At 33.8% G+C, this 269987-nt stretch overlaps 2 protein-coding genes and 1 long non-coding RNA gene across 5 annotated transcripts; 2 read left to right on the top strand and 1 right to left on the bottom strand.

Annotated features, from left to right (window-relative positions):
• The first annotated feature begins 27215 nt into the window (after positions 1–27215).
• On the top strand, positions 27216–241116 carry Opa1 (Opa1 mitochondrial dynamin like GTPase). 2 transcript variants are annotated; one of them, XM_072537686.1, is made up of 19 exons: positions 27216–27375; positions 27887–28133; positions 42481–42616; positions 67909–68031; positions 68128–68163; positions 68221–68374; positions 82727–82996; positions 84393–84583; positions 86871–86920; positions 86983–87081; positions 99876–100007; positions 109553–109698; positions 125329–125490; positions 125544–125731; positions 146000–146232; positions 146327–146566; positions 171825–172116; positions 210172–210282; positions 240903–241116. In XM_072537686.1, exons 1-19 carry the CDS (start codon positions 27347–27349, stop codon positions 240965–240967), a joined length of 2904 nt encoding a protein of 967 aa, XP_072393787.1. In that variant the 5' UTR covers positions 27216–27346; the 3' UTR covers positions 240968–241116. The 2 variants fall into 2 exon arrangements, with proteins under 2 accessions (XP_072393787.1, XP_072393788.1); XM_072537687.1 differs by lacking the exon at positions 68128–68163.
• LOC140446847 (uncharacterized) lies at positions 29467–30585 on the top strand. 2 transcript variants are annotated; one of them, XM_072539426.1, is made up of 3 exons: positions 29467–29572; positions 29832–30134; positions 30254–30585. In XM_072539426.1, the coding sequence occupies exons 1-3, from the start codon at positions 29554–29556 to the stop codon at positions 30373–30375; spliced, it is 444 nt and encodes a 147-aa protein (XP_072395527.1). In that variant the 5' UTR covers positions 29467–29553; the 3' UTR covers positions 30376–30585. The 2 variants fall into 2 exon arrangements, with proteins under 2 accessions (XP_072395527.1, XP_072395528.1); XM_072539427.1 differs by having other exon boundaries at positions 30250–30585.
• LOC140445566 (uncharacterized) lies at positions 239859–266240 on the bottom strand. The gene is made up of 3 exons (XR_011951418.1): positions 266180–266240; positions 240164–240351; positions 239859–240058 (listed from the first exon to the last, which is right to left on the bottom strand). It is a non-coding gene; the product is annotated as an uncharacterized lncRNA (long non-coding RNA).
• Positions 266241–269987: the final 3747 nt, after the last annotated feature.

Below are 269987 nucleotides of genomic sequence, written 5' to 3'. Positions count from 1 at the left end.
AGACCACCTATTAAATTCTGATAAGGCACTTGAGGAGATGCATTATCTTCTCTATTCAAACTTAAACTAATCTCCATTGGGGTAGCAACTTCTTTTGAATCCTCCATATTCAACCTTTTTAACAATTGTTCAATATAGGATTTTTGATCTAGAGTTATAACACCATTCTCTTTAATACGAGTTACTTTCATACCTAAACAATTCTTAATTTCTCCTAAATCTTTAATTTTGAAACATTCATTTAATTTCAATTTTAAAGTATCTGATTCATCTGAATCGTTAGAAAAAATAAAAAAATCATCAACATAAACAGAGATAATGGTGTTTAGACTATTTTTCATCTTTGTGTACAGACATGGCTCATAATCAGATTTCTTATAACCTAGATTAATTAAGAAGTTATCGATTTTTTCATACCAAGACCTAGCTGACTGTTTTAAACCGTATATGGCTTTCTTAAGCCTTAAAATTTTGTTATTTTCGACTTCTAAACCTTTAGGTATAGTCATGAAAACATTTTCCTTTAGATCACCATTTAGAAAAGCCGTAGCTACATCAAGATGAAAAGTATCCAAATTCAAATTTGCTGACAAGGCAAATAAGTCTTAATGTAGAATGCCTTATGACTGTAGAAAAGGTTTCATTATAATCAACTCCAAACTTTTGAGTGTAAAACTTTGCTACCAGTCTTGCACGATATTTCACTTTACCTAAGTTGTCAACCTTTCGTTTGTATACCCACTTACACTTCACTACACAACCATCTTCGGGAACATCAACCACTTCCCATGCTGCGTTATCCTGGAAAGACTGCAGTTCTTCTGTCATAGCCGCTAACCATAGATTACTATCTGGTCTTGACATGGCATCCTCGACACTAACTGGATCACAGTCACTATCTGAACACAAATAACTCACAAAATCATCAAACCTTTTTGGCTTAGGTATTCTGGTTGATCTCCTGATTTCATCTGGTAAGTTTGGCAAGTTACATAAGTAATCATGATCGTTGTCTTTAGCAATTTCATCAACCGATGAGTCCTTTTCATTATGATGATTTTGTTCCTGACATGATTCATGATTATCTCCCACTGAATCTGATAATCCTGACAACTCTTCATCAACTGTGATTGAAACATCAACTGATTTTTCATTTATTACTACATCCCTACTTATAACAATATCTTTTATTTCGGGATCATATAATCTGTAACCTTTAATGTTGTCACTATAACCAACAAGCACAGTTTTATTTGATTTTTTGTCCCATTTATACCTCTTTTTCTTTAGGTATCAGCATCATTACCTCAGATCCAAAGATTCTTAGATGACCAACTTCAGGTTTTTTGTTGGTCCTTTCTATCGGAGTTTTAGTCACACCTGTTACAATTGAACGGTTTCTTAGATAAACAGCAGTGTTGACTGCTTCAGCCCAAAATATCTTTTCGAGGCCAGAGTCAAACAAAAGACACCTTGCTTTCTCCACTATCGATCTGTTTAATCGTTCTACAGCACCATTTTGTTGTGGAGAATAAGGATTTGACTTAAATATTACTACAAAATTCACCACCTCCATCGGTTCTCAAAATCTTTATTTTAGTATCCTTCTGTTTTTCTACTAAAGATTTAAAATTTTGAAAATTTTGAAAAGTTTCATCTTTACCCTTTTGGAAATATACAAAAAACATCTTACTAAAATCATCTTGAAGGATAAAGAAATATCTAGAACCTCCTAATGAAGTCATCTCCATCGGTCCACACAGGTCAGCATGGATAATCTCCAAGCAAGCACTAGCTCTATTACCTCTGTAACTAAATGGGGGTCTAGTCTGCTTTCCTTCACAACATACTTTGCATACATCATTGTTTGTTATATTACTGTTGCAATTTATACCGTCTACTAAACCATTCTTCATTAGATTTAAGTCTTTATAATTTATATGACCAAATCTTCTGTGCCATGTTCCACTACTAATTGTAGTTGCCATAAAAGCTTTCTGCTTATTGGGCATTTCAAAATTTAAACGATATACATTGTCTATCAAATCAGCTGTTGCAATCAATCCATTTTTATTGTATATTTTGCAACCTGCATTGTTAAATATAACATCATTTCCATTTTTTATCAGTTGAGAAACAGATAAAAGGTTTGTTGTCAGATCAGGAAGATATGATATATTATTGATGCTTACCTCAGATCTCTTATTATCAAAAATTGTGGTTATCATCGTATCACCAGCACATTCTACCGTTAATAGTTCACTGTTAGCCACAGATATATTGGACATACTACCATCTCGAATATTTCTCAACCAATCTTTTCTAGCTGTAAGATGCGTGCTGCATCCAGAATCGATATAAAAATCTGTAGATTTAAATTTTCTACTTAAAAACACTGCACTAAACGCATTATTATTAGCATTAGGGCACTTATTCATGAAATGACCTTTCTGTTTACAACGAAAACAGGTTATATTTCTCTTGTCTTTCTTGTTGACGTTCTTGACGTGATTAGTGCTAACTTCACTCGACTTTGTAGCAAAAGCTTTCTGCTTTCCACTGCTAGCGCCGTCTATCTGCATATCAAGCAATTTCGATTTAATTTCGTCGGTGGTAATAGCGATTCCTGAATGTTCGATAGCTAGAATCATGGGCATATACCTTTCTGGAAGTCCCGCCAAAAGTAATGACCCCACCCACGTGTCATCAATCTTGAAGCCGGTCCTATTCAATTTCTGAGCCGTTTCGATCACTTGATTAATGTATGATTCCATGGAATTGCAGTTTTCCAACCGTAAAGATATCAGCGTTCGAAGCAATCCTATTTTCCTCGAAAAACCTGAATCTTCGAATAATTTTTTTAGCGTATCCCATACATCTTTCGCCGTGCAAGCATCTTTTACATGCAAATATAGGGATGGATCTAATGTCAATATTAACTTGGCTTTAGCTTTGGCAACAAGTGTTGTGTCTTCTTCAGTTCCCTGGATACACTTGGACAATCCTTCTAGAACGAAGACATTCTCAACCGCAAACGACCAGTCCTGGTAATTGTCCCTACCGGTTAAACGCGGTACACTTGTAAGATAGTTTACAGCCATTTTCGATACTGTTAATCCACTAACTTTTTACCGAATGAACACGTACTACACTATTTGAACTAATCGGAAATCTTCCGCTTAATCGTCTGGGCCCATAACCTATTGAGAAATTATAAAGTTCTGGAACAAAAATGGAGATTTGATGAACAAAATGAAACACGTGTTTACTCTATGACTGTAATTTTGCTACTACTCTAAAAAAGGAAAGTGATACATTATTCAACTAGTAAAGTAGCCAATAGATGACACTGCTAGAAAATATTTAAATTTATTTATCTATATCCAACAGTCTGCACTTGACTTCAAATTTGTAATTTTGCTCGTCCAGTTATAATATAATAATAGAAAGAACGCGTATAAGTAATACCCCAGTAAAAGCCACCAAGGATATGTACAGAAACACAACAATAAAAATAAAATTAAGAAAAAGTAACACAAGGATTTTATGCAAATAACGGCTTTAATCAAGGATGCTCTTTGTCTCCTACTTTATTCAAAATATATGTGGAATAAATACTAATAAACATAAGAAAAACATGCCACGGGATGAAAATTCCACTGAACAGAAACATACTTATATAGGTATGTTGCAATTTGCAGATGACTGGATTATCTTGATACAGGACAAAGTTTACTTAGTATACATAACTAGTAAATTAAGAAAGAAATACTAGAAAGCAGATAAACTGCAGAAATAGTACAAGCAGGTGCTATTTTGGGCTCAATTTTCTTCTTTAACCCTCAATTGTATCGAGAAATACAAAGGTAAAACTCTACAAAACAATAATACGCTGAAACCTAATATATTGTTCAGAGACCTAGACTCTAACAAAAAGTAATGACAAAAATTGTAAGGATGTTTCAAACGAAAAGTACTATGTCGAATCTATCTAGCGATGAATAATAATGGAGTGTGGAGAAGATGATACAATCTCGAACTTTGTAGAATATACAAGGAAGCAGATATCGCAAAATATATTAAGATTACATTACATTTGGGGTGGTTAGGGCCTCTAATACTGATCGAACAAAATGAACTGGCTAGAAAAATGCTCCTATAGACCCATTGGTCAGAATTTAAACATGGAATAAATGAATGGAAGCAAATATGAGTAAAACAAAGTATCTGTGCATAGGGGAAGAAACAAGAGACCTAATTTTAGGCGAAGACGTGAACAACAATACAATACTTTCGGAAATATTCAAAATAAAATTTAATATTTTTGTTGACAATTAGCCACAAATTTATTTGACGTTTCGATTTTCACTTCGGAAATCGTTCTCAAAATATAAAACATTACTAATAAATGAAACAAATTTTGTTTTTGTTGCCTGGTAAAAAATTATTCTAATAATTTAATTTTATCTGACTCATTCATATTGACAATTCAAAGATACATTTTACATTTTAAAGTAGATGACTTTAAAATGATATTGTCAATATTTTTGAGTTCCTGGGACGATTTTATTATAAGACAGTTTATTTGATTACATTAAAATAAATTTAACTTATATCCGTCAGAAAAATCGTAGCATGTAATTTGTCTTTAAAAAGACAACCATAAATAAATTAGTTTTAATAAGTAAATTTTTTTTTATATAAAATAGAATTTATTCTAAAACATCAATATCACAAATAACAGGAAACAAATGACACAATATATAGACTGAAAACTATATTTATCATTTAGAAAACCCGTTATCGGTTTAATCCCTTTTCCAAAGAAAATATTAAAATGCAATTTTAACGGGATACCCTTAGGGGAACGACGGGTAATTACGAACACTTAAGGAAAATAATTGTTTATTTGAAATATAAAAATGTTGAAAACTCGGAGACCACTAGAGAGTGGCTAACAGTAATACAGCTATTAATTTTTGTTATTGGATAATCAAAAATAAAAATTTTAATAATAAAAAAACTCAATTAAAAATTTTCACGAAATGTTCGCTGTTACCCGAAATGTCGGGTAATAATAAACATGAGAAGGGTAATGGCGAACAGTATTACCTATTAACAAAAATCACATTTATAGTTGTCCGGTGTGTCCGAGCCGCTGCATAATTTATGCACCCATCCACCACATATAATGCAACGGAACCAAAGTTCGCTTTTCCCGAACTTACCACAAATTAAACAAGATTCTCCTTCATTACAATCGTCGGTATTAATATTAAGTTAAGTTCCAGTAAATCTTCTTGAATAGTTTGTGTAAGACCTTCTTGGCTATTATTTTGTTGAGTTTGATTATCGTTTGAACTGTAAAAGACTTCTTCATTAAATGTATTTCGGTTGAATGGAAAAATTCCGGTCTTCTCAAAACCGTTTGCAGCTTTGTCTATGCTTGCAACTCTAGTATACGTCTTTGAGAATAAAGTGCTTATATGGCACATTTCAATTTTCTCATAGGGTTGAGATTTTAAAAACGAATCACATTCAACGTCATATGCTCGCTTCAATGATGAGAAAAAGCTAACGTCTAGTGGTTGCAGACGATGCGAGGTATGTGGAGGTATTGACAGCATAATGATACCATTTTCTTTTCAAAAATTATAAATTGTAATAGAGCAATGACTGGAGTGATTGTCCAGCACCAGTAAAATGGGATCATCTCTTGTAGGTTTATTGGTTTTCGCAAAATGTTGAATCCAAAACAGGAACACTTCTTCGTTCATCCAACCGCTTTTTGAAGAGGAGTACAAAGAACCTGGAGGCCCATCCTTTTCTAAAGCAGGATTTCTTCTCTGTCTTGGATAAATGAATAGTGGAGGTGTAAAAGATCCGCTGGCACTCATACAACAGCATACCGTCACGTTCTTGCCTCTTTCTCCACTTGTAACGGCTCCAACTTGTTTTTGGCCTCTAGGTCCAATGATCCGATTAGGCCTATTTACGTTTGTAATGCCAGTCTCATCGACATTAAATATTCGATTAGGTGGAAACTTGTATTCATCGTACAGCTTACCCAAATTGTCATAAAACCTTGAGACTTGATCCTTATTGAAACCTTGAATGCGATTAAGACTTGTTGCTTCAGGTTTACGGAAACTTAACTCAGCATGCCTTGACATGAATCCATATAACCAGTCTTTACCTGCTTCTTGTTTTTCTCTGTTGAAACTATGTTTTATGTTTAATTTCTCTGCATAGGCGAAGGCCTCTTTTTGCAACTGAATTGGGGTTAATCTATAAAATATTTTAGATAACGTTAGTAAATGACGACTCATTTCTTCTTCCTGTTCATTTGAAAAGAGATTGTTTGCACCCAGCCTGCCTTTGTACAAGCCTCTAGAGACTCTGTTTTGTAATGTTGTAACAGGTATATTAAATTGGCGTGCAGCTTCCCTTAGGCCATAACGTCTTTCTTCAATTGCCTTTAGAGCAGCTTTCATTTGATCATTAGTCCATGAAAATTTGTTGGTACTTCGTTTCCGTTTAAAAGGCATCTGAAAAAGATACAAATTGTTAAATAAGCAAAAGAAAAGCAAAAATGTAAAGAATCTAAGCCAAATTATGAAAAGAGTAAACGCGAACACTTGGCGGGTAATCGCGAACATCTGTTCGTGATTACCCGATTTGGAAATGAATATGAAGAAACGAAACAATCATAATATAAATGCATTTAACTTCTCCGTAATAGGACAATTTTATAGGTTTAATAATAGTAAGTTAACTAACTCTAACAATTTAAATGAAACCATCAAGTGTTTAGGTACATAGCTTATTTTCTGAATTGCTAAAATTGTAGTGCAAGCACCAAAAACAAATAAATCGCTGTAAAAAATTTCACAGTGACACAAAAATGTATCTCAAAAATGACTACTTTTCAGGAGAACTTATATAAGGTTTTTAAAAAAATGATTTGCATTTTGTAATGACCTGTAGTTTTTTCTCAACTTTTTTGTTCCGAATTATTAATCTTAGAAATATATTCTTTACGGTAATACAATCATACGCAACAATGGATAAATTGTGTTTTCAAAATATCAACAATTAGATAAAGTAGCGGAGATACATTTTTGTGTTCCTAACTGAAAAGTCTATTATTATAGAGACTTATGTATGTACCATTTTATTTAAGAAAAGTTTAATCTTAATCCTATTACAAAGTCATTTGTATTTGAGTAATATCGATAGATTTCGAGAGATGAACATACTTAGTGGCAGGTATAATAAATAAAAGTACAATAAATTAAAATTAATTAATCTCTACCTGGTCCGAAAACTTAACCACGCCATTTAAATACAAATAACTTTGTAGTAGGATTAAGAGTAAGCTTTTCTAAAATAAAATGGTACCTACTTGTAATTCTTTGTTGTTTAATAGCATTATAATCTAATTTCACAAATGAGGGTTACCAAATTTACTAATAATAATAAAAATAATAATCATAACTCATTTTATAACTTTATATTGTTCTGAAGCTAATTTCTTGTGACATTAAATACTATTTAAACGTCTCGATGGGAATGAATAACCACAATATATTTATTAAAAAAAGAAACTTTATAAAATGTTTAGACAACGATTTCTGAATTAGAAGTCGAAACGCCAATAGAGTTTCTTTTTTTAATAAATATATTGTGGTTATTCCCATCGAGACGTTTATAACTTTATTTAAAATCATAAAATATTTTTTTTAGATTGAACTTCGAAAACATTTTCAAACAATAAATTTAATTATGTCAATCACTTTGCACATCTGATTGATTGACCTTATTGTTGGTGAGCAACGACTTATAGAAGAGATGATGATTTTTCCTCTTCTATTGGCCCTTGTCCTTCATATGCCGTTGTCAAGTTTGTCATGGAAAATTTTCATTTTCCTTGTTTTATCTAAAAAATATGTTTATTATCATATTTTCTGTACTGTAGCCATGTTAATTATAGCCAATTTATACTACTACCATCGATGTCAACTTTTTTGTTTTTTTATTAGAATTGTGTCAAAAGCTTTGAAGTCATAAATTTCTTCCTGTCCACTCTCGTGTACAGTGTATTTTGATTTCTTTGACGCCATTCTTACAGTGGAGTACCACACAGTGGGGTCAAATATGTCCACATTTTTTTATGCATTCTCAATATGAAAATGGACCGAGTCACACTCCATCATCGAATGGCCAGGTTCAAAAAAGCAATGGTCAATTTTTAGAATCTCTAATGTCTGAACAGCGTAAAGCAACATAGCAGATACATTTACGTTGCGGTTTTGGCCACCACACGTGTCACTTATTCTTAATCGTCACCAAAAAAATATATCCTCACATTGTTTATATCCTGATACATTAGGTTCACTGGTAGAAACATGGGAGGCACTATCTGAAAATGTCACTTGTTGTGATGAGAGCGGTAAATTATGACTATGTGTTTTATCATCTCGTACCGATTTGTTAAACTAACAAAACTAACTTCTTCCTCTTGAATCCATTATTATGTAATAATATACATAATTATAAAACAGTATTATAACGATTATTATAACAATCTCTACAACAATTCCCTTAAAACTGATTCACGTATTTACGTCTTCACAGTTGTAACAGAACTGGAAATGCAACGGACCACCCTGCTAAATATAATAAACAAATTATCAACTTATTCACGTGTTTCACAACTGTAACAGAACTGCAAATACAACGGACCACCCTACTATACCTAATAAGCAAATTATCAAATCCACAGTTACTACCTGCAATCACCATTAAGTGCAATAAAATTAATGCCACAAAAATGTAACTCAATATCAGCTTATTTATAGTACGAAAACAGTATCACAGAAATGTAACAGCACTTACATTTCCGTGACACTAAAAGATTGCTAAGAAATGTAGTTACGAAAACTCCTTACTGGGGTTTTAGGTGGTCGGGGAGATACAGTTTTGTGTCACTCAATAGAACTCACTAAAGTAAAATCGGTAAGATAGTTTCGAAACAAATTCAGATTTCTGCTTTAATCTGGAGCCTTCTAAAAATTGCAAGGCATGGCCAGACGATGATAAAGATGTTAATAGAGACATGGGGAATCTAAAATTTGCATTCCACGACATGTCTATTCATCTAAGCAGAAATCCTTAACGAATTTGTTTCTCGTACTCATACAGAGTAGATCCGAATAAAATGAAAAAGACAGAAAAGATTTGATTTCACGTTCAAAGCGTCTATGTATCTATTGATACGTATTTCGACTTAATAAGTCTCATCAGAATAGTTATTCATAGCCGTTCTTAACGTGAAAAATAATCTTCTCTGTCTTATAAGGAAGCAACAATAACATGGCTTCGTTATGGACGCAATAGCGACATCTGATAGAAAAATCGGTAAGATAGTTTCGACACAAATTCAGATTTCTGCTAAGAACGGCTATGAATAACTATTCTGATGAGACTTATTAAGTCGAAATACGTATCAATAGATACATAGACTCTTTGAATGTGAAATCAAATCTTTTCTGTCTTTTTCATTTTATTTCATTTCACTAAAGTAAGTTCAATGGTGTAGATATCTCAAAACGGGAAAAAATGTAGTTACATTTTTGTGTCACTAAGCCGACGTGTGTATCTATGCCACCACGTGCAGACTAGTAGGAAGCACGAAATGAAGTTTACAACGGGATGACGTACGCATGTATTCTGTGATGTTCGCAATCACCCGTTGTTCGCTATTACCCTTCGTTCCCCTACTTAATCATCCAAACATTCTAAAGAAAATATTAAACACAAGAACAAAGCAAGGACCTCCTTGCTCAGTTTGGGAGCTTCATTGGGGTAGATAAGGATATAGCTGATAGAAAAGTAACATAGAGATAAATGAGAGATGGATTAAAAATATGTAATAGGTAGAGAACGATTTAACAAAAAGGAAACAAGAAATACTGAATTTAGAAAGTGCAAAAACCAGGGCACCAATGAGTCTTGACCGGAGACTCACAAAGGATTCAAATTAAACTATTTAACTTTAAATCGACATTTAACCAAGATAAACACTTTAATAATATAAAACTGCTCACATAATAATAAAAAATCATTATATTTTTAATAAAATAAGATCATAAAAATATTATAAAATAAATATCAAAATGGCGTTTATAAATTTTGTGCCGGATTTTTAATAAAGAATAAAGACATTTTAAACATAGCTGTTTAGTGTTTTATTTGTGTTGCAATAGTTATTTCCAGTAAACCTCTCCTTCATTTTGTTGACAATGACAATTTTTCATAGTACTCGATTCACAATATATCTTTTTATTATCCTACATTTGTGGCGAAATCTAACATAATTCAGTGTTTTAAAAAATGAAAATGGATAAATGTCAATTTGGATTAATGCAAGGAGGCAGGTCTACATCAGCAATTTTTATTATAAAACAGCAAATTTAACAATTTAGAGTGAAAGAGATAGACTTGCACATAGTATTATTAATCTTGAGAAAGCACATGATGAAGTTATCAGAAACCTACTATGGCAGAGATTTAGTAGGAAAGGAGTGTCGGCTGAATATGTGAGTGGAGTATGAGCAAGTAACAACTATAATAGTGTTAGAACTACTATATATAGTGTTATGATATTTATTTCAATGTCTATTTAATTTATAATGTCTTGTTCTTATCAATTCATTAAAAGGCACAATAATTTATATCAATTTATTTAAACGAATAATACACATAATTTATTTAGGCGAGCGTAACAATAAATATCGCGGCCGCGGGTCTTCAGAATTAACTGTTTCCCTTCAATCAAAGTTCGGTTATTTTATATGAAATCCTGATATACTAGAATAGTCGAGAACATCTAGTTGGAGGATTCACCATAATTTGATTCTAGACCTCCACCGAAATTTCTACAACAAAACAGAATAATTAGTCATAAAATTTAGGCCAGTATATTTATCGTAACATTGCCCCCCTCTTAAAAGATGGTTCCTCCTGGAGCCTTGTCGGGACTGGAACCGGAACTGTATGCTGGTATCGGCAACTGGACCCTCTTTTACAACTTCCAGTTGTATAAAAATGACAAGGTACTTAGCGGATTGCAACAGACTAACACCTGGACTTCGGTGTCTTTGAAGATCTCCTCCACCATATTTCGGATAACCCTCCAATCTAATTGGCGGCACTCCAACTTTGGCATGGCTAACTTTTGCACGTCGGACTCTAGTACGTGCTCTCTCAATTGAAGTAAGGCTTCCCATACATCTCGGTAGGTAGGTTGGTCACGGGCAGTGTCTTTTGTTACCAGGTAGAAAAGGTAACGTGATGCATCTTGGAGTTTCAAGGTTTTACCGGGAGCTGGCACTTGGCATTGAAGTTCTGCAACTCGACCAAACTTCCTTCGAAAGACGGATGCCAACCCTGGTGCGTCTTTGATACTGGCCGGGATGGTAAGGGCCAGCGAGTAGTCATCGGGGAGCGCGAGTAGATCTTGCTTTTCTTCAGTGGTAACACCATGTCTTGCTTTACCGGTACCTCCATAGGCACCCATGAATTCCTCAAACGTGAGGTCAGACACGTCTTGGACTTGGTTTACCTCCACTTCTTCATCTACGTCGTGGTCACCTTCGAAAGACGCCAGCCGGTTATGGTGTACTATCATCGGCTTTCCCCTCGGAATCTTGCTTATTCGGTAGATGATATCGTTGATCTTCTCCATAATTAGGTATGGGCTTTCCCAAAACTGCTGCAATTTGGGAGAACAACCTTTTCGCTTCTTGGGGTTATAGAGCCAGACCTTGTCGTTCTTCTTAAAGCAACCCTTTTCGGCTTGGGTATCGTACCGTTTCTTCATTCGGTCGCTAGCGATCTGAAGGTGGGAACGGACCAACTCATGTACATCGTCCATTCTTCTTCGTAATTCGGTCACATAATCTTCACCTGCTACATCTTCTCCAGGTCGACACCCAAATTCTAGATCACAAGGTAGTCGCATTTCGCGTCCGAATAGGACTCTGGCTGGTGTCTGGCCTATTGATTCGTTAACAGCAGATCTGTAGGCCATTGTGAAGAACGGAAGGTATTGGTCCCAGTCTCGCTGATGATCGGACACCATTTTTGTCAAATACTTGCCGACTGTCCTATTCATCCGTTCTACCATACCATCAGATTGCGGATGATATGCTGTAGTTCTTGTTTTCTTCATGCCTAGTCTATCACATATTCCTTGGAATATATCGCTTTCGAAGTTCCTGCCTTGGTCACTATGTATCTCCAAAGGCACTCCAAATCGGCTGATATATTCTTGGATCAACTTATCTGCAACGGTGGCGGCCTTCTGGTCTGGAAGTGCGTAAATCTCGACCCACTTAGTAAAGTAATCCATTACTACCAACATGTACTTGCCTCCATTTTCACTTTCTGGAAATGGCCCAGCGATATCCAAAGCTATTCTTTCAAACGGGCTTTCAACATTATATTGTCTCATAGGAGCTCTCCTTTTTCGGTAAGGCCCGTTACTCGTGGCACAAATAGTACATTTCTTACACCAGTCTTTTACGTCGTCGGAACTGTTCATCCAATAAAACCGTTCCCGAATTCGCTGAAGGGTTTTCTTTACCCCAAAATGCCCTCCCGATGGACTGTCGTGTAACTGACGAAGTACTTCGGCTATTCTGCTCTTTGGGATCACCAACTGTCTTCTCTTCTCTGAACCGTCATCATTTTCCAGGACTCGTTTGAGCAAGCCATCTTCGACGATAAATGAGTCCCACTGGGCCCAATACGTCTTAACTACTGAGCATAGGTTTGATATTTCTTGCCAAGGTGGTCGACGGTTTTCCTCTTTCCATTTTCGGATTTTCTGTATAACTGGATCTCTCTCTTGTTCTTCCCTTATCTTAGTAGGCGTCCAGTCGTCGTTGACAATCGTCGTTCTTAGCACTGCTACTTCCTTGGATTCCGTTTTGTTGCAGTGGGAACACTCTGCTGGGCATGGCCTTCTGGAAAGAGAATCAGCGTTTCTGTGGCTAACTCCTGCTCGGTGCTCAATCTTAAAATCGTATTCTTGGAGTCGTTCGATCCACCTGGCTATCTGACCCTCTGGATTCTTAAACTGCATCAACCACTTAAGGGCGGCATGGTCGGTTCGGATTAAAAACTTCCTTCCATAGAGGTATTGATAGAAGTGCTCTACTGATTTCACTACTGCCAGAAGTTCTCTTCTCGTGACGCAATAATTCCGCTCAGGTTTTGAAAGAACTTTACTAAAATATCCGAGGACTCGCTCCTGTCCTCCTTGAATCTGAGACAGCACTCCTCCAATTCCCACATTACTTGCATCCGTATCTAAGATAAACTCTCCTTCTGGCAGTGGATACCCTAAAATTGGTGCTGTTATTAAATGCTTTTTCAACGTCTCAAAGGCATTTTGGCAGTCCGTATCCCAGCGGTAATCTCTTGCTTCCTCCGTAAATCGCGTTAATGGCTTAGCGATATCTGCAAACTTCTTAATAAACCTTCGGTAGTAAGTACATAGTCCAAGAAAACTTCTCACTTGGTGTTTGTCAGTTGGTTTTGGCCATTCCTTAATGGAATCGATTTTTCCCTTATCCACGGCCACTCCTTCTTTACTGACTATATGACCCAGATAATTGACTCTACCTTGAAATAGCTGGCACTTCTTGGGGTTTAGCATCAATTGGGCAGCTTTAAGTCTTAAAAACGTTTTCTAAATTCCTCAAATGATCTTCGAATGTCTCCCCCAAGACGATTATGTCATCTAAATAAACCAGGCATGTTTTCCAAGATAACCCTCTCAACACATTTTCCATAAGCCTTTCAAATGTCGCAGGAGCATTACAGAGTCCAAATAGCATAACGTTGAATTGCCACAATCCAGATCCTGTGGTGAAGGCTGTCTTTTCTTTATCTACTTTGTCCATTTCTACCTGCCAGTATCCAGACTTCAAAACCAAAGTAGAAAACAATTTACTTCCAGCCAATGTGTCCAATGTGTCATCGATCTGAGGCAGAGGATAACTATCTTTCTTGGTAACGTTGTTCAGCAAACGGTAATCCACACAGAACCTCGTCGTTCCGTCTTTCATCTTAACCAGGACCACCGGAGAGACCCATGGGCTCGTAGAAGGTTCTATCACCCCGTCTTTCTTCATTTCCTGAACAATCGTTTCAGCTTCCTCTCTTTTCGCCTGTGGTAATCGTCGCGCTGTTTGACGAATTGGCTTAGCATTACCAGTATCGATTTTATGCTTAACAACCGTAGTTCTTCCCGTCTTTCCTCCTTTCGGTACGAAAATATCACGATACTGCCGAAAAAATTCCCTTAATTTCCTTTTCTCCATCTGATTTAGAGACTGTCCTGCAACTGCAACCATTTGGTCGAATTTGTCGTTGGAATTATCAGATGTTGTCGCCTGACGGATTATGGATGTCACAGGTACACAAGTTCCTACTTTTGTCTCTTTCTTTATGGTCACTGGGTAGTCGTTGACATTGATAAGTCTCACAGGAATTTCCTTAGCCGAAGTCACCAATTCTTTTCCAATTATGATTCCACGGCCAACCTCATCGTCGTGGTTCCAAGGCTCCATCATAACAGGTCTCCCTTCGTCCACCATTCCCTGTAGCCGCGCTACTATGATCGTTTCGCTTCTCGCAGGCACGACTGTATCTTCTGTAATGGCTGCTTGCACAGTGTTGTCATTATGTGGATGGAGAAATACTTCCTCGTTGCCAACTTTGATTACCTTATTCTTAAAATCCAATTGGAATCCATGCATATTCATTACGTCCATTCCTAATATAACATCCTCTTCGATGTCAGCAACTATAACAGTATGGACAAACTTTTCTGCTCCAATTCCCAATTGTACCTGGATTTCTCCATGAATGTTGGCATTTTCACCTGTAGCGGTCCGAAGTCGCATCCTCGTTGGTAACAGTTTCTTTCGGCTGTTTATAACTGTCGGGCGTATAATGGTTCTGGTCGCTCCGGTATCCACCAACAACGTATGTCTTTTACCATTTATTTCTCCATCTACATATACACTATCTTCACGACATTTCAAAGAAGCTATTAGTATAAGAGGGTCTTTGGAAAAGTTCCGGGTCGAAGCTGCTTCCCTAAAGCCGACTCGTTCTGGTTTTCCTGATGGTGAGTTTCTTAATTTTATGGTCTTCGTTTTCTTGCATGTAATAATTTTCATCATATTAACGAGCTGGTCAAGTTTATCTTCATCTCCTTCCTCTTTTACAGTCCTAACTTTACTGTATCCTCCATAGGCCTGCGTAGCTGACTCGTATTCGAGGGCGGCGGATAAGACATCAACCAGCGTTTTGTGACGAGCTAATCGCAGTGTTCTCTGCATTTCATGATCACGAAGACCATCAATAAACGTCTGAACGGCCAATTTTTCCATCATGTCTTCGGGAGCTGTTGGATAAGCATATCGTACTAATCTGGCAATATCTACCTCATATTCTTGAAGAGCCTCATCTTTCTTCTGTCTACGATTTTTAAGCTGCGACTGATAAACATGCTCCAAATGTTCGTGGCCATATCGCATATTTAACCTCTTCTTCAGTTGTTCGAAATCATCGGTCTCCTCTACGGCTATGGTCTGAAGCACATCTAAGGCATCTCCTCGAAGAGCGATAGTCAGGTTTACAGCCTTTTCTTTTTCAGACCATCCATTCGCTCTTGCGGCTGATTGGAACTGTTTCATGTAGTTGTTCCATGATGATTTTCCGTCGAAAGTTGGGACTTTAACATGAATAGAACCTCCACTTCCTTCAAATTTCGGCCGTGTCTTCAACTTACATTTCGTGTCGTCTTCTTTTATCTCCACTGTAATCGGATTGTTACCTCTCTCTGCTGTCCCTGTTTCCTCCATCTTCCTTTCCATCTCTTTCCATATCTTTTCTTCGAAGGCCAACATATCGGCAGCAACTTGGTTTTTTAACGAAGACACTCTATCGTCAAGAGCAGATATCTCTGAAGTGACTTTAGAGATGTTAGCAGAAACTTTGCTTTCCAGAGAAGAAATCTCGTTAGAAACTTTGCTTTCTAAAGAAGCGATGTCGCCGGATACTTTGTTCTCCAATGATGCGATGTCGCCGGAAACTTTGGCTACATCACCAGAAACTTTGGCTACATCAGAAGAAACTTTCGAAATATCGTCAGAAACTTTGTTCTCCAATTTCGAAATCGACGAGATGACAGCATCTTCAAAGATATAAGTCTCTGGATCTAGACCTTCTTCTAGCAAAGCGTTCTTTAGTAGTCGTTCAATAATACACATAATTTATTTAGGCGAGCGTAACAATAAATATCGCGGCCGCGGGTCTTCAGAATTAACTGTTTCCCTTCAATCAAAGTTCGGTTATTTTATATGAAATCCTGATATACTAGAATAGTCGAGAACATCTAGTTGGAGGATTCACCATAATTTGATTCTAGACCTCCACCGAAATTTCTACAACAAAACAGAATAATTAGTCATAAAATTTAGGCCAGTATATTTATCGTAACAATAGTTAGAATAACTATTATAGTGTTAGAACGATACAATTGTAGGTGAAACTGGCCAATTTTGTGTGAAGATAGGGCTTCATCCGGGTTTCGCCCATATTTATTCTCATTTGTGCTGGATTAGATAATAACTGAACCTCCTTGGTATAGAGTAGCGGAGACAGGTCTTTAATGAAAAATGATTAAAATTAAGTTGGATACAAACAAAATATTTAGAAGATTCTTTTAAAGATGATATTTCAAGTCCAGATAGACTAGTTGGCTTGAATAGACAAGAACTCACAAAAAATGATAATTTTCGGCTTTTAGGATCGGTATTACCGTTTTATTTATCATACTTCAATTAAAGGTAAAGGCAAGAGGCAAATTGAATGATGTGTGATAAAAAAGGTACCAAGGAAACTAAAAGGTAATTGTATAGGACTGCTTTTAGACCAGCTATGATGTATGGTACTGAATGTAGGGCAGTAAAAAAGGGGATGAACAGAAATTGCATGTTTCTGAAAAACCATAATCTCAGAGAAAAAACGGAGAGGTACCTAGTCCCTGGAAGAGAACAGAAAAGTTTACAGGAAAATAATTAGAGAAGCCGATCCCACATAGAGAAAGCTAACGAGAATAATAATGTTAATGAATGTTCTAAAAATAAAAATAATAAGAACCTCTAAATCTTAATAAAAAAAATTACCTAATCAAAAAAATTAAAACAATATCTATATATCTAATAAAAAAAAGCATCACTAGCATATCAAATTAAAAAAAAAAACACAAGTCAATTTAATTTTACCTACATAATCTCAAAAGAAAAAATAATTACATTTCTAATAAAACTGTAATAGCCAGCTTAATCCTAAAATGTGAATATCATCCGCTTTGTACCAATACCACAGTATATTGCTACTCTTTATATATTGCTAAGAAATTCTTTAGCGATATACACCTCAATTGTCATTTTAATAAACATGAAACCCGCCAATTTTTAAATTGGGACCCACCAACCAACCAATCACGCCAAACCTAGGCTGTGCATTATAATGTAGTCTACTGTAGACTATAGGTCCACACGGGTTTTAATAGTTTGTAAATCAGTACTTTATTCTGGATGGAAAGTAGAGAGTACCAGCCAATGGGTCTATTGAATAAAAAGAAGTATTTGCTTTTACTTCCTCGTATTTAAGTATTTACTTAATAGCAATTGAATAAAAGAATAGTAACTACTTTATTTAAAGGAGTTCATGATACAATGAAATGAATACACAAGGTATGATATTGAGCATGACATTTGACAGCTGACCCAGGAGTGTGACGTAGTCAAGACCGCTCGAACCACCTCGAACCCATTATTACAGCTTAACGTAGGTACACATTAATTTTAAAATTATGGTCAAAAAAGGATCTAATTTTTTTTTAAATGTTTTGTTTTGGTTATAATTGAATAAAAAATATATTTTCAGTAGCATAAACCTTTACTTTTCTTAGGGATTCAGGCGAAATATTTATTTTTGTTTTCATACATATACTAATAATATAAGCACTCTTTTTGTATGCAAATCCTTTGAAATTTAAAAATTTTCTGCAGAGGAAATACTGCGAGTAGGTAAATAGTAGTAGATTTGCGTATTCTGTTTCACTGTCACTCATTTAAAGGCATTTTAAAATAAGGCACAAATAAGTTCAAACGCAAAACACAATAAATATCGACTTCAGACGAATTTACACCGGCAAGACAGAAGGCTTGTATAAAAACAAAAGTTCAACAAAAATATCGGTTATCAATGCTGACGAGTGCAAATTGCAAGTTATGAGATAATAAATATATTTTAAAGTAACTCAATACTGACTGAGTCATCTATTTTATAATAGAAAAATAATTTAGATATGTGCTTACTGTTGTGAATTTATTTAACTGCTATGTCTTTATTTAATTTATAATGTCTTCAAATCGCGAGCGCGTCTTCAAAATTAACTGACCCTCTTCATAACAAAATTCCTCTATAAATATAAAATCCTGTTATTCGAGAACAGCGGCGATCTCCCATCGAAGTAACCAGAAGCTCAGACCGGTCTTATTCGGCCTACCTGGCAACCTCGAGTCGGATGATTCATCATAATTTGGGTCTAGATCCTTCGCCGAAATTTCTACAACAAAAACAGAATTAGTCATAATATTTACAGTTTAGGGTCAGAATTTATCGTAACATTGCCCCCCTCTTAAAAGATGGTTCCTCCTGGAACCTTGTCGGGACTGGAACCGGAACGGTATGTTGGTATCGGCAACTGAACCCTCTTTTACAACTTCCAGTTGTATAAAAATGACAAGGGACGGTTTTCTCTCCGCACCAGTAACTATGCGGATTGCAACAGACTAACACCTGTACTTTGGTGTCTTTAAAGATCTCCTCCACCATATTTCGGATAACCCTCCAATCTAATTGGCGGCACTCCAACTTTGGCATGGCTAACATCTCGGTAGGTAGGTTGGCCACGGGCAGTGTCTTTTGTTACCAGGTAGAAAAGGTAACGTGATGCATCTTGGAGTTTTAAGGTTTTACCGGGAGCTGGCACTTGGCATTGAAGTTCTGCAACTCGACCAAACTTCCTTCGAAAGACGGATGCCAACCCTAGTGCGTCTTTGATACTGGCCGGGATGGTAAGGGCCAGCGAGTAGTCATCGGGGAGCGCGAGTAGATCCTGCTTCTCTTCAGTGGTAACACCATGTCTTGCTTTACCGGTACCTCCATAGGCACCCATGAATTCCTCAAACGTGAGGCCAGACACATCTTGGACTTGGTTTACTTCCACTTCTTCATCTACGTCGTGGTCACCTTCGAAAGATGCCAGTCGGTTATGGTGTACTATCATCGGCTTTCCCCTCGGAATCTTGCTTATTCGGTAGATGACATCGTTGATCTTCTCCATAATTAAGTATGGGCCTTCCCAAAACTGTTGCAATTTGGGAGAACAACCTTTTCGTTTCTTGGGATTATACAGCCATACTTTGTCGTTCTTCTTAAAGCAACCCTTTTCGGCGTACCGTTTCTTCATTCTGTCGCTAGCGATCTGAAGGTGGGAACGGACCAACTCATGTACATCGTCCATTCTTCTTCGTAATTCGATCGTAAATCTTCACCTGCTACATCTTCTCCAGGTCGACACCCAAACTCTAGATCACAAGGTAGTCGCATTTCGCGTCCGAATAGGACTCTTGCTGGTGTCTGGCCTGTTGATTCGTTACCAGCAGATCTGTAGGCCATTGTGAAGAACGGAAGGTATTGGTCCCAGTCTCGCTGATGATCGGACACCATCTTTGTCAAATACTTGCCAACTGTCCTATTCATTCGTTCTACCATACCATCCGATTGCGGATGATACGCGGTAATTCTTGTTTTCTTTATGCCTAGTCTATCACATATTTCTTGGAATAGATCGCTTTCGAAGTTCCTGCCTTGGTCACTATGGATCTCCAAAGGCACTCCAAATCGGCTGATATATTCTTGGATCAACTTATCTGCAACGGTGGCGGCCTTCTGGTCTGGAAGTGCGTAAATCTCGACCCACTTAGTAAAGTAATCCATTACTACCAGCATGTACTTGCCTCCATTTTCACTTTCTGGAAATGGCCCAGCGATGTCCAAAGCTATTCTTTCAAACGGGCTTCCAACATTATATTGTCTCATAGGAGCTCTCCTTTTTCGGTAAGGCCCGTTACTCTTGGCACAAATAGTACATTTCTTACACCAGTCTTTTACGTCGTCGGAACTGTTCATCCAATAAAACCGTTCCCGAATTCTCTGAAGGGTTTTCTTTACACCAAAATACCCTCCTGATGGACTGTCGTGTAACTGACGAAGTACTTCGGCTATTCTGCTCTTTGGGATCACCAACTGTCTTCTCTTCTCTGAACCGTCATCATTTTCCAGGACTCGTTTGAGCAAGCCATCTTCCATGATAAATGAGTCCCACTGGGCCCAATACGTCTTAACTACTGAGCATAGGTTTGATATTTCTTGCCAAGGTGGTCGACGATTTTCCTCATTCCATTTTCGGATTTTCTGTATAACTGGATCTCTCTCTTGTTCTTCCCTTATCTTAGTAGGCGTCCAGTCGTCGTTGACCATCGTTGTTCTTAGCAGTGCTGCTTCCTTGGATTCCGTTTTGTTGCAGTGGGAACACTCTGCTGGGCATGGCCTTCTGGAGAGCGAATCAGCGTTTCTGTGGCTAACTCCGGCCCGGTGCTCAATCTTAAAATCGTATTCTTGGAGTCGTTCGATCCATCTGGCTATCCGACCCTCTGGATTCTTAAACTGCATCAACCACTTAAGGGCGGCATGGTCGGTTCGGATTAAAAACTTCCTTCCATAGAGGTATTGATAGAAGTGCTCTACTGATTTCACTACTGCCAGAAGTTCTCTTCTCGTGACGCAATAATTCCGCTCAGGTTTTGAAAGAACTTTACTAAAATATCCGAGGACTTGTTCCTGTCCTCCTTGAATCTGAGACAGCACTCCTCCAATTCCCACATTACTTGCATCTGTATCTAAGATGAACTCTCCTTCTGGCAGTGGATACCCTAAAATTGGTGCTGTTATTAAATGCTTTTTCAAGGTCTCAAAGGCATTTTGGCAGTCTGTATCCCAGCGGTAATCTCTTGCTTCCTCCGTAAATCGCGTTAATGGCTTAGCGATATCTGCAAACTTCTTAATAAACCTTCGGTAGTAAGTACATAGTCCAAAAAAACTTCTCACTTGGTGTTTGTCAGTTGGTTTTGGCCATTCCTTAATGGAATCGATTTTTCTCTTATCCACGGCCACTCCTTCTTTACTGACTATATGACCCAGATAATTGACTTTACCTTGAAATAGCTGGCACTTCTTGGGGTTTAGCATCAATTGGGCAGCTTTAAGTCGATTAAAAACGTTTTCTAAATTCCTCAAATGATCTTCAAATGTCTCCCCCAAGACGATTATGTCATCTAAATAAACCAGGCATGTTTTCCAAGATAACCCTCTCAACACATTTTCCATAAGCCTCTCAAATGTCGCAGGAGCATTACAGAGTCCAAATGGCATAACGTTGAATTGCCACAATCCAGATCCTGTGGTGAAGGCTGTCTTTTCTTTATCTACTGGGTCCATTTCTACCTGCCAGTATCCAGACTTCAACTTCAAAGTAGAAAACAATTTACTTCCAGCCAATGTGTCCAATGTGTCATCGATCCGAGGCAGAGGATAACTATCTTTTTTGGTAACGTTGTTCAGCAAACGGTAATCCACACAGAACCTCGTCGTTCCGTCTTTCTTCTTAACCAGGACCACCGGAGAGACCCATGGGCTCGTAGAAGGTTCTATCACCCCGTCTTTCTTCATTTCCTGAACAATCGTTTCAGCTTCCTCTCTTTTCGCCTGTGGTAATCGTCGAGCTGTTTGACGAATTGGCTCAGCATTACCAGTGTCAAATTTATGCTTAACAACGGTAGTTCTTCCCGTCCTTCCTCCTTTCGGTACGAAAATATCACGATACTGGCGAAGAAATTCCCTTAATTTCCTTTTCTCAATCTGATTCAGAGACTGTCCTGCAACTGCAACCATTTGGTCGAATTTGTCGTTGGAATTATCAGATGTTGTCGCCTGACGGATTATGGATGTCACAGGTACACAAGTTCCTACTTTTGTCTCTTTCTTTATGGTCACTGCGTAGTCGTTGACATTGATAAGTCTCACAGGAATTTCCTTAGCCGAAGTCACCAATTCCTGTCCTATTATGATTCCACGGCCAACCTCATCGTCGTGGTTCCAAGGCTCCATCATAACAGGTCTCCCTTCGTCCACAATTCTCTGTAGCCGCGCTACTATGATCGTTTCGCTTCTCGCAGGCACGACTGTATCTTCTTTAATGGCTGCTTGCACAGTGTTGTCATTATGTGGATGAAGAAATACCTCCTCGTTGCCAACTTTGATTACCTTATTCTTAAAATCCAATTGGAATCCATGCATATTCATTACGTCTATTCCTAATATAACATCCTCTTCGATGTCAGCAACTATAACAGTACGAACTTTTCTGCTCCAATTCCGAATTGTACCTGGATTTCTCCATGAATGTTGGCATTTTCACCTGTAGCGGTCCGAAGTCGCAACCTCGTTGGTAACAGTTTCTTACGGCTGTTTATAACTGTCGGGCGTATAATGGTTCTGGTCGCTCCGGTATCCACCAACAACGTATGCCTTCTACAATTTATTTCTCCATCTACATATACACTATCTTCACGACATTTCAAAGAGGCTATTAGTATAAGAGGGTCTTTGGAAAAGTTCCAGGTCGAAGCTGCTCCCCTAAAGCCGACTCGTTCTGGTTTTCCTGATGGTGAGTTTCTTGATTTTATAGTCTTCGTTTTCTTGCATGTAATACTTTTCATCATATTAACGAGCTGGTCAAGTTTATCTTCATCTCCTTCCTCTTTTGCAGTCCAAACTTTACTGTACCCGCCAGAGGCCTGCGTAGCTGACTCGTATTCGAGGGCGGCGGATAGGACATCAACCAGCGTCTTGTGACGAGCTAATCGCAGTGTTCTCTGCATTTCATGATCACGAAGACCATCAATAAACGTTTGACCGGCCAATTTTTTCATCATGTCTTCGGGAGCTGTTGGATAAGCATATCGTACTAATCTGGCAATATCTACCTCGTATTCTTGAAGAGCCTCATCTTTCTTCTGTCTACGATTTTTAAGCTGCGACTGATATACATGCTCCAAATGTTCGTGGCCATATCGCATATTTAACCTCTTCTTAAGTTGTTCGAAATCATCCGTATCCTCTACGGCTATGGTGTGGAGCACATCTAAGGCATCTCCTCGAAGAGCGATAGTCAGGTTTACAGCCTTTTCTTTTTCAGACCATCCATTCGCTCTTGCAGCTGATTCGAACTGTTTCAAGTAGTTATTCCATAACGATTTTCCGTCGAAAGTTGGGACTTTAACATGAACAGAACCTCCAATTCCTTCAAATTTCGGCCGTGTTTCCAACTTACATTTCGTCTCGTCTTCTTTTGTCTCTATTGTAATCGGGTTGTTTCCTCTCTCTGCTGTCCCTTTTTCCTCCATCTTCCTTTCCATCTCTTTCATCTTTTCTTCGAAGGTCAACTTATCGGCAGCAACTTGGTTTTTTAACGAAGATATTCTATCGTCCAGGGCAGACATCTCAGAAGTGACTTTAGAGATTTCCGAAAAGATGTTAGCAGAAACTTTGCTTTCCAGGGACGAAATCTCGTTAGAAACTTTGTTTTCTTATGACGCGATGTCACCAGAAACTTTGGCTATATCAGAAGAAACTTTCGAAATATCGTCAGAAACTTTGTTCGCTAATGATGCGATGTCGCCGGAAACTTTGTTCTCTAATTTCGAAATCGACGAGAGGACAGCATCTTCAAATATATAATTCTCTGGATCTAGACCATCTTGCTTCAAAGCGTTCTTTAGTCGTTGGACTAACTCAGCCTTTTTTCCGGTAGAAGGTAATTCTCTATCTTCGAGATGTCTTCTTAAATTCGTCACTGTGAGCTCATAAATCGTAGTCATTTTCACAATTTATTTTATATCCCACTTCTGACACCAATGTTGTGAATTTATTTAACTGCTATGTCTTTATTTAATTTATAATGTCTTTAATAATTTATTATATTGTTCTTACTTTAATTTATTAAAAAGCACGATAATTTATATAAGTTTATTAACCACTAATAATACATAATTTATTTTAGGCGAACGTAACAATTAAAATCGCGAGCGCGTCTTCAAAATTAACTGACCCTCTTCATAACAAAATTCCTCTATAAATATAAAATCCTGTTATTCGAGAACAGCGGCGATCTCCCATCGAAGTAACCAGAAGCTCAGACCGGTCTTATTCGGCCTACCTGGCAACCTTGAGTCGGATGATTCATCATAATTTGGGTCTAGATCCTTCGCCGAAATTTCTACAACAAAAACAGAATTAGTCATAATAGTTACAGTTTTGGGGTCAGAATTTATCGTAACATTACTTTATACAAATATACACTTCGCAAGGGCTTTAAAAATCTTGATGGGTCAAATGTTGAATACCATGTTGAATACTTTGCTTCACCACCTTTTATTGGGCCTACCTCTTGTCCTATTTGCTTGGGGTTTAATCTCTAGATTACTTGTACAGCTCGATTATTTGACCTTCTTTTTAAGTGGCCAAGCCAGTTTAGTCTTTGTGACTTTACAAATCTAACGATATCTGCGCTCTGCAGTAATGCATCCAGCTCTGCATTAATTCATTTTTATTCTTCATGAACCATCGCTATTTTTGAATGTTTGTTATGTGTTAAAAATAGGTGCTTTTAAAAACATTTGGATAAACTCAGTGATATGCTAGTTATGCAACTAGAAAAAACTCCATTATAATATCTTTCATTTTGTAAATTAACGAAGATCCAGAATTCATATGAATATATCAGTTTAAATCTTTTTAACATGTTACTGTAAAATTGTTGTTATTTTTTTAGACAGCATCCTTAAACGGTTCTTTCATATCGATTTTTTAAGTAAGAAACTAGCCTCAGCCTGCTATGCAATTTGCAATAAGAACTGTTTCGGAAGAAATCAATTAAGCATCTTCCAAAATAAGATATTTTTTTTGTTAAATCATGTTATCAATATTAAAATATGTAATGTTATCATTATTATAAACAATACCAAGATTATTTGATGTTTGAATATTACAAAAGATGTCATTTAAAATGTTGTGCAAGATTATGTGACCTTACTACACTCATATTCAATGGCCAGCTAGTTCATCCGATCTAAATAAAGTTGACTTTATCATTATTTATTTTGATTTTGTGTTTTGTTCAGTAGGTATATACGTACAAATTTTGTGTAACTCCATTACCAGTTTTTTGTATCTTTTTAAACATCTGAAATATCGAACTCTGAAGTATAAGTTAATTAACCTGTACCTACGTGTAATAAAAGATAATTAAAACTTGTTTTATAAAGGATATCTATGTTAACAAAATAACTGTACCAACAATCAATAAATTTAAATTAACTTCAACATTTTATTTACAGTGGGACTGCCGGTAGAAGTTACACTTCTATACACGTATTTGCCGTTACAAATTTATTTGGGAGTCAATCTGCACAATCATTACATGTTTAATCCTATAGGTAAGACATAGCAGAAAGAGAAACAGAATTAATAACAACTTACTAACAATTAATAAACAACATGTGACCTGTAATAGGAGTATAGTAAATGAAGGATTGAATCAATATTTTGATGAAAATGTATATTTTTATTTTCATATATATATGAAAGGAGTTGAGTGCAAAATTTTTTTACACGTATTCTGCAGTAAAATTCATTGTTTATTTTGTTATTAATATAAAAATACAATACACTGCAACATAATTCAATATAATAATACAATACAAATTGTACTACTACATAACTTTTCTACTTACGCATAACCATGTAATAATATAAAAAAGTCCTCCCCGACTGGGAATCGAACCCCGGTCTCTCGCGTGACAGGCGGGGATACTGTCAAAATTGACAGTTCTGGGTCATACAGTGATTTATTGAGATTATTATTTTGAAATACAAAAGACTAATATAATTATGAACATTTAATAAATAATACAAAACATATCACATAAATAATAATATTAATAAATATTTTATTATATATATATATAATATTATATGTATCATCATCATCATCATCACTGACTCGACAACCCTTTTTGGGTCTTGGCCTGTTTCAGGATTCTTCTCCATTCTGATCTGTTTCGTACTTTTTTTCTCCAGTTTTTTATTTTTAAGGTTGTTATATCATTTTCTATTTGTTCTAAGTATCTCAGTTTCGGTCTTCCTCTTGTTTTTTTTCCTACTGGCATCTGTTTGAATATTTTGTTTGGCATTTCGCCTTCTTCAAAAGGAGAGTTCTTCTTTCTTCAAAAAGTTCCAAAAGGAACATTTTTATATTCGAGAGAGGAAGAGAGAGAAAATATATCTTCTGTCTCTCTCTTACTCATTATCTTACATATGTAATGATTTCACAGATTCACTCCCATACAAATTTCCAACGTGGAGCGCGCGTATATATATATATATATATATATATATATATATATATATATATATATATATATATATATATATATATATATATATATATATATATATATATATATATATATATATATATATATATATATATATATATATATATATATATATATATATATATATATATATATATATATATATATATATATATATATATATATATATATATATATATATATATATTAGAAGTATTTATATAAGCGTCTATATTCTTTGGTATAACTTCAAAAACTTAAAATCAAAAGTCTTTCCTATACTACATTCAAATGTTGCGGGAATAAGCGTTCTTGACTACGTCATGCGCGAAAGCGAACCGATTTTGGAACATTATGTATCATACCTTGTGTATGTATTCATTATTCATTGTACCTTGAATGGTCACTAACATCACCCTAACCCTTCATTGTACCATGGCATGGTACAATGAATACACCCATGCCCTAACCCTAACATAGATAAAGATAAAGCCAAAAAGAAGAAGAAGAAGAAGAAAGAATTAATGTCAAACAATCTAGTGACAGAACATTGGTTATCTAATTTTTAGTTTGCTTAAAAATAGTTTTAATATGTATTAAAAAATATTGCAATAATTTCCAAATATATTCCCATGGAGCATTTACTAAGAGGTCAATTTGGGTAAGTGGAACAATTTTATAAAGTTGTAGGTTATGTCAACTTTTTTATCATTTAAAAATTGTAAAATAAAGGTGTCTCTTAAGTTTTTCGACTCATTGCTTTTCAACATGAACTTTCAATAAGAAAAAGAAAGTAGATTTTTGCCATTTACAGTAAATTATCTAAATATAGGGACACACAAACTAGGGAGTATACCATTCAAAACAGTATTCTTTAAATTATTAAAACTATCACAAGGAACAATAATGAAAACTTATCGTCTTTATTTAATGCAAATGTCAAGTAGCTTTAAACTGGCAAAATTTGTAAAAGTCACTTTTTAAAGAAACTGCATAGTCTTTAAAGATTTTACTGAAAATTTACAATTTACAGATAACTTTTATGTCTAAGTATACAAAATGGCAAAAGCAGTAGGCGTATGAATAAACTGAATATATCAAGGGATACCTTTATTATGCAGGTTTTTACAAATATACAGTCTTACTAACAAAAAAAAATACCTACATTTTAGTCGAGTAATAATTAGTACATATTCGCATACACCTTTAAAGTATGGTCCTCAAAGATCTTGTCAAAGGGGAATGTGTTTATTGTGGACTGGAAGAACTCTTGAGAGATCTAGACCTTTCCTAAAACAACAATATATTTATCAAAGAAGAGAATATGGTATGCTTATCGCAAGAGCCCTTAGAGGAGTATTAAAAATAAGATATTTATTACTTGGTGGAGCTGTAGCAGGTGGAGGAGCATTGCAAAAGGTAGATTAATTTTTATAGATCTAGATGGGATTTGTCAATATAGGTATACAGAAATTTTAAACTATACTTTGACAAGAAATAAGGAGGGTGATATTAAAAAATGTATCTTGATATGCTAATTGTAGGAGGTGCAAATCAAATATGCTGTTTACTAATAAGAAAATCAATATAATATCAGTTTACATTTTGATAGTTCTCTGTTCATTTTAAGAGCTTAAGAGCAAAATTTCAGACAACTGCTTTTTAAATGCATTCATTTTTTTTTAATCCTGAGGAAACTAACAAATATTTTAAAAAAATTTAAATTTGGAATGAAAGATTACATTGTTACTGAGGGCCGAAAGTCCCTTAGAATAAACAAAAAGTTTTTTTGAATGAGATATTTGAAATTAAAATTAAAAAACACTAAAACTAAATTTTCTCTTCTTTTTCACCCCTACAACTTATTAAAATAAACATTATAGAAATTTTCAGGGACTTTCAGCCCTCAGTAATAATGTATTCTTTCGTTCTGCGTTTAAATTTTTCAAAAATACTTATTAGTGTTTTCAGAATTTGAAAAAATTGAATGCATTTAAAAACTTACTCCCAAAATTTTGCGTCTATGCTCTTAATGGATAAATGAGCCTTTACAGTGAGCTGCAACAACAGACATATTACATACATCTACATATAACAGACATCAAAATTTGAATTTGTGTGAGACATTTTTTTTTGCAAAATGAAAATAGGTAGGCAACAATGTTTTTTTCAATAATTTGTTTAGATAGTTAATTGCCAAATAACAAATACACAACGATTGTTAGTAAAAACGATTGTATTTATAAGTACTTATATTCTTGTTTGTTTAAGCTAAACACTCTACTAATAGGGATCTGTGGAGTGATTAACACCAAACTACAAACCCGTATATCTGGTCAGACTGCTCATCCATAGGTATATCCTATACACCAGTATTGTAATCTAACTAAGTGCAGACAATTTAGACTTTTGACTTTATATTCTTATGTTACCATTTTTGTTTTCTTGTCAGGGTTTAAACCATTGATTCACTAGATCATTTACAGTGAAGTCTGGCCTGCTTGGCTATCCCACCTACGGTTTTATTCTAGTCATTACTAGATTAAAATGCATATATTGCATATTTTACGCAAATATCTGGGGATTTTAAATATTTATACGAACATTGCATAAAATGCATAAACATACATTTATTTCGCATTGAAGATTTTAAGTAATATTGATCTAACCTTAAATAATACGTTTGTTCCAACCAACATATATAACCGTTTCTGTAATCGTTCTTGAAATAATTTTATTTCGTTCTATGCGCAGACGCCAACTTGTCAACATTTCGACAACGGTGACATATTGAACGAAGTTGGAACGCTTTCAGAACTGTTTGTGAGTGATTTCAAAAATGGATAATAAATTAGCTGGTAAGTTAAATACATGTGTTTATCTTTATATTATAAATACTTATTAAATAAAAAAAAACTTAAATTGAAGTAAAAACTACTAAAACTAATGTATGATGGTATATTAAAATGTATATTTTAATATACATTTCATATCATATATCTGAAGTTTTTACTTCAATGTAAATTTTTTTAAACTATGGTATACATCCAACTACTGGGTTTCCTATTGTACTTTCTTTCTTATTAAATCAGTTACAATTAGAATATTTATTTTTAGAGTTACAAGGGTATGTGGTAATCAACACCACATCCACTACAACCCCTGTTTCGTCTGTTGTATTAGGATTAGGGACAGAATTTAAATGGAGCGTCAATCAAACAAAACAAATTATAGATTTTTACAGCAAATACAGAAAACTGGTTGGCACATTCCAAATAAAAAATGTAAAAATGTTGTGGCAAAGGATTGCGGAAGAACTTTGTAAGATCAATATATTGGTAACTTCCAACAACTGTCACAATCGATGGAAGGTACTAGAACGAAACTACAAAAATTTTGTGGATGACCAGAAGGAAACAGGTAAGATTCGAAAGAAAACAATTTCATAGTTTTGTTTGAGGGAAAGATTTAGGTAGTAAAACAAAAATCCAATCGGTTTTTAACAATATAATTTAGTGATTGTGTTTTATTTTAGATAGAAGTCGAAAATTTTTTGAGTATCAACTTGAAATGGAAGCAATATTTGGGAAGAAGAAAAATGTACACAGTGGACACATCATTTGAGGTAGAATCTGAAACAACTATAACAGAGGAAAAATAAACTAATCAACCTTAGAGTTTAATCGATAACATCTCCAGAAATATCTTTACCCTCCAAATCTACACCATCTCGCAAATTTAAAATAGCAAAAAGAAACACTTCTCAATTAGAAAAATTGAGATTAGATCGCAAATTGTATTATGAGGCAAAGTTAGAAATTGAAAAACAGAGACAAGAAGAAGCAAAGAGAAGAACCAAAGTAATGGAAGAAAGGAATGAGATCATGAAAACTTGGAAGTGTAAATATCAATTTAACTCTGTAACCAATTAAAACACTGTTGTTTTCAATATTTTTTAATAAAGTACATACAAAAGTATATTTTTGACAGCTGTCAAATAAAGATTTTTTATTTTTCTAATCTCCGTCAAATAAAACAAAGATTTTTTATATTTCTAATGAATTACAGATTCTGTCCTTTATTACAGTGACTCCTACATCTTTTTCGACCTCTACATGATTATCTACTTCAACTAGATGATTTTGTGCAAATTGTAATTGCACATCTGGCTCCCTAATGTTGTTCACTAAAAATTCTTCTTCAATCGCTATGTTATGTAGTACACACGTTGCCCTTATAAAATGTACTATAAGTCTTGTATCTCTTAGTTTTATATGATAAATTTGGCGAAACTTTTGTTTGAAGATTCCAAAACAATGTTCAATTATGTAGGGATTCTTTGATAATTTTAAATTATAATTAATTTGTCTCCTTGTTAAATTACCTCTGTCTTTGTAAGGTGTAAGTATATTAGTTTGTAATGGATATCCTAAAAGAAAATATCTACTTTTTAAAGGAGAGTTTCTGAACACCCGGCTATCATGCACAGATGGGATAAGCTATAAAAACATCTATAATTTTTCTTCTATAATTACATACAGCTTGCATCTACAAAAAAATAAAGTTTTTGAAATTGTTAACTACCTAAACTAAACTAACCTGGATTGAATAAAATCCTTTTCGATTTATGTACGAGTCTGGGTCATTTGCAGGTTTATCTATTTGTGACATGTAAAGCAGAAATGTTCCCATACTTTCCAGCTTGTTTATGAAAATAATGGCTTGCTTCATAACATTCACTTATATTTTCCACAATACCCCTCGACACTCTGAAATGCTCAAAAAAAAACTTCTGGGGAGTATTGTTGTACTGTGTCATCTGTAATTTTATAATTTAAATTGCTAAATATTTTTTAATTTAATATTGGTTTATAGTGACTGAGTTGTCAATATGAATAAGTCAGATAAAATAAAATTATTAGAAGAATTGTTCAAAATAAACTTATTTTAAACTAAAATTGTGTCTTATTCCCAATAAAAATAGTAAATTACATTATTATACCACAAGAAAATAGCCTAAGAATAATTTTTATTTTAAATAAAAACACACACACACACAAGTGTACAACCCAGCTCCTACAGAGATATGTGTGTTCCAATGGAATAGTGGGACCCACATGTCTGAAGATCAAACCGATCACACTCAATTCGAGTGGTACCTATCTGACCCACAAGCTATCCTTCCACCCCTCCCCCTCGCAGCACATAACGAAAGAGGAGACTGTACTCATTTTTTACTTTGGAGACCCTATATAATAGAACATCTTCCGTATGTGGTTAAGCCACCTAATTTTAGGGGTAGCTAGAAGAGCTTTTCTCCCTTTGGATGACTAAAAACTGAATGACTACTTGGGACACATGTCCCCTAAATGTGTTGTCCAGACAGTGGGCCATCGACCTGGGTCGATGTCTCGCTGTCCAAACTGTGTGTCCGGTCACTCAGTCGTTGAATTGGCAAAATGAATTTTGTTCTCCTCGGCGACTGGGTGCCCAAAAGGCCTGTCCATCCGCCCACGTCTGTCGGCCATCATCATCAATTAGCCTATATTTGTCCACTGCTGAACGTAGGACTCCCGTAAAATTTCCAACCTATTTCTATCTTATGCTTCTTGCATCCAGTTTGTGGTGATGCGCTTGATATCATCCGTCCATCCGTTTGTCGGTACGTGCTCAGTTTACGCGTCCTTCAGAAAGGTGTTTCGGTGCCGCTGGCGCTCAAGATCACTGATTAGTCTGATGTCTAATACTACTTTTAGATACAACTTACTTGACTACACAAGACACTTGAGATAATTTAATTTATAACTCACCACAAAAGACACGATTAAAATTAAAGTTCGTCTTCTGTCTCCGAACTACTATTTTCTAGAGAATCCACACTATCAGTGTCACTATCTTCCTGCAAATGTATTATTAAATCGTCTACAATTAAGTCTAGAGCTGGTTCCTTTTCCATATAATAACGCTCATAAGAAATAGCATGCTCGCAATATTTTTTCCACTCATCTTGGGAAAATTTGCAGAAAAACTCATCACAATATGTTTCAACATTTTTAAATTTAAAATCTACATTTTTATTTGCCACATATTGTTTTAGAGCAGCCCACACTAACTCAATTGGATTTAAGTCCGGGTGGTAGGGAGGTAGTCTTAAGACAGAGTGACCTGCATTGTTCATAATTTGATCTATTTCATAAGTTTTATTTCTGGGTTTGTGAATTTTTATTAGATTATATAATTCTGCTTTTATCATTTCGTCTGAAAAGGAAATGTTCTTTTGTCTCAACCATTCCTTCATTTCGTCTTTTCTACACCCCATAGTTGGACATTTTTGCACTTGGACATTGTGGTATGATGCATTGTCTATAACCAATACACTACGGGCTAGTATATTAGGAATAGGTTTTTCATGAATCCATTTTTTATAATTATTATAGTTCATTTTTCGCTATGATAATCTCCAGACTTTGTACCAGATTTAAATGTCAAACATGCGTTTTTTATGAACTCCATTTGGCCGCCGGCGTGAACAATAATCAGCCTTTGCCCTTTGGACACTGGCTTGTGCAAACCTTCGGTGGTATTGTCTCCCCAGTATCTGTCATGGGTATGAGAGGAATGAATATAAGTTTCATTCATGTAAATTATGGGCCGATTTTCTTCCCTATATTGTTTAATATTTCTGAGAAACTTCCTCCGGAGCACTTGTATATCGGGTTTTTCCATTAGGATTTTCCTGTTATTCTTCGCTTTCTTCCATCAAAATCCCATATCTCTCATCACTTTTCTCAAAGTTTCATGCGACCCTGTATAAATATTGTTTTCATTAATTTTTTTGTTATATGTCGCAATGTAGGAACTCGTTTTTCCGTGACATAATAATTTATTATTATACGCCGAAGTAAACCTTTGTCAAAATCGTCCAAATTGGATTTTGGGGCAGATCTCATTCTTTTGTTAGGCGTCGAAAATTATGTAGAAGCACCTTCTTCTATATTTTTCATTTCACGAGAGATCCGTTTTATAGTGGCTATACTTACTCCCCTTGCTAAGGAAGCACGCTCTTGAACTTTTTTAAAATCTTTAACATGCGTATTTTGCATCGCTTCTCTAAGCATAAAAATAATTACATTTGCTATTACCTCCCTCGTTTTTCCAGACAAGACTTTGCCTTCTAATTTTGAATGAAAATCCATGTTTATAATTTAAAGTACTTAACAATAATTATTTAAAAAGTCAAATCTATTGTAATACGATATTTCTTCAACACACAGTAACTTTAAACATAAGTAAAATAAAAAAAAACTTTGTCGCAGACTATACAAGTACCTTGCAATTCGAAGTGCCAAGAAATAATAAGGACGAATTCTGTTGTGGTCGAATGCGCAGTGTGGGTGGAGCCTAATTTCAAATCGGTCAAGTATCACGTTAAATTTGACAAGCAATACTGCGCAAGTCAGTCCCCAGTTCCACTACGATTCTTACTTTTAGTTGAGTATCATAATTACCGTTCTGAAAGCTATTCCAGAATGATTCTACTTCAGTTGGAACAGAAACGTTATCGTACCCGGAACGATAACTAAATGGTTGGAACGCATTTTCTTTACAGCGCATACGCGTAACCATTCCGAGCACAGTAATTTGACGGGTTGGAACAAACCTAATGGTATGACTAAATAACTGGAAATTCCAATGTCCATTTTATTTCAATATTTCAGTCTTCAATATTACCCATAGTACTTATAGATACTACCTAATATTCTTGGTATTGTTGTAGCAGGTAACCGATTATAATCCTGTAATAAAACGATGTTTCAAAAGTTTATTGCGTGCTGTACGAATAAAATTGTCCTTTTGCAAATCATTTTGTCCCCAAAAGTGAAAGTGAAAAAAAAAGCATTGTCTGTCGAGCTTGTTTAATTTGTAACCTATTTTCATTTTAAAATGCCGAAAATAACTGGTGTCGCTACTTGGATTAAACCTTACAAACAGCTATCTATGGATGTAAACAGAGTTTATTGTTCAGTTTGTAGCAAAATTGTAAGTACTAAATATTTAATACTTTTCTATATTTGATATGGTAATTAAAATATTTTATTGATTGCATAATTTAACGTTAATAAAATGGGAATGATATAATTACATTTTAATATAATAACAATACCTATTTATACTATAATTCCACTATTTAGAAGCATTCATCGTTTGAAGGCAGAGAAGTGGAGAAAGACGTATGGAAATCCAGTGGCGTACACTCATTTTTATTTCAACGTTAATTATATTATTTTTTTTTAAATATTATTTGTTCGAAATAGGCCACAATATAAATTTATTTACAGGATCTTACTGACGTTTTGATCTCTATATCCAAAGACGTTTTCAAAAATATACACGATAGTTACATTTATTTTATTTATTTATTATTATATATTTATATAATATTATTTAAATATTATTTGTTCGAAATAGGCCACAATATAAATTTATTTACAGGATCTTACTGACGTTTTGATCTCTATATCCAAAGACCGTTTCAAAAATATACACGATAGTTACATTTATTTTATTTATTTATTATTATATATTTATATAATATTATTTAAATAATCTTATATTATTTATTTTCTTTTTTTTCTAACTTTAAAAACGGTCTCTGGAATGGAGATCGAAACGTCAGTAAATTAACCATGTAAATAGATATATTGTAACTTATTTTCAAAATTCTCCCAAAAAATACAGAATTCCACAAGCAAAAAGCTATAAAAAATAAATGTATCTATCATTTATATATTTGAAAACGGTCTCTTTATAGAGATCGAAACGTCAGTAAATTAAACATTTGAATATATTTTGTGGCTTATTCCCTACATTCCCCTAAAAATATAGTATTCCATAAGCAAAAAGCTATATGAAATGTTTCGCTTTAACGAAACCACTTTATAGTCTTTAGCCAACTTAAGACAAACAGTTCTCCCCTCCTCAACCTATTTGGTTAAAGACTATAATGTGTAAATGCATACCAAAAATAGATCACTCGAGAAAGGTTCTCTGCCGAAACAGCTGTAGTGATAAGATTTTAAAATAAATTTTGTGGAAGTTTCGAAAACAAACTTTTCAGTGTTTTATTGTTACAAAAAGCTATAAAAAACAAATAAATTTGCAGAAAGCTTATTGATGCTACCCGGCTGTCGCGGAAGTTACGCTAAAACGTCTATTGACGTGACCTGACCAGGTTCTAATTTTGTTAAGGTTCTCTTAAACCAGCGCTCAAATACTTCGGAAGTCATTTCTTCATGATAATCTTCTGTTTTCCTTGACTATTATTGAAGCAAACCATCATCAAGGAACCCTCTATCACTTCCTATATGGATAATGATTAAACGTCATCCCTTTCCTGATGGAGCTTTTAATCCTGTAAATCAGCCTTCTATAAATGCTTCGCGTTTACCTTTGACCTTGCCAATCTTTTCCAACTGTATGACCTTCGTTAATTCAGGTTTCATCCAAATAATATGCTTCCCGTTCAATGCTGCGAAGTGTACGTATTTCTTTAAAATATTTTCTTCTCCACACAATAATTTCTTTTTTTTTAATAATACATTTTTTTTTTGTTTTTACATATCGAAAGTTCATTTCGCGCATAGTTCTGATTAATACTCTGCGAGATATCTTGGGTAAAAAGTAATTGTTTTCGAGTCCTTGAGAAATTTTTTCAGTGTTGGAATTTTACTCCGAATTAAAATGTCATGTCTCGTCATCCAAAACAATGTTTTTTCTACCTCTAGTTTTACGTTTTACTTAGTTTTTATTATCCGATACTTAGGCACATGATAAATACAGCTAATGGATACTTTTGTTAAACTGCTACAAATATCGACCGCTTGGATAATATTTGATGCCATTTTTCTGCATCATGCAATTCAATTTCTTCATATCGTATCACTACCTTCTCTTCTGACGTTAACATTTTCCTGTCTTCTCTTGGAACAACTCGGTTGTTCGTCCATTATATTTTAATAATCACAGAATATAATTAAAAATTTACTATAAAACGACAAATTTCAATAACACTAGGATTATCACCGCAAAAAATATAATCACAAAAGGCAACAGAAGCACTCCCGCCAGCACTGCCTATGTAAATGAACGTTTCTTGCTTCAGCAGGTGCGGTGGTATTACCGCTACGATGCTTTACAAATTCCCAAGTTGTCAAGTTTTTGAAACGGAATGGGAATGAAATGTAACATATCAATTTTTATTTTATAAACTTAAATATGTAACAAAACTGAACATGTAAATAAAATTTATTTCAATAAAATTTTGTGCTTAATTTTTACTATTGAAAAAACTCATTTTTTTGGAATCTTTATGTCGGTAATAATCGCTGCGTCGAAGAATTCAGGTTTGTATGACCATAACTGCTACTTGTGAACAAGAATCGGCTACACTGTACGGCATCTTGTGGTTACGCCTGCTATAGAGAAGCACAAATAAATGTACTAATTATACATTCTATGATTTCTGATGAGAAAACCCAAATTGAACGGGTAGTTTTCGGGGGCCGCTGAGTACATTTAAATTTAAGGACATTCGGCGTTTAAACGATGAAATCACTCTTCCAAATAGTGGAATTTTACTATAGGTACTTATATTTTATTATAAAATAAATATTTTAACTATTGCTGAAATATCAGTGACTGCCATGCAATAATCATGCAGTTACTTGAATAGAATTTCTTCTATTGGTGCCTTCAGTCTAATATTATAAAGAAATAAAGAAATCAGTTCTAACTGTAGTTATTTATATTAAAAAATCTATTACAGGTTGCATGCAAAAATAAATTTCAGAGAGATCAGCATCAGCAAGTTAGAAAGAATGAAACAAATAAGATACCTTTAATGAAGTTTTGTGCCGTGCATTAATATCTTCAAATATACCGCTTTAAAAATTATTCAATGAAAACTTAACTTCTTTTTTGAAAAAATATTGTTAATTGAATAGTCCAAGAAAACGGCCTCTAAAGAGAAACCATGTCAATTCATTGTTCTCGTCAGTAATAGATAATATAAAAATTAATATTATTGGCAATTATTTCTACATGTGTGTTGACGAAACCACTGATTTAGCAATCAGATCTTTCCAAAATCATATTTAATTTCATGCAAGCAATTAGAAAAAAAAAACAACTTTGCCACACTATAACATTTTGCACAAGAAGAAATATCAAAAGTTTTTCTTCCTGGAGCTGTTCCTAGCCATAAATTATTGCTTTTTTATCCGATGCTGCATCATATGTATATGGTCACGGCAGAACAAAATTTAAAATTATTTTATTCCAACTTAATACATGTTATTTGTTTAGCACAAGGAATGATCGAAGTTGCAGAAGAAATTGGAAAAAAGTTTCCTTTTGTAAACTCTATGATATCGAGCATGAAAAGTATTGCTCATATCCCCTATAAGAATTCAACTTTATAAAGAAATGCTTCAAAATATTCCACTTCCATCAAAACCTGTTCTAACATGATGGGGAAGATGGTTGGAAGCCGTTTTTTTCTATTCAGACTATTTCGTAGATTTTAAAAATATAATTAATGCTTTAACGGATGAAAGTTTCCAATCTCTGTTAGATCCTAAACAAATTTTTAAAAACATTGTTCTTTAGCAACAACTTTCCAACCATTTAATAAATGAAATTTTAGTTTGCTTCAAAGAACTATTACTCAATTATAATCAGTAAAGGATCGAAGGATCGAAGGTTCCACATCCGCAGAAGTAGAAATTAGGAGGGGAGTTAGACAAGGATGTGTTCTGTCGCGTCTGCTGTTTAATCTTTACTCCGAGTTTCTATTTAAAGAAGCATTGGAGGATTCCAAGGATGGAGTCAAGGTGAATGGCGTAAATATCAACAGTATCAGATACGCCGATGATACAGTGTTAATTGCGGATTCCGACGTAGGTCTACAACGACTCATCGACAAGACCAACTCGACCTGTGAGCAATTTGGTATGAAAATAAACATTAAAAAAACCAAAGTGATGTCAATCCGAAAAAACCAAAACGTACCTCAACCTTGCACAATAAATGGGCACATTTTAGAACAGGTCAATAGATTTAAGTACCTGGGATGTTGGATCGATAGCAGCCTAAATCCTGATCTAGAAATAAGATCGAGAATAGAACAGGCCAGAAAATCTTTCGAAAAAATAAAAAAACTGCTTTGTGATTCTCGAATAAAACTCGAAATTCGACTACGTTTATCAAAATGCTACGTTTGGTCGACTCTTCTATATGCAGTTGAAACGTGGACCCTAAAAACATCAACCGTAAATAAATTGGAGGCCTTTGAAATGTGGACCTACCGGAGAATGCTCAAAATTTCATGGACATCGCATACCTCAAACGAAGAAGTGCTGCATAGAATAGGCAAGGAAAGAGAACTTTTTAACACAGTTAAAGTTAGAAAAACATCATACCTAGGCCACATACTGAGAAATAATAAGTACCAATATGCCCAACTTATAGTGAAAGGAAAAATCGAGGGAAAGAGAGGCCTAGGAAGAAAAAGACTATCGTGGCTCAGAAACATCCGACAATGGACAGGGCTAAATTTTGAACAGCTAATAAGAACAGCTGAAGATAGAGAAGATTTTAAAATTGTAGTAGCCAACCTCCATTGAGGAGAGGGCACTTTAAGAAGAAGAATCAGTAAAGTTGTCTATGGTAGAAAGCATATCCTTAATAAAAGTAATTAGATCAGCTTGGCAAAATGATAAAGGTAACAATAGAAAAGATATTTTTCAAAAAATTTAAACAATAATTCAAAAAAACAATCGTTTTTAAAAACTTGCTGAGGTAGCTGACGTTCTGGTTGGTAATGTTTGCGCAGAAATATATTTAGAACCAAATATTTTTGTGAAGTTACAATATGCTCTCATTACATCTGTTGATGTGGAAATTTTCTCAATTGACAAAATATATGTACACAGATAGAAGCCGAAGTTTTTATCGTATAAGGAATACATATAATATGTAAGGAATATTATTTTACGTATTTACTACTTTAATTACAATTAATTAGTACATTACAATTACCTACTTAGTTTTTAAATTTATTTGTTTTGTTTTTGTCACTCGTCCAGCCAGGCAAACGCCAGTTGTTTTAGGTAGTATGGACCTCTATCACAAGAACCTATATGTTTTCTGCAGTCGAATTTTTGGAAATTAACGTTAGTTATTAACAAATTAATGTCAAAAACAGTTAATTTTCGCTTTTTCGTCTACCAGCAAAAAGTGAAGCATTTGGAACACATTTGAGTGAAAGAAACTTATATCATATAAAAACCTTAAAAATTGCGTTTTTTAAATGTTCCTATCCTTATTTGTTGCTTAGAAAGTTGCAAAATAAGTAAAAAATGTCAGTTTTTTTATAAATGTTTTAAACTTTTTTAAACATAAACTTATTACCTATATATTACATATAATTTTGGGTCTTGTGGTGCATAAAATAGGATTAAAGTTTCAAATCGATCGGTCAGATATTTTAAAAGTTATTTAATTTGTTTATCACAAATTAAATTTTTTTGCAACAATATAAGTTAGAAAACTATGTAGTGATAGTAATTATACAGGTAGCTTCTAAAAGAAGAAGATTTGTTCTATAAATATTATTTAAATAAAATAAAGAAAAATAATTTTAAACATTGCGAAATAATTTTGAAAAAACATGTCGATTTTTTTGCTTATAAACAAATAAAATAATTACACTGTGCTATCTTCAAAGAGCTCTAGATCCCTTAGGAAGCATTTTCGGACTAGGTGATCGTCTTAAAATTATCTGAGGAATCTCCGGTTTTTTTTTGTCAGGAGAGTTTCTGGAGACCCTGTATATATATATATATATATATATATAAATATATATATATATATATATATATATATATATATATATATATATATATATATATATATATATATATATATATATATGTGTGTGTGTGTGTGTGTGTTTGTGTTCCGAAAGAGTTACGCGGTTAGTACAATTAAATTTAGAGTAAGATTAATACTATTACAGGAAGTAATATTAAACTTAAAAGTCTTCCGGATTGAACCGCTTCAATTATCATTGCTTCCACATCTTTTTTGATTTCTTCTTCAGGACTTCTGAGGTCTCAGGCTCCCGATCCACAGACACTACTACACGGATCACTAACCAATGCATTACTGCTACTGTGAACAGAGAACAATACATTTATACCGTCGATGGTGACGTGTTTTAGGTGGAGGTTGGCGTGGGTGTTAGCGTGGGGATTGGCATGCGGTTAGCGTGAACATTTCTGACAGTAGGATTTTGATTGGCGGGTGGAGCGCACGATATTTTCTTATGAGAGGTCTCCATGTCGAAGGTAGCTGTATTCCGCCATCTCTTTTATTGAGACACTTTGGCCGTTTTTCAATTTCTATGGCTTTTCGGATAATTCCTGGTTTATAAAAGCGGGTGGGGGCTATGGTTCTAGAGTTTTAAGATCAATTTTGTGACATGTATGAAGATGATGTTGACCTAGAGCTGAAATTGAATTGGAATTGCGAACATAAATGGAATGTTCATAAATCCTAATAAAGGTAGAAGGTATCGGCATAGCTCGCAACAGAAGAATATATATAATTATATATATATATATATATATATATATATATATATATATATATATATATATATATATATATATATATATATATATTAGTGATGTAACGACTATTCGCATTCGCGAAATTTGTGCGAATGTTTTGCGAATATAAACATGTATAAGAAAAAAAAAATAATTTGAAGATTAGATCCATTCACTTCTCAGTTTTTTTTTTATTAACAAAACTCACTTTATTTTACAACCTTAGAAAACTATAAAATTAGAAAACAAAAAATAAATGATGCAGTGTAAACAAACAAAAACAAATTATTCTCTGAAACTTTTATTATCCAAAAGTTTTAATTTTAGACCATCATCTTGAAAAAGTCTAAGAATTATTAAACTACAAATAAAAAATAGTCTATATGTTTTTATGTAAAGAGTTTAAACAAAAAAAAACATAAACAGTTCGACTTCAGTTATATAAGTTCAGATAAATTTATTAATTCAGCAATTTTCGGAACAAGAGACATATTATAATGTAATGTAATACAGTACATGATTTGTATAATTTTATTGTTCTGAAAATTGCTGAATTCCTAAATTTATCTGAACTTATCTAACTACACATCTCACGCAAATGAGACTGCCGGTAGTGCCGGAGACAATCTAAATTGCCAAATTAAAAAAAAACTGAACATTCGCAACCGCGAATGTTCAAAAACTGACATTCGTTACATCAATAATATATATATATATATATATATATATATATATATATATATATATATATATATATATATATACATATATATATATAGATATATATATATATATATATATATATATAGACATAACATTTCTGTAGATATATATATATATATATATATATATATATATATATATATATATATATATATTGACATTTCTTTCCTCAGGTATTTATTTCCTTGTTGCGAGCTATGCCGATACCTTCTACCTTTATTTTACTAAACTCGCATTAACCTTTTTCTTATATTGTATATATATATATATATATATATATATATATATATATATATATATATATATATATATATAATTACTTTATTATTACATATTATTATATTATAATAAAAATCCTTTCGGCCTTTTAGAAATATAATGATTGGAAAGATGGTTTGCCTGATATGAAATGGCTAGACGATGTTTTGCCCGACAATGAAAAATTTCAACAATGGAGAGCCAATTTAGTTAGTTTTAAAGATAATATTAAGAATAATATTGAACTTGGTAAGTAAATTATGTGTTGATATTAAATATTTTAACACAAAAATTCTCTCAAAACTGTTTACCTCTCTGATAATTTTGTTCCGTCTATCTCGTCTTTGCTTCACCTAAACTAGCAAATAAATGGTATATTTTATAAAGTGTAGTGTATTACATATATTAATAATATATGTAATAAAAACAGATGAGATTCGGAAAAATTTACAGAATAAGATTCTAGGTTATATTAAAGCCAACACAATTTAGTTTAATTTCTGTTAATTATTCATTTTTGTTAATGTTCTTATACTCTTAAACGTTGGGTTTTGAAAAATTTGTAAACTCAAATGTGTATACAGTAAAGTTGGGACTGTAAAGGAGGAAGAAGATGAAGAAAAACTTGACCAGATTGTTAATATGATAAAATGCATTACATCCAAGAAAACGAAGAGCATAAGCTGCAGTAATTGTGGTGAAAACGGACACGCACGAAGTTCAAGTAAACACTCTAAGTACAATACAAATCAAGAAACTAGTCATTAGGAAATACTAGAACACTCAGACCTTAGCGGGAAATCTTCGACCAGGAACTTTTCCAAAGATCATCTAATACTAATAACTTCTTTGAAATGTGAAGATATTGTATATGTAGATTTAGAAATAAATGGTAAAAAGCTTATATTGATGGTGGATACCGGAGTGACCAGGACCATTATACGTCCAACAATTATAAACAGTGGTAAGAAACTTTTACCAACGAGATTGCGACTGCGGGCTGCTACAGGTGAAAATGCCAACATCCGTGGAGAAATTCAGATACAATTAGGAGTTGGGGCAGAAAAGTTCTGTCTATACTGTCATAGTTGCTGACATCGAAGAGGATAGAATATTAGGAATGGAAGTAATGAATTTGCATGGGTTTTAATTGAATTTTAAGAATAGAGTAATCAAAGTTGGTAACGAGAAGGTATCTCTTCATCCACATGATGACAGCACTGTGAAATCAGCCGTTAAAGAAGATACAGTTATGCCTGCGAGAACTGAAAGAATTAAAAAAGATACAGCTGTGCCTGCGAGAAGTCAAACAATTCTGAGCCAATTCGTTAAACAGTTGGACGATTACCACTGGCGAGGAGAGAAAGACGGAAATACGAGGTTCTGTGTGGACTACCGATTGTTGAACAAATGTTAACAAGAAAGATAATTATTCTCTGCCTCGGATCGACACCACTTTGGATACATTGGCTTGAAGTAAATTTTTTTTTACTTGCGATTTGAAGTCTGGATACTGGCAGATAGAAATTGACCCAATGAATAAAGAGAAGACAGCCTTCACCACAGGATCTGGATACTGGCAATTCAACTTTATGCCATTTAGATTCTGTAATACTCCTGCTACTTATGAAAAATGGGTTAAGAGAGTTATCTTGGAAAACGTGTTTCGTTTATTTAGACGACGTAATCGTTTTGTGCGAGACTTTTGAAGACCATTTGAAGAATTTAGAAAACATTTTAAATCGACTTAAAGCTGCCCAATTGATGTTAAACCCAAAGAAGTGCCAGCTATTTCAAAGTAAAGTCAATTATCTGGGTCATACAGTCAGTAAAGAAGGAGTTGCCATGGATAATGGAAAAATCGATTCCGTTAAGGAATGACCGACAAATACCAAGTGAGAAGTTTTCTTGGACTATGTACTTACTATCGAAGGTTTATTAAGAAGTTTGCAGGTATCGTCAAGCCATTCACGCGACTTACAGAGGAAGTACGAGATTACTGTTAGAATGGAGGCTGCCAAGTTGCCTTTGAAATCTTGAAGCGTTTAATCACAGCACCAATATTAGGGATCCACTGCCAGAAGGAGAGTATATCTTAGATACAGATGTAAATAATGTGAGAATTGGAGGAGTGGTATCTCAGATTCAATGAGGACAGGAACGAGTCCTTGGATAGTAAAGTGTTTTCAAAGCCTGAGCGAAATTATTGCGTCACGAGAAAAGAATTTTTAGCAGTAGTGAAATCAGTGGAACACTTCTATTAATACCTTTATGGAAGGAAGTTTTTAATCCGAGCCAACCATGCCGCACTTTAATGGTTAATGCAGTTTAAGAAACCAGACCGTCAGATGGCCAGATGGATTGAACGACTCCAAGAATACGATTTTAAGATTGTGCATCGGGCCGGAGTTAGCCACAGAAACGCTGATTCTCTTTCTAAAAGGCCGTGCCTAGCAGAGTGTTCCCACTGCAACAAAACGGAATGAAAGGAAGCAGAAGTGTTAAGAACAACGGTGGTCAACGACGAGTCGACGCCTACTAAGATCAGAGAAGAACAAGAGAAAGATCCAATTTTAAATAGAATTCGAAAATGGAAAGAAGAAAACCGTCGGTTTCTTAACAAGAAATATGAAGCCTATGGTCAGTAGTTAAGACGTATTGGGCCCAGTGGGACTCTTTTATCATGAAGGACAGCTTGCTTAAACGAGTACTTAAGATGATGATGGTTCAGGGAAGAGAACACAGTTGGTGATTCCAAAGAGCAGAATAGCCGAAGTCCTTCGTCAGATACACGACAGTTCATCAGGAGGGCATTTCGGTGTAATAAACCCTTCAGAGAATTCGAGAATGGTTTTATTGGTTGAATAGTTTCGACGATGTAAAGGACTGGTGTAAGAAATGTACTACCTGTGCTACGAGTGACGGACCTTACCGAAAAAAAAAGCTAATAAGATACAAAACAATGGTGCAAGTCCATTTGAAAGAATAGCTTTGGACATTGTTGGGCCATTTCCAGAAAGTAAAAATGGAGGCAAGTACATGGATTACTTCACGAAGTGGGTAGAGATCTACGCGATTCCAGACCAGAAGGCCGCCACTATTGCAGATTTCTTAATCGAAGAGTACATCAACCGTTTTGGAGTACCTTTGGAGATCCATAGTGACCAAGGAACGAACTTTAAGAGCGGTCTATTCCAGGGAATCTATGATAGATAGTCATGAAGAACACAAGAACTACAGCCTATTACCCGCAATCGGATGGAATAGTAAAGCGAATGTATAAGACAGTCGGCAAGTATTTGACAAAAATGGTGTCCATTCACCAGCGAGACTGGGACCAGTACCTTCCGTAACGAATTGCGAAGAAAAATGAACGATATACATGAGTTGGTCCGTTCCCATCTTCAGATCGCTAGCGATAGAATCAAGAAACGGTACGATACCCAAGCCGAAAAAGGATGTTTTAAGAAGACTGACTAAGTCTGGCTCTATAATCCAAAGAAGCGTAAGAGTTATTCTCCCAAGTTGCAGCAGTTCTGGGAAGGTCCGTAACTAATTAGGAAGAAGGTTAATGATTTCATCTGCTGAATAAGCAAGATTCCGAGGGGAAAGCCGATGATAGTACACCATAACCGGCTGGCGCCCTTCGCGAAACAAGTGGCAGTAAGCCAAGTCCAAGACGTACCTGACCTCACGTTTGAGGAATTCATAGGGGCATATGGAAGTACCAGTAAAGCAAGACATTGTGTTACCGCTGAAGAAAAGCATGATCTACTGGCACTCTCAGATGACTACTCACTGGTACATACCATTCCGGTCAGTATTAAATACGCACAAGGGTTGTTTGATCGATTTGCAAAACTTCAATGCCAACTGCCAGCTCCCGGAAAAACTTTGAAACTTCAAGATGCATCACGTTACCGTTTCTATCTGGTAACAAAAGACATTGCCCGTGACCAACCTACCTACCAAGATGTATGGGAAACATTACTTTAATTGAGAGAGCACGTGCTGGAGTCCAATGTGCAAAAGTTACCCATGCCGCCAATTGGATTGAAGGTTTGCCCTAAATAAAAGACACCGAGGTCCGGGTACTAGAACGAAAACCGTCCCTTGCCACTTTTATGCAATTGGAAATTATTGTAAAAGAGGGTCCGATTGCCGATACCAATATCCAGTCCCGACAAGGTTCCAGAAGGAACCATCTCTTAAGGAGGAGGCAATGTGAAGTCCGTCCTGAAGACAAACTGCTTTCTCAAACCGTGTGGAGCCCCTTCGAATAATTTAGAGACTGTAACAAAAATGTGTAAAAGTAATGTAACAAAAATATTTTGGCCTAATGTAACAAATTACAACAGAGCGCCAATGTAACAAAAAAACAAATTAATTAAGGCTGGCTAGCGGACTGTGCCGGAGAGTGACTACTTGACACTAAAAAGAGGATTCGTCCAATTTGCATGCCCTACAGAAACCGTAAAATGAGAAAATGAATGACAAGGTAATAAAAAAAAATACATGAATAATGTAAATGAAAGTGATAGACTATAGAAGTTGCTCTAAGATGTGATTGGGCGCCAGGAAAGTATTAACATATACCTTTCAAGGTATCTTGTAAAGCTGTATACCCCTATTTCTGAAATGAAAAGGAAAACAAGTATTAATTGAAATATTAGTCTTAATAACCAATTTAATACCTAATCAAATATATACAGTCTAATTATTTGTGGTACCCACCACCATTTATGTACAGTTAACCTAGTTACTTATAGACTAAAAAAATATTCCCCGATCATACACAATTGATCCTTGATTATCTGAATTTACAAATAATTAAATATATGAAAACATTTAATGATTCTACCTAAAAAGGTAATTTACTTGGCTACTATCCCCTTAACGTACACATTAATTTTGAAGTTATGGTCAAAAATGATTGATTTTTTTTTGTGAAAATGTTTTGTTTTGGTTATAATTAAATAAAAAAATATTTTCGTTGGCGTAGAACCTTTACTTTTCCTGGGGGGTTAGGCGAAATATTTATTTTTGTTTTCATACCTATACTAATAATATACGCATATTATATATATATATATATATATATATATATATATATATATATATATATATATATATATATATATATCTTTAAGGTATATGACCGTTTAATTTAATATAAAAAAATGTGCACTCGTAAGTGAATGGGATGTTTTCGGTCAATTTGGAGATAAAAAAGACAAGAGTTGTGCTACTTTATCTATTTATTGAAGACGTTTCGCCTATTGTTCAATAAGCATCATAAGTTCATCTAAAAGAGTGTTATTAGCGATACATCTAATATGAAAAAACAATTAAGTAAATGATCTTACCTTTAAAAGATCTGTAGCATTAAAATGTTATTATTGCAAAGAAACATCAAAAAATTAATATACTAAATATAACAGCACAGACACAGAACGCCGGAAGATTCCCAATTTAACTAATTTGTTTTAAATTTCACTTTTGAAAACATTGATTGCTTAAATCTATCAAAAAATATAATTGTCAATTTTGAATTGTTATATTAACAACGGCACGGCTAGGGTTCTTGACTGTTATAATCATATCATGAAAATGAAGTATTTGAAAACTCGACTGTCAGAAATGACAATCAGCTGGTGAGATTGAAGGATTTTCCTTATATATAATGCCAATGGTCTTACAAATTGCTATAGATGACAGTGGCGCACTCTTTTTGTATGCAAATCCGTTGAAATTTAAAAATTAATTTTGGGCAGAGGAAGTACTGTGACTTAGTAAATAGTAGTATGATTACTGTGACTTAGTAAATAGTAGTATGATTACTGTGACTTAGTAAATAGTAATATGATTTATATGAAAAATACAACACACACACACACGCACACACACACACAAACACACACACACACACACTATGGTATTTTAAATGAATTGTAATGAAATTTAGTAAAACAAAAAATATACACATTACTCTAACCTACCAATTATTATATGCAAAATTACTTACCGAACAATATAATAATATGATGAAAATAAGGCACAAATTTGTTCAAACGCAAAAATACAATAAATATCAACAGACATACAAAGTTGGACAATTTGATCGGTGATCAATGGTGACGATTGCAAATTGCAAGTTATGAGATAATAAATATATTTTAAAGTAACTCAACACTGACTGAGTCATCTATTTTATAATGGAAAAATAATTTAGATATATGCTTACACATATACTCCATTCTCCATTCATACACATCCACACTCTATTCATCCGCAAGGAGGCTCCCTGTCTCGTTCCAGGTAGCGCGTAGAAGACACTCATCGCTCCTAGTTCGGCATCATTCCCAGATGGGCATTTCCTCCTTCCCCACAGTCTGACTCACGCATTCTAACTCATACAGTGTGACCCACTTTTCTAGCTTCACCATTCAGCATCATTCACTCTTACCTTTAGCGTTGGTCCAGCTGTCTTTCTTCATCTTCCTTTTTCTTGATCACTTCACGGATATAGCTGTGTATGATAGTCCAACCTAATATATTTTCAATCATTCTCTCAATCATTTCTCTCACGTAACAAAATTCACACCTGTCTCTCTCTCTCTCTCCATTCTGTCCCTTTCCACTATCCATCTGCTGCAATCTAACATCATATGTGTCACAGTGTCTGAGTATCCACAGTATAGGAATTTATCTGTATCAGCCTTTCCGATCATATAGAGGTAGGCCCTAAAACACCCATGTCCTGTGAGCACCTGCGTCAGGAAATAATCCAGACGCCTGTGGCCACAGTCCACCCAATCTCTTATGTTCTTCTTCTTCCTTTGCCCTATCCGTTTCGGACGTTGGATATTAACAAGGCTATTTTGACTTTGTTTACGGCACCTCTGAACAGTTCGGTCGATGTTAGTCCGAACCATTGTCGCAGGTTATGCATCCATGAGTGTCGTCTTCTTCCCGGTCCCCTCCTACTGTTGATTCTTCCTTGGACTATTAACTGTAGCAGCCGGTACTTAGTATGCCTCATGACATGTCCGAAGTACTCAAGCTTCCGTTTCTTTACGGTGAAGATTATTTCTTTGCTTTTGCCTATTCTCTGCATTACTTCCACGTTAGTGATGTGGTCTGTCCAGGATATCCGGAGAATACGGCGATATATACACAGCTCAAAGGATTCTAGTTTCTTCAGGGTGGCTTCCGTTGTGGTCCATGCCTCTGCTCCATAGAACAAGACCGGGAAGACATAACACTTGACCAGTCTTAATTTTAGTTCCATTGAGATTTTGCTTGTGAACCACTTTTTCATATTGTTGAACGCGTTTCGCGCTTTTTCAATTCGTGATCTTATTTCTGTTGACTGGTCCCATTTTGTGTTGACTGTGGTTTTGTGTTCTGCTGATGAGCATGCATTTAGTTTTTGTTGTATTGAGTTCTAAACCATATTCTTGACTTGCTGTATGTATGCTTTGCATGAGTCTTTGAAGCTCGTTGCAGTCATTTGCGATAATAACTGTGTCGTCAGCACATCTAATATTATTGATTACCTCTCCGTTTACTTTGATACCCTCCGAAACTTCTCCCAGTGCTTCTCTGAAGATTTGTTCAGAGTATATATTGAACAGGAGCGGCGAGAGGACGCATCCCTATCGTACACCCTTTTTAATATCTATCTTCCCACTGTGTAAGTTGCCCATCTTTATCTCAGCACTTTGGTTCCAATAGAGACTGGTTATTATGCGCAGATCCTTGCCATCAATATGCATCTTCCTGAGCATTCCCATGAAATTATCATGTTTGACCTTGTCAAACGCCTTGGAGAAGTCGATGAAGCACAAGTGGACGTCCTTGTGCATGTCTCTGCATCTTTGAATTAAAACTTGCAGACTGAAGATCGCCTCTCTTGTGCCCAATGCGCTTCGGAATCCGAACTGTAACTCCGATATATTTGCTTCGCATTTGTTATATATTCTATTGTGTATGATTTTGGTGAAAACTTTGGTAATGTGATTTATCAAGCTTATTAAGCGGTGTTGATCACAGTGTTTTGCACTTGGTGTTTTAGGTATGGCTACAAAGGTCGATCGAAGCCATTCCTCCGGAATCTCCCCTTTGTCGTAAAAGGTGTTAAAAAGGCCTGTCAGAAAATCGAGGAAGTGGTCATCCGTTTCGCATGGGAATTTTATGATCTCGCCCTGTATGTTGTCGGGACCTGGTGTTTTGTCGTTTTTAGCGATGAAATGGCTTTTTCCACTTCAGACCTTAGTATTTCGGGTCCAGTCATGTCGTCATCTTGGTCCACTGTCGCTCTGCGTTTATCTTTAAAAAGTCGTTCTACGTAATCTTTCCATGTGTCTATGAGCTTCAAGTCGTCTGATATAAGGTTACCGTCTGCGTCTATTAGTGTCGGGTGGGGATTATTGGTTTTCTTTTTAGTTGTTAATTCTTTGATCTTTCTGTTGTGGTAGTCATATCTTCTGTCCCACTCTTCGATTTCATCGCATTTCTCCTTCAGCCAGCGTTCCTTCGCTTCCTTTATCTTTGTTTTTATATTGTGACTTGTTTCTTGATACTTCACTTGATTTTTGCATTTGTGTTGTCTTTTTTCTTCCATCATATCAAGGATTTCATCCGTCATCCATTCTTTCTTCTTTACGCGCTCCTGTAACAGAAGTGTCTTGTTTGTCATTTCAACAGCTCTTTTTATTTCTTCCCATTTAGCAACTGCGTCTTGTGCGGGTTCACTCAAGTTTCCAATGTTTCTTCTTAAGAATTCCTGTACTTGTTGTTTAATGTTGGGATCCTTTAATTTCCTAATGTTTATCTTGGTTTTGTTAGGCTTCCCTTCTATACGTTTTAATTTGATTCCCAGTTTACCCACCACTGGGTTGTGATCCGATTGAGCGTCAGCCCCGGGATAGGTTTTCACTGATGTGATTGAGTTTCTGAATCTTTCTGGTATGGCAATGAAGTCGATCTGGTTTCTTACATTTGTTTCTTTCTAGTCTGCTGGTGACTTCCAGGTGTAAAGTCTGCGAGGGGGCAGTTTAAAAAAAGTATTAGTTATCAATAGTTTTTGTTCCTGACAGAAGCGTATGAGACGTTCCCCTCTCTCGTTTTTAATTCCTAATCCGTGACCGCCCACAACGTTTGACACCTTACCTCTGCCGACCTTTGCATTGAAGTCGCCCATTATTAATGTCACTTCGCTTTTCTTGGTCATTCTCATCAGGGTCTTCAGTTGTTGGTCAAATTCTTCCACAATCTCGCCATCTTTGTCTGCTGTTGGCGCGTATACTTGTATGATATTTAGATCTAGTGGATATGCTTTTAGCTGAAGGAGTGACATTTTGTCTGAGAAGGGAGTGTATGCTTTTACTGCACTTTTTATAGATGGGGACACGATTACGCCTACTCCATTTCTGTGTGTCTTAGTGACATTTCCGGAGTAGTAGATTGTGTGGTTTCGAATTGTACATTGCCCAGAGTTAGGCCACCGAGTTTCACTGACTCCTAGTATGTTAATGTCTAGTATTTCCATCTCTTTGACGATATTGTGCGCTCTGCCGCTTTCGTACATTGTTCGCACATTCCATGTAGCAATCTTTATCCTCCCGGGGATTCTTCGCACCCTATGCCCATCTAAGGGCTGCCGGGGACTTAGGGCCATTTCTACTTTGTCGCTTGCCATGTTAACTATACTAGGGATATCTTATAGATCTTTAATGCGGTAGTTTCCCGTTGCTTTCCGCATCTCCATGCCGTTGATCAATCTTGATTCCTCCGCCTTTAGAGGTAATTTCTCGCCTCTAGGACAAGGGGTTGCCCTACCACTTGTCAATTCTTCCACCCGAAGCTGTTGACCGACAAGTGGGGGACTACTTATACCGGTAGTCATTCGGTGAAATTTTCGACATATCTGTCTACCCTCACTTAGTTTAGCCTGCACACCAATGCAGTTGCCCGGGGTGTGGCGCGTGGAGCCATAAGTGAGAGTTAGGTGTCTTATGAGGACCAGTTATCAAGAACCATCTCCCGTCTATGACGCTCGATGTGGTCGTTCTTATGTTCGGGATCAGAATTTTCGTCCACTGTGCCACATCTTCCGTGTTGTTCCATTCTTCTTGCTATCTTTCAACTGATCTTTCCCTTTCCTGTCTTCTCTCAGCCACAGTAAGGTTTGGGCCTCTTCTCTCATAAAGCTCTTTTCTTTCCACCAAAACATGCAACGGAACACATCCAGTGATGGTCCATAAGGCTGCTGCAGACACAGTCCTGTAGGCGCGTGCCACTCGCAACAGACTTGTTCTGTCCACTCGTGTCATGAGACTCCTATAGGCCGTTATCTCTACCGCCTCGCTCCAGACTGGTGCCGCGTAGAGGACGATTGACTGTACAACACCGTGTAAGACCTTTCGGATTTGGGTCCTCCAATGTTCGGCATCATCCTCCCCAACGCAGCCGCACTATTCGCAGCCTTCCGGACCACCTCCCGCACGTGCTCCTCCCATTTTCCATTCTGGTGCAATGTCATTCCTAGATACTTTACTTGTTTCTTGGGTGTTCGACATGCTCCCGCATATTTTAATTCAATATTTTGTCTGTTCCTTGTCCCCTTCAGAATGATGGCTTCGGTTTTCTCTGTCGCAAGTTTCAGTCCGTGCTGCGTCATCCATTTCTTTATTTAAACCCGGTATTTGAGATCTGGCTCATCCCGGGCTACTACCAGTACAGCGAGGCCATCCGCGAATGCGAAGCGGGTTGTACCCTCTCCGTATTCACTGTGCATAACCCCGTCATATGCCAGATTCCATAGCGTCGGCCCCAAGACAGATCCCTGGGGTACCCCGGCCGTCACATCCACGATCGTGCCCTTTTCCACCATAATCCTTCTCTCATACAGATATTCCGCCACCACATTCGTCAGGTAACCAGGACATTCTCTCTCCTCCATTGCCTTCATTACCTCGTTCTACTTCAACGTATTGAATGCATTCTTAACATCAAACAACAGCAGGGCCGTTCAGCGATGTTCATCCTCTCTGTTGCGCAATGCTTCAAGTACACTCATGATTGCATCAATCGTACTTTTCCCTTTACAAAAACCAAATTGCCTCCGAGATAAACCACCTGACCTCTCAATCATGTCGTCTATGCGTACTCGCAGCATCCTTTCATACAGCTTACTGATGCATGGAAGAAGACAGATGGGGCGATACTTTTCCCTAGCTTTGGGAAGCAGTATTAACCTCGATGTCCTCCAAGGCTCAGGAAAGGTTTGTGCTTCCAGCAGTGCATTCATGTGTTCCAGAAGCCACGTAGGTTCCACCCGTCCTAGACCCTTCACCTCCTCAGGTGGTATCTGATCTAGTCCGGGGGACCTACGAGTCTTCAGTGAACCCAATGCCTCGATAAGTTCCTCCATGGTAAAGGGTACAGCCCGCTCGGTTCCTTCATCTCTCCATACATCATGACATCTGCCGTCCGGAAAAAGGTCTCTTGTTACCTCAAGCTTCTTGTCCATAGGCATTTCGTAAGAAGAATACGCATTTAACTTCTTCATGACGATCTTGTATCCCTGACCCCAGATGTCCTCATCCAGCTTTTCACACAACTCTTTCCAGTGCCTTCTTTTTTTTGTACGGATTTTCCTGTACAGTTCCCTCTTCCTTGCGCGGTACTCTTCCTCGATCTCTTCGATGACCTCAGGGTTGATTCCTGCTCTACATCTTGCTCTTGTTAACCTTCGTCTTATTGCTATACATACATTTCTTAGTGCCTCGATGTCCGCATTCCACCAATATGGCATCCTGTTGACATCTGGGCGACCAATCGTGCTTCCTTCCATCGCTTCTTTAATGACTCTCTCCAGGCTTTCCACTATCGGTGATTGACCCTGCATTATGCTCACTCTCCATTTAATTAGCTCCTCGTATACTTTCCAGTCATTCCCATCGCCGCATCTGCCCCCCGACGTCCTGAATGCACGGACCGTGTTAGTGGTCCCCGTTCCAGTTATCGAGAACTCAATGTGCTGATGTTCAGTTCCAGTGTGGTCTGGCAAAACCTTCCAGCCTCTTGCTTTTTAAAGCACGCCTAAAGCTTCTCCAGCCACTAACATATATTGGTGAAAACCCTTTTTTAGTGGCTCATAGCATGTACACTTTGTTACACTGATGATGGAATTTACATTCCGAAAACGTTCTGTGTTCGTGATATAGCCCGTTTGGGTATTTTATTTAAACTTTTTACTAAAAATTTGAAATAAATTTTTTTGTTTGGAGAAATATAACAGCAGACCAGCCGCACCCCCTCCATCTGAACAATCACATATCCTTCTTTCGGCTTAATTTCATACAGTCGCAGTTTCCTATTGTAGATTCGTACAGCAGCCCTCCCTGTCGTATCTACAAACCATCCTCTTCTTTTCACCGCTGTTGGATTTGGTTCCGCCGTCACCAGCACATCGATGTTCTTTTCTACTGCGGCAGTCTCAGCAAGATCATGTGCTAATCTTGCCGTACCCACATTAGTTTGGAGCACTCTCGAGTCATGTTTTCTTTGTTTGCCATTTCTATTCTAAACCTTGGACTTCTTTCCCGCTTTCTTTTACACTCTCGTACTCTTCTTGGGACTAGTCCCCAGTTATTTCTATTTTCAACTACTATTCCAACACCCATACTTGGAGTGTTGTTTTTTTGTTTGCTCGATTATACATACTCAAATATAATAAATATTTATTCTTACTGATACTTATTGAGTTTCATAACTTTAAAAGTATTACATATATTATAGTATACAAGTACATACTGAATTTATTGAGATCATTCTTTAAAGGTTCTTTGTGTTGCGTAAATTTCTCTTTCTATAAATAATAATGTCTTCCAGAAATTCAAATAGAATTGTTCGTCCGCGTGCATTGAGAAACGTTGACATTTGTAAAATTAAACAAATGGAAAAGCTGGCAGATGAAGTGTTAGTTGATGCTTCATTAATTCCAGGGTTTCTCTTTGCTGCAAAAGATTACGAAGCTATCAATACTAGTTTTAATGATCAACATACTGAATTAATTAATTTAATTGCTGTTGAGGAAGACGTAAATTTAGATACGGAAGAACTAATTAGATCTGAATTTGCTAATAGTATTAATAAAATAGCTTCTCTTTATTTCAAACATAATTCATTATTGAACAATACTACTAGTGGAACTCAAAATGTGTCCGCTGATCCACATATTAGATCAAAAACTAATGTAAATCTTCCGAAACTAAATTTAAGTATATTTGCGGGCGAAATTACCGATGTATATTTGCGGGCGAAATTACCGATTTCCCCACATTTATAGATTTGTATAATGCTCTTGTACATAATAATTCCGATCTTTCTAATATAGAAAAGTTTAGTTATCTTCTGCAATCACTTAAGGGAGTACCTTACAATTTAGTTAAAAGCATTAAGCTTCAAGATTCTAATTACATAATTGCTGACAACACCTTAATTGATCGCTATGAAGGTAAACGAGACTTATCTAGAGCATTATGGAAAAATATACAAAATGCCAGTGTGGTTAAAACTGATGATCCTGTCTCACTTAGAAAATTATTAGATATTTTCAATGAAAACTTAGCCTCTCTAGAAAAATTACTTTTTTCTCCCTCTCAATGGGACTTCATTCTAATGAATTTACTGATGGACAAATTGGATGTAGAAACAGTTAGAGCATTTGAATTACACTTTGCTTCAAAAAATGTACCTTCCTATGAGGAAGTTTATAAGTTCGCATTGTGGCGTTGCACCTCATTGGAGTCATATAAAAGACAAGTCAGCAAAAATGTTAAATCTATTAATTCCGATACTTCTAATAACGTAAGGTCTCGTCAAACTTCTACATTTTTGACCAGTTCTGTCAAAAATAAGTGTCTATTTTGTGGTTCGGATCATGCTGTATTTAAATGCAACCAATTTCTTGCTGAATCACCTCAAAAACGTTTTGACTTTGCTAAACAGAATAAATGTTGTATAAACTGCTTGTCTAAAACTCATATTACGGTCAAATGCCTTTCATCCAAAAGATGTACACATTGTAATAAAAAACATCATACTGCTCTTTACTTTGATAATCTCAATGCGAATGATCATTCTTCTTCTTCTTCTCACAACGAGGTTGCTAGTTCATCCAACGATCCTATGCCTTCTATATCCGCCTTATCAAATACTTTGACAAATAATGTCTTGCTAGCTACAGCTACAATCTATGTTCTCGATCGTTTTGGTAAAGCCTTGGAAGTTAGAGCCTTATTACACAGTGCGTCTCAAGCTAACTTTATTAGTAAAGAATATGCAGACAAATTAAGTCTCCCTAAACTTAATGCGGCTTTATCGATACAAGGTCTTGATAGAATGTGCACCCCAGCCAAATCAGGCGTAAAATTGAACATTTCTTCGTTTTATGACATAAACTTTCATTGCGAGATAGATGCAATAATTCTTCCTCAAATCTGTCAAAACATGCCAACTGTTCCAATTTCTTTAGACAACTTGCCGTATCTTCAACATTTAAAGTTGGCTGATAAAATGGCAAATATTCCAGGTAAAGTTGATGTTCTATTAGGAGCAAATATTTTTCCTTACATCTTAACAGGAGGAATTATTAAAACCCTTAATGATCAGCTTTCAGCTCTTGAAACAAGTTTCGGTTATGTTTTGATGGGAAATATTCTACCTACAAATATAACAAATATTCATTCCTTTTTTACGTCATTTTCTGCTAATGATTCTGAGCAATTAGATGCGACATTAAAACAATTCTGGGCCATTGAGGAAGTACCAGAAGTTAAATCTTATTCTCCGGAAGACTCGTTCTGTGAAAAGCTGTATACTCATAACACTTATAGAAATTCCGAGGGCAGATTTGTAGTAAAGCTGCCTTTCAAAAACGAAATACCTTCTTTTGGCGACACGAAACGTTTAGCCTTACAAAAATTTAGTTCTTTAGAGCGCAGAGTTGCCAAAAATGAATCACTTAAGATTCAATATTCAAGCTTTATCAAAAGTTTCATAGATAATCACACAGAAAATGATGGAGTTGAAGAAAGCTGGGCAAAAATTAAGTCTAATATCTTAGCCTCGGCCAAGGAAGTTCTTGGTGAAAGAAATATAAATAAAAATAAATCGTTCTCAAGGCGACGAACTATATGGTTTTGTACAGAAGTGAAGAAAAAATATAAAGAAAAGAAAAAAGCTTACCTGAAATACATGTCAACCAAAACACAAGAGGCATGCCATAATTACAAGAAAGTTAGAAACGAAACACATGCACTTGTAAGCATAAGAGGTCAAAGAACGAAGGTAAAGGAACTATAGTATATTTAAAATACAGATGCACTGGGAATAAACAGAATCACGATAAGACACGTAAGAAGCCATAGGCGTACGGTTTTGCTTGTCTATTAAATTATTAAAACTTGATAGAGTTGCTACTTGTTTTAGGAAGATTATGTTTCAGTTTGTTGCAAATCCAATTAATGAGCTTGTTAATCGTTGTATTTATTTTTTACTTTTATTTTCTAAATCGGTTCTTGGTTTCTAAATATGTAACTATTAGTATTAATATTTCTATTTTATTCTTGTTTTGTTCTGTCAAGTAATTATGGTGTTTTTATAGATTAATGTTCATAATTATATTAAATAATTATTTTTGAATATCGGCAGGTTGAATTAATAATAAGTATACAAAAAAAATGTCCAGCAGAGATACTGCTAATGAAGTTAGCCATTTAGCCATGAAAAAATGCCATTTCGATGTCAAAACAAAAGAAATTATTTTAAATATTTGTAAGTGTGAAATAGAAGAAAATCCTACTCTAACAATAGATGAGTTGGTAATAAGGGTTGCACATATGTCAGGTGTAGGCCGGCAAAGTATTTATAATATTCGTATACTCAGAGAATATAAAAATACTCACATATTTTCAGATCCAAAAGTTAGTCAGACTGGCAACACAATAATCAATATAGTAGACAGACCTGATAATAATGCCATAAGAAAAAATGTGCATGAGTCTTATTTTAGAAACGAGATTTCTACTGTGGAAACAGTTTTAAGAGAAGTTAATGGGGATAATGATCTGGTTAATTTTAAAACAACAACATTTTATCAACTTTTTAAGACACTTAATTTTAAGTATCAAAAACGAGAAAGGCATATTGTTAGAAAAAGATGAGATTGTTTTGTGTAAGAGGGAATATATAAAGAAAATTAAATCTTACAGAAATGATAATAGTAAGATTTATTACCTGGATGAGACATGGGTTAATACGAAATTGGACATACGAAACCTAAAGTTTGGGTTGATAAGTCTATCGTTCCTTCAAGGCAAGCCTTTCTGGATGGTTTGTCTACTGTATCAAAAATCCATCAGGTACCTTTAAATGTCAGTTGAAATATGTAGATCGTTTTAAATTTGCAGTACCTTTATAAAATTTCAGATATAGTAACTGCAAAACAATTATCGTTGGACGTCATCTCCTTAGAACGTATCGTGCCTGCCTTATATCTGTAAATAATGTTGAACGGTCGGTTTTACTTTAAAGCTACCAAGTTAATGAAGAGAAAAATTATTTATTGTTATCGTTTATAGATGATATCAGTGTCATACGTTTTAACTTTTAACGTTTTACTTGTTTTCCATTTAAGACAGTAGTGACTACGGATTTGTTTCTGATGCCATATGGGCTTTTCATTCAAAAAAATCTGGCGACTATCAAAAGATGATTGGTGATTCATTTGAAAAGCGTTACTTTTCGGTATTAGAGAAACTAGACAAAAGTTCAGTGGTTCTTTTAGATAATGCACCGTACCACTCAAGGAGAGTGGAAAAAATACCGACAACCGCGTTGAAGAAAGCGGATATTCAAGATTGACTCCGATAAAAAAATATAAGTTTTGAAAATTCTAAAATTTGAGCTATATTTGATTATTGTGAATAAACATAAAAAACAATAGACATAAGTATATTGTAGATTAAATGGCCAAAGAAAATAATCAAATATGTAGTATTGGGGTTTCCGCCATGTCACTTTGAGTTCAATCCAAGTTTTGAAAATTCTAAAATTTGAGCTATATTTGATTATTGTGAATAAACATAAAAAACAATAGACATAAGTATATTGTAGATTAAATGGCCAAAGAAAATATTCAAATAGTATTGGGGCTTCCGCCATATCACTATGAGTTCAATCCAATTGAGTTAACTTAGCCAGTTAAAAAATTATATTACAGAGAAGAATGCTACTTTTAAACTTTCAGATATGAAAGACCTTTTTAATGAAGGAATCCGGGGTATTACATCTACAAAATAGCAAAAATGTATACATCATGTTCAGCAGAAAGTCGAATAAAAGATGTGGGATCTTGACAATATCATTGAGTTTTAAGTTGAACTGCTGATAAAACTAACGTAGTTAATGAGAGCAGCACGTAAGACTTTTATTCTGAGTAAAATAAAGAAAACAAGAAACGCTCAGTTCACGATTGGAAACCCCATTTCAACCGGAAGCTCTTAGATATTACATTTAATTTTTAAAAAAAATTACAGAGGTTAATTTTATTAATTCATACATTACAATAACGTTCACATTATTATGTTGTTGGAAAACTTCATTCTAACATTTATTTGATTTTATCTTTGTATTCTTATCATAAAATATAAATAAATAAATTTAAAGTAAAAGAGGAAAATACCAGTGGCTGGCTGTATACCATAGTTTAAAAAACTAACATAGAAGGAAAATCTTCTTGTGTATGATGACTATGATGGTATATTTTATTAAAAAATAATTTAAAATTTATCCTCATCTTTCATCTTTATATTCATCTTTTGGATGAATTTTAAATTATTTTTTTAATAAAATATACCTTTATACATAAAAAGTTTTTACTTCCATGTAAGAATGAATTCAAGTACGTACAATTCCCTGCCGCACGTCTTAGCTGTAACAGTAACACCGATACAACAGCGGCCCAACTAAGTTATAGTAAATTATTCCGCGTGTAATGACTACTAAATGATATGGTAAGCTGTTAAGTCCTAGTGTCAGCGGTAGCTTATGCTACGATGTCCATTAATATAATTTCTGAGGTAGATATCTACGTTTATACATAGTTAAATTATGAATTTGAAGTGCTCCTCGTAACATTCATAATGGATTGGTTTGTTTACTTCTAGTACATATTTATTGGTTATTTAGTATAATAGAACCAAAACATATAGAAAAGGATACGTGGATTGACTACCTAAAAAAGCTCTATGCAGAGGAAGAACAAACGATGCTAGAACCGGAAACACCAGAAATTACCACAAATGAAGAACTTAATATAAATGTACAGGAAGTTCGGAAAATACTTAAAAACCCGAAGAACAGAAAAGCAGCAGGTAAAGATGGGATATCAAACGAATTACTGAAATATTGTGGAGCAGCTATGACAGAACAATTAACAACACTAATTAATAAAATTATATATCAGATTAAAATACCGGAAGAATGGAAAACGAGCGAACTAATTCTACTATTCAAAAAAGGAGATAAAAAACAGCCAGAAAACTACAGAGATATAAACTTGTTACCTACTATGCTAAAAGTTACAACTAAAATTTTACAAGTGCTAATAAATCGGAGGATAAGTTTAGCAGATGAACAACAGAGTTTTCGTAGTGGAAGATCGTATACAGATGCAATATTTGTCATAAAGCAAATTATTTAGAAATCACTAGAGTATAATAGACCAGCATTTCTGTGTCTGATTGACCCAAAGAAAGCGTTTGACAGAATAAGACTCAAAGATGTAATCCATACTCTGTATAACAGAGAAGTTCCCCTAAATGTTATAAAAACTATCGAAAACATCTACCAAAATAACAAAATTTAAGTCATAATAGATGGGCAACTTACAGAACCTATAGAAATAGGCAGCGGAATAAGACAAGGGGTTTCATTGAGTCCCATGCTCTTCAATTTGATCATGGATGAAATCATCAAAAACGTTAACAAAGGAAGAGGATACAGAGTACGATGCAATATTGATAGCCCAAGATAAAGATAATCCACAAAGACGGGTCCACAGATTTAACATAAGAGCAAAAGAATTTAATATGACAATCTCATCTCTGAACAAGTAATGGAAATAAAGTACCTGGGAATTACACTGTCTAGCTATGGAGACCTGGACTACGAAGTGAGGGATCAAGTACAAAAAGCAAATAGACTGGCAGGATGCCTTAATAACACTATATGGCGAAACATACACATTAACACTGAGATGAAGTCAAGAATTTATAAAGCCAGTGTAAGACCAATAATGACATATACCTCAGAAACAAAACCCGACACAGCCACAACGCAAAGGCTACTGGAAACGACAGAGATGAGAGTACTGAGAAGAATTACAGGAAATACGCTGAGAGATCGAAAGAGCAATGGAGACAGAAGAAACTGTAACTTACAGAGTATAACTGAATGGACATAAAATAGAAAAAAAAAGAATGGAATAACCACATAAGCAGAATGGGGGGGAGGAGACCCGTGTCGTCAAAATAGCAAGAGATAAGTCACCAATCGGCAGAGGAAGTATCGGACGACCGCGCAAAAGATGGAACGACAACCTTCCATAGAGGTATTAATCCGCCAATGATCAAGCAGAATTGGTTATAAAGAGGAAGAAGAAGAAGGTGAGAACTAGGAAGTCTTTCCATTTAACCCATCCATATAATACGTTCAGGTAAATGGAAATACATGGTTGGGGTAAAGGAAAACATGTTTCCTTTTACCCCAAATAATTTGGTATATATGTAAAACCTTTCAGATGCCACGAACCTATGTTAAGAAGCGACCGGCTATATTCAGCAGAAGACTTACAAAAAGCAGTGGCTGACGTTTCAACCAATAATTTAACATATTGGCAAGCTTCTGCTCTTTACGGAATAATAATTTCAAACATCAGTAGAGTAAAAGGTCGTAAAATTGCCGAAGGAAAACTAGGTTGTGGAAGAAATCGTATTCTAACACCTGAAGTGGAACATGATATTGCTCAATGTCTCATGGAACGATCGAAAATAGGTTATCCTTGTTCAAAAGATGAATTGTTTCAATTAATGCAGAGCTATGTGTTACAAAATCAAATAAAAACTAGCTTTAAGGATGGGAAACTTGGACACGATTGGTATATTGGGTTTATGTCCCGCCATCCTAGGCTAACCTTAAAAAACGCTGAACATCTCCAAAAGTCAAGAATGTTAGCAAGAAACCCAGAGGTAGTTTCTTTGATAAACTAGAGGAAGTAGTTTTAACTTACAATATCCTATCATCATTTACATTTAATGCTGATGAATCTGGATTTAGTTCGGATCTCTCAAAAAGCAACAAAAATTTTCCATTATGAACTAGCATCTGAAAATTTAAACCTAGAAAAAACATGATTATAAAGAACATTATCTTGAACCTTAAAAGCAAGATATAAATAAGGATTATCTGTAACCTTTACTATCATATTCCTATACCAAGCATTTGTTGTTAAACTAGATAAATTCAAGAGAGAAACTTGAGTTGCTTCAGGAATTCTTGAAAGGGAGTTACTACATTTAAGCGAACCACTACGATGGACAACAGTAAATTTGTGACAAGAGAGTTTCATTATCCACCTGGCAATTCTAGGAGAAGGGTTCTTCATGCTATATAACCACTGTAATGAGAAGTGATCTGTAATAACAGTACTATCATCACTACCGTCAATATAACATCTACATTTTTCAATAGAAAGCAAAATTGCTAATAACCTTTTCTAAGTAGTAGTATATTTACGCTGAGCTATTGTTAAAGTTTTGCTGAAATATGCAATAGGATGTTGTAATCCATCATCCTTTTGAAATAAGGCACCACCCACACTAGAGTCAGTTGCAAAAGCTGTTGTAAGAACCTGTTTAATTTTATGAAAAGCTTCATCAGCTTCAGAAGTCCAAGAAATAGGTTGCCCTTTCTTTCTGCCTTTCAATAAATCAGAAATAGGACTGCAAATTGTAGCAAAATTGTTTAAGAACCTACGGTAATAACCAATTATGCCAATCAATCTGGGTTGTATTTGTGGGTACAGGGTATTCCAAAATAGACTGGACCTTCTCAGGATCAGTTCTTAATCCTTGATCATTCACTACAAATCTAAGGAATTGCATTGAAGATCTGCAAAACTGGCATTTCCCAAAGTTAACAGTAAGATTTGCATCTTTCAAGCGTTTGAATAGCATTTTCACAGTTTTGATATGATCATCAAAATCTGGGGTTACAACAATAATATCATCAAGATAATAAAACAACATAAGATTCTAATAAAGAACATAACTGAGTCTATACACGTAGCTTGTGCACTATTATGAAGGCCAAAAGGTAAAACAGTGAGACAAAATAAACCTCAATTTTGCACAGAAAAAGCAGTTTTCAATTTAGATTCGTCATCTAAAAGAATCTGATAAAAAGCCTGTTTAAGGTCAATAGAAGATATGAACTCAGCATCAGTCATAAAGCCACTCAGCCATAAAGGACCACAGTGCACTGGTAGTTAAGGGTTCTATAACCTTAAGTTTAAGCATCTAATCAACTCCAGTATTTAATACTTTCTGCATAGCAAGAGATAGTGGATACTATATTTACTTAATATGTTTAGCATTAGCAGTGTCTATATGACGTGTATATATATATATATATATATATATATATATATATATATATATATATATATATATATATACATACGTAGATTTTTTTATATAAAAATCAATTCACGTCATTCAAGACTTACGACGTCAGGGCCCTAAAGTGTTGCCAAAACATCAGAATAGTTAATTAGTGAGAAATTTTCAAAATGTTAAATATTAAGGAATACACTAGTTAATTGGATTTTTAAAATGAAGAAAATCATCACATTTTTAAAATTTCTTTTTTTACTTTTCAGTAATATGGAAAACAAGATACGTTTAATCCATAATCCAATATTGTCAAAGATCACATACAAATGTATAATTTTAAATACATTTTAAAACTCAAATACTGAGGCACTAAATAAATCAATAACTTTTAATACTGCATCTAAATTATGGATAATTCACTGTGACATTAAAAAGGACTGGGAAAACCTGTGTTATAAAAAGGAAATGTTAAATGGACAGAAAGCTTAACAGATTTATAAGATTTCAGGAATGGGTTGGATAATATTCGGGAGAACCTAATCCAATTGCATTATGAAGAGACCTTCCAAAAGAAACTGTAGAGTGTACCAAAAGCAAATGATCAGTCTCGAGGTATACCATTTTTTAAGGTTATCTTAACTTTAAAAATAAATAAAAATGTTAAAACTTATTCTTCAATATTCGCATTATCCAGATAAAACCACAAGATAAAGAAAATCCACACATAATATACAAATATACATTTAATATAAAAAAATTCAATATTTATTTTTTAACGGTTTCCACACAATTATATTTAAAATATTACAAAATGATACATTAAATAAAAAAATATAGTGCAGTACATGTAAAAAACAGAAAGATCTATTTTACTACCATTTAGAATCATTCTATTCCTTGGAGAATGTTTAACAAAATTACAACTATGAAACATGACTGTAAAATTTGAAAACAACCGAATAAATTGGGAGGGATATTAAAATCGATTAAAGTCAACAAATTATTCAATCAATCAGTCAGCTTTGGATCAATCAATTCAGTTAATCTTGGAATGAAGTAATTTATGCAGAAACGTAGTATAGACTTTCCTTCCAACACAACATCTGCATACATTAAAGACCAAGTATCACCCCTTGAAGTTCAGCTGTTTTCTGATCCAGCAGGAATGAGAATAAATACAGACTGAACACTGATAAAGCTCTACTTTCACAGTTTCACCTGCATTCGTTTTAACACTAGTTGTTAACCTCTTATACATTACTCTCAGATATTCAGACGGCACTCCTGTTTTACTTAATGTCCACCACAATAGCTTCCTGATATAACTTTGTCATATGCCTTCCCAGGATTAATAAATACCATGTGCAAGTCTTTCTTGTTCACTCTAAATTTTTCCATTAGCTGTCTTATAATAAAAATTCTTGTTGTGTTGTGTCTTGCGTAAATCTAAATTGACTTCTATACATTTTTATTTCTAGAACCTTACACTAGATTCTGTTAGATTTCACCATACATGTATGATAATAAAAACATATTTTGAATAGAGTGCTGTGAAAAATTGTCTGAACAAAATAAAGCAAATTTTTACTGGAAATAACTATTACAAATCAAATTAAACACTAAATAGCTATTTTAAAATTTCTTTATTATTTATTAAAAATTTGGGATATCGAAGGAGGGAGAGCCCTTATTGGTGCAATGACGAAGGAAAACCCCCCTCTAAACTTTGCCTAGTACCCAGTGCATTTCAATTAAAAAATACATATACATATACGAGGATAGATTGATATTAAACTAGCCTTTGATGGATGGCGCTATTTGATACCGAATTGGTTTCGGTGTTGATATTTGCCATTCATGACATGACGGCTGTCAAAATTTTAAGATTTAAAAACAATTAGTTTGGTTTTTACGGCCGTCAAAAGCAAGCAAATTTTGTGTTTTCGGAGAAATGGAAAAAGTCAAGTATCGTTCGGTGATGTAAGTTCCTCCACAAAAAGGGTAAAACGAATGTGCAAACAAAGCCGACCTGTATGAAGTTTATGGTGAGGTTGCACCTTCGTTAGCAACAGTAAAATTTTGGAAAGTTGAATTTGTTCATGGTCGTACGAGTGTTTTTGATGATGAGCGTCCCGGGAGGCCAATGAAGTCACCACGCCGGAAATGATCAACAAAGTCCATGACATGATTGTGGCAGATCGTCGAATTAAGCTCCGCGAGTTAACAGAGGTCCTAAACATTTCCTACGAACGCATACACATCATTCACCATCATTTGGACATGAAAAAGCTATCCGCGCAATGGGTGCTGCGTTTGCTGACAATGGATCAAATGCAAAAACGTGTTACCACTTCGGAGACGCTTTCGGCGATGATACGGCGCGATCCGAAGGATTTTTTCGCCGATTTATCACCGTTTATGAAACCTGTGTGCGTTATTACACACCGGAAACCAAAGAACAGTCGAAATAGTGGCGCAAACGCGGCGAAGGGCCGCCGAAGAAGGCAAAGAGTGCACATTCGGCCGGCAAGGTGATGACGACTGTTTTCTGGGATGCGAAGAGCATCATCCACATTGACTACTTGGAACAAGGAAAAACAATTAATGGTGAGTACTACGCAGCATTATTGGATCGATTCAACTTCGAGGATTCCTGTATTTTGGCAAAAGAAAAAAAACCGAGCAAAACGTGTTTTCTTGGAAATGTGTTACATAAAATCTAGTACATCTTGCATAAATAAAAAGTCTGACATAGATAAATTGAGCAACATTTATTGTTATTTACTAGAAAAACATCAAAAATAAAATAAATATTTTACCTATACATATTCTTGTATGCATACTGGTTGCATACCATTAAGACAGGTTTAATAATTAAAAATAAAAACTACCCAATATGGGCCTCTTGTTTCTTGAAAATAAATACAATATTAAGAACAGGTAATTACATTTTAATTACATTGTTTTTTCTTTCTGTTCTCTATGTATCAGAGTTAAAACACACTATTAAAAGATGTCATGAAATAAACTAAGTTTTACTATCCTGACAAAAATTTTTAGAATGTATTGTCCATTATTATATTTTATATTTGTGTTGTTAATGTTGAGTGTCAAAGTTTATTTTAAATATGTCTCACGTTGGTTGATTTGATGTGTCATATGCTAGGATTAGGCTAGTTGTTTATTTTGTACTACGTCAGAGGCCTTCTTAAGGTTAATATAGCAAATTTACCATATGGTGTGTCCATCATCATCCATAGTGTCATGTGATATCTCGTATGCCACTATACGCTCATTTATAACGAAGATGCTGTGTAGTGCTCTTTTGGTAGTTACCTTGTTTATTTTTTCTATCTCAATATGTTTGTTATATCTTCCGCTGTCATTTTATATGTAGCATGTTAGGATTCGATCAGTTGTTCATTTTGTGCTCAGCCAGAGGTCTTCTTTAAGTCAATAAATCAAAATTTGTCTTATGGTTAATATATTTTCGTATGTCGCTATACATTCATTATTAATAATAAAATATACTGTGTAGTGTCTTTATCAACGTACCATTTCAAGAAAAAAATATGATTAAAATGTCAGATGTTGGTAGTTCAAATTTCTTTCATAGGTGGCACAGTTACCCTACCAGACAAACAGTGTGACTTGTCGGCCTAGCCTTTTATATAGATAGATTATTCTTCTTCTATTTAAAGAAGTCGCCAACTGTAATTTTATTTCAGCTATTACTATGATGTGGTAGGAATTTTTTGTGTTATAGTTTTAATTAAATGTATGTACTTATTGTAGATCCTAGAATAAAAGCACTTACTGAAAATAAATATAGTGAGTTTAAGTCATGGTTTGATCAAAGACTGGATGATGCCATTGCTGCAGCGGAAGCCCAAGAATCTGCACAACCTAATAAAGAAGGTATATATAAAATCTATATTATCCCCCACTGAGTACAATCTTCCGTGGAATTTTTATTTTTAATATAATTTTACTTTTTCTCTTTCTCTTCTTCAGGTGCTGTTGCCAAGCTTTTATACAGACTGTACTCAGGTATGCTCGTTTATGGAAGTTCTTTTTTATTTTAAAAAATAATTACTTTTGTTTTAGAAGGCAAAAAGGAAATCGTACAAAAAACTATGGTTTATGCAGCTAATCCATTTTCTGCTGATGAGAAAGCTAGAAAAGAGACTCAAGAGAGGTTAAATAATATACAAGACGAAATGATGCAAACTCAAATTAAGTACCAAAGAGAATTAGAAAGGTAGGAAATTCATTTTGGTAATCTCTTTTTTATATATTTTGTGAAATAAGCACAGAGTATATTGCAGAATATGTTACAAAAAACTTAAAACCAAAAAAAGTGCCAAGAAATAATAATTTAAATAAGTAAATTCATGAACTGGGATAAACAAAGAATCACGCTAGCTGACACTATAACTGAAGTTCCACGTGATCTTTACTAATTTTAATTGATTAAATTACCATTTTAATAATAAGAAGGGCTGATGTGCGTCGTGTTATAAACACACTTTAAGCCTTGCCTGAGTCACAGTCACATTCTTAAAGGAATCAGTTAGTTCACTCTCGCATTTTGTATGTCCCAGTATTGCATCGACTCCTGGATAGTAAATTTTGAATTCGTAATAGACTAGGAGAAAAATGTGGACTGTTGCAATATTTAAAGTATTCCATCAGTTTCAAAAAATATTCCAAAATTATAATAAAATAATTATTATCGAATTTCATAAATGGTAAAATTATGCACCTACCTACTATACACACTTCTAAAGTTTGAAAAATTATGTGGTAATGGATTTTCTAAAGAACTATGTTCTATATTCATCCTTAATGTTTCAGTCATTAAATTTCTACTCCAAATCTTATTATTGACTTTTATAGACAATGATTCTTGAAAATTTTTTGTGCAGTGAAATAATTTATTGAAAAGTAAGGTATGTATTTATTTTATTACATTTGTTAACTTTAATGATAAAATTTTGTTTTTAAATGGTATATAAAATCTGATCAACCAAATTAAAGCTTTACTAAATAAGTCTTTTTCTTAACTAATTTTTAATTTCTGTTGTTTCGACAAAGATGTGTAAACATGAGTAATTCCAGAAAAGGTGTTCATGTCCAAGGTGAACAAATTAGATACAGTGTATATCAGTTTATGAAAAAAGAAAAGGAACAAGAATTCCTAACTATCCCCATGAGGAATTTGCAGGAAAGAGTGGCCAAAGCTTGTGATGTTTCTGTCAACACGGTGAAACGTACTGTTCAAGAATCATATAACAAAATCTCCTGGTGAACGCTTTAAATCACATCGAAAAACTATTAGCAAACCTTCAACTTCCAAACGGTCCGTTAACGAGTTTGAATAGGAAATAATTCGAACAATTATTTATTCTTATACTGTAATCCACAAAAGAAGACTTATAATGAAAAGAATTTTTGAAGAAGTAAAGAATGAAGAATGAGTAAACTTTAGTGATAAAATAAGCTAGTTTAGAAAAGTAGTTAAAAAATAGGATTTTAATGTAGAAATTCGATATAAAATCAAAAAGAATTGAATATTTAAGAAAACTTTAAACACTACAAAGACGAGGGGCGGTCGAATTTGGATTAGGGCTTGTTGCTTAGCGGCTCTACTTGCATAATCACAAAGGCGTATTGATCTGGAGACAAGTGTATTAATTCCTGAAGGTTAAGATCATTTTCGACAAACTCTTATTAGATCAAGCTGTTTATGTCAACATATTAAAATTTTTATATCTCTACTAGTTTAAAAACCTTGTTTTTATTGCCCATTTTCTCGTCTCTTTTTCCCTACATAACGAAACGTTATATAGTAAAACTAATGTTAAATATATATAGTAAACTCTCAAATATTGGGGAAATCTGCAAGAAAGATCTCCAAGAAACACTCGACGACAACTTAACATTAAAACTTAACGAACTAAACGAGAACAAGGAAACAAAAAACACAAGAAAAACATATATATATATATATATATATATATATATATATATATATATATATATATATATATATATATATATATATATATATATATATATGAAAATTACTGAGGAAGAACCGCGTTGAGAATTTAAAACTCGACGTTTCGGCACCCATTTTGGAGCCATTATCAAGAGTGATACGGTTCGGTTCGAGTTCGGGGTCTCAATCTGCCTACTCCCCTCACTCTAGACGTACCAGTATCGTGTTCTATATTGCAAGAACTGTCTCTCGGCACTGAGGTCTCAATCTGCCTACTCCTCAGTGTCGAGTGACAACCGGTCTTACCCTGTGTGGCTGCTTTTATACTCGCTGTATGCGCGGGAACGGTATGCGCTGACGTGGTCTGAACTTTCGTGGCCTGAGCGGTGTGGGCGGAGGTCGCTGAAGCAGGGGTCGCCATGTTGCCGGCAATCGTTTCGCGTCATCGCGCGTGTTCAAGCTGTTAGGCCGTTTTTCGATTTCGATAGCTTCACGAATGATTCTCGCTTTTAATGAGCGGATGGGAGCGATGGTTTTTGCTTTTTCGAAATCTATTTTGTGGCCTGTCTGAATATGATGTTGGGCTAGGGCTGAAGTGGTATCGGAATGTTTGACTGATAGAGAATGTTCGTAAATACGGTTATGGATTCGTCGGTTTGTCTGTCCTACGTATGTACGTGGGCAACTGGAACAAGGTATCTCGTAGACACCATGGTCTTCATTGGGGATTTGGTCTTTTACGGATCTGACGAGATTGGACAATTTGGAGTGAGTGCTGAAGATGGTTTTGATATTAAGAGGGATAAGAGTTTTACTGATCTTGTCAGTGACACCTTTAATGAAAGGTAGAAAGATTTTGGGTTGATCCGGCGGCAAGGTTTCTTTTTTGGATGGAATGGGGTTTAGAAGTTTTTGAATGCTTCTATTGATTTGGGTTTTGTGGTAGCCGTCTTGTAGGAGGGTTTGTGTTATTGAATTGATTTCGGATGACCTGTGATTGTTGTCGCTAAGTCTTATGGAACGGGAAATAAGAGTGTTGATGACTGAATTTAAATTCTCAACGCGGTTCTTCCCGTGAACTCAGTAATTTTCATTTGGGATATTTTCGGTCAATTTGGAGATAAAAAAGACAAGAGTTGTGCTACTTTATCTATTTATTGAAGACGTTTCGTCCAATGTTCATTGGGCATCATCAGTTCATCTAAAAGAGTATTATAATCGATACATCTATATGAAAAACAATTAAGTAATTAAAAGATCTGTAGCATTAAGATGTTATTATTTTGAAGAAACATAAAAAATTAATCTATTAAATAAATCAGCAAAAACACAGAAACACAGAACGCCGGAAGATTCCCAATTATATATATATATATATATATATATATATATATATATATATATATATATATATATATATATATATATTGTTTGTTTGTTTGTGTTTTTTTTTGTTTTTTCTTCGGACATCAAAGGATCAAGTTAAGTAGGAGTTCCTTTTTTCTTCCCTCTGGTACTTTTGTTCAAGATCCCAGAGGATATATCTGCAAGACGACAAGGAAACTTCCACCGTATCATTGGTGTAACAATTTATTAAACTAATAATTTTTTTCTGCATTGACTTTATGGTGTTTTTAATAGTATTTACAAATTTTAGAGTTACTAAATAATATCCTCCTCAAGGTTTAATTTTTTTTCCATAATAATAATTATATTTCATTATATTTAATAATTTTTATAGACCAAAATAGATCAAATCAAGGTTTTTTATAGGTTATATATAATTTGAAGTAACCGATTCTTTTAGGACATTCAAAAATTTTGCGGAACTCCTTTAAACCCCCAAATTCCATGTTTTTTCAAGCTTGTAAGGGTTTCTGTGGGATTTATCATATTATTTTCGCATACATCGTGTATGCGAAAAACCAGGTGTTCAAGCATTATGTGAGAGTTTTTACTGGATTTGCCCAACTTTTTTACATTTCTACATCACTAAGCAGTATGTTTTTAAAATTTTTATAAAACAACACGAAACGTATTTCGTATATTCAGAAAAGCTAGAAATTTCTTGAAACATGCGAAGAATTCGCTTTTTTTTAAGTATTTTTGGAAAGTTTACTGGATTGTAAAATCACATCTCATTACACGGAGTTATATGTAGAAAAATGAAAACAGTTTGGTAAATTCAGTAAAAACCCCCGAATAACCCTTGAAAACCTGATTTTTCGCATAAACGATGATTGTATTTGCTTCTTTTAGACCTGAAATTTTTTTTTATATATTGTTTGAATATGAATTGGAGACTCAATGATTCAGGTTGTATTGATTTAAAAAAAATATCATTAACCACGCAAAATTCGCAAAAACTCTTAAAAATTATACGGCTTACGGAAAAATATAGAAAAAATCAGAAATATATTTTTTAATAAAATACACAAAAAAAATAGACCGCAACTATCTCAAAAAAAAAATTACTCATTTTTTTCGAAAAACGATGCATTTTTAGGTTGTATAAACTCAACTATGGGTCTATAAAAAATAGACAGGTTTTGTCAAAGTCTCAACTATGCGTGCGAATTTTTTGAAATATTTAAATTGATTGTAACCCACCAAAAAAAATAATACCGTGAAAAACATGGTTTTTTGGGGTTTAAAGGTGTTTCGCCAAATTTTTAAATGTCGTAAAGGACTCAGTTACTTCAAACTATAATATATAACCTATAGAAAACCCTGATTTGATATGTTTAGAAGTCTAAAAATGGAGAAAATCAAAAAAAAACAAAAAAACAGTTTTTTGGGTTTTTGAAGATGGCCCATCTGAATTCCCACAAAAAAAACCGAAAAAATTACCTTTTTGGGGGAAGGGGAAGGGTGTGGCGGGTTAAAATAGCGCTGAGTCTTATAAGCCAGGAAACATTTTGAAATTTTCAGAGAACATAGGGAATAGCTCAAGGATCATTTTCTATATCATGTCGCTGTACGCTAAAACCTTGGGAGTGGTTGCCACCCCATATCGGGGGTGGGAATTTTTCATTACATTTTAACCATGGAAATCGATGTAAAAAGTAATTGCAATAAGAAAAAAATGTTCTTTACGTTTTTTTATTTATTTTATTTTTTGTGTTATTCGCGATTGAAACTAACAGTTTGTCGACGAAAAAATCGAATTTTTAGAGAGTTTTTTAAGAATAACTCGAAAAATATGCATTTAATCAAAAAACTGTAGATATCAAAATTGTGTCTTTTAAAAACAAAATCCTTTTTTTTTCATTTTTCTACGGCCACTACAAACCGAGTACTTCTACCGGGAAAACTTCAAGTATACAATTAGACCTACAAAAAAAGGTTTTTTAAAGCGAAAATTGAGCGACTTATGATCAAAATAAGGTCGGTACCTACGTTTTTCTGCGAAAAAATCAGTGAAAACTCCCTAACTACCCTCCTAATTAAAATTGATCTTCACCCTTATGTAATTCTTATATATATATATATATATATATATATATATATATATATATATATATATATATATATATATATATATATATATATAAATTACTGAGTTCTCGGGAAGAACCGCGTTGAGAATTTAAAACTAAAAAATATTAAAAAAATTGAGTTTTAAATTCTCAACGCGGTTCTTCCCGAGAACTCAGTAATTTTCATATATATATATATATATATATATATATATATATATATATATATATATATATATATATATATACATATATCAAGAAATGGAATACGACCGTCAATCCAATATCCAATATAAATTAAGGAACACTCGAAGAGTGGTGGGTTTTTCGGTCAAAGTGGAGAAATAAAAGAAGGTGGCTACTTCATCTATTTATTGAAGACGTTTCGCTTTCTAAGCAGAAAGCATCATCAGTTCATCTAAAAAGAACAATATGAAAAACCAAACATCCATAGAGAAGGTATTTACAAGTGTGTTACCTTAAAAAGACATGTAGCAGTCAATGATATTAAATGTGTGAAAAAGCTTACGACAATGGACATTTTGAGATCAAGTTGTATAAACAATTAATTAAAACTAGGTACAGTTTACAAATTAACAAACTTAGCACAGCAAAAGAACATGTGGTAATTGTACATGTATATAAAAAAATTTTTGTAAAAAATTTAAGTAAAACCATTAATATTAATATGCAGACAACCAAAAAGATCTTAAGATGCACTTCAACAGGTAACAGCAACAGGTATAACACCATATATATATATATATATATATATATATATATATATATATATATATATATATATATATATATATATATACATACATATATATATATTTGTGTGTGTGTGTGTATTATCAATACATCCAAGAAGTTTGGTCTATTTAAAAGGCCTAACTTTAGACATATTTATGTTAAAAGATAAATTGTTTTGTTTTTTTTTTGCAATTTCGTATTTTTTACCATTTTCTTTAAAATATCTCCGAAAATACTGGAGATACGGGAAAAATGATAAAGTACTAAATTGTAGCTTTTTTAATAACTGAAATTTCCTGTTCATAGATTTTCTTTACAATGAATATTTAGCGAAGTGTTTAAAACCTCTATTTACGAGCAAACACCCCCTTATTCGAGCCCTTGTGACGATATGCATCGCGTCGGTATCGTCAGCTCTTTACACACGCATCCCCACCACAAGTTCCTCTTCCATCGATGTACGCTAGAGGAGATGGAAGGCCTTCGACCGTATAAAAGAGCGGCCACCCCAAGAGAAAGAAGAGTTCCGTCGGAGTATTGATCTCCGAACAACTCTACTGGCCCTAGGATATTGACTGAAGGCCAACCGCTTCTGCTAGAGTATTGATCTAGTGACAGTTCCGTACCCGATCTTGGAGTATTGATCTGAGACAGCCCTATTCTCTTCTGTGACCAAGTATTGATTGGTGTTCCTTCGTACCTCGCCGGGCCGAGTGTCAATTGGCCCGTTCCATTTCGATTCCTTCGACCCTTTCCTTCCGGTCGGTGTGTATTATCGCACCGTTATTGCCGTTTAGATTTTGCCATTAATTGTATTTTATTTTTCGCAGATATTAAACAGTGGATATATCGCCGGCGATGCCGTCGTCGCCTGTATTGATGTTTTAGTTCTTATTGTATAATGTATTACCTAGGATGTAATTTTATTTTGTTATTTATTTATTTCGAATATATTTTTATTTAATTTAAACCTGTGTTTTACTGAGCCTGCTGTCTAAAAGAGCTACCAGTTACAAATTGGAGCCCGAGCAAAAATGGATATGCCGCTCCGTCCAGCAACGACAGACACAGACTCAGTAGCAGGTGTCACGACAGGTACGTCGTGGATATACCGCCTGTTGAAAGAGGAATTACAGCGCGAGGCCGAAAAGATCGGTTTGGATTCCAAAGCAACCGCAGAAGATCTAAGATCAAGGCTAAGAGACTTTTTTAATGATCGCGGGGAACCAACAGGTACAATCCCAAAAGTCAACCCTTCCAAAGGATCTGAACCCGTCGAACTAATTACAAGACCTAACAATACTGAGACAAATGTCGCAATCAGAGTTATTAAACCAAGTACGAAAGTGGAACACGCACTTCGATAAAAATCGTTCGGATGCAGTAGACTTTATAGAAAGGATAGACGAATTAAGCCTACACGAGATCGATAAACAAGATCTTCTAAGAGCATTGCCAGAGTTGCTATGGTACCGAAACAGCAACAAAAATTGGAAGTCATGGACAGACTTCAGCGAAGATTTTAAGAAAGCTTTCTATCCCAGAGGAGCCTATTTGCTACAACTAGAGAAGCAAATCAGAAATATAAAGCAAAAGCAAAACGAGTCAGCGGTTAGATATATAAGACACTCAAACATTAATTAGACGAGAAAGATCTTTTTCCAAAGATCAAGAACTGGAACGAATATATAGGAATATGCTACCGGAATATAAACTTTATATTCGTCGCCGAGACTTTGAAGATTTAACTTACAACACTTAGCCTAGGAATATGAAGCCATAGAATACTAAAAGACCAGATTAAATCAAAATCATCAAGGAACGTACAGCCCCAAGAGAATACGATACCAAAGGCCCGTGTTTTAGATGCAAAATGCCAGGTCACATCCGTAAAAATTGCAAAAACCTAGGGAAACTAATAACAGACTGGATAAATAAGGAATCGTCCCAGTCTGTGGAGCAAGATTCCACTTTTTGCATCATTAAAAATCGGGTATAAAACTTACAAAGCGCTAATTGATACAGGGATTATTAAAAATTATGCCGGGACACAATAGCACAGGCTTACAAGGACTATAGCGGAAGAACAAAACTATGAAACGGTTAATCGATGAATCTAAATAAGAAATTAGCTATCGACTGTGAGATCGATAATTTACAGTCCCGAGAAACATTCACTGTAATGCCCGGATTATCAGAAGACGCTATAATCGGAGTAGAATTTCTTAGGAAAAATTCTATCGAACTTAAATTCGATCGAGATGTGAGTACACAACATACACAGCTTCGAGAAGAAACTTATAACGCTTTGAAAGATATTACTCAAAATACGGAGCTAGACGGATTCCTAAGAAAATAATTAAGGGAATTCGAGAAAGTAAGAGGACCTACACTCTAAAACAGGGTTACTTTCAAATCTACAAATCACTATCTCGGATAACGGTTCTTAATTCACAATTAGCAATTTTAAAATATTCCTAAAAACATAAATCACGTCCAAACACTACCTTACTCGCCACGATGCAATCCAGTAGAAAGAACTAACAAAGTACTGAAAACAATGATAGCTACGTGAAGGGTAATCATAAAGAGTGGGATAAATGTATGCCGGAATTTTGTTACGTCATAAATTCGTCAAAACTTGATTCGACAATATTTTCACTAGCGCTTCTTAATTTTAGAAGACAATTAAACGACTCAGGTGCAGCCCAATGCCAAGATATACAGTAGTACGTGGAAAACTTACCGACGTAAGACTAACGTGGAAGCATTAAGGGACCTGGCAAAAGCACACATGGAACATGCTTTTGAAGACCAGAAGCAGCATTACGATCTAAGGCGAAGGGACTGGTGTCCACACCCAGGAGATCAGGTCATGAAAAAGGAACACCATCTATCCTTGGCAAGTGAAGCTTTCACCGGCAAGCTGGCGCCAAAATATTCAGGTTCTTACACAGTAGTATCAGTTATAACACCGGTAGGCTTTCATCGTGCTTCTTTCTATGCATCAGCGTTTTATGTACATATTTCACCACTACTTATTTTGTTGTGGAACTCCGTTATATCTTTTTTTCATGACCTTCCAGCTATTTACTCCTTTCTCTGTCTGTATATGCAGTTTAGCAATTCCTTTTAAGGATCGTTTGACAAAAATTAGCATTTGCAAATCATTTCATCCCATCAGACTTGAAATTTCTTATAAATCAGCAATCCATTATCCTATAGAGTAATCGTCTTTTTCTTCGAAAGTCGTTATACTGTCTTCTACATCTCTAAATATTAAAGCAAATGAATTATTTACTTTACCTGTCGTCATCTTAACTGATTTTGATTTCTTCCTCGTATATAAAGTGGTCGTCTTTTTATCTTCAATTTCGTCATCATATTTATTATCGTCGTGATCATCATTAGTGTCTTTATCTTCGTCATCAGCGTCGTCTTCTTCCTCATTCTCGTCATCAAACTAATTCGTTAAAAATGAACGAATACGTTCAATCACGTCGTCCTCTAAACCAGAGTAGTCCAGATCCAACACGTTACAAACTGCAACTAAGTCTGACATACCTAGTTTATTATTTGCATTGTTTATTTTACTAGTATATTCTTCGGTTTCTTTATCCCACAAAAATCTTTTAAAATTACGCAAGTTCCTTCTTATTCGCAGTATGCAGTAATATGCAACGCTTTAACAATTGTTAATGCCGAATTTTTAATATTTTGACCAATTTTTAAAAAATCATTGAGAGTTATGTGTTTACACTGCATTTAAAAAAAGGTATACAGTAAACTCTCTCTTAACGAACACATGTCTTCGCCGGACACCTTTATTGACGGTTTTTAAAACAAAAATCATTCGGAGATATATGAACCTGTTTCCTTCAACTCCCTTCAATAGACACTCTCAATAAAAGACGCGGGCAGTAAATGATAACATTTTTGTCCAAATATTTCCTTAACCGGTCAGTTTAAATAATCATCAATCGTGTCAATTACGAAAATAATTGTTTTCTCATTGAGATAAGAATAATTGCTTATGATAAAAAAGATGCAAATATAAAATTTATGATATAACTGTTTACTTTATCAGCACTAAGTAATAAAAATTTGTTATAACTTTAATGTTTCTACTTGACATTTAACTGTTTAGCCAAGCTAGCAAAATAATAAATTTTACTAATGTCGTGTGTCGGTCGAGGAAAGAAAAGCTGACACCAGGAACATTACTCTGATAATAGCGTTTTTAAATTGTGTTTTAACTGGAATCAGAATTTTAACCGAAATATCTAATGAAATACAGTAGACTCCCTCTATAACGAGAACTGAAATGACAGACTAATTACCTCGTTATAAGCCGATCTCGTTATAGGTATCAGACAATCATAATACTGTGCATACATATGAATCTGTGGTTTTCTAAACCATTAACTTCCTATAGTGAAGCCATTCGGAGCAATATAACATGCTAATAAATATTGTTTGAATGGCGTTTTTGAAAAAAAGTTATTTACTTTTATTGTCAATGAAATATATTAAAACATAAAGAGTTGTTTACTTTTATTATCAATGATATACGTTAAAACAAAAAAGCTGTACTTATATTTTTTTCTAACTACATAATGTATAAATCGTATTTTCAAGGATAACATAAACTATTGCTTCTGCAATTTTAAGAACTCTGTTATTTTTAACTGCTTTAAATGGTCCAGTATCATTCTATCATATATTTTCTAAAGATGTGAAACAGTTGTATTTATTCATTGTAAAGAAGTTTATTGCGGGCTGCAGTTAAGTTTATTGAGGGGCTGTTTGAAAAGGTATTTATTTATAGCCACGACCGGACTAAAAACGTAAAATACACGTTATTGGATCTTATTTTCTCTCGTTATAACCAAATTTGCCTCGCTATAGACGGTTATAGTTCAATAGAAATTTCACGGGATATCTAATGTATCTCGTTATAAGCGAAACCTCGTAATAACCGTGTTCGTTATAGAGGGAGTATACTGTATATCCAAAAACTCAACTAGAGCGAGACAGAAGTCGAGAGTAGACGTCGTTGTCTTTGTATGAGCGTTTTTGTAAAAATTTTTCTTATTTTCAGATTAAATTTCACAATAAATGTTGTGTCTATCTGAACCTATATAATTATAACTAAACCTATATAATTAAGTAACTAAAATAATTTTAGCTTTGACCGTTTTGCGACGTGAGTAACATAAAATTTTTAAGATTAAAAGAAAAAGTCGATATGGTTAATTATGCGGAGACGCATAAGTTAAGTGTTGACTGTTAGCAGAAAAATTTGTAATTAGAAAAACTTAAGCCAATGAAATTTTGAAACATACAGTCGGAAAAATGGAAGATTACCCACGCGTCATCGATGATATACAAACGAATCAAATCAAAACTTTCTAGTCCATACAAAGTCTAATATATTTCATTCGCTTAGCTCGGGCATATTTTGACAGATTCATTGTCGGAAACCTACAACACAACAATTCCTACTTCTCAGTATTAATAGCTCAAGTATCCTTAATAGCTCAAATTTTGGGTAGTATATATTTAAAAAATATAATTTTAATTGTTATAATTTAACATAACTATTTATTATATGGTGCAGATAAATAAATATTGATTATCGGTAATTCACTAAGTTCTATTTTATTTACTATTTAGTTTGTTTACTATTAATATTGGCTATGGCTACGTGTGCTTGGTTGTATAGTAATTTCCAGCCACTTTTAGTCTGTCAAAAAGTAACTAACTTCGCAAAAAAATAATTACTAAATTCACTAGACAGTTCGGACTGGGAATAGCGAACCGAGTATATCTACCTATAGTTAATACTGAAAATAAACGGATGTGACTACTACTCCAACCTACTTTTTTTCGCTACGAAAGACTTTAACAATTTTTGTGATGTTATTCTTGTTCTGATAATATATATTTATTGGTGATAAATGTTACTATGATATTTTAATTATTTGATAATTAATTATTTGACAAAAATAATGAGTAATCAAATATAGTATTATGAATTTCTCCATGTTAAAGTTTCCAGTGGACGTAAATAGTAGCAGGAATTAAAAAAATGTCGTTTTTTTCTTATTTCAATCTATCGTCACCATTTTAACTTTTTCTACTGTTAGAACCAGGGTAGGATAGACTGATAAGTTTCATGTGAAGGTAGGATTACATCAGGGCTCGGTACTAAAAGGAGACATTCCTTGGTGTTTAATGTATGCAGACGATGTGATGTTAGTAGGGAATAATGAAAGGGTATAAGTAAGACTGGAGCAGTGGAGACAGAGTCTGGAAGGAAAAGATTTAAAATTGATTAGGTCAAAAACGAAGTATTTAGAATGCCCATTCAAAGTTGGAGTTATAAACCCAAAAAGGGTGGTAACCCTGGACAATGGGTCTATTGTGAAAAATGATAGGTTTAAGTATTTAGGATCTGTATTGCAGAGCAACGAGGAGATAGATGGATATGCATGTAGTAAAGTAAGAGCTGGCTGGGTGAAATGGAAGGAGGCGAGTCATGTATTGTGCGACAGAAAAATTTCTAGGAAACTAAAAGATGAATTTTACAAGACGGCAGTGATACCAGCTATGATGTAGGCTATTCGAAGGCTACTGTCGTCGGTGGACGAATATGATTCTACAATAGAGATTGAGAAGTCTAAGAACATTACCAACGCCTTAATTTCCACCGTAAGTGCATGGAAGAAAGTGCAACCGAAAACAATCACACAGATCGATATTGTACTTGAAGAAGAAGAAGATTCTGAGGACCATCTGTCACTTTTTGAGTTGTCTAAAATAAACAAAGACTTCTGATATAAGTATTCAAGAGTATGTACGAGAGTTTCAGATGAACCAGGCAGTTGCAACATTATCAGAAAATGAAAGTTTAATGAATGGTTCGAACATAAAAGACAGTGAAGTTTACAAAAACCTTTAAAGGCATTGAAACATTTTTTGTATTAAAGGGAAATTCTAGTTTGGCACAATACATCATTCAACTTGTAGATTCGGTAGAAACTCAAATTTAAAAAAATAAATTAACTAACCTTAATCAAACCACCCTATACAGTTTTTTAAATAACATACATAATTTACACAGTTTCTACACTTGTACATAGTTTAATTAAATATTTAGTGTTAAGAACTTGACTTTATTAAACAAATGGACTACTGGCAGTCCAAGGGAGAGTTGAATCTATTATTTTTTAAAGAAAAAGTTAAATTATTTTTCCCAGTATAATAAAATGTATTAAACTTCGTAATTGTAGTCGCTTTTACTTTAAAATGTTATCCAAATTTACTACAATCTGAGAAAACTATAATGATTTATCACAATAAATGAACAGATTATACTTTTGGACCAATTATTACAACAATTTTAAATACTTTTGTTTGTTAGATAGTAATTTCTTAAAATTTACAGTTCGTTGAAAAAATAATATTTGCACAGATTTCTAAGAACAAAGTGTCTCGACTACTTTTTACTATAATGGAACAAAGTCACCTGACTTCTCGTCCGTACAGCTATAATTGGAGTATCTTTTCGTTTCTTTATGACTGCTTAAACAGCCTCGTCGTCCTTGGTTAAACAGCCCCGTTGTCACTGTCCAAACTGCCTCATAGTCACCGTCCAAAGAGCCTTCTGTCGTCACTGCTTTAGCGTGCCTCTATTCCTAGACAAGGCTACTCACCGTTTCCAAAAACTTTACTATATTTCACGGCACTTTACAACGTTTGTGTGTCTTCCTTAGATCGCGGCTAAGCCCCCAAAATTGTAGGTTCTTTGAAGACATGTGAAGTAAAAGTCCGTGGGCTGTTAGAACAGTTTTTTAATTATTAAAATAGACAAATAAATGATAGTTGCGGGTAGTTAATGTATATTAATAAATTACGAAAAAAATCTAAAAGCAATTTATGAAATAATGCGACCAAAATTTACTTGTTCTTGCAAAATAAAATGCCTTTGAAATAATTGCATGTTATACTCCTTTATATGACCGGCGTGTCATTTACGTCTTCAAAATTCGTGGTTATAATTATTCCAAACACACTATACACGCAAGTGTTCACATTCAAACCAGACTGTCAACTGCCTGTGTCAAGTCTCCCTTTTTTTTTTATTTTCGGTACTTAATTTCGTTACCATATAAGTATTGGTATATTAAAAATTGGTTCGCATCGCGAGGCTTTGTTTAGTCTAGCACCAGGTTTGTCCTAAAAAATAAAATTATTAAAAAAACTTACATAATAATATGTAATATTTGATATCGTACATAGATATATTAAGGGCGTATCTATGCATTATTAAATTTAAATATTTATATAACTCTATCAAATGATTTTCTAGGTTAGAAAAAGAAAATAAAGAATTGAGAAAACAGAACTTATTATTGAAACAGGGAAAGAAGCCACTTACTAGAAAAATTAAACGTAGCCTTATTGATATGTACAGTGAAGTACTAGACGAACTTGCAGATTTTGACAGTGGATATAATACTCAAGATCAATTACCCCGTGTTGTTGTTGTTGGAGATCAAAGCAGCGGAAAGACTTCAGTTTTAGAAATGATTGCGCAAGCTAGAATCTTCCCTAGGGGAGCAGGTGAAATGATGACGAGGTAAAAGTTTTGATCTCAAGTTATAGTGGAAATAATATTATTATAACTACTACAAACTAATAGGGGAAAACATAACTAAAGCATGATAAAAATTAATTAATTAAAGAGAATATCATATTTTAGTTAATAACTCAATAACCTTTGAAAAACGCCATCTTTTGCACTCTTTACGTAGAAGAAAGACGTTGAAATTAAAGTAGACGATAGCAGTTCTTTTCATTTTGTGCTCCACCATTGTTCTACAAGTCTTTTGAGATTTCAATGAAAACTGTAGATGTATTGTCGGAATAAAGGATTATTCCTAATATCGCCCAATAGCTTCCAGTTAGCTTAGATTTGCAGTTCACCTAATTCGCCATAGAAGAGAAGTTTCCTGACTTCTTGTTGCTTCATATAAAGGTCGCTACTAGCGTACTCAGGCATGTTATGTTATAAGGCCATATAGATTAAGAGCATTTCATTTCAATGCGAGCTACAAGTGTTCCCGATGAGAGGTGAAACCGCAAAACACGTGTAGAACAATGGTAGAGCTCGAATTGAAAAGAAATGCAATCGTCTACTTTCATTTCATCGTCTTTTCTCTACGTAAAGAGTACACAAGGGTGTTTCCAGTAAACTTGGATTTGCAGTTTACCTAATTCGCCATCGAAGAGAAGTCTCCTGACTTATTGTTGCTTCATATAGAGGTCGCTACTAGCGTACTCATGCATGTTATGTTATTATAACGGCCAATAGATGAAGAGAATTTTATTTCAGTTCGAGCTACAAGTGTTCCTGAGGAAAGGTGAAACATCACAACACGCTTTCGGTAGTCCCACAGTGTTAGTTACTATATTTTGTTGAAAATCTAAAAACACTGACGTATAGTATTCTTTTCGTTTTAAACTAGTTTTCATCTTTTATCTCTTAGATGATATTGCTATCATTGATTTTTTCTCTGAATCCAAATGGTATGAATTCGGTCTGAAGGCAATGTTTCTTGTATTATTTAAAGCAGACGATGAAATATTTTTTACCTTATTAGTAACAAGCCAATCGGAATAAGAGTTGGTTTCAGTTGGCTTAAGAAAAATATATTGACTTGAAAATAAAAAGAAATATTAGTTTACTGTAACAAAATAACAGTCTGAACTGATGTAGTTAAATACTTGTTTTGCAGATAATTTTAACATTACTGAAAGAAGCCAATTTTAAACAGTCGCATCTTTATAATAATAAGTAGTAATTAAATAAAGTGATTTAAATAAGGTATTAAAATTTTAAGTTTGAAGATATGTACATCTCATCATGTCAACTAGAGGTTTTATAAAATGTTATACTTGACCGAAAATATATAAATATTTTATAGCTAAGACAGTTTGCAGATAGCTAATTGTTAATTAACTATATTTACTAGAGCTCCAGTAAAGGTTACATTGTCAGAAGGACCATACCACATAGCACAATTCAGGGATTCTACCAGAGAATTTGATCTCACAAAGGAGTCTGACTTATCGGATTTGCGTCGCGAAGTAGAACTAAGAATGAGAAATAGTGTTAAAGGTGGAAAGACTGTTTCGTCCGAAGTTATCTCCATGACAGTTAAAGGTTAGTATCTGTAAAAAAATACTAATTCAGGAACTTAAAGAAACACTGTTATAGTAGAATAAAAGTCGAAAGATTATATTTATCTTCATGGCAAAATCTTTCCTTAGCCGGTAGAAGATTGGCCCCGAGTAATTTTTAGTAACGAATCAAAATTTCACGTATATGTTGGTGATTATCGCAAAGGAGTTATTATATATTAGATAAATTTGTAATTCGGTAATAATTGTCGGAAATAAGTTTAATATTACTACTTGGGGGTTTTTTGGGGTCACTGAATATGAATATTACGACGGTGATGGCGAGCGATGCCCCAGGTGCCCAAGACGGACATCGTCTTCTGGAGTTTTGTGGAAATTTTATACAAAATCAGTGCAAACTCGTTACTTGGGAGTTTTTGGAGTTGCTGAACACTAATATGATGTCGACGATAATGTACGAGGCACCTGGTGTCAGGACAGGCCTCGTTTCCTATAGTGTTGTGGAAATTCGAGACAAAATCAGTGCAAACTCGTTACTCGGGGTATTTTGGGATTGCTGATCACGAATATCATAACGGTGATGGTCTCCGATGCACAAACTCGAAAATAAGAGTCCTCTCCCGAGGACAAGGTGCCTCGGACTCCATCGCCGTCATGATATTATTGTTCAACGACCCCAAAACTCCCGAGTAAGAGTTTGCACTGATTTAACATCGAGACGGCCACATGATTGGGCCGTCCTGTTCCCCAGATCCCTCGCGCACTATCGCCGACATTATATTAGTATTCAGCGACTCCAAAAACCACCGAGTAACGTTTGTGCACTCATTTTGTATTGAATTTTCACAAAACTCTTGAAGTCGAGGCCGTTCTGGGCACCAGGTCCCTCACACATAACCCCGACATGATATTACTGTTCAGCGATACCAAAAACCAACGAGTAACGAGAACACTGATTTTGTATCAAACTTCCACAAAAGTCTAGGAGACGAAGCCCGTCCTGGGAACCAGGTGCCTGGCACCATCGCCGACATGATATTAGTATTCAGCGACCCCAAAAACCACCGAGTAACGTGTTGGCACTCATTTTGTATTGAATTTCCTCAAAACTTTTGAAGCCGAGGCCGTTCTGGGCACAAGGTTCCTCACCCCTAACCTCGACATGATATTACTGTTCAGCGATGCCGAAAACCAACGAGTAACGAGAACACTGATTTTGTATCGAATTTTCACAAAACTGTAAGAGACGAAGCCCATCCTGGGAACCAGAAGCCTGGCACCATCGCCGACATGATATTAGTGTTCAGAGTCCCCAAAAACCATTGCGTGATGAGTTTGCACTGATTTCGTATCTAATTTCCACAAAACTCTAAGTGACGAGGACCGCCCTGGGCACCAGGTGTCTTGCACACCATCGTCTACGTAATATTAGTGTTCAGTGGCCCCCTAGAATCCCTGAGTAATGAGTTTGCACTGATTTTGTATCGAATTTCAAAAAAACTCCAGGAGTCGAGGCCCATGTGTACCAGGTGCCTCGGAGAACATCGCCTTTATGATATTCATGTTCAGTGACCCCAAAAACTCGGGTGAAAATCCATTAGATTCATTTTTAACTACTAGTTCACAGTTCCCACTTTTTTCTTTTTATTCTTTTGGACCCACAGACTATACAGCGTATACACGTTTATGCTGGTTATCGAATGCACAATCCACACAGCTCTTCCACTCTTCTGATTATTGTGCTAATATCAGGTATTTCGCACCAGTTTCGTCTCTGAACTATGAATATTGACTGCGACAAGGGCCCCATCCGAGCTTCAATTTTACCCATTAAGGTGATGTTTAATAGGCTTAATGTGTCATTTTTTAAAATATGGTCCAAGTATGAAAACTTTCTCCGTTAAAAGAGATTAGTAGTTATCTTCAGATATTAGTTCTTCTTAAGACCTCTTAATTTATAATGTGGTCCCCTCGTGGAATTCTGAGCAGCCTTTAAGACACCACATTTTGAAAGATTTCACACTATTCAAAGAACTTACTTAAAGTGTAAGTACATTTTAAGACCCGTATTCGAAGATTTAAAGGTACTTCACGTCGGAGGAAATATTATTAAATTTACCAAAGGTACTTTTAGCCATTGGCATTATCTTTTTTTAAGAAAATAATTTCTGGCCCAAATTTTCGTGTATTTGAAATAGATCAACAACAGCAACATATCTTCCTAATGAGTATAAAATGGCTGAAAAATTTTTAACCACATGAACCGTGTTTTAATAATTTTTAAAACCAAAAATATATTTTTTTTTTAGGTCCAGGGTTACAAAGGATGGTACTTGTAGATTTACCAGGAATAATTTCAGTGAGTATTCATCGAGTTTTGTATTTCAAGCATTTGGTTTATTTTAATTTTCTATTTTTTAGACACAAACGACAGACATGGCTGCTGATACTAGAGAAAGTATTAAACAAATGACTCAAGCTTATATGAATAATCCTAATGCAATTATTTTATGTATACAAGTAAATATTTTTTATTGTAAAGTATATTTCACGAATTTGCGGCTATTTTGGATTAGGGATGAAAGATTTGACTTAAACGGTCCGCTGTGCTGAGAAAGTTAATAGCAAATTCTCCCAATATTTGAAGCACCTTCAAAGATGAGCAAAAATACGAATTTTCTTCAAACATTTTCTTATTGAGAAAATGAAAACATATTACCTTACACTGTATTCAAGAATTAAATCCATACTCATAATGACTGTAATCGGTATCTTCATTGAATTGTAAATGATGACTGGGTTAATTACTTCAATGCGATTTTCACGCATCCAACATTCTCCTATTAATTTTTCAATTTCCGCACATTTTTTTCCGAAATTGTAGGAGTAGCAGTATTCAATGCCTCTTGCCATGTTTCCAAAACTGTTGCGTCACTGTAACCGTTGTATTATTTATAATAGTTATCATTTTAGGTTTTGCATATTTCCCAAATATATTCAATGGTATTGAATTCACAACGGCAAAGGGCAATCTTAACACATTATGTCCAAAACTATGTATAATCTCGTCTACTATAAATACTTTTGATTTTTCATTCGTTTTGGTTAACAGTAGTAATTCCCAAAACGCCTCATGGTTCTCACCCGCATCCATGAGAGAGAGACTGAGGAAGCAACAACCAGAATCATTTAAAGAGGCAAAATAAAGATCTTAAGACGAAATATTGGTTGTTGAACAATCGAAAATAGGGAAGGACACGCAAATCCTCGTATACACGATCTACGAGGTCTCCTATAAAGTATTAAATGCTGCAAATTTCAATGCGTATTACAGACTTGAAAACATAGTCTTCAAAATAATCAGAGTCTTGCAAACGAACCTCCAATATAGTACGGCAGCTTCGGCAGAGCTGCGGAACGTTCGATATAGCTTTGATACAAGAGGTATATCAGGTATTGGTTGAGAGCTTATATTATATAGCCGGTCTGCCGAAGTCCCAAGGACCTGCATAATATCTAAAAGAAATATCAAAACACTACCTTTGATAAGTCTATATTCCAGGGACTTAACGGCAGTAAAGATGAAGATCATAGAGGGAGGAGGTGTGAAGAAGATAATTCTCGGATCAGCATACCTTCCATTTGATGATCCCGAACAACACCATCAAGGGAGTTGGAACAGCTAGTAAGAGAGTTCAGGAAAAGTTAACTGCAGTTAATCATTGATTGTGATGCGAATGCGTACCATGTGATTTGGCGCAGTAGAATCATCAAAGCAAGAGATAAGTAATTAGTACAGTTTATTATGGAATATAATTTAGACATACTAAATGTAGGAAACAAGCAAACTTTCGTAACTTCGCAACGGAAGGAGGTAATTGATATAACACTTACCACGACTCATCTGACTAGACCCGTTCAAAAATGGCATGTGTTAGATGAGGTATCCTGTTTAGACCATCGACTCATTTGTTTTGAAATGACAGGCAAGGAGCCTATGAAGGAAACGTATCGTAATCCTTACTTAAAATAAAAAAACTGGGAAGCATATCAAGCAGACTGGGAATATTGTTTATGCAGAGTTAAAGAAACGATAAGGCACACATTGTACCTAGACACGGCTGCCGAACAATTTCAAGAGTTTGCCATGTCAGCGTTCGAAGACAACTGTCCGAAGATAGTGGGGAATTCCAACAGAAAAGTACCCTGGTGGAATGATAACCTTGCAAATCAAGAGATAGAAGTTAGACGAAAATTTAATTTCACCAAAAGATCAGGTGAGTGGAACGATTATCGCAAAGCTCTGACTGAATATAATGAGGAACTGGGAAGGGCAAAAAAAGAATCGAGAAAAAGAGAAGGCATTGCGAGAAGATAGAACAGACTGCAGAAATGTCGAGGCTCCATAAAGTTCTCTCAAAGGACCCTCAGATAAGTATTTCCCCGCTCCAAAAGGAGTCAGGTGAATACACTCAGAATGGTGAAGAGACCCTGAAATAACTTTTTAGGGTGCACTTTCTTGAGTCTGAAACAAAGCTGATACCACTAGACACGTGGAAGACTGGATTGGATACCATCACTTATGGTTCTAGGAAAAACTGACGTGTGGCAAAAGAAGTTCTAAACCAGAACAAAATCAAATGGACAATAAACTCATTTGAGCCATGAAAATCACCGGGTCCGGACGGGATTTATCCAATACTTCTACAGAAGGGAAATGATCTTCTATACAAAAAATTATTTGTGATACTGTAGGCTAGCTTAGGACTGGGGTACATACCAAAATCATGAAGAGTAATAAGGGTGGCTTTTATACCTAAACCTGCCAAAATCGGACAGGAAAAAGCTAAGTCCCTACCCTACGGCCGATATTATTCGTACTGAAGACTCTAGAAAAACTGCTCGATAAGCGTATTAGGCATGGTGTATTGGTTGAAAATCCGATATATCAGGGACAGTATGCGTATCGAACAGGAGTCTCCACAGAAACGGTACTGCACCATCTCGTACACAAGGTAGAGTACGTTCTGGAAAACCAAGAGGTGAGGTTGGGTGCATTTCTCGATATTAAGGGAGCATTTGCTAGCACCTCCTACAAAGTAATCACTAGGGCGATTTGTTTAAAAGGAATAGATGAAACAAGCTGCAGGTGGATAGAGTGCATGCTGAGGGCAGTGTGATATACGCAACTTTTCTGGGGGGCAACATCTTGTCCTGGGCTATGCGGATGACCTAGTCACCTTAGCCCACGGCAAGTTTAATGGCACAATCAGAGACAGAATGCAACAGGCTCTAACTGTAGTTACAGAATGGACTTCAAATGTAGGACTTAACATCTGTCCTCTGAAGTCCAAAATCATGAAATTTACCATAAGGAGGAATTTAGAGGGATTGAGTCACCTGAGCCTAAATGGTACACGTTTAAATCTGGAGAGTGAATTAAAGTATCTTGGAGTAATATTAGACTCAAAACTTACTTGGAATCAGCAGATAGAACAAATAACCAAGAGAGCGGTAACTACATTAATGGTAGCCAGGCGCACTCATGGAAAAATCTGGGGTTTAAGACCAGACATGCTATATTGGATTTATAACATAGTGGTAAAACCCACAATTACATATGCATCAGTGGTATGGTTTCCAAAGGTGCACCCAAAAAGTGCCATTCTCAAATTAAGCAAGAATGCAAAGACTTGCTTGCCTCAGAATCACAGGGGTTATGAGGGGAACACCAACGTAAGCTATGGAGGCGACGATGAAATATTATAAACTGAGAGAAAATCTGAACAAATAAATGAAACTAGAGATGCCGAATGGATGATGATTTCTGAATATATGTCACCCAAATATAAGCCTGAAGTTCCCTTTCAAGTGGACATTTGCCCACGGGAGGATTGGGGCAGAGGAAACTTTCGACCCAGACTGCGGTGTTATCCTGGTATATAGACGGATCTAAAACTGCAGAAGGTTCGGGTGCAGGAATATTCGGAGTGGTGAATATTTCAATATTTTTATTTCATTAGGAAAATATACCTCTGTATTTAAGGCAGAGACAATCATGCAGTGTGCATGAGAAATTAACTTGAGGTCTTTCGAACTGAAGTGGATCAATATATGCACAGATAGCAAGCAGCCATTGAGACCACTAGAAGGTTCCATAGTTCTAGAATGGGTATCATAATGAAATGGAAGATGTACAATAAGACAATTGGTTGCAGTACATCCGGCTCATAAAAGACGGCCTCCAGAAAAAAAAACAACATTCTTTTATTTTATGTACTGTCCAGTCATTTTTTGGTTGCTTATTTAAAATTTACGAATGGTATAGGGCATTTTTCAAAACTATAAAAGATGGTTCTTGTAAACTTGTAACCAGTTTCTCTTTCAACTATTTCACAAATATTTCCATATTCATGTTGTAATAATCAGCCGATTTTGACGAAAACTCGAGATCCGTTTCATCAATAAAACCATGTTTTACACCCTCATGTAATATGTCTCTTTCCTTCAGTTTGTGTTATAGATTTTATACTCTCTCTAATATATATGTATATATATATATATATATATATATATATATATATATATATATATATATATATATATATAATAACATTTTTTGTTTAATATCGACCGTATATTATTTAAAATAATTTCTTGGGTATATGTCAGGTTCTATCGGTCTGGAATTAAAACAATTCTATTTGCTAGTCACTTAATATTTCGCCAACTGATTGTTGACTTCATCAAAAGTGCTCTACAAATTTATTAACAAAGAGATAAGCAATATTACGATAAAATTACATAAATATTTAGTTACAGAGGTAGAACTATTCACAAAAAAATACATGACAAACATTTGTTTGACACTTTCACAGTTAGACTGAAAATTTTCAAAAATAAGTTAATATACACATAAAACAACAAAAAGTGTATAGTGGACTAGATGAGTTTCTTTAAATTTCTATATATAAAAAATAAAAATAAGGTAGCAGGTATATCGTAAATTAATAAAATCCTACAAACAGCAACTAATTATAAAAACGGGCTGTTTCTGGAAATATGTTATATTACTAAATAAAAAAATGTAATAAATTACAAAGCAGATACGAATCAGCTAAGCAGTATCTACAGCAATATTCTACAATTCATTTAAGTCAATATTAATTTACGATATACCTGCTACCTTATTTTTTATATACAGAAATTTAAAGAAACTCATCTAGTCCACTATACACTTTTTATTGTTTTATGTCTATATTAACTTATTTTGAAAATTTTCAGTCTAATTGTGAAAGTGTCAAACAAATGTTTGTCATGTCTTTTTTTGTGAATAGTTCTACCTCTGTAAGTAAATATTTATGTAATTTTATCGTTATATTGCTTATCTCTTTGTTTTAATAAATTTGTAGAGCACTTCCGATGAAGCCAACAATCAGTTGTTAGCGAAATATTAAGTGATTAGAAAATAGAATTGTTTTAATTCCAGACCGACAGAACCTGAGATATACCCAAGAAAATTATTATTTATTTACATATATATATATATATATATATATATATATATATATATATATATATATATATATATATATATGTGTGTGTGTGTGTGTGTTTTATTCCACCTTTAGCAAAAATCTGCGTTTTGTCTAAATAAACAAATGAAGTATGTTCTTTTCAATCTAAAAACTCTCCAGAACTTATCCTGGAAATTTTGAATGTATTTCTTTCTTTAAAATTTTTAACACCATTCCTTACAGAAACATGTTCTTTCTTTTCACGCATTTTATAATGTCTCGAATTTCAAACTTACAACCCTTAGGAAGATCTTGAATTTTAGGATATGGTCTAGGTTTATATTGTGCGGCCTCTACACTTTTTCTGTTTTTCGAAACTCGAGTTTTGTCTTTCGAATACCCAGCGTATTGTGATGATTTTATTTCAATGTCTATTTAATTTATAATGTCTTGTTCTTATCTTAATTCATTAAAAAGCACAATAACTGATAGTAATTTATTTATCACTAAATATACATAATTTATTAAAAAGCGAACGTAACATTTTATCGCGAGCACGTCTTCAGAATTAACTGTTTTCTATTCTCCAAAAAATCCTGTTATATATTCACTACTGTTAGACTAGAAACGTCTACGGCCTTCTCTTCTCGACTAGACAGAGCGGCAAATTGTTCTCAGAACCGGTATGGTTAAATCGGCTTGTCTCCAGAAGGTTCGAATTGTTGTTTTTATTACAAAGGGGGACCCATCGTGTGTCAGGTAGGCATTACCTAAAAAATACGTGAATGAATGAAAATATCAGTAATAAATATATTTACGGTTTTGGGTCAGAATTTATCGTAACATTGCCCCCCTCTTAAAAGATTGTTCCTCCTGGAACCTTGTCGGGACTGGAACCGGAACGGTATGCTGGTATCGGCAACTGGACCCTCTTTTACAACTTCCAGTTGTATAAAAATGACAAGGGACGGTTTTCTCTCCGCACCAGTAACTATGCGGATTGCAACAGACTAACACCTGGACTTCGGTGTCTTTAAAGATCTCTTCCACCATATTTCGGATAACCCTCCAATCTAATTGGCGGCACTCCAACTTTGGCATGGCTAACTTTTGCACGTCGGACTCCAGTACGTGCTCTCTCAATTGAAGTAAGGCTTCCCATACATCTCGGTAGGTAGGTTGGTCACGGGCAGTGTCTTTTGTTACCAGGTAGAAAAGGTAACGTGATGCATCTTGGAGTTTCAAGGTTTTACCGGGAGCTGGCACTTGGCATTGAAGTTCTGCAACTCGACCAAACTTCCTTCGAAAGACGGATGCCAACCCTGGTGCGTCTTTGATACTGGCCGGGATGGTAAGGGCCAGCGAGTAGTCATCGGGGAGCGCGAGTAGATCTTGCTTTTCTTCAGTAGTAACACCATGTCTCGCTTTACCGGTACCTCCATAGGCACCCATGAATTCCTCAAACTTGAGGTCAGACACATCGTGGACTTGGTTTACTTCCACTTCTTCATCTACGTTGTGGTCACCTTCGAAAGACGCCAACCGGTTATGGTGTACTATCATCGGCTTTCCCCTCGGAATCTTGCTTATTCGGTAGATGACATCGTTGATCTTCTCCATAATGAGGTATGGACCTTCCCAAAACTGCTGCAATTTGGGAGAACAACCTTTTCGCTTCTTGGGATTATACAGCCATACTTTGTCGTTCTTCTTAAAGCAACCCTTTTCGGCTTGTGTATCGTACCGTTTCTTCATTCTGTCGCTAGCGATCTGAAGGTGGGAACGGACCAACTCATGTACATCGTCCATTCTTCTTCGTAATTCGATCACATAATCTTCACCTGCTACATCTTCTCCAGGTCGACATCCAAACTCGAGATCACAAGGTAGTCGCATTTCGCGTCCGAATAGGACTTTGGCTGGTGTCTGGCCTGTTGATTCGTTAACAGCAGATCTGTAGGCCATTGTGAAGAACGGAAGGTATTGGTCCCAGTCTCGCTGATGATCGGACACCATCTTTGTCAAATACTTGCCAACTGTCCTATTCATTCGTTCTACCATACCATCCGATTGCGGATGATACGCGATAGTTCTTGTTTTCTTCATGCCTAGTCTATCACATATTCCTTGGAATAGATCGCTTTCGAAGTTTCTGCCTTGGTCACTATGTATCTCCAAAGGCACTCCAAATCGGCTGATATATTCTTGGATCAACTTATCTGCAACGGTGGCGGCCTTCTGGTCTGGAAGTGCATAAATCTCGACCCACTTAGTGAAGTAATCCATTACTACCAACATGTACTTGCCCCCATTTTCACTTTCTGGAAATGGCCCTGCAATGTCCAAAGCTATTCTTTCAAACGGGCTTCCAACATTATATTGTCTCATAGGAGCTCTCCTTTTCCGGTAAGGCCCGTTACTCGTGGCACAAATAGTACATTTCTTACACCAGTCTTTTACGTCGTCGGAACTGTTCATCCAATAAAACCGTTCCCGAATTCGCTGAAGGGTTTTCCTTACACCAAAATGCCCTCCCGATGGACTGTCGTGTAACTGACGAAGTACTTCGGCTATTCTGCTCTTTGGGATCACCAACTGTCTTCTTTTCTCTGAACCGTCATCATTTTCCAGGACTCGTTTGAGCAAGCCATCTTCGATGATAAATGAGTCCCACTGGGCCCAATACGTCTTAACTACTGAGCATAGGTTTGATATTTCCTGCCAAGGTGGTCGACGGTTTTCCTCTTTCCATTTTCGGATTTTCTGCATAACTGGATCTCTCTCTTGTTCTTCCCTTATCTTAGTAGGCGTCCAGTCGTCGTTGACAATCGTCGTTCTTAGCATTGCTGCTTCCTTGGATTCCGTTTTGTTGCAGTGGGAACACTCTGCTGGGCATGGCCTTCTGGAAAGAGAATCAGCGTTTCTGTGGCTAACTCCGGCTCGGTGCTCAATCTTAAAATCGTATTCTTGGAGTCGTTCGATCCACCTGGCTATCTGACCCTCTGGATTCTTAAACTGCATCAACCACTTAAGGGCGGCATGGTCGGTTCGGATTAAAAACTTCCTTCCATAGAGGTATTGATAGAAGTGCTCTACTGATTTCACTACTGCCAGAAGTTCTCTTCTCGTGACGCAATAATTCCGCTCAGGTTTTGAAAGAACTTTACTAAAATATCCGAGGACTCGTTCCTGTCCTCCTTGAATCTGAGACAGCACTCCTCCAATTCCCACATTACTTGCATCTGTATCTAAGATGAACTCTCCTTCTGGCAGTGGATACCCTAAAATTGGTGCTGTTATTAAATGCTTTTTCAAGGTCTCAAAGGCATTTTGGCAGTCTGTATCCCAGCGGTAATCTCTTGCTTCCTATGTGAGTCGCGTTAATGGCTTAGCGATATCTGCAAACTTCTTAATAAACCTTCGGTAGTAAGTACATAGTCCAAGAAAACTTCTCACTTGATGTTTGTCAGTTGGTTTTGGCCATTCCTTAATGGAATCGATTTTCCCCTTATCCACGGCCACTCCTTCTTTACTGACTATATGACCCAGATAATTGACTTTACCTTGAAATAGCTGGCACTTCTTGGGGTTTAGCATCAATTGGGCAGCTTTAAGTCGATTAAAAACGTTTTCTAAATTCCTCAAATGGTATTCGAATGTCTCCCCCAAGACGATTATGTCATCTAAATAAACCAGGCATGTTTTCCAAGATAACCCTCTCAACACATTTTCCATAAGCCTCTCAAATGTCGCAGGAGCGTTACAGAGTCCAAATGGCATAACGTTGAATTGCCACAATCCAGATCCTGTGGTGAAGGCTGTCTTTTCTTTATCTACTGGGTCCATTTCTACCTGCCAGTATCCAGACTTCAAATCCAAAGTAGAAAACAATTTACTTCCAGCCAATGTGTCCAATGTGTCATCGATCCGAGGCAGAGGATAACTATCTTTCTTGGTAACGTTGTTCAGCAAACGGTAATCCACACAGAACCTCGTCGTTCCGTCTTTCTTCTTAACCAGGACCACAGGAGAGACCCATGGGCTCGTAGAAGGTTCTATCACCCCGTCTTTCTTCATTTCCTGGACAATCGTTTCAGCTTCCTCTCTTTTCGCCTGTGGTAATCGTCGAGCTGTTTGACGAATTGGCTTAGCATTACCAGTATCAATTTTATGCTTAACAACCGTAGCTCTTCCCGTCTTTCCTCCTTTCGGTACGAAAATATCACGATACTGCCGAAGAAATTCCCTTAATTTCCTTTTTTCCATCTGATTTAGAGACTGTCCTGCAACTGCAACCATTTGGTCGAATTTGTCGTTGGAATTATCAGATGTTGTCGCCTGACGGATTATGGATGTCACAGGTACACAAGTTCCTACTTTTGTCTCTTTCTTTATGGTCACTGGGTAGTCGTTGACATTGATAAGTCTCACAGGAATTTCTTTAGCCGAAGTCACCAATTCCTTTCCAATTATGATTCCACGGCCAACCTCATCGTCGTGGTTCCAAGGCTCCATCATAACAGGTCTCCCTTCGTCTACAATTCCCTGTAGTCGCGCTACTATGATCGTTTCGCTTCTCGCAGGCACGACTGTATCTTCTGTAATGGCTGCTTGCACAGTGTTGTCATTATGTGGATGGAGAAATACCTCCTCGTTGCCAACTTTGATTACCTTATTCTTAAAATCCAATTGGAATCCATGCATATTCATTACGTCCATTCCTAATATAACATCCTCTTCGATGTCAGCAACTATAACAGTATGGACAAACTTTTCTGCCCCAATTCCCAATTGTACCTGGATTTCTCCATGAATGTTGGCATTTTCACCCGTAGCGGTCCGAAGTCGTAACCTCGTTGGTAACAGTTTCTTTCGGCTGTTTATAACTGTCGGGCGTATAATGGTTCTGGTCGCTCCGGTATCCACCAACAACGTATGCTTTTTACCATTTATGTCTCCATCTACATATACACTATCTTCACGACATTTCAAAGAAGCTATTCGTATGAGAGGGTCTTTGGAAAAGTTTTGGGTCGAAGCTGCCCCCCTAAGGCTGACCCGTTCTAGTTTTCCTGATGGTGAGTTTCTTGATTTGCGTCGTACCTAGGGTGCTTACAGGAGCTTCGTACGTGTCCTATTTCGCCACAATTCCAGCATCTGATGGTCTTCGTTTTCTTGTATGTCATGCTTTTCATCATATTAACGAGCTGGTCAAGTTTATCTTCATCTCCTTCCTCTTTTACAGTCCTAACTTTACTGTACCCGCCAGAGGCCTGCTTAGGATAGGATAGGACATCAACCAGCGTCTTGTGACGAGCTAATCGCAGTGTTCACTGCATTTTATGATCACGAAGACCATCAATAAACGTTTGAACGGCCAATTTTTCCATCATGTCTTCGGGAGCTGTTGGATAAGCATATCGTACTAATCTGGCAATATCTACCTCATATTCTTGAAGAGCCTCATCTTTCTTCTGTCTACGATTTTTAAGCTGTGACTGATATACATGCTCCAAATGTTCGTGGCCATATCGCATATTTAACCTCTTCTTCAGTTGTTCGAAATCATCGGTCTCCTCTACGGCTATGGTCTGAAGCACATCTAAGGCATCTCCTCGAAGAGCGATAGTCAGGTTTACAGCCTTTTCTTTTTCAGACCATCCATTTGCTCTTGCGGCTGATTCGAACTGTTTCATGTAGTTGTTCCATGATGATTTTCCGTCGAAAGTTGTGACTTTAACATGAATAGAACCTCCACTTCCTTCAAATTTCGGCCGTGTCTCCAACTTAAATTTCGTCTCGTCTTCTTTTATCTCCACTGTAATCGGATTGTTACCTCTCTCTGCTGTCCCTGTTTCTTCCATCTTCCTTTCCATCTCTTTAATCTTTTCTTCGAAGGCCAACTTATCGGCAGCAACTTGGTTTTTTAACGAAGATATTCTATCGTCCAGGGCAGACATCTCAGAAGTGACTTTAGAGATTTCTGAAGAGATGTTAGCAGAAACTTTGCTTTCCAGGGAAGAAATCTCGTTAGAAACTTTGCTTTCTAAAGAAGCGATGTCGCCGGAAACTTTCGAAATATCGCCAGAAACTTTGTTCTCTAATGATGCGATGTCACCCGAAACTTTGGCTACATCACCAGAAACTTTGGCTACATCACCAGAAACTTTGGCTACATCACCAGAAACTTTCGAAATCGACGAGAGGACAGCATCTTCAAATATATAAGTCTCTGGATCTAGTCCTTCTTCTAGCAAAGCGTTCTTTAGTCGTTGGACTAACTCAGCCTTTTTTCCGGTAGAAGCTAATTCTCTGTCTTCGAGATGTCTTCTTAAATTAGTCACTGTCAGCTCATAAATCGTCGTCATTTTCACAATTTACAAATATTCACTTGTATTATTATTATAAGTCTAATTTATGTTCGATCTCACTTCTTACACCACTGTGATGATTTTATTACAATGTCTATTTAATTTATAATGTCTTGTTCTTATCTTAATTCATTAAAAAGCACAATAACTGATAGTAATTTATTTATCACTAAATATACATAATTTATTAAAAAGCGAACGTAACATTTGTTAGATATATGCAACTGTTATATATTCACTACTGTTAGACTAGAAACGTCTACGGCCTTCTCTTCTCGACTAGACAGAGCGGCGAATTGTTCTCAGAACCGGTATGGTTAAATCGGCTTGTCTCCAGAAGGTTCGAATTGTTGTTTTTATTACAAAGGGGGACCCATCGTGTGTCAGGTAGGCATTACCTAAAAAATACGTGAATGAATGAAAATATCAGTAATAAATATATTTACGGTTTTGGGTCAGAATTTATCGTAACAGTATCATACACACGTTTTATGTACGGATTGATCTGGTCGCAAGGGGTCTCAATTGACTTTTTTAGCAGTAAAAGAAGAGGGACAGAGAATGTCATTGTAGTAGGTTTGCTTCAATTTAAACTAGATTGCACTAGTCAGTGAATGACTGAAAGGTTGTTTATTAACTACCGATATACAAAGAGGGCATATTCTTTATTCCGTCTTACAGCAAGTTCCATCTGAAAAGCTAAAAATAGCGAAACACGTGTCATAGAATGGCAGGTTTGATGGGATGTGAATTTTCCTTTTCGTATATTATTTACACAGTAACAGCGTTCAAACAAACAAAGAAACTCTTCCCAATCGCAAGTAGTACTATTGCAAACGTATTAGGGTAACATTAATTTGCAACCGGTTTGGGGGTATCGCTAAATAAGGTATCAGTTTCTCTGAATGGTCAAAAACCCAAGTACGTGCTATAAGGGATTCAATAAATATCTACGCTTATATAGATATATACAGAGGTCATTGATTTGAACCACATTAAATTGTAGGTAATAACTAAACTGATTATAACAAATATTTTGCAGGTAAATTTAAAATAAAAATATGTTTCAAAAACTTAAATGTTTTCATAACCTTGTTAACATAAAACTGTCTTTAATGTTGAGTAAAAAAAGGGTAAAACTGCTAGGTAAACAAACATTTTCGCGTAAAATATACCAGTGCTCCATGCATTATATCAAAAGGATTTACTGTAAATAACTTCTTATATTAATACTGCAAAAAAACATAAAAGAATTTTTTTTAATTCAATTTAGAAATTACTTGTTTCATATTTTCATTACTAGATATTTTATAGACCATTGGTCCACTCTACTGTAGAGTGTATAGCGATAAGCCAAAACATTCTCAAATTCGTGAAATACAGTGTATATGTTTTTTAATATAATCTAAAATAATTCGATTTTTAGGATGGTGCTGTAGATGCAGAACGAAGTAACGTCACAGATCTTGTAGCATCGTGCGATCCTAGCGGCAAAAGAACAATATTCGTTTTAACTAAAGTTGACATGGCTGAAGAAAATTTAGCTGATCCTAACAGGGTAATTTTTTTAGTTTAATAATTGTGTCTATAATATTAATTTTCATTAAAAGTAAAGAAAAGATACAATAAATAATATTGTGGTGATGCACTTTAGTAAAATCAAAATTCGTTAAATCAGGTTTCGTTTTAACTACATAACTCGTGATAATAATTTCCAGACATTGACTAAGAAGTGCCAGGGTAAAATTTCTTATCGAATATTTTTTGTTACCGTTGATACTAAAAAATGTTCTCAAGTTACTGACATAAAGTATTGCTGTTAATATTCATGTAGTAGTGGGTTACGTTTACTTGATTTGACATTTGAAAAGAACTTTGACATCCAATTCATAATAATGGCGTTGTTTATGCATTTTGTAAAAAAAATCCTTACATAATTTAAGACTGGCAATGGCTAAGACATTTATCATAAAATTAAGTAAGTGATAGTTATTCATATTCGCATCTACTCTATTTAAAAGAAACATATACCACCCGTAAGACGCACAACGAAGTTAAAGCTGGACAAATTGTAACAAAAAGAATATAAACAAAAGAGATTGTCTCAGAATAAATGTCAATCTATAGTATCTAATGTTCTAAAAATATATCACGAAACTGGAAATTTTAAACAAAGACTCCGCCATAATGCATTAGTGCTCACTATCAACTGATGATTGTTTTTTTACTTTTACGTCTATTCGAAATATGAAGCCCAAACATTTCAACAATTCACTGCTATATGTAAGATAAATTAGTGTTAGTTTGAAAACGGTCAGACGAAGAATTAGATATATAGGTGTAGACCAAGAAGCCCTGCCAAAGTTCCTAGTCTTCTCCAAAATCATAAGACTCGTCGAATGTCTTTTGAAGCAACGCATATTTCAATAAATAACATTGAACGAATATCCGATTTACTGATGTGCCGAGGTTACAATTATGGAAACCAGATGGGCGTAATTAAGTGTATGGAAGAGTAGGCTAATGACACATAAATGTTTATAAGAATTTTTTGTGTAGAATGAACCGTTCTCTTAGAAACAACGCTTGAAGCGACCTTCGATTTTGCATATGTTACTGGCGCGAAATCAATGTTCAATAAAATTTATATCAGCATGATGGTAAAAATTCGATATCTTTTGATCCACATGTCCTATCGACAAAAATCAAGATGCGTTTTAGGCAAAGAGTGCAGCTTTCGTATGTAGTTTTTGTATTTTGCTGAAAATAAACTCAGTTTTTATAAATGATAAATAAATTAACTCGGCGCGATTTTTGCCATTTTTTACGATTCTCGTGAGATCAATAAAATTGATGACTTTCCTTGACCAGTTCTAGTAAAATTTCCAATTTTAGAGATCAATCTTTAAAACCTATGACATAAAATTTCAATTTAAAGTTGTGGTAACAAATATGAGGCATTTGAAATATGAATAAAAAACTCAAAATTTAATGTTTTACATTACAAACAAACACACGTCACGGGAAATGCATTTAGAGAGAGAGAGAGAGAGAGAGAGAGAGAAATTTATTGTTTTTAAAATGAGTTTACATTAAAATACAACATGGTATAGTACAAACAAGGCACAAGATACATTAAAATGCTAGTTATAAAATTTCCATAATTAAAAAAAAAATCAATTAGCGCAACTGTCTCAAAAAAAATCCTCTATACTATTATTACGATAAATGTGAGTCATACCGGGTCGTCGCTTATACCTGCTATTGGAACATTCCAGATGAGGATCGAATAATATTGTTCCGTCCCGACCGAAGGTTAAAGAAGCCGGCAGAACCGTATTGCCGACCGTACATACGTTAACTATTAGAAATTGTCATTTCAGTCTTTAAATAGTCTTAAACCGAAAACGAACTACTCTCACGAAATAACGCACTCTTGGCTAATGTTTTTATAGTCTTATGGTTTTATGGTACATTTAAAAAGTCTAATATCTTTAGTATTTAAAAATTTGCCACAACTTATTTTTAGTTTATAATTATTTAAATATTATCCCGCACTGACACCAGGTGTAACGAGAATTATACTCACGTTTCGATTTATTTATAGAGTTTAAGACTTCTAAAAAAACTTCAATAGAAATGTATCGGCTGACCGTGACTCATTAAAGATTCGGGAAGATATAATCTTCTTCTAAGTTGCATAATATGTCTGGAGTTACAATCGAATGCAAAGAAGCCATAGTATGGAGAAAAATGTGTAAGCAAAAATAAAACACGGTAGAGAAACTGGCAAATGAAATTCATGCCTGGGAAGACATTAGAGCACAAAAAGCTAGAAACTGATCAAAGCACTACTATGTAACAATTAAAAGGATATAATAACACCACTTAAATGGATCGAGCAGAAATGTAGCAACGGCTGTATGAGAAACGAGAATTACAGTTTATGAAGTATATGCTTTGAAAAATGAAATAGCTTCTGCGGGAAAGTCATAGCAGAATTAATCAAATGCGGGTTAGAATCATTACTCTTATATATTACGTAAAGAACCTTAAAAATCGAGTTCAAGGAAAATCAGGGATGCTTTAGAATCGTAGAATGGGTAACATGAATAAATGGAAAAGTACGATAAGCCGACTGGCTGCAGGACGGCCGGTTTATAAAAGACTACTTCCAAAAAAGGCAGGCTTTAAATCACTATGCTCTACGGCATATCACATTTCCATTTCCTTTGTAAACCAAGTGGTTTAAAATAAGCCAATGTTTAATCAAGAAGTTCAGTTACTCTGTGTGGTCTGAAAAAAACTAAAGGCAACATACCTTGCCAAAAGCTGTGGACTTTGCATAATTTCAGATTTGATTAAATAAACAATTATTTTGAAAATATTGCCTTTCTAAAGCCCGCCACTCACGTTCCAACGGCGTAGTACGATTTTGTCGAATGCAATTGCAGTATAATAATGTTGAAAATCGGATGGGAACACACACGAACTGATTTTGCAGTATGAGTTTTACTTTCAAATCAGAAACATGTCAGTTAACTATATACTTCAGTTTTGTTTGAACCTTCGTATAGTGAGGACCGGTGTGTGAGTGTGTCTCGTATTCAATCGAATTTATTTAGGTTTTAATTAGGTTTACGTTAATTTTAAGTTATTAGTTTAGCATTTGTACTGTAAGTATTAATATTTCCTATATTTTTTTGATAAATACTTAACCCTGGGATGTACAGGGTAAAAATGGCAAAGACCCACCTCTACAGGATCAAGTTGATAAAGACATGTTAAGTAATATTCACGTCGAAGATATTGTTTTTTCTGAGGTTAATAATTGTAATAATACTCCAAATGTTTTGAATTCCGATGATTCTATTATAAATAATTCCAACATTAAATCTATTGTTAATGATGGCAATAAAAACTTGCCTTCTACAACTCAACAATATAAACAATCAAGTCAGGTTTTAAATACTTCAAATCAATTTAGCGATACTGATACGGGGCCGTATTTTATTTTTGTTCAACATACTGATTTAAATTTAGGTCGTCTTCATCCTATGAAAATAGGAGAACAAAATTAGGTTCTCTCGCGGATTACGATAAAAATATAACTGAAATTGTTAGTGTTGGCAGGAATAGAACTAAAATCGAAGTAGATTCGGGACTGGTTGCAAATAGGCTGGTATGAGAATCTTTTTTTGAAAAAAATAATTTAATTGCATTTATACCTAATTATTTGGCAGAAAAAAGGTTTAGTTCGCGCTGTTGACACTACTATAAGTGAAAATAAACTAAATATTATAAAATCGAATGTAATGGTTAAAAAAGTCCAAAGAATGACTAGATTAATACAAAAAGACGGTATATCGGAGAAAGTCCCAAGACAGATGATTATTGTTACTTTTGCAGGCAAATTAATTCCTCAATTTATCTACATTAATAAAGTTAGATGCCCGGTCGAGGTATTTGTCAGTCCGGTCATGCAATGTTACCATTGTTTGCGTTATGGTCATTCGGCTACTCAATGTAAATAAAAAAAAAAAGGTGCAAAAAATGTGGGAATGAAGAAAATAAAGATTGTCCTGAAAAATGTAATACTTTTTGCGTGCATTATCAAAATAGTGGTCACGAATCAATTTTCAGAGAATGTCCTGAATATATTAAGCAGAGGAAAACGAAAGAGACTATGGCTAACTTGAAGATTTCGTTTAAAGAAGCTCAGAAAATATCTGATAATCCAGGTTATTTCAGCCTATTTCAGAAGAATAGATTTGCACCGTTAATCAACTTAGACACGGAATTTCCCCCAATAAAATTTGATTCTACTCGTCAGTTCAATTCTGGTACAGTTCATAAGAATAACAATATTCCCAACGTCATACAACCCTGGTAATTAGCCCTATCAAAAAAGAAAAAATAGCGACACTACTATTAATTTTCCTCCTATTCGTAGAGAGTTCCTGACTAGTTACTGTGCTGGTCCCGTATTACAATTCGGACAACCTGAACCTGTAGATGAATTTAGTAAATTTATTACTTAGCCTAGTGTTACTCTTAAAAATTTTATTAACAAAGCTTTCAAGATTTTGTTAATGCTTCTCCAATTATGGCTTCTAATCTTAAAGTCAATGACATTGAATTTGAGAACAAACTTAAAGAAGTTGTTAATAACATTTTTACTTAAAATTCATGGCTATCAAAGGTATTAAAATTATTCAGTGGAATATTCGATCACTTAACGCTAACAAATATTCTTTACATCAGTTACTTCTTGAAGAATATTTTGATATAGCAGTTTTATCGGAAACTTGGTCCAAACCCTCAGATAATGTTTGTTTTAGTAGTTTTAATATAGTAAGCAAAAGTAGAGCTAACGGATACGGTGGAGTAGCTATACTTATATCAAATAACATCAATTACGGACCTATTTCATTTGTTAATAATTTCAATCAAAACTTGGAAGTTTGTGGTGTAAACGTTAGTATTGACAAGAAAAAGTATACGATTTTAAGTTTTTACCGACCAGTAAAAGAATCTACGGGAATGGTATAGCTGTAGCAGCAACGAATTGCTTCGGTCAGCAGTTTCGAAAATACGTATAGCCCTGATGATCGCCAACCTTCGGAACGAAGATGGCACTTGAAGAAGAAAAGCAAAAGACTCGGTGCAAGATTATGTCAACCTTTTTTCACAAATTAACAATGACTGTACTATATCTGGGGATTTTAATGCGCGCCACGGATTATGGGGATCAAATGCATGTTCTTCAGAGGTAATATATTAGTGGAAGCCTTGGATTCTTTTCCTCATTTAATTATCGTAAACGATGCATCGGCTACTAGGGCTACTCCTCCAGGTCATGCCAAATCTGTTGTAGATCTCACCATTTTATCTTCCAACTTATGCTCAACTTTTGACTGGACTGTTATACAAGATACATATGGATCCGATCACTTTCCTATTCGAATGTCTATCAGTAATATTAAAATCGAAAATACGAGGTTTATATCTACAGTTAAGTGGTCGATGCCTAATGCTAACTGGGAGCAATTCAGGCTTACCATAGAGGAAGCGCTCACATTGAAACCAGTTATTAATAATACTAACGAGATGATTTTATTCTTATTAGATTCTATTACAAATGCAGCGAACAAATCTTGCACACCAATTAAACATTCAACTAAATCTGTAAAAGTTCCTCCGTGGTAGGATGAGGAGTGTCTAGCTGCTTCAATTTCAAGGAAAAATTCTTTTAAAAAATTTAAATCTAATCTAACTCTTTTAAATTTTAATGAATATAAAAGAAACAAAGCTATGTGTAAACGTACTTTTCGCTTAAAAGCTAAATCTAGCTGGGTACAGTATTGCTCTTCTCTTAATAGGCAAACCCCTTCATCAGACATTTGGAAAAGGGTAAATAAAATTCAGTCTCAGAAAAAATTATCATTAACGATGAATCAGCAGTTAAACAAATTTTAACCGACTCTGTTCATCTTCCTATAAATATACCAACCATATCGATGCCCACTTTTTACTCACTCCTATCACTCCGAGGGAACTTACAGCAAACATTAAAATTTCAAAAAATGCATCTCCAGGTATGGACGGTATAAACTACCTCATATTAATAAATCTTTCCGAAATTGCTATAGATTATCTATGCGAGATATTTAACAACATTTTACTAAAAGGGATAATTGTGATTCTATTAAGCAATGTCTGGTCATTCCTATACTTAAAATCGTACTTCTTTAAGACCCATTTCTCGGATGTCATGTCTATTAAAAACACTTGAACGGATCCTTAAAACTAGATTGGAATGGTGGCGTGAAAAAGAAGGCATATTCCCGGTAGCTCAGTTAGGCTTTCGGAGAAATAAAGGAACCATCGACTGTCTGTCACAATTAACTACTGATATCCAATTGTCCTACTCAAATAATAATTATTTAGCAGCACTTTTTTTAGATATTTCGGGAGCATATGATAATGTTATCTTAAACTTACTTTTCGAGAAACTAAGACATATCGGAGTCCCAACTAGATGTGCACAGGTATTGGTTAATAGACAAGTATTCATTCGGTACAATAATAAATTGATTGGTCCAAGGTTAGTTTATCAAGGTTTTCCGCAGGGATCTGTGCTTAGTCCTCTCTTGTTTAATCTATATCCTATGGATCTACATGGTATGGGAATTAATTGTAATATTTTACAATACGCCGATGATTTCTGTCTTTACATTTTTAATAATTCTTATCAGGAATGTATTGATTCAATAAAACGAATTATGTACAGTGCAAGAGAATACTTTCTTAATCAAGGGTTGGAACTTACTTCGAATACATCCGCTGTGGTGTTTTTTACTCGTCATCGCTTACCGAATATATCCATCATTAGAATTGATAATCTAAGTATACCTGTCCAAAAACACTATACTTATCTTGGCGTCACACTTGATACTAAATTAACATGGGAAGAACATAATAACTGTTTAATTAAATGCGAAAAAAGCCTAAATGTTTTAAAGGTAGTTAACCGTCACCAATGGGGCGCTGATCCTAAGGTTAATCTAATGTTTTATAGGGCATATACCAGGTCAGTTCTTGACTATGGTTGCTTTTTATATGGGTCTGCTACAAATACTAGACTTAAAAAATTAGACCGAATCCAGGACAAAGCTCTACTAGGTGCACTTAAATCTACACCTACTGAAAATCTATTAGGCGAATGTATGGAACCTCCATTACATTTAAGACGTCTTTTTTTAGCTGAAAAGTTTATCCTTAAATGTCAAAGTAATAACCAATCCTACCTATTGCAAAAAATATCCGACACATCTGTGTCTAACTTAGTTGACAAATGGTGGCATAACAAAAATTCTCCAACTTTAGCTATAGCATTTCCTAATGTTTCTTCCTATTTAGAAATCCCAGCTGAAACTAATTTCTTCCAATCTAATTACAATATTCTTTATTCCCAAACCAAAGTTTATTTCCCTACTTTTGATGATAACAACGCCATTAACTTCAGAAACAACTTACCAAATTTGATAAGCCATATAGGATTTTCACAGATAGGTCAAAATCCATTTTGGGAGTTGGTTGTGCGGTATATATCCAAAACAATCAAGAACACATTGTTTAAATTAAATCAACAATGTTCCATTTATTCTATATAGAACTGTTTGCAATATATCAAGCTCTGAAATGGACTATTGAGAAAAGAATGTCTGATCAACAAATAGTAATCATGTCGAATTCAAAATCTGCGTTGTCTGCTTTAGATAATTCGCATAAGCATTTATAAAAAACAGTATTATCGTCAAAATTTTAGAAAATCAACTAAAGCTATTTGACAGAAATAATTCAGTATCTTTCATTTGGGTAAAAGGACATGCTGGTATCTCGGGTAACACCAAAGCCGATTATTTTGCTAAAGAAGCGGCTTCAAAAGGATTAGAAATTAGTTGGCTCAATAGAAGTGATTTAGTCTCGCTGCGTAAACAAGAATTAAAAGAAAACTGAGAAATTGAATGGAATGCTTTTTGTAACAGAAGTAACAACGTTTATACAAAAATTAACCCTGTTTTACCTACTGCGCCTTTTGCTGCAAGAAGTCATCCCAATAGAAGAGTATATTCAATGTTTGTTAGGGGCCTTGTTAATCATGCTACTGTGAAAGCCCTATCTTCATAGATTTAATTTAAGTGAAACCGAACTTTGTGATTGTAATGGTAACACTGACGATATCGATAATTGGATGTTCGGATGCATATATATATATATAATGATGCTGCTATTAAGTATCTGTTGGAAAATCTGATAAAATAACAAATACCTCTTCCTCAGTGTCAATCTTCCATTTTATATATCTCTCGTCATAATATTAGGTTTAACCAAATTTTTTGGGAATATTTAAAAAGGACCAAAAGAAAAATTTAGTATGGAATGTGTAATATGAATGTATAAATCTAGCTTTGTTCCCTCTGTCTATCCTTATGTTATATAGTTACCTCCTAGCCGTTGCCTGTCTTGTGTTGTAATAAAGTCGCTATGAAAGGCACCGTAGCGTGAAAAGTATCCCTACATTATGTAATCCCTTGTTGGTTCTAAATACTCACTTTAAGTTGATTAGGGCATTGAATGGAACGAATGAATGTATGGTTTTTTATCGATCTACTGATTCTTGTGATACTGATGTTTACATTATATTTTTAATTTACCTCTATGCGAAGTACTATTTTGTTAACAAATGCAATAGGTCAATACATCATTAACATATTCAAGTAGTCAAATACATTATCGTGGCTGAATGGATCAAGATATCCAAAGCCATTAATTAAATAAAAAAAATAAAAAAAACTATATACTTTTAGAGGGTCTTGCTCTTTGTATAAACGAAAAAAAAAATACAAAAAACGTATGTGGTGGTGCAAAGATTTGTTGCTGAAAAGACATACATACTGTCATGTAAATTTATTATAAAAATTGCGATTATATTCAGATAATTTTAATTCCCTTTTGTAACATGTTCTTTTTTACCAACTTTTTCGCTTTCAGTTGAAATTTAGCAACCAAAATATTCACAGGTTTTTTTCTAGCCGTTTTATCATGATATGATGCCGATTTTATTTTCCAAAGACACTCTTGTTCTTTATAAATGTCAAAGAAATCTCTTAAAATCTTCTAGCTATAAGCCGTTTTCGAAATTTACCAGCAAATGATTTTTTTGCAGTCGTACTATTTTGTCGTTGTCACAATATACACGATCAAATTTACGACCCAACCCACTCTGTCGTACTGCTGTAGACTGACTTGTTTGTCTGTCGTCAAATCGCGCCGATTTGGTCGAATGGTGTAAATACGCGATCAAATTACGTTTAATTTTGTAGCATTCGACAAAATCGTACTGCAGTGTTGGTACGTGAGTTTCTGGCTTTATGCTTTCTATTTCAGTTGATATTACTTTTAGTTTTGTAATCTACTATAAATTCCAATATTGATACATATTTTTGTTTATTAGAAATTTTATTTATTTGACAGATGTGTCCCAAATATAAACAACCATTTAATCTCGTCTAATATTAAAAAAAAATCTCTTTTCAGATAAGAAAAATATTATCGGGTAAATTATTTCCTATGAAAGCTCTCGGATATTTTGCTGTTGTTACAGGAAGAGGACGAAAAGATGATTCTATACAGACAATTAAAAATTATGAGGAAGATTTTTTCAGAGGTTCAAAATTATTTAAGTAAGTATTAATAAAGAATCCTATTATATAAGTGTCCTCACGAAAATAACTTTTATACCTTCAACAGTACCGCATTTTTAATATACGAATTTCAGTTAATCAGATTAAATATTATATTTGACACTGGCAACACCTGTTGAGATGTCTATACGATTATTGGAGTTTTTTATGATCACCTTTTTTTACTCTAAACTAAAAGCGTCCAGACCTCGCTGGATTCAAGTTAATACTAATAAAGGCAGCGTCCACCCTGGGTGGATTATAACTTTTTACTGATGACTGTGCTGACTACATTCAAATTATAATTGTAATGCCTACCAGAGAGTTAGTGGGACAACTTCGAAACTTCTATTAGTTAGATGAAACCACCTTTTTTGAATGTTTGCTACCCGCAATTTCCTGAGTACAAGTTTTCGGTGTGTAATAACATCTTTCATTGGTAAAAATTATTTTACTACCAGAGGCGTAACAACACACATAAATTTCTTACAGAAATTTATCCAACTATGTACTTTAGAAAGGAACTACAACGTTAGGGGTTTTTTATTTCATATTGTCAATGGACCCCAAATATGAAAAAATCGCGTGGAATGCTACCATTTAAAGGGGTGAGTTTTTGAGAAAGGGGTGAATTTGTCTATATCCACAGAGTGCATTTGTGTGAATTATTTGTAGTATTTGTACATATACATCTAATGTTCAAAATTAAATTTCCTATCAAAATGTCACCTTTTAAAGTTAGAAATAATTCTTTTCATAACCTTTCATAACTTTTTTCCACGGGAGTATAGGCATTGCTTTATAGAAAAAAAAATTATATTTCGTCTTCAAAATTACATTTGATAGAAGTCTTTAGGATTCACAGTATCCGTTATGCGATTTTTCAAAATTCGTCACTTATACAATTTTTTTGCAATTTTTCCTATTTTTTCGCAAAAATTGTTCTATAATTCTTTTCTAACAGTTTTAGGTATATGCAATGGTACACTAAATAGAAAGAAAAAATAATTACCTTTAAAATGGTCTACTGTAGAAGATTCTAGGAGTACTTTTAAGCAATATACGGTTCGTCAAAAAATTGATTTCTCCGATTTAAAATCGCCGATCGATTCAATAGTTGTTTCTGAGAGAACGGTTCGTTCTACAGAAAAAGTGCTAATATACATTTTTGTTCAACGTTATCTCAGCTACATTTCTTGTTTGAAACATTTGTTTCTATGGCGTACAGATTCTTGCTAAGTCGATGTTTTCCGTTTCGCCCCCTCCGAGAGGTGGTTTTAGGATAAAGCCGGAGGGTATAAGTGACATACTTTTTTACATCTTTTTTTGGGGTCCAAAAATGACATTCTCAGCAAAATTCAGTTTTTTCGTGTGATTCTTAGAGGTCAGTGACATTTTCGTCTCTGACGACTGCGACTGGAGTATTCTTTCCTGTATATTTAGGTACACTGGAGTCCTGATAATCCGAAATAATTGGGACCGAACCCGTTTCGGATGGCCGATTTTTTTGGATTAAACACACTTAATAAAAAATAACTTAAATAATATGCCTATCATTAAGTACAGTACATTCGTTTTGAACATAATAAGAGCCTATGATAATAAGAAAGAAGTTATGAACCCTTTAATAGAAGAATACATTCATCTGAGACGTACAGTCAAACACCGTTTTTCAAGACAAAAAGTTGAGGGTCACTAAAAGAAATTTATCCCGGGCCAAGCGCTTCTCAAATTTCATTCTCGTTCGTATTACGGACGCATAGACAAGTTTAGACTTTACTCTGTTGCAGACGTCATGCGCCAATCGGACGAGTTTCCGTAACCGAAATATCAGGCCCTGCTCAATTTCCTCTGTCAGTGTCTCAACAGTTTGAACTCGTGTAATTACACATCTCAGTTTTGTTGTTTCGATACCGTACCGCTGCGTTCCAAGTTTTTGTTGTGAACCCATTTTATTTGTGCTATTTATACTATAGCGACAGTATATATATATATATATATATATATATATATATATATATATACTATACCATGTACGACAGGGATGTATATTGTCCCCATTATTGTTCAATACATATTCAGAGCACATTATGAACCTAGCGCTAACGGACATAGACGAGAGAATACTTATAAATGGAGAACGATTTAATAACATAAGATACGCTGATGATACTGTCATTTTTGCAGACAGTCTTAAAGGTCTGCAGACACTTGTCTGTCTCCAGGGTGGCAGAAGTAAGTAGCAGGTTTGGGCTTGATTTTAACATCAAAAAAACCAAATACATGGTTATAAGCAAAAATAGGATACCACCTGGTCAATTACTAGTTAACCAACAACCTATAACACAAATCACCAACTTTTGTTATCTGCGTGCAAACTTAAATGAACAGTGGGACCAATCGACGGAAATTAAGATAAGGATAGAGAAGGCAAGATCAGCTTTCGTCAAAATGAAAAAAATCTTTAACAGCCACCATATAAAATTGGAAATAAAAGTTCGTTTACTAAAATGCTACGTATTCTCCGTTCTTTTATCTGGCGTGGAGTCATGGACCTTAACTGAAGCATCACTGAAGAGACTCGAAGCATTTGAGATGTGGTGCTATAGACGCATGTTGAGGATTTCTTGGATAGACAGAGTTACCAACGAAGAAGTACTACATAGAATGGGTAAAGAGCGCGAACTAGTCATAACTATAAAACGTCGCAAACTAGAATACCTGGGCCATATAATGCGCAATGAACAACGATACAACCTACTTCGGACCATACTTCAAGGTAAAGTGCATGGGCAAGAATATCCTGGCTGCATAACCTGCGAAAATGGTTTAACTTAACCACTACCGGACTTTTCAGGGCAGCAGTCAACAAAGTCAGAATAGCCATGTTAGTGTCCAACATCCGTAACGGATAGGCACCATAATAAGAAGAAGATACTATAATAATATTTTATTTATTGTGTTGAGCAAGAGAATCGTAAGAACTGTACTATATTTTTATCCCTACACTGCACAATATAGCTTCAAAACGAAAACACAATTCGTGCACCTTAAAGGAAAAACTTAAGGTGTTGAAACGTTTGGACAATGGCGAGAGTGCGTCTAAATTAGCATTTGAGTATGGAATTAGAAACTCCACGATCACTGATTGGAAAAGAAATCGATCAAAAATAGAACAGTTTTGCACAACAACTTCAAGTAAGTGTAGAGAATCTCGACAAACTACTCAACTCTACGTCTTAACTACTCCACTAGAAAAGCTCGACAAAGCTTTGTTTTTGTGGTTTTCTCAAGAGATGGAAAAGAGAACCCCGATTAATGGGCCCCTTATTAAGGAAACATCTTTAAACTTACATAGGCTAACGAATGGTGACGAAACGTTCGCTGCTGGTACAGGTTGGCTTGATCGTTTCAAAAAGCGTCACGGCATACGCCAGCTGACCATTACTGGAGAGATATTGTCCTCTGATGAGGCTGCCGCGTTTGTATATGTAAGTTAATTTGCTTTTATGATTGATGCGGAAAACTACTCACCTAAGCAAATATATAATGCTGATGAAACGGGCCTCTGATTAAAGTGATCGGGAAGAAGATGTCAACAGCGAACATCGGGTAACCCATAGAGACGTTGCTTTTGATCTAGCGCTACGCTACGTAGCTGTTGCCACGCCAGTGGATACCATGTTTTTGAGACGAGAAGTAGTGGTTCTTAGAGTAATTGCATATTTAAATTAGTAAATTTGGTTTCGGATTAAGCGGATTTTTGGATTACCGAAGTTCTATTAGCAGGACTCTACTGTATATACAAATCGTTACAAGTGCATATCACAATTTGACGAACCATAACTTGGTTACCGTTAATCCTAGAATGTTTTAGAGTACAGAAAATAAGCTTTCTTTTTTATTTGGTAATGCAGATACCTAAATGTAAAAGAAAAAAGTTATAAGGAGAAATTTAAAAAATAGCTATAAAAGTTAGCAAAAACCGTTAAAATTAAAAAAAAATTAAGAACCATATCGTGCTTAAATTATTCTTAGAACCTTCTACTGTAGACCATTTTAAAGGTGATTGATTTTTTTAACTAAATGTACCACTGCATATACCTAAAACTGCTAAGAAAAAGATATAGAACAATGCGAAAAAATAGAGGATATGGCCAAAAAATGGTGTGAATGGCGAACTTTGAAAAATAGTATCTGAGTACTGTAAATACTAAATACTTTTACCAAATGTAATTCTGAAGAGGAAAGATATATTTTTTTAATTAAAAAATTAAGAACCATATCGTGCTTAAATTATTCTTATAACCTTCTACTGTAGACCATTTTAAAGGTGATTGATTTTTTTTTAACTAAATGTACCACTGCATATACCTAAAGCTGCTAAGAAAAACATATAGAACAATGCGAAAAAATAGAGGAAATGGCCAAAAAATGGTGTGAATGGCAAACTTTGAAAAATGGTATCTGAGTACTGTAAATACTAAATACTTTTACCAAATGTAATTTTGAAGAGGAAAGATATATTTTTTTCCTGTGAAACAATGCCTATACCTATATAATCGTGGAAAAAGTTATGGGACAAAAAAGAAAGATCGCGCGTGTTCCTGTTTTTTTTAATTTTAAAATTTCATTTTGTGGAATTGCTTCCCATTCCTCTAAAAGGGCCACTTTGAGTTGATCTAAGGTAAGAGGAGCAGGTACCCGGCTTAGAATACTTTTACCAAGCCTGTCCCAAACATGCTCGATCGGATTTTGTAACAATTTATATTTTGCTTATAGGGCTTATATTTGAAAGGGGGGACTGAACAATTACTGGGCTTGGAGATTCGGTAAGCAAATAAATTGAAATGTTTGCGAACGGCCACTCGTCTCTTGGTTGGAGAGCTGAGTCGTGGATAAGGATTTCTTTATTTGGGGAAGACTGTGAGGAATAACTACAAAAAAGAAATAAAAAAAATACTTACAGAGATGTCTTGGGCAACACTACACAAGAAGATTCCTAAACTATTTAATAAGACGCCGTTTAAAAGAACCCTCTTTGTACTTAGAAAGGTTTTTCTTTCCTAAAAAATTTTAAGAGTGAAGATCTTTTTAAAAGAAATAATTTTAAACTCCGAAAGAGAAACATTAAATATTTATTTTTATTTTACCTACACAGTTATTACAAATAAAAATATCCAAATTTATCAACAAACATTACATTGAGTTTAACCTCAAATCCCTTGACAAGGAATACAGCAACAAACCGGTAATTATCTCACTTTACAAAGACAGTCAAATAGCATTTCGAGATTAAATCACCTTTTTCTGACCAACACTCATCGAATTGAGGATGTTTCCTCGTTCAGACCCCAATTAGTTCTCTTGACTGCTACACTAACGAATTCCCCATGACAAAATATTCGTCATGACTTTAACAATGAAATCGACTGCTCTCGCAGACGATCCCATCCTCCCAAAATCATTCTCTTGTCAGCATACATTTTCCCACCAACCTAAGTGGAAAGATTCATTTTTATTTCCAGCGTAAAATTATAAACAGACTAAAAATGTTTATATTATCAATCTCATAGTCGCAAAAAGATTAAAAATCTTTTTCGGTGTTTTATTATATACGGGGTGAAATGAAAATGCTACAATTTAAATCGGGACTAGGCGCTGGCCATGCCATATGGGTAATATTAACTTTTTTTAAATATTCTCTGACAATGCGGGCGGCATAAGGGCGCGCATTGTTATGCATCGGTGTTAAGTTTTCTCCAATATATGGTGCATTTGGAACAACATAACTTTGCAGTATCTCATTTACGTACTTATCAGCGGTCAGAGATCCCCTAGGGACAACGTACAATACTGTACGCGCCTCCGAAGAGATACCACACCATAACTAAACCTCCTTGAAAACTTACTTTAGGGCTAAAAGTGCAATCGGCATATCGTTCACCGTTTCTTCTCCAGACTCTTCTGCGACCATCTGGAAACGTAGACAAAATCTGGACTCATCGGTAAACATAACATTTAAGTCGTTTGCATTCCAATCGCGATGCTCCCTAGCAAAATGTAATCTGGCTACACGATGTTCCCTTGAAAGTTCGAGTCCTATAACGGGTGCTCTAGCATTCAGATTAGCCTCATTTAACCGTCTTCTTACCGTTTGTTTACTAACATTTATGTTTATGACATCTTCATGACTGTTTCTAACCTCTTTAACAGTTGAATTACGATTTCTTAGTACTGAGAACACTATAAAACTGTCCTCTCGATAAATAGTTCTTCTTTGGGGACCTGTACTGCGTGAAACGTCGTATGTTTCAGCTACGGAAACTTGACTTCTTTCGTCCGGAATAAGAGCAACAATAGATACCACAATTTCTGTACTCAACGACATCTTTCAATTGTCAGTGATTGACACAATCACAATAATAATAAACATCTTTGACATTAATAAATAGAAATGACATAGTAAAAACAATTGAAAGTAGCACAGCCTCCTTGTAACACTAAAGTAAGTGTAAGATGATAACTTCAATATCTATCTATATTGAAGCATGTTTACAATTTCTTTAAATTATACCCCTTAGAAAATTATTTTCACACCACTTATGTCTATATATTTTGCTAGAGACCTTAAAAATAACCCAAAGGCAACGAGCGATTTGTCATGCCTTTTTTTTAACAACGAAGTAGTTCGCCAAATTTCCCTGCTTTATTTATCTTTCATTTGTTAAATAGAAACCCTTCCTCTTATCAAAGAAATTAGTTTCAATTGTCGAGTACCCGGCTTACCTTCTAAGAAAAACGGAGATGTTTGTTTTAGATGAAATAATCTTTCCTGTCGAGAGAGAAAGTGGTTAGGTTACAAATACGACCACACTAGCCTTGTCATTTAAGTATCATTTTCGCGTGGCACTCTTCGGCCAATACTCTCACTCTTTTTATCCTTGTCTAAAATCAGAATTCGAGCTCATTTCCGAGTTGGTTCCTGTGGCAAGCGGTTTCTCTTCATCAAACGGCGGTAAGTGTATTTTCAATTCACCATTATCCATATATCTTCATACAGTGCTTCCTATATTACTATTTGTCTATAACTATTTTCTCTTTTGTCAAACAGACGTCTTCCAATTCGAGGACACGAAGTCACTTCTGTTTGCCGTATTTACTACTACCTGATTTGCTACTATATTTACTACTACCTGTATTTACTACTATATTTACTACTACCTGTATTTACTACTACCTGTACTTTTACGTGCTCTTCTTGTTCTTCTGCTTCTGTTTCTTCCCTTTTCGTTCTGCCTACATCATTTTGCGAGATTGCGGATTGAAGCCGCCGTGGTTCGTTACTGTACCTGAATCATCCATACCGCTTGAGTAGTACCAATGTACCTGTTGCAAGGGCAACGCGTCAAGTGCATTTATTATTGAGACTGTTCTACAAAAGACGTCATTACCTGTGCCTACTTGTTGCCGACTAAGTACAATACAGATTATTCAAGTGTGAGTACCGACATTTTTACCTAAATCGTTAGGAGTTGATTTATGACTCCAGCTCGGTGACTTTACTTATTTATGGTTGTTTACTTTAACTCCAACCGAACGAAATATTATGAGTATAAAACTACGGTATAATATATACGTATAAATTACGAACAATTTGTTTTACATGTAGGTTATATTTATGATAAATTCTATATGCATATTGGAGGTGATCACGATCAAACATTTAGTAACTTCATGTTTACGTATTCTCAAGGCGTAAAAATCACTTATTTGCTTTATTTCAAGTTATCAAATATTGACGTAGATACAATTATAATATTTCTTGCTTTTTTCCTATTCTTGCGAATACTACCCCGATCAAGAGACCTTTGCCAGACTAAAGCCCGAGCCATTCTTTGTGTAACCTCTACTCTGTCATTAAAGAGGGGACAATATAAAAGGCTATGTTGACAAGTCACACTGTTTGTCCAGTAAGGTAATGGCGCCAGCCAGGAAAGAAATCTGAAATACTAACATTTGACATTTCAATCATATTTTGTTCTTGAAACAATCTGGTTGATTTATTGCTAATTCATTCTACAAATTAATGATTTACTACTTCACAGTAATTAATTTTTTCGCGAAATTGCTAAAAATATAGGTTACTGTAATTGTAAGGTAAGATCTATGAGATACAATATATATTTATAACTGGATGATATTTATTATACCGTGCGGTCCATATGTATGGAATAAATTCATTTTTAGCGTTATTATGTACTATCTGAAAAAAACCTGAAACAGATCGATTTTTATTCTTAAATTGACAATTTACAGTGTGAAAATATTATCCCCTTCCAGCACCCCCTTTTAATTATAAGAACCCCCTCGAAAATTTTAAATAACAAAGGGGGTCGTGTGGCACCTTGTTAGAAAGGAATTTTAGTCCTCTGTTCAGCAGTATAAAGTTTTTTGAGTTTGTGCAGTCATAACTGAGAAAATTGATTTTTACAATTAAATTAAAAATGTTGACCACCATTATTCACTTCTTGACAATAACCGAGGCGATTTTGGAATTCTCGTACAATATTTTGTATGACCTTGGAGGTTATTTTGTTAGCTTCTTCCGTTATCCTAACTTTTAAATCAGCAATATTGCCTGGTCTATTAAAATATACTTTAAAAATAATCAGGTATTTTCGTATCTGTTCTGCTAAACATTAGGGAAAAAACTTTGAAGATAATAAAATACTAGTCAAAAAGCCAAATAAACAATTGATATGAATCTAGTAGGCTGCTGTCATTTAGGTATTTAAAGTTACTAAAAGACGTCAGTATAATATTTGTGCGCGTATTAAAATTAATTATGGCTCGTTTGTCCGAGACTCAAAGAATAGACATTTTAATTATGATTGGTTTTGGTAATAAAACAAGAATTCAAAAGGAGGTTTGTGAAATGTTTAATAATAAATACCCTGGTCAACAAGTTTCGCAGTCTAGAGTTAGAAAAATTGAAAAGAAGCTTTGTTAGACTGGACATGTAAAAAATATTGAAAAACCAGGTAGAAATGTTAAATTTACTGATGAAAAAAAGTTAGATGTACTTCTAGAGATTGAGGAAAATCCGCATATGACAACTCGAAAACTGGTTGCCGTCAATGATGTAAGTAAATCATCTATTTTGAGAGTTTTGCATAAAGAAAAATATCACCTTTAGAAAGTTCAGTTGGTTCAGGAGTTAAATGAAGATAATCTCGATAGAAGGGAAGAATTCTGTGAAAAAATAATGATGGACAGAATGAACCCAGATTTTCAGTTCATAAACAAAATAGTTTTTTATGATGAAGCGACGTTTCATTTAAATGCAACGGTTTACAAACTCAGAGAAAATCCTCACTTGGTGTGTGAGACACGCAATATCCTAAAAAAATTAACATTTGGGCTGGTATCAATAATAATAAAATTATAAAATTATTGGTCCTTATTTTTTTTTGAGGGCACAGTTGATGGTGAGGTTTATCTAGATTGTTTGATTAACTTTTTAATACCCGCATTACGAAGATTTTTTCCTGATGTCAATCATCCAAATGAGATAGATCGATCTATTTACTACTAACAAGACAGAGCTCTTCCGCATTTTGCACGTATAGTAAGAAATTATTTAAACGAGGTTTTTTCCAATAGGTGGATTGGAAGACGTGGAACGATCGAATGGCCGGCTAGATCCCCCGATTTGACTACTCCCGATTATTTCTTATTGGGATATTTAAAATCGAAAGTATATTTTAATAGGCCAAACAGTATTGCTGATTTCAAAGTTAGGATAACGGAACAAAATGTTGTACGAGAATTCCAAAATCGCATCGGTTATTGTCAAGAAGTGAATGGTGGTCATTTTGAACATTTAATTTAATTGAAAATTACATTGAAAAATACATTCTAAATATGTGGCATAATATTCTCTTCATTCAAACTAAAGTTTTGTGATAGAGACATTATCAAAATTTTACATATTAAAAATCAATTTTCTCAGTTATGTTTGCACCAAACTTAAAAAACTTTATATTTCTGAATAGGGGACTAAAATCCCTGTCTACCAAGGTGCCACACGACCCCCTTGGTTATTTAAAATTTTCTAGGGGTGCTGGAAGGTGATAATATTTTCATACTGTAAATTGTCAATTTAAGAATAAAAATCGACCTGTTTCAGTTTTTTTTTCAGATATTACATAATAACGCCAAAAGTGAATTTATTCCATACATATGGACCGCATGGTATGTCATTGTGTAAAATAAACAAACACTTCGTCAACACGTCAACACTTTATCAAAATAAAATAAAATTAAACCTAAATAAGTTTAAATAAAGGTAAATAGAATTAAATCAAATTAAATCAAGATAATTACGTAAAATTAAATAACAATTATTAAATAACATTAAGTAAAAGCTATACCTGTAAAAACGCTGCTATACCGCTTCTGCTTCATTTCCCATGTAAAATCTCATAAGAAAATGCTAAGGTTCATTCTGCTCATTTTTTGAGCTTTTTTAGGTGTGGGTAGAATAGTTCGTCGGATCGTGTCGTTTGATACATCATTCGAAAGGAGAGGGGTGGCGAATATGTTGAGACAGAAAAAACACATTGTCGCATTGCTACTTTTGCTTAAGCGTGTGATACTTTAAATGAAAGGGAAGGGAAGATAAATTTTGATTTATTTTAAAGAAGGCTTCTGACTGAATACAAAATAAACAACTGTCGAATCCTAACATGCGGCATATCAAATGAAAGGAACAAATATAACGAATATATTTAAATATAAAAAACAAGCAAGGCAACTACTAAAAGCGCACTACACAAGAACATACGAGATGTCATAGGGCACTATAGAAGAAAATAGTTTAACTAAAAGACAAATTTTGATTTATTGACTTAAAGAAGGCCTCTGAGCCTTCTATATATATATATATATATATATATATATATATATATATATATATATATATATATCTAGTTAGTCTAGACCGATTCCATGGATAATGAAAATATTGCGTTGCAATTGCAACGAAGAATAACTCATTAGAAGTGTCAGTGTAAAGTTTCACGTCAAAAATTCAGACCATAAAATTTGAAAAAATGGGATGTCAACCTAAATTGTGAAAATGATTTACCAAGATATGCTAATACCCTTGGATATTAATGACCTTCGTATGCGCCCTTGAAAAATTGGACTTCAAGCTTAGCAAGAGTAAATTTTACATTTAAAATAAAGACTGATCGGTTAGACCAGTGTTTGTGACTTTATTGACTTCTTCTTCTTCTTCTTTCAGTGCCTATTCGTTCCGAATATTGGCAATCATTCTGGCTATAATTATTTTATTGACTGATGCTTTAAATAGATTCGTTGTTGTTGTGGAGAACCATTTCCTCAGGTTCTTCAACCATGATATTCTCCTTCTCCCAATTCCTCGCTTTCCGAATACTTTACCCTGTAGGATTATCTTCAGTAATCTGTATTTAGTGCTGTTTCTCATTATATGTCCGAGATATTCCAACTTTCTCCTTTTAATGGTATACATCACCTCTCTTTCTTTGCCCACTCTTCGTAATACGGTCTCGTTGGTTATCTTGTCTGTCCATGATATCCTTAGAATTCGCCTGTACAGCCACATCTCGAAGGCTTCAAGTTTTTTTTCCATTGCTTCAGTTAGTGTCCAGGATTCAACTCCGTAATACAATATTCAGAAGATATAACATCGTAGGAGCCTTACTTTTATCTCCAGATTAAGATTGTGGCTTTTAAAGAGTTTGACCATGTTATTGAATGCACTCCTAGCCTTCTCTATTCTACATTTTATTTTCTGTGAGTGATCCCATTGTTCATTTACTGTTGTTCCAAGATAGTTATACTGTTTTACTCGGTCCACTGGTGTATTATTGATAAGTAGTTGAGCGTCTCTAACTTTATTTTTGCTGATGATCATAAATTTAGTTTTTGTTATATTTACTTGAAGTCCAAATCTTTCACTTACTTCATTTACTTTGTTTATTAGTTGCTGTAAACTGTTCAAACTGTCTGCAAAAATAACGGTGTCATCTGCATAACGGATGTTGTTTAGGCGTTCTCCATTTAGAAGTATTCCATGTTCGCATTTTTCCAAGGCTTCACTAAATATTTCCTCTGAATATAGATTAAATAATATAGGTGAAAGTATACAACCTTGTCTAATGCCTCGTAGAATCTGGATCATTTCCGTTGGTTCACCTCCAAAATTCGTTCTTATTGTGGCTGATTGGTTCCAGTATAAATTTTGTATTATACGCCGATCTTTATCATCCATTTGGGCTTTTGTTAGAATATCCATCATTTTTTGGTGTTGAACTGTATTAAATGCTTTTTGGTAGTCCACAAAGCAGGTGTAAATATCGCAAGTCATATCTCTGCATCTTTGAAATAATACTTGTAGACTAAACAGTGCATCTCTTGTACCTACGCCTTTCATGAATCCAAACTGTGTGTCTTGTATTCTCTCTTCGCATAGCTTGTATATTCTACGATGTATAATTTTAAGAAAAAGTTTTAATGTATGGCTCATTAGACTTATTAGCCTATATTCTCCGCACTTTTTTGCTCCCTGTTTCTTTGGTAAGGTAATAAATTCTGAAAGTAGCCAATCTTTTGGGATATTGCCTGTGTCATAGATATTATTGAAGATTTTACATAGTACTGTTAAAGATTCATCATCAAGAAGTTTAAGAAATTCAGATTGTACTTCGTCTGGTCCTGGAGCTCTACCTTCTTTTAGTGATATTATGGCTGCTCTTATTTCTGCCACTAGTATAGGCGGTCCTGTTTCCGTAGGTATTGGGGGCTGGTTCTCTCTCTCATCAAAAAATAAATTTCTTATGTAATTTTTCCAGTTATCATTGATACTCTCTTTGTCCACGATTATCTCTCCATTGTCATTAACAAGTTTACTTATTCTTCTGTTTTTACATTTACCTGTAATTTCTCTTACCTTCTTATGCACGTTGAAGTCGTCGTATTTACTTTGGAGAATTTCGATTTCTTGGCATTTTTTCTCCAGTTCTTTCTGTTTGGCTTCTCTGATCTTTCTCTGTATCTCTCGCTGTAATGTTTTATACATGGAGTTATCGTTCTTGTTTTTCCTTCTTTCTTCCATTAGTTGCAGAATCTCTGTCGTCATCCATGTCTTATTCTTACCTTCTTCGTTCTTCATAAAATTGTCTTTAATGTCGTCTATTGTTTTCTTAAGGGATTCTATCTTATCTTCTGTGCTTTCCGTTGTATTATCGATTTCTTTAAATTTTCTATTTAATGTTTTGCTGACTATTTCTTTTACTTCGCTACATTTCAGTTTTCTCATGTCATGTTTTTTTGCAGTTTTTCCGCGTATTTTCTTTAACTTAGTTCTATACACGCCCACTAAAGGATTGTGGTCAGATTGAATATCAGCGCCTGGGTAGGTTTTAATACTGTTGAAACTATTTCGATATCTTTTGTTAACAAGCATATAGTCTATTTGATTTCTAATAATAACGTCTTCTCCGTTGTCTCTAGGTGATTTCCATGTATACAGGCGTCTAGGCGGTAGTTTGTAAAATGTGTTTAGCACGATTAAGTCATGCTCAGCTGCAAAGATACTCATTGTTTCTCCGCGTTGATTTCTCTCTCCTAATCCATGTGGACCAATATGTTGCCCTTCTTTTCCGTTACCTATTTTTGCATTGAAATCTCCCATGATTATAAGGAGTTCGTGTCTCGGTATATCTCTTATAAGGTTGCTTATTTGTTCGTAGAATTCTGATATTTCTTCATCACTATGGTCTGCTGTGGGTGCATAGACTTGTATGATGTTTGTGTTCACCGGTGACGTATTTATTTGTAACAGGAGGATTCTATCGTTCACTGGTATGAAGTTGTTGACTTGTTTGGCTATACTTTTATGCGTGATAATTCCAACCCCATTCTCATATTTACCATTTTCTGATCCTGAATAGTATACTCTGTAGTCTTCTATATCACAACAACTTGAGTCAGCCACCTCATTTCACTTATGCCCATTATTTCTATTTTCATGCGTTCCATTTCTTTAATTGCGCATTGGATTTTTCCTGATTGAGCCATCGTCCTAACGTTCCAAGTGGATATCCTCTTCAGACAATTCGTGTGGACTTTTCTTAAAGGTGTTTTATTGGGTATTTCACAGGGATTTTGCATATTAACGACCTGAGAGGCCCTGTGGTCATGGGAATGACCTCTCTTGCCGGATCTTGGTCTCCGATGTCCATGATCAGTATGCGACTTTTTATTGAGTTGTACAGCCATTATAATTGTACTAGAGATATCTATAGGGATCTTTAATATAGTGGTTTCTCGTTGCCTTCTATATTCTTATGCCGTTGACCAAACCATTGATTCTTCCGCCTTTGGGGTCGGTTTCTCAGCCCCAGGACAAAAGAGTGCCCTACCACCTACCAACTCGTCCGCCCGGAGCCGTTGGTCGGTAAGTGGGGGACTGCAGATAGGGACCGGCAATCACTCGGTCCCTATCTGCGTTAGCCATCAAAATTGATGTTGCCCGTCTTCTACCGCGTGGAGGTGCAGATTCGGATTTTTCCTTCATCGAGATTAAGACCTTTCGGCATTTCCTAATCTCTCCAGAGCTTTAGAAGACTTTATTGACTTTATTGACAGCAGCTCTAAATGTCTTTATGATTTTATAATACTATTAAGTTGAGCTAAAACGAATATCTGAGGCATTGAAACATTGATCAGAAGCGTGCAAGGGTAGAACCATTAAGTTCATAGGGCCCTTTTTGAAAAATATGCAAACTTCTTAGGCTGTGTTAGAAGAATTATGAAGAGAAGACTCGGAAAGTTGTGCATAGGTATTTTTGTTTTTGCATGTAAACTGCATGTCGCATGTGTACACATTTCGTGATTTGAGGTTCGAAGTACTCGAACAGCCCCTTATTTGCTAGATCTGTCTCCCTTTGATTATGGTGTCTCTTCACAATTAAAGAAAAGTCTTAAACGTCTTGCAAATTAGAATGGACTAAACCTGTGGAGGTCTGATTTTCAGAGGAACATAAATTTTTTATAAGGTCTAGAGGCCTTGTAGGTTAGTCGTAATAAAGTATCCAATGAAGAGGAGAGTATGTTGAACAGTACAATACTTTGACTTTCTCTTTTGTTGATTCTATAGTTGGCGAAGAATATTTCAATGTATCCTAGTATATATTTATTAAGCATGTATTATTCTAGTTTCACGTTTAAGTTTTATTTATATGGTCTATTGGCGTTTAAGTATGAGCATTTAAATAAATTGAGATGATACGTAATAGCTGGTTTTAATCTAAATAAAAAAAATAATAGAGTAACAGGTGATTCTGAGAAATCAATCGACTCCTTTAAAATCTGCAAATGACGTTATTAAAATCACTGAAAATTTGTATTCAATGGGAGAATATGAATGGAAGCCACTGAATACATCGCAGTTATGGTTCCAGTTATTCATGCTAAGCAACAGAACGTTCTTTTCATAACATAATATGTTCTGAAGATAAACATAATATGATTATTAAATGAATTATACATAATTTGTATCTGTTTTGCTATTTTTAGAGATGGAGTGGTAAAGTCAACACAAGTTACAACGAGAAATTTAAGTCTTGCAGTTGCTGATTGTTTCTGGAAGATGGTTAAAGAGACGGTTGAACAACAAGCAGACTCATTTAAGGCAAGGCGATTTAATTTAGAAACAGAATGGAAAAATAATTTCCCAAGGTAAAGTGCATTTTTCTGTACATAATTAATATATTCAATTTGAGTTATTTTAGACTTCGTGAACAAGACAGGGACGAACTTTTTGAAAGAGCTAGAACCGAAATTTTGGATGAAATTGTTAATTTATCTCAAGTTAGTCCGAAACACTGGGAAGAGACTTTGTTACAAAATATTTGGGAAAAAGTGTCACCTCATGTTTTTGAAAATATTTATATTCCAGCTGCCCAAACAGGATCAGCAGGTATTGTACTAAAGAGAATAACCAAAAATGCATAATTTAAATAATGAATACCTGTATTTTTGGATTATTGTCAAATATTTTATACCCTACCAAAAAGATAGACTAATCTGTAGTTTATGCGAGTTTATGCGATGTAGTTTTTTTTTTATTAAACTCTAATAAGTCCTGTGGTAATACACATACATACTAATATATACTTGACTATATATCATAATACATACTTGACCTCATTGGTTCTTTCTAGTTCCTTCCCAAATAATTTCAGCTCACTCAGTCCAGTAAATTAGTGAACGCTACTAATTTGGTTTTGGAAGATTTCAGACACCAGTTCTGTATGTGATGAAGGGCATACCGCATTTGATCCTCAACAGTACTGGGAAATTTCCCCTAGTCACTAGTACAGTGTAGTCTGCGAAATACTGGACCCAGATTTCTTGGCTATGAGTCAGGTCGTCAACAACTGTATTCCATAATGTTGGTGGCAAGACACCCCCTTGGGGGCATCCTTTAGTTGCTCTCAGGTTTATGGCACTTTTATACGAATCTATGGATATTATTTTGCTCTGACGCATCTGAATTATAGGTATAGTTAATGGCACTCAGTGATTATCTAAACGAATCTAAACTGAAAAATATGTCACAAAGAATATCAACTACAAAAAGTGCAAATTCAAAGGCATTATCTAAAAGAACACCTTTGTGTTGCTAAATACTGTGTGATACAGCTGGACTACATAATAGAAAAGTATAAAAGAAGTCCTAACGGCAGTTGTGATTCTATCCACAATAAAGCCAAAGTGCGTTCATGATTAAATTGGAAATTCGATAAATTTAAGCGCTACAAAAAAGATAGATGATAGTTTATAAGACAAAGTTGTTTGTATATTTTAAAAGCCATATTAGTCTAAAAAGCATTTTTATTTATACTCCAGATACAATTTTTTAAAAGAAAAAAAATCTATGTTTCCTTCTGTTACTGCTGCATCAAAACAGTCCATTAAATTTTCTAGTGAAAATGGTATTTTTGTTGTTTTCCAAGCCTCAATGCAATCTCTAGCCGTAATGTAACCTTTAGTTTTCAGATCTAACGCTTTAAACATTTCTAAAATTTGTAATTCGGTCTCTTTAAAAAACATATACTTCGCCTGAAGATAATCCTTAATATCGTTAAAGGTTGCAATTTCTTGATTAATTTTTTTGTAGAATAATTCTATTTCCGCATCAGTTGGTGTATCGCCAAAAATTGCAGTATGCAGTATTAAGAATTTTCTTTTGTCTAAGTTTTGTGTTTCACCGAGAATAGTAGAAATTACACTATCTAATCTATTTTTAAATATCATCTTGAAAGTTGTTGAAAGCTGTCAAAACGATTTATTTTACGCGACATTGTTTTAATGCGATATAAGGGTGATATATACTAATGGCATCTCTTAATGGTACAATTTTATAGTATAGTCGATTCATTGGTTGAATTATTTTCGGAACCATACAATATGTCACAACATTTTTTATATTTTTTTATAACAAGTCGAGAATGACCGATTCGATTTGGCTAATTTTTATTTTAAAATATTTGTGTCAAATAAAATAAAATATATTAAATAAAATTAAACAAAATTAAATAAACTTAAATAAGATTATATAGAATTCAATAAAATTAAATAAAATTTGAATAAAATTAAATACAATTACATAAAATTAAATAAGATTATATAAACTTAAATAAAATTATACAAATTATATATTATATAGTATAAATAGTATAAAAAAATATAGACATTAAATTAAATTAAACTAAATAGAATTCAATGCAATTAAATAAAATCAAATCAAATCAAATCAAATAAAATTATAAAAAAATATAAGAAAATGTATAAAATTAAAATATATATATATATATATATATATATATATATATATATATATATAATATATATATATATATATATATATACACATATATATATATATATATACATATATATATATATATATATATATATATATATATATATATATATATATATATATATATATACATATATGTATTTATATATAAAAATTAATTAAAAAATTAATAAAATTGTATAAAAAAGTAAAGTAAATTAAATTTAAATACAATTAAATAAAATTAACTAAAATTAATTAAAATAAACACAAGTTTATTTTAGAAATTTAGAAAATAAGTGTTTACAAATTGAAAGCTTTTAATGAAATTTAATTAATATACCCCTCCATTCGTTATGATTCTATTTAGAATATAATGATATACTATAATAATAAAGCATAAATACAAGATAATAACAAAAATGTATATGATCAATTCATTTTGTAGGCAAATTTTGAAAATTACTTAAATCATTAAACAAAATTTTTTAAGAAAAAAAAAGATTTTTTTTTTAATTTTAAAGAACTTAGATGTGTAGTGTTATTATAAAAATATTAACAATTCAGTAATAAGCAGTAACCTATATAGTAATAACACGGTATAAGAAGTATTCACTTCTGTTGGCACTCCCCAATTGCCATGCTCTTTTTTTTTAATTATTTTATTGATTTTTATACTTTTGCTGTTTTATTTTTAATTCAACATAACAATTGTTTGTTATTTCTACTTTATTAGTTTATATTTTAAACTTTGTGATTATGTATAACCAACTTGTTCCTCTTAGGATGCTTTACTAAGTTTTTAATTAATCAATATGATATGATTCGGTTTTGAATATGTTTTTACTGAAAAGTTATTAATTAAATAATTCAAAACTTCATTTTTCAAAGGCATTTTAATATACAGGGTGTTCAATTAAGTCGGCACCATATGGGAAACTTTTTTATTTTTAGTTTTATGAAACAATGTTATTTTTTATAAAAAATTCTGAATGTTTTAAAATCTAATACAATCATCAAATATTATATATTTTCAGTCATATACGCGATTTGTAAAAAACTATGACTAGTCTTGACAGGTTTTTTGTCGGTCCAGGCGGCATCAAACCACTGCCTTCGTGGTCTCCCTCTTCGTCCTTTTCGTCCCTTGTTCTACTGCTTGCAGGACTCTTATTACGTTTCTTTCTTTTGGCATTCGTAAAACATGTCCCAACCATATAATTCTCTATGCTCTGATTTTCTGCGTTATTTTGAGTCTCTTATAAATCTCCATTAGCTCCTGGTTTGTTCTTGTGCGCCATTTCCCATTAGCTTCCTTTATACCGTCAAAAACTTTTTTCAGGATCTTCCTCTCCCAAATCTCTAACTTTTCTTCTTTTTGATTCGTTGTCCAAGTTTCACATATATATACAATACTGTTAGTCTCACTATTGTTTCATAAGTTCGAATCTTGGCTGCCCTGGACACGTTTTTTGCCTTCAACAGGCATTTAATGATGCTACTACTTTGCTGCCTTTCAACAACCGCTTATCTGTTTCTATCTCTTCGCCTCCTCTATTTGTAACTTTTACTCCAAGGTACTCAAATTCTATTAACTTCTTAAATTTATACTCTGCCTCTTCGTTACCGTTTCCCCTCTCATTTCCATATACTTGATTTTTTCTTAATTTGTAGTCAGGCCATATTTTTTTAGCTTCTTCTTCAAATTTTGTAAACATTCTATTCTTGAACGTATCAGAAATACCAAGTCATCTGCGAAACCTATACATTGTTGTCTCTTGTTAAGAATCGTGCCACTTGTATGGATCTTGACTGCTCTAATTATTTTTTCTAGTACTAGGTTAAATAAGTCTGTTGACAGGGGATCTCCTTGTTTTAATCCTCTATTGACGTTAAGCGGATTTGAAAGACTTCCTTCTATCATAACTTTATTGATTGTATTAGTGTCATTTGAAGTAATGGTATCAGTTTCTCTGATATTCCTAGTGATCTCTAACTTCGTATAGTCCGTTTCGTGAGATGGAGTCTTGGTTTTATTGATAACTGTTATTTTGTAATAACTTAAGCATAAAAATTTAATCGGTTGTTGTTCTTCCCTATCTGAAACTAGCCTGGTAGTCTCCTATTAGCTCTGTTTCGTTGGTTTTTATTCTACTTCGTATAATTTTTGCTAATACTTTATATACTACTCTTAATAGTGCGATTGCTCTGTAATTTTCACAGACAGTTTTATCATCTTTCTTGTGAATTGAGCAGATAAGTGAAGTGTTCCAGAGCTCCCGAATTTTTCCCAAATTTCGTTTTCCCAAATTTTTATAATAAGTCGAGCTATCTTTTGCTAAAGTATGTCTCGTCATACTTTTACTATTTGTGCTGGCACTCAACTTTCTTCTGCAGTTTTATTAATTTTAAGTCTCTTATTACTTCTATTACCTCCTGCTCTATTGGTTCTTGTGTTTATTGTTGTTCTGTTTCTTCTTGTGTTCATTGTTTTATTTCTGTTCCTGTTTGGCCTTTATCCTTTAATAATTCATTGAAATACTCTGCCCATCTGTTTACTTTTTCTGGATTGTCTCAAAGTAACATATTATCTTTATTTCTGCAAAATTTTTGACTTTTTTTTAAACATAGTTGTCGTCTATTATTTCTAGTTTTTTTTTTCCAGTAATTTTCTCTTCTTTTGTCTGCATAATCGTTTAGTTTCTGTCCTTTTGGTTTTGTAATGCTCTTTACTCTTTTCTGTATTACTTCTAATATTTTCCATTTTTGCGTTATTCCGTTGCGCTAGGATTTTTATGCAGTCCTTATCAAACCAGTGTTCTCTCTTTTATTTTTCTGCTTTTCAAATGCTAATGTATGCCGCTTGTGTCATGGCTGTTTGTATTTCTTCCCATTATTGTTCTAGGTTTCCCATCGTGATTATTCCCAATCTCTTGTTTATTTCTTCCGCTATTCCTTTTGCTACCTCTTTATCTTGGAGCTGCTCTACCTGGTATTTTTTCCGTTGTTTTTCTTTTCTTTGGGAATTTCTTGCTTAGTGTGCTTATTGTCAATATATGATCACTGTCTCTTATTGGTCTATTGTCTATTATATGGTCACACATTCCTACTCTTATGTTTCTATCGTTAAGTTTTCATCCTAATATCAGGTTTTTCTTCTAACTGCATTTCTCTCATGTGTTCGATTCTTTCCTATAGTTTCTTTACTGCTCTTTTAAAGTTCTGATTCTCTTGCCTCATCTCCATTAGTTTCTTATTGTTTTCGGAATTTTCCTTCCTCACTTGCTTTATTTCGTTTATCATTTCTTCATTTTTCCCCATCAGTTCTTTCATTTTTGTGGCGATCTCTTTGTTTATTTGCTTCCTTTAAAGCTATAATTTTGTCTTCCTATTTTCCGTTTATTCCCTTCGTCGGTTTCTACCTCGCTTGTCGTTTCGTTTTTATATCTATTTATTGTATTTTATTTACTTTTGTCTTTACTTATTTAACACCATTACTTGGTTTTTATTGGGAATTACGTTAAGATGTCGCTCTTTTAGTTCAATTGGGAACTTGAATTTAGGTGAATTCTTAGAAGACTATAAGAATGATATAATAATATAATAACAACTAATAATAATTTAATTAATAATACGATTTAATATAAAATGTGTTGTTAATATTTCAGTCTAAAACCAACTCTGTATTTTATTCGTCACCTTAATCACTGTGTAATTAGCACTTCGGAAAGAAGGCAAAAGCTAGCCGACCAATCGGACCTTGACTTCTTATCAGTGATAAAAACTGGATTGGTTTTATTGACGATGCCACCTGTTAATAATTTTAAAGATATTTTGAATAACTAGGTTAGAATAATAATGCAATAATCTCGTTGTTCGTATACTCCATTTCACTTTCACTCACTGTATGAATACTCTGTACTAATTTGGCGATTGATGTACTCGTCTTATTAAGTTTTTTTACGAAGCGGATTTAAATCGACATCACTGTCTCTCTACTAGAACTGTTCTCAAAAAAAAACCGTGCATACCGCGTATATATGACTGAAAAAACTTTAATATCTGTTGATTGTATTTTACGTTTTAGACCATTTAGAACTATTTATAAAGAATAACTATTTTATAAAACTAAAAATAAAAAAGTTACCCATATGGTCCAATTAAGTCTGCACCATGTGGAAAACTTTCATATTTATAGGTTTATTTAAAAAAGTTATTTTTTTAATTAAAAAAAAAAATAATTTTATGTAATAGTTTCCAATATCCACAATTCATATTTTTTAACAAACCGCGAATTACGATACATTAACCCGGGTTGTCAGCGGTATTGCAATTCAATAGTCCAGCCAATCAGCAGTTTCGACACATATTGCAGACACGTCGTCATCAATTAATTTCTTTTAAATATTGTAAATTTTTATTTTAAAGTCAGTTGTAATTATATTAAATAAAGTGCTGTTACTCTGATATTTGTACCTTTAAAAGAGCCTTTTTAAAAAGTACCTTCGGGAGTGACAACCCTTAGGTGGCGCAGTCAGTAGGATTAGAGGGAGAGTCTCCAGAAGCTCCTCGTCGTTTGAAACGTTTATTCGCTACCGAACCCAAATCCAGGAAAACTGCAGCTGTTTAACCCACGGATTCTAGGCAAATTGGCACAGAAACATATTTATGAAGAAAGCTGAAAAGAAACTTGTACCAAAAAGGAATGCATCCAAGCATAATCCTATACCTGTAAGAAAATTTCATCTTATTTCTAATTCTAATATCATTTCACAAATATGATCTTTTAGAATAAACGATTCTCTTTCAACAATTTTTGTATCTAATATAGAATCTAGTGAAAATATTAAACCAGATTTACATTTAGTTGACAATAATCATATTCTTAAGTTCACAAATTCGTTTGAAATACCTTCTATAATTATTACACCAGCATCCATTTCAAATAATTCTAACATGGCACCCATTTTTGATGTTACTAAAGACCTTTCTATCGTACCAGCGTACGACGGCAATCCAAATGAACTCCACAATTTTATTGATGTTATTTCCATGCTTATAAACCATTTCTGGGATCATACAAATCCCGAAAATTTTCAAAATCACATGTTTACCCGGGGAATTATGAACAAAATTAAAGGAAGAGCTAGAGAAACTATTTCTGTATACGGCTGTAAAGACTCGCCTTCAATAAAATCAATTCTTGTCCAAAATTTTGCAGACCAACGTAACGAAAACTCATTAACTATAGATTTAGTTAATCTTCATCAAGCTCCAAACGAAAACCCTCATCAATTTCATGAAAAAGTTATGAGTCTTAAATACTATTTCAAATCATATTGAATTACACACAGAAAACGAGGAAGTTAAAAGAAGTAAAAAATAATTTTTCCAACAACAAGCTCTAACCACATTTTTGGCAAGCCTAAGAGAACCCCTAGGATCAAGAATTCGATCCATGAGAACACCGAATCTCGTTCTTACTATCCATTATATTCAGGAAGAAAATAACATTAGATATCTCCAAAAAACTCATAATTATTCCTTATCATCTTCTAATAAACCATCTACGACTTCACAAACACAGAGACCCAGTTTAACTTATACACCCGCTCCTACACGATGGCAGCCTGAGGTGCTCAAGCCCCAATGGCCACAGCCATTCTTTAGGTCAAATCAAATGCCTTTGCAACAACAGCCATTCAACAATAATCCAAGAGGGACATTTCAACCCCTAGATTCCAACAAAATCATCAAATCACTCCATATGCACAAAATTTTACGGCTAATCAACCCAATTTTCATATATCAGTTCCATCTCAATCATATAAACCTACACCTATGAGCGTATCTACACGCCAAACCGGCTTGAATAGACCCCAATCTCAAAGAAGCTTTCGCCTTCAACAAACAGCCAGCCACCGATTCACCGTAGAAGAACTCTTTAATATCGAACAACAAAAGGAAAATTATAATTACGATGAAGGTATAGACAATGACACATACCCAGGTTACCCTTATTATGAACAAGAGAGCCAAGAATATGAGGAAGATATAAATTTTCAACGTTTTGACAAAAGAGAGCTTCCTTACATTAAAATAAATTTTAGGACAAGAGCCACTAAATCTTTCCTTAATCCTGATATAGCCAATAAATTCTACAAGAATAATATTAAATATGAACCATTTATCGTTACATCAATTTTTCAAAATCATTCACAAGATTATTGTGTAGAAATTCCAATTTTTCCCGAATTTAACTCCGATATTAACCTAAAATTTTATCTTTTCAAATTTCACAAGACATTTGACGGTCTTATCGGTCTCGATAATCTTAAACTTTTCTATTCTTCCTATTAATTACTATGTCACAAACAAAGCCCAATTCTATACAGTCCAGCTAGAGCCCCAATCAATTACCCAAATCAGATTGCCAGTAAAGGAAACATCAGGTACAATCGTCATCCCTAGACAAGAAATCGAAGGTGCTATCCTAAGAGAAACTCTCACTGTTGCGTGTAATCAACTTGCCTGGACCGAGCTAGTCAATAACACCGATGAATATATCCAAGTAGCATTAACTGATCCCATTAAAAGTCAACCAATAAATCTCGAAGAATATCATATATACACGTCAGATATCACACCTAGCGAAGACAGTAATTTCAGAGATGTCGATCCTCCTCTTAGAACCGATTATCTTAATACAGAAGAAGAATCTCACCTAAGACGACTGTGCAGGAAGTTTGCAGAGATATTTCATCATCCAGACGATCCTTTAACATTTACTAACCAAATAAAACACCATATACGAATCAAAGACGAAGTTCCAGTTTATACCAAGTCATATCGGTATCCACACAGCCATAAAGAAGAAGTACGTAAGCAGATCACTTCGATCCTCGATTAAGGAATCATCAGACCGAGTCAATCACCCTGGTCATCCCCAATCTGGGTCGTTCCAAAGAAACCAGATCCAGAAAGGAAGGTGAACGAGAAGACTATCGATGACCGATATCCAATTCCAAATATAACAGACATTCAGGATAAACTAGGACGCTTCCAATACTTTTCAACCCTAGATCTAGCCAGCGGATTCCATCAAATTGAAATGGCCTAAAAAGATATCCAGAAGACTGCATTTAACGTTGAAAATGGCCACTATGAATACCTGAGAATGCCGTTCGGACTCAAAAATGGACCCTCAACATTTCAGAGAGTAATAGAGAACGTACTAAAAGGACTTATAGGAGAAATATGTCTGGTCTACATGGACGACATTATTGTATTTTCAACGTCTCTCCAAGAACACATGGTAAATCTTAAGAAGATTTTTGAAAGATTAAGAGAAACAAGATTAAGATACAAGTTGGCAAATGTGAATTTCTTAAGAAAGAAATCGATTTTCTAGTCCACGTCGTAACCTTCGAGGGAATTAAACCAAACCCGACTAAGATTAGAGCCATCATAGACTATCCTGTACCAAAAACAGCAAAAGAAATTCGAGGATATTTAGGATTACTTGGTTACTATAGAAACCTTTGCCAAAGGACTTTAAGGACTTTGCCAAAATTACAAAACCACTTACCATATGTCTTAAAAAGGATGCAATAATTAAACACACCGAAAATTTTTTAAACTGTATCAAACCCTGTAAAAGCTTATTGATTAATGAACCACTTCTGCAATATCCAGACTTCACTAAACCCTTCAACCTTACGACTGATGCAAGCAACTTCACTATAGGAGCCATCCTATCACAAGGTCCAATAGGAAACGATAAACCTATCACCTATACATCCAGAACTTTAAATGAAACTGAACTGAAATATTCGACTATCGAAAAGATGTTAATAATTGTGTGAGCTACTAAATACTTCCGCCCATACCTTTTCGGACGAAAATTCAAAATTTTATCCAACCATCGACCACTACAATGGCTATTATCACTTAAAGACCCAAACTCAAAGCTTGTCAGATGGAGATTAAAGCTGGAGGAATTTGACTACAAAGTAATATTATATAAAAAAGGCAAATCTAACACCAATGCAGATGCTTTATCCCGTGTCGAAATTTATACGAAAGAATTAAACAGTGTAGATGAGAACATGGAAGGAATAATAAAACTCCTCTCAAAACAAGATGACGATGATATCTCTTTTAGGATATAACAACTCCATTCATTCATCAACTAAACAAAAGCCAATCGAAATTCTAAATGGCCATTACGATCCTCAAGATCCATTTGACATCGATATTAATAGAGCCTTAATAAATAACTATACACAGAACCACTGATTAAAGACAAAAGAAATCTACAGTGAAATAAACAAAAAGCTACAAGAAACCAAACAGAAAAAGATTGAGAAAATAAATGAAAAAAGACAAACACAAATAACTTATAAACCCAGCACAAAAGTTTACACTAGAAAAACAGTTAAAAGAAACAAACTTATTTCGAGATTTTCTTCCCGCATTGTGAAAAATAACAATCCCGTAACAATAGACACTCAAGATACGTCGATACACAAAAAGAACATCAAATTCCAGCCAAAGACTAGCGCTAAAACTGCTTTACAGATGTACCTTAGTAGCAGCCCAACAAATTTAAATTCAAAACCTGAAGGACAATTCAGGAATCCTCCCAGTAAAACTTGGACAAGCGAGGATACAGACCAGCACTTATGACTTCATCCACTATTTCCATATATAACCCATCGCAGAAGAGATTGAATCCATAGAATCTCAGTATATTACTACCAACAGAGCAATAGAAAATGGACTTAGTCAACCATCTTTTGACAGCCTACAAAACTTTGATTAAACTGTACAGTACCTCCTCCAGACAGCAAAAGAGAAACTAGACACAATATATCCAATATCCAGAAGCAAAAGAGGACTTATAAACGGATTGGGAAGTGTAATAAAATCCATTTCTGGTAATCTAGATCAAGAAGATACTGAAAGATATAACGCCGCCATTAAATCACTTGAAAATAACCAACAGAATATTATTACCAATATCAATAGCCAACTCAGTCTCAATAAGAGAATAATGACAAATTTTAACCAAACGATTTCACTACTTACACATAATCAAGAAATCATAGCTGAAGAGACAAACAAAATTAACTTAGAGATGAACCAATTCGTTTTCGATTTTCATGATTATATGCAAGTTCGAAATATGTTTGACCAAATAAATCTAAATTTACAAACAATTATACAAATACTGGATGTTCTACAAACAACAATTACATTTGCAAGAATCAAAACTTTACACAACTGTCTCATCAAACCTGAAGAAATAAAATGGACCGTGCAAAAGATGCTTGTACACCACCCTGCATTATAGATTCCCTATATTCAAGAAGAAGACTTAACCAAATACTATGAAATCATAGACATTGATGGTTATTACACGAATCACATCCTTGTTTTCATCTTACATTTTCCCATCCTTCATTCCAAGTCGTTCACATACTTCCATTTATACTCACTCCCAACTAATAATCACAAAATAATCATTCCACCTGGTCCATACCTAGTCCACAACTCAGACCTTTTTCAATATATGGATCTACCATGCAAAAGAAGCGGATCCAAATCATTCATCTGTCCTGAGAAATTTCCACAAGAGAATAACCAGACTAATGACTGCCTCATCCAAATTCTCCAGTTAATCAATGATGCTTCCCAATGCCAAAGTGTTCCTGTCACTGTCACTACAAGTTTCATCCAAAAAGTATCAGATCCACAATACATTGCTGTTTTTCCAAAGGCTACGAAAGTATCTACCCATTGCACCACCACTGAAATAGAAGTACTCGAAGAGACCTATCTAATTGAGTTACCGCCAGGATGTGAACTACGAACCAATAATTAAGTTTACACGAATTCCAAAACAACAATTAAAGAAGAACATTACCGAAAGTCAAGACCACCACTATTCTGAAGAACCAACCAATAGTCAAACCCCTAAAATTGGACAGAATTCCTTTAGACGAACTATACAAGTTATCACAGGAAGAAGAAAGGTTCCAATCCATACTCCCAACACAAATGGGCCACAGCTACATATGGACACCACCGATATATATCCTGGTAGCAATCCTTTTAATTTTTGGTTTTCTCAAGCTACGCAAACTAAAAAAAGAAAAAGATTAGCAGAATCCAACCATAACAGAAGACATCCCTGACCAAAGCCAAGAGTCCTCAGAAACAGTTCACAGAGTTTTGTTCATCATTCACAAAACTTCCTCAGGGGATGGAGAAATTACGATATATTAACCCCGATTGTCAGCGGTATTGCAGTTGAATAGTCCAGCCGATTAGCAGTTTTGACACATTGAACACACAGTTTTGTAAATTTTTATTTTAAAGTCAGTTGTAATTATATTAAATAAAGTGCTGTTACTCTGTTAGTTGTACCTTTAAAAGGGCCTTTTTAAAAAGTACCTTCGGGAGTGACAACCCTTAAGTAGCGTATATGACTGAAACAATTTAATATTTGATGATTGTATTTTAGGGTTTAGAACATGCAGACTTAATACTGCATAAATGTATTATCTATGCAATTATAATCAAAATGTATTATTAAATTTAAATATAAAACCAACTGGTACTTGTCAACATATTCATAATGACTAATGTTTTACTATCCCGTAAACCTCTAGTTATTTTTATTAATATATTTTATATAATGAAATTAAAAATAAAATAATAAATCACTATGCTAGAGTTAGTTGTCTAAGTTGAAGTTGTTTCATGCGCTTTCGGGCATTCAAAAATAACTTTCCAATTTTGAAGATTTTGTTTTCTTGTAAAGATTCAGCACTTACTTCAAATTTTGTGGTGTCAGTAGCTTTCTTCCGCCATGATCCTTTGTTTAGTCAACTTTAAAACTTCGTTGCTAGCTTGAGAAATTTTGATAACACTAGAAATATTTAAATTTAAGCTGCTGTAACACACTACTGGTATTAGTGGCCCTCGATTATCTTATAACGGTCATTGAGTTGTTTTGGCAATTTGTGCTTTTTGAAGTACAATAAATAATTGCTTATTCGCAGTATTGTAGGATTGTTTACATTACACAAAAATCAGCGGCGGCCGGCCAGGTGAAGTAGGTGAAGGTGAGGTTCACCAAAAAATATAATTAAATTGAGACAAATAAATAAAAAATGAAAACAACATTATTATATCTAAATTCTGAAATCAATTATTTATTCTCTTTTAATTAATCTAAAAATTAAAAAAGACAACTAGCTTTATTAGCGGTACGTACTTGACGGTCAAGTCCTGACCTGTGTCACTAGCCGTGTATAATAGGATTCAGGAAGAGGTGGATATAATTTTTGAAATGCGAAATCCATCTGCATCAGCGTTCACGGTTGCCATGGCAACGTGACGTCAGCCTATCCTTAGTGATAGCTGAGAAAACTGGTGCGTGCAGTTCCGCTTAAAAATATATTATTCGTCTTCACCCACTGTTGGATGTGTATTTGGCATTCCTATTTTTCGGAAATTTCTCTAAGCGACAATATTTTGAAATTTAGTCCATTATATATATATATATATATATATATATATATATATATATATATATATATATATATATATATATATATATATTTATATAGTATAGTATAGTATTTATTAGTTTAGTTTAGTCACAGTATTAATTTTATTTGTTTAGTGCACTTTATTAATACATTTCTCTGTGGTTTGTTTCGGATTTCGGAATAAAGTGTTCTCCTCTCGTGGATTTCGTTTGGACAAAAATAATTTTAGAGAGACATGAATCCAATTAATGACTTCTTCTTCTTCCTATGCCGTCTCCATTAACGGAGGTTGGCGACCACATTTCTAAAAATTTCTCTGTCTTTTGCAACGTGGAATAAATCGTCTACAGTCATGTTTGTCCAGTCTCAAATATTTCGCAGCCATGATTTCCTCTTTCTACCTATTCCCTTTTTGCCATCGACTCTACCCTGCATGATGACCTGCAGAAGACTATATTAAATGGTGGCTAAATTAATGACTTGGTGTGTAATATATTAGAGACTCCATTTAGACATTGGAAAAATGAAGATAAAAGGGATGTTCTTTTACATTGTCGACCAACCAGTATTTTAAACATCTGCGTCTGATCCAGAGTGGTCGGCTGCAATCAGCATCTGACTTAGAGTGGTCGGCTGCAATCAGCATCTGACTTAGAGTGGGTGGCTGAATCGAAACTCACCAACCCGTCTTAGCAGGCGTGCTGTTTTAATCGCCAAAAAACCCTCAATGAAATGTCGAGGTTCAGAACTAAAATACCCCAGTCAAGCAGAACGATTCGTATCTAGTATAAGTGCCCTAAAAAACTGTTTTCAAGTTATTAGGGCCAGAAACTCTTAACATTTTTTTAACGAATTTTTTATGAGATTTGGGCGCGAAGTAGACCAAAACTCCTTTTGGCTCCGGCAAGCTTTCCTCATCTTCACCACTTTTTTAGGCCACGAGCCGCCGCTGACAAAAATTTGTGATGATACTAAAAATTACCATAGCATCTCTGAAAATAATAACAACACTTCCTAACTGTCATTTGCACTCCATAAATGAAACATAAATTAAAGTACTGTTTTTCAAGTAGCAATTGTTTTCTAAATTTTTATTCTATTGAACATAAAAATGGTGTATATGGGCGTTTCTCTGCTGTTTGGAAATTTTCTGTACGAAACCTAAAGACGAAATACGAAACTATCCTAAGCATGTTTTATTAACTGTTGAGAATGATTCGTAATAAAATAAAGAGAAATAGTAAATTACCAATCATAACATTTGAAATTTTACATCTTCTTGAAATTTGCATAAACCAGGACTACTTTGAATTTAATAATCAAATATATACAAATAACAGTGCAGGACTTATAATGGGTAATCCTATAAGCTCATTGCTATCAGATATTTTTATGGATCATCTAGAGACAAAGATTTCAAAACATCCCATATTCAAACAGTTTTTATATTAGTGGAGATACGTAGACGACGTACTGGTATGTTTCACAGGAACTAACAGGCAACTCGACCAATTTTTATCGTATATTAATTCACTTCATAGTCATATTGAATTTACAATAGAAACAGAACAAATTTAATCCATAATTTTTTTAGATTTAAAAATTATCAGACTTAAAAGCAAACATGACTTCTCCATATTTCATAAACCTACCCATACTGACACGACTATACACAATTCATCATCCCATCCCATACAACATAAACTGGCAGCCTATCATAGTATGTTACATAGATTAACAGAAATTCCGATGTCAAAATACAACTTTGAGACAGAATTAAATATCATTAAGCAAATAGCAGTAAACAATGGATACAACGAACAAACATTGAATAAAATTTTAAATAAAAAACTACACAAGAAAGCCCTGAAATTAGTATTTCCACCACCAGAGAAAAAACCCAGTACCTTCTGCTCGATTACATATACAGGCAAAATATCAACAAAAATAGCCAAACACATAAAAAAGAAAGGAAGAACACCAGCTTTCAGAACAAACAACAACTTAGGCAAATATATTAAAAACAACAAGAGCCAAAATTAAAAGCACTTACACAGTGGTGTATACAAACTTAAATGTGACGACTGCCCAAAAACTTACATCAGTCAAACTGGTAGAAATTTTAATAAACGAATAGCAGAACATAGAAGGGCTTTCAATAATAGAAAAACAGATTCTACATACGCACTTCACCTGCTAGATCATAATCATTCTTTTAATGACGAATTTCAAATTCTTCACATTCAAAATAAAGGCTTTAAGCTATCTTTGTTAGAATCTATGTAAATTAACAAATTAAAAAAAAAACTTGAGACAAACAGTTCTCCCCTCCTCAACCTATTTGATTAAAGATGAGAAAGGCACTCTGCTGAAACAGCTGTAGTGATAAGATTCTATAATAAATTTTGTGAAAGTTTTGAAAACAAAGTATTTAGTGTTTTATTGTTACATAAAATAATATTCCTTTTAGACATAAATATGGATCTGGTAACTTCTGCAATATTTGGTCAAAACTGACATCAGAAACCTGTTTGGAGTTACGCTATTTTGTTTAGTGCTATTTAACTCCAGGTACGCTTTTTTTACTATTTTCAGAGTTTTAATAACGAAAAATTTATTTAAAATAATTGGTTACCTATCTAGTATGAAGCCACAGCTGTTTCTTTAATCTTATACGTTTAAATAATTTTGTTTTATTAGGTATTCATGTAAAAATTACAGTCCATTTCCCTGACTATTTAATGGAAGGGTCGGTCACCTGGCTATAAAATGGCAGGGACTGTTATTTTTACATGAATACTTAAAAAAAACCAAATTATTTAAACATATCAGATTAAAGAAACATCTCTGGCTACATACTAGATAATCAATTATTTTAAACACATTTTTGGTTAATAAAACCTGAGAATATTAAAAAAATCTTACCAGGGGACTGTTTTCACTAACGGCTGATACGCAGAGAACAAACTTCACACTGATTACGTTTCGTTTCATAATCTAAATGTTCCGGACTAAATCAAAATTTGACTTCAACGCAGACTGTTAAAATAATTTGAGGACAGCTTTTGCACATAGATATTTGGATTAAGTTTTATTTTGAAAATATAATGGTGATGTCAAAAATTGCTTAAAAGGGATATCAGGGGACTGTGTTTTGAGATGTTTGAGGTTCACTTATGCAAATACTTCATTATTAAATTACTAAATACGCTATGACTTGCCAAGAACACCTAATAATATATAGTGATTGAAAAAACTTAAAAATATTAACATTTATTACATAAAATTATTACATTAAAATTAAAATAATACTAAAAATTATTATTAGGGAACTTCTAAGTAACTGGTTATTTGTGACGGTAAATATCATGGATGGCGTACGCAGAAATATAATTGATGGCGTGCAATGAACCATAAAGGAAATCATGTATTTCGAATGTGGAGGGAGACTGCCGGAGACTGAACATACACTGCCGAATAGAGAATTAGAGTCACCCCGTAATTATTGTAAATTTAGAAATTTAAAATTTTTTCGTATTATTTACGTTGTCTTATAGCACACTAACTAGTTGCTTAAAAAAACTTTAAAAAAATTCGATATTGTCCGTGATGTCTGGTTTTAATATGTTTCTTATTGTCGTATTAACTTCCTTATGTATTTCCTTATTTAATTTCTGTATTTCTGTCATCTTTAATTTATTATTTTTCGGTTTCGGTTTCGTATCGGTTTTTTTGAGCGCCCTGATTATATTCGTTCTTAGTGTTTCTTTAAAATCATTTATGTGTTTCTCTTGGATCTATTGGTTTTAGGTTAGGTTCACGATTTTTCTGGTAATTGGTACTGTTTTGCATAAGTTCTGTAGGACTACTTTTTTTGCATAATTAGTTTATTTCTTTCTATTTTTTTTATTTTAATTACTTCCCAGATTGAATCTATTGACTACCGATACATCTGTTACTATATATCTCTAATTGACTAATATGTAATCAATTTCGTTTTTGGTTTTCTCGTCTGGGCTTATCCAGGCCCTACTTTTATTTTCTGGTTTACTAAAAAATGTGTTCATACAAAATAGGTTTCGATCCTGTGTGTAGGTTAGTAACCATTCTCTTCTTTCGTCCGTAATTACTAGACCATATATATTCCTCTACATATTGGTATGTTGCCGGTGTTATGCTTCCTTACTTCGGCAAAAACTTCACCTTTAAAAAAATATTTTGTTAAAATCTCCCATGATTATTTGCTGTCGTTGTCTTAGAAATATCTTCGTATTATTACTATTTCATCATATGTTGATTGGCTAGTGGGAGCTTATACTTGAATAATTTGGATGCTGTATTTTTCTGATAGTTTAAGAACGATATATAAGACCCTCTCCGATTTTGCAGCAGTTTTTGTGACCAGACGTTTGATTTTTGAAGTTATACTTCTATACGCGCGTTCGACGTTGGAAATTTGTACGGAAGTGAATCGGCAAAATCATTACGTATGGAAGATATAGGTAAGAGAGAGACAGAAGATATATTTTCTCTCTCGTGAATGTATGACCGAGAACTGTCAATTTTGAAATACATTACTGTTATGTCTAATTGGCAAATTTTTTTCGTTTTTTTTTTGTTCATACGCTGGTATATGTGAGTTTAAATCCCAATACAAATTTGCTATTTTATTTTTAAAATATTTAAAAACCTCATGTTAATCTTATTAAATATATGTAATACACGCAAAAATGCGAAATTTTAAAATAAAATGAAAGTTTACAACATAATCTGAGTTGTTGGTTTTTTATTTTTATCTTCCACAGACATTTTTTGAAGTTCTACGTCTATACGCGCGTTCGACGTTGGAAATTTGTACGGGAGTGAATCGGCAAAATCATTACATATGTAAGATATAGGTAAAAGAGAGACAGAAGATATATTTTCTCTCTTTCTCTCTCGAGAATAAAAATGTTCCTTTTGTAAACATATTTAATATTTATTAATATTATTATTTTTTTATTAATATTATTATCGTGGTAAATTGAACATATGCGTAAGTTTTGTATATTGTCATTTTTAAATACTTATAAATATTGCATTTTAATTTGTATTGTATTATAATATTGAATTATGTGGCAGTGTATTGTATTGTATTTTTATATTAATAACAAAATTAACAATGAATTTTACTGCAGAGTATGTGTAGAAAATTTTTTTTGCATTTAACTCCTTTTATACATATATGAAAATAAAAATATATATTTTCATTAAAATATTGATTCAATCCTTCATTTACTTACTATACTCCTATTACAGGTCAAATGTTTATATACAGCAAACGATGCACCATATACCTGTATACCTAATTATGTATACACATGTAATGATTGTGCAGATTGACTCCCATGTAAATTTGTAACGACGAACGCGTGTATAGAAGTATAACTTCTACCGGCAGTCCCACTGGACTGCCACATCCGTTTTTTTATGAATCAATGGTGCTGTACCGCCAACATGTGTATTGGACTCTGTATGGAGCTGGTAAAACATATGTACAGACTTGAGTATTGTACATTGTTCTCCTGGTAGTGTTGTTCCACTTAGACCAAGGACATTCCATTTGAATTTAGTTAGTTTCTCCAGTTCATCCATTTTTTCAGATGATTTAAGGTTTCTGAAATTGAAACTATCAATATAAATAGGCTGCTGTCGATGTTTTAATAAGTTTTTGCCTCTCCCAGATTCCATGAGGCTGACCTCCTTATAGATGTGGGATTGAGCACCTACCTGGGGATCAGATCCTGCAAAACTCAATGAGGACATAAATCAGATGGTCACCTTTAAATGTCACATTTATCAACCGAAATCTATTGAGAATAAAAAGGAAAAGACAGTTAAGGTTTGATTTCACGTACAGTGCGTCTGTGTATCCGCTTATACGTATTTCGCCCTAATAGGGCTCTTCAGCGACGACTATTCAAAGTTGCTCTGAATGTGAAAATAAATCTTTTCTGTCTTAGGAAGCAACTCTAACATGGCTTCGTATAGACGCAAATAGCGACATCTGATATTAAAAAATCCGTAAACTAATTTTCGAAACCAAATTCAGATTTTTGCTTCAATCTGTGCCTTCTAAGAATTGCAAGGCAAAACAGTCGTTGATAAAGATGTTATTAGAGACAAGGGGAATCTAAAAATTGCATTCCACAACATATCTCCTCAACTAAGCAAAAATACTTAGCGAATTGGTTTCTAGTACTCGTACAGAGTATATCGGAATAAAAAGGAAAAGGCAGTTAAGATTTGATTTCACGTACAGTGCGTCTGTGTATCAGCTTATACGTATTTCGCCCTAATAGGGCTCTTCAGAGACAGCTATTCACAGTCGCTCTGAGCGGGAAAATAAATCTTTTCTGTCTTAAGAAGCAACTCAAACATGGCTTCGTATAGACGCAAATAGCGACATCTGATATTAAAATCCGTAAACTAATTTTCGAAAACAAATTCAAATATTGAGAATACTTATAACTATTTTTATTGTAAACGATAAAAAAACGTTTTATCATTGGACAAAGACATGTTTTTTAGTTAGAAGTATGCAAATAATTATATTCACTTAATCATATGGTGATTGAAATTAAATTTATATATTAAAATTAATGTGACTGTTAAACACTAGTCTACTATTATTAGGGCGTAGTAGAAACATATTTATGTTAAAAATGGTTTTAAATAACATTATCAAAATAAAAAACATTAAAAGATTATTTTTATTAATTATTGAAAAATTTTGTCTAACAATAATTTTGCTTTTATTCTAAAATGTAGCGATTTTTAGAGACTTTTAATACTGCTGTCGATATCAAACTCAGACAATGGGCGGATACGGCATTGCCGGCACAGTCGGTACAGTCTGGTTGGAAGACTCTCCGAAATGAATTTGAAAGGTTTTTGCAAAAAGCAGCTGAAGCACCTGATCATGACGATATATTTGATCTACTTAAACAAGCAGTAGTTAATGAGGCAATGGTTAGACATGTGTGGGAAAGTAAAGCTTCCGAAATGCTTAGAGTAAGTATAGAGAGTAATAAGTATTATATACAAAATTCGTAATATCCTAAAATCATTAGAATACCGGACCAGAAATATATAAAATATTTTGTAGGTAATTCAACTTAATACATTAGAGGATAGGACGATAGGTGATAAAAGGGATTGGGATCAAGCAGTTAAGTTTCTTGAATCAAGTGTTAAAGAAAAGCTTCGGGAAAGTGAAATAAATCTAAAACAATTATTAGGGCCATCCGCCAAAGAAAGATGGCTTTATTGGAAATATCAATCGGAAGTAGAAAGCAGAAGAAGAAATGTTAAGAATGAACTCGATAAAATTTTATATGCAAATGAAGTAAGTACATATAATAGACATGATCTTGATTTTACTAGATCAGAAATCAGTTAACGAAAACAGCTCTTTTTTTATTTCCAAAAAACTTAAGTCATACTTGCGACATCGATTAATTTACAATAAAATGATTCAGAGCTTCCGAGGTCTCAGTCTCCCGAGCCCCCAGACACTACTACACTCACTAGTCACTGCACTACTACAGTACTGCTACTACTGTCATTCCGGTTATATGATCGTTCTATTCTACTCTTCTATTTATTACCCAGTTCTCTGATGTTCTCCACCTACGTCGTGCATCTACGTCGTATATCTGTACTTCTAGCTCTATCCCATAGTGTCTCTATCTCTGCTGTTTCTAACATCCTTTTTGTCCTGTCTGTGTCAGGTCGTGTTTCCCGCATATGTCTTAATTGGTCTGATGACTGTTTTGTAAATTTTGCCTTTCATTTCTTTCCCGATATTTTTATTTCTCCATATTGTTTCATTCAGGCAACCTGCGGCTCTGTTTGCTCTATTCACTTGATCTTCCACTTCCACAGGGAACCTCCCTGTCTTATCCCATTGCCAGCTTCAATCGTATGACTCTCTTGCGTACAATAAGTGAATAAGGTCCTTTAATTTGACCCGGTCAAACGTCTTCTTAAGGTCCACGAAACATAGATATATCAGTTTTTTGTATTCTAATGATTTCTACTTGCCTCATTATAATTATAGCGTCGGTACATGATCTTCCCCACCTAAAACTTTGTTGTTTTTCTGTTAATATTATAATTTTATTCAGTTTATTTGTTATCACTTTGGTTGCTAGTTTTAGTTTGTGTTTAATAAATTAATTCCTTTGTAATTTTTCGGGTCCGATTTGTCTTCCTCTTTGAAGAGAGGTATTAGGATGCTTAATCTCCATTCTTGAGGAATTCTGATTTGTTCTATTATTTTTTGGATTAGTTTTAATAGTTGTTTGGTCAGATCTGGTCCTCCGTACTTTAAGAGTTCGTTCGGTATTCTGTCCTTTCCTGATGATTTTCTATTTTTTAATTTCCTTTATGCCTCCTTTACCTCTTCCTCCTCAATATTTATTTCTTCGTTTGTCGTCACCTCTGGTGTTGGTGGTTCGTTATCGCCACTTTTAGCAAATAGGGATCGAAAGTAGTCTACCCACGTTTCCTTCTGAATGAGTTTCCTTTTTATTAGTTCGTTCATCTTTTCTTTGTCCTCTCATCATTCTTCATATTTCTTTTTGTGTTCCGTAGAAGTCGTGTTCCATCTGTTTTGAGAAGTTCTGCCAGTGTTCCCTTTTTATTTGTCTAATTAAAGTATTCGTTTCATTTCTGATTCGTTTATAGTGGTTATATGCCTTCTGTGTTTGTTGTGTTCTGTATTGTAAAAAAGTTCTGTTTCTTCTGTGTTCTTTTTTTATATGTTACTGTTCGTAACGTTCCTCTCTCCAAGTGATGTTAAAACTATGGTGGGATATTCAGGTACGTAAATGTGAAAAATTGTCCTATTGAGCAGAACACGGTGAGCTCTCAAGCTAAGCTGATTTTGAGAGATTGAAAGAGGATACTGGCGAGATCGCTAAAGATGAAGTGTTTAAAGCTAGTAACGGTTGTTTCATCCGATTCAAAAGTCGCTGTAATTGACATCGCATTGCAGGAAGCGAAGAAGCGGCAAGTACTGATAAAAAGTACTGTTAATGAGGTTGGTCGTTATTTCATACGTTAAGTCACTTTTTAAACAGATTTTATTTAAAGTGATGCTAATCATATACAACGTATCAGGTCATCTTTCTGTACCTTTAACTAGTTTTGACTCACGTGTGAAAGTTTAATTTTTTGCCACCTAATACAACCAGCTTACTTCAACCGATTGGATGGATCAGGGAGTCATTAAAACATTTAAAGCTTATTACATCAGACGATTATTTGCATACGTGTATAAAGTTATAGGAAAAACAATGAGCTCTCTGTTAAAGACTTTTGGAAACAATTCAACGTTTTAGAAGCAGTGAGAATCGTTGGACAATCTTAGAAAGAAATATCACAAAAAACGTAAATGGCGCCTGGACCGAACGTGTAATTTTTTTCTTTTTCATCACTAATGCTAAGGTGGAATTGACGCCAGAGCCTGATGAAATTAATAATGCGATTAAAGAAGTTGTTGATATATAAATAAATTATAATTAATATAAATAAATATAGAAGTAGATAGTGATAACACTAATGACCTTTAAGATCTACCGGATTCCCACAATTAGAGAAAATGTGTGGAAAGTGAGAAAATTTTGCTGGAGAACAAAAAATCTTGAGTCACCAAACTACTATGTTCCACTTTATAAAGCCTTCTACATGAAAATAACTTCGATTGGTGATTTTATACATGTATATCCTAAGACTTTAATAAACTTTTTTAGTGTAAATTGCTAGGAATTTTTTAGCTTCCGGTCCTACTAAAAAAATTTATATGCATACGTAACGAAATTATACCCCGACTATTACTGTTCTTTAAATAAGGTACCCTGTATTTAATTGAAGAAATTAATAGTCCTTCAAGAGACAAATTCAACGATATAGGGTTTAGCTACCTTATCTAATTATTTTATTTTAAAGGGTCGGAAAGCTCAGGAGGTAAAGGGTCTGACTATCACTGCTACCTTCCTTGTATACCATAGGCCCAATAGATAGCAGACTGCCTTGCTATAATGACAAAGCTACGCTAGCAGTATAAAGGGAGACTACTATCTTTAATTATTTTATCAAATCTTCCAGGAAATATTTTACACTAGAAGGAAAATGGCAAAAAAATCAGTAACAAATGATATAGGAGACATTTTGTTAAATCAAATGTTCAAAATGACCACCATTTACTATCTGACAATGGCCAATTGAGCACGGCATCCACTTGTTTTCCCCTGGAACTTAACATGGAAACGTCGGCGTCGGTTAGTCAGAATTGATCGGTGAACTTCAATTATTTTGTAGATTTTTGTTATTTTATACATTTTGTTTAGGAATATTCGATGGTTAACAGTATAATATGGGCTGTTAGATCAATAAATATAATTCCGGTAATTATTTTCTTTTGATATCCATCCTACATCTACTGAGTAAGATTAAGTAGTTGGCTAGTACATGACCTTCCTGCTCAGCCTACACGTTCCTCTATAAAGTTTGCTTCTATATGTGGGTTGATTCTATTCAATGTCAATCTTTCGTACAGCTTAAATGTTAAATTAGAGACTACTGGCAATTCTGTCTAAATTGAGGGAATACATAGAGATTGTAGGGACCAGAGAGGCATCCCTAAAAGTAGTGGGTGGCTACAGAGGTAGGAACCTCAGGAAGCTCCTTTAAGTCACCTTTAGAGGTATGGACCTACACCTCATTCTGGAGGAGTATGAACAAGAAGAAAATAGAAAATAGTTGCTGAAACAAATAAAGGGTAGCGTAGACATGAAGAAGGAGGGCATTAGTGTCAAAAGTGCTAAAAAGACCAGGGGCGGAGACCTCATCCTTGAAGTAGCAGGGAAAGAACGAGCCGAGCGCCTGAAGAAGACTATTGTGGCCCGGAGGGAAATACGGTAGAAGACGTCCGGGGCTATCAGGTTCAGGTGGACATGTTTGACATAAACGGAAATGTCACAAAGGAAGAAAGTCTAAGGCAGGTCCGGAGATATATCGGCAGATATGTCTCCGGACTGACGGTCCACCACCGTCAGTCCGTCGGTCGACCACCTACAAGATGGACTGACGATTTAAGAAGACTCAATAAAAACTGGATAAGAGCGGCGCAAGATAGACGGGGTTGGAAACATGAGGAAGAGGCCTATGTTCAGCAGTGGACTCCTGAGGCTGGATGATGATGATGATATTTTATTACCTGGCACATATAACAAAGTTAATTTGTTGTTATTACGGACTCACGGACTACTAAGGACAAACTTACCAACAACTTGTAGACATCAGAGTCTTTAGTGCAGATTTTCTGACAGGGGCAATAAATATTTTGGCCGAATTGAGGGTGATGACGCCTAATGACGTCAAACTCGTCTCTTTAAGGGAAAATAGAGACGGGAACACAAACGTCACGGTCGTTGAACTGACGCGGATCGCAGCTAAGAAAGCACTGGAGAAAGAACACATACCCATCGGCTGGAACTCGTGCAAGATACGAGACTGCATATCCAGCGGTGCTTTAGATGCCTGCAGTTCGGGCATATCAAAAACGAATGCCAGGGAGAAAACAGAGCGGACTGCTGCTACAGATATGGCAAAGAGGGTCATCAGGCACGAGAATGCAATAATCAGGAGGCTTTTTGACTCACTTGTAAAGAAGCCGGGCACAAAGCCGGCAGCTTACGATGCCCGGAGTATAGAAAACCGATCCTGGAAAAACGGAAGGTCAAGAGAGACCCTATCAGAAGAGAGGAGGAAAGAGTGGGTGAAAGCACTTAGGACCAGGAATAAGACAGCGTACGGGTAAGTAAGTTAAAGAGATAAGACCCATTTATTACGAAGTTTCTAATAAATGTGGGAAGGTCGAGGGCTGCTCACGACGTTGCAGAGGCACTTGCACGAAGGGAAGGTTATGACATGATCCTATTTCAGGAGCCCAACGTAAAGTTGGTCTCTCAACAGGGGATCATTAAAGATAGGAAATCTGACGTGGCTGTATACATGGTGAATCGAGGAGCTGGCATTACCAGACACTCCGTTAAGAATGGTTATGTTAAGGTATATGTCGGAAACCTGGTAGTATATAATTGCTATGTTTCACCAAATATCCCGCTTCGAGTATATGAAGAGTACATTGACTCGATTATGCAAGAGGCTAGGATGGAGACTGTACCGGTCGTCATCGCTGGTGACCTGAATGCGAAAGATCGTCCATGGAACCCACGAGTGCAAGATGGGATAGGAAAATACCTGTCAGAATGGATCCACGTCATAAGGCTTACCGTGTTAAATGACGGTAAGGCACCTACATTCGTGAGAGGAAATAGTGAATCCTTTCTGGACATCACACTGGCTTCAACGTCATTTCTAAACAGGGTCGTACGCTGGACTGTTTTGGAAGAAGAATCGCTCAGCTTACACAAGTATTTGAGTTTTGAAATAGCTAGCAAAAGACAGAAACGTAAAAATGGGGATATCAATCTAAAGAGATGTTTAAATGAGGAGGTTTTTGTAGATGCTTTTGGCTGGATTGGTCCGGGATCTGAGGATGTGTGTGAGTTAATTGAGGGTCTGAGTGATGCACAGGATTTGGCTTGTGTAAGATCAAATGGGAGGTATAAAAGAAAACAACCATACTGGTGGAACAAGCAGCTTGAGAATCTGAGGACAAACTGCATGAGAGTAAGAAAGGAATTTAAGAGGTTAAGAAGAGTACAAGCAGTAGATTTGGAAGAGAGAATAAATGAATTAAAGCGAATGTTGAATGAATACAGGAATGAGATAAGAATATCTAAGAAACAAAGGTGGAGTAACCTGCTTCAGGATCTCGAAAGGGATATCTGGGGACAGGGCTTCAAGATTGTCTGTACCGAATTGAAGGGGGGAAAGACACAATACCCCCTGCCTGAGGTGGAGAAATTCCGTTTAATACGGGAACTCTTTCCTCGGGTGGAGGATAGGCGTGAAAGGGTTATTGGTTTCGTAGATGCGGGACCTTTTACTGAGTTGGAACTCGGCGAGGCTGTTGGACGGATGAAGATCCGAAAAGCACCTGACATAGATGGAATCATGCCGGAGACAGTAAGACTCGCCGCACTAAAATACCCGCAGGTTTTTCTGAGATTGCTAAACAAACTGCTTAAACAACAGCAGTTTCCAACAATGTTGAAAGAAGCTAAGGTTGTCCTTATACCGAAAGTAGAGGTGAAGAGGAAGAGGTACGATTTCGGCCAATTTGCCTTTTTAGTTCGATAGCTAAATTGTACGAACAGCTTATAAAAGGCCGCCTTAAGCGAGAGCTAGAGCATGCGCTGAGCGACCGCCAATATGGTTTTAGGGCCAAAAGGTCCACCATAGATGTGGTCACAGAAGTAACCTCTTTAGCCACGCAGGATACAAAGAGATGGGTGGCTCATCCTATTGGGCCTTAGTGAGTACCTGATCAACGTAATTGACAGCTACTTTACTGACAGGTTAATGGTGTTCCGCAGGGTTCAGTACTAGGTCCCATCCTGTGGAAGTCCTGTATGACGGGGTGTAGAAACTACAGATGCCAAGGGGGTGCACTCTTGTAACTTATGCTGATGATCTCGCACTGGTTGCAAAGGCGAGTCAGAAAAGCGCCTCAGAAAACTGAGGTGTTAGTTCTCAAAGGGGCCCGGAAAAAGGCCTCTCTTCGCTTTATAGTGGAAGGTGTGGAGGTTGCACCGGTAAAATCAATTAAGTATCTGGGAGTCCGGTTGTCGGAAGGTCTAAGGTTCGAAGTACACATCTAAAAGACAGTAGAGGAGGCGAACCGAAATCTGGAGGCGTTGATACGGCTGATGCCCATTTGAGGCCCAGGAAGCACCAAAAGAAAGGTGCTAAATGGAGTTTTCCAGTTGGTGGTAACCTACGCTGCCCCTGTGTGGTGTACCGATCGTTTTGTTGTGTAAAGAGCGAGCGAGGATGGATGTAAATATAGATGAGAATGAGAGAGAAAGAACGATAGCAGAGTGGTAGAGAGAATGGGTGAATGATAGTTGAAAGGCAAGGTGGACGAAGGAGCTTATTCCCGATCTGAGATCGTGGTGGGAATGTTAGTTCAGGAAGCTAGACTACTTTCTTTCCAGTTTCTGACCGGACATGGTAGTTTTGGCACCTTTAAAAATAGAATAGGTAAATCTGCCGTGGCAGACTGTACTGTTTGTGGGGTACCGGATGCTCCCGCCCATATTTTTAACTGCCAGAGATGGGCAAATGAGATGGGAGATTTCGAGAGGCGAATGAGTTTCGGGCTGGATGAAAGAAACATTGTGAACATAATATTGAGAGGAGAGAAAGAATGAAGAGAAGAAATGTCTGATTTCTGGGGTGATGAAGAAAAAGGAGCAGGAGGACAAAGGAGGAAATTGAGCCAAGGATCTGAAATTTATAGTTAATATTATTTATTAGTTTATGCCCTAACGTCTAAACATTTTCTGATTTGCGGAAATAGGTATGGTTATTTATAAATTTTTAGTTATTTTAGTTGTTTATTGAGTGGCAAACCACCTCTCTGGAACTGTGGTTAAGGTTTTAGCCGGGACACGGTTAATCCGGCACTACCCTGGGGTCTTCTGGCCTAGTATCCTACTCGGCTGAAAGATACCAGGGTGTCTTGTTCCGTGACTTCAAAATATTGATGATGTCCAAAAATATTTCCCCCGCCGTTGCCTGTCAGAATTCAATGGATACCTTTTTAAACTTTTACTGGAATCTGGCAATACGCAATTAAAAAAAAAGTTAAATACAGGAGAGATAGAGCGGTAGCTTTTTGAGTCCACTGGATCCATTCCTGATTTGAATACAGCTACCACTTTAGATTGCCGCCATAGTTTTGGTATCTTAGCCTCTGCCGAACATTTATTTAGGAGATTTAATAGTTTAATAGCCATATTTTCGACAAACTACTCATACTTGTAATTATTTCTGATGTCATCTAGGTCTACTGCTTTACCTAATCTAAGTTCTGCATTGGCGATGTCCAGTTCGTCCTTTGTAAATTTCCGGTCCAATATATTTGGTTCCAAATACTGACCTCTATTTATTAATTTGTTGGGGCATTTTTGTCCTTTACGTGAGTTACCCATTGTAGAAGTTGTGTAACTATCTGATTTGGAGTTACATTGGCTTATGTGGATTGTACTGTCTTGTCTCCGGCCAGACACTCTATTAATTTCCAGGCTTTCCTGCTACTGTGTGTCATATTAATGTTTTGTACGGTCTGTATTAATGGCTGGTATCTAGTGTCTGATATTGATGTGACTAAGTCTTCGCCTGCTTCAATCGTGGTTGGGGATATAGGGGTCTCATCATATAACTTGCAGTAGTTTTCCTACAGTTTGCAATTGATCTCAGTATATCCAGGGATATAGTTGGTTCTACGTACCCTCCAATGGCCTTTCTTGATTCTAGTTTAATTTCCTTCAAAAATGCATCGTTGTTTGCAAGGTCTAGCTCCATGGATATTAGGTATTCATCTAGTTTCTCAGAAAATTTCTGCCGTTGGTTTTCTTAAACTTGAAACTTCTGAATGACATTGTTTTTGGTTGAACAGCTGCTTTACTTTGAATTATGATGGGTCTGTATTGAGAATTTGGAATTAGGTTAAGACACTTTTGACGCAGAAGTTACTAATATCATCACTAGCAAAAATTAGGCCTGGATTTGATCCTCTTTTCCATCTTTCACTATTAAATGATGATGGTTGCCTTGTCTCATGGATAGGAGAGTTAGTCTATGATTTTGTAGCATTTGTAAATTCCTTGATATATTTTGAAATCCCCTCGTATTTATATTAAATTCGATATTCTTGATATATATTGAAATCCTCTCGTATTTGTATTAAAATATTTTTATTGTATTTCAGTTCCTAATCGTACGTATTAAAACACCAAAGTATTTTCAATTCCTTTTGTGCGTCGCGAGTTGATATGAAAACATTTTATATTTGTTTATATCACGGACGCATATTCTTTGATATTTTTCTTTGATTTAAGCCGATCGATACTGCGTTTTAAACAAACATCCATTTAGATCGCTGAGAAGGCTTTGTCGGAAAGATAATTGCGTCACTCTCGCAGAGATGTTGTCAGAGACAGTTGCTTCTAGCGTTTGTCCAAATTTCACGTCGAATTTGTAATATCTTCGTCCTTCGTCCAGTGCTAGCTTCCACCCTCATTTTCTTATCCCTGGTCGTCGTCCCAGTCTATAGATACAGTTTTTTGCGTGGCAGTGGATCTCCAGTTTCAACCTCAGAAATGTAGAAAATATGTAAAGTAAAGAAATTTAGTGAAAATCAAGGTAACTTTTTGTGTTTAAATTTTAAAGTAATGATAATCATTTTTTAATAATAATAATTGCTTTCATCATTAAAAAAGATAATTTTTTATTTGCAATAATTTATTTCTGCCGCAGTTTATAACCCAGTAACAATAGAAGTGATTCTATTTGTTATTTTTGTATTTACTTTTGTGACTATGAATATAGTAGTTTTGTATTGTCTATTTTTGGGTATTTTTGTATTGTTTATTTTTGTAACTGTTTGTGGTGAGACAACAATAAATGTTTAATTTTTTTTCTAAACCATTTTGTTTATTTCTCTTAACTAACTCTATAACCTCTTTTTTGAGTTTCATTTAAAAAGATATAGTTTGCATTTCTAATAAATATTTCAATTTCAAATATATATATATATATATATATATATATATATATATAAATATATATATATATATATATATATATATTTCATTCTTATATATATTGTAGCTTATTCCCATTAAAATAGTAATTTTCATATTAGTTGTATTTTATTTCTCTCATTGTTTGTATACCTGCAATTTTGGTCGCTTTGTCCCCTTGTGTGTTTTTGAAAGCCCAGGATGTCGCATTTATGTTCTTTGAACAAAGATGCAATGAGTATTTGTTTTGTTGGAGATAGTCTCTCTACGAACGAAATAATTTTCATGGTTGGCTTTGATATAGGCCGTGTTGTACTTTGGAGTGACATTTTAATTGTAGCTGTAGTTCGTCGTTTGGCAGAATTCGCGGCATGTTTGTTTACTAGACTTGTGCGACGTATTTTTGAAGTGAAGCTTCTATACTGGCGTTGTATTACTTTTTTCTCTACGCCAAAATGCTTAGGCGAGCGTCACAGAACTAGCTCCACGAGAAGCTATCGTTACGGGTAGCTTCATAGAACAGCGGTTCTTGACATCGATTTACTATTCTAGATCAATTCGTTTCTCGTCATCATGTTTTTACTCTAAGCAGGTTTAAATTAAAAACATGAAAAATAACTAAAAAATATAGGCATTAAATGAGAAGTAAAAAATTAAAAGAATAACTGTCACTAAAAGATTCGATTTGTAGCGTTTGTCAAAATTTAATAAAAGTCATGGATGTCATCCGAAAAATAACAACATTGAATCATCTGTTTAATTTTTTTTTCAATAATTCTCGTTTTAAAATAATTTCATACAAATACAATTATTATTTTTAAATATTTTATTAAGTTTATATAATAATTAAATTTACTATCAAATGATATTTATTTATTTTTTATTTCTACAAAATAATGAATTTTATTATAATTTGATTTAATGAAGAGAAGTGGCTAAGTATAAAAAATATTTTTGTAGTTCACCCCTTCACTTTGCCGTGACGGTATTTTACAAGGACCATCACTTTAAAGGCATAACTTTTTGAAAAAGACAGCAAAGATTTGATTTCACGTACAAAGCGTCTATGTATCTGTTGATACGTATTTCGACTTAATAAGTCTCATCAGAACAGTTATTCATAGCCGTTCTCAACGTGAAAAATAATCTTTTCTGTCTTTTAAGAAGCAACAATAAAATGGCTTCGTTATGGACGCAATAGCGACATCTGATAGAAAAATCGATAAGATAGTTTCGAAACAAATTCAGATTTCTGCTTTAATCTGAACCTTCTATAAATGCAAGGTATAACAGGCGTTGATAAAGATGTTAATAGAGACATGGGGAATCTAAAATTTGCATTCCACGACATGTCTATCAACTAAGCAGAAATCCTTTTCGAATTTGTTTCTTGTACTCATACAGAGTAGATCCGAATAAAATGAAAAAGACAGCAAAGATTTGATTTCACGTACAAAGCGTCTATGTATCTGTTGATACGTATTTCGACTTAATAAGTCTCATCAGAACAGTTATTCATAGCCGTTCTCAACGTGAAAAATAATCTTTTCTGTCTTTTAAGAATTATTGAGAAAGTGAAGGCATCATTAACAGACACCTTAACAACATTAGGAACACATTGGCACTTCACACCAGCGTATGGGCCACATTTTGGAGGTTTTTCGATATAAGTGGCAAAAACCCGTTACAAACCTAGAAAAAGAGGAAGTGGTGATAATAAAGGAGGATGATACCTCGCCGGGGAAATTGCCACTAGCGAAGATAATCGAAACACATCCCGGAGCTGAAGGTTTGAAAAGAGTCGCAACAGTTCAAAAAGCTAACGGAAAAGTAACTACTCGTCCTCTACATAAGTTAATACCAATAGTACAAGAGTCCACCTCACAAAAGATAAATAGAGCACGTAGTATGTGGAGAAAATTTATGTCTTGAATCCTATTTTTAGTATTTTTGAAGCCATCAAATGCAGATTTGTACAAAATTTATACCCCATCCCCCGGATTATATTCAGAGCATCTAAGCGATGTATACATAGATCGACGGATATTTAGAATAAAAACTCATCTAGAAAAGAAAAAATTTTTAGATGGTGAACGAACGATAGATTCAATTGTAAAAACGTTGGAAGATATGTGTAAGACAAACAATATAATAAATTGTGATTCACTATCGAGCCAGCTAAAAGAGGAACAAGAACGAGCAAAAATGATAAGTCGAGCATTAGATCTGGAAGTTAAAAGAAGACCGAAGAGGGGTCTTCTAGGAACAGTCCTCACATCAGTATTTGGGGTAAATGATTAAGTATACAGGGACATAGATTATTTGGAGAAAATCAGAATGATCTAATAAAAAATTCAAAAGATCAGACGAAGCTGATGTTACAAACAATAGCCTCGATTAACTCTACAGAAGAAAGAATAAACGGACATTTAATAGGTTCCGAGAAGCACTGATAAACGGAACTAAGGAAATGTCAAAGGGCCTAAATGATGTCTCATATAGAGCTGACACATTAGAGAAAGAGTACATACGACTTAAAGTGGAAACGACTTGTAACCGTGCAATGGAATATGCAAAAGATTATTCGAACACATACGAAAAAATATTAAATCTACATTACAATCATGGACACTTTATAGATATTATAAAACCCGGACAAATAGAGTCAATGATTTCGAATGCTTCAAGGTTCCTTCCACAAGGAGTAGATATAAGAAGGCAGCCAATAATAGATACGATCATGCAACAGTTACCGATGTTGTGCCGCTGAATATAGACTATAAAAACCCTATACCTCTCCCCTCAAATTATTTGCGCCAGCTTCATAATGAGGTCTCTGATTCATCAGACAAAAATGGTTTGTACTGCATTATTTTATTTGTAGAAAGCTATTCAAATTTGTGCAGTTAGCTCATTTATGTTTAAACTATTTTTTAGATTTATCAGACGGGAGCTCTGATGAGTACATCCCCGAAGGCCTGTCCGATTCTGACTCTTCACAATCTGAGGATCACGCTTCTCCAAGTTTGCCTAGAGAAGCAGTTGAATTTGCAAAACGACCAGAACAAAACCTGACATCAAGAAAAAGGAAGAATAATGCAAAAGATTGGAAAAGAAATGTGAGAAAAGTTGCAAAGGTTAGAGGCAAAGAATACGTTACAACATCAGGTAAAACGATAAAAGAAAAGTCTCTAAAACCACCATGCAATTGAAGAAAAAAATGTAAAGAGCTGATTACCGAAGAAAGTAGAAACCGTATTTTTAAGGAATTTTATCAACTACCAGTAGATGCCCAGAAACAGTTTCTGAGTTCCAGTGTTACAGAACACAAAAAACAAACAGAACGATTGCGTTCGCACGGAGAAAGTAGCAGAAGAAAATTTTGTAAAAAGTATGTCTTATTTCCTTCGCCAACTGCAGGAGTTGAGGTATGTCAGACGATGTTCTTGAATACTTTTGATATAAGTCTAATGAAAATTAGAATGACAGTTGTAAAAAAAAGAGAAACAGGAACTAATATGTGCCCCCCTGATAAGAGAGAAAGACATGGAAAGCAGCCCAAAATATGCAACTTAGAGAAAGAGAGAGTTATGGCTCATATATCAATGTTCCCAGCAGTGTAAAGCCACTATTCACGAGAGAGAACCAGTTAAAAGTATCTTTCGAGTGACCTTTCCATTTCAAAAATGTTTAGGCTGTTCCAAGACTACTGCATTGAGCAAGGAGTTATCTCAACAATAAAAGAGTCGGCCTATCGAAAAATTTTTGTTGAAAAGTTTAATTTATCATTTAAGCGCTCTTATAACGACACTTGTGAAAAGTGCGATAAATTTAAATTGCAGCTGAAACAGCCTAATCCTAATATGGAAATTACCGAGCAACGTGAGGCACACCTTACCCTTGCTGAAACATCTTATCTAGAGAAAAAAAAAAGATAAGGAAATGTCCCTACATGACGAGAAAGTGGCTTTTGCCAGTTTTGACTTAGAAAAGTGTCTACCTACTCCCTTTCTAAATAACAGTGTATCTTTTTATAAACGATCCTTATGGACATACAACCTTACACTTTACACCGTATCAAATAAAAAAGCTACACCAATTTGTTACATGTGGAATGAATCCGTTGCGGAGCGTGGTGGCCAGGAAATAGCCTCTTGTCTTTGGGCCTACCTACAGAGCCTCCCAACTTGCACTGAAGTGGTAAACTTTTTCCGCGACACCTGCCCAGGACAAAATAGGAATATTTATGTTGCGGTAATGTTCAGTTTTTTTATGATGAGATTGGCACAAAATAAAGATAATGATTTTGCACAAAATCTTATGACAATAAACCAAAAATTTTTAGAACCTGGGCATTCCCACATGAAAGCCGACACCATCCATGCTCTAATTGAGAGAGGGAAAAAGAAGACAAACATGAAAATTTTCTGGAAGACTTTCTGGATTTCAAGAAGCTGTTAAAAACCACTTTTATCCACAAAAAAGAAAATATACAAAACGAAAATGTGCCATGGTTTAAATTAAAGTGGTTCCAATTCAATAAAGGCGAACCAGGGGTGACGAAAAGGAGGAATTTAAAATTTTTGACGTCAACAGAAGAATACAGAGGTTGTCCTCTAATAATAGGAATTTGCTGCCCAGGTACGCAGAGCCGCGACCGCTGGATAAAAAAAATTGATGACGTATGCAGTTTGTTAAAATACATCAACCCCGCCAGTCTTTTTTTCAATCTCTGAAAACTGCTGGTGATAGGGAAAATGGAGAATCAGAAGATGATTTTGCTTAAGTTGATCATATGTATGTACCTAGTGTAAATTATAATATGTTACGTTGGTTTCAATAATAAGTAATGTTTCAGTTATGTATCTTCTATACCTAATATTATAGAACAGAGAAAACAATGTTTTTTTTAATTTTTAATAAAAAAATTGTTATTCTATAAATTTCTAATAATTGATTGTTTATATTTCATTACTGAGTCCAATACACTGCGGATTTTGACGAAAAAACACATTGACATGAACAACCAATGTCATCGGTTAAGGGTTTATTACTTATTTCATGTAGTAAAGATTTCTATGCAATAACAACCAATGTCAATATTTTTTAACTAACCAAATAAAATAAATTAGGGTAAGACCCAGAAAAACAATCAGGTATGAATCACCTTAAAGTTGCCTAAATCACAAAGAGCCAAGTATAACTGAAGCGAAGTAAAACAATATGAAAGTTTTAGGCAAATCTTTAAACCTGAATTACTCAACACAAGAAATTTTGACATTGGTTGTTTTAGCACTAAGGTACAGTATATATATATATATATATATATATATATATATATATATATATATATATATATATATATATATATAGATCTAGCGGTTAATGGGGGCTGCGTACTAAAACGGTATTATACTAACTCCAGGCGAATATACATCGTGTATATTATTATCTGGGTAGCGCTTTATGTGGACTCCGACCAACACGTCGGATTAAGTGGACTCCGTAATAGGTTAAAACACTTTTGGGATCCGTATACATTTCTTTGCGTACACAACTAAACTCCTCCGATGTTGCCAATAATTTGATTAGTCGTAGATTTTTATATTTTACAGCAGGTACGTTTTGGAACTTCAAATTTATTTAAATATCAATCAATTTAGTCATCGAGAAATTTCACAAATAGGTACTTGGTTAATGTAGTTAAGTATTTTATGGTGGTTATTTATATTACTTGCTTTAATTATTTTCAAACTTAAAAAAGTATTTATTATAAACTTGGAAATGGTTAGTTTTCGTTTTATTTATTATTTTTTTGTTAAAATGTAGGTATATACACTTAAACATTTAGTCTCTAAATGTACTAAGATCGAGTAGAGTAGTCGTGTAACAGTTTAAGAAAGTAGAAGCCCTTCGGTAGGATTATAATAAACTACATAAAATTAAAAGAAACTCTATAAAGAGGAGATCTTTGTAATTTTTCAATTCCTGCAATTTATGACGTGCAATATTTGTTTCATAAAGTAGTTAAATTTAAACTATAATAATTTATGGGAAGCGTTTAAAGAAGTAATCGCTAACCTTAATTAGAATACGGCACAATAAGAAGATGAAACTTACTGTATTTTTACTTATCATATTCACAAAAAGAATATCCAAAGTAAAATTTAACACGTTTCAATGGAGTTGTAGTGAAATTTGACTTCTTATTACGATACCGGATCCTGTAAAATTTTAAATACATTAAATCTCCCGTAAATTATTAAACTTATTCTTAGAATAAAATAACAAACTTCTTAGTAATTAGGTACAATATACCGTTCACAATTATGTGATAATGTGTAGGTGTCAAGATTGCACGGTCATGTGCCATAAGGTTTCATCTTTCATATAAACATCGATAGTTTTTAACTTTGGGTGTATTTGATTCCACCGTGCTGTAACCGATCCAACTTGAAAAGTGTTATTTTACATAAAATTAGCACGTTAGCCCTAATAATGACCTATAAATATACATTGTTCAAAATTGTATACATTTATCAATTCAAAACGTTCTTTGTCGTCTTCTGATCTTCATCTCCATTCGTTCCTAATTAAGCACATGTTATCCACAGGATACCTCTCTCATTTTTAAATCATTACTCTTTTTGCCTTTTGCCATGTTTTTTTTTTATTTTGTTTATTCATATCGTTTTTACTCATAACAAATATTGGGTAGATATCATTAAACTTTCTCCTTATATGTCCGTATCATATAAGTTGTCTAGTTATTTTAGCGTATATAATGTCGTATGTTAATTCCATTTTGTTTAACAATAAAACAGCAAAACTTCTACAAAATTATTTCTATATCTTATCACTACAGCTGTTTCGGAGAGTGCCTTTCTTAAGTCTCAAGTTTCTCGAATCCATCAATCATCCATTGTATTTCTTATACTTTCATTTAAATCCTCTCCAATCAAAGATTTTGAAGCAGCTTTGCTCCATAGTCCATTTTTGTTGCTTTTTGTCACTGTTTCTCCTTTCTCTTTATCATTATCAATACGTAGCGCTACAACACTGGGTAGGTCTTCGCTGACTACAACTTATCTCCAAGTTGATCGATTTTCCACGAATCTGCAATCAAATGAAATGTTAATTTTTTGAGATATGATTGGATATTTTCTCTCCATTGTATACTGACATGCCCAAGTGGCATTCTTCTGTGCTAACTTCCTTCCACACCAGTTCTACAAGTTTGACATCTTGGCGTCTATGCACGTGTCCGATATACCTTAAGGGATTTATTTTCCTGAACAATATCGTTATGCGAGCTTTCTTTATTCAGTATGTTTTCTTATTCTATACGGATTTGTAGCGATATGATAATGAGTTCTGAAGCTATTTTCTTGTGGCATTTTAAAGTAATTACTATTTAAATGGGAATAATCCACAATTAAAGGTTAAAGTTAGTTTATTGACGTTTCAATTTCCACTTCGGAAATCGTTCTCAAAATACAAACATTAGTGAGAATGATTTCCGAAGTGGAAATTGAAACGTCAATAAACTAACTTTAACCTCTAATTGTGGCTTATTCCCATTTAAATAGTAGTTATGATAATGGGGTTAAATAAAAATTTCTGATTATTTTCCTTTCAAATATTCGGAGTGCTTCCTTATTTGTTTTAGTCATTCTCCATGACTCACATCCATGTATTAAAATAGGTCTGAAGTTTGAATTATGCTCTGTATTTCTTTAGTGGCATTATTATTAACCGTGATTAGTGATCTAAGATATTTAAAGTGTTCCATACTTTCGAAATTGTAGTTGTTGACTTTAATGCTTTTTCTAAATTTATTGAATTGTTGATTGGTTTTCTGGTTAATTCGCTTGTATTTGGTTTTCATTTCGTTGATTTTAAGTCAAACATTTTTTGTGCTCTCTTCACTTTATTGAAGTTTGTGGACGGAAGAGTTTCTCATTAGAGTTATGAGTTCTATATCATTAGCATATGCTAGGAGTGCTTTGTCCCTTGGGCCGTTAATGGATTACATCTTAAATAGGCGTTATTTCTATTTTAGTAAGCTGTTCATTAATTTTTTGATTATTGGAATCGAGAATCTGTATTTTATTCGACTGTTTTATAACACAGAGTTTCTTGGAGCATATTTTCATCTTTGGTTTCCAGTAGCATTATTACAAGGATTTTGCTGGATATGGACATAGTGAACCCGGTGGTATGTACATGATGTTTTCATAACCAACGTTCAAAAATTTTTCTTACTGTAAATTTATGATTATTTTACTAGAAAATATAGTGTTGTTTAATAATAATAAAGTTCAAGCAACAATTACTATATGCATTAACTTGGTACTAATATCTCTGCTCTCCGCTAACAGATGGCAGTCCCGAAAACATTAAAACTCATGCTTCCCATTACCCAACGATTAGCCAGTCCAGTACTATACGCCTTATTATGGTACTGATATTGCTGCTACCCCTCATGAGTATGAGTGAATAGAATATGCAAGGAAGGTTTTGGCAATTTAATAGGATTTTGTGTGTTAGAATATTATTTTTCCGAGAAAGTGAAGAATATCAATTTGCTATCCGAATTTAATCCATAAATTAAATATTAGAATGCTATAAAATAATGATATTAGCATAAAAAAACGGTCTAATAGTCAGTAATAAAGCATATAAATGTTCTTTAACATACAAAAGAGATGACGTAGAGTAGGGCATAACGTAACAATAGACCCATATAATTTTAAAGGATTGCAACATTTTAGATATCGTAGATAACGTTGTAACATAAGAAATAAAAGGGAATATTCAGGTAGCTAACTGATGTATATATAACTCTTATAATACTTTTAAATTCAGAGGTCTAATACGACTTTCTTAAATCAGGATATATAAAACACTGATTAAACTAGTGCTAATGTGTGGATATGTGGCCAGAACGCTAACAAAACAATGTACGTAAAACTCAGGTATTAATTAGATCAGGATTGCTAGAAAAGCCATCAGAAGTATTTTCCGACTTACAAAGGTCCGCGTACTAACCAATACCGAACGGAACTAATGCCAAGGTCAAACACATATATAAAGTCAACAACGTCGTGTAAGAAGCTAAATCTCAATGCTAAAGTTGCGCTGGCTATATCCAAACGCTCTATAATCTCTGTAATAACTACATTGCCAAGTTAAATTGGGAGGATGCCCCAAGAGGAAAAATGCCTTTAGGACTTCCACAAATGAAGGGGGAAGGTAACATGAGGTCAGATTTAGGAATAATGAGACTATCTACCGACCCATCATATTTATCAACACATGCCTGTTCAACTACCTGCTATCCTACCTATAGTCAATACTCATCTGTTGAGGACTATCAAATCAATTACATGTAATTAAACAAACCAGGCTTAAAAAAAGTTATCTCAGGAAAGGCACTTCAGAAATATTGACATAAATTTTTAAAACGTTATTTACGTGACTTATTAAAATTTAAATTTTTAATGAAAAGTAAAAGATTAGCCATTTGTTATGGGGTTCAGAGAAGAACCTTCACGATGTTAATTTTTTGAGATATGATTGGATGTTTTCTCTTCATTGCATACTGAGACGCCCAAGTGGTATTCTTCTGTGCTAACTTCCTTCCATACCAGTTTTACAAGTTTGACATCTTGGCGTCTATGCATGTGTACGATCTACCTTAAGCAATTTATTTTCCTAAACAATATCGTTATAAGAGCTTTATTTATTCAGTATGTGTTCTTCTTCTGTACGGATTTGTAGCGATATGATAATGAGGTTAAAACAATTTTACTATTATTTTCCTTTCAAATATTCGTAGTTCTTCCTTATCCGTTTTAGTCATTGTCCATGATTAGCATCTATGTATTAAAATAGGTAAAAAGTTTAAATTATGATCTGTATTTCTTTAGTGGCATTATTATTAACTGTGATTATTTATCTAAGATATTTAAAGTGTTCCATATTTACCAAATTGTAGTTGTTAACTTTAATATTTTATCAAGATCTATTAAATTGGTCTCTTCTGTTGATTCGCTTGTATTTCTTCTTAGCTTGACGAATTCTTCTTTTTTCATTCTGTGAACTACTAGTGGGTTCTTTTTACGGAATTTTTTCATCACGTTTAGGTAATCATCAACGGTATATAAACGTTGTTGAAATTTTAGGGCATTTTCAAAATCTTCAAAATCACTACCATTGGGTAAAAGCTATGACTAGGAAAGAAATAGCGTAATGTAATTTTTTCAATGGTAGGATGAGTTTCCAAAATCATTTTCAGAATCAAAACTATTTTAATGCTGCGGTTTTGGCCGCCACAAGAGTCTGACCACAAAATTACATGTTTTGCAGAAGTAACATTTGCTTCAATGTGTTTCTTAAGACAAATGCCCACGTCCTGGGCTCCCCGACCAGCTTCACCTTCTATCCAAATATAACAATGACGTTTTTTATCCTTGGCGCTATGGATACCAAGGTTGTAAATACATAATTGACGCTTATAATATACAATATTTATTAGAATTCTCGAAAAAGGAAGAGTTTTTCTTTAAATCAAAACAAAAGGATTCCACTTCTGGTTGATCGTTGCTTATCTTCATGTCTAGCTTTCTTTCTTCTAAGTGCACATTTTTTCTTTTTTTAACGCTTAATTGTACGTTATCTGCGAAATTTTTAATTTCTAATTCGAAACAATCACATCTACTACAAGTATCTTTTTTCAACTTTTTTCTTTGAAGATTAAATCGTGTTAAAAACATTTTTTTGTAAAACGAAAATTTAACAAGGTCATTGTCTGCTTCTTCAATATACAGTTCATACATTTTACTTAATGTTATGTCTTTTGTTAAGTATTCTCTTTCTGTGTTAGCTCTTATGTAATGTGACTATTATAGAAAAATTTAAGCAATAACTGCCACTACTTTTTAACCTAAACGCCTCAACAAGTTGCCAACGTCACCATTGTTAACCACGTTTATGTACATATGTTGCCAAATATTCGATTTACAATCATTAAAACGCTCGCAAGAGGCGCTTGGTCCAAAACTAATACACAAAAATTAGTCGCTTGCTCTAGTTATGCAAAATTCAAAATCCAAAATAAAAAGAAAGGTACTTAATCTTTTTAAATATATCTGGTTATCCGTTACTAACAGGTTAATGGGATTTATTACGTAGATAGTTTATGCTTTTTTCTATCTTCTTCTTTAAGTTCCATCTTCTATCGAAGGTTGGAAATCATCATGGCTATACGGACTCTGTTGACTGCCGCTCTAAAAAGTTCTGCACTACTGCATTCAAACCATTCCCTTAAGTTTTTAAGCCAGGATATTTTTCGTCTTCCCACATTTCGCTTTCCTCGGATTTTGCCTTGCATAATAAGTTGTAATAATGCGTATTTTTGCCCTCTCATCACATGTCCTAAGTACTCAAGTTTTCGTCTTTTGATAGTTAATAATATTTCCGCCCCATTTCCTATCATTCTAGTTACTTCCACGTTTGACATTCTTTGAATCCATGATATTCGTAGGATTCTTCTGTAACACCAAAATTCAAAGGCGGCCAACTTATTCAGATGGACTTGTTTTAGTGTTCACGCTTCCAAGCCATAAAGAAAAGTAGAGAACACGTAACATCGAAGTATTCTCAGGCTCTAACTTTATATCCCGAAAACTAAGAAACTTTTTAAGTTTAAAAAATAATGCACGTGCTATTTCAATGCGTGTCCTAATTTCTTTTGTTTGGTCTACATCTGATGTTATCATGTTCCTCTTTTCCACCTGAAAGCGCCATAATCCACAATTTAAGAAATTGGGGCTGGGTCTAGTGATGCATACCACCGTTCATATAGCAGTTTGTTGTCACATGTTTATAGTTTTTCAAAAAATGAACTCCGATTTAAAGATTAAAACGTAAAACAAAATATAAAAACCTATTGAACCTTATTCAGAAAATTTCAGAAAAGAATAACTTTTGTGAAAGATTGTGAGACACAGTAATATTTTAAGATAAAAACTTCAATTCAGAGAGTGGACATTCTTAATAAATGTATAATCTAATATGGAAGCATGTTTATGTTTTACAGACTTAGAAAGCACTGAGCACACAAGTATTTATTTTTTTATGTACTAGGTTGTAAAATAAGTATACTCAAAACAAATAAATACTACTACTACTACTACTACTACTACTAAGGATTTCCACAGTTTTCACTGTCTTCCTTCACTCAACCGTTTTCTCCAATTTTCCCTGTCATTCCAGTCTCCATCTCGCAGGTTTCTTTTCTCCATAGCCTCGTCGATTTCATCTCTGAATGACCTTCGGGGTCTTCCTCTCTTTCTTCTTCCAATCGTTCTCCATTCTGTGATTTTGTTTATCCAGCGTCCTCTGTCCGCTCTTCTGACGTGGCCGTATCAGGATAGATAGAACAAATAAATATTATCTACTTATCTACTCTAAGTATTCTACTCCACTTTAATATCAATGCATCAGATATATTATAAAGATTTCGTCGTAGTTGTAAATTAATAGGAAATAAAACCAAATGTAGAGCATATAGTGAAATCTGAATATCTTAGAATAACTATATCGAGCGGGAACATTATTGATGAGCAAAAGGGAGACCCATCACTGAGAAAGTGATAAAGCAATTGGCAAAAGCAAAGGCTCGACCGTTACTTGATGGAAATTCATTTTATCTAACAATTAAACAGGTATGCGTTTACACGTCATATTTTGTAACTGAATAAGTTGAGGAGGGGATAACTGTTTGTCTCAAGTTGGTCATTCAGAATTATGTCTGTATTTTTTAATTTGCTAATTTCCATAGATTCTAATATTCATGGAATCTACAGATAGTTTAAGGCCTTTATTATAAATACACTTTTTTAGTAATAAAAATATATAAATAGAACCTATAATACGCCTGTAAAAGTATGTAACCTTTGATCTCTGGGATAAACCCATCTCCTGAACAATGGTGCCGATATATGTAGGTAAAATTTTCTACACCTACTTTAACCTGTTTATTTCCTCATTATCAATATATATGAGTTGTAACCGATACCACAAACTCATTTACTTATAGAGACTATATATTGACTATAGTTATTACTATACAAATCTGACTCGAAATATCGTCTTAAAATAACAGTAACAGAAAAGTGAAAGATTAGTCATTTTTTATGAAGTTTAAAGTAAAAGCGTTCACGAAAATTGAAGTACTAATAAGACCACCGCAATCGGGCGTACCCTGGGTAATGAATAATTAAGTAATCGTTAATTCTTAAATCACCCGTCAAATCGGTCCTTTTTAGGACCAACTATTCTAATTATGTGTATAAATATTAAGAGTATATCTAAAGATAAAGACACTCCACTTTACATATGCGCTTAACAAAATGCAGGAAGCACATAGATGGCCAATCCTATGGTATTTGGTATTAAGCTAATCGCTGAAAATTACATATTAAATGCAGGCAAAGAAGCAAAGAAAAACTTATAATGAGAGAAAACAAAGCCAGTCAGCTGAGGGAACCTTTCTACGATGTTGAGCTTGGATCCGCTATCCACGTATATAATGAACAATATTACGGCTCCTGGCTGAGGATCTGAGCACAAAACTAACTATAAAATTTGAACTAAAAATACAACAATGGCTAATATCCAAAGTCTTTAGACAAGCAAAGCAAAGACAAAGTTGTTGCCTTGCTTAAACCTGGCAAAAACTCCAACGACCACAAAAGCTATCGGCCAATATATCTAATACTTCTGTACATGATCCTTAATATAAACCGATAATAGAAGAAAAACTCAAATTAAAAGACAAAAGTGGCTATATATGACAGGTTAGATCATATATGTCACAAATACTAAATCTTGCCCAACACAGCGAAGAGAAGTACGAAAAATATCAGGTATGAGGAGTGGTATTTGATAATCTAAATGCCGCTTATAAATAGTTATTTAAATAACTTATAAAATATTTAGTTATAAATTAGTCAGCCAAATTCAGGGAATATTAAGACTCACATCCATACATAAGCTCTACAATATCGTAGCTATCAATCCACCTGATATCCGAAGATAAATAGCTAGAGAGCAAAAAAAACAAAGTCCAGATTCGTGACATCCACTCCACGAATACCAGCCCATTTTATGACTAGAATCGAGGAAAAACTGGCTATATCAACACATCTGCAAGATATACAAACAAAAATAAGCTGCGCCTCGCCATCTGATCCCTCGAACGGAACTTCCTTATGGTAGTTATCTTCCTTAAATCTGCCAGGAGGACTCTTGCCTGCAAACACCGGTTAACTTGTGTGCATGTGGGGTGGTACAAGACTTATCACACTTTCTTAGTTAACTTTACCGTTCAAATCGCTCTTTTTGAAGGGACAAGGTTTATTTATGTGAACTGAACATGTAAAGTACAGTCAGTAAGCTATTACTTATAAAGATCATTGCAAATTTGACACTAACTCCACTTATATTGATTACATATTACCCCTAAATACGAGATAAAACATTCAGAAATATGTAATATTGGTGAAGTGGTATAATTCATGTTAGAAAAATTAATCATTTTTCCCTTTTTTGTGCACTACTACCCATTTTAACAAAAATATATCTATTTTAGCACTTAAATATTTATTTTGAGATAACCTTCTATCCAGAATTAAAAAATTAAATAATAAGAAATAGAATCCAGAAAAAAATAAAATAATAAAATAGAAGAAATAAAATAATAAAAAATCTGTATATAAGATATCATGAAACAATGGATGAAATAAAGAAGTTCTTATTAACCGGATTCTTAAATAAAACGTATAAAGACATACTCACGTTAACAAAATACATTAGGACATTTTCGCATATGAAAAAACACATCCAACTTGGTAATGAAATCCTTTTGTATCTATAAATCTATTTTTAGAAAAGCACGTACCTACCAAAAACAGGTATTTGGTAGTACACATATCTGTTACATACTGTAATGCATATGAATGATAACAAAAGTAAGGAGGCTATATGAACCGTTTAGAATATACGCTGGAAATAAACAGCTTAATCCCATAGTTGCCAAACTATCAGAGCTTACTTAAACCGATATACGTATGGTTCCAATATACACGGAACAAGATCTGAACGACCCCTATAATATATACACGTGAATTAAGCGATATACATTCATGATACAGGGGTACTTAGAGGCTCCACAAAATTTTTAAAAATTGTGAAACTATACATGTTGACGAATCGACAGAGCCAATATTATGGAATGGTCAAGTGAGCTCCGTATATCGGTGGCCACTTGACCACGGAGCTCACTTGAACCTGAATTTTAACATGGGCGGAGTCCACTTTATGCCGTAGATATATATATATATATATATATATATATATATATATATATATATATATACATATATATATATATTATCTATATATATATATATATATATATATATATATATATATATATATATATATCTATATATATATATATATATATATATATATATATATCTATATATATATATATATATATATATATATATATATATATATATATATAATTTTATATTGTATATATAGATCCATCGCTCCATGCGTAAACGATAAGAAAGCTATGCTCGGTCACTCCCGGAGTACCAGAAGCCGTTTTCTTTTATGATTAAAATATCTACTATATTTCATGGCACTAGACTGGAAGTATCATTAAAAATATGTGATATTTGACATTTCGATATCGGAAATCGTTCTCTCAAAATACCGTTATTAAAATAATTATAAAACATTTATCAACATTTTATAAATCGTATTTACGCTGTATAATTTCAATCGTATTCCTTTTTTTAGAAACATCCCCCAGGATTAAGTTACGATGAATTAACTACAATAAGAAACAATCTTCAACGTTCTAGTATTGAAGTCGATAATGAATTTATAAGGGAAGTTTGGAATGCTGTATATCGACGTCACTTCCTAAATGCATCTTTAACAAAAGCTTATGACTGTAGAAAAGCTTTCTATCTCTACCATCAACAAGCGAATGATGTGGATTGTTCAGATGTTGTATTATTTCATAGGATACAACAGATGATGAAAGTGACATCGAATGCCTTAAGACAGCAAATTACGAATAGAGAAGGTATGGTAATAGCATAATATGATTGAGAGGATAATTTGTTGTTGTTTAAATAACACTGAAACAGTGCTAAAAAATACAAAATTGAGCGGGCCAGACAGCGTTTTTAATTAAATAGAGTAGTAACATCGTAATACGGAAACTCCGCCCCGCGTGCTACTACTTCGTTGCTGTCCTTATATTGTATTCATTAATTGATACTAATGCTATGTATTATAAAAAACTTTAAACTTTCGAAGTGTAAACCTATAGCAGAATGTTAAAAACTCGGAAAAGTGTGAACTTCAGAAAATCGAAGCGCGGGCAAACGCTCCTAATCGTTTCTCGCTATATTAAAATACAGTATATATATACATATATATATATATATATATATATATATATATATATATATAAAGTAGTTAGGTATTATAGACTGACACGTTATGTAAAATAAAGTTTTATTTTGGGGTTGCAGTCATTAATAGGGCAGGAAAGTGAAACTCTTTGTTCTTTATCTAGCTTTCGCAAAATTTATTTGCTTCTTCAGGATATGCTAAAATATGGTATCAGTAAATACAATGAAATTAAAATTAAATAGCATTGTATAAAACTAGTATAAAAACTTACAACATGAGGTTAATCCATTAAATTTTCAAATTTACAAAACATTAAAACTTAACTTATTAAAATTATCTAGTTATGTAAGTACAATATTTTAATTTTATTTAATTTTGTACAAATTCATTATGACATTGATTATGTATATATATATATATATATATATATATATATATATATATATAAAAACCATCTTGTGCTTTGGCAGAACATGTAATCGATAAAGACCATATTATGGATTTTGATAACATTAAAATTTTATGTAGTGAAAGTAATAAATTTAAAAGGACTTTTTTGGAAATGGTTTGTATTAGCAAAAATGATAAGAGTTTAAACAAAAGATCTGAAATTCAAAATTTAAGCAAAATTTATAATTATATTCTTTCTTTGTGATTTATATATAAAACTTGTAAAATGTCATATTTAATTCTCCATATATCTATCACATTCTTTCAGACATCTGTCAAGGGTGAATAAATCTTCTTCTTTTTGTTACTAAACAAAAAAGAATGTTTAAACGAAGTTTTACTTTTGGCAATATAATTGTCAAAAATAAAAATTTTATGTTGGCATTTATGACATTGAGGCTATTTGTAATTGGTTGCTATTTGAACTTATTTATAAATTCAATTATTCTTATATTAAAAAAAATGTTTTCAAAATTATAAAAAATTTTTCAGAGAAACATTTGTTAGATAAAAACATTTTTGTATTAAATATTTTGAACATGTAAGCAGTGATTTTTACTTACCAAACTAATTTTTATTTGGTAAGTTAACAAAAATTGTTTTTTCTTTTCAGTTCAACCTTGTAAGTATTTTGTCTTTTTTAGCTCTTGATAATAATTGTAAACACAATTGAAAGCTCGAGAATAAAAAAATAGTTAACCAATAGCCCTATTATTGACTCCAACCCATCCAAAACAGTTATATATTTATATATATATATATATATATATATATATATATATATATATTTATATATATATATATATTTATATATATATTTATATATATATTTATATATATATATATATATATATATATATATATATATATATATATATAAGTTTAATGTTTTGTGAATTTGAAAATTTAATGGATTAACCTCAAGTTTTTGTGTTAGTTTATACAATGTTTTTAATTCTAATTTCATTGCTGATCTTTAGTTTAATTAAAGTTAAATTATTTGTCCACGGAATTCGTAACATTTTTCTCCAACAGAACATTTTAGTGGCGTCTCTATCTTTCTTCTTTCCGCTTGTCTTAGAGTTCAGGATTCACATCCGTATGTCAGTGTTGGGTATATTAAGGGGACTTTTACTTTCTAAATTTTCAAAAAATCGATTTTTGTTTTTTTGCCTAAAAACATTTCTTAGTATTATAGAAATACTATATATATATATATATATATATATATATATATATATATATATATATATATATATATTTAATGGCTTTGGATTATTGATCCATTTATAATATACGATATAATAATATACGATATATAATAAATACTGTTTGCTACAATATTAAATATATGGATACTATATACATACGCGCACATATACACACTTATGCACGCACATACATATATAGGTATTGTTAAATAAAAAAAGAATACAAAAAGGAAGTGGAAACATTAAAGTGATCTCTATTTATACTCTTCATTCAGGCCCTAACCCCCTTAAATAAGAAATATACAAATAATACTAAACGCTAATACTAAATACTAATACTAACACTAATAAATAGTAATCTTTTTTCACAGCGCTAAGACATAAAACCGGTTCAATACCTCGGAGGTTTAGGCCTTCTTTGTGAATGTTTTTTTCTTTTTAAATTTTTTTTAATACTTTTTTTTTAATATTTTATTTATATATATTTTTTTAATTTTATATATATATATATATATATATATATATATACATATATTCTATTTTTTCCTTTTTTTTTTTTTCTTTTTTCCTCTTTTTTTCTTTTTTTTTTCGTTTTTTTTTTAATTATTTTTTTCTTTTTATATACATACATGTTTTTTTCTTTTTATTTTTTAAAAAACAATTTTCATATTTTACAGGGAGGTACTTAATATTACATAAGAATAAACATGAAAAACAATAATTGCTAAACACATTCAAGCCGACTCATTCATACAAGTTAGATTTTTCTTTTAGTCATTTTTAAAAATTCCCAAATAATTTGTTGTATTTTATAGTTTCTTCGAGACAAGTATAAGAGAGAAGTTTGATTTTGTGGTAAAGGTATTTGTTTTTGAGCCAGAGTGTGCATCAAATACTTAATTGCATCATCATTATGCTTGCATCCAAACAGCCAATGATTAATATCATCAGCATAACCATTGTAATCACAAAGTTCTGATTCGGATAGATTTAGTCTATAGAGGTATGTCTTGACAGTGACATGGTTAAAGAGACATCTAACAAACATGGAATAAATATTTCGATTGGGGTAACTTCTTACGGCAAACGCCTCTTTCCACTAACAGCCACTTTCTTGCAAGTGGCTGTTAGATCGCTTCTATCTAGCCAAGTTATTTCTGATCCTCTTAAGATTGCCTCTTTAGCATAAAAATCTGCTTTGAGGTTACCGGAAATACCAAAGTGTCCCTTTATCCAGACGAAATTTACAGTAGTATGTTCTTCCTGCAGCTTTAGTTGGTTTTCTAAAATTTTAACGACAAGACTATTTTTATATACTTAAATGTTTACGTAAGTTTTCTAAAGCTAATAACGCAGAAGTAGTAAAGGTGAACGATATAAAAACAAATAATATACCGATTGCGAGAGGAGTTAGGCGCGTCTTGTCTCCGATGCTTTTCAACTTGTACTCACAGGTCATATTCAGAAAAGCGTTATGGGAAAGAAAAGAGTTGGTGGAGAAATCGTAAACACCATGAGATTTGCAGATGACACGGTAATTATGGCTGAGAGTATAGAAGAACTACAAACTTTACTAGATGCAATAAATAGTGAATGCATTCAAATGGGACTTGACATCAACACAGATAAGACCAAATTTATGATAGTATCAAGGAGTCCAATAAATAATGAACAACCAACTCTTGGTGGACAGCAAATAGAGAGAGTGACAAAATATAAATATCTGGGAGCTTACATCAACACAGAATTAGATCCAGACCAAGAGATCCGGGTACGAATAGAAATGGCAAGGGCAGCGTTCTTAAAATTCAAGCAATTGTTCTGTGACAAAAAGCTGAATACTGCGCTGAGACTGAGGTTTGTTGAATGTTACGTCTGGTCGCAACTATTGTACGGGGTAGAAACATGGACACTAAAAGCGCAAATAGTTAAGAAGATTGAAGCCTTTGAACTTTGGATATACCGGAGAATGTTGAGAATTCCATGGACTGCCAGGGTCACCAATGAGGAAGTGCTGAGAAGGATGGGTCGAGACAAAAAATTGTTGAGAACAATAAAAGTACGCAAGACTGCATACCTTGGACACATACTGAGAAATAATAAATATAGTCTTCTGCAGGTCATCATGCAGGGTAGAGTCGATGGCAAAAAAGGTATAGGTAGAAAGAGGAAGTCATGGCTGCGAAATATTCGAGACTGGACAAACATGACTTTAGACGAATTATTTCACGTTGCAAAAGACAGAGAAGCTTTTAAAAATGTGGTCGCCAACCTCCGTTAATGGGGACGGCATAGGAAGAAGAATAACGCAGACATTGAATCTGACATAATTACAACTTGGTGGTTAGAAATTTTTTTATAGACAGCCCATTCTAGAGCTTTATGAATTGCGAACATTTCTGCAGAGTATATAGAGCATTGTTTATCTAACTTGAACATTAGGGATTCTTTGTGATCCGGAATAAATACAGCACAACCATCATCTTGATTTAGAACCATCCGTGAACATTCTGCATGGATTATTAAGCTTGGTTATCTGATGCTGAAAATCAACTGGATTCTCATTGTCAAAATTGGGAAACCAAACATTGACTCCGGCATAAGAAACATTGAAATTTGATTGAAAGAGAGTTAAGTCACACGGAGTGTTTAGGCGCTGAGAAACGTTAGGATATGCCACTGCCAGAACAGAAGAATTCCTGTTATGCGACCATTTGTCGACTAGATTAGAAACAGAAATATCACATATTTTTTGTAGTAGCTCATTTTGATTGTAAAACGGCATTTGAGAATAATTTTTTCAGCTAAAAATAGTCGTCTTAAATGTAAGGGAGGATCCATAGATTCGGCTAGAAGATTCTCTGTAGGTGTAGATTTGAGCGCACCTAGAACTAATCGCAGAGCCTTATACTGAAGGCGGTCTAGTTTTTTAAGACGACTGTTTGTGGCAGATCCGTATAGAAAGCTTCCATAGTCGAGAATGGATCTGGTGTACGCACACGATCAAACATTAAGTTAATCTTAGGGTCGGCTCCCCATCGATGTCGGTTAACTACTTTAAGAATATTTAAACTTTTCTCACATTTCATTAAGCACTTGTTAATATGTTCGTCCCATAGTATACCCGCAGTGATTCTGCACGGGTATACTTAGGCTGTTAAACATAATTCTGGATATAATTGGTAAACGATGTCGCGTAAAAAATACCACAGCTGATTTCTTCGTAGTAAGTTCAAACTCTTGTTTAAAAAAATACTCTCTTGCGTCACACATAATCGTTTTTATTGAGTTAATACTTTGTTGGTATGAATTATTTAATGCCTATACTGTGAAGATCTATAGTGTATAGATTAAACAACAAGGGGCTAAGGACAGAGCCTTGTGGTAGACGTTGATGCACTACTCTCGGACCAATCAATCTATCATTACATTGAATGAATACCTGTCTATTAAGAAATAAGTTTACTAACACAAAGGTGGAATACCTATGTGCTTTAGTTTTTCAAATAATAGATTTAAATGAACGTTATCTGAAATAAGCCCCTGAAATATCAAGAAATATGGCAGATAGATAATTATTATTTGAGTATGATAACTGAATCTTCTTCTTCAAGTGCCATCTTCGTTCCGAAGGTTGGCGATCATCAGGGCTATACGTATTTTCGAAACTGCTGACCGAAACAATTCGTTGCTGCTACAGCTATACCATTCCCGTAGATTCTTTAGCCAGGAGTTTCGTCTTCTTCCTATGGACCTTTTTCCTGCTATTTTCCCTTGCATAATTATTCGAAGCAGTTCATATCTTTCGCCTCTTGTAATGTGTCCCAAGTATTGCAGTTTTCGTTTTTTGATCGTAAATATGACTTCCTTTTCTTTATTCATTCTTCTCAAGACCTCGACATTTGTGACTCTCTCGGTCCATGATATTCTCAGGATTCTGCGATACATCCACAGTTCAAATGCCTCTAATTTTTTGGTATCAATCTTTTTCAACGTCCATGATTCCATTCCGTAGAACAGTGAATAACTGAATATCAGTGGTTAATTGAGACACGCAATCCATAATCTCTTTATTTCTACGAAAGCCATATTGACACACTGGGAAAATATTTTTGTTTTCACACCACCATTCTAATCTGCTTTTCATAATCCGTTCAAATGTTTTAAGTATATTGTAAGTATTGTATATTTTGCACAGATAATGTATGGCCATTACTGACAGGTTTAATAATATGCTATAGTTAATGCCGTCAATACCAGGAGCTGTATTTTTAGAACTCTTAATATTTGCTTGAAGTTCGTCAGCTGAAATGAGGGTTAGTAAAAAGTGATCATTAGTGGAGATGCTCAGTATAAATACTGGTAGATGGACATAATCCGGAGAGATTTTTGTAAAAAGACTTTCTACTATGTCTTCATCATTAGCGGTGTACTTTTTCTTACCTTGAATTTTGTTTACCCTTTTCCAAAGCTCTGAGGGTGAAGTTTGCCTACTAAGTGAGGAACAAAATCGAGCCCAACTAGATTTGGCTTTTGAGCGGAAAATGCGTTTACATATAGCATCATTCCTCTTATATTCAATAAAGTTTAAAAGGGTAACATTGGATTTATACATTTTAAAAGAATTTTTCCTCGCATTCGAAACAGTGAGACATTCATCATCTCACCATTTTGAAAGAGTTGGCTGAGTGTTTGATAATCTTAAAAGATTTGTTGGCTGCAGTAGTAATAGAATCTAATAGAAAGAATATCATTTCATTGGTTTTGTTTGTATTTGATTCGTATCTGAAGATGCTCTCTACAGAATCTCTAAATTTTTCCCAATTTGCATTAGACATAGACCACTTAATTGAAGATGTAAAAATTGTGTTTTCGAATTTCATATCCCGCACAGAAAGTCTAATGGGAAAGTGATCGGATCCATAGGTATCTGGAAGAACGATCCAGTCAAAGGCTGAACATAAACTAGAGCTTATAATAGTAAGATCTACAACCGATTTGATATGTCCTGGAGGAGTAGCTCTAGTAGCCGATCCGTCATTTAAAACAACTAGATTAGGAAATACATCTAAGGCTTCCATAAATTGGATCCCCATAATCCGTGGTGAGCATTAAAATCTCCGGTAATAATACAATCATTTCTAATTTGAGAAAAAAGACTAACGTAATCTTGCGTTGTTACTCTAACTTTTACTGGACGGTACACACTCAGAATAGAATAAATTTTTTGGTCAATATTAATATTTACACCACAAACTTCGAGATTAGAATTGAAATTTTTAACGAATGTAATGGGCTCGTAAATAATGTTATTTGCTAAAATGCTAATTTGCAACTCCTCCATATCCCTTACTTCTACTTTATTAACTACATTAAAATTATTGAAGCAAACAGTATCAGATGGTTTGGACCAAGTTTCTGATAAAAGAGCTATATCAAAACGTTCTTTAAAAAGTAAATAATTTAAAGAATATTTGTTTGCATTTAGCGAACGAATATTCCATTGAATAATTTCAATGCTTTTGGAAGCCATTAAAGTTATGTAAAAATGTTACCTATAATATCTTTAATTGGATTTTCTAATTCAATTTCGTAAATTTTAAGATTAGATTCTATATTTGAGGAAGAACTGCAATAATCCTGGATACTTTGTTGGATCAAATTTTTGAGTGAAGCACTGAGCTGACTGATAAACTTATTGAATTCATTAGTAGGTTCAGGGTTTCCAAACTGAAATATAGATCCCGAACAGAAGCTGGTCTGGTATTCTCTACGAATAGGAGGAAAATTAAGAGTTGTATCACAATTTTCCTTTTTTTGGGGGACTAACTGTAGGGGAGGATATATGCTTGTGAGTATTATTATTTTTGTAAGCAGTGCTAGAATTCGAAGGTTTAGAAGAAGAGCTTTTTAATGGAGGGAAGTCGGTGTCACAGGAAGTTAAGGGTTTGGGAACAAATTTATTTTTTTGAACTATACTGGAATAACTTGGATTTTCAATAGCTGTTTCAGCTTCTTTAAAAGAAATATTTAAATTAGCCATAGCTTCTTTACTTTTCTTGTTTCAAGTATTCGGGGCATTCTTTAAAAATTGACTCGTGGTTATTATTTTTACAATAAACGCAAATGCATTACATTTATCGGGGCAACCAATTTTACCTTCATTACCGCATTTTTTACATCTTTTATTTTTTACTTACATTGGGTTGTTGAATGACCATATCGAAGACAATTAAAACATTGCATAACCGGACTAACATATATTTCAACCGGACATCTAACTTTATTGATGTAAATATACTGGTGAATTAATTTACCCTCAAAGCTAACAATTACCATTTGTCTAGGAACTCTTTCGGATATACCATTATTTTGAACTAATCTAGTCATTCTATAAACTTTTTTATTAGGAATATTAGACTTAATGGTGACCAGTCCATTCTCACTTAAAGTAGTATCCACTCCACGAACGAGACCTTTTTTTCTAATTATAATAATTAAGAATATATGCTATTAGATTATTTTTCCAAAAAAATCTTCAATAACTAACTTATTAGCAACAGAACCTGAATCTACTTGCATTTTAATACGGTTTTTACCTACACTAACAATTTCAATAATATTTTTATCATAATTAGATAACGAAAGTAGTTTCTCTCCAAGTTTCATTGGATGCAAACGACCTATATTTAAATTGATATGTTGAACAAATATAAAAAAGGACCATTATCATTAGAACTAAATCGATTAGATGAATTAAATTCCTGACTGTTTTGAATATTTGTTTTAGCTGAAGTCGATGGCAAGCTTATATCAATACTGTTTTTAATATCATTTGAGTAGTCAACCTGAGAATTTAATATGCAAAGCATTTGTAGTTATAATTATGTCATTCCTATCTGTAAATTCAATGTCCTCTACACCAAGATCTGGTGGATCTTTCCCAGAAATGCCATTTTTGCCCGCGGACATGACGGAGCACGACGTTTAACAAAAAGTATATAAAAAATTTCTACTTACAGTACAGTTGACAGAATAACATAACTTAAAATATTAAGGAAAACAAACAAAATCGGCTAAACACTCTGTATTATATCTTGAAACACACTTCTGCACTTCACAACAGATCGGAATCGAGTAAAAAAACTTTAGAACTGCTTAAATATACAAATTTTCCCGAGGAACTCTTAAACGCGTCTAAAAAACGTAAGCCCTGATTCTATCGAGAATGCGGTTTTTTCACGATCAGCTGGCTCCATGTCTACTTGCCAATATCCACTTTTCAGATCGAGTGTGGGGGAACCAACGAGAACCAGAAAGTGTATCCAAAGTATCGTCTATTCGGGGCAAAGGATAACTATCTTTTTTAGTTACCGCATTGAGCTGTCGGTAGTCAATACAAAAACGTGTTGAATCATCTTTCTTCTTTACTAGCACTACTGGTGATGTCCATGGACTGTTTGATGGTTCAATTACCTCTTGTTTGTTCATATCTTTGATGATGTTTTCGGCTTCATCTCTTTTCGCAAATGGAAGTCGTCTAGTTGTTGTCTGATTGGCTGAGCGTCTCCGGTATTAATTTATGCTTTACTATGCTTGTTTTGCCATTATCCTTCTTATCAATTTCAAAAACATCTTGAAATTCTATCAGCATAGACTTCACTTTTTTAGTTCGTTCATCAGCAAGATCTTGGCACGTTTTAATCATCGTCTTAACAAGCTCCTTTGGATACTTAGATTTCGACGGTTTCTCAATAGTATTCATGGAACAATCGAAGCCACGGGAACACACTGTCCGATCAAAGTTTTTTTACTTAACTTAATAGCAGTTCCCTTTAAATTCATACCTCTCACAGGAACGACATCTCAAATTCTCACCAAAGCTTTTGCCGTTAGGAACTCAGCATTATTCACAAACTTCCCTCTCGGCAGTAACCATCAGCAGGTCGGGTCATCAAAATTTACTCACTATTACCGGGTATCGTTACGTCACAAGTAGTTATTAAGCTGATAACATCTTCTTTGTCTTCATGGAACGGCATCTCTTTACCACTGATCTCGAGAACTTCATCTTTGACATTCAATACAGCCCCAACTTTCCTTAGTAAATCCATCCCCAATATGAACTCGTCGGAGATCTCTGCAATTAATACTCTATGTTTCACTGTGGTCTGGCCAATGGATACTGACATATTAGCCTCGCCATATGTATTAATTATCTCACCAGTTGCTGTTCTAAGGTTTACTGTTGCAGGCGATAATTTAAGATGGCCTCGTATTACTTCTGGCCGTGCAATAGTTCTTGTTGCACCTGTATCTACCAAAAACGATCTACATTATTTATTATTGATACGACCCTCGATGTACAAGCTATGAATTCCACCGTAGGACGTAATGTTCACAGTTACTATGGTGGCTGTATTTCTCGAGGTCGGCAGTTGCCCCTTGGTGTCGACCCTTTCTAGTTTTCCGACTGTTGTATAATTTTCTTGCAATTACGGCGAATGTGACCTACGTCACCACAATTCCAACATCTGGGCTCGCGTCTCTTCGGCATCGTGTTACGTCGTGAACTACTTTTCTTACCATTTCTTCCAGACGTTCATCGTTTGGTTCGTCGCCTTCTTCGATGCTTCTTACTCGATGGCTCCGTGAAGTTTGACTAGCTGTTTCAAGGCAATAGCGAGCGCTTCATCTAGAACTTTCGGTCTTGCTAGTCGTAAAGCTTTCTGTAATTCACTTTCTTTTAACCCATTGACGAAGGTATCTACAGCAATTTCTTCCAAAATGTTGTCTAGTACCTCCGGATAAGCCAACAGCACTATACGAGCAACATCTGCTTCAAACTCTTGCAAATTTTCACTTGCTCGTTGAATTCTACTTCTTAGTTGCGCCTTGTAGACTTGTTGTAGATGGGCATCTCCGTAACGTTTGTCTATTCGAGTGAACAAGGTCTGGTAACATTTTTCTCGACCCTTAGGAATCGATCTTAGGATATCCGCAGCATCACCTCGTAAAGCAGCAGTCAAGGAAATAGCTTTTTCTTGTTCTGTCCAATGATAGGCTGTCGCAATAGCTTCAAATTGTCTAAGGTATATGGACCAAGAAGACTTTCCATCAAATGGTGCCAATTTGAATCGCATATGATGTATCGTTTCGTCTCTAGGTGATTCTTTCTTCACTATCGGATCTAAGGCTACTGTATTAACTGGTGGTAGCACTTTTGTATTGGTTATCATGCTCTCTAACTGTTTGATTTTCTCTTCTACTTTATCGAATGTTTTAGAGACTGTTTAAACTTCTCAATGTTCTGAATACATATTTCGTCGAATCTTCTAGACATATTTTCGAATTTCTCGTCGTTTTGTCTAGCTCTTTCTTTAATAATTTGAGAAGTTTCTTCTATCATTTGAGACGTTTCATCGAATCTTTCGGAAACATTCTCGAATTTATCATCATTTTTTCAAGATTCTTCAATCATTTGCAACACATTTTTTATTTTCGTTAAAACTGCTTCTTTTGCTGACTGGAACTGGAATGTCTCTGGGTCTTCTCGATTTTTGTTGAGGAAAGTGTTCAGTCGTTCTTGGAGTATCTTCTTGGACCCGCTGCAGTCTTCGTCGCGTTCTTCTAGCTGCTCTACCAGCATCTTTTTGGTAAGGCACACACGTACTTTTTTTTAATGTTCTTTCGTACAAAGATCACTACCGAACTACGCGGATGTTCCCGACGAACAATACTTTTCAAAAGTTCAAAAGTATTTTTCAAAAGTCACTGCTGAATTTATTTTCAAACCCCACACCTGACACCAACTGTAGCGTTTTTAAATAAAACGAGCGGTTTGAATTTATATAAATATATTTATTTATAAGTTTACAGTTCGGTACTCTCTTATCAACTAAACTCACTCATAACATCGTTCCATATATATACCAAAAGTATTATTCTAGAAACTAGAATTTTTTTCATTAAGTTTTGCAGACGATCAAGTAGTGATTGCACAAGACCAAGACGACCTCAGCTACATGATGAAGAAACTACAAGAAGAATATACCAAGGCTGGCCTAGATATTAACCTCGCGAAAACAGAGTACCTATCTACAAGTGAAGAAGACATAGAAGATCTACAGATTGATGACAACGTAACAATCAAAGGAAAGGATAAATTCAAATACCTGGTGAAACCTAATCAAATTGCAAACGCAAAAGCGCCAATTGAAACCTAAATAAAATTTAGGGGTGGTATATGGAGAAGGAGATGATCAATTAGAGAAGAACTAGCAAAGAAGTTATAATAAAAAGAATGGCTTAGCTTAAAAGAACACAGAGACACAAAACCTCAAGCACGAATTCGGGCTAGCCTCACTACACTAGAATTTGGCTTTGAGATAAGGGGAAAAGAGATCTTTTAACCAAAAGAATACAATATAATAATGCACCGGAAAATCTGGAACTATAAAAGGGGTAAGATAAGAGAATATACGGAGATGCCTAGGAAAATACTAAAATGGGCGCCAGCTAATTTCTGAAGGAAATTAACAAAAAAAATAAATGAAGTTATGAACAACAAGGAATAAAGTACTATTGATTTAATACCCTGTAATAATGTTTAAAAACCGAAAAGACACTATTGACCTTGTTCTGCTATATTATAACTGTAAGCAGGAACTGAAATAAAAGCAAAACTACTTGTAACAAATATATTTATAATATTAACAACTAACAAAACTCACCTATATATATATATATATATATATATATATATATATATATATATATATATATATATATATATATATATATATATATATATATATATATATATATATATATATAGAAAATATAATTACAGTAGTGGGGCTACGGTATGCGAGGACCAAAAAGCCACGACAAAATTAAATATACCCACTACTGGGCCAAACGAAAAGGTGTATTAGTAAATCTATAATCTAAGTCCATGGGAGAAGCGAAATCTTAACACTAAGGTTAGTTACGAAAGTTAAATCCTAGATAGGTAAGGTAGGGAATATAAATACTAAAAAAAAACCGTGACGGTTATACAAAAGAAACTACCTTACCTAACAAATATACGACTAATATGTGTCGAAGCAGCTAAACACCAGATCTATGTGTAAGTGTTATGCTTACAAATAGATGCTGGGAAATATCTAAAGTGATCAAGTGTGATGAGTATGGCCAACAGACTCGGAAAGATATATATATATATATATATATATATATATATATATATATATATATATATAATTTTTAAAAACCCTGATACATAAATTTCTTCCCTTCCCTTTTAAAACCGCTATACAAAAATCATGAACCGCTTCCATAACAATGAATCTAATTTAATTAATTAATAACTATTTACCTAACTTTTTATAGATGTTACAAAAACTGTAATAAGTACTAACCTTGGTATATGCATATACAAAGTTGTAAATTACAAGAAAAAACCTTAACCCTGAGAAACTAGTTGTTAATGTCTGTCACAACACTACAGCTGTCCTGGATAAGTCCCCTTAAGACTCTGACGATCCTTGAGGCTCCGAAAAAGACGAATGAAGAAGAACGCTGTGGTTCTGGAGACAATCGGTTCCTGGTTACCAATGGGTTGAAGTAGGTGTTTGGTTAAACTAATTCTAATATTAAACGTTATCCTAATCGGGTGAAATCTACAAAAAATAACATTTGGAGAAACATCAAGGCACCCAAAGATGACTGTCAACACATACTCTTACATCGAATTACCACAATAAACAAACATTTTATTTCATCAGCTGACTGTCATCCTGTCTATTTATTGCGTCTGCGCATTTAAAGAATATCTAGTAAATTAGGCATGAAAGTTTTTATACCGAGTAGGTATACAAAAAAAAACAGAAAAACTAATTAGGTGTCCGATAAATTAACGATCTAGGCTCAAGGCCACATGATACATATGAGAAAACTCTGATTTTACACTTTTAATATTTCAAAAGACAATGAAAATATCAATAAAATGATAGGCCTATAAAACTAACTGATTTAATTGCTCACCTGGGTTTTAAATAATTATTTCGGTAGATTTGGAAGCCGGGTCTTAAATATTCATTTCTACAGATTTGGAAGTCGGTTTTTCAATCAAGATTCTTTATCATGTGTTCCAATTTCTCCCTTGATGTTCGGGGAAAATATTAAATCCAATCCCAGATTTTCTACCCGATTTTAAGACGAAAAGTGCCGGTAAAGGCTTGGAGAAATAAACCTCTCAGTGTGAGTTGTTGGCCAAAACTGCCTTTAGCCGAGCGACTCTCGACCACCTTAGTTGATTACACTCGCGCATCGTATCGTCTATTGCCCATAAACGTTTTATAAACGGGATTCTGAGGGGTTTTAGGATTTTAATAATAAATTATATTAATTAATTATATGTTAACAGTTGTGACTGCTACATCCTCCCTCAACTCCAGAAAAAAAAAGGAAAACTTTCCACTTTCAAAACCAGAAGTTTCCTTTTTTTTTATTGTCTAGGACAATCTAGCCTTAAAGACAAGCCAGACGATGAATATGATGAAGCCGAAACGTTGTGGTGTCAACCACAAGGATTTTGAGCTTATCAGCCACACTGTTTACTCAGGAGATGGGATAAAAGTAATGACACTGACAGACGTACAGTAGACAGACAGCATGTGATCTATTTAATAATGCGTAATTTACCAAAAAAAAAAATTAAAATAATTTAATTTAGTTAGACAAAGTATTAAGAAAAGTAAAAAAAAAACATATAACCCAATCACTTAGGTACTTTCTAAATATAATTCAATAACCTTATAGCAATATCAATCTCAATACCAATATATTCAATATAATTCAATTCAACCTTATATAGAGTAAATTAACCTTCAACAATACTTAAATTCTATATTTCCAAGTATTAGTAAAACTATAAATAAACTACGCTACTGAGGTGTGTTAACAACCTCTAAAAGATACGACCAAGAACCATTCACAACACAAACTCAAACAAAGTCCGATCAAGTTTACCCAACGTTGGCACTAGAGCGAACAGATTCTATTAATCACTCAAGAGTTCAATGAGGGCTTAATTTATTAGGACTAGTTGAAACTATATTACTACAAACCTAAACATCTATATGATATGGTTCTGGATATCAGCAATATATTCGAAAATTCAAGGTAAAAGATAATTCAATACATCTACTTGCTTTAGCAGCGGTAGGAAAAACACACAATCGGTAAAGGCACTAGCAAGCCTAGATACTAGCAAGCCCACTATACTCATGGTATAGGGTATGCTAAAAAAAAAAAAATAAGTAAGTTAACTGCAATCCCAACTCGTAGTAAAGAATATGCACAAAAGGTAAAAGATAATTGCAAGTCCAGATCTACTCATGGTAGAGGATATGCACAAAACTCACTTCTACCAGCTATACACTTGGTAGAAGGAAAGATAAAAGAGATCCTAACTGTAATACCCAAACTGTACTATTGACGCGGTCCAATTCTTTACTCACGACAAGAACAGTAAAGGACAGATTTTTAGGACTCCATAATCAAGATAAAGATGATATATATTCATAAGATATAGATAAGAAATAAACTTATCAAGGTAAAGGTAAAGATAACTAACTTAAGGTAAAGGTATGAGATAAACCAATTAAGGTAAAGGTACGAGATAAACTCAATTAAGGTAAAGATAAAGGTACACTCAAGGTAAAGATAAACTCACATCTACTAATCCGTACGAATGGTAGGTAGACAGGTACAAACTCAAGATACTAAGATATGTTAAACTCAAATTCTTGAGAAGATAATAACATAGGAGATAACAAACCAAGTTAAACAGACTTACTTATTGCTGAATATCAGAACGATCCAATTCTAAATGACACATTCTAATTTCAACCTAAGAGACATTCAAGAAACAACTAATATGTATTGATATATTTCTGAGCCAAGTGAGGGCACACATCCAGGGTGATCAATCCTGAACCCACGCTAAAACACCGACACAGTAAGTGAATATGAATGCATAAGCTTTATGGCCATATTCCACAAAACCATACAACACTATTAAAGAAAATATTTGGAATGTTTTCCGCATTATCCCTGTAAATATCTATTCAACTCAGAACTCAAGATGGGGAAATTCCCATATATCCATCCTGTACTCCTATGATATGCAGTTGGACTTTTAAGAGAAAACAAACAACAAAATTAACAAGTCCATAAACTAAGATAATAACCAACATTAAGATAAGATAAAAAAAATAGAAGGCAAAATAGCACAACATCTTATTGTTTTGCCAGGTAAACAAAAATAGATAAACCGATCTTAAACAACCAAACTGGGACAGCATTGATAAGGGACCAGTTAATCTTCATCTGAAGATGAAGAATCCAAATTGTCTGACAAGTTATGTGGACCTACTGTCTTGTCCTCCAGTAAGTCTTTGACATGAAACCTTCCTAGTTTCCTGCCAGTGGAAGTTTCCTTCAACTCATAAATTAAAGGAGAAATGACCTTAATAACTGTGCAAGGTATGTACTTCTGACATAACTTGGCCGATTGAAAGTTCACTTTATCAGATTTGACAAAGTTTCTTTTCAACACAGAATCTCCAATTCTGAAGGATAACTCTCGCTTTCTCAAGTCATAATGGCATTTATTTCTAGCATAAGATGCTTTCAAACGTTTGCGAACATCCACATAAATATCAGGAAGATGCTGGATATCTTCTAAACGGTGTAATTTATCTGATATAGTGGGAAAGTTATTGGCATTTTCTGAAATTGTACCAAAATAATCACCAGAAAGAGGAACATGACGACCAAACATCAAATAAGATGGAGGACATTTGGTTATTTCGTGAGAAGAAGTCCTGATAGCCTGTACTATAGAGTTGATATGAGTATCCCAAGCTCTTTGATCAGGAAAGGAATATGACCTTAAAGCAGTCACGATTGATTTAGTAACTCTTTCGGTATGATTGACTTGTGGATGATAGTTCGCATTGTACCAGATCTTTTGGACATTATATTTAGACATGAGGTCGCGAAAAGCCTTAGCTGTGAACTGTGGTCCATTATCGCAAGACACGATCTGTGGAACACCATAAATTAAGAAAACCTCATTCTCAAGATACTTGATAATGGATGAAGTAGTTGCCTTAGACATAGTATGAACCAAAGGAAATTTTGTAAAATAATCAACAACTACTAAGGCATACTGAGAACCTTTATAAGACCTAGGATAAGGACCAATGAGATCTAAAGATATAAGTTGAAATGGAAAATCAATCCGTCAAAAACTACCCATTAAACCTGGTTGGGGAAGATTTGTCGGTTTGCATGTAGCACAGATTTTGCATTTAGCGATATAGCTACGTACAGTTTGACGCATCTTCGGCCAGTAATAGAGTTCCGATATACGACGGAAAGTTTTGTAAAAACCAAAATGAGCTGCAGTAGGATGGTCATGAAAAGTGGCCAAAACCTCTGCTCTATTAGGAGTTGGAACGACTATCTTCCAATCCGACATTCCAGTAAGGGCATCCATGGAACTTAAGACATGTTTATACAAAACACCATGTTTAACTTTAAAATCAGGAAATTTACCTGGTACATTCTGTACATCATACAACATTTTTCGATACCAGTCATCTGGTTGCAAGGAAGATAAATCTAACAAATTAATATCGAACGTTCTAGAGAGTGCATCAGCGACTACTACACCTGCAGCTTTACGATGAATAATCTTATAATCATATTGTGCCAATTTTAAAATCCACCTAGCCAAACGAGGAGATGGGTTCTTCATATTCTGTAACCACACCAAACTACTATGGTCAGTTATGACCGTGAAAGAACGACCCTCAAGAAAATATCTGAAATGTTCAATACCAGTAATTATAGCTAGCAACTCTTTTTCAGTTGTAGTATAATTTTTCTGGGCTTTATTTAATTTCTTGCTTGTATAAGCTATAGGGTGTTCTTCTCCATCTACCATTTGATAGAGTACACCTCCAGATGCAGTGTTAGAACAATCTGTCATTAGATAAAAAGGCTTAGTAAAATCTGGGGCTACCATAACAGGAGAATTTGTGAGAGCCTCCTTGATTTTAATGAAAGCTTCATTAGCCTCAGGAGTCCACACAATATTTTGTCCCTTTTTCCGATTTTGAAGTAAATCTGTGATAGGAGACAACAAGGTCGAATAAGACTTAACAAAGTTCTTATAATAACCAACCATTCCTAACAATCGACGGACCTGAGTGGTATTTTTAGGCACAGGAAAATCCCGAATCGCTGACATCTTATCAGGATCAGTATGAAGACCCTGAGAATCTACAACATATCCTAAAAACTTAATAGAGTCACGACAAAAGCTGCTTTTATCCAAATTAATAGTCAAATTTGCGTCTTTTAAACGCTGAAACAACTGCTGCAATACAGAGATATGAGTTTCGAAATCAGGAGTAATGACAAGAATGTCATCAAGATAGTATTGACAAAATGGGTCTAAAGCACGACCTATTACCAAATCCATTAATCGACACATAGTCTGAGGAGCAGACACAAGACCAAAAGGCATTGTAGTGAACTGATACAATCCTTTGCCATTTACTGCAAAGGCAGTAAGCTTTTTACTCTCCTCGCTGAGAGGAATCTCTAAAAACGCCTTCTTTAAGTCGATAGATGAAATAAATTTTGCATTCTGTAATTTACTTAGGATGATATCTATACGAGGTATAGGATAAGCATCTCTGTTCATAGTTATACCGTTAAGTTTACGTCCGTCAAAACAGACACGAAAAGTCCCATCTTTCTTTTTTGTCAGCCACAGAGGGCTACAAAAAGAAGAAGTACTGGGCTCAATAATACCTAACTTAAGCATTTCATCTACCTCCTTTACTAGACTTTCATGCCAGGCTTGAGGCAAGGGATATTGATATTGCCTGAAGGGCTTAGACGAACCAACATCAATGTGATGTTCGATGAGATGAGTTCGGCCTAACTGATTTTTCGATGAGATAGAAGAGAATGATGTGATGACACTATTTAACTGCTCTAATTCCTGAGCATTAAGTCGACTCATATCTTTAACAGCATTGACACAAGAGATATTGAAAGAAGACACAGATAAGGAAAATTCAGTAAAATTTAATTCACTATTAAAAGTTTTCAGAAAATCCATACCTAGGATGACCGAATTCTTAACTGAAGGAATAACAAAGAATGTAATCATTCTTTTACAAAAACTAACAGAAATCTCAGTAGTGAATTGACCTAAAATTGGTTGAACTTGACCATCAGCTGTAGTCACTTGCAAACTTTGATCTATTCCTATATTTACATTGGAATTCTGGAGAAATTCCAGACCTAGAGAACCTAAGATAGAGATATTAGAACCTGTGTCCAGTAAAGCTAAACAAGAATGTCCTAAGATAGATATTTCAAGATATGGACGATTATCCTTGTTTTTTCGAACTAACAATGAGTTTATATCTAAATCGACAAACGAAGACAAGAGATTACTTGAAGAAACTACAGAAGAATCACGGTGTTCATGCTCAACTAACGTTGTCCTCTCTTCGGTTGGTATTTGCCGTTCTGTGGTCTTTTGTCTTTCGGTGGAGCGTGAGATGTTTGGCTTGTGGAAGCTTGGGCATCCAGACTCGAGAAACTGGTTCCTTGGTTTTGAGGAGTTTGGACAGTGTTTGTATTCCCTGTATTTTGACGAGGAGTAGGAGCCAGGGCCAACCCACCCCTTCTGTCGTTTCCCGAACAGAATTCACACTCAAATTTACGGACACCTTGACGTCCACAACTATAACAGAACCGAATTCTAGGCTCAGGACATTCGTAATACCCATGTTCTGGCTGACAACAATTCCAACAGGTAAGCTTCGAATTAAAAGAAGAGACATTACCAGACCGAGAATAGTTAGGCCTACCAGAATAGGATGAGTCATTATTTCTGAAATTTCTACTATTACTAGACCGTGAATAATTGGGTCTATCAGAATAAGATGGGTCATTATTTCTGAAATTCTGATGAATAGGGACTCTAGACACGTTGTCAGAAGACCAGGACAAAAATTCCTCTAACTTCTTACACTTTTCCGTTAACTCAGCAATTGAAGAAATATCTGTAAGTGCCAGACTAGAATGATACGATGGTAACAAATTTTTTCTAATGATCCTTATGATATGTGACTCAGACAAAGGAGTCTCCAACCGTTTACACAAACTAACAATCTCATTTACAAATATAGTTACCTTCTCCTGCGGAGCTTGTTTTCGAGACTTAATTTCATCAAGAAGATTGTCCTCATAGTTATATGGAAGAAAATCTGACCTAAGTTTGGCAACTAACTCTTGCCATGAAGCAAAACTACCTCGGTTATTGAGATACCAAGTGAAGGCTGAATCCTTAAATAAATCGGCAGCAGAAGAGTAACACTCTTCCTCGCTGTTACCACGCGCTATACGCAGACATTCTACCTTCTCTAAGAAACTAACAACATTTTCCGTATCTTGACCTGAAAAATGGACACCCCATTTATGAATAGGAGCAGACTTAACAAAGGGAAATTAATTTACTGAAACACTAGCATTATGAGGAGTAGAATGTACCTGTGGAATCACTTTACAATCAAGTTCACCTTCCAGAATCAGAACCCTGAAATTAAGAGACCTCTTCACTTCCTCCTCTTCCTCTGTTGTAGCTTCTAACAGATGGACTCTAGCTGCAACATGACCTAAGCGAGAAGTATAGCGAGCATAGGCAGTATCACTAGGAGAACCAACAAAAGAACTAATTTTGACCACCAGATCTGCAAGAGTAACCTCTATTTCCGCAATCTCGTCCTTAAAATTAAGATGGGAAGCAGACAGAACAGCATAACTCCGATTTGCTGCAGCTTGCTTTAATGCACCACGCAACACTACCCTTTTCCTTTCCACTGTTGTCAAAGATGGATCGTTTAAGTGCCGGACTCTCAACTCGTACTCTAATTCTGGACCTAACAGATGCTCTACCTTGAAAGCAGACATTTTATATAACTGGGAAATATACCAGAAAATATATGAGGGAAACTATGATAAAATAGGTAAAGTCTAACTTACTCTATGTTTCCAGGTTATTATTATAATTGAATTATTTTACCAGTAATGTTTGCTTGTTTATCCAGTCGTGAACTCAGATGCAAGGTACGGCTACAATCCCTGAGAAACCTAGAAATTTCAAAAAATGTTACTTCCAGACAGTGGTAAATTACTCTGGTGCTACTCCGGACTTTTATAGTGTTAAGATAGTTAAATTTAAATAATTTTCCTTTTTAATATATACTTATGTTATTTATTATTAATCCAATATGGATATTTAGTTAATCAAAAAAAAGCAATTTATTCAGTCTACCCACAATACAGCAAAACAAGGGTACTACGGGTATATTTAATAGATAATGTAGATAAACTAAATATTGAAATACAAAAACCAATGTTGCAGTTAAGAAACCAAGAGTTAAAGAACACAGCTGAAAATTAAAATACAACACCAACGGTACACAACCAGAAATTAAAGTGGGAGAAAAAAAAAAACCAAAGATATAAAGCCAAAAGTATGTGCAAAAAAAAAGAGGCCCCACGTTTGGGTCTAGCCAATTGAAACCTAATCAAATTGCAAACGCAAAAGCGCCAATTGAAACCTAAATAAAATTTAGGGGTGGTATATGGAGAAGGAGATGATCAATTAGAGAAGAACTAGCAAAGAAGTTATAATAAAAAGAATGGCTTAGCTTAAAAGAACACAGAGACACAAAACCTCAAGCACGAATTCGGGCTAGCCTCACTACACTAGAATTTGGCTTTGAGATAAGGGGAAAAGAGATCTTTTAACCAAAAGAATACAATATAATAATGCACCGGAAAATCTGGAACTATAAAAGGGGTAAGATAAGAGAATATACGGAGATGCCTAGGAAAATACTAAAATGGGCGCTAGCTAATTTCTGAAGGAAATTAACAAAAAAAATAAATGAAGTTATGAACAACAAGGAATAAAGTACTATTGATTTAATACCCTGTAATAATGTTTAAAAACCGAAAAGACACTATTGACCTTGTTCTGCTATATTATAACTGTAAGCAGGAACTGAAATAAAAGCAAAACTACTTGTAACAAATATATTTATAATATTAACAACTAACAAAACTCACCTATATATATATATATATATATATATATATATATATATATATATATATATATATATATATATATATATATATATAGAAAATATAATTACAGTAGTGGGGCTACGGTATGCGAGGACCAAAAAGCCACGACAAAATTAAATATACCCACTACTGGGCCAAACGAAAAGGTGTATTAGTAAATCTATAATCTAAGTCCATGGGAGAAGCGAAATCTTAACACTAAGGTTAGTTGAAAATTTTTAAAATATGGCAGTTCCACAATTTGACGTTAAAAATTTATGCATTCTTCCAAATTTTGACGGAAATCCAAATGAATTACATGAATTTATTAAAGTTTCTACAATACTTCTAAACCATTATTATGACAGACTTAATGCAGCTAGTATACAAAACAAATTTTTGCTTCATGGTATTATCAGTAAATTAACAGGTAGAGCTAAAGAAGTTATATCTGTATATGGATGCGAAAGTTGGGATGAAATAAAAAACGCAGTAATTCAAAATTTTGGAGACCAGAGAGACGAAAATTCGCTTACAAGGGATCTAGTAAATTTAAGACAAGGCTCAAAAGAATCTATTATGCATTTTTATGAAAAAATCATGGGACTTTTAAGCTGTATTAATAATTACCTAGAATTACATACCATAAATGCCGATATTAAAAGGAGCAAACAAGAATTTTTCCGTCAACAAGCTCTTACAACATTCTTAGCAGGCCTACGAGAACCAATGGGCTCTGTTATCAGAGCAATGAGACCAGGAAGTTTAGCCACGGCAATACAATACGTACAGGAAGAAAATAATGTTCGATATCTTCAAAAAAATCAAATAAGTCAACCTTCAACATCAGGAAGAAGCGAAAATTATCAAGAACGCCGACCTCAGAGACAGCAGATGCCTGTACAAATCCAGAAACCATTGTACCAACAGACAAATTTTGCAGCTCCACGATGACAGCGACCAATGAGACAATTATATCCGCAGAATCAGTTTCAGCAACCACATCGGCAACAAAACTTCGATCAATTTAGACAAAATTCAAACCCTCCAGTATTCAGGACCCAGAACCAGTCAAATGTATGGGCACCCAAACCCGGACAGTCAAAATAGTCTAGACCAACACCTATGAGTGGAATATCAGAAACCACAACCAGAGGCCGTCAAAATTTTAAACACCAAATTACCGAGCACAGCCAAAATTCACCGTAGAAGAACTTTACAATATACAATGCCACGTAGATGAGCAAGAAGAGAATGCCAACTACAATGATTACTACGAACCTGAATACGACAATTTTCTACAAGATACATACGAAAATCAACCAATCGAATACGAAGAAAACGTAAATTTTCGAGAGGACCCACCAGAAGCAATCGGAACGTAATTGAACTTCATTCATTTCCCGACAAGAAGGAGCTACCCTACATCGAAATTTCTAAGCCTTCTTTACGACTTTTAATCGATACAGGATCCACAAAGTCATTTCTTAATCCAGAAATAGCTTCTTCATATTTTCTAAGTTACATAAAACATGAACCCTTTGTCGTCACATCAATTGTTCAAAACTATTCCCAAAAATATTGTGCCGAAATTCCTTCATTTTCAGAATTTAATTCTGACAGCAAAATGAAATTCTACCTCTTTAAGTTTCACAAAACTTTCGATGGTCTTATTGGCCTCGACAATCTAAAACTCTTCGAAGCCCAATTAAACTTCCCTAAATCGCTTCTAGTTACAAAAGATTCTACAATCCCCATTAAATATTACGAAACAAATAAAACACAATTTTATTCCATTCATTTGGAAGCAAATTCTATTGGCCAAGTGAAAATTCCTGTCAAAGAAGAAAAAGGAACCATCATTATTCCTACCCAAAAAGTACAAGGCGTCGTAGTACGAGAAGCCCTTACTAACGCCGAGAACCACCTCGCCTGGACCGAAATTGCCAACTTCACGTCAGACCCAATTCATCTTTCTCTTATGGAATCACTCGAAAGCAAGAAAATAGACATTTAAGATTTCCATATATATTCCATAGAAACAACCTCCGGACCAGACTTCTTCTTCTTCTTCTCGTGCCACTCCTAGCGGAGATTGGAAATCATCATGGCCACTGCGACTTTGTTAGCAGCGGGCCTAAAAAGTTCAATCGAACTACACCCGAACCATTCACGTAGATTACGAAGCCACGATATTTTTCTTCTTCCCACACTTCTTTTGCCCTTAATTTTGCCCTGCATGATATTTCTTAAAAGTTGTCACCTCTCACAATGTGCCCCAAGTATACCGGACCAGACTACAGACAAGATATCGACGACTTGATTAAAACCGAACATCTTAACGAAGAAGAAGAGGAACAAGTTCGCCACCTATGCCGAAAATTCTCCGATATATTTCACCAACCAGACACTCCTCTCAGCTTTACTAACGAAGTTAAACACCACATCAGAACCAAGGATGAAGAGCCTGTATATACGAAATCATACCGGTATCCGTATGTGCACAAGGAAGAAGTAGAGAAACAAATCTCTTCAATGTTAGAGCAAGGGATCATTCGACCAAGTCAATCGCTATGGTCCTCGCCCATCTGGGTCGTGACAAAGAAACCAGATTCATCCGGTAAAATAAAGTGGAGGATAGTGGTAAATTATAGAAAGGTCAACGAGAAGACAATTGACGATCGATACAGAATTCCTCACATTAGCGATATTTTGGACAAATTGGGAAGATGTCAATATTTTACGACCCTCGACTTAGCAAGCGGATTTCACCAAATCGAGATGGCTGAAGAAGACATTCCCAAAACAGCATTTAATGTGGAAAATATTTAAGAATGCCTTTTGGACTTAAGAACGCTCCGTCCACGTTCCAACGTATGATGGACAACGTATTGAAGGGACTTCAAGGAGAAATATGCCTCGTCTATATGGACGACGTAATAGTATATTCAACATCACTACAGGAACACAGTAAATCTCTAGTTTTTTTTTATGTTTTGTTGTTATCATTGTTCATTAAAACCAAGATCATGTCGTTGCTTTTAAGCATTATTTAAATACAGTGCTTCTGGGATGTCGATATGACATTCCTTCGATATCAGTCACCAAAGCGTCGTATTACAAATTAATACAAAAGAAAATGGAAATAATAGGAAAAGTCGTAAATTGTGGGTGGTAAAGTCATTTCGCTCCAAAAAATGAACCAATCCATATTTTCACATGAAACAAAAAACATAATACTAAGAAGACATCATTGCATCCGAAAAGCAAGGTTTTTTTACGAAAATCCGCTAACGGAATTATTCCACAGGATGTTTTCAGAAAGTTAGGATAAAAAGCCACCTTTCGATTACCCCCGTATAATAAGTCAAATACAAAATTTTATTAAAATTAAAAGTTAAAAGTTAAAGTTAAAATTAAAACGCAACAGAGAAAATTTTGGTCAAATTCAGAGTATTTGCGTTTTTTTATTTTTAGCCCTATTTTGATGATTTTTTTAGCACAACTTGTAAAAATTTATAACTTTTAATTTAGTACCATGAGTTTTTTAATAAAATTTTGTATTTGAGTTATTATACGGGGGTAATCGAAAGGTGGCTTTTTATCCTAACTTCCTGAAAACATCCTGTGGAATAATTCCGTTAGCGGATTTTCGTAAAAAAACCTTGCTTTTCGGATGCAATGATGTCTTCTTAGTATTATGTTTTTTGTTTCATGTGAAAATATGGATTGGTTCATTTTTTGGAGCGAAATGACTTTACCACCCACAATTTACGACTTTTCCTATTATTTCCATTTTCTTTTGTATTAATTTGTAATACGACGCTTTGGTGACTGATATCGAAGGAATGTCATATCGACATCCCAGAAGCACTGTATTTAAATAATGCTTAAAAGCAACGACATGATCTTGGTTTTAATGAACAATGATAACAACAAAACATAAAAAAAAACTAGAGATTTACTATGTGTTCCTGTAGTGATGTTGAATATACTATTACGTCGTCCATATAGACGAGGCATATTTCTCCTTGAAGTCCCTTCAATACGTTGTCCATCATACGTTGGAACGTGGACGGAGCGTTCTTAAGTCCAAAAGGCATTCTTAAATATTTTCCACATTAAATGCTGTTTTGGGAATGTCTTCTTCAGCCATCTCGATTTGGTGAAATCCGCTTGCTAAGTCGAGGGTCGTAAAATATTGACATCTTCCCAATTTGTCCAAAATATCGCTAATGTGAGGAATTCTGTATCGATCGTCAATTGTCTTCTCGTTGACCTTTCTATAATTTACCACTATCCTCCACTTTATTTTACCGGATGAATCTGGTTTCTTTGTCACGACCCAGATGGGCGAGGACCATAGCGATTGACTTGGTCGAATGATCCCTTGCTCTAACATTGAAGAGATTTGTTTCTCTACTTCTTCCTTGTGCACATACGGATACCGGTATGATTTCGTATATACAGGCTCTTCATCCTTGGTTCTGATGTGGTGTTTAACTTCGTTAGTAAAGCTGAGAGGAGTGTCTGGTTGGTGAAATATATCGGAGAATTTTCGGCATAGGTGGCGAACTTGTTCCTCTTCTTCTTCGTTAAGATGTTCGGTTTTAATCAAGTCGTCGATATCTTGTCTGTAGTCTGGTCCGGTATACTTGGGGCACATTGTGAGAGGTGACAACTTTTAAGAAATATCATGCAGGGCAAAATTAAGGGCAAAAGAAGTGTGGGAAGAAGAAAAATATCGTGGCTTCGTAATCTACGTGAATGGTTCGGGTGTAGTTCGATTGAACTTTTTAGGCCCGCTGCTAACAAAGTCGCAGTGGCCATGATGATTTCCAATCTCCGCTAGGAGTGGCACGAGAAGAAGAAGAAGAAGTCTGGTCCGGAGGTTGTTTCTATGGAATATATATGGAAATCTTAAATGTCTATTTTCTTGCTTTCGAGTGATTCCATAAGAGAAAGATGAATTGGGTCTGACGTGAAGTTGGCAATTTCGGTCCAGGCGAGGTGGTTCTCGGCGTTAGTAAGGGCTTCTCGTACTACGACGCCTTGTACTTTTTGGGTAGGAATAATGATGGTTCCTTTTTCTTCTTTGACAGGAATTTTCACTTGGCCAATAGAATTTGCTTCCAAATGAATGGAATAAAATTGTGTTTTATTTGTTTCGTAATATTTAATGGGGATTGTAGAATCTTTTGTAACTAGAAGCGATTTAGGGAAGTTTAATTGGGCTTCGAAGAGTTTTAGATTGTCGAGGCCAATAAGACCATCGAAAGTTTTGTGAAACTTAAAGAGGTAGAATTTCATTTTGCTGTCAGAATTAAATTCTGAAAATGAAGGAATTTCGGCACAATATTTTTGGGAATAGTTTTGAACAATTGATGTGACGACAAAGGGTTCATGTTTTATGTAACTTAGAAAATATGAAGAAGCTATTTCTGGATTAAGAAATGACTTTGTGGATCTTGTATCGATTAAAAGTCGTAAAGAAGGCTTAGAAATTTCGATGTAGGGTAGCTCCTTCTTGTCGGGAAATGAATGAAGTTCAATTACGTTCCGATTGCTTCTGGTGGGTCCTCTCGAAAATTTACGTTTTCTTCGTATTCGATTGGTTGATTTTCGTATGTATCTTGTAGAAAATTGTCGTATTCAGGTTCGTAGTAATCATTGTAGTTGGCATTCTCTTCTTGCTCATCTACGTGGCATTGTATATTGTAAAGTTCTTCTACGGTGAATTTTGGCTGTGCTCGGTAATTTGGTGTTTAAAATTTTGACGGCCTCTGGTTGTGGTTTCTGATATTCCACTCATAGGTGTTGGTCTAGACTGTTTTGACTGTCCGGGTTTGGGTGCCCATACATTTGACTGGTTCTGGGTCCTGAATACTGGAGGGTTTGAATTTTGTCTAAATTGATCGAAGTTTTGTTGCCGATGTGGTTGCTGAAACTGATTCTGCGGATAGAATTGTCTCATTGGTCGCTGTCATCGTGGAGCTGCAAAATTTGTCTTTTGGTACAATGGTTTCTGGATTTGTACAGGCATCTGCTGTCTCTGAGGTCGGCGTTCTTGATAATTTTCGCTTCTTCCTGATGTTGAAGGTTGACTTATTTGATTTTTTTGAAGATATCGAACATTATTTTCTTCCTGTACGTATTGTATTGCCGTGGCTAAACTTCCTGGTCTCATTGCTCTGATAACAGAGCCCATTGGTTCTCGTAGGCCTGCTAAGAATGTTGTAAGAGCTTGTTGACGGAAAAATTCTTGTTTGCTCCTTTTAATATCGGCATTTATGGTATGTAATTCTAGGTAATTATTAATACAGCTTAAAAGTCCCATGATTTTTTCATAAAAATGCATAATAGATTCTTTTGAGCCTTGTCTTAAATTTACTAGATCCCTTGTAAGCGAATTTTCGTCTCTCTGGTCTCCAAAATTTTGAATTACTGCGTTTTTTATTTCATCCCAACTTTCGCATCCATATACAGATATAACTTCTTTAGCTCTACCTGTTAATTTACTGATAATACCATGAAGCAAAAATTTGTTTTGTATACTAGCTGCATTAAGTCTGTCATAATAATGGTTTAGAAGTATTGTAGAAACTTTAATAAACTCATGTAATTCATTTGGATTTCCGTCAAAATTTGGAAGAATGCATAAATTTTTAACGTCAAATTGTGGAACTGCCATATTTTAAAAATTTTCAATATAATATATAGTCAATAGTCAAATCGGTATAGTAATTTTCAATAATCAATATATAAATATATCAATCTTAATCTACTTATTTTCTATCTATTAATCTCTATGTTTATTAATATATAGTATTTATTGAGATATTCAATTTTGTCTAAATCTGACTCATAAAGTCAATCTAAGGACTTAGAGGAGATATTTTTAAATTACTTTAATCTTTGTGTTAATCTTTTCAAATCTTTGTTTTATTTATCTTCTAATTTAGCTCTGATTCAATCTAAGGACTCAGAGGAGTCTGATTTATTAAGAATTCTTTTAAAATTTAATCTTCTTAATTCTAAGTAATAATAAAATCGCTTACAGGATAAAGACGATGCCGATGTGCATTCCTTTGCTCCTGAAGGCTTCTAACTTCTAATTCCCTCGGGTGAACTCTGCAGACGGTTTCCCTGGGGCTGGTTCTTGGAACAGTGGACAAACACTTAAAAGTGACGAGGATCTATAAAGACTCTTCCACTTCCGTACTGACTCTGCGCCAATTACGAATGTTCTTGGGAAAAACACTTTTTTAAAAACTGAACTTCACAATTAAAACTTTTATTTTCGACTTACAAAGATTTTAGTAACAACAACAATAAACTAAATCAGACTGAAAATATTGATTTTAACATGGTGTTTTTATAATTTATTAGTTGCTGATCTTGCTGTTCAATACGTCGCAATTTAGTCCAGATTGTTCAAGCGGTAGCCCCGTGTTGGAATCCACATGGGTGAACTTACTCGATGGTAGCGGTCATTGTACTGTAACTCGCGTTTAAAGTATTTTTACTGTAATTTTATAGAATAAAATGGCCATATTTATTTTTTTTTTACCTATACTAAGCAATTCCTGGTGCAAATTGGGTGACCTCACTGTGCAGTAAAACAGGTATGGAAAAAATTATATGACTATAGGCATTAAGACAACGCAACGAACTGAGAAAAATATTATATAGACGTATGTCCAAGAGAATAACATTTAACCACATGTCTGTGATAGACGCGTAAGCAATATGGGCAGTTTTGTCTGTACATTGTTGCAGAAAGAAAGTTTATTTTGTAGAGGTCTGGGGAAATATTTCAAGGATGTGATTACAAGATTTAAAAGCAGGTTCATATCTTAGATTAAATCAACAGTTTCTATTATCTCAATTTATAAAAAAAAATATCATAATAAATTCTTAACGGCATACATTAAAACAATTTATTCTAAAAAATAACAATTTTGTAATTTTAATTAAAACTATTTTAAATTAAATTTTCAAAAAGTCCATCACGTTCAGCCAAGCAGTAGACCAATCTATTCTTTATGCCCCATATCTATGTAATTGCCTTCGGGTATTCGACTACATTGCGGGTGTTATGCTTTTAAAGGCCTGAATGATTTTTTGACGTAATTCGTCTAAATTTCATGCTCATGTCGGTAAATTTGTTGCTTCGCATAATCCCATACGAAAAAGTTCAAATTCAAAGGTGCAAGATCAGGGGAGCGAGGTGGCATTTTTATGGTACCTTTTGCACTAATAACTCTATATAGAAACGTAATGTTTCCAAATAGCGTTTCCATTGTTAGATGAAAAAATCTAACACCTCCCGTATATTGTGAACTGGACAGCCCTTTTGTTGCAACTAAATTTCATCCATTTTTGTAGGTAATGCTCGAACTGCTGGAATTATGTGATTTCTCAGATCTAGGTATTTACCACGACACAAAGTGTGCATAATGAAAAAAGGGTCAATTACGTTGTCACCTAAAATACCAGCCCAGACGTTGACTTTTTGACGGTAATGTATTTAGTAAGGAAGACTTATGTGTCTATTTTCTGTAGAGTACCCTACGGTAACAGATGGATTATGATGGTCAGTTAAAGAAAAAGAAGACTCATCTGTCTTCTTCTTCAAGTGCCATCTCCGCGGCGGAGGTCGGCAATCATCATAGCTATTCGAACTTTTGAGACGGCTGCTCTGAAAAGTTCATTTGATGTACATCCGTACCACTCTCTCACTCATCTGTAAACAAGATTTTTTTCATGAAATCTTCGTCACGATAAGTTCGTTCCATCATGTTCTCACAAAACACCATCTGTCGTTCATAATCAGCAGAAAAAATTTCCTGAATTTTTTGCAATTTGTAGCAATGGTACTTATTTCTTTTTAAAATATTTCGTACAGTTCTAGCACTAATACCAGTTTTTCTTGAAATTAGAGTGCTGTTACAAAGAAAATTGTAGGAAGAAATTTTTACCTAAACTACATATGGCAGTTTCACGCTACTCCCGTTTTTCATTAATTGCACGAGCTGGTTGATTTGCATCTTCATCACTATCCGTGCATTTTCTACAATTCGTGACACAACCAATTTTTACAAACTTAAAAATAATGTGAATTGTACATTTTGTTAGTACAGGGCCGTCGAATGAAAACGAAAACCTACCGCTTACATCATCGGCACTACTTCCAGAATAATGTTATTTAATATTTTGAATTTTATGTTCAGTTGGAAAGGTTACCATTTTGGTAACTTGAAATATTAATTTCTTTATTCTGCTCTTCTTTTTTTGCGAATGAAACCAAAATTATTACTAATAAAAAAATAAACGTATATTTGACGTTTCCGTTATCAAAACTGAATGTCACTTTGACAAAAGTAGAATTCAATCTAATGTGTTTTAAAAACAAGCTCGGTCGGTACTAATTTCATACTATATTCGGTCTCTCTCTCTGATAGCAGAACAACCTTACTGTTATTTTCGCACTAATTGTGCGTGCTATAGTAGTTTTCAGATTACCACAACTGTATATATACAGGATTGGCCACTCAAAAAAGTCCACTCCGAGATTTGGCAACATTCATAGGATTTTGTGAAAATACTAAAACAGGTCGATTTTTATTCTAAAGGGGTCATCGTTTAATGACATAGATAGCTGTCAATTGTCAGTCCCCTCCCTTCCAGTATCCCAACTCTTAATTTTTAAATAGGGAATATACCATGTGTGGCACATTGTTAGACAGGCATTTCGCTGGAGAATTCAGACATCCATATTGTTTTCGATATTAACTCTATTCTTTGTGAAAAAGTATCAGTTTATTGAAAGTGTTACACCTTTTAAAAACTTAACGCAACGCCTATGTTTTTCTGGTGTTAATTTCCGCTTATGTCAAAAATTACAAACTTTATTAAATGTAACGTAAGTAAAAGGAACTAAATTTTAAATTAATAAATTATAATTAAAAACAGTTTACTCGTTAGCTATAACTTAATGGTTATTTACTTAAATGTTCAAAATAATAGAGTAATTTTCAACTCAAGTGGCGGAAATTTCTAGGAATAGTAAAGCCTCACCAAACAAAGCAGTGGCGTCCCAAAAAATACTTATGATTTAAATCAAATTGTTAAAGATAGGTACACACAATTTATTAAACAATTATATTAGATTATATTTTTGGCAATATTGTACTACATTTTAATACATATTATGTTAATATATCACATACATATATTGTCTGTATGTGAAACCATAGATATGTATTACAGATGACAGTATTAATAAATATTAATTACAAAGATTGTTTTAACTTTAAATCCTTTATTATTTATATTATTATTTACTTAAACGTCACGAAGTTAAATATAAGAATATACGAAATGATTGTAATAAAGTAAAAAAATAATACATACATATAGGACAATTTGGAAAACTTATATTCACATAGGTTACATAGGGACATCGTAATGTTAAATTATATTATTCACATTCATAATAAGATGCACTGTCGTCGTCACTAGAATAATTTAAATCAATCCTTAATTCTTCAGTAATTACATCTATGCGACTTTCACTTTCTAAACTTATCATCAACCTTGACAACATGTTCACACACTTTCTTCCAGTTATCTACAGTTACTTTAGAAAATTCCTGTTCCACCAACACTTTTACGTCTTCTAACTTAAAATAAACGTTTTGTTTTGCAACTTCATTTTTTATTTGCGTCCAAACCATTTCTATAGGGTACAAGTCTGGATGATATGGCGAAAATTTTAAAGAAACATGTCCACATTCTTGCAGCACTTTGTCAAATTTATATTGAGTATGATCTTGTTTTTGTCGTTTGATGATTTCATACAATTGCGGTTTTAACATTGACGTTACATATGGTAAAGTTTTTTCTGTCAACCAAGATATCATATCCATTTCTTTAGAATTAGAATGGATATCATATCCACTTTAGAATTTTCACAAAATTCAATGAATATTGCTAAATTTCAGAGTGGACTCTGTTGAGTAGACAATCCTGTATATGGGGAATCTATATACAGATTGAACGAATTTAAAACGGAACATACAATTTAATATATGTCTGTTTGAACTGCATTTGAAATAGTGGACCAATATAAAACTTGGACAAAAATAAATCCATACCCGGTGATAGACATTCTATAAAATATCGTTCAACTATCTGTCTCCTTTAAAGGAAAGAGGAGCTTGCCTAATAGTCGGAGAGATAGAGCCGAAATTTTGAACTGAGTAATATGACATTTCTCTATTGGAATATATTCATTGTAACTGGGTTAAGACTTTGCCTTACAGGCGGACGCCCCTCGTGGTACAGGGGGTGGCTATACAGGGATGAAGTTGTAATTTTTTTCGGAAAAATTAACGATCGATAACATGGCTGAAAATTTGCCCAGAGTAAGATCTTGGTATAACTAGACGAAATCTTAAAGGGCGGACGCGAGAGTGGATACATAAGGGGCGGCGGACAGGGGTGAAATTGCAATTTTTTGGGGAAAAATTAACGATAAGTAATATGTCTGTAATTTTCATGGCTTATTATTTAGCCCCTAAAAACTCTAAATCCAAAAGAGCGGACAGCTGGGTTGGTACAGAGAGCCATAAAACGGGGTCAAATGTACCACTTGCCTGCGCATTTTAGGTCTCGGTAACAATTTTCAAACTGATTTTATTATGATATTTTTATACCGATTGATTTGAAAATTTGTATGCTCACTTCTGTTACTATTCTGAAAAGCGTCAAGTAGAGTTTTTCTCAAAATTTTCCAAAAAAATTTCCGTAAATGAAAATTTTTGTAATTTTTTCTCACTCTCATTGATGTCATCATCTTCGTCACTTTCACTTTCAATAATATCACATTCATTATCTGCTTCATTTTCAAGCACTACTTCTCGAACTGATTCTGGCATCTGAGGTCCACTAAACCATTTGAATTTATATGTTTCATCTTCAAACTCCCAACCATGTTCTTCATCAATCAATTCTGTTGGTACTTTTTTATGAGCATTTGTCCAAATATTTGAAATATAATGGGCTCGCAGTAGATGTTGGCGTAATTCATCTTGACATGGTGGTAAGCTTGAAGCATCGAAATTTTTTAGTTTTTTTTTAAAGGCTCGTTCACATTATGCAACTTATACTGCCGGTTAAATAGTCAAAATCTAACATCGTTTACTTTTCTTTTTGGAATTGTTCTCGTCAGTCATGTTCCCTATAAGTGACATATGAAAGTTTCTAAGGTTTCAAAAACTTCATTACAATCGAAGTCAGTTTCACCAAGTTGGATAAAAGCATCTTGATTCTTATTACATTTAGCGCATGCGTCTAGAATTGCTGATCTAAATGGAACGCGCATCATTATTATTTTAATATTTTAAAATAATAATGATGCAAAATTAATGTCCAAACAGAATTTGTAAAATTATAATTAACTAATGAAAAAGAAAATTCAATCAATTTAAAAGTTAAAAACAAATTTTTGAAAATATCTACAAAGTAAATTTCAAAACTTAAAAAATTGATAATTCAACTATTAAATTGATTTTTATTAATAATTATTTGTAAAATGTTAAAGGAATTCTACAAATTGAATTTTACTTATTGATAAATAGAAATAATATATTTTGTATTTGATTATTAATGTAATAATAAATCAAATTTTTCTTATCTGAACAACCATTATTTATGCAATATAAATTTAAAAACCTTTTTATTGTAATAAAAAATAAATATACTAAATATATAAATATATAAACTATTTGTTATACCAAAAATATTTAATAGTTAACATTATAAAATTACTTTAATTTAATAAAATATCAAATATCAAACATTTATTCAGTTAAAAATTAATTCGTAAAATATTTAGATTTAAGAAAAACATGTGATTTGTAAAGTAAATATGACTTTAGTTTAGTTTGAAGTAAATATGACTTTAGTTTAGTTTGAAAAAAAAAACATTATCATAATATCATTTTAAAACTACAAAATATTCTATAAAAGATTCAGACGATGACGTAGAGTTTTATCAAATGTTTTAGAAAAGTTTTTCTAAATTTTTTTTTCTTATTGGAAAAATCGTTTGAAAATTTTTGGAAAAAAATCATGGTATAACTTACAGAAAATCGAAAGGATTCTACAAATTAGATTTTACCTCAAAAAATTACGAAAATTTTCATTTACGGAAATTTTTTTGGAAAATTTTGAGGAAAACTCTACTTGACGCTTCTCAGAATAGTAACAGAAGTGAGCATACAAATTTTCAAATCAATCGGTATAAAAATATCATAATAAAATCAGTTTGAAAATTGTTACCAAGACCTAAAATGCGCAGGCAAGTGGTACATTTGACCCCGTTTTATGGCTCTCTGTACCCCACCCGCCACCCCTTATGTATCCACTCTCGCGTCCGCCCTTTGGGATTTCGTCTAGTTATACCAAGATCTTACTCTGGGCAAATTTTCAGCCATATTATCGATCGTTAATTTTTCCGAAAAAAATGACAACTTCATCCCTGTATAGCCACCCCCTGTACCACGAGGGGCGTCCGCCTGTAAGGCAAAGTCTTAACCCAGTTACAATGAATATATTCCAATAGAGAAATGGCATATTACTGATCAGTTCAAAATTTCGGCTCTATCTCTTGGACTATAAGGAAGCGATAAGTGGTTTGACAGCATAATAACTGCTTGTGTAGTCTAGTTTTTTCAGTGATTCTAGGCAACCTATTTGGGTGGAGTTTTAACTTGTTCTTGAATGAATTCAGAATCCAGCAGCCCGCTGAAGTATTGGATTTTTATAATATAATTATTTGACAACCTTTTGTTGGCCAACCACCTAAAGCGGAGTTGAGCTGAAATACATTGATTTCGTATGTTCCGTTTTAAATTCGTTCAATCTGTATAGTGTACTATATATATATATATATATATATATATATATATATATATATATATATATATATATATTGTTGTGAATTTATTTAACTGCTATGTCTTTATTTAATTTATAATGTCTTTATTAATTTATTATATTGTTCTTATTTTAATTTATTAAAAAGCACGATAATTTATATCAATTTATTTAACTAATAATACATAATTTATATAGACGAACGTAACAATTAAAATCGCGACCGCGAATCTTCTTCAAAATTAACTGACTCTCTTTATAACAAAATTCCTCTATAAATATAAAATCCCGCTATTCGAGAACAACGGGGAAGCGACGATCTCCCATCGAAGTAACCAGAAGCTGAGACCGGTCTTATTCGGCCTACCTGGCAACCTCGAGTCGGATGATTCATCATAATTTGGGTCTAGATCCTTCGCCGAAATTTCTACAACAAAAACAGAATTAGTCATAATATATTTACAGTTTTGTATGCCATGATATTTATTATCGTAACAATATATATATATATATATATATATATATATATATATATATATATAGATATATATATATATATATATAGATATATATATATATATAGATATATATATATATATATATATATATATATATATATATATATATATATATATATATATATATAAACAAACCCAGGTGACTGATGTAATCCAAAGAATAAAATCCCTGAAATGGCAATGGGCAGGACATATGGCAAGAAGAACAGATAACAGATGCACCACTAGAACAACTATGTGGTACCCCAGAAACGCTAAGAGACCAAAGGGGCGCCCAAATCTCAGATGGGATTATGATATTAGAAAATTAACAGGAACAACGTGGTCTCGAATAGCACAAGATAGAAAAATATGGGCGCAAATGAGCGCAAATTATTAGAACAACGTATAACTAAGACATCGTCGAATAATAATAAGAACATAAAATAACATTGAAATAAGGGAGGCTGCACCGTAATTGGAAACGGTTGATAAAGCTGCACATGATGATGATGATGATGATATATATATATATATATATATATATATATATATATATATATATATATATATATATATATACGAACTTTTTATAAAATGTGATGAAAATTACATTTTTGCAATTGCATATGAAGCCAACAGTTAGTGTTGAAACATCAACGGAAGACTGGTAATAATAATGATGAAGTTTGAGTCAAAAACTATCAGAGCCATTTGGAAGGCATAAAAGTTTCACTTTTGTATGCCACTTTAACTAGTTAATATATTATAGCAGAAATCAACATTTCAACAATTGCGATGGCTAAATTCGGTAGAATTGGAAGATGTCACGACAAATTTGACCCCAAAATCGTATCTAGTGTTTGTAATCGTATTTTACAACAATTTTTTATCGAAAAGTTGCTAAGCAGTTGGAACTACTTCTTAATATGCAATTACATCCATTTGCATGCAGATTTTTTTAGTTTATTTTTATTAGTTCATGAAATTGAATTTCATGTATAATATGTATTACTATGTGATTACGTATTAAAATATAAAAAATTAAAAGAGAAAATCACAGTGGTTGGCTATAGTTTAATTTAAAATTGTAATAAATGGATATCATTATATATCAGAAGTTTTTTTTCATTGTAAGTTTTTTTATATTAAAATATATTTTTCAATGTTTCAATAATAATCTTTCTTCTAGTAAATCTAAAAAATTATATGAAATATTTTTTTTACATTTTAGATTATGCAAAACTTTTGAAAACATTTCGTTTTTTTAAGTAATAATAAAAATGTTTCCCATATACCAACAAATATAACTGTTGTAAAAATATATTTTATGTAAAAAATTCTTCCATACCATTAATAAAATTTATTTCTATATTTTTATAGCTAGAAGATTAGACAAGGAGATTAAAGAGGTGTTAGAAGACTATAGCCAAGATAATGATAAGAAAGTCCAGTTACTTACAGGTAGAAGAGTTACATTAGCAGAAGAATTGAGTAAGTATTACGTTGGATTTTGTAAATATGGCATTGAATTTTTTAAAATGCATTCTATACTGTTTTGTTTGTTTACTCAAACGGTGTCGCAACTATAAAAATGGATAACAGTAAATTTAATAAATATTTTTTAAATATCATTAAAAGAGGATAAAATCTGTGGCATACAGAATCTGACATCTCCACAACTAATGGAATTTTAAATCTGAAATGTTGCACTTACACATAACAGTACAGTACATGCAACCAACTTACACTTCTAAACGATTAACGGAATTCGCAGAAAACCTTTCGTTATAATAAAAGGCACAGTAAACTACACTGATGTTCTCCATAATGTTTAACATAAAAAATACAAAATTTAAAGGAATGAAGTGTCCTATGTTATGTTATTTTAAAAACATGATTGCAAATTTAGCAACATTTATTTGGCTTAGAGGTATGTAGGTATACCCGGGAATGAAAAAGCTGATACTATAGCTAAGGAAGCAGTGCATAATGGAGTTTTTAAATATTGCAAATTTATACAGTAAGGATATATTTAACTCAATAAAAAAATTAAATTAGACTGAAATGGGAACAGCAATGGAAAATTATTGTTGAAAACTCGCAAAATATGTATCTCCAGATATACCCCACTTTACCACTTCCACCCCAATACATATTCAATTACTCGACTACCAAATTCTTCTCGGCAAGTGTATTTTGCTTAAGAACGAATCAACGAAGCATTTATTTAAGCTTGGAATATTACCGGTACTATCCTGCAGTTGTGATATAAGTTCTTACGGAGATCTTAAGCATATTTGCTTTGGATGCAACAAATATTTAGAAAAATCTAATAAATTAATTCAAACTCTTATTGAAATGAAATATTTGCTTCCATTAAGTTTATCACAAATTTTGGCAACTGTTAATAGAGAAACCTTAGAATTTCTAATAAATTTCATTAAAGATGTAAAAGTAGAAATATAAATTAGTATAACTTCAGTGATTTATATATATATATATATATATATATATATATATATATATATATATATATATATATATATATATATATATATATATATATATATATATATAAAGAGTAACAAACAAGAACAAAACAAATATCTTTAAACATAAATAACACATTCTGTGGCTTATGGGCTTGTTTCCGTGCCATACCTTTCACACACACACACACATACACACACACGCACTTTGCCAAATTTTAGGTATAAAATAAAAATATATGTGTCATTAACCCGTTGTTCATATTTTTGCATATTTTGTTACATTTTTTTTTTAATAAATAGTATTCTTGCATAAAGTGATTTAACATAAATTTGTTTCACCTACTTATTTAATAATTTTTTTCTGAAACAAATACTACCTGTGCTAAGGATAATTTATATTAAAAGTAGATAGAAAGTACTAAAATATAACTTTTAATTTTTGTTAAAAAATACTTCGGAGTAAACTAGAACATTTTGTCAATTTAAATAGTGGTGGTTAGATTGATCATATGTGTTAGGGTGTACCGTTTTTGAGACGTTTGCGATTACGGGTTAAAGTTAGGGTTTTAGTAAATATATAACTTTTTGAAAAAGACAGTAAAGATTCCATTTCACGTACAAATCGTCTATGTATCTGTTTATACGTATTTCGCTTTAATAAAGCTCATCAGAACAGTTATTCATAGGCGTTCTCAACGTGAAAAATAGATCTTTTCTGTCTTTGGGAAGCAACGATAAAATGGCTTCGAAACGGACGCAATAGCGACATCTGATATTAAATCCGTAAAATAGTTTCGAAACACAATTCAGATTTCTGCTTTAATCTGAACCTTCTATAAATGCAAGGTATAACAGACGTTGATAAAGATGTTAATAGAGACATGGGGAATCTAAAATTTGCATTCCACGACATGTCTCCTCAACTAAGCAGAAATCGTTAGCGAATTGGTTTCTTGTACTCATACAGAGTAGATCCGCATAAAATGAAAAAGACAGTAAAGATTCCATTTCACGTAAAAATCGTCTATGTATCTGTTTATACGTATTTCGCTTTAATAAAGCTCATCAGAACAGTTATTCATAGGCGTTCTCAACGTGAAAAATAGATCTTTTCTGTCTTTGGGAAGCAACGATAAAATGGCTTCGAAACGGACGCAATAGCGACATCTGATATTAAATCCGTAAAATAGTTTCGAAACACAATTCAGATTTCTGCTTTAATCTGAACCTTCTGTAAATGCAAGGTATAACAGACGTTGATAAAGATGTTAATAGAGACATGGGGAATCTAAAATTTGCATTCCACGACATGTCTCCTCAACTAAGCAGAAATCGTTAGTGAATTGGTTTCTTGTACTCATACAGAGTAGATCCGAATAAAATGAAAAAGACAGTAAAGATTCCATTTCACGTACAAATCGTCTATGTATCTGTTTATACGTATTTAGCTTTAATAAAGCTCATCAGAACAGTTATTCATAGGCGTTCTCAACGTGAAAAATAGATCTTTTCTGTCTTTGGGAAGCAACGATAAAATGGCTTCGAAACGGACGCAATAGCGACATCTGATATTAAATCCGTAAAATAGTTTCGAAACACAATTCAGTGTACAATATAACTTTTTATTTTCAAATAAAAATTCTTGTACTAAAAATAAAATAATTGTGGGAAACATTTTAATTTGTTTATGAACGGTTTACAGCATTTCTAAACTTTTTATCAGACATAATTAAATTATAATCGGCATTCCTAATGATCATCAGGGTAATTTGCTTAATGTGTTTAGGATCTTTGTAAGCGGTTATATTATATTTTACCTCTCAAGCACAACAGTTAAAAAGTTTCTGTCATATTGATCTAAACTCAGTATATTGTAATTCATACGTGTGGTTTCAAGTGACCATTATACCTAGACGTAAGTTGGATATTGATGAATTAATTGCAAATGTGCATAAATACATTACCATGGAAAGAGACAATGGTGGACCTTTAAAGTCATTATTATGTATACATCAACGCGTTTGTGACGCACTCGGGATAAGTGAAAGTAAGCTAAAATCTGTAATAAAGACTGTCAGAGATTCTCAAGAAGATCTTACGGTGACTGGGTATCACGAAGACAAGAAAACAACTCGTAAACATTCTAGGAACATTGACTTACCTGATGGAGAAAAATTTTAATTTCGCAATATTTTGTATCGAATGCGTGAAAACAATCAACATGTCAGTTTAGATACTTTCCAAAATAATTGTACAGCAGGTTAACCATTATATTTATACATTCATTATTAGCCAAATAAACAATAATGTTTAAAATTCCATTTGAATTTTTGCTCCTCATTTTATACAAATTAACTCTAACTGATAATACAGGCAATTAAAAAGATTATGGAGAACTCCAGTGCAGTTTACGTGCCTTTTACTACAACGAAAAGTTTTCTACGAATCCCATTAATCATTTAGAGGTGTAAGTTGGTTGAATGTACTCTAGTTGATCTACGCGTCTAAAATATTTCCGACTCGCTATTACTTCCGGTAATACTGGAAGTTGCCATAAACCTTTTTATTTTAAATGGCTTATGTAATATTCTATTTTTAGATTCTGTATAAATGATGATTTTGTACATATTGTATAAAATCGGGTATCAAACATTTATATATTAGTTATTAATCTTTTTTGAAAACTTTCACCCCAGAGAATTTTAAACATTGATAACTCATCTATGTTCAAACATCTTCTTCTTCTTGTAGTGCCTATCCGTTTCGGATGTACCATCATGGCAATATGTATCTTGCAAACTGCGGCTCTGAAAAGATTTTTGTTGTTGTGTTGAACCACGTACGTAGATTTTTCAGCCAGGAAATTCTTCGCCTTCCTGGCCTCATTTTCCTTCTACTTTTCCTTGAAGAATTAATTGTGTTTAACAACTCCTTTCCTTTTTGCATTCTTAATAAAACTTCCTGGTTAGTATCTTGGTCGGTATAGGATATCTTGAGGATTCTACGATAAAGCCACATTTCGAAAACCTTAATTTTCTTACAGGTAGCGTCTGTGAGAGTCCACGACTCAACTCCGTACAACAGGAGTTCAAACATAATCTCATTTTTAATAATTGTTTTTTTAAAGTGGTTAGTATTAATGACCTCTATTTTATGACACATTTTAAGGTTTCCTTAAGTTTTTATGAGACAAAGCATTAAAACCTACGGAGCAGTACGATGAATATAAAAGTAAAGAAGAAAACGCACAAATTAGTAAGAAAAACAAAAACAGGCCACTGGGAGGCATGCAGAAAAAGATTAGTCAGACTTCTATGGCCTACAAAAACAAGTATAGAGGGTCAAAAAATAAGAGAAAGACGAGATAAAAGAACGTTGAAATTATGAATATAAAAAGACGAGTATAATCGTTTATCTCTTACAAATTTGTTTAACCCTTTCAGTCACACTGTACCTCAAGCGGTACATTTATTATGTATGATTTCAAACATCAATGGAATGAGAATTGACTTATACCCAAGAAAATATTTTGCAGATCAAATATCATGTCTAATTCGTAGACGTCCGCATTTTGCGCGCAATTTTGTTTTTGCTTTACGGTTATAAGTTGATTTGAAATTAGTTCGTTTATGTGACATTTGCAGGAGGTTAGGACAGTCTGTTTGGGTATGTTGTTTTTGCTGTTTACATATTTTTAAAGTTTATTAAACCGACCAGAAAATAACGTTTAGCCGGTCAAGACCGGAATTTGAACATTAGAGACTACCAAAAACTTTTTTCTGAAATATGTCAAGAATGAATATCTAATTCTAAAGCTATTTTCTTGTGGCATTTTTAAGTAATTACTATTTAAATAGGATTAAGCCACAATTAAAGGTTAAAGTAAGTTTATTGACGTTTCAATTTCCACTGCGGAAATCGTTCTCAAAATACAAACATCACTAATGGTAATGCCATATTGATTTTGATTATCAAGCGGTTGATTTGTTTGGCCAGCTTCAATTAACTGACCAATGTTTTCTAAATCGTCTGGGGTCCTTCATCTTCTTTTGCTTCAATACAAATATTGTGTAAAATACCACATGCTATTATTGCATTTGTAGCTGTTTCTAAGTTAAATCTTAATCCTACACTAAGTACAAGAAACCTCCGTTTTAATGCCCCATATTGCCTTTCAGCAATATTTCTTGTACGAATGTGGCTACGATTATATCGTACTTGTGCTTCATTCCTGTACTTATTATCATAATTCGGTAATAAAAATCCTCAATAAATATTTAATTTACTACTTATATATTCAGTAGTAAACATTGATTTACCGTTAGTGGATATTCACTATCTCCTAACAATATACTATTGCCATATACCCCACTTTCAAAATTAAAACATAATCTGCTATTTTGAAATACAACAGACTCATGGGTTGATCCAGGCCAGCGACATATATTTATTTTAAAATCTGGCGAAGATACTGTCTGCACATTTATAGAAAAGTAGCCTTTTCTGTTTCTAAACTGCATCATCTCCACATAAGATGTAAATAACGATGACTATTGTCAAAGTTATTTATTGCTTTACCTGGGTTTGGATGGTTATGAATAGTACCAAAGCAACACTTATTGATATAAAATAATACACCACCACTAACAACTAACTACAGAATAACAACACACAAATTAAGATAAGAAGCAAGTTATTGCCAAACTTTACAAGTACATCCGTCAAAACAGTAAAAACACAACCTCACTTTCAACTATAAGTAATACCTAAAATGTTTAGGGAGATCACAAAATGTATCCTACGATAAGGTAATGCTTATGCGGTTTAGGCAATCTTAGCGTATGGTGAAATCGTGCATTAGTAACGGTATGGTTCGGTCTCAAATCAACACTCGAAGACTGGGTTAGGGAGCTATTACTAGATCAATACTCTTGACAGAACTCCTAGTACGGTTTGCCTTTGGACAATACCCAAAGGCCCAGTGGAGTTTCCACCAGATCAGTACTCTGGCGAAACTCGATTCTCTCTTGCGGCGGCCGTTGTTTTATACCGTTACCGATATTCCATCCCCAGCGCTTCATGCTGGTGAAAGGTAGTGAGAGTGCGTGTTTACAGAGCTGCTACGGTAAGCTGCCGGCGTTAGCTGGCGATACACATCGTTACATCCCCTTCTCTTTGGAAAAAAAATGTAGAATACATTTTTTTTATGGCGTGGAGCCTACCACCGCGTAATCCCATCAACGGTGTGGTATTTGTCGGTTAGGCGATAGCCCACTCCGTAAATTGATATTGAATGACTGTCAAGAAGATGCTCCCCTCTGTAGATCTTGGGGCATGCTCCCACTAAATCAATTTGAGACAGTGTGTCAGGGGTTTTCTACATTGGATAGTTCTTACAGTTTTTAACATAGCATGCTATTTGAATATAGCCAGATCAGTATTTTTGCGCAATTCGGCAAACGGTTTTCGCAATTCTTAACTGGCCTACTGCCATGCGGTTCCTATTAGGTTCGGTTTTCATTCGGGTCTCATTCTGGTTAGTTTCTTTTTTGGTTCTTCTTCGGATTCGGGTCTTATTCGGTTTTTGCCAGGTCTCTGCGATCTTCAAAAAAATCTCTAGTCTAAATCTCAAATCTATGGCGGTTCCTTTGGAATCTAAGCCGACCTTTTCGGCTTCGCTCTGTAATTCCTCTTTGGATAGGCAGTATATTCGCAACGTACCTGCCGTGGCACTGGTTACTGAGTCTGTGTCTCTCGTTGACGGATGAAGCGGCATTTTTATTTTTGCTCGGGCGTCAATTTGTAGCGCTTTGCTTCTGCTCGTTCGCCAATGTGTAACGGGTAGCTCTGTTAGACAACAGACTCGGTAAAACACAGGTTTAATTTAAATAAAAACATATTTGGAATAAATAACAAAATAAAGTCAGTTTCTTCCATACGATAAAAAAATAAAATATAATCCTATCGAAGGTAGCGACGGCGCTACGATACACTGGTAATACTTGCCAAAAACAATTAATGTTATAAAAATAAAAAGAAAATACGATAGGTAAAAAATAAAATTAATGTTATAAAAATAAAACGAACATACGATGCATTAGTACGCACAGGTACACCAAGGTGATGGAATAATCTGGGTTACAGGTGAACAGATCGATCAACAGCCGATCCGGCAACGAGCGGGAAGTGACTAATCAACACTTAGTCGGTCCGGTTTGGTCTCAAATCAACACTCTAAGTCTGGGTTCGAGAGCTGCTATTAGATCAACACTTTAGCAGTAGCGGTTGGCCTTCGATCAATACCCTAGGGCCAGTGGAGTTGTTCCCAGATCAATACACTGATAGAACTCCTAGGACGGTTGACCTTTGGTGGATTTCTCACCAGATCAGTACTCTATCGGAACTCAATTCTCTCTTGCGGCGGCCGTTGGTTTATACCGTTTTCGGTCTTTCAATCTCCAGTTCTCATCGATGGTGGTGGTGGTGGTGGAAGGTATTGAGAATGCCTGTTTACAGAGCGGAGGTAAGCTGACGGCAATAGCTGGCGATCTACATCGTTACAAAGACCACAAAAACTAAATGTATGGTCGGGTATAGTGGGTACTCAGTTAATTGGGCATAGTTAAAAATGAAATTGTACCTGCTCTGAAAACAAGTATGGAGTTAATTTTAATGAGATCTCGTTTTAGCAATACGGAGCTTCAGCTAATTTTGGTGTAAATGTTCGGGGTTATCAGACATTGGATTGCTAGATTAGGTAGTGTTAAATGACCTCATCATTTACCTGGTTTTAATGCTAAAGATTACTTTTATTGGCATACTTTAAAAGTAGAATTTATAAAACTAAACCAGCAAGTGTTGTAGAGCTAAGGCAAAGAATTATAGATAAATCCATATGAATTTCTAGAGAAACATGGAGAAATCTAATATACGCATTCTATCATCGTTAATGATACTTCAAATTATCAACGGGGGATATTTTGAACACTTGATTAGGTAGACAATAATTTAGCAATGAAGTAAACTTTTAATTATTATGTTCAAATTTAGTTGTACATAGTTTGAATAAAAAATATTATATTTTATCTTTTAAGAGTTTCTTGACTGCATAAAATCGTATATGTTTGTAAGTTGTAAGTGGAGATTTCAATAAAGGTAAAAAATACAGGGTGTTGTATTTAAAAAACGATAGTGGCTAATGAATTAGAAAAATAGTAAATCTGATAACGTTAATATTAAACAAGACAAACAGTTTCTGTGAAAAATATAGACAAAAAATGCAATATAAAAAAGACTAAATACATGATAATAACAAAGAAAACAAATATACAAATAAACATATATTTGGGAGATGTATCGATAGAAAGGGTTGATAAATACAAATATGGGGGAACCTAGATTTCAGAAAATATTAATCAAACAACAGAAATAAGGGCCAGAATAGAAATAGCAAGAAATGCGTATGTAAAAATAAAAACATTTCTCTGCAATAAAGACCTTAGATTCGAACTAAGAGTAAGCGCTCTGAGATGTTCCCTTTTTTCTATACTACAATATGGACTGAAAACTGGACAATGAAGCAAGAACACATAAATAAGCTAGAGTCATTTGAAATATGGTGTTACAGAAGGATGCTTAGAATAGCATAGACACATAAGAAAACGAACACGGAAGTATTGCAAAAAGAAGAAGAATAATAATAAATACAGTAAGAATAAGAAAGTTATATCTGGGATACATAATGAGGGGAAAGCGATATGAAATGCTAAGATTGATAATAGAGGAAAAGATGAGAGGATGAAGGAGTATATGAAGAAGGAAAGCGTCATATTTGAAAATTTTAAGAGACTGGTTTAGATACAGTTCAGTAGAACTCAGAGCAGAATAGAGCAGCGGTAGATGGAGTAAAGATAATGAAGATGATATCCAAACTCCGAGTGAGAGACGGCACTTAAAGAAAAAGAAGGCAACGTTAAAAACATCAAATTTCAAATCTTTATACATATTGCAAAATCGATGTCTTAATGTTTTTGTATAATTCGGATCATCCATTTAAGAGATAATTAGGCGTTTCCAGATTTTTGGTCAACTCTCTAATCTAGAATAGTTGTAGAAATTTAAATACTGGAACACGACTGACTCTTTTAACGTTTCTTTAATTATAATATATAAGTAGATGTCAAGTATTTTTTATGTATTTCTTTTAATGTGAAATTAGTGAAAAGATGGCACTAGAAGAATAGCAGTAAGGACTCAGAATATGCAGATTTTGTACAGATGCCATGTTCATAGTTAGGCAAATAAAAGAATAATTACTGGAATATGATAAAACGGTAATTATGTGCCTTAATGTGATTTAATCATAGCTTTTGACCGAGTACCAATAAATACAAGATCTACTATATGACAGAATATATTCGATAATCGAATCGATTATCAAATAGAGTCGATTATCTAATTGAATCGATTATCTAATCGGATCGTCAAATCGATCATCGAATCGGAGTCAACTCGAATCAAATATCTAATCGAATAGAAATAAAATAAAATAGAATTGAATAGAACAAAATTAAAGTAAATTAAATTAAACCATCGCTCCTTGCTTAGACGATGAGAAAGCTATGCTGCTCCTCCTCGGTCACTCCCGGAGTGCCACATCCCGTTTGCTATTTACATTTCACTTTACAGGGACCCTCCCTCTTACCGCATGGTTCAAATGATAACTGATGTAGAATAGCTTTTGTACTATTGGTATTGTTAGAATTACCAATACTAAAACAACTTTATAAAATCAGAGTTAAATCTAAAATAATTAATAATAATTAATTGCACAACATAACAATTACGAAAGGAATTACTGAAAATACTTATACACTTAAATAATTTTCTCCTTTTTCCGCATTTTCTGCGTCACTATCGCTTCTTTGGTAATAATAGACACTTCCTTTTTTAATTACCCCAATTACCCTCTTATCAAATTTAGGAAATGGATTTGCACTCCTTATACTTGGTTTTAATTGTCCCCAAATTTCCCCAAACTCTATATAGGATTGAAAACACCAAAATAGAGGAGTCTCAATATAGTTGTAACAAGAATGAGTAATGTAACAAGAAATTTGACTGGAACAAATATTGATGAAAGAGTGAAATGTAACAAAAATGAGGAATGTGTAGCAAAAATGTGCAGTGTAGAAATAGGGTAAACTCTAAAATGTACCTTTTTACACCAACGAACTAATATGTGGAATAACAGAAGATGAAAGAGATTAGATAGAAATAAATTATGTAAAAGAAATAAATAAAGGGTATATATGAATTTTAAAATATAATAAAATTAAGGCTGGCTAGCGACTATGCAGGAGAATGACCACTCGACACTCAAAGAGGGATTCGGCCAATTTGCATGCCCTACAGAGACCGTAAGGTATAAGAACTAATGACAAGAAAACCACCAAGAAATAAACAGATGAAAGATAAAGTTGCTACTGAATGTTTGTGCGCCAGGAAGTTAAATGTTTTCTTCCGAGATATCTTGTATTGCTGAAATATGAAAGATAGGTACTAATTGAAATATTGAATTGTTTTAAGCCAACTTTAATAAATACCAATTTTATGTACAGACTATTTTAAACACTTATATGTGACCCATCACCTCTTATATACAATTAACTTATCTATCTTTATAGTAAAATCCCAGAATATAATGATAAACAATTTCCCCCCTAACGTACCTATTAATGTTAAATTTTGACAGAGGTTATACTCAATAATTATGTATAAATAATATAAAATAAAATATAAGATAATATAAATATAAAATACTACTCACTAATATAATAGTTTATTTTTCGTTTAATAAATGTTTTGAAATGAAATGAAACTCTCCGGATATGTGTGCACACGATAACCTGATGAAGAGAGATTCAAGGGAGAGTCAAAATCTCATCCCTTGGTAGACAATAAATAATTTAATTAAATTGTACTGACTATTGTTTTAGGAAAAGTAAATGTAATTATTATTAATGATATAAAAGTTAAAACCTTGAAGAGGACGTTATGTTATTAAAGATATTTAAACAAGAAACAAAAAGATAAAACTAAGTTCTTCCTGCCGGTTTCCGTAGGTTTCCCTGGAAGGTCCTCTGGTGAAGAACTAGTTGCAGGTGGGTAAATTTACTCCAAACCTGGATTCCATATAAAAAAAGAGGTACTTTAAACCAAGTCCATTAAATTCTTCTTCATAAAACCCATAAACTTAAAATTCCTCTTCCCCTTGTCTTAATAAATTCTCCATAAAAAAAAATAAGTATTCTTCCCTGACTTGCACTGGAATCCGTAAGTAGGCTAAAAAACAGTTGTGTTACTCCAAGTCCTTTGTTCATACAAGAAAGTAAAGAAAAACCAAGAAAGGTCAACAAGTTGCTTTAAATTGAAATAAAAACTATATTGTTTTTCTGTAAAAAATAACCTTGGGATGGTATGACAATGTTTTATAGGATATATTAAATAGATAGGTTTTCGGAAAGCATGGTCTCTATATATTATAGAATAGAAAAAAAGAAATATTAGCCGGTTTAAACGGTATGGAATTGAAATAGATAATTGTTGGTTTTCATCTTTGGAAAGAAATAAAGTTTGAGATAATGATAAAATCTAATACTTGTAATATGTTTGGGTATTAATGAAATAAGTGAAATAGGACATATATAAGATAGAATAGATAGATAGATAAGAATATATATCGAGAGAGGATTAAAATAGATTTGAATTTCACTAACAATGGCGGCTGATATGACATGTTTTTACACATAATTTATTTATAACTTTAAACTTACCGGCTGAGGTGGTCCAAAATTAAAGTACTTTCACAAAAAAAAACAACTAAATAACAAATGGCTTCTTCCAACACAACAGCTTTTCCACAAAATAAAAAATAAACTTAAACCCAATTCATGAAAATGGCACCTACAGCCGCCTTGAACAAACGATGTTCACTCGACGAGATTCCAGCCACAAGTGGCGATCTGACGGTGCTACGGCTGTCACCACGATGTACTTTCAGAGTCTTAGACAGAGGGCGGGATTTAATGCCAACTTTCGAAAATAAAATTTACTGGAGTTTTAAATATTTGGTTTAAGAATATTTCAAAAATGAATTTAATTTATAATTAAATTAAAGGATTCCAGTGACAAAAAGGTAAATGGTTCTTTAAGTAACGGACTCGTTACATTCCCCTCTTACTTGGAGAAAAAAAAATTTTAAGTGAAAAAAATTTTTTTTTTACTTGACTGATTGGTTAGATGTAGGTTAACCAATACTTCAACCATATGTGGAGCAATCAAGAATCGAGAAAAAAAAAACTTATATATAAAAAATTATAGCCATGGCAACAATTTGCCAAGTACAGCTATAAACTATATTAACTCACTAAAATACTTCCAAAACAATCTACATCGATTCACATGATTATAATTAACCACAGATTATGAGTGATGTAGGAATAAAGAAATGGTTTCATCTAAAGATACCCACATGTAACTAAGTAAAAAGTCACATACTATCTAGAGTAAAGTTAAAGTAAGGTAAAACTCCAACCTAGCATAGTATAGACTAGTAATACAAATACTCAATACAAATAATCCAAAATAATGTGAAATCGGACCCTGGTTCCAAAATTGACTCATCAATGGACAACAGATTTATAGAAGAGCATATCCAAGGAATAATCAATCAAGCAAATAGGTGGACCGATACACAATAATAAGTAATAATAAAAATACCAACGTACTTATATAAAACAATATAAGTAACAATAAAAATACCAAATGTATAGACAACAATATAAGTGTCGAATTGGATGGTAAATCCAAAATTGACCATACAGTGGACAACAGATTTATAAAGTAGCATATCCAAAGATAATCAATCAGGCAAATAATGACCCAATTCACACTATAACCAAATAGGGTAGGTCCACATATACCCACATCCGGTAACATGTGCCTAACCTAAAAATTCATCAAATAAATTATTGGATCAAAATGTGGGACTAACGGCTTGAACAAAAGGACAGCCATAAAATCGATTCCACCCTGATGATCTGCCATCAGTACATTTGGGATCCAAAATAAAGACCAAAAATAAAACTAGGAGGTGTTATAAACTCAATCATCCTAGCAAATGCCAAGCTGAACAACTTGAGCTCAAAAAGGTAAAGTACCAAAGCATGTGAACTGCTGTGGTAACTTCTTACAACAAAATTAACTTATGCTGATACTCGATAACTATAGCATGTAGCTACTACAAATTTATAAGAATATCTAGCATAAGAGCACTAAAAAGAGTTTAATGTGCCAGTAAACTCTAACAACCATAGCAAAATAGTAAGAGTAAGGTAGAAGTAATAACAAAACAGAACATCAAGAACGAGTAGACCAATTTCTGAAGAAACTGCAAATTTATAATTCGTTCTGATACTAATAAAAGAGAACAGGATAATTCCTAATTCAATATACCAAAATATAGATAAGTGCCTGAGGAAAGAAGCGAAAATAACTATGAAGGGTCATTTGTTGCCAAAATATGAAATACTATCCATAATTGTAATCTAAACATGCTAGCTGTAAAGGAAATATGTCATGGATTGAGTAAACTATATAAGTAAGAATAATAAATCAGCTAAGGAACAATTCTGTTATTAGACCAAAGTCTGTAAATATTAAGGATTAAAGCTAAATATTCAAATCCTAATTAACATTAACAATAATTTACTGTCTATGGAAGACATTCTACTGCCTAGATAACTGTACAACTTGTCATAAAAATGGTGAATTCCTAAATTCATTGAACAACTGGGGCCAACAATTGAACTAAAACTTCGAACCCACGTATTCATTCACCTATACACAGGCAGAATAGTCTATATAATATAGGAGTGTCCTAAAATTATGCATAATGATTGTCTATATAAATTCCTAATGACTGATTTAAAAAAACATCCCACATAGCAAATCCAGGTACACGTTACTATATAACTTGATTATGACCACTAATCGCTAATGTCACGCTTAAGCTTAAACGTATAAGAAAATCACAAAGAACTCCAAAATTAGATGTTAGAAAACTGAAAGAAGTTGATATAAAAATCAAACTTCAACAGAAAATATACGAAAACATTGATAAATTAGATACTAACCCTTACGAGATAAACGAACAATGGGAAACACTAAAAAACTGCCTCCTCGCTCCATGCAAAGAGATATTAAAAGAACCGACACGAAAGAAAGACAATTGGATGACCGACGAGATACTCGGCATGATGGAACAACGAAGACACGCCAAGAACAAAGACAGTCACAATTACAAAATCATTAACAACGAAATCAGAAAAAAGATAAGAGAGACAAAACAAACTTACTATGAGGAAAAATGTAAAGAGATAGAGGATCTCCAGAACAAATACGACCTATTCAACATACATAAAAAGGTTAAAGAAATGGCAGGACTGCAAAAAAGAAACCACAATACAACTCTTTTAGATAAAAATGGAAATACTATGATAACGACTGACGAAAAACTAAAACGATGGGAAGAGTATATGGAAGAGCTCTTCGACGACGAAAGAGGAAACCCACAAGACTTGTCTTTCGAGGACAGAGAAACAAGTGCAGAAATTACAAAGGAAGAAATAATGTATGCACTAAAGAACACCAGAAACGGAAAAAGCCCGGGGCCAGATCAACTGCCTATTGATATCCTTAAAATAATAGAAAATGAGTACATTGATGTCCTCTTAAAGCTTTTTAATAAAATTTATCAATCGGGTGACATACCCAACGAATGGTTGACCTCAACATTCATTTGTCTCCCAAAAAAGAAAAATGCTAGAGAATGCACTGACCACCGTACCATAAGCCTGATGTCTCACACACTTAAATTGTTTCTAAAGATCATTCATAAACGCATCTACAAAACACTTGATATGGATATTGAAGAAACTCAATTTGGATTCCGTAATGGCGTAGGTACCCGTGAAGCTCTATTTGCATTCAACGTACTAATCCAGAGATGCTTGGATGTGAACCAAGATACGTACGCTGTTTCATAGACTACAACAAAGCTTTCGACAAAGTCCGCCACAAAGAGCTAATGGACATCCTCAAAGCAAAACAAATACAACACAATGACCTTCGAATTATAACAAATCTATATTATAAACAGCAGGCACACGTACGCATTAATGAGCACACATCAGAAGAGTTCGAAGTTAAAAGAGGAGTGCGACAGGGGTGTGTATTGTCACCACTACTATTCAATGCATACTCTGAAGAAATTATGAAAAGAGCTCTTGAGGAAGAAACAGCAGGAATCAAGGTCAATGGAACACCAATTAACAACATTAGATATGCGGACGATACTATCATAATAACAGACAACCTCCGAGACCTCCAAAAGCTAATGAACAAGATAGTTGAGTATGGAGAGGAATATGGATTATCAATAAACACCAAGAAAACCAAATTTATGAGGATATCAAAAACCCAAAATAATGGTGAAAGCCTGACAATTAACGGTAGTGCTTTAGAACAAGTTGAAAACTACCACTATCTTGGCACAATAATTAATCACACAAACGATTACTCCAAAGAAATCAAAGTTCGAATAGAGAAAGCACGTACAAACTTCAATAAAATGAGAAAGGTACTTTGTGCAAGAGAACTAAAATTGGACTTGAGAGTTAGGCTGGCAAGGTGCTATATTTTCTCGACTCTGCTTTATGGGATAGAAGCATGGACACTTAACGCGTCGACTGCTAAAAAGTTGGAAGCATTTGAAATGTGGGTGTATAGAAGAATCCTGAAGATATCATGGACCGAGCATGTAACAAACAACGAAGTCATGAGAAGAATCAACAAAAGAATGGAAGTATTGGAAACCATCAAGACACGAAAGCTGCAATACCTGGGGCATGTTATGCGTAATGAGAGATACAACCTACTTCAATTGATTATACAAGGGAAAATCCAGGGCAAGAGAAGTGTAGGAAGAAGAAGAATCTCATGGTTGCGTAACTTGAGGGAATGGTACGGATGCACATCAATTGAACTATTCAGAGCAGCAGCATCTAAGATCAGAATAGCCATGATGATTGCCAACCTCCGTCGCGGAGATGGCACGTGAAGAAGAAGATGACCAATAACTGAATCAAATCCATAAAAAAAATACAACATTCTTTCCAACTGGCAAAACAAGTAAGTAAAATGAGAACATAAGTTATACACACATAAACATATAGCACAGTATAGTAGCATTACAATATTTAGTTCCATACCAGTGCAAACCCTAATATAAGTACACTATAATGGCCATAGTAATTTTAACTAATTATAAACAGATACTAATCAAAGTATAAGCTGTAGATATATCAAATCTGGTGATTAATAACAAAAATCTAAGAAAATATCAAATCGTAACCAAACCGAGCCAAAACAATAACACTCATAGGAATAAGTTAACTTAATAGACATTAAGTTAATCTTCCTCTGAAGATGAAGATGTTGCCTCATCTGTTGTATTATCAGGGAGTAAATCCTTTATATGAAATTGACCAATTCGTCTATTTATCGAATTGTCTTTTAATTCATATACTAAAGGAGATATTACCCTAACGACAGTACAGGGAACATATTTCTGACAAAACTTAGCAGAAATGGCATCACCTTTATTTGATTTTACAAAATTCCGTTTCAAAACTCGATCGCCCACAAAAAATCGCAAATCTCGTTTCCTCAAATTATACTGATGCTGATTTCTACGGTAAGAAGCTTTCAACTTCTTCCTAATGTCAGCGAATATTGGAGGTAGGTTTTGGAGATCTTCCATACGGTGAAATTTCTCAGAAATTTGAGGAAGAGTTGTTGAATTTTCAGAAATTAAACCGAAATAATCACCTGACAATGGAACATGCCTACCAAAATTAACATAAGCTGGAGAGCACTGAGTGATTTCATGAACAGAAGTTCGAATGGCTTGAGCTACTGGATGAATGTACTTATCCCAAGCTCTATGATCAGTGTAAGTGTAAGATCGAAGAGCAGTAACAATGCTACGATTTACACGTTCAGTGTGGTTAGCTTGCGGATGATAAGCTGCATTGTAGAATATCTTTTGGACCTTATATTTACTTAAAAGATCTTTAAATGCTTTAGAAACAAATTGTGGACCATTATCACATGATACTATTTGGGGAATACCAAATAGTAAGAACACTTGTTCCTCTAAGAACTTCAAAATAGCCGGAGTTGTAGCCTTACGAAGAGGACAAACTAAAGGAAATTTGGTGAAGTAATCTACAACTACCAAACAATATGTATTACCTGAATAACTGCGTGGATATGGTCCAATAAGGTCTAAAGAGATCATTTGCCACGGAAAATTAATATTCCTAAACGAACCCATTAATCCAGCTTGAGGTAGGTTACTCGGCTTGCATGTTGCACAAACTCTACATCTAGAGATGTATTTCTTAACTGAGTTGCGCAGACCAGGCCAGTAATATAACTCAGCTATTTTACTAAATGTTTTATAAAAACCAAAGTGACCTGATGTCACATCATCATGAAAAGTTCTCAAGACTTCATCCCTATTTGCTGTTGGGACTACTATTTTCCAATCAGACATATTTGATAAAGATTCAACTGGACTGATTACATGTTTATACAGGATATTATTCTCTACCTTGAAATCAGGATATCTAGTAGGTTCTTGGGTGACATTATGAATCATCTTTCGATACCAATTATCTGGAGATAAAGTGAACAGATCTAAAAGATTGATATCGAATGTACGTGACAACGCATCTGCAACCACAACACCATTGGCTTTGCGATGAACAATATTATAATCAAAGACAGAAAGCCTACAAATCCAACGGGATAAACGTTGTGACGGATTTTTCATGGAATGTAACCATAATAAAGAACTATGATCTGTGATGATAGTAAACTTACGACCCTCAAGATAGTACCGAAAGGCATCAAGACCATGGATAATTGCAAGAAGTTCTCTCTCTGTGGTGGAATAATTTTTCTGTGCTTTATTGAGCTTTTTGCTGGTATAAGCTATTGGATGTTCCGAACCATCCTTCATTTGAAATAGTACACCACCTGAAGCAGTGTTGGAACAATCTGTCATGAGATAGAAATGCTCTTTAAAATTCGGAGATGTCATGACAGGTGCACTAGTAAGAGCTTCTTTTATACGCCGGAAAGCATCATCGGCTTCTGAAGTCCATGTAATAGTTTGGCCTTTTTTCCTATTTCTAAGGAGATCTGTAAGTGGGGATAACAAAGTAGAATAAGACGGCACAAACCGACGATAATATCCACACATGCCTAATATCCTACGGACTTGAGTAGTAGTCTTAGGTATAGGAAAATCTTTGATAGCTGTAACTTTATCAGGGTCAGTCCTTAAACCTTTACTATCGACTACATGTCCTAAAAATTTAAGACTAGGACGACAAAACTGACATTTATCTAAATTAATAGTTAAATTAGCCTCTTTGAGACGTAAAAACAACTTATCCAAAATTTCCATATGAAGAGAAAAATCAGGAGTGACAACCAAAATGTCATCCAAATAATAAAAAACATAGGGCTCTAACTGAGGACCAATGACTAAGTCCATCAGACGACACATTGTCTGAGGAGCTGAAACAAGACCAAAAGGCATAGTGACAAACTGAAATAATCCTTTCCCACTAACTGCAAAAGCTGTATACTTTTTACTTTCCTCACTCAAAGGAATCTGTAAAAAAGCTTTAGATAGATCGATAGAAGAAATATACCTAGCATTCTGGAGTTTACTTAGAATGACGTCTATTCGGGGAATAGGATAAGCATCCCGATTTGTAGTAATATTATTCAACTTTCGACCATCGAAGCAAACCCTAAAAGATCCATCTTTTTTCTTGGTTAACCACAAAGGACTACAGTAAGAAGACATGGAAGGTTCAATGATCTTCAACTCTAACATGGAATCAATTTCCTTTTCCAAGTCAACTTGCCAAGCCTGAGGAATAGGATACTGATATTGTCTAAAAGGTGTGGTATCTCCCACTTCGATAGTGTGAGATATTAAGGATGTACGACCTAATTTGTCTTTTGACGAAAGGGTTGTAAATTTAGAGATCATATTCTCTAATTGACTTTGTTCTGAACTAGATAAACTAGTAAAATCCTGAATAGCACTAAGTAAGGACAGATTAAATTGAGAAATAGAAAAGGAAAAATTAGAACAATTTAGTGTGCTATTAAAAGCATTTAAGAAGTCCATACCTAAAATTATAGAATTCTGAACTGAAGGAATAATATCGAATGTAATTTGTTTACATAAATCTGCTACTGTGATTTCAGTTTCAAATTTGCCTGTAATAGACTGAACTGTACCATCTGCAGTAGACACTTGCAGAGAAGAAATGGGCATAATAGAAATCTCAGCATTTTTCAGTAAAGCTAATGAATGTGAACCTATCACAGAAATGTTCGAGCCACTATCTAAAAGAGCTAAACAAGATTGTCCTAAAATCTTAATAGGAAGATAAGGTCTATTATCATTATGTTTTCTCACTAATAACGAATTCAAATCAAAACAATTATTATCTGATTGATCAAAAATTTTAAATGGTACTAAACTAAACTTATTATCTCTACCTACACAATCAGAGGATGCAATAGGCAAACAAGAAGAATCAGAAATAAAAGAATCCTCCTGAATTGTGGTAGACTCTGGTATAGATACTGGAACTACTACACTGCTACTATTATGTTTATTACTAAAATTTGGGAAGATATTTGGGGAAGATAATCTATGCGAATCAAATGTATTATATTGAGAAGTTACTTCTTGGAATGACTTGGTGTGGTGTGTGTTGGTTTTTTGGAACAACCCCGTTCCCTTTCCGACTGGAAGGTGGGTTTGGGTGGTTTGACGTGGTTGGACCAGTGATTTCGTTTGATGTAACGGTTTGATTCCCTGATGGGGGTGTGGACGGAGAAACGCTCAGGGGACGGACCTCCGATCGTTCGTTTCCCGAACATCTAAAACAATTGCGTTTGAGGGTATTTTCTTTACCACAACCGTGGCAGAAAATACGGGTACGAGGGATGCCGCAATCATAAAAAGTATGGCCAGACTCACGACAATTCCAGCACACTACAGAACTTACAACTGAGATATATTACGCTCAGGGCCCTTAGATTGCCAAGAACGGTGTCTAAAAGGATTTTGGTGACCGAAAGGGTCAGAAGAGTGTTTGGAAGTGGTGGGAGGTTGAGAAGACCAAGATAAAGTTTCCTCCAAACGTTTACATTTCTCGGTGATGTCTGCTATACTGGTGATGTCTACTAAAGCTAATTGTTGGTGATAAAAAGGCAATAGACATTTCAGAATAATCTTAATTTTTGCAGAATCTGTTAGAGGAGTCTCAAGGCGACTACACATACCCAAAATGTTATTAATAAACATCGTAACAGACTCATTTGGCTTCTGTCTACGATTTTTGATTTGGTCTAGGTCATCTTGAAATAAATATGGAAGAAAATCAGATTTAAGTTTCTGAGCCAAATCAGACCAATTAGAAAAATTATTGCGGTTGTTTCTAAACCACGTAAAAGCTGTGCCTGTAAACAATTCAGCAGAAGCTGCAAAAAGATCATCTTCACTTACTCCTCTCGATACACGAAGACATTCCACCCTATCCAAAAAAGAAATTACTTGGTCATAATGACCTTCACCAGAAAATGTAATGCCCCATTTATGTACCTGAACAGGTTTGGGGTGTAGAAATGAGTTAGCTGCTTGGACAGAAGAAATAGGAGTTGAAGTAGCAATTTGATTTACTCGTGAATCAAGTTCACCCTCTAGGCTAAGGATTCGGACAGAAATTGAGCGTTTATAAGATTGCTGCTCCTCATTCGTACATGACAATAAATGAACACGACCTGAGACATGGGCTAGACGTGATATCAGCCTGGAGTATAGGCTATCTTGGACAGTCCCTCTAAAATCGGATATCCTTTTAGCCAAATCATCCATAGTCTCTTCAATCTCTTCTTGCTGTTCTAGAAAAGGAATACTTGTGGCAGAAATTTGTCGAAAGCTTCTGTTTCCTTCTTCTTGCCTTAAAGCTCCACGCAATATTTTGCGTTTTAAATCCACATTGGAAGATTCATCAATGGGGATCTCCCTAATTCTCAACTCATAATCTAATTCCTTGACTAATAAATGTTCTACCTTGAATGCAGACATTGTGAAAAAAAAATAGATGAATAGATGAATAGACAAAGGAAATAATGTATTACCACTCCACAAAATCAATCGAAGAATAATCTAAGGTTTAAAAAAAATATATATATATCTAAATAAATATGTAACAACACACCACAAAATCAATCCAAGAATAATCTAAAGTTATTCACAAAAATTTTAAAATGGTTAAGTAAAGTTAAGTAAATATAACACAATCCTTGAAGCAACACACAATGGTTTCAACAAGTATATGATTAACAAATAATTGAATATAAAAACCCACCAATATTGGCTAATATATATATATATATATATATATATATATATATATATATATATAAAAATAGTAATATCTAAATTATTAAATTCGGAGTTTTAAATATTTGGTTTAAGAATATTTCAAAAATGAATTTAATTTATAATTAAATTAAAGGATTCCAGTGACAAAAAGGTAAATGGTTCTTTAAGTAACGGACTCGTTACATAGTGTGTCCATGCTTTTCGGTAATACTCTCTAGGGTGTATAATTTGTTAAATTGCTCGTTTATAGAACTTCAATAAGTTGTGTTTTTTTTGTATAAAAATCTTCGAAATACAAGTCATATTTTATTATAAAGCATTGCAATTCAGCTTTCTTTGAAGATGTATTTGGTATCTTAGTGAGTTGTTGGGAATGATAGGAAGCGTTGTCAAGTACTACTACACTATTTGGCTCAAAGTTTCGGATCAGTGAGTTTTCAAACCAATCTTCAAAAATATCAGCTTCCATACTCTTGTGGTGTCAACGTTACAAACGTCTATTCTCTTCCCACATAATTTTAAAGCATTCGGAACCTATCTCACACATCCTCCGTAATGTACAATAATTAGCTGTGATCTTTTATTTGCAGGCATCTTTGATATGCACATATTTAAACCATATGTCCATTCTTTCTTAACTGTATAATGGATATCATACCAAGTTTAGTCTAAATAATAAATGCATCTACTATGTTATCTAACTTAGTAATTTGTTCTAGCTATCCGTTGACTATTCTTTGACGTTTATTTGTTTGTAATTTAAAGTTCGTTTTCTTTATCAAATTTTTAAGAGTTTTATCACAGCAGTTTGTGTTCTGACCGATTGTTTCCGATTTCTTTCTTATTCTTTCTATTGTAGGTATTTCACTGCTTCGGTACCAATCGTATATTGCGGTTTTCAATAGTTTTGTAAGTGAAGCATCTTGTAGGTCTTGACTACTAGCATTTGTACTCTTTTAATCCTGCTAAACTTTTTTTAAATATCTTTCATTATTCCATATTTCATCCAGATAAAAAATATTAGTACCTGCCCTTCTCAGTTTTCGAATATTTAAATACAGTCTTCTCCAAAAACATTCTTTCTTTTGTCTCTGTCGGCTCTAGAATGCTTATTACAAATGAAGTTTACTTCGTGCAAAATTTTCCACATTTTGTTTCTTGTTATGTTTGGCGAAGTTTCCTTACTATTAATGTTTGCTTAAAATTTGTAGAAAGTAAGTATCTTATTTTAAAAATAAAATCTTTTTGTGTAAACATGACTCTATCTGTTCTTCAATGTGCCTCCATTAAGTTGTCATTCCATCGTTTTTGTGGTCTTCCCACTGATCGTCTTCCTATTGGGAACCGTCTCTACTCTCGTCGTTTGTTGTCATTCGGCTTATATGATCTTTCCATTCTACTATTCTATTTCTGATCCAGTCCTTAATGTTTTCCATCTTGTATCTTCGTCGTATATCTGTACTTCTAGCTCTCTCCCATAGTGTCTTACCATTGATTTTTCTAAGGGTTTTCATAATCTGCTTTTTCTAGGATTCTTTTTGTTCTCTCCGTGTCAGTTGGTGTTTCTGTCTGATATGTCATTATTGGTCTGATGACTGTTTTGTAAATTCTGCCTTTCATTTCTTTTCCAATATTTTCCAACCTGCGGCTCTGTTTGCTCTATTCAATTGATCTCTACTTCTGTTTCGAGCTTTCCGTAGCTAGATAGTGTGATTCCTAAATATTTTAAACTTCATCACTTGTTATATTATCTGACCATCTAGCTGTAATTTACATTTTAGTAGATTTGCTATTATTACCATGCATTTTGTCTTTTGTTCATTTTCTAAAATATTCAGTTTGAAAAGTTAGTATTGTGTCTACACAATACATTATGTTTGCAACACATTATGTTTGCATAGCAAATTATTTTAAATTGTTTTTCTCCTACTTGGTATCTTTTTTTAGTTCATACTTTTTTTTATTTTATCCATGATCAGGTTGAACAATAGAAGACTCAGGGAATCCCCCTGTCTTATCCCGTTGCTAGATTCAATTGGGAGTTGGTTCTTCTACTTTTGCTTTTAGTGTGTTCTTCTGGTAGATATTTTTGATCGTTTTGATTATTCCTAGAGGTATCTCTCTAGCTTAGAATAAGTGCCTTGTTAATATCCACGAAACATAAACATGCTGATTTGTTGTATTTTAATTATTTCTCTTGTACTTACCTCATTACAAATATATCGACGGTGAATTATCTTCTCGATCTAAAACCTTGTTATTTTTCTGCTAGTATTTGTTATTAATTTTATTCAGTTTACTTGGTTTTTAATTTTAGTCTTGTGTTTAATAAATTTTTGTACTCTTCTGATGATTTTCTATTTTTAATTTCCTTAACGCTTCGTTTACCTCTCCCTCCTCAACGTTTATTTCTTCGTTTTTCGACACTTTTAGTGTTGGTGGTTCATTATCGTCACTTTTAGCAAATAGGGATCGAAAGTAGTCTACCCATGCTTCCCTCTGAACGTGTGTTGTGTTTATTACTTCGTTCATCTCTTTTCTTGTTCTTTGTTGTTCTCTGATCATTCGTCATATTTCTTTTTGTATTTCGTAGAAGTCGTGTTTCATCTGTTTTAAGAACCTTTGCCAGTGAAAATAAAATGAATGCGGTTTTCTTCAAATTGTATGTCTTACAGTATTGTCTGTTTGTGATAATTTTCTTACTGATGACCATTTCAGTGCTTCTGTATAAGGGTGTCATGTACATTTAACACTACAGTCGTCGAATGTACTCTTAAATAACACTTACGGTTTATCCCAATACAACGAAAAACCGTCACGTAACGGTCATGCTCCTGCGTAGTTAACAAAATACGTTCCAACAAATAGATGATGGTTCATCGCATCGCCCTTCCGAGTGTCGGAGTGCTCCAACAAAAATTGTGATCGTCCAGTGACGGTTTCATGAAGATCATTTCAGTAATCGGGCAACGGCAAGCACTCGTTTGACTGTCATGCGCACTAGGATTTTATTCTTTAAATTTTATTCTTAAAAAAAAGAAGTGAGATTAATACATTTGTCACGTGCTTTCGATATTTATAATTTTATAATATGACTGACGACGAAGGAGGCGACGTAGAACTTAACGAAACAGAAAACGAAAATAAACATCCTTGGCAAGAAGTTGACAATAAGAGAAAAAAGGTGAAAAGACAAACAACTTCAGAAATTCCCAACCAAATCCAAACACAAAACAGATTTGATTCCCTCTCAAAAGAAAATCTAGATGAACAAACAGACAATTTATCAAATACACCAAACACAAATACACCAAACACAAATACGAGAACCAAAAAAGATCCCTCACCGCCACCAATCTATATTTATGGAGTTACTGACTATAGTGCTATGATAGCAAACCTTTCAACACCTTTCAACTGCAACTGCGACCAAAACCATTTCAAATAATACAGTAAAAATTAACCCTACAAACTCAGACACCTACAGGAGACTCATACAGCACCTTAGAAAAGAAAATATTGTACATCACACTTACCAACCGAAACAAGAGAGGGCCTATAGAGTTGTCATAAGAGGATTACATCATTCAACACCCACATGAGATATCTCGCATGAATTAAATAATAAGGCTTTTAAAGTTCGCAACATAATTAATGTTAGACATAGAGTTACCAAAGAACCATTGCCCTTATTCTTAAGCTGCATAATAACAGTAGAACCACCTAGAATAAAAAATACAATAGTACAATGCACAAGGTGTCAAAAATACAGGAACTCAAAAAGTTACTGCTTGAGGCCATTCGCCTGTGTTAAATGCGGTGGATCACATGATACAAAAACCTGCAAAAAAGCACGCGACACACCAGCAACATGTGCCTTATGTAATGGCAATCATCCAGCAAACTATAAAGGATGTGCTATGTATAAAGACCTAGTAAATTCGAAAAACAAAAATATAACAAGCAGCATTCCTATACCTAGAGTTGCAAGCCTAAATAATAATAACACTAATGCTCACCATATATGCCAATCACATGTAACATATGCTCAAGTTACAGCAACTAATACTTCTTCACAAGACAACAACAATAATTCAGACCTTTCAAATAAACTTACAGAATTCCTCAACGAATTTAAAAATATGTTTGCACAATTGATAAACCAAAACAGCATGATACTAAGCATGCTTACAACAGTGATAATTAGAACGTCCTAATGGCTAACTTACTTAGAATAGCAGAGTGGACACAAATGGTCTAACAAACCATGTGCAAGAAATTATACTATTTCTAAAATTAAACAAATTAGACATCCTACTTATATCTGAGAGTCACACAACTGAGAGGTCTTTTATAAAAATTCCACACTACTCTGTCTATTACGCAAACCATCCAGATGGAACAGCCCATGCTGGTTCAGTTGTAATAATCCGTACAGCTATAAAATACTACGAACTTGCTCCATATATCACCAACAAAATTCAGAGTACTATCATAAAAGTACAAGCGCTCACCTTCCCATTAACAATATCTTCTATCTACAGCCCACCACGCCATGCCATCAACCTGGAGGAATACAGAGAATTTTTTGAACAACTTGGCTCACATTTCCTAGTGGCAGGGGACTGGAATGCAAAACATACAACCTGGGGAGCAAGACTGATATCTTCAAAAGGCAGAAATCTATTAAAGATCATACAAGATACTAACCTGAAATACCTAACAACTGGTACCTCCACATACTGGCCCACTGATAACAAAATTCCTGATCTGCTAGACTTTGCTATAACTAAGGGAATACCTGAAATACACAGCGACATCACCCCCAGTTTTGATCTACATTCGGACCACAGTCCCATTTTGATTACTTTAAGTACCAATATAATTTGGAAAACTCTTGCACCAAGTCTATGTTCCAGTAACACGAATTGGGTTCAGTTCAAAGAAGAAATCAATGAAAAAATATCTCTTGACATTCGACTTAACACACAAAAACGATATTGAAGAAGCTGTCAAATATCTAACGGAACAAATACAACAGGCCGCTTGGAAAGCTACTCCTGAAAAGGGAAAACTCCCAAGAAAAGGTGTCGTCTTAATAACCATTATTTTTAATAGCCTCCTGAGACTATGCTATTTTCCAGTGCAACGGAAGTATGCACAAATTATAATGATACCTAAACCTGGTAAACCTCTAACTGAAGCCAGTTCGTACAGACCAATAAGTCTCCTTCCGACTTTATCAAAAGTCTTCGAAAGGTTAATCCTTAACAGAATAGAAACAATAATACCTATAGAAAACCTTATCCCAGATCATGTTTGGTTTTCGGTCAAATCACTCAACCATACAACAGTGCCATAGATTAGTCAACAAAATAAAAGAGAGCCTATAAGGGAAACAAATCTGTCTATCAGCATTCCTCGATATACAGCAAGCATTTGATAGAGTGTGGCACGAGGGTCTTCTCTTTAAAATAAAAGCTCAGCTAACTGACCAAATCTACCTCCTCCTTAAATCATACTTGTCCGACAGATACTTCCAAGTTAAATTCGAAGGTGCTCTATCCAACTACCACCAAATAAAATCCGGAGTACCTCACGGCAGTGTACTTAGCCCATTCCTTTATCAAATCTTCACTGCTGATATTCCTATTAGCGAAAATACACTAATGGCAAGATTTGCGGATGACACTGGTATACTGGCATCAGACATCAACGAAATATTAGCATTTAACAAATTGCAAAATCATCTCAATGAACTAGAAGACTGGCTTAAATGCTGGAAAATAAACGTCAACACAAACAAGTCTTGTCAAGTAAATTTCACAAATCGAAGAATTAGATGTCCACAACTACACCTAAATAATTCACCTATACCTATAAAAACAGAAGTAAAGTACCTGGGCATTCATCTAGACGAAAAACTTACTTGGAAATCACATATTGCAGCCAAACGACAACACCTCGACCTAAAAGTTAAAAATATGAGCTGGCTAATCAACAGAAGATCGCAACTTTCATTAGAAAATAAACTGACCATATATAAAACAATACTCAAACCAGTGTGGACATACGGAATTGAGCTGTGGGGTTGTAGCAAACCATCCAACACCAAAATACTACAGAGATTCCAGTCAAAAACTATTCGTATGTTAGCTAAAGCCCCATGGTATGTGTCAAACCAAACCCTTCATGCAGACCTCAACATCCCCTTCATCAATGATGTGATTGCCGACCACTCCAGAAAATACATGAATCGCAGCGCAGACCATCCAAACCATCTCCTAGACGAATTATTCAACCTCCCACTGGTTGACAGACGTCTAAAAAGATTTTGGCCAGAAGATCTAGCTGCTAGGTAAATTCCAGAGAGTCGTCAATGGACGACACCTGCCACAAGCCAAGAACATACATCATATTTACTTATTATTGTATTGAAGTAGATTGTAAATTAGCAATAAATAAATAAATAAACAAAAAAAAGTAATTACGTAAAAATGAAATCTAAGACCGATATAATTATTAAATTATCATGTGTCTTTTGACAGGCATCTTATAGTTTTCTAACAAATTAAAGTAAAATTTTATTCTTATTAGATAATACCTTATACAGAACTTCAAAAAAATCTAAAATTTTAACATACGATCTCGTCATTACACATCATTCTCTATTTATAGAATTTCTGTGTGCTGTAAACGTTATATTTGTTTTTTTTAATCTAATTTCTGTTTATTTGTTTATATAAATATAAAAATATATTATGAAGTTCATAAACTATTATCATGTGAATGCGTGTATATAGTAGTGCATTTGTTTATTTCAGTAAATTCTCGAAATATGAAATAAAGATGGCACTAACTACTAAAGAGTTAATAGCTTTGTTAGAGGAAGACTCAGATTGTGAAAATGCTGACTCACTTATGTGGTTTATTTGCCGCCGAGATTAGATTAGGTTTCTGATGTAGAAGACATTGATGATAATATTATTTGTGAAGAATCAATAAAATCAGATATTGCAGGTACATATGAAATACAAGTGATTGGGAATTCTGACGGTTCTGATTATGATATTTCTCTGAACCATAGATAAAATGTCCAAAGAAAAAACCAGGCAAAAAAAGTAAACCCAAATTTGTCTCAAGTTGTAACAACAGATACTCCTTTGTGCTCAGTAGTAATTCAACATCAGTCTGATTGATATTTAGACAATATAAAAGCCAAACATGGAAGCTAGTCATATATTGAAGTTTTTTCATTCTTTTTTGATAAAAAAGTAATCGAGAGCATTCTACATTTTACAAATATTTATGCATCGCAGAATAACCGTCACAATTTTGAAATGAATAACATAGATTTCAAAAAAAAATATTAGCATATGTATATTATCTGGTTCACACTCTGGTTCAAATTGATATGCATTGGTCAAAGGACGAGGATAAAGAAGTGAACATTATAAGAGAAAGCATGAGCCGACATAGATTTATATTTGTAATTTATAATAGTGAAGAAACCACTACATCAGTGTCAAACTTAGTACATGGACGTCAATCTAAATTTGCTTTACCAGATGAAACCAGATTCGATGATTCCTGGTAGGATGAAATACGTATAAGCGAATATACAGAGGCACTATACGTAAAATCAAATCTCAACTGGCTTTTTCTTTTATTTCGGTGTACTCTTTATGAGTACTAGAAACCAATTCGCCAAGGATTTTTGCTTAGATAAGGAGATATGATGTGAAATGCAACTTTTAGATTCTCCATATCTCTCTTACATCTTTTAACATCGTCTGTTTTGCCTTGGAATTCATAGAAGGCACAGATTAACTCAAAAATCTGAATTTTGGTTTCGTCAATAGAAATCTTCGCATTTCTACTTTGATGAATAATTTCAATTTGATTTCTTTATAATTTTGATTTAATATTGTCTGAAAATTATATAAGAGATTCAATAAAACAAATTTAAATGATTTTTTTCATTTGAACTTCCCAATTTTTGTTACAATTGTATAGATTACAATAAGTGGTATGATTACTGAAATAGGTGTCTTGGAGGAGATGATTCTTTATGTGATATGATCCTTTCTTCAATTCTAGGTTATGTTTTTCTCCTTGCTATTCCATTATATTATTCAATATAATCTGCCATATCTTCCTTAACCTAAAATAAATAATATGTCATTAAAATTTCGTAAAATTACGATAAAATTAAGTACTTACTATTGACTAATTCACACTAAGTTGAATATAAATATAACATACTTACATTAAAATAATCTTCACAACAATTATAGACATGACATTGGAGATACATTATCTCTTATCATCCTTACACCATTGTTTTCATAGTTTTGCATCGTTTGGAATATGGAAAAACAATTTATCGAGTGTACTTCTAATAGTGCTTTTGCTCTAGGGTACCATACAATACGTGCAAGAAGGTTTTTTTGAAAACTGAAAATATATGTTAAATATGATGAAGTAACTAAAACGCTTATATTATTAAACAAACACTAACGTGACGAATGACTCCACCTAAAGCGCGCGTTAAATGACAGCGTTTGTATAGCTCAAAATAATTCAAAGTTTTTAATTTCATTTTTAAAAAATAGTTTTAATGATTTTAAATATAATTATATTTTTTTTACTTATAAAGATCTAAATTATTAATATCAGACATAAAAAATTGGAACTGAAATAATTGACAATTAGAAATTTTGCGTCGATTGCAAAGTTTAATATTTTCTAAGATACGTCGGTGCTTCTTAATAAAATTTTATCCCTGAACAGATTATGTAAATATCTATATTAATGGTTTATTAAAATGATGGGAGTTCTCAGCTGTGTCATAAAAACTGTCCTATCAATAATTTTCAAATGGAGTATAGTAAAAATACTTAGATTATCTCTTTATAGTCATAAATGTATTTTTAAGATATTTATAAAATGAAACACATTTCTGTTTTTTTTTTAGTTGAAATAATAACTCCTATTATTTTTTTCAGAGAGAGTAAGGCAAATTCAAGAAAAATTAGAAGAGTTTATACAAGCATTAAACAAAGAAAAATAAATCTAGATGTATTTTAAGTTTTAAAATATACTGATACATTTTATACCAAAAATAGTGTGAAAAACTGTTTGTGAATACATCTAATGCAACTAAATTTATGTATTTTAAGTATCGTACAACTTATTGTTCATTAAAAGTTATGCATAGACCTTTTCAAGTTGCTATTATAACATCTATTTAAACAGATATTATATTATGAAATATTTGAAAGATTTCAAATAATTTATTTTCAAATTTCTCGAAAGGTATAGTCTAAGATCCCACTGCAGGATCAGTACGTTCATAACGTAGTTAATTAAACCATTGTTTAAATAGGACTAGTTAGCCAACGCAATGTATAAATTTGTTTGATTCTAATTGAGACAGTCACTAGATGTCACCACTCTTTCTGTCTCAATAGATTTTAATATACCATTGTTTGTTTGATATACATTATACTAGATGGTGCTATGTGAAAAAGTTAAGGACTAAACTAAACGTCCATTTTTGATCCACTGAATTAAATTCACCAGCGTTGCAATATTTCACTGACCTAGTAGCAACAGGTTTACTTACAAAAAACAGACCATGAATCACAACGTGTTCATTTAAAATAGAGTTATTACTATCAACTAGTAAATATCGTGTCAACTAAAATTGTACATAAACGTACTGTGGCTTCTAAATCTTCCTATATCTAAATAAGTTTAAAGAATTTAAATATTTTGTTTTATTTGGAAGTGTATTACAAAAATTTGGTTCGAGGTAAGTAAAACATTTTAATTATATGTGTTTAAAACATAAAAAAACATTGTATGAGAAATGAACAAATTAGTTATTCAGAAATAAATTTTACCGGATAATACATACATTCGATAATATTTGAAAAAACTGATTTTAAATTAAAATAATGTTACTTCCATAATAAATAAATGATTTTTTACAGATGGCCGGAAATATTTGTTGTTATTACAAATGTGGTTTATCACCATACAAAATTCATTGATTAAGAATGTTCAGATTTCCGACAAAAATCCTTCGGCTTGCCTAAGATGGATATTACACTCTGGTAAGTAAATAGAAACTTTTTTTATATTCTTTTATTTTACACCGTTTCCGTTACGCAATTAAATTAAAAAAATGTTTATTTTTTTTTTCATTCATCATTTTTTATTATCGCCAGGGTGCACGCGTCATATTCGAGATGCATTAATTTGAATTTTACGTTTTCGTTGGTATTATAATTATGATATAATAAACTTCGGAAAAACAAATTAGTGAGTAAATATCAAGTTAATAAACATAAACAAAGTATTAGATATTTAAATATGTATTTATTTAGCTATCTTTGGTTATTGTATTGAAAAGTAGAAATAAGTTCATCTTTATCGGAGAACTAATTTATACAAAGGTCCATCTGGGAAAAAATTATTGGTTTCACGTAAAAATTTTATACAGATGTTTGAAGGTTCTAAAAGGTATATGAGTGTTAGTTAATAATAAATCTGTAAAGATATACAGGTGATTTTGGCTATAAACGTTTTTTATCCAGTTTAGAGAAAAATAGTTAAAATAAAAATTGTAGATTCAAAAAGTTCTTCCATTTGTGAGTTTCTCAATTAAAATATATAAAGAATTCACCAAAATAGTTGCAAAAAACCCTTGATTTTGCAGAAATTTATAAATTTTAATAACTTTGTTTTTGCATAATGGTATGTAATGTAACTAATAAAAATAGTGACGATACGTTTATCGTAGAAAGCGATTATGTAAACAACTTTTTGTTGAGCTATCCCAGTTTAAAAAAAATTTATGTTTTACGTGCCACAGAAGCCAAGATATTGCAAATTTTGCAATCGCGCTTCATTTTGAAAAAGTTCAAATCTAAAAAAAAAAAACCGAGCTCAAATGGTTCTCCATTCTACTTTTTCGAAGCGGTATTTACGATACGAATACCATCATTTTAACGGGTTATAAATTTTTACTTATTTACCGCATATGCCATATGTAAGTTGGAACGCACAATTCAGATCTTCATTTAGTGTCCCTTCAATTTTCAGCTCTTACTGTTGATAGACAATGGAAGTATGATTTTAAGAATAAAATGCTTTGGTTTTAAATATAAAATGCTCTCTTGCCTAGTAATGGTCATAGAAGATTCTGTTTTTTTTAGAAAGTGTGTTTTTCACCAGTTTTTCATAAGCCTCTAAATAAGTTTGTGGCGTAAACGATATCAACGTTATTATAAATGTTTATAAACAGATTAAATAACCTATAAACTATTTGCTCTGATTGATATTTAGCGCACTTTAATAACTTATTCATTTCCATAATTTCAAGGAGCTATGTTACATGTCTTTGCGCAAAAAAGAGTTATTATAATTTATAAATAACTGCAAAAATAAGGTTTTCTTTTGCAACTATTTCGGTTAATAGTTTTATGTATTTTAATTTGGATACTCTCAAAAATTACATAACTTTTTATGATCTACAACTCTAAAAAAGCTGAAAAAATCTTAAACAGATATTTAAAGTCTCTAAAAGGTATATGAGGGGTAGCTGATGACAATTATGTGAAGACTACAGCTAATTTTGCTTTGCTTTTTTATTAAACAATCGCAAAAAGTGAAAAAAGTTTATGCGCATAAAACGTTACTTATTCATGTTAGAGATATATGATTAAAATAAAAGTTATAGATCATAAAATGTTCTCTAATATTGAGATTTTTATAATTAAAATACATAAAGAATTGACCGAGATAATTTAAAAACCCTTATTTTTAAAGTAAAATTTATAAATGTTAATATAAATATAAATAAAATAAATATAAATAACTTTCTTTTTTGTATAACGATATGTAATACAACTATTTAAAATTATGGCAGTTAATGAGTTTTTAAAGTGTGCTAAATATCATACAGAACGACCATACAGTTTAAGAGTTATTCAATTTGTTTATCCAGGAGACCGATTATTTAAACAACTGTACTTGTCCAAACAGTCACTCTAGGGTTATTTTGTAAATAAAAATCGATTTTTATGGCTTTGTTTTAAATTAATAAAAACAAACATCAAGATTATATTAAATTTGTTTTTAAAAATCAGTTTGAAGAATAACAAATTTTGAGCATATAAAAATTTCTAATAACTTTGTCTTTTTTATGTGATACACTTGTATCTAGGCTCAATATAAAGCTAATAAAAAAAACATTTAAAAAAAACCAAAACCTTCTATTGCCCAGAGGAAATCAAATAGCATTTTTTTTTCTTGTTTAAGAAATTGCAAATATTTTCATTGTTTATTAACATTAAGAGCTGAAAATTAAACACATTGTAAAAGAATATCTAAATTTTATAATTCGATTTATAAATGGCATACACAGTGAAGAAGTAAATTAGTTTTGAAACATTAAAATAATGGTACTCGTAAAATATCGCCACAGAAAAATGCAAGGGAGATCTGTCCGCTGCAATATCTCAGCTTGTTTCTTGTTATTGGTTATGTAAATTTCTGTTTTTTTTTTAATTGTGCTTTTACACCAGCTTTTCATTGAGCCTACGTACAGCCGTATGACATGAACAATATCAGAAGTAGTATAAATGTTTAGAAGCTAAAAAGCACTTTTTCAAACTGTTTTTTTAATAAAATGTTGAAGTTTACAAATAAAGCTTCAAATAATCGAATCAAAAAACGTCAAATAACTGTCAAAGCTTAAACACCCTTTTTAAAGTTTCTCACGGATTTTAAAGATTTAAACAGTGTTAAACAGATAAAGTAATTCATCGACGAGTTAACAATACGAAGCGAAGTTCTTTAATCAGAATGTGATAAGAAAACGAGTATCAAATTTGGTTTTATATTTCAATAGTCGAATTTAATTGCGGCTATATTGGTGTAATTAAAGAAAACCAGTGAAAATCCCAAGAAATAGGTGAGATCCTTTATTCTTTCTTTCTAGTTTGGGAGAGGGTCTATTAGGTACTCACATTTAGGTATTGTGTTACGGTCTGGGTAACCAGGACTACACATCTGAACATTTGTAATCCCTGACAAGGTGAACTTCGAAGTGTAATCTTCTCTGTTAATTAACCATGAAAATACATCCTTTAAAATATTTTTATTCTCTGACAGACTATAGTGTTTTCTTTGTAAGCTTACGGGTCGTTCCGTGAGGTCCGATTGCAAAGTCTCCAGTTGACCAGATCATACACTCATTGCAGCTAATGCTCCTCCCTCTTCTTCATTTTCAGCTAACTCTAAGGAGTCCTTAATCCTAAATCCTTAACTTCATCAAAAGAATTTCTATCTTCGGAAATTGAGTCCATCTCCGTTAACTACATACCCATCCTGGCTGCCATTATGGATTTATCCATCCCTCGTCGTACTAATTCAAAGCCCATGTTGGCGGTAGGACAAAAAAGGGGACACTTCAATGACAGTCCTCCTGATACTCCTACCATTCTATCTTCATCCGGTATTCTTGCTCTATTAAGCTTTTTTCCTCCTTCGGCATTTTCGATGCCACCCAAACCAGCCAAAAAATGTCCAAATCTAATCTTTGATTGGATTACTCGATGAAACCTTATTATATTTCCGCTATAGAAATGATTTACAAAGATAATCCGTAATACATACAAAAGAACTCTTTTGTATGTATCACCCCACTACAAGAAGCTTAAAAATCCTCCAACATAGATGGTATTCAAAAGGACTTATTGCAGCTCTACATAGGTACAAGGAAAAGATCACTAAAAAACCGTATCACTAGAATCTTAAAAAAGTTAAAAGAACAGCCTACCTCCGACTTACAAAAGTATATATAAGTGCATCCTCTGATAAATCTTCTGATGTCAAATCTAATTACAGCATACATGATGAATATAATTTCTCTCTTTCTCTCGTATTTATTCATTTTTTCTGCTCTCTGTATATTTTTACTTTATCTTTTGCCAAATTTAGACACGATATTTAATTAAGTAAGAAAACTTTATGTACTTCAAATACTAGCCCAAGTCCAGTGTGGAAAAAAAATTGTTAATAAAAAATAACCTTAAAATATCCAATCTCTTTTTTAATCGAAAGGTTATCCTTGACAATTAAGAGACAGCCAAGATTCTGGCAGAAAATTTAAAATAAAAGTTTTGCAACAAATCTGGACCTAACCATATATACTCTTTTCTTCCTTCGCCCTTTCATTATTCATCCTCAGTTTCACAAGATACCAATTATCCGAATTCTCGTATAAACTATTTCGAACTAAAAGCTGCACTCAAATCCTATAAAAACACAAAAATTAGGGTTTTCTAGAATGATCTTGAAAAATTTACATTAGGGCACCAACGACCCTCTAAATGAAGCCAGTAAATTTACCACTGACATACCGCTGACAATCGTTAATGAAAGATCTTGCCCTAATCTATACTAAGATAAAAGAAAGATCATTACAAAAAACAAACGAACACAAACGGGTTATGTCATGAAGACAAATCGTTTTCGGAATCCATATTCCATCATCAGTGTCTAGGTGTACATTATTTGAGCCACTAAATATCTGGGTAAAAACCCGTTAAAAGTTATAGGTTACAATTTAGTTTAATTATTTAGTCTTATATATTAGGATGTTAAAGTTACCAGTGGATATGATAACTCCACTCTCATTTATAAAAAAAACTGTTTCACAAATCCAAGGCAATAAAACTAACCTTCATCCTATGAATTTAGTCATCCTTTATTCTTCTATCCTAACTATTTCTCCTATCATCTTCAACAACACAGTTATCTCTGACAGTCAATTCATTTCCGACACACTCGCTAATGGGGTTGAAGACAGATTCAATAAAAGTAATATGGCTTTTACTCCCAGTTTTTTAACGCGCTCAATCTTTCTCCACCATCTCGTCAACTCCACACGATGTCACGTTTATAAACGCCTTGTTTACCCTAAATAAACTAATATTTACCTTGTTTTCATGTACAAAATCTGCTGATGATCCCGATGGTATCCCTTATATAGTTTTAAAAAATCTCTCTAATACATCTCTCTCCAAACTTCTCGAAATTTTTATAACCTTATCTAGAACACACAAAAATTCCCAGATGTTTGGCGCAATTCTATAATCATTCCAATTAAAAAATTTGACCAAACATCTATAACTCCAATATCTTTCTTCTGATTTCTCTTACTTGTATTACCTGCAAACTTCTTGAAACAATGATCAATGAAATACTCACTTGGTTCGTTAAACAGTATAATATTATTCCCGACGCTCAATCCGGCTTCCAACGTAATCGGTCTACTATTGATAACTTTTTTATTTTTCAAACACACATTTCTTAAGCAATCTATAATTAACAAGATGCCGTAGCAACTGTACTTAACGTTGAAGGGGCATTTTATTCAATCTCCAGAAAAGCAATCATTGACAAAATCTCCCACTATAATTTAAATGGTAATATTTTCTCATTTGTAAAAAAATATCTAATTGAAAGAATCTTTAAAGTCCTTGCCAAGGGTAAACTTTTTAATCTCTTCCTCAAAATTAGGGTGTCCCTTTAGAATCTGCATTAAGTTTAACTTTATTCATTCTGCCATCAACGAAATCTGCCTCTTATCAAATATGTTCAATACGCTGATGACCTAATCATTTACTGCCATGTTAAATCTGTCCCAACCTCATATAAACTTATACAAAGCCAAATTAATAAAATTTTCCATAGGGATTTCCACTCCCTTCCACTTCCCTTCAAAAAATCAAATCTCTGAACTTAAAATCAATTGTTTTAAAAGGTTGAACATTTTTAAAACCCTCAGTCATCTTCAATGGGGTGCCAATAAAACTACTTCTAGGTCTGAGCGCTTTTCGCTTTAGTCCTATTGAGAGTGTATACCGTGAATCTAATAAACTTTCTCCTACCCAAGACGATAATCACTTCTACTTTCGTATGCTGCATCTACATTCGCAAATCCATTTAATCCCGTTCATTCCCTAATTGCCACAATGCCGTCTTCTTCCACTAACAATAACCAACACCTTATCATAAAACCTATACCTCAATTAATTTGTCCACTACTTAAAAATATTGACCTTTTTCTGACTAGTTCATTTCCTCTACCTTTACTTCCCCTCTGAGCTAAAGATCTCCCTTTAATATATACCTCACTCACAATTTTTAACAAACTTGAATCTTCTAACCTGCTTATAAAGAAAGCATTTTTAGAATTTAATTCTCTATACAGATGCTTCTAAAACTACCACTGGCATTGGTTGTGCAGTAACCACTAAACATGAACTTTTAAGATCATCTCGGTTACCCTTAATATGCAACGTTTGCACAGGTGAACTATATAGTATTGTGTTGGCTTTTAAATGCATCTCACATCAAAACAGATATATTGCCATTTGTTCAGATTAACTTTCATATATCCATTTAGTCAATACAATTTTCACTGAGCACCTATTAGTTCAAAATATTCATGACATAATACCAAAATCTCTCTGCTTACGATGTAACAGTCTCTCTCATATGACTGCCTTCTCACACCGGAGTTACTGGTAATAAAACAGCAGATCATTTTGCCAAAGAAGCTACCAACCATGTGGTGACTGAAGTCACTCCAATTCAACTAGCTAACGAATCTCGACATTCGTTTTTAAAAAGTCGGTAGAGCATACTTGACAAAACTTAGAACAAAAGAGCAAAACAACTTTTCATAAACTTCAATCTTTTATTGGTCATCTCTCCCTAGACTTCATAACTAGAAGAGAAGCATCGACTATTACAAGACTACGAATCAACCATACCAAACTTACCAACTGCAAACAATTCACCAACCTGTATAAAGCACTGGACTTGAAACCTACTCTAAGGAACTAGAGAATTGTCTACCTCTTCCTCAACTGTAAATTGTATATGTTGATTATGATACTTGAAAATGTTGACTATTTCAATAATTTTGTGTTGAGGAAGTGCCAAAACTAAATCATCTACATATCTTTAAAAAAAAAGGAATGAAAAAAGTGCAATTGTTGATACAATCACTGATAACATCATCCATGACATAGCTACTTAGAATGGGTGAAAGACTAGATCCCATAGGACTACCAAAAATTTGTTTCTGGTAGTCCTATGGGATTTATATATATATATATATATATATATATATATATATATATATATATATATATATATATATACATATATTGGCATAACTGCAAAGTTATTTATATTTAGAATACAGAACTTAAATTGTTTTTTTACTTTATTGTGCAGAAAGTTGCTTTTTTTTTCAGTTGTGTTAATAATAATATTGTTGTAGGTAATGCTGCATTGGAAAGTCTGAAGCTACCCGATTTAAAAAAAAATTCTATGCAGTAAGCATTTTGTCCAAAAATATCTAAATGCAAACCAAAAAAATATAGAGAGGTAGAAAAGGAAGGTTTGTTAACGACACCACGCGTTTTTCATACGTATTCGATAGCAAAACAACCTCAACCAGTGCCAATAGTGTTTCGCACTACATACATTGCTTATTTTAGTTCATGAAAACAATGTTACAATCAATTTCTATAATTATTAATGTAAACAATTTTGTTTTGTTATGAATTATTATTTCGTTAATATTGTCTATGTGTAGATATTAGAATTTTGATAAGTGGTATATAAGTATTAAAATAATGCGAATTTAATTTTTACAATATCTATCACTTTGTCATTTAAAATTATTTCATTAATAAACAGCTCAAATCGGGCGAGTTGATTGAAAAAACATTTTCATTTATGTAAACAGAAATACAAAAATGGTGGTTATATTATAAAATACATAAATAAATAAAATAAAGGATACTATTTATTAAAGTGTTGTTAATTATTATTCCTTTTATCCCAACACATAGATTAATTTTTCCCTAAATATGTGTTGCCTCTTGTTGTGGCATATCGATGTGTTTATTTGTTTCAAAAGCATTATCAAAAAACCATACCCATAAATTGACTATATTTTCAAACGTCATTTTAAAGATTAAAAGATTGAAAATTTAATTTTCTCAAAACATACATAAAACCATTGTTTAAAAAGATTTTCTTTTTTAAACAATGATAAAACTTACGTCTTGACTAAAAAATAAACCTCCGCATTAGTGTTCTAAGACGATAGCAATCGAGTCTATTTCAATAAAATATTTAATCCTTTTCTAGCAAATCATATAACCAAATTAAATATCTGGTAAACTAATAAAAATTAAAAAAGCATTTACCTACTTCATTTAAATAGATTACTAACCGATTTAGATTTAGCAAGTCTCAAAGTATAAAAACAATTTGAAATATTTGCTCGAAATAGTCAAGTTATCTTTCACTAGACGCATACAACGATAATAACAATAAGCATTTTATTAAAGTCTTATATTTTCTTCACAATCTGGCATCCGTGTACAGGATGCCAATATACTCGAATAGAACCCTGCAGAGAATTAAGTTTCTGTTAATAGTTTTTTAAATTTATGACTAGAGGCCGCCACATGACGGCAGACTGAAAGTCAAACGTTTGTTCCATAAGGATTGTCTAACTAGTCCTATTTAAACAATGATTAAACTTTACATACAATTAAAATTAGGAAACTACATTGATAATAGGTTGCCAGCAAAAAGTGGTCTCAAATATTTTTAATTCAATTAATAATAATTAATTGAATTAAATTAAAAATTATTTTTCATTCAAAAAAATTTAAAATTAATTTTTCAAAAAGTCAATAATTTCATTAATAAATGAAATACGCTGCTCATGACATATATGCATGCTTTTTATATCAAATTGAAGCTAGTTTTTAATGTTTAATATGATGATATAAGGTTATCTAAGAAAAATGGTCTCAAATTAGGGTTGTCAGCTGTTAAAAACGCGAGGTAACAAAGATAAAGTAAAAGACAGCTAGCGCGCAACGCTACTGGTTTGAAGTGTTAGTTTTTAAGTCGTGCGTCAATAGATCTATAATAATATGCATAATATTATCACTTGTCGTTGTGCGCTAACTTTATTTTACTTTATCTTTGATACCTCGCGTTTTTAACAGCTGGCAACTCTAATGTGCGAATTTTTTTTCTCAATCAACCTTATATCATAAGAAATTAGCCTTAATTTGATATAAAAACATGCATAATATACGTCATGAGCAGCGTATTTCATTTAAAAAATAAATGAATGAATGATTTGCGGCCAGTTTTTACTGGCAACCTATTTATCAATGTATTTTGCTTAATTTAAAATGTATGTAAAAATGTGAGTATGATTAACTACGTTATGAACTTAGTGATCCTGCAGCGGGATCTTGTACTATTAAAAAAATTTAAAACTTAACAAACCCTTGTGAGTATTGTTCTTGCAACGTGTTGTGTTAGGATGAAACATAGATACTAGAACAATCTTATATTTTTTGTTTTTACTTTTAACTTGTTTTAGTTCTTCTTGAAGGGTTGTGAGCAGGTCAACAATCATCACTTTGATTTTTTCATCTTAATTTCTAATCTTCCGTTTGAAGTGTTTTTTAAACCTTGCATACGAGTATATGTACAGGGTGGTTCAAATCTTTAATGCCAAGATAATCGTTAAGTTTACCTATATTTGTTTAATATTTTTTTCTGAATATTTTAATTTTGTTCAATAACTTGGTTGGAATCATGACAGTTAAAATGGATATAGCTGATTTCGCGTAAAAATATGTGGAAATTATAAGAAATTCAGAATCACAGTTCTGTGAAGCATAAAATGCATGACATACCAGATAAAATTTCCTTGTAATCAATGTATATGTCAATTAGTATTACGTATTCTTCTAAAACTGTTTTCTTGCTGTATCTCAATTTGATATAAAATAGGCTATGCTTATAATTGATGACTCCACCTGTTGGACACGTTCAAGTTCTACTTTTTATTATTATAAATTATTTACAGATTCAATATTTTTATTACAATTGTCGAAATCCAGGTTATTTCTTAAATTGTTATGAATTATTTGTTTCAATAAAAAATATTTTATAAATAATTGTTTTATTCAATTCAACACAATTTAAATACAAAAGGGAACAAAAAAATCGAAAAAAAGAAGGAGTTCAAGATTCTGATGAATTCTTTAATAGCAAAAATTGAACAACATATACGTTCATGGACAACATCACTTCTATCCATGAGACAAACTTTTTGAGAAAATCCTTGTAAAAGTATACATCCAGTAGATGAAAAAGTAGGAAATTTGTGTCACTGTTTTCATATTTTGTAATTATTGAGAATCGAATTGAGAAATTTCTGACAAGCTACGACAGAACTGTAATTTAAATTTTGAGAGATTTAGTACATTTGAAATAATTAATCTATTCTTCAACTAAACGTACGAATAAAATAGTGCATATTATGTCTGTAGTTGCCGTAAATAAATTAAACCGGGTTAATTTGTCTATGCACACCAGATAAAATGTCACTGAACAGCACTGGTTCCGACTAAAACATGGCTGATTCCGTCTGCGCGAACGAGATGCACATACTTATTTTTTCAAGCAGAGTGGGCATTCTGATTGTTTATTATTCTGTGTCAAAACTATATATATATTTTTTAACAACTTTAAAAAGTTGCTTATTTTCTACACTTAAATACAACCCCTTGTGTCAAAATATTATAAAAAAATTCGGAGATATCGAATACGTTAACAAAAAAAAACAAAAACATAAACCGGTAAGATAGTTTCGAAACAAATTCAGATTTCTGCTTTAATCTGGAGCCTTCTAAAAATTGCAAGGCATGGCCAGACGATGATAAAGATGTTAAAAGAGACATGGGGAATCTAAAATTTGCATTCCACGACATGTCTATTCATCTAAGCAGAAATCCTTAACGAATTTGTTTCTCGTACTCATACAGAGTAGATCCGAATAAAATGAAAAAGACAGAAAAGATTTGATTTCACGTTCAAAGCGTCTATGTATCTATTGATATGTATTTCGACTTAATAAGTCTCATCAGAATAGTTATTCATAGCCGTTCTTAACGTGAAAAATAATCTTCTCTGTCTTATAAGGAAGCAACAGTAACATGGCTTCGTTATGGACGCAATAGCGACATCTGATAGAAAAATCGGTAAGATAGTTTCGAAACAAATTCAGATTTCTGCTTTAATCTGGAGCCTTCTAAAAATTGCAAGGCATGGCCAGACGACGATAAAGATGTTAATAGAGACATGTGGAATCTATAATTTGCATTCCACGACATGTCTATTCATCTAAGCAGAAATCCCTAACGAATTTGTTTCTCGTACTCATACAGAGTAGATCCGAATAAAATGAAAAAGACAGAAAAGATTTGATTTCACGTTCAAAGCGTCTATGTATCTATTGATACGTATTTCGACTTAATAAGTCTCATCAGAATAGTTATTCCTAGCCGTTCTTAACGTGAAAAATAATCTTCTCTGTCTTATAAGGAAGGAACAATAACATGGCTTCGTTATGGACGCAATAGCGACATCTGATAGAAAAATCGGTAAGATAGTTTCGAAACAAATTCAGATTTCTGCTTTAATCTGGAGCCTTCTAAAAATTGCAAGGCATGGCCAGACGATGATAAAGATGTTAATAGAGACATGGGGAATCTAAAATTTGCATTCCACACATTTTCATTTTATTCGGATCTATTCTGTATGAGTACGAGAAACAGATTTCTGCTTAGATGAATAGACATGTCGTGGAATGCAAATTTTAGATTCCCCATGTCTCTATTAACATCTTTATCATCGTCTGGCCATGCCTTGCAATTTTTAGAAGGCTCCAGATTAAAGCAGAAATCTGAATTTGTTTCGAAACTATCTTACCGATTTGTTAAGACTTATTAAGTCGAAATACGTATCAATAGATACATAGACGCTTTGAACGTGAAATCAAATCTTTTCTGTCTTTTTCATCTTTTTCAAAAACATAAACATGGCCAAAATGGCATTACGTCATATCTCCGTTTCTATTGGTCCGATCTTTGCGAGTGAGGGCTCGTTAGAAAGAGGAGGACATATCGAATATCTTAACAAAAAACATTGACAAAGACATTGTCAAAAAGGCACTATATCGAATTTTCTTTGCTACTAATCGGTTTTAACATAATAGACGTTGAACTAAAGGAGAGTAGTCACTGAAGCTAACAGAGAAACAAATATGACAACATCGCCAAAACGGCGCTATATCATATATTGGATCTATTTGAGGGGGATCCCACGTCTATTAAAGTTCATCATCTCGTCACAACCCCTGTCAGCTACATCTGCCCTGCCCAAACCATCTAGCACCTGCTATCGTAAAAAGACACTCCTTCAGCCTATCGCTTCTTCTCTCTCGAAACAATGTATGAAAGGCGAGGTGACGCCGAAAACGATATAACGTACAACCACGCATAGGTATTACTAGAAATAGAACATGATTAATCGAAGAACGTATACCATTCTTACAGTATGACCAAACCAACAAACAACCTCTATATAACCTTCTCTGATTGAGTACTACTATACACGGATCTCCAATGAACGTACAGAACTGATCGAAAAAAGCCTCTCTCTCTCTATTTCGAAACAAATCATATGTCATTGAAATGGATAAAACGTACAGCAACGGCTATCACTGGAAATGAAACGAATAGGAATGTATACCATTCTTAAAATATGACCAAACCAACAATCATCGACTATATAATCTTCTCTGACCGATCGTTACAATATACGAATCATCATAATTCAACAAGGTTCTGACCTCTACACACTAAACTCCCATGATTGATCACTACTATACATGGATCTCCTTCCAATCATACACCTGCTCTTTACAAAGAGGTATGGCTGTATGGTTACATGATAAAACGTATCTTACTTGATATAGATATCATCTGATTGATCACTGCTCAACATGAATCTTATCCGCACAGTATGACCAACCAACATATATTACTTGCTGAAGATATCAGCCATATGATTACTGCACTACAAGGGTCTCATCTGAATGTTCAAAACTATACATGAGTCTCCTCTGAATGCTCACTTATTTACAGTCTCCCACAGAGCGGTACATTAATAGTTCTCAACGTTAATGTGATTAAACATCCACAGCTGGACATAGGTCCAGCTCCCACAGAGAGGTGTATAACTTAAAAAATCGTTTGTTATCGCTTAAACATCAGCTAACAGATATCTAACGCATAGCATACGTGTTTTATTTATAGTATGGCATACAATAAGAATACATAATTAAAAATCAATATAAAACGTTACATGAAGGATTACAAACGAACATCTAATGTATTAATAATATAATGTAAAACATTTTCGATAAAATTTAATTTAATGACAAACGACAGACCTTCCATCACATTGTTGGAGAATGCCCCCGAAGGCGATTCCCTGGAGTTTTCGATGAGTTCCTGAATGCGACCGAAAATAGCAGACGTATGTAAGACGCAATCTAACGCATAGCAGACGTATAGCAGACATATCAGACGTACATCAGACGTATACCAGACGCATATCAGACGTAAGCTAGCGTGTATCCGTCATATAGCAGACGTATACCAGACGCAAGCTCTGACAGAACAATCACTAAAGAAAACCTGTCGAAAAAAAAAACAAAATTTGGTATAGTAAGAAATGAAAGAATCTAAGAAATTATAAACTTTAAACACAGAATAACGAAGAATATCACAACTACGCTTGTATGGACATGTCCAAAGAATGGACGACAACAGAATAACAAAAAGTATTATAATGGACACCACAGGAAAGACGAAGGAGATGCAGGTCAACAACTACTATACACAACTCACCAATATGATTATTGATATACGATATCGTTTATTTAAAGGCATTTCTTTTGATTAGACCTGAAAATTTAAAATATTTTAGATTTGGGAATGGGAATACAAAAACATTTCGCATCTAATTTCTGTAAGTTCTTCCTGAAATGTTATTGACATTTTATTGTGTGTTACTTGCTGATGCAGCCAGTAGGCATTGCGAATTGCTGCACCAACTACAAACTCGATCGCAAGTTTACGATACCATTTGACCCCGCGTCTAAGAGATGTGTTATACGATTTCTTCTGATCTAAAATTATATAGTTATCGAGAGAAATAGAAATTACTAAAAATTCGGATTACCTGAAGTATCAATATAAACAACTTTTGTGCCTATTACTCAATAATGAATTTAGGCTTCTGCATATCTCCTGATTTTTTATGCACAGTAACCATTTCAGGTAAATACTTCGTTGTCAACATTACGACTGTTCGCTTCTTTCCGAGTAAATTCTTCGTCAAATCTGTTACTACTTTTGTTGGGACAATATAATTTTTAGCATGATTGTTTTCTTGTCCGCAGTATACTTTTAAGTCATACAAATAGCCATCTTCTAAAAATAATTTAATGGCAAATTTGTTGAGCTTATTGCTAATGTATTGTTTAAATTTTAAGCGCTCTTTAAACGGTCAATACATAAAAATTCTTATACAATTGGCATTTAAAAATTTCTTTTGAGCTTTGACAAAAGAGAACTAATCTTCCATAACAGCTTTATTGTCAGCGAAGTGTCAGTTCTTTAGAAGTAATTGAAAACGATTTCTTGACATTAACTGACAAAGTTCATTTTTATATATGGTTTTTTTGGACCAGTATCAAGAAATTGTAGGAAGTTAAGAAGTCCCATCCACATTATTAGCCCCAAAAACTTATTAATTAATTATGTCATCAATAATCACAAGTTTATAAAAGTCGTATGGAGTCATATTTATCATATAAGAACTACAGATTCCTGGATTTTCCTCTGAAAATCAAAGTTTTTCAAATTACTTCCGGTAACAGGTCCCCACTCGGTTGATTGTAACATTTCTACATTAATCGTAGTATTATCGTCGTCAGATATATTCGAGAAAGATTGTATTTTGCTCAATAACATCCTCGATAACAACTTTTCAATATCACATGTATTGGCATTTAGGTTCGAAATATGTTATACATTATCAGGAAAAAAATACTGTTCTGACAGATCCGCTTCTGCTACATTGGATGTCTGTTCAATTTCTCTTAAACGAAACTCTTCTGCTCTCGGTTGTTAAGAACTGGTTGATTACAAAGTCATAGCTTGTGTTTTAAAACGTGAATCCACTAACCTTTGACGTTTCTTTGGGGATATTGGCTCATCAGAACTAGCTTTAGAAAGTATTTCATTCCACAATTTTTCTAGTCCTTTCTGTTCTTTCGCATACGACATTATTTTCGTTCACCACAAATACTCAATTGCAATCACAAAACCACATCAACCGCGCAGGGTTATTAGTGGATATAACAAATACAAGAAATATTACATTAAAGACAATTGAATAACTTGATGTCTTTTAAATAAATTAACACTGTTGAAATTTTTTTGGTGAGAGCTGTTGACATGTCGTTTTTACGTCACAACGTCACATTTTGACATAAATACGTGACGTTTTGACGTAACGCGTGACGTGTGGACCTAAAAACGTGACGTTTTGACGTAAAAACGAGACGTTGTGACGTAAAAACGTGACGTTTTGACGTAACGCGTGAGGTTTTGACATAAAAACATGACGTTTTGACGTATCGCGTGACGTTTTGACGTAACGAGTGACGTTTTGATGTGATGTGCGACGAAGGCCCTGTATGACACGTAGACAGAGGTACGTAGAGACATGCAGAGACACTTAGAGACCATCTATGGACACGTAGACAGAGGTATGCAGAGACGTATAGAGACACACAGAGGCCATCTGTGACACGTAACAATTGAGCTCGGTAAAGATAGGATTCAAATGGATTCACACATTTTTAAAGCTACACTTAGTCTGTAGGATCCGATCTTCTCTATAGAACCTACACAATTTACACTACCCGATCAAAAAATCTACAAAGCTCTTCTAGACGTATCAGGCGCCCACATGGATGGGCCAGGTCATTTACGTCACCAATCTCACACCGCAAAATACGAAGAAATTATTAAGCCAATGTATCCAGGTAAAAGAAGACCACAGGGCTTAGATGGTACCGCAAGAATTGCCGAAACAGTTGACCAAAACATACCAGTCATACAACAGCAGTGTAAAAGAAGACCACAGACCTTATATGGTACCTTAGGAAATTCCAAAATACCTTACCAAGCTATATCAGACATACAATAACAGTGTAAAAGAATACATATATCAAACAAGGTAGATAAATCACATATGCAGGTACAAAATAAAATTTATGCTGATTTCACCATAGGAGTCGATAAAGGGGTTACAACAAAGAAACAGATACTTGACCGACTGGAAGAAGAAATGTGGACTCCCTATAACGAATATAATGACCATAAAACGCTTGTAAATGACCTCAAAATTCGTTCAAAAATCGATGCGCTAAATGGAAAAGAAGCAGAATTATTAGCAGACGAACTGTTCCGACTCTTCCCGAAGCATGGTAACACCCTAAATTTTAATATAATTTTCTGAAAAAATGATCATCGTTTTTCGAAAAATAGACTTTGCTTTGTTCTAACAATTATGAATGTATTTTGACTCACTACTTTAAATAAACTGGTTCTAAATTACGTGTATCACATTATGATTACACGTAAGCCACAACTCGAAAATATAGATAATTTACAACTGGGGTTTCGTAAAATGACTAATTATTGTGTTTTCAGTACATACTTCATACAACTATTTTTGCGGTGCGTCTTTTGTTTGGCTTTTCCAATACGTGAACTTTGACTCTTGTACATACATACCGAATTATTTTTATCCATAATATACGAATGTATCATATATCTATAAAGGTTCTAGACCTGATTCAAATATCTATACCTTTTCGGTATTTTAGATTTTTATTTAATTTTGTTATGTGTTGTGTGTCAGCAGTTTTGCTGGTAAAAAGCATATTTCGTATCTAATGTTCTTTTTATATCTGGTAGGTATCTGTTTTATATGTTTATCGTTATTATTTTTTTTTATTTTTGTGTCATATATTTGTTAACAACTTATTGCTTGAAAAAATATACTGTGTCTAATTGGGGTCAGATGTTTTGTTTTTACAATAATCTGTTAGCGTTAATTTTGAGATGCTTTTATGACCTCATATTCTTTTTCTTATGTTTTTATTAATTAAGTGTTATTTTGTTAATAATTGTTTTCGATTTCTAAAACATAATCTGTATATAATTCCACGTTTCCTGACTTTTTAAATATTTTTTATATATTTGATAGTTAATAGTTTATTTGTTTGCATGTATTGGGAGCTTTAGAGTATATGCATAACGCTTTTTTTATATGCCATTGCATTCTATTTGCTAAATCCTATCACGTGACATATTGCACTTACCTGTAGTCCATGCTGTAGGATGAACTCTATGATAAACTGTGGGGCTCTGTGCTATGTAAATGTTCTGTTTCAAATAAAAATATCGTATTATATATAAGAGAAGAAATAGTGCCCAATTCACAAGAAATTAGTCATTATCCTTTGATAATATGAAAGTAGACGTTTGACTTTTGTGTAGTACTGGACGTGATGCAAAAACCCATGCCTAGCTGTAGTCTTTATACGCTTAATAAATCACCTTTTGCATGGCGCTATTTTTTTTGTCTTTTCGTATTTTATTTATATCATTTGATGCTCCATGCTTTATAGGTTAACAAAACGAACATTCTGTTTTATTTGATTGAAGTCCTGTGTTAAGCAGTGTACGTTGGCGAATAAATATTTAATTCTTCTTCTTCTCCTTCATTACTAGATTGTTATAGGTCAGATTTAGCGTAGACTTGTGTCGAGTATTGAGAATTCAGCGGAAGCTTGTATCGAGCAGGTTATTCTGTGTCATTGTGTATTAGTGTATGCGTGTATTAGACCCCTCTTGGACCATGTTAGACTCCACCACCTTCCCTTTATTTCAATAGCCCATTCTTATTGTTCGTCGTAGATATAATATAGTGTGCAACTCGTTGCGGTTAACTTTCTGCATTCCAACGTTACAGGTTGAATTTACGTACAATGTCTAGATATAGATGTCAAGTATAAATTCACATCGTTAAACAGCGAAAAGAAGAAGAACTATGTCAATAGTTTACGTACTACAACCTAAATTAGATTTTTGTCGAATTAATAACATCTGTTTGTTAATTAATAGCACTTATCGTTGCAGATTCAATGAAGTAATTTCAATTTATTGGCGATGCGTGGGACCATCTGTTCTGATGACGTCACATCATCTGGCGAGAATGTATGTCCTGTTTCAAAAAACTCGTTTTATTTTTTACAGAATTAGGCAGTTTAATTTTAATATTGGAAGCTACCAGATGTGTGTGTAAGAGATATATAAAAGCTATTGTGTTGTGTTCATGTTCAAAAGTGATCATATTTATTTATTTATGTTTATTTGTTGTACCGTTCCTGTTATTGATTTAGTTTTTTCGAAACACTTCATCTTAATATAATGTCTACAGCGCTGATTGTTAAAACTTTTCTCAGTTCATTAATTTTGTCTGTATATATATATATATATATATATATATATATATATATATATATATATATATATGTATATATATATATATATATATATATATATATATATATATATACGAAGACGGTTGCGTTTTGATTTATTTCAAGTCTCTTACCACTCCCTAACACGTGTTTCTGGGTCTACCCGTCATCAGAGAGAGTTTGTAAGAAGACTCAAACTAAATGAAAACGCACCGACTACTCTGACAATTATAGGAAAAACAATTACCAAAGTATGCTACTAGAGACCTCTAGTGAGGAAATATGAAGTTAAATGTGTCGATAGCAATTAAAGTAAATTGTATACCCAAGCTTAATCAAGCCATTCAGAGCGATGCTGGGAATATTTATATTCCACTATGCATCAACAATTTACCCATATAAATTACCATCATTCTTGTACTCATTGCGTCGAGTAAGGACGATAAATATACGAAGACGGTTGCGTTTCGATTTATTTCAAGTCTCTTACCACTCCCTAACACGTGTTTCTGGGTCTACCCGTCATCAGAGAGAGTTTGTAAGAAGACTCAAACTAAATCAAAACGCACCGACTACTCTGGCAATTATAGCTGCCTCTCTGATGACGGATAGACCCAAAAACACGTGTTAGGGAGTGGTAAGAGACTTGAAATAAATCGAAACGCAACCGTCTTCGTATATTTATCGTCCTTACTCGACGCAATGAGTACAAGAATGATGGTAATTTATATGGGTAAATTGTTGATGCATAGTGGAATATAAATATTCCCAGCATCGCTCTGAATGGCTTGATTAAGCTTGGGTATACAATTTACTTTAATTGCTATCGACACATTTAACTTCATATTTCCTCACTAGAGGTCTCTAGTAGCATAATTTGGTAATTGTTTTTCCTATAATTGCCAGAGTAGTCGGTGCGTTTTGATTTAGTTTGAGCACAGAATACTAATCACAACTTAGTATTCTGTGGTTTGAGTCTTCTTACAAACTCTCTCTGATGACGGGTAGACCCAGAAACACGTGTTAGGGAGTGGTAAGAGACTTGAAATAAATCGAAACGCAACCGTCTTCGTATATTTATCGTCCTTACTCGACGCAATGAGTACAAGAATGATGGTAATTTATATGGGTAAATTGTTGATGCATAGTGAATATAAATATTCCCAGCATCGTTCTGAATGGCTTGATTAAGCTTGGGTATACAATTTGCTATCGACACATTTAACTTCATATATATATATATATATATATATATATATATATATATATATATATATATATAGAAAAGAAATTTAATCTTTGCAGATTAGTTAAATAGTAAACTCTTAAATATTGGGGAAATCTGCAAGAAATACTCTAATGTGTATCAATTGTTTCGCCGAACGTTTTTTCAGACCTGAAGAAGCCAAATTAATTCTCTTTGGCGAAAACGTTCGGCGAAACAATTGATACACATTAGAGTATTTCTTGCAGATTTTCCCAATATTTAAGAGTTTACTATATATATATATATATATATATATATATATATATATATATATATATATATATATATATATATATATATATATATATGCCTAAATATCGACAATAATTTGTTCTGTTTAGTTATAGGTTTTCTATTGTATTGATTGTGTCAAGTTGATAAATACCCATTAGTCGTTATTTGGATTCTTATTGCTGTTTTTAATAATACCTTACGGTTACATACTATATTTTACTTGATTGCTTGATATTTCATATTTTGACTACACTATTCGCGATTGAAACTGAATGTTGAAGGCAGGTCGATTGCAGTGTCATGGCCGATATAAATTGTGTAAATAACTAATGTTTACCATTGCTTTTGCATGTTTAGTTTGGTTTAAGACGAGTTATTTTTATCATTTAAAAATGGAAATTAGCCTAATGATATCTTTGAGTATTGTGGTGAAGCAAAGAGACCATTGGTTAAAGGGGAAGCAGTTTTCAAGTGATGAATTCTTAAATGTTAACTTAAATATTTGGAACTGGCTTGTGTATTGATGAATCCAGAATCCTATTTTGTGTATACCTGGGAACCCAGAGTATAATGTTTTGTGTAATGTTTGTCTTACTACCTAATATATGCATTATTTTATATTATGCCTTATGTTTTTAATATGTTAATTTTTATTTTATACTATTTTTTGACATGTAAGTACTTTATTGTATATTAACATAAATAAATAACTTGTTGAGTTGATTGTAAGATAGTTCATTTGATTACATGAAATCAACCTTAACTTGGAGAGTCACCTGTCAAAAAAGATCATAGCACATGATTTGTCTTTAAAAGATTCCTTAATAAATCATGAGGAAAAAACCTCACGATACTATCCCAACATGGTAAGTATTTGTATTTCTGTTATTCAAGAAAATAAATTATGTACTCTCAGTATGTTATTGACTTAATGATAGTGGTATTTTCTTTTTATTGATTTCCTCTTTTTCCTCAAGTTTTCCAGTTTAGGAAAGAGAAATGGAGAAATATCTTTTGTCGATCTTGAATTGCATTGAGGAATAGGACAATATCGATTTGATTTAAAATACTTTAACGTAGTCACAGTATATTGCTTTATAAAGAATATTCTTTGGCAATATACTGTGACATAGTCATAATGCTGAAATTTACTAAAAAATTTAATAATTCTATTCAAATCAACAGCTGTCTGGTTTGTTTATAGCACTTTTAGTAGTTTAAATTTATTCCGCCAGAGGTCAGATACTTTGTTTTCAATCGCGAATTGAGCTGGTGTTTATCGAGCTATATTTTCTATGATCTTTCCGTTATTTCTTGGTTTTCTATGAGGTATATGTTGTTATATAGAGTTAAGTATCAATAAATTTTATAATTAAATGACTGTTAGTACACTTGAAATAATTTTTTGTTGAAATATAATTATTTTTACACATTTTTATGGTTTTTATTTCCATTTTATGCTTAAATATTTTTCCTGCTATATTATTTGTATTATGACTTTTCGTATCTGTCAGCTTGAATTACTCGATGGCCGAGTTTTCCTTTCATTTTATAAAATACTATATTTACTTTCAATTTTGACATCCAAAGTAATACTCTAAAACTACATAATATACTCTACAAATGTATTTAATTTGATTTTTCTTTGTCAATATACCTGACAATATATCTTAACGATGAATATTTGATGGTCCTCTCCGGAGTCAATATCACTTGAGTGACATCACACTATAGACTAGGCGGGATCTGTAGAAATTCAGACCATAATGGACATTTTACATAGGAAGCTATTTTTTTGCCAAAATCCCTTCAGGATGTGCCCAGTATCGATAATCACGATATGCGCCAGTCGCAAACCCTGTGCTAAATTTTTTATTTAACAAAATCTGAAAACAATTGAAAATTTCTCGTTTTTTTGCTCCTCTTTTCGTTTATAATTCGGAAAATATTGATCCTAGAGAAAAAATTATAACAAGTTAAAAGTTTCGTTATTCAATTTTACACAATATTTCGTTAGCTAGAAATTGAAAATTTAATGTTTATTATTGAAAAAATAGCAATAATTGGAAAAAAAGTACAAAAAAATGAAGTTAATACTTTAAATGTTTTCGACTTTCTAAACTTGACTTACAAGCTCCATATTCCGCCTAGAAAAACTTTTTAATATGTTTAAAACGTGTGCTAAATTTTGTTAAGATCGGTCGGATAAGTTTAGCATAATAATTTTGCAATCCAGCCTACTGGAAAACAATCGCAAATTTTCAAATTTATAGTAGGCTCTAATTAAGGCTCTCAGATAGTTGCACATTTTTTGGCATATAAAGGAAGACTCAAACTTTCAAACGCTTTTTGTAAAATTCAAATCGGTTTACTAGGAGAGCCTAAAATTTTTTTTAAAGTTTTAAACATTTTTTAGGCTTATAAACAAATTGAATAACTTTACGAGCTTTAAACATATCATTCCAAAAAAAGAAAAAGACTAAAAAAAAATTATTAAAAGATTAAGTCAAAACAAAGTTTATTTATAAAAAAAAAATTCGTTCGCCTTTGTTTTAACAATTTAAATTATTTATTAACAATTTACAAATACATATTTGTTTACTAAAAGTAACAATTTACTTCAATGTATAAATTGCAAGCTCAAAAAAAATGCATGAAGAAAAAATGCAATTACTTGTTTATCATACAATTGTTTATTGCAAATTTCCCAATTAGCAATTAAAAATGTTATTTGAAAATATGATATTTGAAATCCTTGTCGTCCGAGACATCGATTCAAAAAAAAGAGCAAAATTGGTTAACAAGAAGCCAAGATAATGCAATTTTTAGCGCGCGCTATGATTTTGAACTCGCCGATTCACATTTCGAGTGAATGTCCCCCACCACCACCTCTCATGCATTCCGAGCGACAGTTTACGCGAAAACGGTTTTTTATTTGTCTTTTTTATGAATGTTGGCATGAAGCGCATTACGTAAAACTTTTCATATAAAAAGTACTTGACAAGACGAGGGTATTTGTTTAAAACGAGCCCTCTATCACTTATGGTTACACTTCAAATGTATGCCAACTTTGACCTTCAATATCTCGGCAACCAGTAAGCCGAATGTATCTTTTTTTTTAAAGAAGCGACTTTTCATGTTCTTTAAGTGTATAAATTTTGAAATTGATATGTTTAAAGCTCGTAAAGTTATTCAATTTGTTTATAAGCCTAATATATATAAAAAATGTTTAAAACTTTAAAAAAATTTCTAGGCTCTCCTAGTGAACCGATTTGAATTTTACAAAAAGCGTTTGAAAGTTTGAGCCTTCCTTTATATGTTAAAAAAGTTACAACTATCTGAGGGCCTTATTTAGGGCCTACTATAAATTTGAAAATTTGCGATTTTTTCCAGTAGGCTTGATTGCAAAATTATTATGCAAAAACCTATCCGATCGATCTTAACAAAATTAAGCACACGTTTTAAACATATTAAAAGGTTTTTCTAGGCGGAATATGGAGCCTGTAAGTCAAGTTTAGAAAATCGAAAACATTTAAAGGATTAACTTCATTTTTTTGTACTTTTTTTTCCAATTATTGCTATGTTTTCAACAATAAACATTAAATTTTCAATTTCTAGCTAACGAAATATTGTGTAAAATTGAATAACGAAACTTTTAACTTCTTTTAATTTTTTCTCTAGGATCAATATTTTCCGAATTATAAACGAAAATAGGAGCAAAAAAATGAGAAATTTTCAATTGTTTTCAGATTTTGTCAAATAAAAAATTTAGCACAGGGTTTGCGACTGGCGCATATCGTGATTATCGATATTGACAACATCCTTAAGGAATTCCAGATAAAAAATAGCTTCCTATGGAAAATGTCCAATCCAAAACAGATCCCGCCTAGACTACTAACAGACAATGTCACTTGAGTGTATAATTATAATTAGTGATTAAAAAACATAAAAAGCAAACATAAAAAAAAACACAAGTACATATTAAACAAACAATAGAAATAGTCAGTTTTATACATGTTAAAAATATACAGGTTGGTTAAAATGTTTTATTGTTTATACAGTAAAATTAATTTAATTATTTACTAATTTATAGTGCTATAAAAACAGCACCCAATTTCAATAGAAACTGGTATTAGTGCTAGAACTGTACGACATGTTTTAAAAGAAACACTTACCATTGATACAAATTGCAAAAAACTAAGAAAATTTTCCCTGCTGATTATGAACGACGGATGGTGTTTTGTCAGGACATGATGGAATGTACTTATCGTGATGAATATTTCATGAAAAAATTCTTCTTTACAGATGAGTCTTCTTTTTCTTTAACTGGCCGTCACAATCCATTCGTTATCGCGGGATATTCTACTGAAAATAGGCACATAAGTGTTCCTTACAAAACACAATACCGTCAAAAAGTCAACGTCTGAGTTGATATTTTAGGTGACAACGTATTGGCCCTTTATTAATTGTGAGCACTTTGTGTCTTCGTAAATATCTAGATCTCCTGAGAAATCACATAATTTCAGCTGTTCGGAAATTTAGAAGAATTAACTCAAAAAATCATTCAGGCATTTCAAAGCATAACACCCGAAGGCAATTATACAATAGATTGGCAATTATACATAAGAATTTATTACGTTATTTTTTATGAATTGAGATTAAAGAAACTGTTGACTTAATCTAAGATATGAACCTGCTTTTAAATCTTGCTAAATATTCTTAAAGCAAGAGATGGTGTTACCACTAAAGAAAAGCAAGATCTACTCGCACTCCCAAATGACTACTCACTGGCCCATACCATTCCGGCCAGTATTAAGAGCACTAGCACGAGAGTTGGAATCCATCTTTGGAAGGAAGTTTGGTCGATTTGCAGAACTTCAGCATTCAACTTCAATGCCAACTGCCAGCTCCCGGAAAAACTTTGAAACTTTAAGATGCATCACGTTACCTTTTCTATCTGGTAACAAAAGACACTGCCCATGACCAACATAGAATGAAACGTGTTGCCGATCAGGTGATGTTAGCCGCGCATGTCCACCGCGGCCACAGCGACGGATTTAGACATTATGGCCGCGGTGGGTTGATGTTGTCCACCATTTTTTTGCATTTTTTTTTTCAAAAACTCTATGGTTTATGAAGAAACTAGTAATTTTATATCATATTGATAAACATTTTAAATGAATTCCTGTAAAAAAAATGTTTGGCCAGTATGAAACGTCAAACAACATTCTCATGGTGGCATTTTATGTGTTAAGCAAGCTTTTTTCATGATAAACACAAATCACCTACCTCTAGATGCTTCACGACAATACTTTAGTTAGATATGAAATTCAGCGCTCCAAGAGATTTGTATCGGAACTAATTCAAGCGAGAAATTACGCGGGAATTTCAAAATTTAATTTTGGTGGGAAAATTTAAATAAAGCTTGAAATATTTAATAAGACAAAATATAATTTATTTATTTATTTAATACATGTAAAACAACTTTGTATATCAATTTAGAATACAATAGAAATATGCTTTATTACCACTGAAAATTGTACAATTTTATGGACAAAGCTTACAAAAAGTCAGAAAAATAACAAAAATTTAAAATTTACTGAAATTACATAAATCATCAATATCACAAAATAAAAGATAATAAAATACACAATATATTGCAAAATTTAAACAAATTGCATAGTTTAAGTTGCATGTGATACTGAAATATATATTTATAAAAATACTTAAGTACTTGTACATAAACTATTCGTTCAGAAACTCTTCTACTGAATAACATGGTCTTTCAGACAGATAGGTTTTTGTCTTTTTACGGAACTTAAGGAAAGAAGTTAAAGATTTAAGTTGCAAACGGAGATGGTTGTACAATTTTTTTGCTAAATATAATATAGATTTCTTTACGGGTTCCAACTCAGTGGACGGGTTCAGTAAATACAAATCAAAGGTTGAATTTCTGGTGGAGTAGTTATGATTAGGTCTTGCTGGAAAAACATGTAGGTGTTTACGAATCAAGCAAACACTTTCTAAAATATATAAAGAGGCAAGAGTCAAAATCCCGTGATTTTTGAGTAGCTTCTTCAATATATTATTCTACTGAGGCCAAAAACATACTGTATTGTTCTTTTTGAAATTTAAAAACAACCTCAGATTGCGCCAGCTGTTCTAGAACCCCAAAAAAGAAGACCATATCAAAGGTGAGACTCCAACAAAGAAAAATATGTTATTTTGGAAGATGATTAATTGATTTCCTTCGAAACAGATCTTATTGCATAGCAGGCTGAGGCTTCTAAGGAATTAGAAATGACTTCCACCAACACGTTTTTAATTTGAGGGGTTTTTGCACCACCTCTGCTACAAAATTGGTACGAAATAGATGATTTCCATTGTTTTCTTAGACCTCTTACCATAAAAACTAGAACATGATCTACTATATATGAATCTCTGTCATCTACTATGTCTTCAAAACCATCTATACACCTACTATGCTCATTGTAATGAAGACTTGGCATAATCGCCATTTCATCAAATATTATAGCTATATGCTTATCCATTCCTTCCATTTTTGATATTGTTGCTTTTGGTGACTCAAATATTAACTTATTAATTCCTGGGCCCCCAATAGTTTTTAAGTCAGAAGTTTGTTTAATCATGAATTACTGGGAAAAATAAATAGATTGGAAAGAATATTAATGTTTTAATAAAGACAAAGTTAAACATTTCTCATTAAGAGTAAATCATCTTAGCTTTTTTGTTTTACAGCTTTCTCTATACTGAATTTGAATTAGCGTAGCTGCCATTCTATTAATGTTCTGAAAATCAACCAAATTATTTTCTTTTTTAAACTCTTTAGCTTCAAACAGTCTGCGTTTAAAAGACTTTTTACTATATCTTTCCCAAGAATATTTATGATGTAGTTGTTTTAATGCTTCATATATTTTTTTCTTTTTAGGGGTAATTGTACTTCTTGATATCTTACACTGCTGCAATATTTTCAGCAGTGTGATATTCTTAAGGGAAACACCTAAAAGTAAATGTGATGTTAATTTCTTTATTTAATACTTACAAGGCAAAATCTATTTATTATATTAACCTTCGTTTAGTGGCATTACTGCGTAAGAGACTTAGTAGACTGTTTTTTGATGTGAGTATTAAACAATTTGTTGTAAGTACTAGAATGTTTCAGTACCTTCATATATATTTGTTAGATTTTAGCAATAGGAGATTATGAACACAGGTAAGCTCCTATTTCTAGTTTTTAGCCCCAGCTGATCTATGACACGGAGGCAACTAAACTTATAAAAAACTCTAGTGTCACTATCCAAAGGTTAACCAAACTGTTAATTTTATAATTAATCATATTAGAAAATGTTTACAAATCTGCTGATGATAATACAAAATATAAAATTTTAACTACAATTACCTTTTAAATCCTTACTCTCATCAGTTTGTACAATTAAAATCTCTTCATTTGGTAACTGTGCATAATTGTGTTCTGCAACTAAAAAGTTTCATAAAGTATCTCAAATGATTGAAACATGTGTGTAGATTGTGCATCTCTACTTGTTGAAGAACTTTCAACTAAAACAAAAAGTTAATATAATAATTTATACTATGATTTACTTCAAGTAAAATAATTTTTATTAATTACATATCAGGGTTACTTACTTTCTGTTACATTTGCTTCCTCACACAACATTGAAATACTTCTGGGATGTAGATTAGAAGTGGAATCTAAAATCAATCAGCTATTTGTTCTTGGGAATTGCATTTTGGTACAAGCTATGATTCCATGTAGAAGCAAACTTATCTTCAAAGTGCCTGTGGCATATCCGTTTTGTTTTAAAAGCTCTAGTGGAATTGTGTAATTCATCATATCTAAATTAGAATTTTTTATAACACTAAGCCACTTCCTAAATGTATAATGTCTTTATCAGGATTTGAAAAGGCATGTCTAATTGTTGACATGGTACATGTACGTTGGTA

Source organism: Diabrotica undecimpunctata, chromosome 7, assembly GCF_040954645.1.
Source record: "Diabrotica undecimpunctata isolate CICGRU chromosome 7, icDiaUnde3, whole genome shotgun sequence".
Classification (NCBI taxonomy): domain Eukaryota; kingdom Metazoa; phylum Arthropoda; class Insecta; order Coleoptera; family Chrysomelidae; genus Diabrotica; species Diabrotica undecimpunctata.
Note: the sequence above shows the minus strand (reverse complement) of the source record. Positions and strands in the feature narration are given on the sequence as shown.

What these genes read in the sequence shown, in the direction of transcription:
- Opa1 (XM_072537686.1), top strand. Translation starts at nt 27,347, where the DNA reads ATGGAGCATTTACTAAGAGGTCAATTTGG. An exon ending in GTGGAGGAGCATTGCAAAAG is followed by an intron (nt 28,134 to 42,480) that starts GTAGATTAATTT and finishes TCGGCCTTTTAG; the next exon opens with AAATATAATGATTGGAAAGA. An exon ending in GCAGGTGAAATGATGACGAG is followed by an intron (nt 82,997 to 84,392) that starts GTAAAAGTTTTG and finishes TATATTTACTAG; the next exon opens with AGCTCCAGTAAAGGTTACAT.
- LOC140446847 (XM_072539426.1), top strand. An exon ending in GGATGACCAGAAGGAAACAG is followed by an intron (nt 30,135 to 30,253) that starts GTAAGATTCGAA and finishes TATTTTAGATAG; the next exon opens with AAGTCGAAAATTTTTTGAGT.